This window comes from Cannabis sativa, chromosome 3 (assembly GCF_029168945.1).
Source record: "Cannabis sativa cultivar Pink pepper isolate KNU-18-1 chromosome 3, ASM2916894v1, whole genome shotgun sequence".
Classification (NCBI taxonomy): Eukaryota; Viridiplantae; Streptophyta; class Magnoliopsida; order Rosales; family Cannabaceae; genus Cannabis; species Cannabis sativa.
The window spans coordinates 6,311,000-6,599,357 of NC_083603.1; the positions used below are offsets into that span (position 1 = coordinate 6,311,000).

The 288,358-nt window shown below is 34.2% G+C and overlaps 18 protein-coding genes, 1 long non-coding RNA gene, 1 other non-coding gene and 1 pseudogene across 32 annotated transcripts; 13 read left to right on the top strand and 8 right to left on the bottom strand.

Moving 5' to 3' along the window:
• Nucleotides 1-46,024: 46,024 nt before the first annotated feature.
• Nucleotides 46,025-49,265, bottom strand: LOC115709899 (putative disease resistance protein RGA4). Its single transcript, XM_061111581.1, has 2 exons — nucleotides 46,591-49,265; nucleotides 46,025-46,446 (listed from the first exon to the last, which is right to left on the bottom strand). Exon 1 carries the CDS (start codon nucleotides 49,189-49,191, stop codon nucleotides 46,615-46,617), a length of 2,577 nt encoding a protein of 858 aa, XP_060967564.1. The 5' UTR covers nucleotides 49,192-49,265; the 3' UTR covers nucleotides 46,025-46,446; nucleotides 46,591-46,614.
• Nucleotides 49,266-63,311: 14,046 nt separating this feature from the next.
• On the top strand, nucleotides 63,312-69,109 carry LOC115709887 (uncharacterized). Of its 2 annotated transcripts, XM_061111585.1 has the most exons (10): nucleotides 63,312-63,429; nucleotides 63,615-63,720; nucleotides 64,505-64,678; nucleotides 65,607-66,000; nucleotides 66,102-66,382; nucleotides 66,475-66,543; nucleotides 66,623-66,679; nucleotides 67,347-67,399; nucleotides 67,616-67,691; nucleotides 67,796-69,109. In XM_061111585.1, the coding sequence occupies exons 2-10, from the start codon at nucleotides 63,677-63,679 to the stop codon at nucleotides 68,766-68,768; spliced, it is 2,121 nt and encodes a 706-aa protein (XP_060967568.1). In that variant the 5' UTR covers nucleotides 63,312-63,429; nucleotides 63,615-63,676; the 3' UTR covers nucleotides 68,769-69,109. The 2 variants fall into 2 exon arrangements, with proteins under 2 accessions (XP_060967568.1, XP_030493994.2); XM_030638134.2 differs by lacking the exon at nucleotides 63,312-63,429 and having other exon boundaries at nucleotides 63,457-63,720; nucleotides 64,500-64,678.
• Nucleotides 69,110-71,042: 1,933 nt separating this feature from the next.
• On the top strand, nucleotides 71,043-75,091 carry LOC115711076 (bystin-like; annotated as a pseudogene).
• LOC133029019 (bystin-like) lies at nucleotides 74,347-77,665 on the top strand. Its single transcript, XM_061112311.1, has 9 exons — nucleotides 74,347-74,366; nucleotides 74,466-74,796; nucleotides 74,888-74,967; nucleotides 75,526-75,573; nucleotides 75,767-75,913; nucleotides 76,004-76,076; nucleotides 76,178-76,262; nucleotides 76,550-76,580; nucleotides 77,425-77,665. Exons 1-9 carry the CDS (start codon nucleotides 74,347-74,349, stop codon nucleotides 77,663-77,665), a joined length of 1,056 nt encoding a protein of 351 aa, XP_060968294.1.
• A 2,704-nt stretch (nucleotides 77,666-80,369) lies between these two features.
• Nucleotides 80,370-83,610, top strand: LOC115710223 (putative disease resistance protein RGA4). Its single transcript, XM_030638570.2, has 2 exons — nucleotides 80,370-83,001; nucleotides 83,354-83,610. The coding sequence occupies exon 1, from the start codon at nucleotides 80,457-80,459 to the stop codon at nucleotides 82,989-82,991; it is 2,535 nt and encodes an 844-aa protein (XP_030494430.2). The 5' UTR covers nucleotides 80,370-80,456; the 3' UTR covers nucleotides 82,992-83,001; nucleotides 83,354-83,610.
• A 4,692-nt stretch (nucleotides 83,611-88,302) lies between these two features.
• Nucleotides 88,303-91,086, top strand: LOC115710222 (putative disease resistance protein RGA3). Its single transcript, XM_030638569.2, has one exon. It carries the CDS (start codon nucleotides 88,444-88,446, stop codon nucleotides 90,952-90,954), a length of 2,511 nt encoding a protein of 836 aa, XP_030494429.2. The 5' UTR covers nucleotides 88,303-88,443; the 3' UTR covers nucleotides 90,955-91,086.
• Nucleotides 91,087-98,346: 7,260 nt separating this feature from the next.
• Nucleotides 98,347-101,515, top strand: LOC133029005 (putative disease resistance protein RGA4). 2 transcript variants are annotated; one of them, XR_009686734.1, is made up of 2 exons: nucleotides 98,347-101,189; nucleotides 101,276-101,515. XR_009686734.1 is itself a non-coding variant. In XM_061111584.1 (2 exons), the coding sequence occupies exon 1, from the start codon at nucleotides 98,427-98,429 to the stop codon at nucleotides 101,106-101,108; it is 2,682 nt and encodes an 893-aa protein (XP_060967567.1). In that variant the 5' UTR covers nucleotides 98,348-98,426; the 3' UTR covers nucleotides 101,109-101,134; nucleotides 101,343-101,515. The 2 variants fall into 2 exon arrangements, 1 of the variants encoding a protein (XP_060967567.1); XM_061111584.1 differs by having other exon boundaries at nucleotides 98,348-101,134; nucleotides 101,343-101,515.
• Nucleotides 101,516-105,943: 4,428 nt separating this feature from the next.
• Nucleotides 105,944-116,328, top strand: LOC115709884 (putative disease resistance protein RGA4). The gene is made up of 3 exons (XM_061111586.1): nucleotides 105,944-106,013; nucleotides 113,847-116,092; nucleotides 116,137-116,328. Exon 2 carries the CDS (start codon nucleotides 113,949-113,951, stop codon nucleotides 116,064-116,066), a length of 2,118 nt encoding a protein of 705 aa, XP_060967569.1. The 5' UTR covers nucleotides 105,944-106,013; nucleotides 113,847-113,948; the 3' UTR covers nucleotides 116,067-116,092; nucleotides 116,137-116,328.
• An 8,621-nt stretch (nucleotides 116,329-124,949) lies between these two features.
• LOC115709882 (magnesium-chelatase subunit ChlH, chloroplastic) lies at nucleotides 124,950-130,379 on the top strand. The gene is made up of 5 exons (XM_030638126.2): nucleotides 124,950-126,731; nucleotides 126,914-126,996; nucleotides 127,305-129,107; nucleotides 129,193-129,669; nucleotides 129,773-130,379. Exons 1-5 carry the CDS (start codon nucleotides 125,327-125,329, stop codon nucleotides 130,148-130,150), a joined length of 4,146 nt encoding a protein of 1,381 aa, XP_030493986.2. The 5' UTR covers nucleotides 124,950-125,326; the 3' UTR covers nucleotides 130,151-130,379.
• A 138-nt stretch (nucleotides 130,380-130,517) lies between these two features.
• LOC115709889 (NAD-dependent malic enzyme 62 kDa isoform, mitochondrial) lies at nucleotides 130,518-132,992 on the bottom strand. The gene is made up of 2 exons (XM_030638135.2): nucleotides 132,193-132,992; nucleotides 130,518-131,888 (listed from the first exon to the last, which is right to left on the bottom strand). The coding sequence occupies exons 1-2, from the start codon at nucleotides 132,919-132,921 to the stop codon at nucleotides 130,701-130,703; spliced, it is 1,917 nt and encodes a 638-aa protein (XP_030493995.2). The 5' UTR covers nucleotides 132,922-132,992; the 3' UTR covers nucleotides 130,518-130,700.
• Nucleotides 132,993-137,763: 4,771 nt separating this feature from the next.
• On the bottom strand, nucleotides 137,764-140,604 carry LOC115709898 (uncharacterized). 10 transcript variants are annotated; one of them, XR_009686731.1, is made up of 5 exons: nucleotides 140,466-140,604; nucleotides 140,307-140,370; nucleotides 139,740-140,207; nucleotides 138,867-139,119; nucleotides 137,764-138,777 (listed from the first exon to the last, which is right to left on the bottom strand). XR_009686731.1 is itself a non-coding variant. In XM_061111582.1 (3 exons), the coding sequence occupies exons 1-3, from the start codon at nucleotides 140,561-140,563 to the stop codon at nucleotides 139,950-139,952; spliced, it is 420 nt and encodes a 139-aa protein (XP_060967565.1). In that variant the 5' UTR covers nucleotides 140,564-140,601; the 3' UTR covers nucleotides 137,764-139,949. The 10 variants fall into 10 exon arrangements, 1 of the variants encoding a protein (XP_060967565.1); XR_009686729.1 differs by having other exon boundaries at nucleotides 137,764-138,265; nucleotides 139,734-140,207; XR_009686728.1 differs by having other exon boundaries at nucleotides 139,734-140,207.
• LOC115711568 (NDR1/HIN1-like protein 6) lies at nucleotides 138,112-139,053 on the top strand. Its single transcript, XM_030639922.2, has one exon. The coding sequence runs from the start codon at nucleotides 138,112-138,114 to the stop codon at nucleotides 138,856-138,858; it is 747 nt and encodes a 248-aa protein (XP_030495782.2). The 3' UTR covers nucleotides 138,859-139,053.
• Nucleotides 140,605-142,637: 2,033 nt separating the features above from the next.
• Nucleotides 142,638-146,085, bottom strand: LOC115709886 (probable glycosyltransferase STELLO1). The gene is made up of 3 exons (XM_030638131.2): nucleotides 143,893-146,085; nucleotides 143,590-143,716; nucleotides 142,638-143,410 (listed from the first exon to the last, which is right to left on the bottom strand). The coding sequence occupies exons 1-3, from the start codon at nucleotides 145,590-145,592 to the stop codon at nucleotides 142,943-142,945; spliced, it is 2,295 nt and encodes a 764-aa protein (XP_030493991.2). The 5' UTR covers nucleotides 145,593-146,085; the 3' UTR covers nucleotides 142,638-142,942.
• Nucleotides 146,086-168,223: 22,138 nt separating this feature from the next.
• LOC115711427 (uncharacterized) lies at nucleotides 168,224-170,282 on the top strand. Of its 2 annotated transcripts, none has more exons than XR_004010479.2 (5): nucleotides 168,224-168,418; nucleotides 168,522-168,729; nucleotides 169,207-169,627; nucleotides 169,779-169,845; nucleotides 170,053-170,155. XR_004010479.2 is itself a non-coding variant. In XM_030639763.2 (5 exons), the coding sequence occupies exons 1-5, from the start codon at nucleotides 168,318-168,320 to the stop codon at nucleotides 170,074-170,076; spliced, it is 762 nt and encodes a 253-aa protein (XP_030495623.1). In that variant the 5' UTR covers nucleotides 168,224-168,317; the 3' UTR covers nucleotides 170,077-170,282. The 2 variants fall into 2 exon arrangements, 1 of the variants encoding a protein (XP_030495623.1); XM_030639763.2 differs by having other exon boundaries at nucleotides 169,207-169,568; nucleotides 170,053-170,282.
• A 1,353-nt stretch (nucleotides 170,283-171,635) lies between these two features.
• On the top strand, nucleotides 171,636-171,956 carry LOC115711080 (uncharacterized). The gene has a single exon (XM_030639417.2). The coding sequence runs from the start codon at nucleotides 171,636-171,638 to the stop codon at nucleotides 171,954-171,956; it is 321 nt and encodes a 106-aa protein (XP_030495277.2).
• A 9,466-nt stretch (nucleotides 171,957-181,422) lies between these two features.
• LOC115711742 (small nucleolar RNA R71) lies at nucleotides 181,423-181,529 on the bottom strand. The gene has a single exon (XR_004010620.2). It is a non-coding gene; the product is annotated as a small nucleolar RNA R71 (small nucleolar RNA).
• Nucleotides 181,530-206,335: 24,806 nt separating this feature from the next.
• On the top strand, nucleotides 206,336-213,743 carry LOC115709072 (DExH-box ATP-dependent RNA helicase DExH12). The gene is made up of 4 exons (XM_030637106.2): nucleotides 206,336-206,480; nucleotides 206,609-209,607; nucleotides 209,839-210,228; nucleotides 210,360-213,743. Exons 2-4 carry the CDS (start codon nucleotides 206,647-206,649, stop codon nucleotides 213,528-213,530), a joined length of 6,522 nt encoding a protein of 2,173 aa, XP_030492966.2. The 5' UTR covers nucleotides 206,336-206,480; nucleotides 206,609-206,646; the 3' UTR covers nucleotides 213,531-213,743.
• A 1,314-nt stretch (nucleotides 213,744-215,057) lies between these two features.
• On the bottom strand, nucleotides 215,058-225,366 carry LOC115709771 (insulin-degrading enzyme-like 1, peroxisomal). Its single transcript, XM_030637979.2, has 26 exons — nucleotides 224,929-225,366; nucleotides 224,763-224,838; nucleotides 224,471-224,538; nucleotides 223,327-223,418; nucleotides 223,159-223,232; nucleotides 223,023-223,066; nucleotides 222,061-222,112; nucleotides 220,848-220,970; nucleotides 220,631-220,743; nucleotides 220,271-220,433; nucleotides 219,448-219,540; nucleotides 219,242-219,327; nucleotides 218,999-219,085; nucleotides 218,548-218,651; nucleotides 218,168-218,270; nucleotides 217,905-218,000; nucleotides 217,639-217,828; nucleotides 217,436-217,497; nucleotides 217,240-217,344; nucleotides 216,834-217,035; nucleotides 216,530-216,738; nucleotides 216,233-216,357; nucleotides 216,079-216,130; nucleotides 215,913-215,999; nucleotides 215,678-215,800; nucleotides 215,058-215,586 (listed from the first exon to the last, which is right to left on the bottom strand). The coding sequence occupies exons 1-26, from the start codon at nucleotides 225,052-225,054 to the stop codon at nucleotides 215,335-215,337; spliced, it is 2,907 nt and encodes a 968-aa protein (XP_030493839.2). The 5' UTR covers nucleotides 225,055-225,366; the 3' UTR covers nucleotides 215,058-215,334.
• A 29,315-nt stretch (nucleotides 225,367-254,681) lies between these two features.
• Nucleotides 254,682-261,768, top strand: LOC133035509 (uncharacterized). The gene is made up of 3 exons (XM_061111341.1): nucleotides 254,682-254,771; nucleotides 255,225-256,392; nucleotides 261,669-261,768. The coding sequence occupies exons 1-3, from the start codon at nucleotides 254,682-254,684 to the stop codon at nucleotides 261,698-261,700; spliced, it is 1,290 nt and encodes a 429-aa protein (XP_060967324.1). The 3' UTR covers nucleotides 261,701-261,768.
• A 7,665-nt stretch (nucleotides 261,769-269,433) lies between these two features.
• LOC115708966 (protein DUF642 L-GALACTONO-1,4-LACTONE-RESPONSIVE GENE 2) lies at nucleotides 269,434-272,580 on the bottom strand. The gene is made up of 3 exons (XM_030636987.2): nucleotides 272,324-272,580; nucleotides 271,207-271,704; nucleotides 269,434-270,202 (listed from the first exon to the last, which is right to left on the bottom strand). The coding sequence occupies exons 1-3, from the start codon at nucleotides 272,421-272,423 to the stop codon at nucleotides 269,682-269,684; spliced, it is 1,119 nt and encodes a 372-aa protein (XP_030492847.2). The 5' UTR covers nucleotides 272,424-272,580; the 3' UTR covers nucleotides 269,434-269,681.
• A 3,676-nt stretch (nucleotides 272,581-276,256) lies between these two features.
• LOC115717408 (uncharacterized) lies at nucleotides 276,257-277,688 on the bottom strand. Its single transcript, XR_004011750.2, has 2 exons — nucleotides 277,494-277,688; nucleotides 276,257-276,545 (listed from the first exon to the last, which is right to left on the bottom strand). It is a non-coding gene; the product is annotated as an uncharacterized LOC115717408 (long non-coding RNA).
• Between the last annotated feature and the right edge of the window lie 10,670 nt (nucleotides 277,689-288,358).

Sequence of the window (288,358 nt, forward strand, 5' to 3'; positions counted from 1 at the left end):
CTATATTTTTTAAAATGGTAAAAATAGGACATTAATTTTTGACAATTTTTTTAATATAACTAACTTGAAGACAATTCTTAACACGAACAGATACAGAAAATATAAACAGTTTTGTCATAACACCTTTAAATCGGATTATTATTAAATTTTATTTTGACAAAAAAACAGTTCAGTGTCCTATTTGTACCATTTTAAAAAATACAGGATCCATTTTATCATTTAACAAAATAGAGAGTCCAATTTATAACTTTTGCAAAACACAGGATTCAAAATGATACTTACCCACTATTATATTAACTTTGAGTATTTTTTTCGCGAAAAAAATAATTGGATAGTTGTCGATCGGTTACAAACCTAAAATTTTCATGAATTTGTGCGGTAAATATCATTTATAGAATAAATATTTCTTTAAACAAAACAAGAAAGAATTATGGGATTATGTTCTTACATATGACTCCAATGCCACATTGAAGGGAAGCTTTGAGAAATGAATATGGGTTCATCTCTGCCATGTCAATGGAAGCCATTACTAATTTAAATTTACTCTTTTTCTCTTTAATCATGGAGAGAGCTTCAGAGACTTCTCCTGTACTTGTAACTGAAATAAATCACAATATAATGATGATTATACAAATGTCCTATATATATTGTTATGCTTTCTTAAGTAATGAAAATCAAATACAATCTTAACAAGAGTAATATTATGTAGAAATTTATGACAAAAATCTAAAGGTAATTGATGCTAGAATATTAAATAAAAAAGAAGTAATTTTTTTTTTGTTGTTGTAAACGGCTTGTTAAACTTTTTTTTTTTGTTGATTTTTCTTTTTAAGCTACAAATTTATGTAATAAATTTTGTCCACTTTACTTATTATAGAATATTTTCGTTCCAATAATAAAAAAAATAATAATTTAACCTAAAATTATATAGAAAACAAAATCAAAGGAAAAATGATAATGGACCTTGTCAGGGCAGTCGTGAGTTAAAATAGGTCATAGGTAAAAAAAAAAAAAAATTAGGCCCTTACTTTAAAGATAAATAGTATTTTTAAAAAATTATATATACTTTTTAAAATATTTTTTTTTTTTATTTAGGCTCCTAAAATGAGTAGGCTCTAAGCGCAGATTTAGCTTGCCTTTGCCTAGAAACAGAACCTTGTGTTGGATTTGGGGCAAATCCCTTTATTGTTAAAACATATGGGCCCAAAATTTAGTAAAATTGGATACCATTTGCACTTTTCAGCATTTTTTTTTAAAAAATTATTACAAAATTGTATTACTACTATACTACACAATAGAAAAATAATTAAATAATTAAATAATTAAAATCAGTGAATTTCATATATAATAATCAGATTAAGGAGAAAGAAATAATAATGTACTGGAAAATATAAAATCAATAATCATCAAAATAAAATAATTATCTTACCCTTATATGAACATAATTCTAACATTGCTGTGATAATGGAAAGAGTGTCTCTATCATCATCAACTACCAAAATTTGCAGTCCTTTGGCAAAGCTTGGAACATGTTTTGACACACTATGATTCATTTTTATGTTTTTATTAATATATTATATATAATAATTCACTCTAAATTAAACAATGTAATAACACAAAAACCCAAATAATATATATTGAAAAACCAAGAAGAAGAAGAAGAAGAAGAAGTATTGCTCCAATGAGTACTTGTAGAGTTCTTTAAATAGTGAAAAATATAAGTTTGAATAAAGTGAGAAAAAGAGGAAAAAATAACCATTGTAATTTAGAGCCCACTGTTTTGAGCATTAAAACCAGATTATAAGACTAGAAATATAACTCCTAATAATTCATTTTGAACCTATCTAAGTGGTCCTTAATAATTTAATAAAATTTAATGAATAATTAACAAAAAAAGGTAATTATTTATATACATACCATATATTTTAAACAAACATAATAATGATATAAATCTTTAATTAATATTTCTATTCATATATGGTAATTAATCTTTATAATTTAATTTTGCTGGATTTTTTTTCTTCTTTTCTTTATGGGTCAGTTATAACTTTAATTATTATAGTAACGTAACTATTAAGACATAAATAATAATAAAATGAAATCTTCGTTAAGAGATATTTGACACCAATAATTTGATGAGCTTATTTAATTATAATTAAAAGAGAAGATTTTATTAATCAAAACAGAGCAAATGCTACACAAACAAGTATCCACAAACTAGCAAGAGACTGACTCACCTACAAATTACAAACAAAATAAAAAATTTGTTGATCTCTTTTAGAGATTTTCCTCCTATCAATATGAGAAGTAATCTCGCTTTAAGCGTTACTTTAATAAAATTATTCACATAAGAAATCATAAACTTTTTTTTTGCTTAAAAATACAAGTATTCCAATTCCACCAAATAAAATAAACTGTTACCACACAATTAACCGTAACACTATGAGGCAGACTTTGATCTCGTTTAGTATTCAACCACACCAGCTATAATTCTGGCCAAATAGCATTACCAAGCTTAGGCTTAAAAAGGATAATACTATGAATTTTCTCGTGAATTATTTGTCAAATAGAAAATTTTGATTGACCAAGTGTATCATTTGTATAACTGACTAAATTTGTATATCTTCAATTGAATGCCTATAATTTATTTATTTTTTCAAAAAAATAAAAAAATAACAATATACAAGAGATAAGAGTGCACTTATAAGCAAACATACAAAGATCCATTCAAGTTCGTATGTGTTGAATTAACCAATCCTTAACTTAATTTTTTGAAATTGAAAGAGGGAGAATTCGAACTTAGGATGTTCTTTTTTGTGAGAAGGGGTGCAAAACTACTAGACTATGCTTAATTATGACCAATTATTAATTTATTAACTATGCAAAATAGAAAAATACATCAACAAACAATATTATTATAATAATTCATCAGAGATATAGACAATGAAAAAAAAATATTATAGGAATGGATTGAACTAAAGAATGAAAACAGATTGAAGACTAGATGTAAAATAAATAAAGAAAAGAAATTGATGAAAGATATGGAAAACAAACTTACTTAGGGTTGAGGATGAATATAATTGAAAAACAACAAGCCGAGAACAATAAAGAAGACTAAAGAGGTGGTATGAAATGTCGTGGAAAGATGACCTATTTATACTAACAACCTCATAAATAACGGATACAGAGAATTGAAACGTATTAAGGTGGTGGAAAGATTATATTGAAAGTGCAATTAGTACACTTATTAACGGAACATTACAAATATAATAGAGTAAAATAATGATAAAGCGAAGATAACAAATAACGCGTTGAAATTAAAGATTTGTGATAAGTAAAAAGGGATATAAAGCAGTAGGAAAGATATAACGGCTATATATGAACCCTTAAAGATGAAATAACAAAAAATGTCATAAAATTAATTAGAGATGTGTGACACGAAAATTAAAAAAAAAAAGTAGGATACGTCAATTAATTAGTAACATAATTTACTTGTGAGGGTGATTTGTTTGGACCTTAATTAAATAAATAGTAAGTTTTGGGCAAGGAAGATATGATTGGTTCTTTTGAAGTTGAACATGAAACTCACCATTTGGCAAATCTCTTGTGTTTCTTTTGCTTATTATGAACAAATAACAGTTTGTAGCATACAAAAGCTGTCAAGAAATAATAACAAAAAGCTCAAACTCTCTTCTTTTTAGAAAGATCTTTGATTATTACTTGTATTGTTGAAATTACCATTTGATCACTTTCTGCACTTTCAATAAGTGTACTCTTTATTTAATTACTCTTCAATTTTGCAGAATTTGTGAGGGTGCCATTAGCATTGCCTCTAAAAGAATAGTATGAAAATTGCCACATTTATTTGACATTTGAGTTCACAGTGAGAGCCACATTCTTACTATAATTCTAAATCTAGAATAAAGGCAAAATGCAATATGTGATACAACTAATTAGATGAATATGGTTAGTGTGATCAATGCTCCCACATAGATTACATACTAAAATAGTAGTTAATTAATGACTTATAAAACCCAAATCTTTTGAGTAAATAAATCATACTATTCTTGACCTTTTAACTAAACAGAACTACATAATAGTTTGATATTAAATTAGAAAAGTAATAATTAATAGCTGAGTGATAACTCTATGAAAATAGAGTTATTTATATCTTTTTGGGCATTAAATTTGTTTTGTTCTCAAGTATTTTTAGTTTATTTTAGTGACTTTTATTTGGTTTTATTTAGTTTTGCACAAATATTATTTTTAGTATTTTTAGATTAATTTTTAATTAATTTTGTAATATTTTATCAATTTTATTTAGTTTCCCATTTTTATAAATGTAAATCTCAATGTTGTGTATTTTTGTAAAATGTTTAAATGCATATCTTACATGTATCACATGGATCAAAGTTATGGAGCTAAAATTTCATCAAAGTGTCATTGAAATCACTAAAGCCTAAATTAACTGATAATTATTTATAGTAAGCTAATAATTAAAATATTGAGCTTTTAATTCATCAATTTATCCAAGTGTTACAAAAAAAAAAAAGAAAAGACAATTTTTTTTTTTTTTTTAAAAAAAAAGATGGGCTGATTATTTTGTTTCTTTTGTAGTTGGGCCTTAACAATCATCACTCAAGGAAGGAGAGAAGTGGGCCACGTGGATAAGGTGGTCTGAAAACCTATTTCTTAAATATATGCATATATGAGATTTTAAGGAGGTGAAAACATTTTTTGACAAGAAGCAGAGGGCGGCAGTGTGCTATTCCAGGGACGCCACTCAAAGCAAGAAAAAGAAAAGGAAAATGAAGAAAAAAAGAAAAAGAAAAAAAGAAAAAGAGAGAGAAAGAGTTTTATTTAGGGTTTTAATTTAGCATTTTTATTTTGAGATTGGCAAAAATCAAGAGGAAGAAGAAGAGGAAATAGGAGGAGAAACTTAGAGTCTTGTGGCAACTCCAAATGGGTTTTATTTCTATCTTTCTCTCTTTTTCAACTTTGTAATTTTTGCACAATTTAGTATGAACTAATTTTTCTTTTTACTAGAATTATTTTGTTGGCTGCAAATTGTGATTTAATATTTTGTTGCTATGTTTAGTGAATTGGTTTTGTTCATTCAAGTGTGTTTATTGTGCAATTGCTTACTTTTGCTTGATCACCATTAGTAAGTAGTAGCTAATCTTGATTTTAGAAAAAATAGGGTTAGTGGAATTGCTTGAATGATGCATGAATATCAACTTGGAAAAGTGTGATTTGTAAATAGCATAGGAATGTGTTATTTACCTTGTATGACTTGAAGGAATTGTGCTTAAATTGGTATTCTTAAAATTAATTGGGCATAGGAATATGTTAATTAATTAGAGAATCAAACCATAAACACTTTGGAAAAAGGATTATGACATTTTAAATTCCTAGTTGACATTATCAATTTACAACAATACTCATTAGCACCATTATATCAACTTTGCATTTTTAGGCCAATTTAATAATTCTAGCTTGTTTTTTTTTTTCATAGTTTGTGTTTGTTAATTTTTTACATATTCTCATCACTTTATTTTATTTTTGTTGAAACCAATTTGTGAGTAATTAGTTTTATAAATTAATTTCCAATTTTCAATCCCTGTGGAGACGATACTCGATTTATCACTTTATTACTTGTTACGATTGCGTATACTTGCGTACACAATTTTCACAACACTGAGAAATGTAAATATATGCACAATTATGTAATCGTTAAATTTCATATATACTTTAGGTGATGTTTAGTTAATAGTTCCATTACGGATATGTTTGGTTTATAAGAATGGGAATGATAATGATAATCAACATGTCAATTACTTTGTTTGCTTTCCTTTTTTTAAATTTTGTAATCCCATTACATTATTGTAATGGTTAATACATTGTATGAAGTAATCCACCATTGTAATAGCCATTACAATGACACTCCATTACAAAATTAATATAATATTATAATAAAAATATAATAAAAGAAATTCAAAAGTCTATTTTACCTTTTATTTAAATATTTTATAATTATGACAGGGTGTTGAGAGGGACGGTTGGATGGGGTGAAGTTGTTGTGTTTGGCAGCTGATTTGTTAATGTTTGTAAGGTGCAGCCTTTGGATCGTATTGAGAGGCTTGCTGTGCTTCTTTGGGGAGTTTGGAGAGCTCGTAATGACTTGGTTTGGAATAATAAGGCTTTGTCGGTAGAGAGGGTGGTGAATGCTGCAATTACTTACCTTGATTCTTGGAAGAATGCTTAGCTAGAAAGTAGAATTGTGTCGCCAATTTCTAGGCCGATTACTTCCGGGTGTGAGCAATGGGCTAAACCTTATTTTTGTGACGTTAAGGTTAATTGTGATGTTGCTGTCTTTGAGAATGACAATAGTCTCAGTTTGGGGTGGATTGCTCGGGATCATAATGGTTTATTCATTGATGCGCTGGCGGTTAAAACTTATGGTCAGCCCGACCTGTTTTTGGCTGAAGCTATGGCGTTGAAGGAGGCGCTTAGTTGGGTGAAGGGAAGGTGGGTTGAGGGGGATGTGCCTGCTGGTGTGGTTGTGGAGTCGGACTCGCTGCTGCTGGTGCAAGTCGTGCAACAGAAGAAGCGTTTGTTGTCTCCAGTGGGGCTTTTAATTTCAGATTGTGTTGCTCTTATGCAGTCCTCTCTTTTGTTTCCTATTTTAATTAATTTTGTTAAACGGTCCGGGAACCAGGCGGCTAACTTTTTGGCTCGTTCTTCTGGTTCTATTCCTGGCTGTGTTTCCCGCGGGGGTTTTGTCCCTGCTGGTTTGGAAGCTATCTTGGTAGCTGACATGATTTAATAAAATTTAATTTTTTTTGGCTCAAAAAAATATTTTATAATTATAAAAAATAAAAGTAATATGGATATTTTGGTCAATATACATTTTATTTCATTACATTCCCATACCAAACCAAACACAATAATTTTAATTACAATACTCATTAAAACAACAAACTAAACATTGTAATTAATTAACATTACGAAGGAATATATTGAAAGTGCAATTATAGTACACTTATTAACGGTACGTTACAAATATCAATATATATATATAAAGGAATGCACAAACTAGGATGATGTGGCATTCTAATACTCTTTTTTCTTATGTTATCTTTTTTGTTGTTTTTTTACATTTTCTAATCAATTTTGTTTATTTGATTCAATATTAGTGAGTTGTTTAAGAGAAGAAAAAATCCCACATGGTTTAAAAACCTTTGAAAATATGGTATTATAGGCTATATAAGGGTGTTTAGTAAGGATTGTAAATGTTGTATAATGGGTGATTAATCAAATCAATCTAGCCCATTTAGTCTTTTTTTCAATAAAATATATATCATTTTATTTTTTTTATCTTGGTTAAAATTTTAATATTTAAAAAAAAATAAAAAATTTAATAAATAAAAATATTTTATTAAATTTTTAATAAAATATATTTTTTTAATATTTTCAAATTAGTTAAAATATTAATATTTGTTTAAAAACCTTTGAAAATATGGTATTATAGGCTATATAAGGGTGTTTAGTAAGCATTGTAAATGCTATCATTAATCATCAATCAATATATATATGTATATATAAAGAAAAGCATTTAAGAGTTAAGGTGGCATCTTAGATGAGTTTTCTTAACTCTTTCCTATTTTTTCTAATTTTCATATTTATTTATTAGTTTTATTTATTTTTTATTCAATAATAATATAAATAATAATTATTATGTTAAATAAATATTATAGTTATAAAATTTATAACATCAATTATCATTCAATTGACATGTGAAACGTGTATGACATAATTCAAAAGGGGTTACAAATTTTTTATAAAAGACTTTTTCCTATGTCTATTATTATTATTATACCAAATAAATATGTAATTTATTAACAACTATATAAAAAAAAAAAAAAAAAGTGATACATATAAAAATAGGTTTCCACATCTCTTTTCAGTGGGGATAATGAGTGGATAGGCTATATAAGGGTGTTTAGTAAGGATTGTAAATGTTGTATAATGGGTGATTAATCAAATCAATCTAGCCCATTTAGTCTTTTTTTCAATAAAATATATATCATTTTATTTTTTTTATCTTGGTTAAAATTTTAATATTTAAAAAAAAAATAAAAAATTTAATAAATAAAAATATTTTATTAAATTTTTAATAAAATATATTTTTTTTAATATTTTCAAATTAGTTAAAATATTAATATTTGTTTAAAAACCTTTGAAAATATGGTATTATAGGCTATATAAGGGTGTTTAGTAAGCATTGTAAATGCTATCATTAATCATCAATCAATATATATGTATATATAAAGAAAAGCATTTAAGAGTTAAGGTGGCATCTTAGATGAGTTTTCTTAACTCTTTCCTATTTTTTCTAATTTTCATATTTATTTATTAGTTTTATTTATTTTTTATTCAATAATAATATAAATAATAATTATTATGTTAAATAAATATTATAGTTATAAAATTTATAACATCAATTATCATTCAATTGACATGTGAAACGTGTATGACATAATTCAAAAGGGGTTACAAATTTTTTATAAAAGACTTTTTCCTATGTCTATTATTATTATTATACCAAATAAATATGTAATTTATTAACAACTATATAAAAAAAAAAAAAGTGATACATATAAAAATAGGTTTCCACATCTCTTTTCAGTGGGGATAATGAGTGGATAGATATTTAATTCAAAGCTTCTCTCACACCAAAATCTTAATTCAATTTATTCTTTGATCATCATGTAAGTGTCTCTAAGGTATGTATAAGAATTATTATTTGTTTATTTATTTTCCTTCTAATTAATCTCATGAATATAAATATATGCATTATTCATTTTCTTTGTTCTTCTAACTAATTTTATTAGTATTGATATAAAATTTGCATTAGGATTAAACTTTTTAGAAAAAAATTTCATGAGATGTTCTTATTCTAAAAATTCAAGAAAGTATATATATCTAATTGTTTACCTTTTAATTCTTTTTATTTTTTTTATTTATTAATTTAGTTTAGTCATAGTTGTTGTCGTAATTATTTATATAATTTTTTAATATGTCAAACTCATTTAAAATAATTAATATAAAAACGTAGTGAAAAGAAGAGACCTTTAAATAAAAGTCCAAACATATAAATTTGATTATTTGATTCAAAATTAGTGAGTTTTTTAGGAGAAGAAAAAATCCCACATGGTTTAAAAACTTTTGAAAATATGCTATTATAGGCTATATAAGGGTGTTTAGTAAGCATTGTAAATGTTGTATAATGGGTGATTAACTAAATCAATCTAGCCCATTTAGTCTTTTTTTTTCAATAAAATATGTATTATTTTATTTTTTTTATATTGGTTAAAATTTTAATATTAAAAAAAAATAAAAAAATTTAATAAATAAAAAAAATTTATTAAATTTTTTAATAAAATACATATTTTTAATATTTTCAAATTAGTTAAAATATTAATATTTGAAAAATAAAATCCTTTTTGAGATTTTTAAAAATTTATTAAATAATGATATAACAGTTTTTTTCTTAACATAAAATTTGAAGTTCTCACAAAATAATAAAATTAAAAAATATATTGATAAAAAGTATAAGAAGTCAATTCATCACTTCAAAATTAGTATGAGAAGCGAATTTACAAATTTTGTAAGCATAAAAAATCATTCAACTACTATTTATCTATTTTTATAAATTGCTTTAAAATTATCTAACTAACTTTGCTAACATAACTCCAGAGTTTTTGCTTTTAAATAGTCTCACATGGTTTAAGAGTTATTTTTGTGATGCTTGTGAGATATAAATAAAATATTTTTTATTCACTTCTCTTTGATTTGTCGAAAAATGTATAAGTGATTAATAACTTGATTTTGTCCAATTAATTATATATTTTTTTTAATTATTATTTTGAGTTATCAAATAAAATCTATATATTTGTCTAATATATTTATATTGGAGGCAATATCCTATTATTATAGGATATCAATATCAATATTTACATATATTATAAAGGAAACCACAAAGTAAGTCTAGGTGGCATATTAGACTTTTTTCATTCTATTAGTGAAATTTTGTAATTTTTTTCTATTTTATTTGAAAAACAACTACTCAAATAAAACTATGTATAAAACTTCTTTTTCAAATATATTAGAACTAGATGTCTCACATTATTTATAAATTATATAGGTATTATTTATATAGGTTATAAATATTATTCTTATTATGCCATATTAAATTATCAATGAGTATTTTTTATGGGTGGTTGGTTAATCTCTTACCCTATAAATTTTTATTTATTTTTTTTACTTTTAATGTCTTACTTTGTTTGTTATTTTTCATCTAATATACAATTTATTATTTATATTTCTGAAGATAATTATTTATAATTTAATAATTATTTGTTTCATAATTTTTTATTTTTCATGTAATATATAATAATATTCAATTTTTTATGAAATAATTTTATTTTAAGAATTTTATATATACTATTCTATATTTTTTATTAGCTTAAAAAATTTTCAAAATAAATTATTTTAAGTGACCTAAACATATATGGAAAAATACAAATCAAATGAGATGTCATTTTATGATTATTTTTATTTTATAATATGTTTTCTAAATGATATATATTTTTATTTTTGTAAGAGTCCCATATTATTTACAAACTATATGAGTATATACTTATTAACTTTATAAGTATATCTAATCTAAATATATAATTATAAAATTAAGTTTGCTATAAATGAATAAATAAAAAAATAATATTTTTTTTAATTACTTAAAAATATATACCATTATAATATCTGATTCATTTAAAAAGAATATATACCATTATTTTTACTATATTATGATTAATATTTATTCTAATTATAAATAAATGAGAGAATTTACATAATATATTATATAATTTTATATTATTCATAAAAAAATAATTAAAAAAGTATTAGACTTAAAATTTCATTCGTAACTTAAAATTAATTTTTTTAATATAAGATTTTAAAAAATTATTAAAACCGCGCGAAGCGCGGATCTATTCCCTAGTAATAGAGTAAAATAATGATAAAGCGAAGATAACAAATAAAGCGTTGAAATTAAAGATTTGTGATAAGTAAAAAAGGATAAAAAGCAGTAGGAAAGATATGTTAAGGGCTATATATGAACCCTTAAAGTTGAAATAACAAAAAATGTCATAAAATTAGTTAGAGATGTGTGACACGAAATTTTTTTTAAAAAAAAGTAGGATACGTTAATTAATTAGTAACATAATTTACTTGTGAGGGTGATTTGTTTGGACCTTAATTAAATAAAGGGTAAATACTATTTTATACCCTGTGTTTTGCAAAAGTTACAGATTGGACCCTGTGTTTTGTTAAATTACAAAATGGACCCTGTATTTTCTAAAATAGTAAAAATAGGACCTTGAGCTTAATTTTTGACAACTTTTTTTTTAATACAACTAACTTGAAGACAATGCTTAATACGAACAGATACAAAAAATGTAAACAGTTTTGTCATAGCACTTTTAGATCGGATTATAATTAAACTTTATTTTGACAAAAAATCAATTCAGGGTCCTATTTGTACTATTTTAGAAAATACATGGTCCATTTTGTCATTTAACAAAACACAGGGTCCAATTGGTAACTTTTGTAAAACAGAGGGTCCAAAATGATATTTACTCTTAAATAAATAGTAAGTTTTGGGCAAGGAAGATATGATTGGTTCTTTTGAAGTTGAACATGAAACTCACCATTTGGCAAATCTCTTGTGTTTCTTTTGCTTATTATGAACAAATAACAGTTTGTAGCATACAAAAGCTGTCAAGAAATAATAAGAAAAAGCTCAAACTCTCTTCTTTTTAGAAAGATCTTTGATTATTACTTGTATTGTTGAAATTACCATTTGATCACTTTCTGCACTTTCAATAAGTGTACTCTTTATTTAATTACTCTTCAATTTTGCAGAATTTGTGAGGGTGCCATTAGCATTGCCTCTAAAAGAATAGTATGAAAATTGCCACATTTATTTGACATTTGAGTTCACAGTGAGAGCCACATTCTTACTATAATTCTAAATCTAGAATAAAGGCAAAATGTAATATGTGGTACAGCTAATTAGATGAATATGGTTAGTGTGACCAATGCTCCCACATAGATTACATACTAAAATAGTAGTTAATTAATGATTTATAAAACCAAAATCTTTTGAGTAAAGAAATCATACTATTCTTGACCTTTTAACTAAAAAGAACTACATAATAGTTTGATATTAAATTAGAAAAATAATAATTAATAGATAACACATGTAAATTTATTCACAATTATGTAATCATTAAATTTCATATATACTTTAGGTGATGTTTGGTTCATTTAATGGTAATCATAATGGTAATGAATAGATCCATTACATTGTTTACTTTTCCTTTTTAACTTTTGTAATCCATTATAATGTAATGCTTATTACATTAAGTATTGTAATGATGATTACATACTAAAACAAATGTAATCCCCATTACATTACACTCCCACTACAAATTTTTTTACTTTTAGTCACAATAAAACTTTTGACTAAAAGTGAAAAAATTGTGACTAATTATAAATTATTATTCATACGTTGTGACTAAAAGGTCTGTGGCTAAATGTATTAGTCACAAAAATTACAATTTGTTGTGATTAAATGTATTTTTAGTCACAATACTTGTTGTGACTAAAACTAATTTAGTGACAACTTGTAACTAAATACTATGTTTTAGTCACAAGTAACATTTTGTTGTGACTAAAAATCACATTTAGTCACAAAAAAATTATATTGTGACTAAAAACTTGTCACTAAAAATAACAGTTTTTTGTAGTGTCCATTACAAAGAAAAAAAAATATTTTAATAAAAATAGGGGACTTTTATTTGCACCCCATAAAATTATAAATACACCCCATAATTAAAAAAAAATATAAACTTAAATAATTTTTAAAAATTACTCTTGACATTTTTTTAAAAAAATTTTCCTCACATTATTTAATGTTAATTTCAATACTTATTTTGATTTCATTTTCATAATTTTTCCTAATTCATGTATATATATTTTTTATTTTTTTCTAAGAAAATTTCATAAAATTTTTTATTTTAATTTTTTTGTCATAATATTTAAAATATAATTTAATTTTGTTTGATAGGTATATTTTTTAAGAATATGAATTGAAAAAAAAAGGTTGAAAAAATTTAGTACAATTAAAGATATAAATTTTATATTAAATTAAAATTATTAAAATGGGGTGCCTTTAGAAATTTTTGGGGTGTAAATAAAATTTCTCTAAAAATATAGTAAAAAAAGTCAAAGTCTATATTACCCTTTTTTTTTTAATATTTTATAATTTTATAACAAAAGCAATAGGGTTATTTTAGTCAATACACATTTTATTCCATTACATTCTCATACCAAACCAAACACAATAATTCTGATTACAATGTTCATTCCAACTACAAACCAAACATTGTAATCAATTCCTATTACTATTCTTATTCCATTACATTACCATTACTATTACATTACATCAAACCAAACACCACCTTACTTTATCATTTTTAATTTTGTAAATTTTAATTTTAAAGTTTTTAGCGTGCTTGAACTTTTGTATCATTTGATTAATTATCACTATAGACTATTTATGTGTACATTCTTGTGCACGTGACATAGTTATATTGGTATATTTAATATTATTATTTTAAAATTATAAAAATAAAAAATAAAATATTTAAAAAATAAAAAATATTATAATTTTTTAAATAACGATTTTAAGTGTATCAATATAAATGTATCGCGTATATACGAATGTACACATAAACAACATAACTGTGAAAAATTGATGACACCTTAAATTTACTAATGTTTCTCTAATTTAGAGGATTTTACCATCAAAATTTAAAATTTAAAAGCTAAGTGCAAGTGAAATAATAGTTGAAAGAATTTAGGCGAAAAAAATGTAACGCCCGTACTTTTATAAAAATATTAATTTTATTTACAAGCGTTAAACGCAAAAAATCATGATGTCGCATTTTTATTTACTACTTGAAAATGTTCACAACTGGCAAGTTTTCGTACAAAAGACATAATAAATAATAACTAAAATAATTGCGACATAAATTTAATAACATAAATAAATAAATAGAGCGTCCTAGACCGCCCGCAGTTATATGGCCCTCAGCGAGTTCACACACACAAGCGTCCAAAGTTCCACTTGCCATCGGCCTTCTTTTAGTTACCTTTGGTCTGCACATGGTATTTTGATAAGGGTGAGCTACTAAACTCAGTAAGGAAATGTGTGTCAGGTAGTCACATAAATAAAAATAAAAACTTAACTAAAATGCACATGCACATATTTAGACAACTAGCAAAACATAAACTTAATCATATTACTAGTAACTAATAACTAGGTTCTAAGTTAAATCACATAATAATGATTATGCCCGAGTCCGACTTTGGCAAATAAACCCGAGCTATTGGACTAAATGGCGGAGGGCTGGGTTCAGTAAAATCGTACCCACTACTAAATGGCTCCCTATCTACCATATAGACCCAACAGTCAAGTATTTAACTATTATCTTCTCGGTCAAACCATGTCACATAAATTATAATCTACCTAATTTAAATAATGTTAAACTACTATACAATATTTAAATAACATAACAATCATAACTAAATAATGTGAATCTTATAAACACACTATTTACATACAAACTTAAATAACACGAATCTTATAAGCATATATTATTTAAATATATACCTTTAGCAATGGTCATGCTCTAATACTGTAAACATACATAAATAACATAAATCTTATAAACATATTATTTAAATATATATTATACAATACATTAAATAACAAACAATAAAGAGTTAGGCAGAAGATCTTAGTTAACTTCTCTTTTACTATTTGCACTCTTTCTATGAATGTTATTACATACAAAAAATTTATATTTTTCTACTTAATTTCCTTACCTCGAATGTGGAGATCCTAGATTGATTACAGAAGTGATCTTTGAGAACTAATAATTGGTTTATGAGAAACCTAGATTTCATACTCATTAATTAGAACATATTATAATAGTATATATATATATATATATAAACGAAACTTTAACCTTGAGTCTACAACCTAAATCATATAATGCTATACCTTAATTAGCTTCCAATGAAATTTAGTTGAGCACTAAAACTTAAATGTAAAAATAGTAGTGGTGACGCCAGTATATATATATATCTATATGTATATATATGTGTGAGAGAAAGATGATGATGTATAGTGATAGTTTGATCTAGAAAAAATATATACATGGGATTATATGATGGTGGTGGCTAATCTGTTTACATAGCTTTTGTGGAACAAGATATAGGATGTAGAGTAGCAAATTTTGGTCTAGATAGAATGTGAAGGATGAGAGACAAGAACATATAGACCCATTAGTGTGTGTGAGAGAGAGTAATCTTGAAAGTTCGGCTTTGAAGTGATAGATGAGGAACTAAGGTTCTATATATATATATATAAGACTTTAACTAACCATACTCACGCTCTCCACTAACTACATAACTAATTACAGTTAAATTTAAAATAAATAACAAATTTTCAAACTAAAAGTCACCTTCACCGTAGTGATCTCCCTATGATTCTTTTATCACTTGGTCAAAACTAATGTGCATGATATATGCTATCTACGTGTGCCGAAATAAGTTGGTACTTAGTCTTTATATGTTGAGAGGATAAATCTCTTAGGATCCCACGTGTAATACATTTTAGTTAAATGAGTCATTTCCATGCTATTCAAATTTTGAAATTTATCTAAATCTTATGTTCTCTTTAATTAAATCACACATGTTGAAACAACCTCCACACTAACACATAATGACTAGGACTAAGTCCACTAACAACCTCATCCATGGCCACTTCATAAGGAGCCCACGTGTATAACTCTCTTTAGGATAGGTCTTGATATTATTTAAAAATTTGAATTGCTTATTCTATACACACGTGAGGATCACTACTATCATTTTTACTTTTACAAATTAAATAAAATGACACAATGCTTCTTAATTACACACTACTATCACTTAATAATAATTCTAATAATTTTGTAAAACTTTTCATCAATGTCTTGGCCAAAAATATGGGTCATTATGATACACTTAACTGCTAAAAATACTCCAGGTGGCTTCTTCCACCTTACTGTTTCTCCAGAGAACCTTGACCAATGCTATGGTCTTATTTCGAAGGACTTTATCCTTTCTACCCAGGATCTGCACTGGCTGTTCCTCATAGGTCATGTCTGGCTGTAGCTGAAGACTCTCATAACTGAGTATATGAGAGGGGTCTGAAACGTATTTTCTCAACATTGAGACATGGAATACGTTGTGAACTGCTGATAAAGTTGGAGGCAATGCTAACCGATATGCCACTTGACCTATCTTTTCGAGAATCTCGAAAGGTCCTGTAAATCTAGGGCATAACTTGCCTCTTTTCCCGAAACGTTTAATCCCTTCATCGGAGATACCCGTAAAAACACATGGTCCCCTACTTGGAACTCAACATCTCAGCGTTTCGGATCTGCGTAACTCTTCTGTCTGCTCTGTGAGGCAAGCATTCTAGCTTTTATCTTCTCTATCGCCTCATTGGTCCGCTGAATTGACTCAGGACCTAGGTATTTCCTCTCCCCTGTCTCATCCCAGTGGATAGGGGATCTACCTTTCCTACCGTACAACAGTTCATAGGGAGCCATCCCTATCGTACTCTGATAACTGTTGTTGTACGCAAATTCTATCAACGGTAGATATTCCATGAGCCTTCAAAGTCCATAACACAGGCTCTCAACATGTCCTCCAATATCTGAATTGTCCTTTCGGACTGACCATCTGTCTGAGGATGGAATGCTGTACTGAATTTCAGCTTTGTACCCATTGCCCGTTGCAAACTTTGCCAAAATTTGGAGGTGAATTTCGGATCCCTGTCCGAAACTATAGACTTCGGTACCGCGTGAAGTCTCACTATCTCTCTGACATACAGTTCTGCCAACTGATCCACTGAAAACGTTGTTCTAACCGGCAGAAAGTGAGCAGATTTCGTAAATCGATCCACCACTACCCAGATGGAATCAAATAAACCCGTGGTCCTAGGTAACCCGACCACAAAATCCATCGTAATATCCTCCCATTTCCATTCTGGTAGGGTTAGAGGCTGCAACAACCTGTCGGGTCTGATGTTCAGCCTTAATCTGCTGACAAGTGAGGCATCTCGATACGAATTCTACCAAATTCTTCTTCATACCGCTCCACCAGAAGTACTGTTTCAAATCTTGGTACATCTTGGTGGTGCCGGGATGCAGAGAATACGGGGTAGAATGAGCCTCCTCAAAGATCTCATTCCTAAGTTCCACACTGTTCGGAACACAAACCCTGGCTTTATACAAAAGCATTCCATTATCTGATACTGAAAAGTCCTTGGCTTGACCAGCCAACACCTCATCTCGGATTTTCACTAACTCCGGATCTGTCATCTGAGCGACTTTTATTCTTTCTAACAGATCAGATTGCAGCGTTAAGTTGTGAAGCTGACCTACCACAAACTCAATGCTGGATCTAACCATATCCTCTGCTAGCTGAGGTGAGATCTGAACCATACTAGCTACTTGCCCGGGACCCTTTCTGTTCAGGGCATCGGCCACTACATTGGCTTTTCCGGGATGATAGAGGATCTCGCAATCGTAATCCTTCACTAATTCCAACCAACGCCTTTGTCTCATGTTCAAATCTTTCTGAGTAAATAAATACTTGAGACTTTTATGGTCGGTATAGATCTCACACTTCTCCCCATAAAGGTAATGCCACCAAATCTTCAGTGCAAAAACCACTGCGGCCAATTCTAGATCATGAGTCGGGTATCGCTGTTCATAATCCTTTAACTGACGGGAGGCATAAGCGATGACCCGATCGGCTTGCAATACACACCCTAAACCCTGTTTGGATGCGTCACAGTAGACTACGAACTTCTCCTTGTCCGAAGGCAAAGCTAGCACCGGAGCAGTAACCAACCTCTGCTTTAGCTCCTGGAAGCTAGCTTCGCACTTATCTGACCAAATAAATCTCTGATTTTTCTTTGTAAGCTCGGTTAGGGGCATTGAGATTTTGGAAAACCCCTCCACGAACCTACGGTAGTACCCAGCTAATCCCAAGAAGCTTCTGATCTCTGTCACTGTCTTCGGTCTCGGCCAATCCCTGACGAATTCAATCTTCCCGGGATCCACCTTGATCCCATCTTTACTCACAATGTGCCCTAGGAAGGATACCTGAGACAACCAGAACTCACATTTCTTGAACTTGGCGTAAAGCTTATGTTCTCGAAGTCGTTGCAGTACCATCTGAAGATGTAACTCATGCTCCTCTTCTGATTGAGAGTACACGAGGATGTCGTCGATAAACACAATTACACAGATATCGAGGAAATCCTTGAATACTCTATTCATCAGGTCCATGAATGCTGCAGGAGCATTGGTTAGTCCGAATGACATAACCAGAAACTCGTAATGTCCATACCTAGTGCGGAAAGCCGTCTTCGGAATGTCCTCCTCTCGGATTCTCAACTGATGATAACCCGAACGGAGATCAATCTTAGAAAAGACCGTCTTCCCCTGAAGTTGATCGAACAAGTCATCGATCCTAGGTAATGGATATTTATTCTTCACCGTCAACTTGTTCAACTCCCTGTAGTCGATGCACATCCTCATAGATCCATCCTTCTTCTTGACGAACAAAACCGGGGCTCACCAGGGTGACACACTGGGCCGAATGAACCCTATGTCAAGCAACCCTTGGAGCTGAATCTTTAATTCCTTAAGTTCAGCTGGAGCCATCCTATACGGGGCTTTGGAAACCGGATCCACCCCTGGTGCCAAGTCAATCACGAAATCAATCTCCCGCTGAGGTGGTAACCCTGGAAGTTCTTCGGGGAAAACGTCCAAAAATTCCCGAACCACTCTGATGTCCTCTGGCCGAATGGTATCTGGTCGAGTGGTGTCCACCACCACGGCCAGAAACCCTAAGCAACCGCCGTGCAACAATTCTCTCGCTGACATAGCCGAGATCACCGGGATCCGAGATCCCTGAACTGAACCCACAAATACAAACGGTTCTTCACTTTCCGGTTGGAAGACCACCATCTTCCTTTTACAATCAATGCTCGCCGAATATTTAGATAGGAAATCCATTCCTAAAATAATATCGAATTCGACTAAACTCATCTCTATCAGATCAGCGCTTAACTCTCTACCATCTATCCTGATCGGCATAGACCTAATCCACCTATTGGAGATAACCAATTCTCCGCCAGGTAACAGGGTTCCAAACCCTGATTCATATCTATCATAGGGTCTACCCAATTTACTAAAGACTCTGGCCGCCACATAAGAATGTGTAGCCCCAGAATCAAACAACACTGAATATAGCGAGTTGTTAATAAAAAGCTGACCTGTGACAACTGATGGGCTGGCATCTGCATCAGCCTGCGTGATAGCGAACACCCTGGCTGGAGTGGGTATCGCTGGAGCTCTCGGTGCCTCTGGTCGGAGCTGGGGACAGTCCCTCTTGAAGTGTCCGGGCATGCCACAATGGAAGCATCCCTGACCTTTGCACTCGCCCCGATGGTGCCTCTTGCAGCTAGGGCACTCGGGATAGGAGAATCGGGTCTCAGTACCACTAGGACGACTCCCTCTGTTCTGGTTCCCCCGGAACCTCTTGTTTTGACTCGAGCCACCGGAAGCAGTGGGTGCTCTCTTCCTCTGATCAATGGCCGAACCACTACTCCCCCTGCTAAAGCCTGATGCAGGAGGGGTAGGAGCTCCGCCACTCACCGGAGTATCTTGGGCGATTCTGACATACACCCCACTGCGCCCTCAGCTCGCAGTGCCTTCTCCACCATCTGAGCATAGGTGGTGCTGTCGTCAATGGTGATCATCAAGTCATGCCTGATCCTGGCATTCAACCCGTCTAGATACTTCTCCTTCTTGCTGAAGTCGGTCGGCACAATTCCCGAGGCTAACCTCGCCAACCGATCAAACTGAGTAGTATACTCAGTGACGCTCATGTTCTCACGCTGGGTCAGGTGAGCGAACTCTTTCCTCTTGGCGCTTCTGACCGCCTCGTTGTAGTACTTTGCGTTGAAGAGTTCCTGGAACCTTTCCCAGGTCATGGTGGTGACGTCATGGATTTGAGACACCATGTCCCACCAGACCAACGCGTCCTCCTGGAACTGAAACGTGGCGCACACCACTCTGTTGTTACCGGTGACACCCATGAAATTCAGTATCTTGGTGATCACCGTCAGCCATTGCTCGGCTTTCATTACATCCGGACCTCCCAGGAATACCGGAGGTGCTTGCTTCCGGAACCGCTCATACAATGGTTCCAATCTATGGGCCGCCACCACTATCTCGGCACAGGCGGCGAGGGCGAGTGCCACCGGAACTATGGGCACGGAACTGCGGGAGCACCCTGCCGTCTCAACCTACGAATCTCGAGGTCTTGTTCTTCGATCCGGCTTGCATTTTCGCAAACCGCAACTCCCGGATTCGGGGCTCCATGATCGGGCAGGGGAGCACAGGTAGCTGTGGCGGGTTCTCATCACCCGGCCACGAGCCCCGCCTCGGGGACCTCTACCTCGGCCCCTAGCAGGTGGGGGAAACTGAGCTCCCTGTCCTTGGTTCGACCCTACGGAGTTGCCCTGACTCCTGGTAGTCCGCCTGGCGTCCATCTAGTTAGAACCGCCTGCGAAACCAAGAGTTGGCATATCAGGTCGTATTCAAGGAGAGCTTACTAATGCCGCTTAATTTGGAAATTAAAAACGAAACATGCACCTATTCTACTATCAGGCTACTAACATGCTTCCTAACAGTCTTTTCTTTTTCATAACTGAATAAAATAAACTACTAAAGCAATAAAGGCTTACTGAACCGTGAAACGAGCTAACTGCTGATGATGATTGTACATGTCGTGACGATCTTCGGAAGACAACCTGGCGGCTCTGATACCAAATTGTAACACCCTAACTAACTTAGGCGCATTACGTGATTTTTAAACGTACTGTGCAGCTCGTTGCTAATCAACGAGGTTTATGGAAAAAATGTGATTAATTAAAGTTTTGCTTTTTAATTAAACTTATAAAACCATATTACAAAAGACTCGGGATCCCGATTATAAAATTATTTACAAAAAGTTTTAACTGTTTAACTGTTACATAAAATAAAGGTCGTCTAAGGACCAGTTACAAAAATTCAGCCTTGCTGTCCCGAGGATCGTACGCTCCAGGCCTAACCGCCCCGACATGTACAATCTCATAAGCTCGCTCACGGTCCATCAGCTATGGCCTTGCCTTTACCTACACAAGAACGTAAACTGTGAGTCGACAGACTCAGTAAGAAAAGCATAATAATACTCATATATAATTCTGCCGTGTCCAACACGATACTGAGTCCCGCTACTGCCATGTCCAACATGGTACTGAGCCACTACTGCCATGTCCAACATGGTACTGAGTTTTGAACGTTCACAGGGACGGTACTATTGACAAATATCCTCCTGATCGGTCGAACCGGTCATACTCCGGCTGCTGGTCATACTCCAGCCTGTACCGACGGGATAGGTCAATAGCACGGAACCACCAACCAAATGTCGACTGATCGGCCGAACCGGCCATACTCCGCCGCTGGTCATACTCCGGCACTCGTACCGACGTGACAGGGTTGGATGGTTCGAAGCCTATATACATAACTAATGTAATCTACCAGGCTTCCTACATGCACGCTAAACATGTAATCTACATATGCATACTGTTATACTAATCTTACCTGGATTCCGAATTCAGGTGTGCCGGTCAACCTGACTGGAACTGTAGCTGAGTGGCGGATTACTGGCTCCTAAACCATAAAAATCACAACGCTATAAGTGACACGCTAAATCACTTCCCGTGGACTTAAACTAGGAACTAAAAGTTTCCCTATCGATAAAAAGCATGACAATACCCCTTAAAACATAAAAACGAGGAAAAACACGGGTTCTGAAAATTCCCCAACCGACAGACCGGTTGCCCAACCGGAATTCCGGTTCTGGGAATTACTGAACCCTCATCCGGAATTCCGGTTGCACAACCGGAATTCCGGTTCCTTGCAGGAATTTTTCAAAAATTCCTAACTCAACCAAATCAAACCCAAATGGTTCCAAACCTTCCAGACCTGCTCTAAATACCCCAAAGAACAAATCTAAGGCAACAAAATCACCCAGAACACTCAGAAACAAAAATCACCATTGGAGCTCAAGCTTTGAGTTCTAAACTCAAACTTGAGCAAATCCACCTAAACATGCATTCCACTAGCTTAATTCTACTTAAACTAGCATAAAATCACCTCTGAAAACTAATAGAAACTACAACAACAACACAGAAACAGAATCTAACCAATTCTCTTTGAAAACCATATTTTTAGCTAAAAATTCCAAACTTGAGCAAAGCAATTAACATTCATTACTAACAACCTAAATAATCACAAATCAACATACTTAAATCTCAGAAACAACAACAATATTTCAGCAACAACAACATCAAAGATTCAAGCATGCAACAACCATTTTTATCATAAATTTCAAGAAAAACAAAGTAAGAAACTAAAACCAAGAAATACCTCAATGAAAATCACTTTGATCTTGCCAAACCACTAGAATTAACCAAGCAAAACCCAGCCCTTTGCACAGCCAAGCTTTGGCCGAAAAGAGAGAGAGAGAGAGCTTTGAGTGTTTTGAAAATTTCTTTTAATTTTGACTAAGTGTTGAATTTTTGTGAAAAAAGGAATATAAGCCACATATCACATTTTATTTCAGCCAACAAATAATCAAATAAACACTTATTTTCATTTCATAAAATCACAAAAGACAAAATACTAATGGGGCAAAAAGACCATTTTGCCCCTCCACCATAAAATCACATAAACCATACTAAAGGGGTATTTTTGGGAAATTCTAAATTCCCGGCCATTCCCGACATTCCCAATGTCTAAAACCCGTCCCCAAACTACTAATATACTAAGTTGTGATTTCTACTGAGCCAAACGCCGAGTTCCAAAATACCGGGCACCGGAATTACAAAATATGCAAGCTACTGAATAACATAAATAACAGTATAATAAATTATTTAAATAGCTATAAATAATTTCATAATTAATCATAAACAACTGCTAATTTCCAAATTAACTAAGCGGGCTTTACATTAACTATTATCTTCTCGGTCAAACCATGTCACATAAATTATAATCTACCTAATTTAAATAATGTTAAACTACTATACAATATTTAAATAACATAACAATCATAACTAAATAATGTGAATCTTATAAACACACTATTTACATACAAACTTAAATAACACGAATCTTACAAGCATATTATTTAAATATATACCTTTAGCAATGGTCATGCTCTAATACTGTAAACATACATAAATAACATGAATCTTATAAACATATTATTTAAATATATATTATACAATACATTAAATAACAAACAATAAAGAGTCAGACAGAAGATCTTAGTTAACTTTTCTTTTACTATTCCCACTCTTTCTATGAATGTTATTACATACAAAAAATTTATATTTTTCTATTTAATTTCCTTACATCGAATGTGGAGATCCTAGATTGATTACAGAAGTGATCTTTGAGAACCACTAATTGGTTTATGAGAAACCTAGATTTCATACTCATTAATTAGAACATATTATAATAGTATATATATATATAAACGAAACTTTAACCTTGAGTCTACAACCTAAATCATATAATGCTATACCTTAATTAGCTTCCAATGAGATTTAGTTGAGCACTAAAACTTAAATGTAAAAATAGTGATGGTGACGCCAGTATATATATATATATATCTATATGTATATATATGTGTGAGAGAAAGATGATGATGTATAGTGATAGTTTGATCTAGAAAAAATATATACATGGGATTATATGATGGTGGTGGCTAATCTGTTTACATAACTTTTGTGGAACAAGATATAGGATGTAGAGTAGCAAATTTTGGTCTAGATAGAATGTGAAGGATGAGAGACAAGAACATATAGACCCATTAGTGTGTGTGAGAGAGAGTAATCTTGAAAGTTTGGCTTTGAAGTAATAGATGAGGAACTAAGGTTCTATATATATATATATAAGACTTTAACTAACCATACTCACGCTCTCCACTAACTACATAACTAATTACAGTTAAATTTAAAATAAATAACAAATTTTCAAACTAAAAGTCACCTTCACCGTAGTGATCTCCCTATGATTCTTTTATCACTTGGTCAAAACTAATGTGCATGATATATGCTATCTACGTGTGCCGAAATAAGTTGGTACTTAGTCTTTATATGTTGAGAGGATAAAGCTCTTAGGATCCCGCGTGTAATACATTTTAGTTAAATGAGTCATTTCCATGCTATTCAAATTTTGAAATTTATCTAAATCCTATGTTCTCTTTAATTAAATCACACATGTTGAAACAACCTCCACACTAACACATAATGACTAGAACTAAGTCCACTAACAGCCTCATCCATGGCCACTTCATAAGGAGCCCACGTGTATAACTCTCTTTAGGATAGGTCTTGATATTATTTAAAAATTTAAATTGCTTATTCTATACACACGTGAGGATCACTACTATCATTTTTACTTTTACAAATTAAATAAAATGACACAATGCTTCTTAATTACACACTACTATCACTTAATAATAATTCTAATAATTTTGTAAAACTTTTCATCAATGTCTTGGCCAAAAATATGGGTCATTATGATACATTTAACTGCTAAAAATACTATAGTCTAATTCTCCAATATACAACTATATTTGACTTTAAAATGAGATAATAATACTCATATCCTTATCATTTTGGAGAGTTACACAAATATTGCATAATTCTTACAAAAATAATACTCTATTCACGAAGCTAAATTATTCTATGCAATCATTATATCCACATCGAGATTTCTAGACTAGCATAATAGAAAAATAATAACCGAATATTTTGGTTATTACAATCTACCCTCCTTAAAGGAATTTCGTCCTCAAAATTTACTTACTTGAAAATAACTCAGGGTATTGATTCTGTAGTTCTTTCTCGAACTCCCATGTCGCTTCTCTATCAGAACTATCACTCCACAGGATTTTGACTAAGGGTATAGTCTTATTTCGTAAGACCTTTGTTCCATTTTCTATCACCCGCACAGGGCGTACCATATAACTCATGTCCTGCTGCAAGTTTAAGTTCTCGTACTTAAGCACATGTGTTGGATCAGATACATACTTCCGTAACATGAAAATGTGGAAAACATTATACATTTCTGTTAATGTTGGCGGTAAGGCCAAACGGTAAGCTACCTGACCAACTCTGTCCAGTATCTTGTAAGGACCTATAAATCTTGGGCTGAAGTTTTCCCTTTTTCCGAAACGCATAATCCCCTTCATAGGTGATACCTTCAAGAACACTAAGTCCCCTATGGAAAACTCAACCTCCTGTCTTTTCAGATCTGCATAACTTTTCTGTCTACTTTGGGCAGTGAACATCCTTTGCCGTATCTTTTCAACTGCTTCTGAAGCTTCTCTTACTGCTTCTAGACCTAAATAGCGTCTTTCTCCAACTTTATCCCAATGAAGTGGTGATCTACATTTTCGTCCATACAACATCTCATATGGCGCCATTTTGATTGTGGCTTGATAGTTATTATTGTAGGAGAATTCCATTAGATTAGGTAAATACTTGCTCCACGAACCCGTGAAGTCTAGTGCACACGCTCGAAGCATATCCTCGAGTATTTGGATAGTGCGTTCAGATTGTCCATCTGTTTGGGGATGAAATGTTGTACTAAGTTTTAATTGCGTCCCCATTGCCTTATGTAGACTCTCCCAGAGGTGAATATTGAACCTCTATCAGAGACTATCGTCTTTGGAACTCCATGCAACCTTAATATCTCTTGTACGTACAAGTTAGTGTACTGCTCTGCGTTGTAAGTAGACTTTACTAGAATAAAGTGTGCTGACTTTGTGAGTCTGTCTATAATTACCCAAACTGAGTCGTGTTGCTTGGTTGTTCAGGGTAGTCCTTGTTGGAATTATTTTACCAGGATCTAGATTTACTAACAAGTATGTTTAATTAACACCCTAATATGAATTCTAAAACAATGAAAATAAACATATATAAAGTTTAGAAAGCCTTACAGTTTACCGTTTTCACCCCTCAATGTATTTGGCCCCTTAAAACACTTAGCTACCTGTAAATGATGGTTAAGTGATCTAAGAATTAGTCACTGAAACAAGAGCTCATCCATTTACTTCTATTTAACTAAGCTCGAAGGGAATCATCACTTGACTTCTATACACCAGTAGAAGCTATAGATTCCATATTTATGTTCAGCGCTCCCACTCAATCATACTATCATGTTCCTAAAATATACGTATCACCCTGACCCAAAAGTAGGCTTAACTAATAAATCAAAGAACATAAATAGCACTCCTGAGTTGAGCCTAAGCATATCAGGATTTAGATTCTTTTGATCTAAGATTAACTACTGATATTGACTTGGAAAGAGACAACGGTAAGTTTATAATATCTTAACTGAGTTCAATATCGGTCCAGTCCAATGTATACTCCATACATTCGAAACTAGTATACTTTACCAATGTCCTGGAAAGAACATAACACTTACTTCAAGTGTAAGTACACATCATCGCTGATTATCACATCAGTGTAAATCTAAAACACTGATGAAAGAGGGACTTAGACTTTTGAATCATATAATCACAATCACATTCCACTGTGTTGACAATACTGTAATTGTGAATAAATATATGTTCTAGACTTACAGATTTTGTGCATTTATTAAACATATTAAACCATAAGCATGAAAAATTCACGCAAACATAAATCACTTCAAATTTCTTACATGATAACTAATCAGATTGTAAAGGGTTTTATTTAGGGCACAAAACCCAACAAGTACTTAGTAAAAACTGGAAATATCAAGAAGACAAAGGAGTATAGTGGTTCAGTCAGATCACGATCTGCTTATTCCACTGTTGCAAGAGTTTCGTAGGTCTCATTTCATGGCGGATCACTCCTTTATATACAAAGCAAGTGTCTAGTTAATTACACAAGGATTGCATTCATTGTCAATCCGTTTGCACATTTATTCACAATAATTAAACTAAAACGTAAACATTAATAAATGAATAACAGTTTCTACTCACTAAATACAGCAACATATGCGACTTCTAATGTTTGAGTTGGCTGTTTATATTCCGGTGTAAGCTCGCGGGCTTAAGATATACCTAACATTTAGTTAAGTCTAAGATGTCGGCGTTCTTGGATAGTCGCATTTACGAACATCATATAACGAGCTGATAGAACCTAGACGCACAAGTCTATATTGGTTTATCGAGGCTGTTAGGTCATTGGGACCAGCTCATATTATAGAGAGTCGATCTCTATGTTCTCGCAGGAGTATGGAAAGGATACTCGCACATATCCTGGTACATGCGAGTTAAATCCGTTCTTTGGTCCTACATAATGCGAGTCATACGAATGCGATTAGACTTTGGTCATATTCGCATCATCTCACTGATTCTAACTCAGGCGAGGCTTAAACCCGAGGAGTCTCCCATGGACATCTCAGCTTTTCTTGGAAAACTGAATACATGTGTCCTTCAAACAGGAGTCTGGTCTTGAGTTTCTAGGTGAGAGAAATCTCACTATAACAAATGGTATCAGAGCCAAAGGTTTAAGAGAGCCAAAGGTTTAATAAGAGCACTGGGATAGTGGGCTGCATGTGCGATGTGTGGAAGAAACCCTCAATGTGATGGCCTCGCGATTGAAAATCTATATGGTGCCTTGGATCGAAAGTCTATCTGATATTGAGGTAGTCAAGTAGCGTGTCCCGTTGATGATTACGGCGGTACAAGATGGAGATCGGTGTTGGGACCTGTGTCGAAAGTCTTCCGGACAAAGGTGATGGTCAGGCGATGAGTTCCCTTGGTGATATCGGCAGCATAAGGTAGTTTCGGTGGAGGGGAGGCCACAAGTATGTTAACCTTGGTTTGAGGGGAGGATTGTTGGAGTATCAACCCAAGTCCCACATTGGAAGAATATACAAGAGTTGTCTTAGATATAAGTGTTCCACCTTGTCCATTAGTATGAGGCCTTGGGAAGGTGCCCAAAAACAAAATTGTGAGGGCTTAGGGACAAAGCGGACAATATCATACTAATGTGGGAGTCAAGGTGAGGTAGCGGCCCGATAAGGTGAAAGAACGAGACCCAACACTATAAACTAAACATTATAATCAATTCTTATTACTATTACCATTACCATTCCATTACACTAAACCAAACAGCACATAATATTTTAACCACGAGCAAAGCATCCCATATGATCCCAAACAACTCCACCATAACCATATCTTCCTTCTTCTTAAGAAATAGCAGCATGAATATTCACTTTAAAACTATTTAACTCTGGTTTTGTCTAAAGTTCAACCCCACCGACAGTTGCCAAGAATCTACAGATGGATAAGGACTCCTACCCTGAGCTTTACTCCAATGTTTAAACGTGATTCGAGCCATATTGACGACTTGCTCTACCATGCTCTTTCTCCCCTTTTCGAAAAAGTTGATTACGCATAAATCACAATGTCCAGCAAAGCATTACCGCTCGACCACAATCACTCACATTTTAGGCAAGCACAAATGTAACACCCTAACTAGCATAGGCGTATTACGTGATTTTTAAACATACTGTGCAGCTCGTTGCTAATCAACGAGGTTTATGGAAAACGTGATTAATTAAAATTTTTGCTTTTTAATTAAACTTGTAAAATATTTATACAAAAGACTCGGGATCCTGATTACAAAACCATTTACAAAAGTTTACTGATTATACAAAATACTTGTCGCCTAGCGACTAATTACAAAAATAGCCTCGCTGTCCCGATGATCGTACGCTCCAGGCCTAACCGCCCCGACATGTACAATCTTCATAGGCTCGTTCGCGGTCCATCAGCTCTAGCCTTGCCCTTACCTACACATAAACATAGCACTAAGAGTCAACAGACTCAGTAAGAAAAGCATAATAATATTCATACATAAATCCCGGTCATGATCAGACGCCCATACCCCTGACCATAACCCTAACTGCCGTGTCCAACACGATACTGAGTCCCCCTAACTGCCGTGTCCAACACGATACTGAGTCCCCCTAACTGCCGTGTCCAACACGGTACTGAGTTCTGAACGTTCATAGGGACGGTACTACTGACAAGTAACAGCCTAATCGGTCGAACCGGTCATACTCCGGCTGCTGGTCATACTCCAGCCTGTACCGACGTGTTACAGTATCAGCCTAATCGGTCGAACAGGTCATACTCCGGCTGCTGGTCATACTCCAGCCTGTACCGGCGTGATACGTCAAATAGTACAGAACCACCAACCTAAGTATCAGCCTAATCGGTCGAATCGGTCATACTCCGGCTGCTGGTCATACTCCAGCCTGTACCGACGTGATACAGTGTCAGCCTAATCGGTCGAACCGGTCATACTCCGGCTGCTGGTCATACTCCAGCCTGTACCGACGTGACACAGTTGGATGGTTCGAAGCCAACATACATATCTAATGTAATCTAACAGGCTTCCTACATGCACGCTAAACATGTAATCTACATATGCATACTGTTATACTAATCTTACCTGGATTCCGAATTCAGGTGTGCCACAACCCGACCGGAACTATACGCGGCGGATTACAGGCTCCTAAACCATAAAAATCACAACACTATAAGTGATACGCTAAATCACTTCTCGGGGACTTAAACTAGGAACTAAAAGTTTCCCTATCGATAAAAAGCATGGCAATACCCCAAATAACATAAAAACGAGGAAAACTAGGGTTTCTGAAATTTCCCCAACTGGTAGACCGGTTGCCCAACCGGAATTCCGGTTCTGGGAATTTTCGAAACCCATCCGGAATTCCGGATGCACAACCGGAATTTCGGTTCCTCGCAGGCAGATTTCAAAATTTCATAACTCATTCAAATCCAACCCAAATCACACAAGATCTTCCAGACCTGTTCTATATGACCCAAATAACCATTCTAAAGCAACAAACTCACCCAGATTGCACAGAAACAAAAAGTGCCATTAAAGCCCAAGCTTTGAGTTCCAAAACTCAAACTTGGTTAATATCAACTAACATGCATCCAAACCATGATTCAAACTCATATTCAAGCATACAAAAACTGCAGAAACTAAAACCTAACTCATGCAACAACTACAGCAACAATTCACACAAATTCACTTTGAAAACTCAAGCTTTTTAACAAGAAAATTAACTAACTAAAGCAAGAACAACTAGCATGCGTTTCAACCTAATTAAACATACTTAATTCAACATTTTAAATATAGAAACAACAGCAGCAACAAGCAGCAGCAACATCATCAAAATCATCCATGCATTTACTCATTTTTTTCATCATTTTTCAAGAAAATAAAGGAAGAGAAGCTTAGAAGCTAACCTTGCTTGAATTGAACACCAAAGAGAATTGAAATCACAAAGAAAAAATCCAAGGTTCCTTGCTCCACCAAGAGGCCGAAAAAGAGAGAGGAAAAAGAGAGAGTTTTCCAAATTTTTCTATTTTTTTTTCTAACTTTGAAATTTTAAAGCTTTGTAAAGTAAAATAAACTAAAAATAAGGGATTCCACTTATTCATTTCAGCCAACAAATAAAATCAAATAGCATTTAATTAATCAAATAAAACCCACTAAAGGACAAACTAATAATGGGGCAAAATGACCATTTTGCCCCCTTCACACTAAAATCATATTAATAACACAAAAGGGGTATTTTTGGGAAATTCTAAATTCCCGGCCATTCCCGACATTCCCAATGTCTAATAAACCGTCCCAAACTACTAACATACTAAGTTATGATTTTACTAAGCCAAACACCGAGTTCCATGTTACCGGGCACCGGAAATGCAAAATTATGAAAACTACTAAATGACATAAAATGCATTTCAGAATTCAATAATAACAGTATAATTAATTATTTAAATAGCTATAAATAATTTTCATAATTAAACATGATTAACTACTAATTTCCAAATTAAACTAAGCGGTCTTTACAACTATCCCCCCCTTAAAAGGATTTCGTCCCCGAAATCTAACCTGAATAACTCTGGATATTGAGCTCTCATATCTGACTCTAGCTCCCAGGTGGCTTCCTCCACCTTGCTGTTTCTCCAGAGAACTTTGACCAATGCTATGGTCTTATTCCGAAGGACTTTATCCTTTCTATCCAGGATCTGCACTAGCTGTTCTTCGTAAGTCATATCTGGTTGCAGTTCAAGGCTCTCATAACTGAGTATATGAGAGGGATCTGAAACGAATTTTCTCAACATCGAGACATGGAATACGTTGTGAACTGCTGATAAAGCTGGAGGCAACGCTAACCGGTATGCCACTTGACCTATCTTCTCGAGAATCTCGAAAGGTCCTGTAAATCTAGGGCATAACTTGCCTCTTTTTCCGAAACGTTTGATCCCCTTCATTGGAGATACCTGTAAAAACACATGGTCCCCTACTTGGAACTCAACATCTCTGCATTTCGGATCTGCATAACTTTTCTGTCTACTCTGTGAGGCAAGCATTCTAGCTTTTATCTTCTCTATTGCCTCATTGGTTCGCTGCACTGACTCTGGACCTAAGTACTTTCTCTCCCCTGTCTCATCCCAGTGGATGGGAGATCTACATTTTCTACCGTATAACAGTTCATAGGGAGCCATCCCTATCGTACTCTGATAACTGTTGTTGTAAGAAAATTCTATCAACGGTAGATATTTATTCCAAGAGCCTTCGAAATCCATAACACAGGCTCGTAACATGTCCTCCAATATCTGAATTGTCCTTTCGGACTGACCATTTGTCTGAGGATGGAATGCTGTACTGAATTGCAGCTTTGTACCCATTGCTCGCTGCAAACTCTGCCAAAATTTGGAGGTGAATTTCGGATCCCTATCCGAAACTATAGACTTCGGTACTCCGTGAAGTCTTACAATCTCTCTGACATACAATTCTGCCAACTGATCCACTGTAAATGATGTTCTAACAGGCAGAAAATGAGCAGATTTTGTGAATCGATCCACCACTACCCAGATGGAATCAAACAAGCCCGTGGTTCTAGGTAACCCGATCATGAAATCCATCGTGATATCTTCCCACTTCCATTGTGGTAGGGTTAGAGGCTCCAACAACCCTGCTGGTCTCTGATGTTCAGCCTTAATCTGTTGACAAGTGAGGCACCTCGATACGAATTCTACCAAATTCTTCTTCATACCGCTCCACCAGAAGTACGGTTTAAGATCTTGGTACATCTTAGTGGTGTCGGGATGCATAGAATAAGGGGTAGAATGAGCCTCCTCAAAGATCTCATTCCTGAGTTCCACACTATTCGGAACACAAACCCTAGCTTTATACAAAAGCATCCCGCTGTTTGACACTGAAAAATCCCTGGCTTGACCAGCCAAAACCTCCTCTCTGATTTTCACTAACTCTGGATCGGTCGTCTGAGTGGCTTTAATTCTTTCCAACAGATCAGATTGCAGCGTTAAGTTGTGAATCTGACCTACCACAAACTCAATGCCGGATCTAACCATATCCTCTGCTAGCTGAGGTGAAATCTGAACCATGCTAGTTACTTGCCCGGGACCCTTTCTGCTCAGGGCATCGGCCACTACATTGGCCTTCCCAGGGTGATAGAGAATCTCACAGTCGTAATCTTTCACTAATTCCAACCAACGTCTCTGTCTCATGTTCAAATCTTTTTGAGTAAAGAAATACTTGAGACTTTTATGGTCGGTATAGATTTCACACCTTTCTCCGTAAAGGTAGTGCCGCCAAATCTTCAATGCAAAAACCACCGCGGCCAACTCTAGATCATGAGTCGGGTATCGCTGTTCATAATCCTTCAACTGTCGGGAAGCATAAGCGATGACCCGATCGGCTTGCATCAACACACACCCCAGACCCTGTCTGGATGCATCACAATAAACTACAAACTTCTCATTGTCTGAAGGCAAAGCTAGCACTGGAGCGGTAATCGACCTTTGCTTCAGCTCTTGAAAACTAGCTTCGCACTTGTCTGACCAGACAAACCGCTGATTCTTCTTTGTAAGTTCGGTTAAGGGCATTGAAATTTTTGAAAACCCTTCCACGAACCTACGATAATACCCAGCTAAACCCAAGAAGCTTATGATCTCTGTCACTGTCTTCGGTCTCGGCCAATCCCTGACGGATTCGATCTTCTCGGGATCCACCTTGATCCCATCTTTGCTCACAATGTGCCCTAAGAAGGACACCTGAGATAGCCAAAATTCGCATTTCTTGAACTTGGCATAAAGCTTGTGTTCCCGAAGCCGTTGCAGTACCATCTGAAGATGTAACTCAGGCTCCTCTTCTGATTGAGAGTACACGAGGATGTCGTCGATAAACACAATCACACAGATATCGAGGAAATCCTTGAATACTCTATTCATCAAATCCATGAATGTTGCAGGAGCATTGGTTAGTCCGAACGACATAACCAGGAATTCATAATGTCCATACCTAGTGCGGAAAGCCGTCTTCGGAATGTCCTCCTCTCGAATTTTCAACTGATGATAACCCGAACGGAGATCAATCTTAGAAAAGACCGTCTTCCCCTAAAGCTGATCGAACAAATCATCGATCATAGGTAATGGATATTTATTCTTCACTGTCAGCTTGTTCAATTCTCTGTAATCGATGCACATCCTCATAGTTCCATCTTTCTTCTTGACGAATAAAACCGGGGCTCCCCAGGGTGACACACTAGGCCGGATAAACCCTATGTCAAGCAACCCTTGGAGCTGAATCTTTAACTCCTTAAGTTCAGCTGGAGCCAATCTATATGGGGCTTTGGAAACCGGTTCCACCCCTGGTGCCAAATCTATCACGAAGTCAATCTCCCACTGAGGTGGTAACCCTGGAAGTTCTTCGGGAAAAACGTCTAAAAATTCCCGAACTACCCTGATGTCCTCTGGCCGAATGGTATCTGGCCGAGTGGTGTCCACCACCACGGCCAGAAACCTTAAACAACCACCATGCAATAATTTTCTAGCTGACATGGCCGAAATCACCGGGATCCGAGATCCCCGAACTGAACCAACAAACACAAAAGGTTCTTCACTTTCCGGTTGGAAGATCACCATCTTCCTTTTGCAATCAATACTCGCCGAATATTTAGATAGGAAATCCATTCCTAAAATAATATCGAACTCTACTAGGCTCATCTCTATCAAGTCAGCACTTAACTCTCTACCATCTATTCTGATTGGCATAGACCTAATCCACCTTTTGGAGATAACTAACTCTCCGCCAGGTAATAGGGTTCCAAACCCTGATTCATATCTATCATACGGTCTATCCAATTTACTAAAGACTCTGGCTGCCACATAAGAATGTGTAGCCCCAGAATCAAACAGTACTGAGTAAAACGAGTTATTAACAGAAAGCTGACCTGTTACAACTGATGGGCTGGCATCTGCATCAGCCTGAGTGATGGAGAACACCCTAGCTAGAGTGGGTATTGCCGCAGCCCTCGGTGCCTCTGAGCGGAGCTGGGGACAATCCCTCTTGAAGTGTCCGGGCATGCCACAGTGAAAGCATCCCTGACCCTTGCATTCACCCCGATGGTGCCTTTTGCAGCTGGGGCACTCGGGATAGGAGAACCGGGTCTCTGCACCACTAGAACGACTACCTCTGTTCTGGTTCCCCCGGAACCTCTTGTTCTGACTCGAGCCTCTGGATGCAGTGGATGCTCTCCTCTTCTGGTCCATGGCTGAACCACTACTCCCCCTGCTAAAACCTGATGCAGGAGGGGTAGGAGCCCCGCCACTCGCCGGAGTACTAGCCGACTCCGACATACACCCAACTGCGCCCTCAGCTCGCAGTGCCTTCTCCACCATCTCAGCATAGGTGGTCTTGTCGTCAGTGGTGATCATCAAGTCATGTTTAATCTTCGCATTTAACCCGTCCAGGTACTTCTCTTTCTTGCTGAAGTCGGTTGGCACTATTCCCGAGGCTAACCTCGCCAACCGGTCAAACTGAGTAGTATACTCGGTCACGCTCATATTCTCCCGCTGGGTCAAGTGGGCGAACTCTTACCTCTTGGCGCTTCTGACCGCCTCGTTATAATACTTGGCGTTAAAGAGTTCCTGGAACCTTTCCCAGGTCATGGTGGTGACGTCATGGATCTGAGACACCATGTCCCACCAGACCAGAGCATCTTCTTGAAACTGGAAAGTGGCACACACCACTCTGTCGTTCCCGGTGACACCCATAAAGTTCAGGATTTTGGTGATCACCGTTAGCCACTGTTCGGCCTTCATCACATCTGGACCTCCCAGAAAGACCGGAGGTGCTTGCTTCCGGAACCGTTCATACAAAGGTTCCAATTTGTTGGCCGCCACTACTATTTCGGCCTGAGCAGCAGGGGCGGGTGCCATTGGAACTACTGGCACAGGCACTGCAGGAGCCCCCTGCTGCCTCAATCTCTGAATCTCGAGGTCTTGCTCTTCAATTCTGGCTTGCATTTCAGCAAACCTAACCTCCCAATTCTGGGTTCCCTGATCAGCTTGGGGAGCCTGGGCAGCCTGTGGCGGGTTCTCATCACCCCGACCACGAGCCCTGCCCCTGGGACCTCTACCTCGGCCCCTAGCTGGCGGGGAAACTGAGCTCCCTGACCTTGATTCGACCCCACTGAATTGCCCTGGCTCCTGGTAGTCCGCCTGGCGTCCATCTAGTCGGAACCGCCTGCGAAACCAAGAGTTGGCATATCAGGTCGTGTTCAAGGAGAGCTTACTAATGCTGCTTAATTTGGAAATTAAAAACGAAACATGCGCCTATTCTACTATCAGGCTACTAACATGCTTCCTATCAGGCTTTTCTTATTTCATAAAATAAATAAATAAACTACTAAAGCAATAAAAGCTTACTGAACCATGGAATGAGCTAACTGCTGATGATGATTGTACATGTCGTGACGATCTTCGGAAGACAACCTGGCGGCTCTGATACCAAATTGTAACACCCTAACTAGCATAGGCGTATTACGTGATTTTTAAACATACTGTGCAGCTCGTTGCTAATCAACGAGGTTTATGGAAAACATGATTAATTAAAATTTTTGCTTTTTAAATAAACTTGTAAAATATTTATACAAAAGACTCGGGATCCTGATTACAAAACCATTCACAAAAGTTTACTGATTATACAAAATACTTGTCGCCTAGCGACTAATTACAAAAATAGCCTCGCTGTCCCGATGATCGTACGCTCCAGGCCTAACCGCCCCGACATGTACAATCTTCATAGGCTCGTTCGCGGTCCATCAGCTCTAGCCTTGCCCTTACCTACACATAAACATAGCACTGTGAGTCAACAGACTCAGTAAGAAAAGCATAATAATATTCACACATAAATCCCAGTCATGATCAGACGCCCATACCCCTGACCATAACCCTAACTGCCGTGTCCAACACGATACTGAGTCCCCCTAACTGCCGTGTCCAACACGGTACTGAGTTCTGAACGTTCATAGGGACGGTACTACTGACAAGTAACAGCCTAATCGGTCGAACCGGTCATACTCATTGCGGTCATACTCCGGCTGTCTGCGGCGTGATACGTCAAATAGTACGGAACCACCAACCTAAGTATCAGCCTAATCGGTCGAACCGGTCATACTCCAGCCTGTACCGACGTGATACAGTGTCAGCCTAATCGGTCGAACCGGTCATACTCCGGCTGCTGGTCATACTCCAGCCTGTACCGACGTGACACAGTTGGATGGTTCGAAGCCAACATAGATATCTAATGTAATCTAACAGGCTTCCTACATGCACGCTAAACATGTAATCTACATATGCATACTGTTATACTAATCTTACCTGGATTCCGAATTCAGGTGTCTTGGCCAACCCGATTTGGAACTATCTGCATGACGGATTACGTGCTCCTAAACCATAAAAATCACAACACTATAAGTGATACGCTAAATCACTTCCCGGGGACTTAAACTAGGAACTAAAAGTTTCCCTATCGATAAAAAGCATGGCAATACCCCAAATAACATAAAAACGAGGAAAACTAGGGTTTCTGAAATTTCCCCAACAGGTAGACCAGTTGCCCAACCGAAATTCCGGTTCTGGGAATTTTCGAAACCCATCCGGAATTCCGGATGCACAACCGGAATTTCGGTTCCTCTCAGGCAGATTTCAAAATTTCATAACTCATTCAAATCCAACCCAAATCACACAAGATCTTCCAGACCTGTTCTATATGACCCAAATAACCATTCTAAAGCAACAAACTCACCCAGATTGCACAGAAACAAAAAGTGCCATTAAAGCCCAAGCTTTGAGTTCCAAAACTCAAACTTGGTTAATATCAACTAACATGCATCCAAACCATGATTCAAACTCATATTCAAGCATACAAAAACTGCAGAAACTAAAACCTAACTCATGCAACAACTACAGCAACAATTCACACAAATTCACTTTGAAAACTCAAGCTTTTTAACAAGAAAATTAACTAACTAAAGCAAGAACAACTAGCATGCGTTTCAACCTAATTAAACATACTTAATTCAACATTTTAAATATAGAAACAACAGCAGCAACAAGCAGCAGCAACATCATCAAAATCATCCATGCATTTACTCATTTTTTCATCATTTTTCAAGAAAATAAAGGAAGAGAAGCTTAGAAGCTAACCTTGCTTGAATTGAACACCAAAGAGAATTGAAATCACAAAGAAAAAATCCAAGGTTCCTTGCTGCACCAAGAGGCCAAAAAGAGAGAGGAAAAAGAGAGAGTTTTCCAAATTTTTCTATTTTTTTCTAACTTTGAAATTTTAAAGCTTTGTAAAGTAAAATAAACTAAAAATAAGGGATTCCACTTATTCATTTCAGCCAAAAAGTAAAATCAAATAGCATTTAATTAATCAAATAAAGTCCACTAAAGGACAAACTAATAATGGGGCAAAATGACCATTTTGCCCCCTTCACACTAAAATCATATTAATAACACAAAAAGGGTATTTTTGGGAAATTCTAAATTCCCGGCCATTCCCGACATTCCCAATGTCTAATAAACCGTCCCAAACTACTAACATACTAAGTTGTGATTTTACTGAGCCAAACACCGAGTTTCATGTTATTACCGGACACCGGAAATGTAAAATTATGAAAACTACTAAATGACATAAAATGCATTTCAGAATTCAATAATAACAGTATAATTAATTATTTAAATAGCTATAAATAATTTTCGTAATTAAACATGATTAACTGCTAATTTTCAAATTAAACTAAGCGGTCTTTACAACAAAGATGTATAAACCAGTCCCAAAACAACCTCTCATCCTGCGGAATATAGCCCAAACCAGCAACACGCCAACATTCTTGAGCAAAAGCACAAGTAAACAAGCAATGCATAACAGACTGGGCATCGAAATGACACACTAGACAGAGTAAAGAAAGATTTAGTTTTCAACTACACTCTAGTTGAAAGACATCCATTCGAACAAAATTTTAGGTAAATAGTGGCATAAGTACTAAAAATTATGAGTCTATAAACAACATAAACTCAATAATTTTTTTTTTTTTGTATAAATATCAATATTAGTAAAAGTGCAAGTTTCGTCCAATTTTGTCAGCCGTTAGTGTCTTTAAACAACACATATCATGCTTAAATTTTAAATCATTGGATTTGGACAAAAACATATATTGTGAGCTACTTGTAAATCCTATTTTAATAAATTCAAAATGAAGTATTCATAGATGAAATTTGATGAAAATTAATACAATTTATTAATATTGTATACTTATGTCGCTAAAAAAATTATTGAATTTATGTAAATCTCTTTGTAATTGATTCTTTCTTTTAAATGAACCTCTTAGCAATGAGTCTTGTTTTATATTTATATAACTCAATGTTGCCCAATAAATCTTTATTGGTGAAAAATCTATGATTAATGTCCTCTGTCCCATTAAGCAACTTACTAAAGATTAGGGCTCATTACATACGATATAATATAGAGGTAAAACTCAAAACTTGGAAACCCTAAATTGGTCGATCACTCTCTCTCTCTCTCTCTCTCTCTCTCTCTCTCTCTCTCTCTCTCTCTCTCTCTCTCTCTCTCTCTCTCTCTCTCTCTCTCTCTACCACACGACACTTTCTCTCTATAGAGAAAGGTGTCAAGACTACATTTCTACATGGTGATCTTGAAGAGTAGATACTCATGAGGCAATCGCCATGTTATGTAGAGAAAGGGAAAGAGGATCGTGTTTGTCTATTAAAGTGGTCACTCTATGGTTTATAACAGCCAACTAGGCAACGGTATAAAAGATTTGATGATTATGTAATCAAATATAGTTTCAAGAGGAGTGCCTTTGACAGTTTTCTGTATGTCAAAAATGAGACCCTATTTTTTATATACTTCTATATGTTGATGACATGCTCATTGCAAGCAAAAACATGAGTGAAATATACAAAGTAAAGAAGTTGTTGAACAAGGAGTTTGAGATGAAAGACCTTGGTTCAGTAAGATGAATTTTGGGAATTAAAATTGAGAGGCAAAAAGAAAAGAACCTTCAAACTGTCTCAAAGTGGATACACTACCAAAATTCTTGAGAAGTTTGGGTTTGCTGATTTGAAACCAGTCAGCACACCACTTTCACAAAAATTTAGACTGTCATGCTCACAGACACCAACTACAGATGTAGAATGCAGCTACATGGAGTCAATTCACTACACCAGTGGAGTTGGCAGTATCATGTACATCATGGTATGCACAAGACCAAACATTTGTCATGGGGTTAGTGTTGTGAACAGATTTATGAGCAAATCAAGGTAAGAACATTGGAATGTAGTTAAGTGAATTATGAGATATTTGAAAAAGACTATAAATACTAGACTGCTATATGGCCTGAACACAATGAATGAGGGTGTTGAAGGCTATGTAGAGCTCGACTATATTGGGGATGTAGACATCAAGAGATCACAGTCAGGTTATGTATTCATGCTTCATGAATGTACAATTAACTGGAAAGCTAACCTCCAACCAATGGTAGCTCTTTCCACTATTGAAGCTGAATACATAATTTGTGTAGAAGCTGTCAAAGAAGGAATTTGGTTGAAGGGAATCACAAGAGAACTAGGAATAAACCAAAGAACTGTTAACATTTTCCGTGATAGCCAGAGTGCTTTTCACCTAATCAGAAATCAAGTGTTTCATGAAAGGACCAAAAACATTGATGTTAGATTATATTTCATCTGAGATGTGATCAATGAAGGAATGTCAAAGGACCAAAAACATTGATGTTAGATTATACTTATTAAGGGCCCGTTTGGCATAGCTTTTGAAAAAGCTGTAATAAAAATGTGTTTGGTAAGCTGTTAAAAAACAGTTTTTTGAAAATTTTTTGGAGAAGTTACAGCTAAAAGCTAAAGCTGCTCCAACCCAACTTTTAAAAAAAGCTCTTTTGATTAAAAGACTATAATATTTTTTTTTACTAAAACTATATTTACTTATTTATTATATATTAAAAAATATTTAAAATAAACTAATTATAATAAAATAAATAATTATTAAATCTATTATTTTTTTTTAAAAAAATAATAATTTATATTTTATTTTAATATTAACAAACAACATCAATCTAGAATTTTTCTTACTATACTTTTTTCTAATTTTTTTTTATTTTTGATAAAATATAATATAAAAATACTATAAATTATTTTTATCATATGCATATAAATTTATATTTGCAAAAAAATTAAAAATATATAAAAATAAAATATTATATAAAATAAATTTTTACATATTTGTGATTATAATAAACTAGATTATAACATTATCATTATTATTATAAGGGCTATTTACAAAAATATGGGAAAATGAATATATGTTTTGATATATATATGGCATAAAAACTTAATTACCCTAAATATGGCATTTTTTTAAAAAACTTACAAATATGGAAAAAAGTAATGAGGAATGCCATAAAAAACTTTAAATTTGTGTTTCTTTTTATTTTCTTTTTCTTTTTTTAAAAAATAAAACACTAAAAATAAAGAAAAAATGATCTCAACTGTAAATGTTGTTTTTTTTTACAGAAATTAAAGTTGTTTTTTTTTTTTATTTAAACTACTGTTTTTTTTTTGTTAAAAACTAATTATTTCATTAAAAGCAGCAGAAAAAAAAAACCAGTTTCATCAACATCATCCTGAAAAAAAAAAAAAACCAGTTTCATCAACATTGAAAGAAACTAATAATTTCATTAAAAAAAAATAAAAAAAATAGTTTCATTATGTTATTACAAATTTTTTATTTTAAGTTACCTTTTTATTATTTTGTTTTTAGGTTGGAAACTTACACTTATATTTTGTTTTTAATATTTGTATGCATGGTGTGTTGTTTTGATTATATTTGTGATTAATATTTTTTTTTTGTATTTTTGTGTGTGTGTATTTTTTTTTTATTTGATTGTCTGATGAAACTAGTTTCAGTTAACTTTATAATTAATATTTATATTTTGTTATGATTTTTTATAGCGTCAAAACTGGTTTCATAGGTCGAAACTAGTTTCACATGTTTTAACTGTTCTGTAATGGGGTTGCTCCATTTTTATGATATTATTGTATTTTTTTTTAGTTTGTATAAAACCAGTTTTATTATTGTATAATATTTGAACAACAATTTTTATTTTATTTTAAATAATCAGTTTCTGACACACATATTATTTTATTATTTTCATAACTGGTTTTTTTTAAGAACTAGTTTTCATAACTGGTTTTTTTATTGTTGTTCATAATTGAGTTTTAAGTTTCAATTTTTTATTTGATTATTTCAAGAAACTGGTTTTTATTTGTTTATTTTTATTTTGGTTGTTTTACTAACTGGTTTCTCACATTCCATTGTTTTTTTTTTTTGTTATTCTTTTATGGTTTTTATTCGAGTTTTATGGTTTTTTTTTTTGTTTTTATGGTTGTTTTACACTTATATATAAATTTTTAATATTTGTATGCATGGTGTGTTGTTTTGATTATATTTGTGATTAGTATTTTTTTTTTTTTTGTATTTTTGTCTGTGTATTTTTTTTATTTGATTGTCTGATGCAACTAGTTTCAGTTAACTTTATAATTAATATTTATATTTTGTTATGATTTTTTATAGCGTCAAAACTGGTTTCATAGGTCGAAACTAGTTTCACATGTTTTAACTGTTCTGTAATGGGGTTGCTCCATTTTTATGATATTATTGTATTTTTTTTAGTTTGTATAAAACCAGTTTTATTATTGTATGATATTTGAACAACAATTTTTATTTTATTTTAAATAATCAGTTTTTGACAAACATATTATTTTATTATTTTCATAACTGGTTTTTTTTTAAGTAACTAGTTTTCATAACTGGTTTTTTTATTGTTGTTCATAATTGAGTTTTAAGATTCAATTTTTTATTTGATTATTTCAAGAAACTAGTTTTTATTTGTTTGTTTTTATTTTGGTTGTTTTACTAACTGGTTTCTTACATTCTACTGTTTTTTTTTTTTGTTATTCTTTTATGGTTTTTATTGCATTTTGTCTCTTTAATTTTCTTTGTTTCTTTTTTTCTCTTTGATTTTAATTTCTGTTTCTCTTTGCTACATTCGCTACATAACGTATGTTTAAATCAATTCTACTTTTTGAGCAAGCAAATAAAAATTAAATGCCAAAATAAAGAATAAAGTTAGAAGTTTGGTTATTAGGTATTGATATAAAATTTATATATTCAAAACTGGTTTTTAAATTTAGTATTGTTTGTAAAAGTTTAGTTATTAGGCATTGTGTATTTTTCAGTATGTTATTGATGAAACTATTTTTTTTTTTTTTTGCCTCTTTTAATGAAATAATTAGTTTTTTTTAATATTGATGAAACTGGTTTTTAAAGTTAGTATCGTTTTTAGATTGTAATTTTTTTTCATTATCTTGTTGATGAAACTATTTTTTTTAATCTTTTAATAAAATTATTAGTTATTTTCAATGTTGATAAAAGTAGTTTTTAAAGTTTGCATTCTTTTTAGATTATAATTTTTTATATTGTTTTTTTTTTCATGATGATGTTGATGAAACTGGTTTTTTTTTTTTTTGCTGTTTTTAATAAAATAATTAGTTGTTAACAAAAAAATAAATAAATAAATAAATAGTAGTTTAAATAGAGAAAAAAAAAACAAGTTTAATTGAGAAGAAAGGGAAAGAGGCAGCTAAGAATGTGGTGGACTTCGGTTTAAGTGAGCAGTAGAAGAGAGAGAGAGAGAGAGAGAGAGAGACTAACTCCTTTATCCTTAAATATGAGATTTTAAAGAATCATTTACCTAAATATGGCATTCTCAAACCCATATAAAAACCCAAAAAAGAAAAAATGCCATACAAATTGTCCAAACTTAAAACTGCCATATTTATCATAAAACATGTAAAAAAGCCATACTGCATGTAATTTTCACTTATTATAATAGATCTTAACAACTCACAGTACTTTGAAATTTATAATTTACCAAACACTCAGTTCGGCTTTTTTATACAGTTTTGCTGCAGCTGCTTTTTCTCATAGCACAGCGACAACTGTTTTTTCCCAAAGCATAGCTGTCCCAAACTGGCCCTAAAACACTTACTATAGCAAAGTTTCAACAGTGCATCACCGATATCTGATATCATTGACACCGTAAGTTTAAGTAATTTTTTCTACTTAGATTAGTAGTTGTGTATTAGCAGTTCAGGTGGAGAATTGTAAATGTAATGTCTGCTATTATAGTGTACACGTGTACTAAGCCACTTAATTGTTCTGTTAAGTGGTGTTATAGTTAGTTAGGGTTCGGTTCTCTTCCATCTTTAGCCTATGTCTACAAATAGGTTTTGTATCCCATTGTAACGATTGATTAATCATTGTACAAATTACACACAATTAATAACTTTATTAATTTTCTCCTCTGATTTTGTCCTAAGAGTTATTGAGCTCTTGGGAAGAAGGTTCAATCGAGTGAACATGTTCTGTTCAAGATTGTAGCAAAGTTGTTTCCTGCTAAGTGATCGAGATGTTTGGCTCAACCATACATAATTTATATATATATAATCGATCATTATGAAATTTAAATGTATTTTTCTTTCAACAAAATATGCAACCATAGGCTCAGAAGAATGCAAATATAAATCAAGACATATGTAACGAGGCTACTGATACCAAATATTAGAATAATATGAAACTAAAGCATATATGCAATCCTATGAATGTGGAATAAGGAATATAGATTAAACATATATGTAAAAAGGATCGAATATGTGTACTTTCAGCCATTGATAGATGTAAATCCCACTAATATATTAATCTGATTTTCATATCTGCAGAAATAAGAGAGAAAAGAAATTAGTGGGGTATATAGTTAATAGTTCTATTCCAAGCTCTCTTTAACTCTCTTTGATAATGATTTGATAGAAACTAACTTTGGAGACCAATATCCTATATTTATATAAGTGATGTATTTTTTAAAGTCTATGTCACATTTAATTATTAGAATATTTTAACAATTGATGAAAAAATTTAATTAGATAACAAAATTAATAATTATGATAATGCTAATCATAAATAGAATATTGTGGTGTTTTTAACATAAGTCTAATGAATGCCATGTGGCATTCTCGGGTTGGTCATTTTCAAATGACAGTTTTGTTAGTTGGTTTTTGGGGGAACTATTTTCTGTCCAAAAGCTATATAAACACCAACCCTTTTATAATTCAATGTAGCTGAATTTTTAAGAGACACCAGATTAGAGAGAAAAGTGAGACTTGAGTGTTTGGGAGGGTCAGGAGCTAGACTCCTTTTGTAATCGATCTTCCTGGTGTAGGATCAAACACTTTTGTACTCAAGATTGCTTCATCAATAAAGAATTACATGTTGATTGTTTCCCGGGGATGTAGGCATAGATTGCATTGATCTATGTTCGAACCTCGTTAAAGAAAAGGTGCCATTTTAGTTTCAGTTCTATTACTCTTGATTATTCCACTTATTGTTCATGCTTGATTGAATGTTCATTGTTGATTTCTTGGTTTGCATTTTCGGTTCTGGTTTATGTTAATTGTTCTTTGTTGTGTATGTTCTTAAATGAGGTGAATTGGGATTCACCACAAATATTGAGTCGACTAACTAAATATTCACAAAGAATAAAAATTAATTATAATTATAAATTATAATATTACAAGACATTCTTACAAGAACTACTTGTAAAAATGGGTGAGAACTCACTCTTGAGCATAATAACATCCTAAGTCATGGGGGGGCAAGCTCAAGCTCAGAGTGCTAGAATTGAACATTCCTCTATCCAACTACCCAATAGGAAAACACATATTGGAAAGGAGACAACAACTTGTCCATCACTTCCTTTAATCTATCAGTCCAAATGCAAGAAATGATCTTGTAACATAAATGGCATAAAAGTATTGGACTTAAATGATCGAATTTCGAAGCACTTTCATTTTTTGAGATTAAGCAAATAGAAGTATGATTCATCCTATTCACACACTTTCCCTGCTGAAAAAATTCATTAATAGTTCGGAAGTTAAATTTTGGTGAGAATAGAAAAAGTAAGAAAAATGTAAAAATAAATAAATAATTAAGAATTGTTAATAGGTACTATTGGTATCTAGCACTTTCATTAGTGTCATATCATTATTAGTGTAATTAAGTATCAAACTTCATATTACTTAAGACAATAGTTTATTGAGAATATCGTGGGACAGACACTATCTATAAAAAATGTTGAGCACCATTAATGCCGAATAGCAATATTCAAAAAAATTGTATAAAAAACACTCAATTCAACAAAATTTCAGTACCAAACTTGAAAAATTGATTTATATATATTTTTTTCTACATTTTCCTTCACTCACCAAAATCCAACTTCCATACAATTACATAGCCTAACTGTGCTAGTGACATGCAGCCCCACTATCCCCTTGTACTTACAATTAAAAAAATCCCTTAAAACCCAACTAGTTCGGGTGCTTTAAAGGGGTGCATATGCTAAAAAACAACTCATATTTACTCATCTATTTCGGGTGCTTCAACAACTCAGCAAAGCTCCTCATTTTCCTCAGTTGCAACGGTATCCATAAATAACTCATCAAAATTGTCACCAATATCTTCTCTTCCTCAATTGTTCCTCAATAGCCTAGATTTGATGTCTTCTTCTTCTAATCATTGTAGCCGCATGATAAGAAAAAAGAAAAGAGATGTGATCATGAGATGTTAAGAAAAGAGAGAAAAAAAGTAGAGACATCTAATGAAACAAAAAATTATGTATGCATATAATTTAAAAATTGTAAATGTAAGTGTACCATGTACTTCTCCTCTTGTCATTATCAATCATCTTCACCGATAGAAAGGTTGGGAACATGAGCGACCTTATGCCAATCCGGGCCTACTTCTCGTTCGCATCTTTCCTCTAATGCATCGCAATCTTCAATCTTCAAATGTGTAAGGGAGGTGAGGCCTTCCATCCCATCGGGAAGGGACAACAATTTTGGACAATCCTTAATCACAAGCTTCTCGAGTGACATGAGTTTTGGCAGCCACTCCGGCAGTCTCACTAGTTTGGAACAATCTTCAATCTGTATTCGTCGCAGGGTCTTGGCAGCATGTTGGAGCCATTGAGGCAGATCTGTTGTCATTGGTAGCTCATCAATCACAAATGTCTGAAGTCTCCATTGGACATCTTCTTTAATACTTTCACTTGCTAAGTTGAGTTGATCACAACCCAATATTATGAGAGTATGTAATGATGTGAGGCATTCCATCCCTTTTGGTAGAGACATTAATTCTTGACAACCAATTATTGCAAGAGTATTTAATGTAGTGCAGTATATCAAGTCATCTGGCAAGGCTTTCAAATTCTTACAATTCAAAATAATTAATATACGAATAGACTTTAATCGACCAATTCCACAATCTCCTAAAAGGGTCTGTTTTGTGGTTAATGAAAGAATTCTAAGGCTTACCAAGTTCCATATACCCTTAGGTAATTCCTCAAGCTCCACACATCCACCAAAAATCAAAGTTTGTAAACTTTGCAGCTTACAAATTGAATCAGGCAATCTCTTTATCTTTTCATTATTGTATAAATCAAGATATCTCAACTGCTTCATGCTCCCAATCGAACTTGGCAACACCTCAAAAGATAATTCTGATAAATCAAACACTCGTAAGTTCTTGAATGTTGAGATGCATGTAGAAAGGAATAACTGCACAACTTCATCCTTCTCTTCCCCGGTACACTTAACATGGATACACTTCAGTTTCTTTAGCTTACTCAGTTTTTTCAAGTTATTCTCATTGATAACAACTCTTAAATATCTTACCAGATCAGATATCTCTCTATTGTCGTCGGAATTTATAATTGAGCACTCATTTTGGGTTATTGAGCATGCAAAGTTGTGAATTAAATCATGCACTCTAAAGGCTAGGATGAGTCCAAAATAATCTTGATCATGGTCGGCTTGAAAGAAAGATCTGTTGCACAACTCTATAAAACATGACTCACCGATATCTTCGAGCTCCTCTTTGTTTTTAGGTGAGGGAAGCATTCCAAGTGCCATCCAAATCCTAATCAAACAAATGTGGGGCAATGTAGTATCCTCTTCAAATACTGAGCAATAAGCAAAACATTGTCTCAAATACGGAGACATTGCATTGTAACTTAATCGCAATATCGGCAAAATGTCACGTTGCACTTCTTTTAACTCCCAAATTTTACTGTCTCTTATGATTTCCCATTCACGAGCTTCACATTTCTTTAACCGAAGAAGACTACCCAATGTCTTCAATGCCAAGGGAACCCCACCACACTTTCTCACAATTTCCTCACCAATTTGTTTGAGCTGTGGATACTCAGCTGCTGTTGCTTCACTTCCAAACGCATACCTGAAAAATAAAGAGAAACAATCCTTCTCAAGGAGACCCTTCAATTCATACGTATTTGTTTCACCCATGATTGAAGCAACTTCACTGTTTCGTGTTGTCACTATAATTCTGCTTTCCTTAGAACCCACCGATAACAACTCTGCCAATGCCTGCCACTTTGAAAAATCCTCATTCCATACATCATCCAATACAAGTAGAAATTTTTTACCTTTCAAGGTGCTTATCAAGGATTTTTGCAACTGGTTTAAACTAGGCGAGTTACTTGTAACATTACTATTGCCAGTTGCATCTATAAGAATATCTTTTACTATTTTAGACACATTGAAATCCAAAGAGACACATACCCAAATTCTTAAATCAAACTTTTCTTTAATTTCATCATCATTGTATACTATTTTGATAAGTGTAGTCTTTCCTAAACCTCCAATCCCAATTACAGATATAACAGGAATTTGATTATCACTTTCTTGAGTTTTGTCCTTCAATACTATATCTACAAACTCCCTCTTTTCACGATCTCTACCAATAACGTCTGAAAGGTTAACAAAGGAGTGAGTTTCTCTGAAACTTTCTTCCACATTCAATGGGGTTTTGATCAATTGAAACTGTCTCATATTCTTATCAACCTCATCTAACTTCTTCCTTATCTCTTTAATTCGATGAGCTACACTAAAACGATAGGCAAGTGGGTTGGAATACGAAAAGAAACGACGTACCTTTCTATTGAAAGAGGCATATTGTTGGACAACGTTTCTCCTTTGTAGTTCGCACTCAAATTCATCCAATACATCCACTGCATCGTTGAATATATCTTTAAGCTGAGTGACCCAAGTTTTGAGTGATGGCCTCTGTTCCTGCTTAGTTTCTGCATCTGGGAGAACTTCTTGGAGGCTGAGTGTGATTAGCTTAAGCTTTTCGAGGTCATCTTTCATGCCATGTGCCAAGCTAATTTTGTTGTAAGCAATGGAGCCTAACCTGTCCAACACATTTCCAGCTAAAATGTAAGCTAGATCTGCCATTTTCTCAATCTTGTTGGGAATTGAATTTAGAAGACTAATGACTAACACGCAAAGGAGTTAAGACTTGAGAATTGAGACTTTGAGAGAGAGTGTATAAAGTATAAGAGCATTGCCATTTTCTTTTGTTGACTTGTTCTTATTATTGCATTGGAAATAAGTGGGTTACTGTGGCACCATGTACAATAATGTGCACTCGACTGTGGACAGCACTAATGTGTTGTGGTTGGTTTAGTGGCCATCTTTCTCTTATTTTCTTCTTAGTAACAAGAAAACTGTTATATAAAACTTACACTCTGTTACAGTTGTCACAGTCCGGTTTTATGGGATTGTATCCCTGATTTTATGGGATTTAGTTTTCCCTTTTTGGCAGCCTTTATAAGGCCTTTATTCATTGTATTTCATTCATTCATTCAATATCAATAAAATACTTTCCCTTTCAATCCGCAATATGGTATCAGAGCAAGGAAGATATGCTTCCTTTCCTCCATGATTTTTCCGATCTTCTCTCGCCGTGCTTCGGTTTTCTTCTCCGGCGACGTTTGATGTCCAGACTTGAAGAATTCATCTCTTCAATCAACAAGTCTATCCCTCCTCTATTTTCTTTCCTGCAAAGCTCCTTTAATTTCCTATTTTCCTATTTTCCATTTGAATCATGTCTAACAATCAAGAAACAGAGCATGAAGATGCACCAGCTCAATTCAACCATGGCGATAATCAAGTTCATGTTCCTGAAGTCAGAACAGATGGACAGATAATGAGATCAAGAAATCCCATAGAAGACCCATCCGATCCCTATTACTTACATCACGGAGACAACCCTGGGAATGTTCTTGTTTCCCAGTTGCTCACTGGACAAGAAAATTATATTGCCTGGAGTCGTGCAATGGAATTGGCAATCTCTGTCAAAAACAAATTAGGGTTCTTGAATGGCACCATACCCAAACCCCCTGTTTCTGATCACATTCTCTACAATGCTTGGGTTCGCAACAACAACATAGTTATTTCTTGGATCATCAATTCGGTTTCAAAAGAGATTTCCCCTAGCATCTTGTATGACGAGTCTGCAGCGGCGATTTGGAACGATCTTAGAGTTAGATTCCAGCAGAGAAATGGTGCTCATATTTACAACCTCAGAAAGATTTTGATGAATCTCAAGCAAGAAACTCAAACTGTAAGTATGTACTTCACCAAACTCAAAACTGTGTGGGAACAACTATCTAATTTCAGGCCAAGTTGCACATGTAATGGATGCACATGTGGGGGAGTAAAGAAATTGCAAGAACATCACAATATGGAATACATCATGTCTTTCCTCATGGGTTTATCCGATCTATATTCGCAAGTGAGAGGTAATATACTCGTTATGGATCCTTTGCCTGAGATTAATAGGGTATTTCATTTAGTTACACAGGAAGAAAATCAAAGAAGTGGACAAAGTGTCACCATGGATCCCAACTCGAACATGGCCTTTGCATTTCAAGGAGAAAGAAGCTCGGGAAAACCAGAACCTCCCAAGAATCAAGGACAAAAACGTGGCAGGCCATTTTGCACACATTGCAATATACATGGACACACTATTGAGAAGTGCTACAAGATACATGGGTATCCTCCTGGATACAACAAGAATGGAAAATCCAAAGAGGCGGCTGCAAACCAGTTTCAAACTTCAGATGAAACCAGTACCAACAATGACAACACCTTGCTGCCTCAGCTGACATCAAATCAGTACCAACAACTTCTCAATCTCCTTGCTGCCCAAACGACAAATCAGCCTACTGCCGATCCTGGAACCTCAAATAATTCAGGTATTATCTTGTCCAATAGTACCTTGTTACCTAAAAATAAATCTTGGATAGTGGATTCGGGTGCCACTAGACATATATGTTCGGATCTGAAATTATTTCAAAGCATTCATCCTATTAGTCCAACTAAATTGATTTTACCAAATAACAATCATGTTTTGGTTCACAAAGGAGGTAATGTTCACATTGGCCATAATCTTATTCTACAACAGGTTCTTTATGTCCCCTCTTTCCAATACAATATTTGTTCAGTTAGTTGTCTAACTCAAGACAATGATTTTGCTCTCAAGTTTTTTGCTAATGAATTTCTCATACAGGAAACGCACACAAAGAAGACGATTGGCAAAGGTGAATCGGCTAATGGTCTCTATTTTTTGGGCACCACAACCGGTTACATCAATGCAGTCGCCTCTGCTGAGATTTGGCATAAGAGATTAGGACATTTGTCCAATAAATGTTTAGACTTGCTTAGTGACTCTTTGCATTGTAAAACTAAAAATTTACATGATGTTGAACCTTGCTATATTTGTCCTTTAGCCAAGCAAAGAAAACTTCCTTTCCCCAATAATAAAAATTTTACTACTCATTGTTTTGATCTCATACATTGTGATATATGGGGACCTTATCATGTTACTTCACATTCTAATCATAGATATTTCCTTACTTTAGTTGATGATCATTCTAGATTCACTTGGATTTATCTACTTAGACAAAAGTCCGATGTTATTGCTATTATTCCTGAGTTTATTTCCTACATACAAACTCAATATAATTGTGTTTTCAAACGTTTCAGGTCCGATAATGCTCCTGAACTTACTTTCAAAGAATTATTCTCTAAACATGGCATTTTACATGATTTTTCTTGCATAGAGACACCTGAACAAAACGCCGTTGCTGAAAGAAAACATCAACATCTTTTAAATGTGGCTAGAGCTTTGCTTTTTCAATCAAAAATTCCCATTCAATATTGGACTGAATGCCTTCTTACTGCTGTCTTTTTAATCAATCGCACGCCTACACCAAATCTTGCAAACAAAACTCCTTATGAAATTCTTTTTGGCAAGCAACCCGAATATACTGATTTAAGATGTTTTGGATGCCTTGCTTTTGCCTCAACTCTTACTTCTCATAGAACTAAGTTTGAGCCTCGGGCAAGAACTTGTGTGTTCTTAGGATATCCTAGGGGAGTCAAAGGGTACAAGTTATATGATCTTAACACCAAACAGATTTTTATTTCACGAAATGTTGTCTTTCATGAACATGTTTTTCCCTTTCACAAACTTAATGCTGCTACTGAACATATTGATCCTTTCTTGCCTATTATTTTTCCAAATGACCATGTAACTAACACTCCTATTGCAGATTACCCTATACAAGACCATAGCCTTGTTTCTCCTCCTTTTAATTTGCAGAACAATCCACCAGCAGCAGAATTTGCTGAACAAAACGCACCAACAGCAGCTGAAATTGCTGCACAAACCGAACCAACAGCAGCAGATTTTGCTGAACAAAATGAACCTCCAGCAGCAGCTGTTAACGAGCAAAATGACACACAATCTGCCCCAGACAATCCCACTCCTGCTGCTGTACCTAGAAGAAGTTCAAGAATGTCTCGGCCGCCCAGCTATTTGCAAGACTTTGAGTGCTATAATTTATTGGAAGAGAAAACTTCCACTTCTTTTCCTATCTCTAAATATATGTCATATTCCAAACTTTCAAAGGCTTACAAAAATTTTATTCTTGCAGTAACAGCCGAGTTTGAACCCCAAAGCTACAAGCAAGCCATTCAATTCAAAAAATGGCTTCAAGCAATGGACAATGAACTTTTGGCACTCATCAACAACAAAACATGGACCGTCGTACCACTCCCACCGAACAAACGTGCCATAGGATGTCGATGGGTCTACAAGATAAAGTACAATAGCGATGGTAGCGTTGAACGGCTCAAGGCTCGCTTAGTTGCACAAGGGTATACCCAACAAGAAGGATTGGACTTCTTTGATACTTTCTCACCCGTGGCAAAGATGGTTACTTTCAAACTTCTATTGGCCATTGTCACCATAAAACAATGGCATACTTTACAACTAGATATCAATAATGCCTTCCTTAATGGAGATTTGGAAGAAGAGGTTTACATGCAAATTCCACAAGGTCTCACCCTTCCTCCTTCCATCACGGGCACCAACCTTGTATGTAAACTCCATAAATCTATCTATGGACTTCGTCAATCTTCAAGACAATGGTATAAGAAGCTCACCGATGCTCTTTTACAAGAAGGTTTCACCCAATCACAAGCTGATTACACTCTTTTTACTCGGGGAACACACAACACCTTTGTTGTGTTACTTGTATATGTCGACGATATTATTCTTGCTGGACCGAACTTGCCACTTCTACACCACTTACAAGATGCCTTACAAGCAAGGTTCAAGCTCAAAACTCTCGGCCCCCTCAAGTATTTCCTCGGTTTTGAGATTGCAAGAGCCAACTCAAATCTCTTTCTCTCTCAACGCAAGTATACACTTCAACTACTTCATGACACCGGTTATACCGACAGTAAACCAGCCAAGGCACCAATGGACCCTCGCCAACGCCTCAATGATCAAGATGGTGACATCCTTGACAACCCTTCACACTATAGACAAGTCATTGGACGCCTTCTATATTTGACATTATCTCGGCCCGACATCACATTCGCTGTCAACACTCTTAGCCAGTTCATGTCTTCACCACGCACACCTCATTTGACAGCTTTGCATCATCTTCTTCGCTACCTCAAAGGCTCACCGGGCCAAGGAATCCTTTACTCATCCACGTCCACTCTTCACCTACGCGGCTTCTCCGACTCTGATTGGGCTACTTGTCCAATGACACGTCGCTCCACTACGGGATTTTGCATCTTTATTGGTGACTGCCTTATCTCTTGGAAGACTAAGAAACAACCAACCATCTCCAAAAGCTCTGCTGAAGCAGAATATCGCGCCCTAGCTGCCACCACAAGCGAAATCACATGGATACAATATTTGCTCCAAGATCTCCACATTCATCAACCGGTTCCTGCATTCATTTACTGCGATAATCAATCAGCCATTCACATTGCTAATAACCCAACCTTCCACGAACGCACTAAGCATATTGAATTGGACTGTCACTTTGTTCGTGAAAAGATTGCAGCTTCAAACATTCGGCTTATACCCGTCAGCAGCAACCTTCAGCTTGCCGATGCCTTTACCAAACCACTCCCCTCCACTATCCTTACTTCCCACTTGTCCAAGATGGCCATTCATGATATCTATGGTCCATCTTGAGGAGGGGGTAACAAGAAAACTGTTATATAAAACTTACACTCTGTTACAGTTGTCACAGTCCGGTTTTATGGGATTGTATCCCTGATTTTATGGGATTTAGTTTTCCCTTTTTGGCAGCCTTTATAAGGCCTTTATTCATTGTATTTCATTCATTCATTCAATATCAATAAAATACTTTCCCTTTCAATCCGCAATACTTAGAAAACACTCATATCTTTCTTTCTTTTCACATCTTTATTCATTAAACTACGTGAAAAACTCATGCTAAGCACGAGCGGATCCTTATAAAAATTAAGGTAAGCATATATTAATTTTTCTCACATTTATTTTATATTTTGTTATGTAATTTTTTGGTTGTTATGTATTATTTTTTTTTTTGTTTTAGTTAAAGCATTTTGTCCTTTTGTGATTTTTTTATTGACTAATTAAGATTTTTTCTCCCCGAACTTTGACATGTACCAAATAATGCTACTTGAATTTTTTTGGCCGTTAAAAATTCTCCCTAAACTATTAAGATTGTTAGATTTAAGGATTTTTGTCCAAGTTCATTCAATTTTACTGTTTCAGTGATTATTTATGTACTAAACTATGCTCCCCAGACTTTCATATCTACCAAATTATGCTCCTCAAATTTTGATATGTACTAAATTATGCCCCTGAACATTAATTTATGTTAGAATTTTTTTTATTAAAATTAGACAAAAATCCTTAAATCTAACAATCTCAATAGTTCATGAAGAATTTTTAAGAGAAATTTTTTAAATATATACATAAAACTAATAATATTTATATGTATAGCGTCAGTTATTTTAATACATCATATACCGTCTTTATTTTACCCAAAGTACAAATTAATATATACTCATCCACACTTCCGTGCTTCCTCCTCGGTTTACTCAGCATCACTTTTTTTTTCTTTTTTTTCTCTTACTCTGTAGCCTAGCCAACCATTTTTTTTTAAATAAAACACAAAGACAAGATAATATATACCAATCAGTTGTTTTTGTTTAGGTGGCGTTTGGTAACACTTTTTTAATCAGTTTTCTGTTTTTAAAAGTGGAAAAGTAAAAATATTTTTCAAAAACATATTCTATAAAATTGTTTTTACTTTTCAATTTTATAATCAGAAATCAAAATTTTAAAAACAAAAAAAATCACTTTCAATATTTTTTTAAACAGTTTTTTTTTTCTTAATCAATCTTTTGATTACGACCAGGCCCGGACCCAAATTCCCTCCCCACGGCCTTGGCTCTGAACCCGGCTTCTGACTTGAACCCGAATCCGACCCTAGACCTAGACCCGACTTAAATAAAATCAAAAAATAAAAATGAAAACGAACTTTATAGAACACACTTTTATTTTCTATTTTTAAAATTGAAAATTAAAAGTGGTTAGAGAACGCATTTTTGTTTTTCAAAAATAAATTTTTTAAAAACAAAAATTTTACTTTCATTTTGTGATTAAAAAATTAAAAAACATAATTGTTGCCAAACGACACCTTAGTTTTTTATTATTTATTTATGTCTTTAAATTTCTCTCTTTTATAAATATGGATATCTCTATGTACTATTTCATTAAACTTTTTAATTTTTTTTTTATATACTATATGTTATTAAGAAAATAACTAAGATATACTATTTTTTTTTTTCAATAAGTGCTACTTTGCAATTATATTATTTCATATAATTTTTCATTATTTAAAGACACTAAATAATATCTTTTTTTTTAACAAACTAAATAATATCTTAAACATCACAAAATTAATTACATTACAAAAATTCTATTTTAAGTAAAAATATGCTATCTTATTGTTTCTTTTACATTATTTTTCCGGCGACTTTTTCGGCACTGACGACTTTTCCGGTGCCGGCAGCAAACTCCCGGTAACTTTTCTAGCTGGAATCAACTCCGGCGATCACTGTAGTTTCATTTGTTTATTTTTTTTCAAATAAATATGAAAGGAATTTTAATATTTTTTATGGTAATTCAATTAAGTTTTTATTTTTTATGAATCTTAAATTCAGATTCTCTTTTTAATGTTTTATATATTTTTTTTTAAAAAAAAAAATCATATTCTTAGTTTGATTGGTTAGATAATGTCATATTTAGTGGCATTTACATTTTATGTCATATTTATCATAACCTTAATAATTTTTCTCATATTTTTAAAAATAGTCCTTTTTGAATTGGAGTATGATTAAATTCACATTGAACTTAAGATCGAACCAATATAATTCTCGTATATTGTTATGTTTGGAAGCTATCTAGATTGGGTTTATCTTTCTAGTTTAATATGTGTTTGCTAATTTTAGTTCTTGATTTTATTTGCTTTGATTTAACTTTTGTTAAAGTGTGATTTCAAAGTTGGAATTACAAAAATTAATTCTTATGTATCAGAGCTAAATTTCTTATAGCGAGATTATTACTTATTTAAAAAATCATGAAGTTTTATTAGGAAAATAGTTTTTTTGTAATAACCAAAATATTCGGTTATTATTTTTCTATTATGCTAGTCTAAAAATCTCGATGTGGATATAATGATTGCATAGAATAATTTAGCTTCGTGAATAGAGTATTATTTTTGTAAGAATTATGCAATATTTGTGTAACTCTCCAAAATGATAAGGATATGAGTATTATTATCTCATTTTAAAGTCAAATATAGTTGTATATTGGAGAATTAGACTATAGTATTTTTAGCAGTTAAATATAGCATAATGACCCATATTTTTGGCCAAGACATTGATGAAAAGTTTTACAAAATTATTAGAATTATTATTAAGTGATAGTAGTGTGTAATTAAGAAGCATTGTGTCATTTTATTTAATTTGTAAAAGTAAAAATGATAGTAATTAATGATCCTCACGTGTGTATAGAATAAGCAATTCAAATTTTCAAATAATATCAAGACCTATCCTAAAGAGAGTTATACACGTGGGCTCCTTATGAAGTGGCCATGGATGAGGCTGTTAGTGGACTTAGTTCTAGTCATTATGTGTTAGTGTGGAGGTTGTTTCAACATGTGTGATTTAATTAAAGAGAACATAGGATTTAGATAAATTTCAAAATTTGAATAGCATGGAAATGACTCATTTAACTAAAATGTATTACACGCGGGATCCTAAGAGCTTTATCCTCTCAACATATAAAGACTAAGTACCAACTTATTTCGGCACACGTAGATAGCATATATCATGCACATTAGTTTTGACCAAGTGATAAAAGAATCATAGGGAGATCACTACGGTGAAGGTGACTTTTAGTTTGAAAATTTGTTATTTATTTTAAATTTAACTATAATTAGTTATGTAGTTAGTGGAGAGCGTGAGTATGGTTAGTTAAAGTCTTATATATATATATACTAGATGAGAGTTACGTGGCGAGCCACGTAAATATTAGTTTTATATAAGTTCTAGTAGTTTTTGTTTAAGAATTCAGTAACTAAGCAACGACAACAATAATGGTAGATAGATCTATTTAAGTTTATATATTTGTAAAGATTATAAATCTAAACTTTTAATTTTCTTGATTTGAGATTTTGAATTGTTCTGATTTATTTGTTTATGAATTTATTGAAATACTTGAATATTTATTTGTTCTGATTTTGCATTGTTCTGATTTATTCATACTTGAATATTTATATTGATGATTGTTAATGAAATTAGTCTGTAGCTTTATGTTTCTAAAAAAAAAGGTATTTTTTAATATAGAGTTTAAATTTTATATAGATAATCATTCTCAATACAAAAAGGACTAATAACAGCAATCACACACCTCTACGAAAGCAGAGCACTGCTAGTTTGCTATTATTGAATATACACTTCTCGCACCATTTCTAAATTTACGTAAGAAAGACTTTAACTATAGCATCATCAGTCCTAACTATAGCATACATTAAGCAATAACTTGTTTGTGAACAAAAAGAACTTACCAAAATTTCAAAAAAAAAAAATAATAATACAATATATACTTCTATGTAAGCTAACCTGGAGTCAATTGCAATCCACCTTGGGGTGGAAAAGGGGTAAGAAGCGGGGTTCTCTTCCATGTCAACACAAAAACAGTCATGCACATAAGTAAAATGGTAACCAGAGACAGCTCTTTAGCCCTTAGTCCATAAAAACCTCCTTTCATTCTACAAAATAAATAAACAAATAAAACAGATTGATGAAAATCCATGGTAAAACTACTTAAAGTAAATGAGTTATTGCATTCTTTTTCTCTCTTTTTTTTAAAAAAAATGATACAAAAAACATAAGATGCACATGAAACGAATGCACATAAAAGAACACTCAGTCCATTGTTTGACCTAACATGCCAAAAAAAACACAAACACAAACAGGGCACATGCACACTCACACACGAAGGAAGGCAAAGCAAGCCATTATCATAGATTATCAACTGCAATCGTGTCCCTAGGTCCGAAAAAATAAAACTTTACGAACCCCAATTCACAGAAAGTGAGTTTTTTCATCTTCCACTGAAAAACTAGAAAAAAAAAAAAAAATCACATGCCCATTTTACAAAACAGAGAGCTTATCATTAGCAATTGCAGAGCTAAGCCCAAAACCCATTTTACAGATCAAATGAGTCATCCCATATAAACTCCTCCCAAAATAAATAAACAAGAGCCAAAAACCTTCAATACATTGGTCAAAGAATTAAAATAAAGTTCAAAGTGGATCTATTCGTGTTATACACATCAAATAATTAAGCTTTTAAAACAGTCAAAATAGAAATACCTGAAACGCAGGCGTTTGTCTATCCGCTCTTTTGGCTTCTCAGATGGCTCCTTGTACACTGGCTCCCTTTGAAGGCTTGCGTTCTCTGGAATTAGTTTGTGTTCCCGCAGCTTTGAGGTCGTGCACAGTAGTCGCTAGTCATGATCTTGAACAGGGAGACTTCCAAGAACTTCAGCAGTTTCTCTGTGAGTCGTGTCTAGTGCAGGTCGACCCAGTCTATCTGCGATAATCAAAAAGAACGAGTTAGCTCAAAGTCACAAGGTAACTTGAAAATTAACTAAGTAAAGAAGTACGTGACGTACTAGGTCGACGATTAAAGTCAGTCCTAATCCATGGGACCTTAAACACATAAAACTATTTAGATTTCCAACCCCCCATATTGGAAACCATGCCTTCCACCCCGTTGATTTCAGGAGTGGCCCACTTGCTGAAATAGTAGAAGCTGTTGTGAAGACTACACTCTTTATGTCGTAGAAGTAACTAAACTCCTCCATTGAAGGCTCCCTATGCACATACTCCATATACATCGCATAAAAACCTAACGCTATGCGATAACTATTTAGGGTTAGCTGAAAAGGAGATACATCATACCGCTTAAGAATAGCGGAGATGAAAGGATGGAAAGGGATCGATACTCCACATCGAAGAATGGGTATTGAGACTACCACATCCTCTGTAGGTATGATCGCAGGGTTAGTAAAAGGGAGGTGCGCTCTCTCGGTAGGGCGAGGACACAAGGAGGCAAGCCGCAGTAGATTTAACCTCGTAAAAGTGGTAAGATCCGATTTGGTGACTCATGAGACCAAGTCCTCACACGAGAAAGGCTCATCCAATTGAATGTTATCCACTGAATCAGTCCCACTTCCCTCCGCATCCTCTTCCTCATCTAACTCGCGATCTGGGGCCATTCAGTCGTCGTCCATCTCCTCGACCTCGACGTCAGGAGCATGCCTGGAATGAACGAGATGGTCACGAGCTGACACCGTAGACTCGCTGTCTCAAATCTCAATAGTTCTTGGTTTAGCGAGCTCCTGTACCATTCTCTCGATGTTCGCAGAAGACAACAGACCCAGCTCTGTGTCTCCTGCAGTAGGTATCTCCTCTTCTGAGATCGAGGTCGAGATAAAGCTATCCTCCTGGTGGTCATAATCGCCATCGAATGCGTCGCCTCCTGAGCCAAGCATTTGGCTATCCGATAGATCGCTCATCTGAAAGATAGAAGATCTTTTCAGCGTGGTGAATGTGCAAAAAAAAGATAAGTGACCTCACCCGCATATAAAATGTAAAATCGTCTTAGAAGGCTGATTCGAATTCTTGCAAAAACCAATCAGCCCACCAAGACACGAAATCACAGGTGCGTGAATAGAAGGATATCTCAAAAAACGGCTGGGGGTTTCCCAGTGACCCAAGGGGGATGCGTTTTCGAGCATGACCCTGAAGTGACTGGGAGACACCCACCGTTTCGAGGAACCTAACCAATCACAACCTGCGAATTTGTCACGCATATCCAACTAGCGATGTACCTTAAAAAAATCACTGGGTGTATCACAGTGACCCAAGGGGCATACGTTCTCGAGTATGACCCTGAAGTTACTGGGAAACACCCACCGTTTTGAGCAAATCTACTAGTCGAAGAATACGCTTATATTGGAATAAGGGACACTGGCGTATGTCGCAAATGGCTGGGCGTATCGCAGTACCTCAAGGAACATACGATCGCATGTATGAGCATTAGAGTATTACGACACGCCCACCATTTGAAAGACTTAACCAATGTCCCCACGACAAAATATGTAGAGAATATAAAACTTTAGGTTCTAAACAGCGACTAGGAGTGACAAAGTCTCTATAAAACCTAAAGTAAGCAGATATGCGAATATTCGAGGTGTTCATCCGAATACCCGCGTGTATTCAAGAAATAAACAATTAGGAAAGGCGCGAATATTCAAACATTCTTCCTAAGGTTCACGGTTATGAAAAATTCAGGTCTATTTTCTTCTGGGATTACCTAGTTCTACACATAAAAATATAGCCCTATGTATATTCCCTACGAACATGTATTTTCAAACCCCTCAAAATATAAAAACCCAGAAAATGCAGCTTTCCTTTTTAGTCAGAAACCAAATATGCAAATAAATTCGAAACTAACCTTTAGTTTTGATGATTCTCCCTGCGATTGGTTTCGATCACTTCTGAAATTGAAAGGATCCAAGAGGAAAAGGCAGAAATCTGGATAGAGTATGGGGATTTCTTCAAATCTTAGTGAAAGAGGGAAAAGGAAGTTAAGAACGAGAGGGAAAATGAGGAAGTTATTTCGTATCAAGGAGTTTAAATACTCATATCCCTCATAAATTGGGATTATGACACGTGGCAGCAAGAATGCCTAAGGTCGCCCTATCCAACGGCCAGCCATGAGCACGCCTACACGAAAACCGAAGAGTTTCGTGACGTGGCACCATAAATAGGACAAAATGAAATAATTACAGCCGTCATTTTTCGGACCCTCGATGGGACAGCCGAAGGTCACCTCCTCGTGACAACCTTTCACCTGTCTCTCGCATATAGTTTCCCTCATGACCGCATCTGTCAAATCGCGAAACTAGGGGCATGTGTTATAGTGAGATTTCTCTCACCTAGAAACTCGAGACCAGACTCCTGTTTTAAGGACACGTGTATTCAGTTTTCCAAGAAAAGCTGAGATGTCCATGGGAGACTCCTCAGGTTTAAGCCTCGCCTGAGTTAGAATCAGCGAGATGATGCGAATATGACCAAAGTCTAATCGCATTCGTATGACTCGCATTATGTAGGACCAAAGAATGGATTTAACTCGCATGTACCAGGATATGTGCGAGTATCCTTTCCATACTCCTGCGAGAACATAGAGATCGACTCTCTATAATGCGAGCTGGTCCCAATGACCTAACAGCCTCGATAAACCAATATAGACTCGTGCGTCTAGGTTCTATCAGCTCGTTATACGATGTCCGTAAATGCGACTATCTAAGAACGCAGGCATCTTAGACTTAACTAAATGTTAGGTATATCTTAAGCCCGCGAGCTTACACCGGAATATGAACAGCCAACTCGAACATTAGAAGTCGCATACGTTGCTGTATTTAGTGAGTAGAAACTGTTATTCATTTATTAATGTTTACGTTTTAGTTTAATTATTGTGAATCAATGTACAAACGGATTGACAATGAATGCAATCCTTGTGTAATTAACTGGACACTTGCTTTGTATATAAAGGAGTGATCCACCATGAAATGAGACCTACAAAACTCTTGCAACAGTGGACTAAGCAGACCGTGATCTGACTGAACCACTATATTCCTTTGTCTTCTTGATATTTCCAGTTTTTACTAAGTACTTACGTTCCCAGTTCGAGTACTCGCCGTTTTAGGTTGAATACTCGCAATTGTTCTTCATATAATTTCTTCTTATTATTAGTATTATTATTCATTTTTGGTGTTGCGAATTTTGCTCGACAACACCACTTGTTGGGTCCCGTTCTTTCACCTTGTCGGGACGCTACCTCACCTTAACTCCCACATTAGTATGATATTGTCCACTTTGGGCCTAAGCTCGTTTTGTTTTTGGGCACCTTCCCAAAAGGCCTCATACTAATGGAGAAGGTGGAACACTTATATCTAAGACAACTCTTGTTTATTCTTCCAATGTGGGATTTGGGTTGATACCCCAACATATAGTTAGAATGAACATTATAATCAGAATTATTGTATTTAGTTTGATATTAGAATGTAATAGAATAAAATTTGTATAGATTAAAATAACCCTATTACTTTTATTTTATAATTACATAATATTTAAAAAAGAAGACTTTTGACTTTTTTTATTATATTTTTATTATTTTTTTTAATAAATTGTAATTATAATGGGAATTACATTAGATTTGGTAGGTAATTATCATTATAAAACAAAGAATGCAATAAACTTATTCATTACTATTACGATTACTAGACGGTAAACCAAACACCACCTAATTGTATATTTTTTTTTTTTTTTGGACCCTAATGTTTCTGCTAATGTCTTCCAAACAAAAAATGGGTATAATCATCCTTTTCCTTTTTACCAATGTCCTTTTCCTTTTTACCAATGTAGCTATTCAAGATGTTTGAAAAAAAAAAAAAGAAGAAAAGAAAACCATTCCAGATGCTTTAAAAAGGAACATAGCTAATGAAGGGGTATTATTGTAATTTCGAAGCAAATTTGCTTATTAAGTCCAGAAAATTGACACGCAATAATATCTAAATTGACACGCCATCCGAAATAATAAAAAACTAGGTTATACTAAACTTCTCCTTTCTTCTTCTTCCTCATTTTTGCCCCAAAAACCAATAAAAATTACGATTCAATTCAATTCAGGTTAATTTCTATTTCTTTCATGTTTGGATTGGATTAAATTTGATTTGGAATCTCGTATTTATCGCATTTCTTTTCTGGATTTTGTTGTTTTCTATATTTGTACCCGTTTAAATATCATCATAATCATACAAAATCTAGTTTTGGTCGGTTGATTTCATCCTCATATCTCGTTACTATATCTGCAGAATTTTGGTCTAAAAGATTCATCAGAAAATCAATCAAAATCTAACAAAACAGAGTACCTCAAATGATGCATCGTTTCGTTGACAATGTTCTTGCTGTCACCAAAGAGTGAGCCCTCTTCCTCCTCTTCTTTCTTTTTGATTTTGTTTTTTTATGTGTGGAAATGTCGGATTATGTTACAAGGTTGAGGAACGAGATATTAATGGAATTGTAAAGTGTTGGGTTTGAATTGTAAAGATGTTTATAAAGTTTTGATCTTGTATGTTTGTGTCTTTGGAGTTGATCATTTGCGTTTCATCTGATTACTTTGAAGTTCTTTGTTGAATTTTATTTGAAGGTGATTTTTTTTTTGTTTAATTGGGAGTTCAGTTTTGCTTATCAGGGATAGAGAGATAGAGAAGTTTGAGTGCTTAATCAATGTAAATTTCAATTTTATTGTCAGTTCAAACATGATCTCTAAGATTGTAGATTAAAGTTTATAATGGAATTTTTTGTGTCCTTAACTGGAAGAAGTGTCTGTTTAATTTAACTGCAACATGAAAAATGTTGCATTCTAAATCATTAATGTTTCCAGTTTAGGATCTACATACAAGCATTATCAAATGGGTTTCCTTCATCTAGTTGTTTTTTAATTTATATACTTTCTGTTATTAGGGTTTGAGTATTCATTTCATTTCCCTTGTATCTTCATACTAATGCTGACATTAGAAAGTTCTTGACTGGCAGCATTTGTTTATAATGAATCTCTTTTAGCTGCCAAAATTGATATGCATATTATCTTAGTTAGTAATCCGAATGATGGTATGGCTCTTTTCAGTTTTTAATATAGTATTGACATACATTGGCCAATTAATGACATTTTCTTCTTCCTTTGTTTTTGTCTTTAGTGCAGGTCAGCTAAGACAATCACTTATGAATCTTTGAATAACATTGCAAGGTTTATTAATGGAGTGTCAGCACTTCTGTTGGCATTTTTACCTGGCAATGGTACAATCCTTGAAGGCATTCACGGCTGGGAGCTTAGACCCACTTTTCGTGGACCCCGGCTTCCACGCTGGATGGAAAAGTAAGCCTCGGTCATTCCTGCCTTTGTTAAATTGATACTTCTTAAGCGTATCTATTGGGAATGCTGGTTATACTTAATGCATAAATGGAATATTGTTGGTTATAAAATGATCTTAAGGGCACTATTGATTGCTGAAACACATCCCATTCTTGTTCTATCAGTAAAAAGGATTGATTCATAACTGAAGGGCTTGTATTTGATTTTCTTGTTATGAGTAACTAGGATAAAGGAAATTTCCCGGCTAGCTACTTCTTCTACTCTTTTTTAGAGTGAGGATATTCATTCTCTTATTAGCGAAAACATTACGTATGTATAAGAGGATTATTATGGGATTTACTTGCTTTAGTTTGTATACAGACCTATTTTGAAGATTTTTTTTGGAGAGCTGGGAAACATTTTGATGTATTAGAAAGTGAACTAGTCATGTAAAATTCAGGGAATTGAGGATTGAAACTTCCACCTTACGAGTCCCTTGAGCCTCATTTGTGTGGAAGGGGTGATTATAATTTTCACTTTTCTTGGTCTTTGGAGACTTGAAGTACTGACCAATGTTTTCTGTTTCGATTAGTATATTATAGGTTCTTTGATGTGAACCTTTTCCTTTATTTACTAGTTAGCACTTGCTGGGTGAAAGCAGGGGACAATACTTGTATGCAAGTGAAGAATGGGCAGGACGAATTAAAGTCCACTATTGTAAAGGTGGAAATGAGTTTGGTTTCATAAGCAAGCTCCAGCTATGTCACTGTATTTGGATTAGCTGATTTAATAGTTTCACATAATATTTGCTTTTTCTATTCTGAAAGATATTTTGAATTAGCATACTGATAATACGTTCCTTAGAGTAGAATTTACAATTAATTTGGAAAATAGATGTTTATTCTGTACAGATTGTTATTGATTCCTTGTTTTTTTGTACTTGATGTTTTAGTGGGGTGTCTTCTTTCAATCATTTCATTCATGAGCTTTCAGTGGAATCCGATACTTCAAGCATAGATGCCTCATCAGGAGAAGAAGATTATGACGACATATGTCCCGCATCTCCATTATCTCAGAGTTCACGAGCCTCTAGATCTAGCTCATTTTCAAGGTATGATAGGCGTCGAACCGGATGGATCACATATATATTTATGTGGCTTTTGTTTCCCATTAAGTTCCTGCTTGGGATTCCATGCCTTTTCTATCGTCTGTCTTGTGGTGACTCAAAATCCTCCACTACTTCGGGAAGTGATCAAGTTCCTAGTCTACGTTCTCGCAAGAGTATACAAACCCTCAAGGATCATATGGTTCACCGAACAACTGACAAGAGACGTGGAGTTGTTGAGGTATCGTTTGAAGATTCTGTTCCATTTATATTTTTTGTGATAAAACATTGTTCATTGTGATCATTCTTTTTATTTGTTTGATTTAATGTGATGTTATACAGGATCTTCAACTAGCTATTGAGATTTTCATAGAAGCTATATTTGATATTGTTCACAAGGTAGCACATTTTCTTCTCTCACCATCTGAGGCATTCAGAGTAGTGTCTCGCTTTTGTTTCTCACACAACAGCCGGGATAAAGAAGCTCATGAAAGTGATGCAAGAGCTTCTGTTCAAACATCTACACTTGGAGAAAATGATCCAAGTACTACAGAAAGAACTGCCTCTTTCCAGGCACTGAACACAGATGCTAGGACATGTCAGGATGTAATAACCGAACTTGGGTAATGATTCTGTTGCTAATTTTTATTTCAAGCCATTGTCCTGGGTTTATGTAAAGAATATTCATCTTATTTTCTTCTCTTACCTTTTTCAGGTACCCATATGAAGCAATTCATGTCATCACAAATGATGGTTATGTCCTTCTCCTGGAAAGAATTCCTAGGTATAATTTCTGTCTCATTCTAGGTATCATTTGATATATAGAATTCTGTTTACAATGTTACTTGTGCAATGTCATGCAGACGTGATTCGAAGAAAGCTGTTTATCTACAACATGGAATCTTGGATTCTTCAATGGGGTAAGTCCATACTAGTTCCCACAGGTGCACATTATGTTCTAGTGTGAATTGGCCATGTGGTCCAGGTTTTTCATTTAAGTTGTTTTGGTTGAAGAGAAATCTTCTTGCACACTGGCACCTAATTTGCCATTCCACATATCTTGATTCTAATACTAAAACTCCTATTTATGCTGAGAAACTTATTAAACCCAGTACTGATGATGCCCTTAATTGCACGAGTTCACAGTGCTTCCCGTGTCTGTCTGTGAGTACTGATTCTTGTTTCTAATGTGCTTGATGCAAGAAGGGATTGAAATTCTACCCAACAATAATAAAAAAAAAGTGTCAAAATCCTATTTGGAGTACATATCAAAACTGTTAATTGAACATCACATGTACAGAAAATGTGTGGTTTGATCTTTCTCCCAATATAGTCCGGAAACCTCTATTCTTTTCTGCAGTTGGTTTATTCTCATGGACTATGATGTTGATAATAGTGGAATTTTCTTTCAAACAGTAACTATGAAGGGATTATTATGGTCATAGAGTTGATGAACTGTTTGTTTGCCAGCACCTTAATGAGTACTAAATTCTCCTAGAATAGTATGGAAGCCTGAGTCTTAAGAATAGTCTGATGAGTATCGCTTGTTATAGTTCCTTTCTAATGTGTTACATATGTTGATTTCAGCTGGGTGTCTAATGGGGTTGTTGGTTCACCAGCTTTCGCAGCCTTTGATCAAGGTCTGTTATCTTGTAAACTTCTTATTTTTATTTGTATTATTCAGCAGCTATAGTTAACCATGGTGTTCCTCCACCATAAGTGAGGTTTCCTAATAAATTTGGGAGGAAATCAGTCTAAGACAAGTGATCTCTCTTCTTCGATAAAAAAAAACAGTATTTGTCTTTTATGTAATAAAATACTTACTATAATTGTACTAAGTATTTACTTTTTTTCAGGATACGATGTATTCCTTGGGAACTTCCGTGGTTTGGTTTCTAGGGAGCACATTGACAAAAGTATTTCATTAAGACAGTAAGTACATAGGGTTATTTTCTTTCATGTGCAATTATGTTTTGCATAGATTTTTGCATCTTCAAAATGGTATTGTCGGAAATGACAAAATGATTTTTATGCAGATACTGGCGGTACTCCATTAATGAGCATGCCACTGAGGATATTCCTGCAATGATTGGGAAGATTCACGAAGTAAAAACGGCTGAATTAAACCTTAGTCAACCAGGTTCTGGGGAAGAAACAAGTGATGAACAGCCTTACAAGCTTTGTGCAGTTTCTCATAGTTTAGGAGGTGCAGCCATGCTAATGTATCTCATAACTCAGAGGATTCGAGAGAAGCCTCATAGACTCTCGAGACTCATTTTGCTGTCCCCTGCTGGTTTCCACAGCGATTCTACTCTAGTATTCACAGTAGTGGAGTATCTATTTCTTCTTCTGGCTCCTCTCCTGGAACCTTTTGTTCCTGGATTCTACATACCAACCAGGTTTTTCCGTATGCTTTTGAACAAATTGGCTCGTGACTTCCATAACTATCCAGCCGTTGGAGGACTGGTGCAAACATTGATGAGTTATGTTGTCGGCGGAGACAGCTCAAATTGGGTTGGAGTATTAGGATTACCACATTACAACATGAATGACATGCCAGGGGTATCATTTCATGTGGCGCTTCATCTTGCACAGATGAAGCGTTCAGGAAGATTCAGAATGTTCGACTATGGCAGTGTAGCTACCAACATGGATATATACGGATCTCCTGAGCCATTGGACATTGGCGAGTACTACAGTTTTATCGACATCCCGGTTGATTTAGTCGCAGGACGAAAAGATAAGGTGATTCGTCCATCAATGGTAAGAAAACATTACAAGTTGATGAAGGAATCAGGTGTAGATGTTTCGTACAACGAATTCGAGTACGCTCATTTGGACTTCACATTCTCTCATCGCGAAGAACTCTTGGCTTATGTCATGTCTCGCTTGCTTCTCGTGGAACCAACTACTCTTTCGCGACAATCTAGTCTTAAAGCTTTAAAGCTAAAGAAAAAAGAACTGGTTAAGAATGATTCCAAGGCTGAAGAAGAATCGACAAGCCAGTAATCATATATTGCAATCCCGGAAATGGCGATGCCCTTCCATTTTTTTTTGGTTTCAGGAATCGGCATTGGCATTGTACTGAAAAAGGTACGGATTGGTGTTATAGATTAATACGTATAGCTTTGTATAGCGGTTCGGTCATGTTCCCCACCAGTTTTTTGTGGGGTCATTGTGCTGAAGTTTAATTTGAGTGATGCTCTGATCAGCTCAGCTCAAATTGGTATATAAAAATATAGTATGGTTTGTAAGAGTAAGTAGTTTTATGAACTTAATACTGTAATTTGTAACAGATGTTGTAACTTTGTAGTTTTATGTATTTCAACGTGTTTTGGCTGCTATAGGAATTACTTGTGTTTTTTCTTGGTTGTTGTATCAATTTTCAAAAAAATAAAAATAAATAAAAAATCTCTGTAAATAATTGAGATTCTTTATGAAAACTTTTTAACATTTTGCAATACGTTTTAAATTCCAATCAATTTAAACCAAACTATTTGAGATTGGACTAAATGAATTTGGTGTGAATGATTTGATCAATTTAGACGGTTTTAAATTCTATGATTCAGTTATAGTTTTAGAAATTTCGGTAACGGTTCAAACTAAATCAATTTGTATAATTATTGTATTATACTTAATATATTTTTTTTTTGGACGAAATATTTATATTTGAGAACAATTTTAATTAGAATATTGATATTTATTTTATATTGTTACGATAATTTTTTTTTATTGTTATTTATGTATTATAAATTTATTAAAAGTAAAAAGATAATGAAATAATAAAAAATTATTGTAAAAAAAATTAAAACAACTACAAAATATAAATTATGGTTCGAATTAAACTAATCTGTTTTTGAGTGGTTTAGTTTGGTTTGATCATTTAATTGGTTTAGTTTAGTTTTGAATTTTTAAAAAATCGTAATACTGGTTTGGTTTGAAAAAATTAAAAATTCAGACCAAACTAATCTATGAACACCCCTAAGTTAAATAGCATTATAAGAGCATCTCCAATGAAGGTGTAAATAAGTGGGGAAAAGCTAAAATATAGGTTATTTAACAAAAAGTGTGCTCCAATGGGGTGCCAAAAAGTTATGTAAATTTGTCACATAGTAAATTTTGTACCAAATTTGGCACAACATTTGCTATGATGTAAAATTTACACCACAATAAATGCACTACTTTTTCATTTACATTTATGTCATTTTAATTATTTTATTAGTATATTTAACTATCACATTAAATTATGAAACATTTATATTATTTTTTTATTATCTTACATATTAAAATAATAATAAAATTAATTATAAAGTTATTAGATTTTATTTTTTAATAAAATATTAATTAGATATTAAATTTTACATCAAAATTTTGTAATTGTGCATTAGAGCACAAAGTTAAAATTTGGTATAAATTTACCACAAAACTACTTTTTAAATATTTACATCTCCCATTCCCATTGGAGATGGTCTAAGTGTACAAATTTTTGAGTTTGTAAGTGTTATAAATTCAATAAATTTTTTAGTGGTATAGTATCTAATATTTATAAAATTGTAATTTTTTTTTAGTTTTATCTATTATTGTCACTAAAATAAAATTATTGGTTATTCTCTTTTAAAAATAAAGAATCCAAATGGATAGTTTACAATAACAAATGGCTCCAATAATATATTTATTTATTTCAAATTAAAAGTTAAAAATATTATACTAATAATTTTTTTTATAAATATTCTGTGTGGTGTAATTTTAAATTTTCTTTTTCGTTATATTATATTTTATTTTTTAAAAGAAAAAGACTAAAGCTATGTGTTCCGTATTATATATAAAAGGCTAATTAGGATTTTTGCCCCTGAACTTTGACATGAACCAAATTATGTTCCCTGAACTTTTAAGGCCATTAAAAATGCCCCTGAACTATTGAGATTGTTAGATTTAAGGACTTTTGTCTAATTTTATTCAAATTTACTATTTCAATGATTGTTTATGTACAAAATCATGTTCCCCAGACTTTGATATCTACCAAATCATGTCCTTTGAACTTTGAGCACTAAATTATGCCCTTGAACTTTTATACATGTTAGACTTTTTTACTAAAATTGTAATTGTTTTTTTTTTTTACTTTTGTTACCGTATAAATAAAACTAAAAAAAATTATAATTTTATAAAAATATTAAGTATTTATAAAGCTAAAAAAAAATTTATTAAATTTATCATGTTTACAAATTCAAAACTTTAAATATTAATTTCACTATTTACCAATAGAAAAATAAACATAGTTTTATAAACCCAAAACCCTTTCTTTCTTCTCACGTCACCCTCGCCTCTAAGTCACCACTGTGTCTGTGTCTGAATTTTCTTTCAGTTACATCAATGGCGGGAAAGAAGAAACACAGGATCCAGAATCCACACCCCTTTCTCGCCCAAGACAAGTCACTGCCTCCGAAGAAGCGTTCCAAATCTAGTAATGGCAAGAAGCAGCAGTAGCATCAGATGGAAGAGAAGTTTATCTCTTCCGGTATGAGTTCCAACATACTCAAAGTGGCTCTGGCTCAGCAGAGAGAGGTTGAAGACGAAGAGGTCCTTGCCCAAAACCCTAACAATTCCCTACTCACTATCATCGAAGACCCGCCCAAGGATGATCATGAAGTGGACCACTACATTGATAAATTTGCTGTATTCGATGGAACTCGGAGTTGCTATGGCGATTACCAAGTGAGTTTTTTCTTTTTCCTTTTTCAGATCCATGAGTGTGAAATTTGCCAAACTAAATTGTGAAATACTAACATTTGCATAAAATAACATCACTTAATGCGACCATCCTAATTCATACTCGTTTCTACGATCATACAATATTATTTTGCTGATAAAATTTTACAACTTTTTTAAATTTAGAATAATTTACAATATAAAAATCAGTGTTCAGGGCTATAAAATAATATAATCACGGTTGCAATACACTATTGTATTAAATTTTTTAGAATTTCTAAATTTTTCTTCAGAATATTATTTTGGATATCAAAACAGGTGCATGGGAGTAGAATTTTTCTAAATTTTTTTGTTAATACAAAGTTTCAAAGGCTATTTTTGCAAAACAAGAATGGGGTCTTTTGTATTCAGTTTACAATTTAAGGACCCAGACCAATGGCTGTCTTATTGTTTCTATGTATTTTTTTCAAAATATATATATATATATATGGAACAGGTTTCAATGGTTACATTTTTATTGTAACCATCATGGTTACATTTTTCTAAGCCATTGGATTACTATTAAATGGTTGTGATTAATTTGGAAATTAAATAAAAATAAATAATAAATAACTTGTAACCTGAAAGTAACCTAATCATTTATTTCATTATAAAACTTTAATTAAGATTAATTATATTTTAAATTTAAATTAATTATAATTATTAATTAATTTTTTACAATTTATTACTATATAAGGATCTTTTAGCAATTTATTTTTTTATATCTAAAATTATTTAAAATTTTATAGCAAAACTTTTTATAATTTAAAATTATACACATATAGTTTCATAATTTAAATTTTATTATACTTGTAATCTTAATTTTAAATTATTACACTTAATTATTTAATTTTTTTATTTAAATATTTAAAAAGTAAAAAATACAATAAGTTGAAGGATTTTTTAGAGAAAAAAAAATGGTTGCACTTGTTCTTGATTGATTAGCTTGAGGCCTCATACTTAGTTCATATAATTGTAACAAAATAATTAAATATTATTTAAAAATAATTAATTATTTGAAAATTTATTATAAGAAGAGAATTTTAATTTGTGTCAAAAGAAGTTTAATTTTTGTAAAAAAAATAAATTTTATTGTAAATATTATAATTAAATGGCTTAATTATTAAAATAATTCAAGTAAGGATTTAAATATAAATATTAATTGCTAAAAGAGGTCTTGTTAAATATTTAATTAATTATTTTAAAAAAATAGTTAATTATAATTAAATAATTCTAAAAAAGGAATGTCTACTATTTAATTAATTATTTTAAGAAAATAGTTAATTATAATTAATTAAATCTAAAAAAAGAAAGTCTACCTATTAGTAACCTGCTATTACAGGTTAAAGAAAAATGTAACCATATGGTTACAATAAAAATGTAACCATTGAATAGTCACCCATATATATATATTTATATATATATGGGTATGCTCTTAATGGGTATTACCATGTATGGGTATTTTATTCTTGACCATTGGATCAAATATCTAATGGTTGATATTTATAATCATTAATTAAATATTAATTTTTTGTTATTCTCTATATTCCTAAAATAGATAAAACTATTAATAGAAATAAAAAATTTATAAATGGAATTGTTATTTAAAAAATAAAACACACTAAAAAACTAACAAATTATTTTTTTTAATAAAAATTATTTTAAAGATTAAAAAAAAAAAGTGTATATTTATCTTTTTATAAAATTTCTTCAAACTAGAATTCTAAATTGCATTAATGAAAACAAAAAAATAATAATAATTTTAAGCTTTAAACTGTAATACATATAAAATGTATAAGATTTTTTCTAAACCTAAAATCTTTAATTTTATTATAATTAACAATTATTTATATGTTTTTATTTTTTTTTTAAATATTTGAGCTTACCAAATCTATAAGAACAAAACCAATGAAGAAAATTTTAACAAAAAAAAAAAAAATAAATAAAGGAAGAAAAAAGTGTCATAAACATTATTGAATAATGACAATTGCCAACACAAGAATTTCATGCACAAAAAATTATATTTGACCCCTAGACAAGATTATCATCTTCCAATTCTAAAAATATAAATAATGAACAGCATCTCATTAGTTATTCTAGGAGAATGATGCATGGTAATATCAAAAAAAACATTGGATGATAATAATATTTCTCTAATAATGCTAGCCTAAGTAAGAACTAAGAAGTATTGTAGCGTTTTATTTTAAGAATATGAATAATATTAAGACAACTGGATTTCACAATCAAGCTCTTACTCTCCTAATAAAAAAATACATTAATATACATGCAAATGATTTTTAGTTTTACAATAATAAATTATTAATAAACTCACAATTTCATAAAATAATAAAGTAATAATTTTAATTAATTTTTAAAAATAATTTATAATTTTTTTCAAACTATTAGTTGTAATTATTATTTCTAATTTTATAAAAAATAAATATAATTTTTTTTTAAAAAAATAATTGTTAGAAACTTGCCATAAAAGGTTATTAGATTATTATCTTATTAATTTTTTTAGTTCCGGGTATTACCCATTAAGAAGTGTTCCATATATATATATATATAATTATTTGTGTTGTTGGAGGAAATTGATGAAAAGGATGAGAAACTACTCGACTTATTCATGTCAAAAGATACAATTACACAACCTAAATTTGCTGACATTATTATTGCAAAGATCAAAGAGAAAGCTGCTATTGTGTCTTCAGGTTTGACCATCACTACTCAACTTTGCACAAGAAACAAACTCATGGGATCTAATATGGTTTAAAGGGTGCATTTTCTATAATTCAAATTAACTCATTTGCATTTTTTTCCCCAAATTGCAGAAGTACAGCCTATGCCTCAGCTGGATACCCAGTATGCTTAGTAATTACTTTTTTTTTTCTCTTTAATATATGGTGCCACAACTGCAATTGATAGTGTTATTGAAGGTGGGTCTGAACTTGTTTTATGCAGACTTATTGGCAAGGTTCTTAGCAACTGTACAGATGGTAAGATACCTAAGCTGTTTAAACTCATCCCTTCAATGATAAACTGGGAAGATATTCTGTATTTGACTGAGCCCGAGAAGTGGTCTCCCAATGCAATGTATCAAGCTGTGAGAATTTTTGCATCCAATATGGGTGTGAAGAGGGCAGAGTGCTTTTACAAGCTTGTCTTGTTGCCACGGGTTAGAGAAGATATTAGAAAGAATAAGCGTTTGCATTTTGCTCTGTATCAGTCCTTGAAAAAGTGTGTTTACAAACCTGGTGCATTCTATAAAGGAATACTATTTCCTCTATGTGAGGTAAACTCTTCTTAACTTATCAAGTGGTTCCTTAAGCAATTATTTTCCTTGTTCATTTTTTGTTTCTGACAATTATTTTCTTCATTGACAGTCAAAAACATGCAATCTAAGGGAAGCTGTTATTATTGGGAGCATAATACAAAAAGTTTCTATTCCTCTTCTTCATTCAAGGTTTGTATATATTAAGCACATAATGCTTTTGAAGTAATTTTCTAACCACACTATTGATGTTCTAATATAATGGTAAGCTCTTAAGGTCCGTTTTAAACACTTTGGAGACCCTCTTCTAATTTTAAAAATTAGACCCCTACAAAAATAAAAATACAATTTATAAATAATATTTTTAAATATTATTATATACTGTATATATTTTACAAAACACTAAAAAATTTCAATTAATTTAAAAAAATTATTATTGATTGCAATACAACAAAAAAAATAATAAATAGCAGTAATAAATTTTTATTTTTATTGCTTAAAAGCAATATTAGAATTGAAAATAGATTTTGGGAATTGACATAGAAATGATCAATGATAAGTTGTTAGTCCTTTAAAAAATTGAAGGGCATTAAAAAATATATATTAGGCCCTTTGTTTTTTTGGGCCCTTTATTTTTTGGGCCCTGTGCAATAGCTCATCTTGCACCCCATAAGTGCCGCGTATCCTTACATTAGTGTTGTTTTGTGATATTATTCAATATTTTAAACAAGCTTTTATATGCTTTTGCAGTGTTGCATTGTTGAAACTTGTTGATATGGAATATTGTGGTACAACAAGGTACTCCAATACATTTTACATATTATATTTTAGAACAGAAGCATTGTATATTCTATAAGATGTTATCCATCAATGATTGTTAATCTGAAATGTGTTCTACACCCGTTCGCCAACTAATGATGAAACGTAACCTATTTGACGTTTCAAATTGCTAGAAAAATGTCTTGACATTGTTGAGTTAAAATACTTGCAGTTACTTTATAAAGATTATTTTGGAGAAAAAGTATGCTCTTACATATCGGGCACTTGATGCTCTTGTTGCACATTTTGTGAGATTTTTGGATGACACAAGAATTATGCCTGTAATATGGCATCAATCGCTGCTTGCCTTAGTGCAAAAGTATTCAAACATTCAATTGGGTGTTCCAAGTAAGAGTTTGAGACTGGCAAAGTTATTGATTCTTTTACAATTGGGTGTCATTGCTTACAGGTACAAGAATGAACTGCAGAAGGAAGATAAAGTTAAACTGAGAGCTTTTCTTGAAAAGCAAAATCATAAACTAGTGAGAACATTTATCTAAACTAGTTTCATTTATTCTATATTCAATTCTTTTCTTAACATAACTAAGATCGATATGTAATCATTTTCTCTGGTTGAATGTAGATTACTCCTGAGATTACCAGGGAGCTAAATAATAGCCGCAATCGGGTTGAGAAGGAGGATGATCTTATGCTAATTGATATCCTTTGTCTTACAACTGATGTTTTTTTTTTCTTCTTATTTTCATAGTTTCTTATGACTAAATAATTTAGTTGTCCCTATAGATTCAATGGTGATGTAATTTATTGTTTCCTTGACCTCAAATTACCTTCCCCTATTTATGTCATCAATAAGACTATTGAAGAAGATAGGTTTGATATTCCAGAGGTTCCTATGGAGGAAGATTGATCAATTACTTGCAAAGGTATTTTCTTATGATCCATTTTTGTGTTTTTGGCCTCAAATTATTTTTTTCTTTTGATGCCCTTTTCTCAGGTTTGCAAGGCTCATTGCGTTGTTGCAGCATGTAAGTTTTGTCAGAATTTAATCGTATATTTTACTTTGCATCGAATTAAACCACATACTCACTGCTTTTACTTGAGTTTCATTCTTGCGAACGTACTCACCGGTGACAGAGTGTGTTAAGGGAAGTATACCATTTTCGTTTTCCAGGGAGAAGATATAATTCTGGGATTTAATATGTGAAACATTTGTGAACCTGAGTGGATTTAGGGCTCGTTTGGAACGCCGTATTAGGTCGTATTGTATTGTAATGTATTATATTGAATTGTATTATATACAATATTTTTATGTAAAACTATATGTGGTCATGACTTTTATGGACACCTATATACATAATATTTTAGTATAAATTAAAGTTTAACATAGTATTATATAAAAATATGATATATAATCCAATTCAATATAATACAATACAATACGACCTAATACGGCGTTCCAAACGAGCCCTTAGTTTATAGTTTATAGTTTATTTATTATTTTTTCCCCATCAATTTCTAAGGTTTGTTTGGAGTGTGGATTGTTTTTTTAAGGAAAGAAAATGTAAAAAAAATAAAAATGCAACATTTTCTTCTGTTGGATTTTGCTTGGATACAGTAAAAAAATTCGTTTGGGTTTTTAAGTGATGTTTATTATTATTTTTTTTTTCAGTTGTTTCAATTTTTTAATATTAATTTACCAAAATTAAAAGGAAAAAGAGAATATTTGTAGCAAAACTACCTAAGCAACAATTTCTGCTATGCTTAAAATCACAATTTTTTGAGGCGAAATCTTTCAAACTATAGTTTCGTTTTGGTATTTACTATTCCGATGGTGACCAGTTAAAGTTTAAACTTGCTTGTGCATGATAGCCCATATCTGGCTGATGATTTACTTGGAAGAGTTTTTGATGAGTGCCCAGATATCAAAATACTCAAGAAACTCCATTCCAAGATCTTTTTTGACCAGCATCTTCATCAGAATCCATCACTAGCTATTAAGCTTATGAGGGGTTATGCAGCCAATGAGGAAACAAGGATTACCCACCACATATTTGATTTTGATGAAATGTCTGTGAAGAATGTTGTCTTCTTTAATGTCATGATGGTCTAGTTTGATGAGATGCCGAGTAGAGATGTTGTTTCTTGGTACTTGATGGTTGCAGGGTGTATGGATAAAATGGCATAATAGGAAGGGTTATTACTTTTAATAAAAACTCTTGGTAATTACGGATGAGATACTACACAAGTTGGTCGATAAGAGTTGATAAAAAGATAAGATTAGTGCAACTGGTTGGAGAGGTTGTATGTAGAGTAGGTTTTAAGAGAGGTAGGTTAATACTTAGCTCCTATAAAAGAAAGACTGATGAAATTCACAACACACAATTCAGAAGCACAGAAGAGTCTCTCTCGAAAACTAGCTCTCATTTCATCATTCTTCTCTCTTACACACAACCATCTCATCCCATCACTTCTCTTTTATATAGTCTTTTTAATTAACCACACCCTCACCATTCACCAAGCTGGCTATTTAACAAGCTTCTATAAAAGATTAGACTGCCTATTTTATAACCCTCTAAGAAAATCAGGCTGCTTATTTCATAACCTTCTATAAAAACCAAAGTGCTCACACCACCTTCAAACCCGTCCACAGTCTTTACAATTCACCAAGCTTGTTCATGAATTATAAGTTCCTCTATTCACAATCCTTTTTCTTTTTACAAACATAATTATACTGTCTAATGCATCCTATTTATCTACTAAATACTCACAAAAAAAAAAAAAGAAAAACTAACCTAATCTAAGTTACCGCAAATGCCCAAAATTGATCATCTTGCACAAAAATAGATATTGTTTGCTCTAGTAATCTTTCACATTAATAAAAATGCAGTACTGATTCCTTGATACCATAAACGTAGGCAAATAAAATTTACTGAACTACGTAAATTTGTATCTCATCTTTTTTTAAAGCAATATACATAAACTACAAATATGAAAGAAAAAAAAAAGATGAGAGGTTTGTTCATTTATATATTCCAAAGTATTTTTTTTCTTTCTATTTATACGGTAAAATTGGTATAAACTACAAATATACAGTGCTTTACAGTAAATGTCGTAATCGCAACCTACACAACAACCCGACTCAATTTGCAATCTACATCGCAACTCACGCAGCAACCCAACTCAATTCGCAATTTATGCAGCAATCCAAATTGCAACTAAAATTCAAACAAAAAAAATATGTAACTTACCGAGGTAATTCCCCAAAAAGAAATTAATGAAGATTGAATGAAAATTATCTCACTTAATAATTAAAATATCATATTTTATCTAACTTCCATACAACAATTAAAATTTTAATAATTTTCTCTCAAAAAAAAAATTAAATTGAAATAATTTAAATTTATTATGCAACATGATAATTATAGCATTACTTTATTTTATTTGTATATTGAGAAGTAATAATTACAACCTTTTGTTATAATTTCTTAGTCAATTTTTATGCCCGAAATCACATGTAGAAATATTTTATTTTCAATTTTTTTACAATGATATTCGTTATACTTACAACATCATTCTTGTAAATTTTTGAAAAATTCTAAATAGTTTTTAGTACCGAAAACAAAAAACCTGATATTTCAGTTTACCACGCGTGTTTAAAAAACTTCAAACTTAATTTCAGCACTGTAAACTATGAGTGAGCAACGGTCGGTTTGGTCGGTTTTTTACACACAAAAAAATCTGAGATTCAATTTTCAATTTTTATGGTTATAATCCAAAAACCGACCGACCATTATATAAATGTAAAAAAAACCGACCAAACTGATCTTCTTTTTTTTTTTTTTAAAAAAAAGAAGTTTTTAAATTTGCTATAATTATTTGGAAATTAAAAAAAATTAAAGTATTGTATCAAATATCATATAATTTAATAACAAAACTTTTTTAGTTAAATAAATAATGTATAATAAATTTTTTAAATTTGCTCAAATTATTTGTTCTACTAATTGGTAATGAGATATATTAAAAACTCGTATTATTTAATAAATGTGTATACAATACGTAAATACATCAAATTATAATAAAATAAAGTAATAAATAATTGAGATTTCAAATAAAAAAAATAAGAAGTAAAATTACTTTAATAGAATTGTATATTAAATATGTACAAAAATAATTATATTATATATGTATAGTGTATAGTATATATGTTCGGTCAGTTCTCGGTTTAATCGGTCAGTTTGCCATTAACATTAAAACTGACCGTGCAAAGGCAGTTTTAACCGAAGGCAGTTTTTTCGGTTTTCGATTTTTTTGGTGTTGGTTCTTTCGGTGTTCGGGCGATCGGTGTACTCGGTTTGGTCAGTTTCTTAAATTTTTTTGCTCACCTCTACTGTAAACTATTCAAAAATTTACAAAAATTATATTATTACTATAATGGATACTTTCACAAAAAAAAAAATTGAAAACAAATATTTCAGATCGTATTTTTAAACACAAAAATTAACTAAAATATTATAATAACAGTACCACTCTTTTTTTTTTTTTGACGTAACTCCTCTTTTTTGTTTTTTTATTTTTTTGATTTAAGCGTTTATATATTACATCATGTTTTACCTGGGACTCGAACCAGGACCTCCAACACTCACACACCCACATATGGCCACTTGAACTAGCCCCAGGACCTCCTTTATTTTTAATTCTTGGTTTTACTTTAGTTTGTCCAAATTAAAACACAAAAAAAAAAAAAAAAAAAAAAAAAAAAAAAAAATATGATTTTAAGGGAATATATTAGTTAGTGCGGTCCAGCTTAGCTTGTGAATGAGAAAGACTCAAGTCAACAAGTGAAAAGCATACAACTTTATTCTGCTCTCTCTGCTCTCCACTGCTTCAACTTCTCATCTCTCATGGCAGATCTAGCTTACACAATAGCTGGAAATGTCTTGGACAAACTGGGTTCTCTTGCTTATGAAGAGGTTAGCTTGGCATGGGGAATGAAAAAAGATCTTGACAAGCTTAAGCTAATCACATTAGCCCTCCAAGATGTGCTTTTGGATGCTGAAACTAAGCAAGAAAACAATCCCCAGCTCAAAAACTGGCTTTGTCACCTTAAAGACGTGTTCCATGATGCAGTGGATGTGCTCGATGAATTTGAGTGTGAGTTACTGAGGAGACAAGTTGTCAAACAATATGCCTCTTTTGGTAGAAAGGTATGCCGTTTCTTTTCGCGGTCCAATCCTCTTGTTTATCGTTTTAGTGTTGTTCATCGAGTTAAAGAGATAAGACAACAATTAGATGAGATTGCTAAGAATATGGAAACGTTTCATTTGATCAAAACTCAGCTGAATGTGCAACAAAACTCTCTCGTGTTGGAGAATAGAGTGATGACTCACTCCTTTATTAACCCTTCAGATTTTATTGGTAGAGATCGTGAAAAAGAAAAGATCCTAGATATGATATTGATGGATGATCACAAAATTGAGAATCAAATTCCTGTGGTATCTATAATGGGAATTGGGGGTTTAGGAAAGACTACACTTATCAAATCAGTTTTCAATGATGGGAAAATTGATGAAAAGTTTGATTTGAAGATTTGGGTTTGTGTATCTTTAGATTTCGATGTCAGTACACTAGTGAAAGATGTTATTATGAGTGCAACTAATAATGAAGCTGAGATTAGTAAGTTGACTAATTTAGAGCAGTTGCAAAGATCCTTGAGTGAGACTTTGAAGGATAAAAAGTTTCTACTTGTGTTGGATGATGTGTGGAATGAGGACCCTTTTAAGTGGCAGGAATTTGCAGAGTTGTTATCAGTGGATTCTAAGAAAAGCAAAATTATAGTGACAACACGAAGTAGTAAAGTTGCTTCAATCATGGGTGGAACAGAACCTTATGAATTAAAGGGCCTGCCTAAGAAGGATTCTTTGTCTTTGTTTTTCAAGTACGCATTTCGAGGTGAAGAAGACGCATCAAAATATCCTGAACTCAAAAGAATTGGTGAAGAAATTGTGGAAAAGTGTAGTGGGGTTCCTTTGGCATTGAAGACTTTGGGCAGTCTCCTTCAGTTGAAGACTGGAGCTCATGAGTGGAAAATTGTCAGAGACAGCAAAATTTGGGAGTTGGAACGTGAGCAAGGTCATATTTTGCCTGCATTGCGATTGAGTTACAATGCAATGTCTCCATCTTTGAAACAATGTTTTGCTTATTGCTCAACTTTCAAAGAGGACAGGTTGATGTCAAGCTTTGATTTGATTAGTATTTGGATGGCACTTGGAATCCTTCATTCACCTAACAACAAAGTTGAGTTGGAAGATATTGGTAGATCATACTTCCTAGAGTTGTGGGGCAGGTCTTTCTTTCAAGTAAATGATTTTAGTAATGATTATTTTGAAATCAACCAAAATTTTAGAGTGCATGATTTAATTCACAATCTTGCATGCTCAATCACCCAAAGAGAGTGCTCTATTGTAAGTTCTAACAGTGGAGAGATTTCTGATAGTATAAGATATTTAAGAATTGTTATCAATGAGAACAACTTAACAAAGTTGAGTAAGTTAAAGAAATTGAGGAGTATTCATGTTGAGTGTACCGGAGATGAGAATGATGAAGTTGTGCGGTTATTCCTTTCTACATGCATCTCAAGATTCAAGAACTTGCGGGTGTTTGATTTGGTTGGTTTATCTTTTAAGGTCCTGCCTAGTTCGATTGGAGCCATGAAGCAATTGAGATATCTTGACTTGACCAATAATGAAAAGCTGAAGAGACTCCCCGATTCAATTTGTAAGCTGCAAAGTTTGCAAAATCTGTGTCTTTTTGGTTGTGAGGAGCTTGAAGAATTACCAAGGGAAATAGGTAATTTAGAAAGCCTAAGGGTTCTTGGATTAACCACAAAGCAAAGCTTTTTGGCAGATGGTGGAATTGGACGCTTAAAGTCTCTTCGTTTCTTGGGTTTTAAGGGATGTGAAAATTTGAAAGCCTTGCCAAATGACTTGAGAAATTGTACTACATTACGTGTTCTATTAATACTTAATTGTAAAGAACTCGAGTTGGCAAGTGAATTTGTTAATGAAGATGTTCAGCTGAGCCTTCAGACATTTGCGATTGATGAGTTACCAAAGACAACGGATCTGCCCCAATGGCTGCAACAAGCTGCGAAGACCCTACAATATCTACATATTGAAGATTGTTCCGAATTAGCTACATTGCCGGAGTGGCTGCCAAAACTCATGTCACTTGAGAAGCTTGTGATTAGGGATTGCCCAAAATTATTGACTCTACCAGAGGGGATGGAAGGCCTCACCTCCCTCACACATTTGCTGATTGAAGATTGTGATGCACTACAGAAAAGATGCAAACAAGGACAAGGGAAGGACTGGCAAAAGATTGCTCATATTCCTAACCTTTCTATTGATGATTATGATGGTGATGATGATGAGAACTGAGAAGGAGAAGGTACTCTTCTAGTTTTAATTACTCATTAAATTTTTATATATGAATAGGAGACCAACAAAAGTAAATGAAATAATTAAGGCAAAATATGTCATTTCAATAAAAACATTTGGCTTAAAACTATCACCTGGATCATTTTGTCATGTATATATGATGTTGTATTCTAATAAAATTATGGTACTAATTTTTGTTGTAATCTTAATAGAGAGGAAATATTACTTTTGTTATATGTTTATAAATGTAGAATATGTACACATGTAGAATATATTTTACAATGAATATACAAAAACACATTTTATTTTTATTCATTTTTCTTGAGCTAATTAATAGGTATGTTTGTGTGTGCATTGTGCAGATTTTCCCTTTGCCCCAGGAGTAAATTTGTTTTGCTGAAGTCTACCATTAAGTGTAGGAAATTTGTTCAATAAAGACATTTTATGTGTATTATTTTATTTCCTTTGGGTTTTTAAGTGATGTTTATTTTTTTTCAGTTATTTCAATTTTTTTAATATTAATTTACCAAAATTAAAAAGAAAAAAGAGGATATTTGTAGCAAAACTACTTAAGCTACAATTTTTGCTATGCTTAAAATCACAATTTTTTGAGGCGAAATCTTTCAAACTATAGTTTCCTTTTGGTATTTACTATTCCGATGGTGACCAGTTAATGAAAGAGTTTTTGATGAGTGCCCATATATCAAAACACTCAAGAAACTCCATTCCAAGATCTTTTTTGACCAGCATCTTCATCAGAATTTTTCACTAGCTATTAAGCTTATGAGGGCGGCTTATGCAGCCAATGGGGAAACAAGGATTACCCACCACTTATTTGATGAAATGCCTATGAAGAATGTTGTCTTCTTTAATGTCATGATCAGAAGCATTGTAAACAATTACCAGTATGATGATGGTCTTCTTGTTTTCAAAAATTGGATAGTACATATACCCTTGTGTCCTAAAGGCATGTTCAGCATTCCATTATTTGTGGGTTGGGTTGCAAATTCATGCTGCTGTTGTGAAAATTGGACTTGATAGAAATTTGTTTGTTGGGAATGGTCTAGTTTTCATGTATGGGAAGTGTGATAATTTATAATTGGGAAAGGTTGTATGTAGAGTAGGTTTTATGAAAGGTAGGTTAATACTTAGCTCCTATAAAAGGAAGACTGATGGAATTCACAACACAATTCAGAAGTACAGAGTCTCTCTCGAAAACTAGCTCTCATTTCATCATTCTTCTCTCTTACACACAACCATCTCATCATCTCATTACATCTCTTTTATACACAACCATTTCATTTTTAATAGTCTTTTTGATTAACCACACCCTTACCATTCACCAAACTACCTATTTAACAAGCTTCTATAAAAACTAGGCTGCTTATTTAACAAGTTTTTATAAAAATCAAACTGCCTATTTTATAACTTTCTATGAAAATCAGACTGCCTATTTCATAACATTCTTTGAAAACTAGGCTGTCTATTTAATAACCTTCTATAAAAACTAAAGTGCTCACACCACCTTCAAACCCGTCGACAGTCTATATAGTTCACCAAGCTTGTTCATGAATTATAAGTTCCTCTATTTACAATCCTTTTTCTTTTTACAAACATAATTATAATGTCTAATGCATCCTATTTATCTACTAAATACTCACAAAAAAAAAAAAATTCTAAATTACCAAAAAAAAAATACTCACAAAAAAAACTAACCTAATCTAGGTTACCACACGTGCCCAACATTGATCATCTTGTACAAGAATAGATACTATTTGCTCTTCATCTTTGTATTCTTTCACATTAATAAAAATGTAGTACTGACTCCTTGCTACCGTAGACGTAGGGAAATAAAATTTGCTGAACTACGTAAATTTGTGTCTCATCTTTTTTTAAAGCAATGTATATAAACTACAAATATATATATATATATAAAAAGATGAGAGGTTCATTCATTTATACATTTCAAAGTATTTTTTTTTTCTATTTATACGGTAAAATTTGTATAAACTACAAATATACAATGCTTTACGGTAAATGTCCTAATCGCAACTTACGCAGCAACCTAATTCAATTTGCAATCTACATCGCAACTCACACAGTAACCCAACTCGATTCGCAATTTATACAGCAATCCAAAGCACAACTAAAGTTCAACCAAAAAAAATGTGTAACTTATCGAGGTAATTCCCCAAAAAGAAATTAATGAAAATTGTTTGTCACTCAATAATTAAAATATCACATTTTATCTAATTTCCATACAACAATTAAAATTTTAATAATTACCTCTCAAAAAAATTAAATTTAAATAATTTAAATTTACTATGGAAACCGACATTTATAGCAATACTTTATTTTATTTGTATATTAAGGAGTGTTAATTACAACTTCTTGTTACAATTTCTTAGTCAATTTTTATGCCCGATATCACATATCGAAATATTTTTTTTAAATTTTTTATAACGATATTCATTATAGTTATAATATCATCCTTGTAAATTTTAAAAAAATTCTAAATAGTTTCTAGTACCGAAAACAGAGAACCTGATATTTCAATCTACCACACATGTTTAAAAAACTTTAAACCTAATTTCAGCATTGTAAACTATTCGAAAATTTTAAAAAATGTATAGAAATGATATTATAACTATAACAGATACTACAAAAAAAAAAATTGAACACAAAAGTTAACTAAAAAACTATAATAAGAGGTTGACGGTAACACACATATGATCCAGGCCAACATGACATGCACAAAAACATATTTTTGAAAAGTACGGAAACATATGATCCAGGCCAACATGACATGCACGAATTTGAGGCATTGCACATCATCTTACAATGTCTCGTACATTAAGAAGATGTTTGATAATTAAGAAAAGTTTGGTTTCATGAAATGTGATGATAACAGTTTTTGTAAGTAACTCAATGCTAGGTGAAGCAGTTAATCTATTTCTACAGATGGAGAATTGTGAAAAAGAACCTGATGCAGTCCCAATTTCTCGATATGAAGAAATGCTTTATTAGAGATATGTATGGTAAGTGTGGTTGTTTAGAAGAAGCAAGTAAAGTATTTAACAGTACGAATTGTATCATGGATTTCAATGATTTCAGCATGCATCTGGAATGCAAAATTTGGGTTCTGTTGCTTTGGTATGAGTTCAATTGGGTTGCAGCCATGTTGGATTTTTAAGTTGATGATTTACAAGTATCAAATCGTTTCAGGGCTACAACACTATTCATGCATGCATGGTCGATTCGAAGAGATGCCAACAGAGCACAACGAAAGAGTTTGGGGGGCTTTGCTGAGAGGTGGCAAGAGGTGACCAGAGTTAGACTACTTATAAAAGCAGAGAATCATGAAAACTCTCAAGCTCAGTAATGTTGAGCTTAATTAGAAGATGGGAAATTTTATTTACACCCAAAAATTTATAAAGACACCTCATTTTAATAATTTTTATTTTATATAAAATTTATATCTTCAATTGTATTAATTTTTGTTTAACTTTTTTCTTCTAATTCATATTCTTAAAAAAAATATACCTATTAAATAAAAATAAATTATATTTTAAATATTATAACAAAAAAATTAAAATAAAAAATTATATGAAATTTTCTTAGAAAAAAAATAAAAATATATATACATGAGTTAAAAAAAATTATGAAAATGAAATCAAAATAAGTATTGAAATTAACATAAAATAATGTGAGGAAAAAAATTTTAAAAAATATTTAGAGCAAATTTTAAAAATTATTTAAGTTTATGTTTTTTAAAATAATGGAGTGTATTTATCATTTTATAGGGTGTAAATACAGCTTCCCTTAGAAGATTTGTACTTATGGCCCTGATAATATATGTACCATTTAAATTTGGGATAATTACATAAAGTATTATTTTTTGTAAAAAAATTACATTTTTACGTTTAAAAATTTTTTTGTACATTTTTACGATTTTTCATAGAAATTAACAACAAGAAAACTACATAAAAATAACATTAAAATAACATCTAAATAATATCAAAACAACAACAAAAAATAATATACATATAGCAAAAAATTAACAATAAATTAACAAGAATACAATATAAAAAGACTGTATTTTCTGTAAATAAAATTAAAAAAATCGTAAAAATATTTAAAATTCCGTGAGAAACCTTATTTTTGTAATTTTTTTTTTATTATTTTTGTGTATTTGTGAAATAATCCCATTATTTTTTTCTTATTTAAATCATGGGCATTTGAACACAATTATAAATAGTTGACTAAATATAACACAAATTTATTTTTTTTTTGTGCCAAATTTAGTACAAAATTTTAAATCTTCCATTGGAGATGATCTTAGTGTGTCTAGTGATTCGTGTAGCAGTAGTTATTTAAGCTTCACAAGCCTAAATATTTCTTTCTCTATTATCTATGATGTGATGTTTTATAAGTTTATTCTTCTATATATATATATATATATATATATATATATATATCTTTATATATTAAAAGTACTTATCTAACGGCAATTCTTGGTTTAACGATTCTTGGTTTAATGATTCTTTTAGCCTTACATGATTAACTTAACAGACTGTTAACGTTAAACGTTAACAAATAAATAAACCCAATAATTAAACCCAAAAAATTAAACAATTTTTTTTTAAATTGAAAAAAATATCTTACCCACATATCTCTCTAACAAATCCTACCATTTTTGAAATTTTTTTACACGGTTAAATTCAAATTTCAAAAAATAAATCCAATAATTAAACCAAAAAATTAAATAATATTTACGATTAACTTACATATTTTTTTACACTGCTTCATTCAAATTTCAAAAAATAAACCCAATAATTAAACCAAAAAAATTAAACAATCTTTTTTTAAATTAAAAAAAATATCTACACGGTTAAATTCAAATTTCAAAAAATAAATCCAATAATTAAACCTAAAAAATTAAATAAACATATATTATAACCTTATTATTATTGTTTCCAATATGTTTTTACTGGACATAAAAGTTTAATTTAAATTTATTATTCAAATCTCTCTAAATTAAATATTATTTATTTTTTATTCATTTATTTCATTCCGAACTCATAATATAATATTTAATATAAAACATAGCATACGTGCATCGTACGTAACAATATACTAGTGTGTATATATATATATATATATAAGGGAGACTCTCCTTTTCTTTCTTTTTGATTTTTTTATTCATGTATAGAATAAAATACGCTCAGAAAACAAAAATATGTTTTGTTCATGCATAATGCTTATAATATCGTACATGCCCCTAACACAGTGTGTTGCTCAATTAATGTTGGGTCCATTAATTATATTATAAGAGTTGTTGAATATATGAGAACGATCATAATGAGGCCAACTACTCTTATCTTAATTATTCACTCACTCTCTCTAAGTCTCAACAATCTTCACTACTTTTCTCAGTTCATCAAGATTGAAAATGGCAGATCTAGCTTACACCATAGCTGGAAATGTCTTGGACAAACTGGGTTCTCTTGCTTATCAAGAGGTTAGCTTGGCATGGGGCATGAAACAAGATCTTGACAAGCTTAAGCTAATCACATTAGCCCTCCAAGATGTGCTCCTGGATGCTGAAACTAAGCAAGAAAACAACCCCCAGCTCAAAAACTGGCTCAATCACCTTAAGGATGTGTTCCATGAGGCAGTGGATGTGCTCGATGAATTTGAGTGTGAGTTACTCAGGAGGCAAGTTGTCAAACAATATGCCTCTTTTGGTAGAAAGGTATGTCGTTTCTTTTCGTGGTCCAATCATCTTGTTTATCGTTTTAGTGTTGTTCATCGAGTTAAAGAGATACGACAACAATTAGATGAGATTGCTAAGAATATGGAAACGTTTCATTTGATCAAAACTCAGCTGAATGTGCAACAAAACTCTCTCGTGTTGGAGAATAGAGTGATGACTCACTCCTTTGTTAACCCTTCGGATGTTATTGGTAGAGATCGTGAAAAAGAAGAGATCCTAGATATGATATGGATGGATGATCACAAAATTGAGAATCAAATTCCTGTGGTATCTATAATGGGAATTGGGGGTTTAGGAAAGACTACACTTATCAAATCAGTTTTCAATGATGGGAAGGTTGATGAAAAGTTTGATTTGAAGATTTGGGTTAGTGTATCTCTAGATTTCAATATCATTACACTAATGAAAGATGCTATTATGAGTGCAACTAATAATGAAGCTGAGATTAGTAAGTTGACTAATTTAGAGCAGTTGCAAAGATCCTTGAGTGAGACTTTGAAGGATAAAAAGTTTCTACTTGTGTTGGATGATGTATGGAATGAGGATCCTTTTAAGTGGCAGGAATTTGCGGAGTTGTTATCAGTGGGTTCTAAGAAAAGCAAAATTATAGTGACAACACGAAGTAGTAAAGTTGCTTCAATCATGGGTGGAACAGAACCTTATGAATTGAAGGGCCTACCTAAGAAGGATTCTTTGTCTTTGTTTTTCAAGTACGCATTTCAAGGTGAAGAAGACGCATCAAAATATCCTGAACTCAAAAGAATTGGTGAAGAAATTGTGCAAAAGTGTAGTGGGGTTCCTTTGGCATTGAAGACTTTGGGCAGTCTCCTTCGGTTGAAGACTGGAGCTCATGAGTGGAAAAAGGTAAGAGATAGCAAAATTTGGGAGTTAGAACAAGAAGAAGGTCGCATTTTACCTGCATTACGATTAAGTTACAATGCAATGTCTCCATCTTTGAGACAGTGTTTTGCTTATTGCTCTACTTTCGAAGAGGATAATTTGATGTCGAGATTGGATTTCATTTGTATTTGGATGGCACTTGGAATCCTTCCTTCGCCTAAAAATAAAAAGGACCCCGAAGATATTGGGGACTCATGCTTTGTAGAGTTGTGCAACAGATCTTTATTTCAAGTTGATCCTGATGAAAATTATTTTGAAATTTTCTTTAGAGTGCATGATTTAATTCACAATCTTGCATGCTCAATAACCCAAAATGAGTGCTCAATTGTAAATTCCAACGACGATAGAAAGATTTCTGATGCGGTAAGATATTTAAGAGTTGTTATCAATGAGAATAACTTAAAAAAATTGAGTAAGCTAAAGAAACTAAAGAGTATTCATGTTAAGCGTACTGGAGATGAGAAGGATGAAGTTGTGCAGTTATTCCTTTCTACATGCATCTCAACATTCAAGCACTTACGAGTGTTTGATTTGTTAGATTTATCGTTCGAGGTGTTGCCTAATTCGATTGGGACCATGAAGCAGTTGAGATATCTTAACTTGACATGTAATGAAAAGATGAAGAGACTACCTGATTCAATTTGCAAGTTGCAAAGTTTGCAAACTTTGATTCTTGGTGGATGTGTGGAGCTTGAGGAAATACCCAAGGATATAGGGAATTTGGTAAGCCTAAGGACTCTTTGGTTAACCACAAAACAGAGCTTTTTGGCAGAGGGTGGAATTGGACGCTTGAAGTCTCTTCGTTTGTTGATTATCGGTGAATGTAAAAATTTGAGATCCTTGCCCCATGACTTGATAAATTGCACTACATTACGTTCTCTCTCTATAGTTGTTTGTGATCAACTCAACTTGGCAAGTGAATTTATTAATAAAGATGTTCAGTTGAGCCTCCACACATTTGTTATTTGTAGATTACCAGAGACAACAGATCTGCCCCAATGGCTCCAACAATCTGCTAAGACCCTACAAAAGTTACATATTGAAGGTTGTCCCAACTTATCAAAATTACCGGAGTGGCTGCCAAAACTCACGTCACTTGAGAAGATTGTGATTAAGCATTGTCCAGAACTGTTGTCTCTTCCTGATGGGATGGAAGACCTCACTTCCCTCACACATTTGGAGATTGAATATTGTAATGCATTACAGGAAGCATGCAAACAAGAAGTAGGCTCAGATTGGCATAAAATTGCTCATATTCCCAATCGTATTATTGGTGAAGCTGATTGATCATCACGAGGAGAAGGAAGGAAGAGGTATGCATCTACTTTTGTTGTTGATGTATACATACATACATACATTACATACATGGTATGGTATGGTATATACTCATGTTCCCTGTTCCATTCATGTTTGTTGATATTAATTAGTATTTTATAACAGAGAGGAATGATAAGTTGTCAGTCCTTTAAAAAATTGAGTTCATAAAAAAAAATTGAAGGGCATTAAAAAATATATATTAGACCCTTTATTTTTTTGGGCCCTTTATTTTTCGGGCCTTATGCAATAGCTCATCTTGCACCCCATAAGGGCCGCGTATCCTTACATTAGTGTTGTTTTGTGATATTATTCAATATTTTAAACAAGCTTTTATATGCTTTTGCAGTGTTGCATTGTTGAAACTTGCTGATATGGAATATTGTGGTACAACAAGGTACTCCAATACATTTTACACATTGTATGTTAGAATAGAAGCATTGTATATTCTATAAGATGTTATCCATCAATGATTATTGATCTGAAATGTATTCTACACCCGTTCGCCAACTAATGATGAAACATAACCTATTTGACGTTTCAAATTGTTAATGTCTTGACATTGTTGGGTTTAAATACTTGCAGTTACTTTATAAAGATCCTTTTGGGGAAAAAGTATGCTTTTCCATATCGGGCACTTGATGCTTTTGTTGCACAATTTGTGAGATTTTCGAATGACACAAGAATTTTGCCTGTAATATGGCATCAATCGCTGCTTGCATTCGTGCAAAGGTATTTAAACATTCAATTGGGTGTTCCAAGTAAGAGTTTGAGACTGGCAAAGTTATTGATTCTTTTACAATTAGGTGTCTTTTGTTAACATAACTAAGATCGATATGTAATCATTTTCTCTGGTTAAATGTAGATTACTCGGGGTGAGAAGGAGGATGATCTTATGCTAATTGATATTCTTTGTCTTACAATTGCTGTTTTTTTTTTCTTTATTTGTTTTTATTTTCATAGTTTCTTATGACTAAATAATTTAGCTGTCCCTATAGATTCAATGGTGATGTAATTTATTGTTTCCTTGACCTTAAATTACCTTCCTCTATTTCTGTGATCAATAAGACTATTGAAGAAGATAGGTTTGATATTCCAGAGGTTCCTATGGAGGAAGATTGATCAATTACTTGCAAAGGTATTTTCTTATAATCCATTCTTGTGTTTTTGGCCTCAAATCATATTTTTATTTTAATGCCCTTTTCTCGGGTTTGCAAGGCTCGTTGTGTTGTTGCAGCATGTAAGTTTGTCGGAATTTAATCGTATATTTTGCTTTGCATCGAATTAAACCACATACTCGACTGCTTTTACGTGAGTTTCATTTTTGCGAACGTACTCACCGGTGACAGAGGGTGTCAAGGGAAGTATACCATTTTCTTTTTCCAGGGAGAAGATATAATTCTGGGATTTTATATGTGAAACATTTGTGCAGCTGAGTGGATTTAGTTTATAGTTTATTTATTATTATTTTTCCCCATCAATTTCTAAGGTTTGTTTGGAGTGTGGATTTTTTTTTTGTAGGTAAGAAAATGTAGAGAAATAAAAATGCAACATTTTCTTCTGTTGGATTTTGCTTGGATACAGTATGTGCAATTTTGTTTGGTGTTTGAAGTAATTTCAATTATATAATATTAATTTACCAAAAATGAAAAAGAAAAACGAGAAAATTGTAGTAAAACTATCCGAGTTACAATTTCTGCTATGCTTAATTTTACAGTTTTTTTTGGAGCGAAATCAAACTTTAATTTTGTTTTGGTATTTACTATAGTGAGTAGTTAAATGCCAACTTGTATTGTTTATGTATATACAAGTGTACATGTGATATAATTTTATTGGTCAGTACCATTTTAATTTTTTAAATATTATGAGTAAACAATTTCAAGAGAATCATGGAATATACACTATAATTAATGTTTAAACTTGCTTGTGCATGATAGCCCATTTCTGGCTAATGACTTGCTTGAAAGACTTTTTGATGAGTGCCCAAATATCAAAACACTCTAGAAACTCCATTCCAAGATCTTTTCGACCAACATCTTCATTAGAATCCAACACTAGGTATTAAGGTTATGAGGGCTTATGCAGCCAATGGGGAAACAAGGATTACCCACCACATATTTGGTAAAATGCATGTGAAGTATTGTGGACAATGTCCCACATGGAATAAATGGTAGAGAATTGAGCCATATATAAGAACATGGGCTACTCCACTCATAGCCAATTGGTTTTGAGATGGATCCCCATGATTCTCAACATGAAGAATGTTGTCTTCTTTAATGTCATGATCAGAAAGCATTGTAACAATTACCTGTATGATGATGGTCTTCTTGTTTTTAAAAGCTGGATAATTACACATACCCTCGTGTCTTAAAGGCATGTTCAGCATCCCATTATTTGTGGGTTGGGTTGCAAATTCATGCTGCTGTTGTGAAAATTGGACTTGATATAAACTTGTTGTTGGGAATGGTCTAGTTTCCATATTATTGGAGGCACGATAAGTTCTTGATGAGATGCCGACTATAGATGTTGTTTCTTGGAACTTGATGGTTGCAGGGTGTTGATAGATAAAAGGGCATAATAGTAAGAGTTATTACCTTTAATAAGAACCTTTGGTGAAACACTTTAATGATGAGATACTACACAAGTTGGTCGATACAAATTGATAATAAGATAAGATTAGTGCAACTCGTTTGGGAGGTGGTATGTAGGGTAGATTTTATGGAAGGTAGGTTAATACTTAGCTCCTATAAAAGGAAGATTGATGGAACTCACAACACACAACTCAGAAGCGCAGAAGAGTCTCTCTGTAAAACTAACTCTTATTTCATCATTATATTGTCTAATACATTCTATTTTTCTCTCTTACACACAACCATCCCATCTCATCACTTCTCTTTTGTACACAACCATCCCATTCCTAATAGTCTTTTTAATTAATCACATTTATCATTCACCAGGCTGCCTGTTTAACAAGCTTCGATAAAAGACTAGGAACTTGTTTGGTTGTGTTTTCAGTTGTCAGTTTTTAAAATTGAGTTTTTAAAAGTGAGAATAAAAAATAGTTTTTTGTTATTTTAAAAATTTAATAGTGTTTGGCACAAATTTTTAAAAACTATTTTTAGATTTTTTCTTACGAAAAAAAATTCAATATTTTAGCACCATACCATGACATTAACCCATCCGGGTTTAGGTTCGGGTATGGTTTCAGGTCTAGGATCTAAGTATGTGAGCAGAATATAAAATATAATATGTTAGATAAAAAAAATTGTTTTTGAAAATTAAAAACAACATTTTGATGTTTTCTGTTTTCTAGTTTTTTAAAATTCAATTTTTTAAAAAACAGTTTTTAATTTTTTTTGCCAAACGACTCCTAATAGTTTTTAAAAACTGATTTCAGTTCTAAAAACAGAAAACAACTTTTAAACTGTAAAGCCAAACAACCTCTAGGCTTCTTATTTAACAAGCTTCTATAAAAATCATACTGCCTATTTTATAACCCTCTATGAAAGTCAGGCTGCCAATTTCACAACCTTCTATGAAAATTAGGTTGCTTATTTCATAACCTTCTATAAAAAAAACTAAACTGTTCACACCACCTTCAAACACGTCGACAATCCTTACAGTTTCTTTTTCTTCTTACAAACATAATTATATTGTCTAATACATCCTATTTATCTCACACAAAAAAGTAACCTAATCTAGGTTACCACACGTGCCCAAAAATAGACAGTATTTTCTCTTAATCTTTATAATCTTTTACATAAAGATGCAATACTGACTCCTTGCTACTGTAGATGTAGGGGAATAAAGTTTACTGAACTACGTAATTTGTGCCTAATTTTATTTAAAGCAATGTATATGATATATGTGTGTATTTAAATTCATATATATATTTATATAATATGTGTATATTTAAAGCAATATATATTTATATTATTAAATGTTTAGCTAGAATCCCTGAACACTCATAATGCAAGGTTTGATGATGCATTGGAAGTTTGTCAAGAAATGGAGTCTATGAGGCAAAGACCTAATGTTGGAACAATGGCTAACTTAGGGGTGTTCATAAAATAGTCGATCTAACCCAATTCAATCTGCAAAATGCGGATATTTGCACTTGTGCAGGTTGGATGTTGATTGACATGTAAAAGTAACCGATCCAATCTAATCCATACACATTTATAAAAAAAAAAATAAAAAATTATACATACAAATAATATTTTAAAGTAAAAAAATAGTAATTTAAAAATCTAATACATATAACACAATTATATTTTAAATTAATAGATTAAATATATATTCCATTCTTAAATATAATTTTTTTTCTACATACAATTTAAAAATAAATTAACAAGTTCTTTGTACATACAATTTTTTTTTTCTTCCTTTGAATTTGTTATTTGTTATTTTCTTTATTTTAATTTATTGTTAGAGACATGAAACAATAATGTGTTTTATTTTTTTGCTAGTTATGTGGATTTTTTTTTTCATAAATATTAAATAATTTAATATAAAAAAGTAACCAATCCAAAATAACCGATCTAATCCGCACTTTTGCGAATTGGATTGGATTTGAGCTATTGTGTGGATTGGATTGGATCCAAAAATACAAAATCCACACTTAGTGCGGATAAGATACACTATGAGCAAAATAGTGCATATTCGATTTGATGAACACCTCTAGGCTAACTAACACATCTAGTGTTTTAAATATGAGACGAGCTTTTTGACATAACACGAAATTGGCATGAGCTTGGAAGATACGAGCACGACTAGATATGAAAAAAAATGGGTTTGGGCACGATACGACACGTGCTATAAATTGGCACGAGACGACATAGCAAATATGTGATTAAGCACGACATGACACGAGAAGCACAACAGACTCAACACATAAGCACGAATAGACTAGTCCAAAAGGCACGACACGCGACAAGCCCGAAAAGCGCGACACGAAACATTAAAAAATCCTATATTTTAATAATAATAATAATATATGTATTTGTCAATGATAAAATAATTATAAAATTTAAATAACACTAAATATTATAATTCTATAAATTTAAAATTATTAAATCTAAAAAAAAATAAAATTATTAAAAAATATAAAACTAAAACTATATATTAATTTATTTATAGAGTGTGATATAAAAATTTAAGATTTTATAGGTAAATATTTAAATTCTAATAATTTTAATTTTTTTTTATATGACTGCTTAAAATATTATTGAAGGATTACATAAATATAATTGAAACTATAAAATATACATATAATTTAGTAATTAACTCATTAATTGTAAAAAAAAAATGCAAAAAAGTAAAATGCAAACTTGAGCCCGGATATGAAAACGATCTAATCTTTTTAAGAAAAGTGGACTGATACGAACAAAGCACGGTACGAATCCGAGCAAAGCACGACATGAAAATACCGAGCCTACCCTTTGAAAATGGTGGCGCAGTACAGTAAGACCCATATAGGGCATAACACATCACAACCCATATTTTGAAAAGCACAGAAAATATGGGCCGAGCCAGTACGACGCGCACGAATTTACAACATTGCACATCATCTTACAATGTCTCATACATGAAGAAGATGTTAGATAATTAACTTGGTTAAATATTTGGTGTCATGGAATGTGATGATAACTAACTCAATGCCGGTTGAAGCAGTTGATCTATTTCTACAGATGGAGAGTTGTGAAAAAGAGCCTGATGCAGTCACAATTGCCCTGTTACTTGGTATAGCTATCTTCATCGATATGTTGATATGAAGAAATTTCGGCCAATACTATTGGAAAATGCTTTATTAGATATGTATGTATGCTATGTGTGGTTGTTTAGAAGAAGCAAGTGAAGTATTTAATTAACAGTATGAAGTTTTAGGATGATTTCAGCGTCTTGAATGCAAGATTTGGGTATGAGTCCGGATTCTGTTGCTTTTGTATCAGTTCTATGGGCTTGCAGCCATGTTGGATTGCTCGAGGAGGGGAAGTACTACTTTAAGTTGATGATTTACAAGTATCAAATAGTTCCAGGGCTGAAACTATTCGTGCATGGTTGATTCGAAGAGATGCCAACAGAGCACAACAAAAGAGTTTGGGGGCTTTGTTGAGTGCTTGCAGTGTTTGCAACCAACATTTATGCGAAACCTGAGAGGTGGCAAGAGGTGACCAGAGTTAGATCAATTATGAATTGAACTCACACCATTGCGTAATGAGTCATACACTCCAACCAACTAAGTTATAAATATTTGTTTTCAATATACTTAATTTTACTTAAAATAAAACTGAAGTTCGAGGAGTTGATGAAGAGTTGGATGTATTGGTAAGAAAAATGAAAGAGATTGATTCTGCTCTCCATGATGTAGAGGAGGAAGACAAGGAGTGTCAACTAGCAATCCATGGTGAAAAGCTTGCAATTGTTTGTGAAATTGTGAATTCAGAACTCAGAATTACGAAGAATCTTCGCGTTTGTGGGGACTGTCATACTGCAGCGAAACTGATAACCGAAATGAAATTGTTGTAAGAGACACTCATTCTTTCCACCATTTCACAAATGGGTATTTGCTCTTTTGGAGATTACTGGTAAACTTCATCATCATATAGAGTAGTATTTTCAATTGGATTACATTAGTTGATTGGAAACTTGAACATGTTTTACTCACACTAATTTGTTGATGTGGAAATTATTTATTTATTTTGTAAAAATTTAGATCTTTTCATCTGTTAAATTGAGGAACATTGATCATTGAACACCTGCGATTGGTTATTTTTTTCTCTCACCAATTTATTATTTGCTTAATAACAATTTGAGATATTCAAACTACAAGGAGTTGAAAAAAAAAGTATGAATCCAGAGGCACATAGTTAATGAGTGAGAAGACTAGCATCTTATATTTTGAGCCACTTGCCTTGATGAAAAGAGAAGTTCAATTATGTTTCAGTTTTAACATTTTTCTGCTTTATTATTTATTAATTTGAATTGAAATAAATTGCAGGTAAAAGGCATATCTAATCCAGACTTCTTATGGGACTTTTATGTGTAGTAGTAATTCTCTTCATTTTAGATAAGGATGTCTTGTTCACCACAGTCAATGGTAAAAAATAGCCTGATAATTTATAATGGTTAGATCAAGCTGAAACAATTAGAATAGGCCCTAGCACGAAGTGTGCAGATGGAGTAGGGCTTTCATTCTTCCTATAGAAGAAGGAAGAAGAAGTACTCTGAAAGATACTGAATAAAGTTTTTCAATTTTTTCATAGAGAAATATTAAAACATAAATATTAAATATCAATAAGAAAGGCATAGGAGAGGCTAATAATTTTTTCAATTTTGGTATGCTTACCTTCCGTATAGATGATTAATTTGATGTTTGTTTTTTATGTAATTATTTTCATATTTAGGTATAGATTTGAAAATTCTCCTGATAACAATACTAGTGGATGAGAAAGATCCAGCTTGTGGATGAGAATTATAGCAAAGGGAATATAGTTATAGTGCGGTTGGATGAGAAAGATGATCGAGTCAACAAAGTTGAAAAACACAAGTGCTCTCCTCTCTCTCTAATCTCTATTGCTTCAACGTCTCAACACTCTACTGCTTTGATAATGGCAGATCTAGCTTACATCATAGCTGGAAATGTCTTGGACAAACTGGGTTCTCTTGCTTATGAAGAGGTTAGCTTGGCATGGGGAATGAAACAAGATCTTGACAAGCTTAAGCTAATCACATTAGCCCTCCAAGATGTGCTCCTGGATGCTGAAACTAAGCAAGAAAAGAATCCACAGCTCAAAAACTGGCTCAATCACCTTAAGGATGTGTTCCATGATGCGGTGGATGTGCTCGATGAATTCGAGTGTGAGTTACTGAGGAGACAAGTTGTCAAACAACATGCCTCTTTTGGTAGAAAGGTATGCCGTTTCTTTTCGCGGTCCAATCCTCTTGTTTATCGTTTTAGTGTTGTTCATCGAGTTAAAGAGATAAGACAACAATTAGATGAGATTGTTAAGAATATGGAAACATTTCATTTGATCAAAACTCAGCTGCATATGGAACAAAACTCTCTTGTGTTGGAGAATAGAGTGATGACTCACTCTTTTGTTAACCCTTCGGATGTTATTGGTAGAGATCGTGAAAAAGAAGAGATCCTAGATATGATATTGATGGATGATCACAAAATTGAGAATCAAATTCCTGTGGTATCTATAATGGGAATTGGGGGTTTAGGAAAGACTACACTTATCAAATCAGTTTTCAATGATGGGAAAATTGATGAAAAGTTTGATTTGAAGATTTGGGTTTGTGTATCTTTAGATTTCAATGTCAATACACTAGTGAAAGATGTTATTATGAGTGCAACTAATAATAGAGCTGAGATTAGTAAGTTGACTAATTTAGAGCAGTTGCAAAGACCCTTGAGTGAGACTTTGAAGGATGAAAAGTTTCTACTTGTGTTGGATGATGTATGGAATGAGGACCCTTTTAAGTGGCAGGAATTTGCGGAGTTGTTATCTGTGGGATCTAAAGATAGCAAAATTATAGTGACAACACGAAGTAGTAAAGTGGCTTTAATCATGGGTGGAACAGAAGCTTATGAATTGAAGGGCCTACCTAAGAAGGATTCTTTGTCTCTGTTTTTCAAGTATGCATTTCGAGGTGAAGAAGACGCATCAAAATATCATGAACTCAAAAGAATTGGTGAAGAAATTGTGGAAAAGTGTAGCGGGGTTCCTTTGGCGTTGAAGACTTTGGGCAGTCTCCTTCAGTTGAAGACTGAAGCTCATGAGTGGAAAACTGTAAGAGATAGTAAAATTTGGGAGTTAGAACGAGAAAAAGGTCGCATTTTACCTGCATTACGGTTAAGTTACAATGCAATGTCTCCATCTTTGAGACAGTGTTTTGCTTATTGCTCAACTTTCGAAGAGGATAGTTTGATGGAAAGCATTTATTTGATTAGTATTTGGATGGCACTTGGAATCCTTCCTTCACCTGAAAACAAAGAGGACCTCGAAGATATCGGTTACTCATGCTTTGTAGAGTTGTGCGACAGATCTTTATTTCAAGTTGATCCTGATGAAGATTATTTTGAAATCTCCCAAGAGTTCAGAGTGCATGATTTAATTCACAACCTTGCATGCTCAATAACCCAAAATGAGTGCTCAATTGTAAATTCCAATGACGATAGAGAGATTTCTGATACGGTAAGATATTTAAGAGTTGTTATCAATGAGAATAACTTAAAAAAGTTGAGTAAGCTAAAGAAACTAAAGAGTATTCATGTTAAGCTTACCGGAGATGAGAAGGATGAAGTTGTGCAGTTATTCCTTTCTACATGCATCTCAACATTCAAGCACTTACGAGTGTTTGATTTGTCAGATTTATCTTTTGAGGTGTTGCCTAATTCTATTGGGACCATGAAGCAGTTGAGATATCTTAACTTGAACAATAATGAAATTATGAAGAGACTACCTGATTCAATTTGCAAGTTGCAAAGTTTGCAAACTTTGATTCTTGCTGGATGTGTGGAGCTTGAGGAAATACCCAAGGATATAGGGAATTTGGTAAGCCTAAGGACTCTTATGTTAACCACAAAGCAGAGCTTTTTGGCAGAGGGTGGAATTGGACGCTTGAAGTCTCTTCGTTTATTGGGTATTTGTGGGTGTGAAAATTTGAAAGCCTTGCCGAATGACTTGATAAATTGCACTGCATTACGTTCTCTCATAATAGATCGTTGTGATCAACTCAACTTGGCAAGTGAATTTATTGATAAAGATGTTAAGTTGAGGCTTGACAGATTTCTTATTTTTGAATTACCACAGACAACTGATCTGCCCCAATGGCTCCAACAAGCTGCTAACACCCTACAAAAGTTATATATTATAGATTGTCCCAAATTATCGAGATTGCCGGAGTGGCTGCCAAAACTTACGTCACTTGAGAAGCTTGTGATTAAGGAGTGTCCAGAATTGTTGTCTCTTCCTGATGGGATGGAAGGCCTCACTTCCCTCACACATTTGAAGATTGAAGATTGTGATGCATTACAGGAAGCATGCAAAGAAGAAGTAGGCTCAGATTGGCATAAAATTGCTCATGTTCCCAATCGTATTATTGGTGAAGCTGATTGATCATCACGAGGAGAAGGAAGAAAGAGGTATGCATCTACTTTTGTTGTTGATGTATACATACATACATACATTACATACATGGTATGGTATGGTATGTACTCATGTTCCCTGTTCCATTCATGTTTGTTGATATTAATTAGTATTTTATAACAGAGAGGAATGTATAGTTATCATGATTAATTTTTTTTTTTTTGTTATGCTAATATATGTATGTTTGTGTTTGTGTGTGTACAGGTCCTCTGTTCTTTTCCCTAAAGTGATTAAGTTCATGAAGTTGGTATCTCTTTTGTCAACATGTTCAACTAAGATTTAAGTATTGTGATTACTTTTGGCATTATCTTAGTGCATGAATAATTGTTGCTACTATATTTTTCTATTTGATGTTGAATAATGTAATTATTGCTATATACAAACCTCATGTGTTAAGATGAAACAAATCATAGGCAAAATAAAATAATGTATGCAATTTAATAACCAATATATTCTCCTCCAACCTAAAATTTGACAGACTTTCAGCTAAAATCTTAACACTGTGCTTTATTTTTATTTTTTTGAGAACAATAGTATTGCAACTGAATTCTAAATTATGTAATTTTTTGATATTATTTTAAATTAAGTGTTCATTGGATCACATCCAATGGATTTGGACCCATCCGATCCAATCCAATTATTTATTGGATATTGGATTTTGCCATCCAATCTAATCCAATTGAATTGAGTCATCCGATCCGATCCGATCCAATAGATGTATTGGATTGGATCGGTTCCATCCATTGGATGCTTTGACTGGTTTTTTTATTGAAATGGATTGGATCCAATGGATGAATCCAATCCATTTTAGCTGATTTCATTAAAAATAAAAAATATATGAAAAAATATAAGTTAGAACCTAATAATTCAATAATAAACAATAGTTTAATCCAAATCCAACCTAATTTTCATGATCTCATAATAAAAATATAACACAAATCTAACTTAATAAGCAAAAGTCTTAATAAACAAGTCCAATACATCAAATGCGAATATTATATAAAATATTAAATCAATGTGTGTAGGTGCAGTAAAATCTAGTAATAATTAATATATTTTTTTAAAACAAAATAATTAAATGTATAAAATTATAAATATTAAATATGATTGGATGGACATTGGATGATATTAGATTGGATGGGTTCGGTTATCCATTGGATCGGATGTCTCAACCAACATCTGATCCGATCAAATTGAATTTTTAAAATTTGCATCCGATCCGATCCAATTATGATTGGATATCCGATTTTATTGGATCGGTTGGGATTTGATCGGTCAGTTGGGATTAGATCGGATGACTTTCTGCACACCTCTAAATTATTCTTTTATCTATATAGTGTTTTATTATTTTAAATTACATTACATTGCAACTAGTCTTAGTTTTAGTGTTCTTCATAGTTTTATTAGGTAGTTAGGTACTAATAGTTATAATTCTTAAATTACTTGTATATCAATACTCCTTTGTCTATATAGATTTGTTGATGGTAAGGGATCATCTATTGCTAACAATCAAATGCAACTGTGACAAGACCAGGGCTTGGCTTTGGGCTTTGGATTAATTTTACATAAATAAAAAAAATGAAATGGGCTGAATATTAAAAGGAAAAAAAAATTAAAGGACTGAATATAGATCAAAACCCTCCAATGCATGGCAATAGGGAGATGATGACTCTGTAATTGGGAAGGGAGGTTTAGGGAAGACCACACTTATCAAATCAGTATACAATGATGATGCAATTAAAGAAAAGTTTGATTTCGATGGCTTAGGATGGTGGTGGGTGAGACTGGTGTGGTTGGAGGAAGAAGACTAGGGGGGTCGGGTGTGGCTGGAGGAAGAAGGCAAGGAGAAAAAATTAAAAAAAATATATTTTACAATCACAGAAACTGAATGAAATTAGACAAAAGTCTTTAAATCCAACAATCTCAATAGTTCATGGTGCATTTTTAACGACCTTAAAAGTTCAAGGGGCATGATTTCGTACATATAGGAACCAAAAATCCTAATTAAACCAAATATCATAATAATATTTTCATTACAATTTTTATTCCATTATATTACTATTCATATTACTATATATTCCTGATAAAGGCTCAAATTGATACATTCTAAGCCTTTATTTGTGCACATATAATTAATATAAATTAAATATTCTTTATTTTTAATGATAAATTTATTTCAATTAGAAATGTTTAATTTATTTTAAGTTTTGTGTCAAATTTCAGATTTGGAGTAGCCTTGATAAACTTAAAAATTTAGATGAAAATGATTGGATATCATAAGTGCTAAGTCAACACTTTCATGGATATAATATTCACACTAACTAGAGGAAATAAGTCCAAACGTTATTATTTTCAATCAAGACAATCATGGACTTCTCCACAAAGTATCCAAGACCATAATATCATTTCATCAAGTGATTGGGCTATGCGCTCCAACAATTAATTGGTCTCTATCATGGGCTTCCTTTCTAGCCCAATAACTTAGGTACTGGCTCAAGACCACGTCCCTTCAGGTAGCACCAAGATCCCTTCACTTCGCCAAGTTTCCAAGTCGTGGTCCACTCCAGCACTTGCCATGATTGTGACATCTCATTAATATCAATTGCACTAGCCATTTCTACACCTTGCCGAGTTCGTAGAAGCATTTCCCCACTATTCATACACGTTCATTATTACGTTGGGATCAATTGTCTCTATAAATAAGAGCCAAATCCAATGTAAAAGGCATCAGATTTTTAGAGTGAAAAATACAATTTGTCATTTTTTTATTTTTCTTTTATTATTTTAGTTTACTTATTTTATGTGACAAAAAATGAGTGAACTAGAGTAGTAATATTGGTGAGGTTAGAGTGTAGCTATTGTACCTTTTATTCTTAATATTGATATTGATTCTTTTGTGCTTCATCTCCATATCTCATTTATTTAATTGTTCTTCATCTTCTAATTTTTCTTCCAAATTTAATAGTATCTTTTATATAAGTTCAGTCATACTTTTCTTATGTAAGTTAGGCTATTAATATTTTGGTATATTTATTATATTTTATGTCGTTTACTGCATTCTGCCAATAGTGGTATTTTGTCGATTTATGATATATAATATGATATGTTGTTAAGTTAGAGGTGAGATTCAATTTATTCAAGATTATTAAATTTGTGTTCATAATATATATATATATCTTCCAGTTGTAATTAATGGTGTAGAATTACAACTGTGTTTTGAATTAATATCGGTATTAGAATAAGATTTGCATAACTACATTTCTACCTTACCAAACTCTTTATTTGATCAACTTTTTCACCTCATCATTTCATTATTTTTAATTCATTCCAATTTCTATCTTTTTCTATTTATACTAATTTTTAGTAGTAATTTGCCTCCCTGTGGATACGACATAGCCCGTTTACTACCGCGACCGCAATGTAACTAATTGGGCGATATCAATTCCCATTACATTATATTACATTACTTCAAAGCAAACAAAACAAAACTTGAGAAGAATTAAGAATAGTATCACTTATATTTCTTCAACTATATATAACTTCATTGTAGAAGATTTTGCTATGAAGCCAATTAACATTTTAGAATAAGGAATGGTTTTTAACGTTGCATACACTCCAAAAAAAAAGTCATTCTTTACTTGTGTACAAAATATTATAAAATTGTCACATAAGGAATAATAATTTGTATATATATACATATAGACAAATAATTGCACTAGAACATTTCTTTCTCACCACTACCCACAAATATTGTTGTGAAGAAAGAAAATTAAATCACTTGTTCTTTCAATATGGCTGAGCTAGTTTCAAGTATAGCTTTAAATGTGTTGAATAAGCTAGCTTCCCTTTCTTATGAGGAGCTTAACATGGCATGGGGCATGAAAGATGACCTCAAAAAGCTTCAACAAATCATGTCTAACCTCGGAGATGTGCTCGTTGATGCGGAAAGTAAGCAAGGAAAAAGTAGAGAGCTTAAAAACTGGCTCGCTCAACTTAAACATGTTTTTGATGACGCTAGGGGTGTTCATCCGATCCGATCCGCACTTTTTTGGTCAAACAATATCCAATCCGCACTAAGTGCGGATTTCATATTTTGGATCCAATCCGATCCGCATAATAGTTTAAATCCGATCCAATCCAATCCGCAATAGTGCGGATTGGATCGGTTATTTTGGATCGGTTATTTTGGATCGGTTATTTTGGATCGGTTATTTTTTTAATAATAAATTATTTAATATTTCATAGAAAAAAAATTAAAATAAGACTATTGTTTCTTAATCTCCAATAATAATCTATTTCCATCTCCATTTATATATAAATCAAACCCATATACATATATGTCAATATATAATTTACACTAAAATATATATGTATTTATTACTAAAATAAATAAGTTAGTATATATATATATATTTAAATTTGTGTGTATGTGTCTATGTGAATAGAATAATTTTTCTAGTGTTTTTAATTATAAAACAAATATAATACACTAACTCAATATATTACTAAAAAAGATTAATAAATTAGAAGTATGTGTTTTTTTTTAATATTACTAGAAAATTAATATATATTATATATTATAATTTTTTAAAAATATATATAATTAAGTGCGGATTGGATTGGATCGGTTACTTTTTGAGGTCAAACAACATCCAATCCGCACAAGTGCGGATTTTAGATTTTTCAATCCAATCCAATCCGCGCAAGTGCGGATATCCGCATTTTGCGGATTGGATTGGATTGGATCGTGCGGATTGGATTGGATCGGATACTTAGTGAACACTCCTAGATGACGCAATCGATGTGCTCGATGAATTTGAGTGCAAAATACTGAGGAGACAAGTTGTAAAAGAACATGGCTCTTTTTGTAGAAAGGTACGTACCTTAATTATTAGCATAGCTCAATTTTTTCCTCAATTCAAATTTCTTAACAATTGGTATTTTACAAATATTAATAATTAATGTGTACTTAGTCCATATGATAATTAACTCAAAAATACTTCAACCTTTTATTTTTTAAAATGGAATATTATAATATTCTAAATTCAAAATATCAAATTCCTTTTACATTGTCATTATTAAATACATAAATCAAAAATAATTTTGACTTTTTTTCTCTCCAACTCAAATAAAATAATTAATTCCAAAATTAATCCTTTTTATTTTTCACCTCATAAATTTAGAAATAATATATTTATTCAAATCAAAATTAATAATTAATAGTTAATTCCATAATTAATCATTGAACCTCATTTATCGTAAAAATATGTTTGACCCGACGAAAAAAATTCTCCTATAATTGTCAAATTACCATGTATCAACTCTTACCTTAATATGATGTTGATAGAGCCACCTTGAGAACTTCTGAACCTATAATTTCAAACTCTAATAAATATTGTATTATTACTAATTAAAACTTTTTGATTAAATAATTATATATGTATAAATTAATCTCATAATTACTCCATTATAAATATGATATTGTACTCTTGATAATTATAGATGTATATATATTTACATAGAACTTTATTAAAGAATAAAGTGTCCTATGATCATTACATTCATTCTAATCCCATATTAATGGTTCATAATTAAAGGAAATAAAATTACTATTTTACCATTTTAATTATATATATTTTGTTCCTGATTGAGATTTTTGGTAACTTAACTAATAATTATAAAATAAAGAAAAATAGAGCTTAAAATGAAATGAGATGAAAATTTTTACGTGATTCAGGCGTTAATGAATCTTAATACATGAATCAATTGTTGCCTCGTCTTGGCTTAAGAACAAAATTAGGAATCCTTTTACAAGGTGTTGCTTTATTCATAAGAAAAGGCACCCTTGGGCCTTGATTAGCAAGGGGCCACTTAATTAAAAAGTTTAGTGAAACAATATTTTTCCTTGTAATGAGACTATTATAATAATAAACAAAGTATTTCCATTGGGCCCAATTGGAGAGGACCAACTAGGGTGGTAAGTAAGGATGGATGCGACTTGTCTTTCGATTTCTGTTTTCTCAAGAACACACACCCAGTTCTTAAACTGTAGCACATCATTATCTGAGATAGTGAAGTCTTTAGCCTTGCCTGGTAAGGCCTCTTTCCAATGTAGATTGGAGTGTTATATTGGAAAGTCTTCTTACCACAAACTTAATACCAGCCTCGGTCATGTCTAAAGCCAACTGTGGAGAAATCTGCATCAAACTGTATACTTGTCCTTGACCTTTCTAACTAAGGGCATCATCTACAACGTTGACCTTTCTAAAGTGATAAGTAAATTCCCAATCATAATATTTTACCAACTCTATCCAGCGTCTTTGCTCATAAATCTTTACGAGTGAAGAAATACTTGAGACTCTTATGATCAGTGTATATCTCACACTTTTTACTGTATAAATAGTGTCTTAACTCCTTGAGTGCAAACACGGCTGCTGCCAAGTTATGAGTTGGGTATCGTTTTTCATACTCCTTTAACTGTCAAGAGGCACAGGCAAGTATTTTCCCAACTTGTATTTAAAACACAACCTAGGCCCTACCTTGAAGCATCACAAATATACAACAAATGTTTTTCTTATCTAAGGAAGAGTACACAACTACAGTGATCAATTTCTCCTGAAATGTTTTCTCGCAACTGTCACTCAAAACAAACTTTAGATTCTTCTTGGTTAGTTTTTTATAAGGGCAGTGTTGTAAGTTCAGAATGACAAAAGTAATTATTTTTGTAGTTAATTTTGCTTGTAGTTACCTTTTCCTTGTGAATAAGTAGAGGAGGTGGTAAATGATTCAAAAAGATTTTATTAATACTTTATTCATTTTTCTTTCTCTCTCTTGTTTATGCTTTATAAATTTTATATTTAAAAATGATACTTTCATAAATACTTAAAAATGACAAAAAATAATTAAAAATACAGAACTATAATTTCTTTCAATATTTTTACTAATTTGACTTTGTTGTTTTACAAAAAACACTAATTGTTTATTTTTACGTTGTTTTCACAATAACATTATATTATGTAGTTTGTATGTTATTTTTACATTGCTTTTATATTTATACTATTTTATTAACATATTGTTTTCATGAGGTTTGTAAAAAAATATAATGAAAATATATGTAAGAAAAGTAAAACATAGTCCCTAAAAATGTAAAAGAGAAAAAAATTGTCATTTTAGGAACTTTTTTTACGAAAATCCCATAAAAAATATGAGAGAAACCGAGAGAGAAAAAGAAAAATTGCTTTATTTCTCAAAAAGTTAAAAATTGAAAATGGTACAGAGTTAAGTGCTTTTTATAGCACTGATATTCAAGAATCAAGTTGGTTAAATATAACTAACCAATCAGTTAGTTAATAACTAAAATACCAACTTGTTAACAGAATTGTCAGACTAACACAAAGCTTATAACTAACCTAACTAATTACATTTTAATAGCCCCCCTCAAGTTAGAGTGTAAATATTGATGACACCCAACTTGGAGACAATATTAGAAAAGATGAAGGTAGCAAAGCTTTGGTGAATATGTCTGCGAGGTTTTGTTGAGAAGAGACATGAAGAAGCTTAAGGGATCCTTGCTGAACTTTTTCTCGAAGGAAGTGGCAGTCGATCTCCATATGTTTTGTGCGTTCATGGTAGACGGGATTCTCACTGATGTGCATTGCAACAGTGTTGTCACAGTATAATGTTGCTGGAACTTTAGGAGAGATGCCAATGTCTTTGAGGAGGGCAAGGATCCATGTTACTTCGGAAGTGGCATTTGCCATTGCACGGTACTCGACTTCAGCAGATGACCGAGATACAACTTGCTATTTTTCTATTTCCACGAGACAATGGATTGGCCAAGGAACACACAATACCCTAAAATGTAGCGCCTAGTGCCTTGACAGCTGCCCTAATCGGCATCAGCAAAGAATGAAATTTGAACATTGGATGCTGATAAACTTGTTTCAGCGTATGCTGAGATGGTTGGGGAGGTGTTGGCAGGGAAGAAGAGTCCTTGACCAAGGGTACTCTTGAGGTATTGTAAGATCTTGTTAGTGGCATGAAGATGGGGTACTCGTGGTTGTTGAAGGAATTGGCTAAGGTGGTTTACTGCATAGGTAAAATCCGACCTAATGATGGTAAGGTCAATTAATTTACCAATGAGGCTACGGTATGTAGTGGGGTCAGGTAGGGGCCCCTTTATCTTTGTTGAGTTTGAGATTATACTCCATTGGGGAGGAAGCAAGTTTAGCTCCTAAGTACCTTGTATCCTTCAAAAGCTGAAGTGTGAAAGGGCGTTGAGAAACTGATATTCCTTGTTTTGTTCGAGCAACTTCGAGTCTAAGGAAGAATCGAAGGGAGCCTATGTCTTTAAGTTGAAATTTATTGTCCAAAAAAACTTTGAAGTGTGCTATAGCATTGTCATTGTTGCTTGCCACAATAATGTCATCAACGTAGATGAGGACAACAAGAAGCATAGTGCTAGTTCTCTTAATGAAGAGGGAATTATCAGATGAGGATTGGTGAAAGCCATCTTCAAGAAGTGTGGTACTAAGCTTAGAGTGCCAATGTCGAGAGGCTTGTTTCAAACCGTAAATGCTCTTTTTTAAGAGGCAAACAGAGTTTGGGGGAGCTTTGTAGCCTGGTGGGAGTTTCATGTAAAATTCTTCATGGAGATCACCATGAAGAAAAGCGTTGTTGATGTCTAATTGGTGGATGTTCCAATTATTCATGGCAGCAAGAGCTAATAAGATTTTTAAAGTGTTGAACTTTGCTACGGGTGCAAATGTTTGGGAATAATCAATACCTTGTCTTTGGTTGTAGCCTTTGGCTACTAACCTCACTTTGAATCTATCAACAGCTCCTTCTTTGGTATATTTAACTTTGTATACCATTTGCATCCGATAGCTTTTTGTCCTGGTGGTAACTTGGTTATTATCCAAGTTTTATTTTTTTCCAAGGCTTCAGTCTCAGTGTCCATAGCCTTGAGCCAATGAATGAATTGGGATGCCTCAGCATAGCTTTAAGGCTCAATTTCAGAATAGGCTGCTAATATAGCAGCTTGAAATTCAGGATGAAGCTTAATATAAGAAAGAAAAGGTTCAATGGGATGTGCAGTGGAGGCTGTGTGACAAACATAAGCATCCAAGTGAGATGGTTTCTTGATGAGTCGACCATGTTTGGTCTGTTGTATAGGCGCAATAGGAGCAGGTGATATGGTCATAGTAGCCTTTGTATTTTGTAAAGACTCTGTTGTAGGGGGTGTTGTATTGAGAGTGGAGTCTATTTGTTGAATGTGCTCTGTAGGAGCAGGTGGTTTATTGACAGGGGGAACTGTCTTTTGTATGTACTCTGTAGGAGCAGTAGGTTGTATGTTGTGATGTGAGGGAATCTTAGTTTGAGGGAAACAAAGTTCAACATCAGTGTTGGGTTTGTGAGAAAAAAAAAAGGAAATATATTTTCATGGAAAATAACATCCTTATAATGGTAAATAATATTGGTTTCTATGTCTAATAAGGTATAGGCTTTCATACCATATGGATAGCCAATGAAAATGGAGGCACGGGTGCGAGGGGTGAATTTGTGTCTCTTTGAGACTAGTGTGGATCCATAAGCCAAGCAGCCAAATGTCCTCAAATGATCATATTTGGGGGGTTTATTGTGTAGAATTTCATAGGATGTAAGCCCTTTGAATAAGGCAGATGGTGTCCTATTGAGTAAATGGGTTGCAGTTTGGATGATATAGGACCAATAGCCTAGGGGTAGATTAGATTGAAAACATAGAGCTCGAGCTATGTTTAATATATGTTGGTGTTTCCTCTCCACCGCTGAGTTTTGTTGCGGTCTTTCCACGCAAGAGTGATAGTGAATGATGCCTTTAGAGGCAAAAAAAGAAGCCAAGTTTAATTCTTTGGCATTGTCCGATCGAATTGCTTTGATTGGAGTGGAAAATTGAGTGCAAACCAGATTGTAAAAGTTCATGAGAACTGTAGGAGCATCAGCTTTACTTTTTAGCATGTATGTCCGTGTAAATCTTGATTTGTCATCTACAATGGTAAGAAAATACCTATAGCCTTCAACACTAATGATGTGAAAAGGACCCCATATATCCGTGTGGATTAAATCAAAGATATTAGTGGAAAAATTATTATTAGATATGAAGGGAAGTCGTTTTTGTTTAGCTAAATGGAAAATTGAGCAATGCTGATTAGAACTGGTAGAAAAAGAAGAGTCAATCTTTTTATTAAAAACATTGGAAATGTGCATTGAAGGGTGACCAAGGCGATTATGCCATTGGTCTACATTATTTTGTAAAGAAAAAACAGAAGATTGACTTGTGTTGGCCATGACAGCATCCTCATGTTGCAACAAGTAAAGCTTACCATGCCTTTTAGCTGTCCCAATCACCCGATTCTAAAAATGCAGATGAATAACACAAATTTCAGGTTGAAAAAGAACTGAATTAGTAGTGTTATCAATGTATGCAATGACAGAAAAGATGTTGATATTGAATTGTGGGACATAAAGAACATTATGCAAAGTTATTGCAGAATTGATTTTAATATTCCCAATACCATGGACTGGTGTATGATGGTTATTAGGCAAAGTAACCTGTTTAGTAAACTGATGATGAGAAAAAGAGTGAAACAGATTTTTGTTGAAACACATGTGGTGAGTGGCACCACTATCTATTATCCAAGAATTAAACAAGTTAAAAGAATGGTTACCAGCTATGTTTGAAGCTGCTGTAGGAACAGTAGGGTCTGTTCGAGGAGCATGCTGATGGAGTTGTTGACTGAGTAGTGAAATTAGTTGCTGACACTGAGTGGACAGATCAACTGAAACCGATGTGTTGGTTGTATCATCCGAGTTGAAATTAGCAGTAGCTCGGTTAGCAGCTGCCTTCCCTTTTTCTTGTTTCTTTTTGTCTCCATAGCCAGGAGGAAAATCATGCAAAAAGTAACATTTTTCGACCAGATGGTCTGGTTTTCCACAGTTCGAACACGAGGGTCTCGGTTTCTTGTTTCTTGGGGGATTGGTGGGGTTTGATGGCTTAACCGATGATGCAAAGGAGGGTACATCAGAGTTGCCTAAGGTTCTTTGACGTTCTTCTTGAACAATCATGGAGAAAACACGTGAGAGGTTGGCAATAGGCTTATTAAGAAGAATCTGAGCATGAACCGAGGCAAATGACTGGTTTAAACTAGTTAAAAATTGGAGAACCTGGTTTTGGTTATAGTAGTCAAGAAATTCCTTCATAGCTCCACAAGTACAGGTTGTGTTGGGTTGAAATTCCTTCAATTCATCCCATAGGGATTTCAGTTTAGTAAAATAAGAGGTGACAGACTGATCATCTTGATGCAAACAAGTTAATTGTATTTGTAATTGAAAGATGCGAGGGCCATTTGCCTCATTGAATCTTTCAGCAAGATCTTGCCACATATCAGTAGCAAGATCAAAGTACGTTATGCTTTGAGCGATTTCAGCAGAGACAGAATTAACAAGCTAAGACATAACCATGTTATTGCAACGAGTCCAAGAGTTAAGAAGATTACCAGCAGCTGGCTGAGGCAGTGATCCATCAATGAAGGCAGTCTTGTTTTTAGCAGCAAGTGCCATTGTTATGCCTCATTTCCAGGATTGGTTATTGGTACCATTTAGGATGGAGGACACCAAGACAAGGCCAGGATGGTCGCCGGAGCTGAGGAAGAAGGGACTTGAAACATCATTGACAGTGCCACGATCTTGAGTTGATCGAGGAAAAGAATCGGTCGCAGCAGGGGAAGGAACAAAGGAATATGGACCTAGCTGCGATTGAGGTCTGGATGATCGACGAGGGGCAGCGGAAGGAGGAGGAATCGGAGCAGAGATGTCTTCAGGCAAGGTCTCTGACTGGTGATGCTCAAAATTTGATAGAAGAATGCCATCTTGTGATCTGGTTGATGGTCTGGCCATGGAAGAAGTATGAGATGTGTCTTCTGATACCATGAGAGAAACCGAGAGAGAAAGAGAAAAATTGCTTTATTTCTCAGAAAGTTAAAAAATGAAAATGCTACAGAGTTAAGTGCTTTTATAGCACTGATAATCAAGAATCAAGTTGGTCAAATATAACTAACCAATCAGTTAGTTAATAACTAAAATACCAACTTGTTAACAGAACTGTCAGACTAATACAAAGCTTATAACTAACCTAACTAATTACATTTTAATAAAATATTATATTTAAATAAGGTAAATAAAATATAGAGAAATTGATGTCGTATGATAACTTAAAAGAGCAATTTGCAGCATAAATATTTGAGTTTAATTTTCGGTTATAAATAAATACTTAAGTTTAAATTTTTGACGGTAATAATGTCTAAGTTATAATTTTGAAAGTTCTATAGGTACTAACTGATAAGTGTAAAGTAAATTGTCACGTGACAATTCCTGATTGGTCCAAAAATTTTATTTTTTTAAAAAAAATAATTTCAATATACTAATAACAAAATGACACGTGGATAATGACTTGACATTTAATGTTCAGGTACCTACAGAATTCTAAAAATATAAAAAGACTTAAGTATTTATTTACAATTGATAGTTAAACTTAAGTATTTATACCGCAAATTATTCTAACTTAAATTTTGAATAAAAAAAAATGTGATTCTCTATGTATATGTCTTATTGGTATAGCCTTTTATTTATTTTATTTATGTTAAATAATATTTATTTCAAATACTCATAAAGGTACATCGTTTCTTTTCGAGCTCCAATCCTCTTGTGTACCGTTTTAGCATTGCTCATCGAATTAAGGAGATAAGACAACAGTTAGATGAGATTGCTAAGAATATGGAAAAGTTTGATTTGATCAAAACTCAGCTGAAAATGGGTCAAAGCCTTCCAATGAATGGCAATAGGGAGATGAATACTCACTCCTTTGTTAACCCTGCAGATGTTATTGGTAGAGATCGTGAAGAAGAGGATATCCTAAATATGGTACTAAAGGACCAAGCTCAAGATCATGAGAATCAAATCCATGTTATAGCTGTAATTGGGATTGGAGGTTTAGGGAAGACCACACTCATCAAATCAATATACAATAAAGATGCAATTAAAGAAATGTTTGATTTGAGGATTTGGGTTTGTGTGTCTTTGGATTTCAATGTGTCTAAAATAGTAAAAGATATTCTTACAGATGCAACTGGTAATAGCAATGTCACAAGCAACTTGTCCAATTTAAACCAGTTGCAAAAAAATTTGACAGACACCTTGAAAGATAAGAAGTTTCTACTTGTATTGGATGATGTATGGAATGAGGATTTTTTCAAGTGGCAGGATTTAGCAGAATTGTTATCAGTGGGTTCGAAAAAGAGTAAAATTATAGTGACAACACGAAGTAGTAAAGTTGCTTCAATCATGGGTGGAAAAAGGCCTTATGAATTGAAGGGTCTTCCTCAAAAAGATTCTTTATCTCTTTTTTTCAAGTATGCACTTGGAGGTGAAGAAGAAGCATCAAAATATTCGGAACTCAAAAGAATTGGTGAAGAAATTGTGGAAAAGTGTAGCGGGGTTCCTTTGGCATTGAAGACTTTGGGCAGTCTCCTTCGGTTGAAGACTGAAGCTCATGAGTGGAAAACAGTAAGAGATAGCAAAATTTGGGAGTTAGAACGAGAAGAAGGTCACATTTTACCTGCATTACGGTTAAGTTACAATGCAATGTCTCCATCTTTGAGACAGTGTTTTGCTTATTGCTCAACTTTTGAAGAGGATAGTTTGATGGAAAGCATTGTTTTGATTAGTATTTGGATGGCACTTGGAATCCTTCCTTCACCTAAAAACAAAGAGGACGTCGAAGTTATTGGTGACTCATGCTATGTAGAGTTGTGCAACAGATCTTTATTTCAAGTTGATCCTCGTCAAGATTCTTTTGAAATCTTCCAAGTAATCAGAGTGCATGATTTAATTCACAACCTTGCATGCTCAATAACCCAAAATGAGTGCTCAATTGTAAATTCCAACGACGATAGAGAGATTTCTGATACGGTAAGATATTTAAGAGTTGTTATCAATGAGAATAACTTAAAAAAGTTGAGTAAGCTAAAGAAACTAAAGAGTATTCATGTTAAGTGTACCGGAGATGAGAAAGATGAAGTTGTGCAGTTATTCCTTTCTACATGCATCTCAACATTCAAGCACTTACGAGTGTTTGATTTGTCAGAATTATCTTTTGAGGTGTTGCCTAATTCTATTGGGACCATGAAGCAGTTGAGATATCTTAACTTGAATGGTAATAGAAATATGAAGAGACTGCCTGATTCAGTTTGTAAGCTGCAAAGTTTGCAAACTTTGATTCTTGATGGATGTGTGAAGCTTGAGGAAATACCCAAGGATATAGGGAATTTGGTAAGCCTAAGGACTCTTATGTTAACCACAAAACAGAGCTTTTTGGCAAACGGTGGAATTGGACGCTTGGAGTCTCTTCGTTTCTTGACTATTTATGAGTGTGAAAATTTGAAAGCCTTGCCTAATGACTTGATAAATTGCACTGCATTACGTTCTCTCGTAATAGGGGATTGTGATCAACTCAACTTGGCAAGTGAATTTATTGATAAAGATGTTCAGTTGACCCTCCGCACATTTGCTATTTTTGGATTATCAGAGACAACAGAATTGCCCCAATGGCTCCAACAAGCTGCTAAGACCCTACAAAAATTACATATTGAAGAGTGTCTTAACTTATCAAGATTGCCGGAGTGGCTGCCAAAACTCACCTCACTTGAGAAGCTTGTGATTAAGGATTGTCAAGAATTGTTGTCCCTTCCTGATGGGATGGAAGGCCTCACTTCCCTTGCACATTTGGAGATTGAAGATTGTGATGCATTACAGGAAGCATGCAAACCAGAAGTAGGCTCAGATTGGCATAAGATTGCTCATGTTCCCAATCGTATTATTGGTGAAGCTGATTGATCATCATGAGGAGAAGGAAAGAACAGGTATGCTAATATATGTATGTATGTTTGTGTTTGTGTGAGTACAGGTTCTCTGTTCCTTTAGCTAAAGTGATTAAGTTCATGAAGTTGGTGTCTCTTCTGTCAACATGTTCAACTAAGATTTATGTATTGTGATTACTTTTGGTATTATTTTAGTGCATGAATAATTGTTGTTAATATATTTTTCTATATGATGTTGAATAATGTAATTTTAGTTATAGTATAGGAGACCTTGTACAAAATGCTTTCTTGTTTCAACCTTGTGTATTAAGATGAAACAAATCATAGGCAATTGAATAACTAATATATTATTATTCTCCTCCAACCATTCATAAAAATAAATAATAATAATCTCCTTCAACCCGAAATTTGATTTTGAATCAGCTATGTACATAATTAAATTTTAACATATTTGGTGTAAAAATTTAATAAAAATAATTTTATGATGAAAATTAAAAGTGTTATAGAGACAAAGTGATATATTTCAAAATCAAAATATATTATCTTGATAATGAAATGTAAAAGTGTGAGGGTGATACTCTAATGTGAGTAGTACTTTTAGGTATGTTTGGTGTTTATAACTAAAAATGTGTATATTTGATACATGTTTGGTGTCTAAATTAGTGTTTAATTTTGATATGCTTGATATCAAAATTAGTAAAATTTGAGTTGTGTGAAAATTAATCTTTAATGATTTAAGTTTCAAAGTTTAAGATTTTAAGGAGAAAAGTGATACTTAAAAGTGGGCACTATATTTTGCTAGCATGATTCGCTTGGAATCAAAAGTGTGTAGTTAACAAATCGCTTAATCTTCATACAAGATTAAAGCATGAATTTTTGGGATGGGACCTAAACTCTCTTAGTGTTTTTCTCATTGATGGTAACCTATCTTAACACTAGTAAAAATATAATTTTAAGTTCAATAAGTAATAACAAGTCAATAGAGTGAATTTAGGACTTAAATTGTTGGGTCCGCCCCTTTTGTTGAGCTTGGACCAATTAGGGCTTAAGGCCCATTTGTTTGTTCAATTAAAAGAAAAAAAAAAAGAGACAGCAAGTACGATAGTGCTTCGTGAGCATTAAGGCAGAAAAAGAGAAAAGAATTAAAAAGAGAGGGAAAGGAGAGAAAGAAAGCTAGAGAGAGAGAAATGGGTTTTGCCATTTTACTTTGAAGATCAAGTGGTTGATTCTCATCTATTTTTGCTCAAATTTTGAGTGGTGAATCCTTGCAAGGTGCTCTTCAAATCTACCAGTTCTGATTTGGCGATTGTCCTCTCTAAGATGCTCTTCTATAATACCCACTTGGTGAGACCCAAACTTTTTCTTTTGTGTATCCATCTTTTGAGATTATGATGATGATTGTATTGGTGATCCAAGATTGTTTAATCTTGATGTTGTTGTGAGCCTCTAGTTTTACTAGAGAAGAACTTTGTAATTCCATTATTGAACCTAGGTGATAGTGGATGATTTGAGCGGACTACAGTCCCGTGGTTTTTCCCGCATTGGGTTTCCACGTAAAAATCTTGGTGTCTCACTTTTATGATTGATTTGTGTATTTAATATTGTTTGTGGTGCTTTGGTTGATCTTTAATATTGCATATTGTGGTGTTTGATAAGTATCCCATTTTTGACATACAAAAAGGAAAAATATTGTGGTTAATTACAATAGGTTTTCCCAACACAAATTGTCCCATCCATAGATGAGTGCATATGGTAAAAATTGAAAGTTAAAATTGAAAGATTTTTTAATGGAGTTTCAGCTTAAGAAGTGTATAAAGAATAGTGAGATACTAAAAATCTACATATATAGACTAGAGGCGGTGCCTCCTCTTTTAAGAATTGGAAGTATTCTCTACAGAGTTCATGAATTAGAATTTTGCACATGGACATTAACAGTGCAAGAGCGATACATGCTGTCTCAGGTGAGCATTAGCAAGGGTGTGGGTTATCACCAATTTGTACTAAAAGAATAGTGATTCAATGCTACGACAACTAAAAATTTATTAATTTTTGTGGTAACTACACTAAAATAAAATTAAAGTCAAAAAATATTTTAGTTAATGCACTTAAGCAAGACTTCTATAATAGTGTATATTTAGTCAATCAAAGTAGAAAAATATTATATTTTAATGTAATATTTTTGATTGATTAAATTTATGTTACAAAAGTTACAAATTTGTTGTTAAAGAGATAATATTTAATTTAGTGGGGATTGTTATATTATTTATGAATAATATAATATATAAATTAAATATATGTAATAAATAAATTATATGTAACATATGATAATATATATTAGTTGTCATTATTTTGTAGCATGTGGGGAGTTACTTGTTGCTATTAGTAACCTCCACATAGGACCAACCTTGAAATATAGTGAGTCATAGAAAAAAAAAAATTGAGACCTTATTTAGAAATGAAATGTGGTATTTTTCAAAATTAGTAAAATATATGTATAATTTTAAAAGAGGAAAAAAAAATTAGGCATATGGACTAGGTGGGCCCTACGCACAGGTTTAGCCCACCTATGCCCAAGATCGGACCTCCCTCCATAATTATCACTAATATTAAGAGTGTAAAATTAGGTGTTACAAATCATAGTTTAAAATTCTTAAAAATTATGGGAGTTACAGTTGTTGGAGAATAAATTTTATACTTATTTATTGAGTCTATAACCTCCATGGGAGGTTATGAGTTAGTATTTCAAATGGTGTTATCATAAATACTATATAAAAAGGTCTAAGATACTTATATTGAGAAGATTAAGTTTTCTATAAATAAAAAAAAAAAAAAAAAAAAAAAAACAATTTGCTATATGGTTAGTTTTTAGTTTTTGTAAAGTTATTATATGGTTAGTTTTAATTTTGTAAGGTCAGTTTGGTCTAATAATAACACATTAGATGTAGTGTAGTCACCGTCAACAATGGAGATGAGAATAGATAAGTTCTAGTATTTACATTAGAAAAGTCTGTGACTATTTATATAAACTTTCATACTTTATTTTATTTTATTTTATTTTTTGTAAGGGAAATTTTAATTTTTATTAAATATTTATTATGTATTAATTTTTTTTTCCTCTTTATTTTGTAGGTGTTCTATTAGTGGATCGGAAGTGACAACTCTCAGTTTTGAGGTTTTCTTTTTTGATATTATAGTTTTATTGTCTAGTTCTCCTGGGGTATCTCTGCATGCCCTTAGGATAGACAATGAACTGTTATAGATGGAAGGAAATTCTCCTCTGCTTGCGTAACTTTGTTACCTTTGTTATTTTAACATGTATCGGTTTCCCTTCAAAAAAAAAACAATTTGCTAGAAAATTCTAAGGCTTGATAATTCTCAAAGTTGTTTCCTAGAGAGTTCCCTTAGTGCTTAGAGATAGAAAAAATAAGATTTTGGACAAAGGTGATAATATATTATTCAAGTCATGGTCATCCTTCCTAATCTACACTCAAGATTGTGAGTGAATGTATATATATATATTCTTCTCTTGTGATATACATATTAATTATATAATATATTTTGTTCATATTCTTTTTCTATCTTCCTTATATATTGTTGTTGTAACATTTTTTTAATCAATCTTTTAGTCCTTGTCTTATATTGCAATAGTGTTGTAATATTTTGATTTTCTTCCATTATAATAAAATCTCTAACATCTTCATCAAAGATCCACCGTTGTCCCCGATCAAAGATCCTCTTCCAATCTTTCAGCGGCATGTGAATCGATTCCCATGGTGAGCCACCATAAACACCAAAAATAGCCTCTCGAACACGCTCATAACCTTGTACGCCAAGATCCAATGACATCTATATCTTCTCTGGTATTGGAGTTCTTCGAGCTCCATTCATTGTCGCAAATCTAGGATCCACAACGTTCGATGAAGTCAAGGGTGCCTTCTTCGACTTCGATGGTCCTACCATCATCGCCATACATCGAGCAGGCATCAATCTACTTCGATCAGATTTAATAGAAACATCACTGCCGGCGAGATTGACAAAAGGCTTTTCCATTGGCTTCATGATTCTCACTTGTTCCTCAAAACTACCAATGAGATTTTCCACCTCCGGCGATATAGGCAGGGCCTAAGCTAAGGGAACCAGAGTTTTCTCAATTGATGAGCAATATAGCTCAACTCTAACATCTAATTTATCTTTGAGATGCACTTTTATTGCATTCAGATGAGCATTGAAGAATTGATCTATACGCAACTTCATAGACTTCAATGTGGATCTCACGAATTCATGAAAATCTCTTCATCAGCCATTTTGCCGAGCTCTCAATGAAAGCATCAATGATAGATTTAGTTTCTTTGATATAGAAAAAATCCTCAAATTTATTTTTCGAGACAGTGTCAATCTCCTTATTGAACCAATATTCTATTTTCTCATTTCATATCCATTGACTTATTTATAAGCTTTACACACCAATTACAAATTATTAATAAGCCCCTACACTATTTCATAGTGTAACACAATAATAGTAAAATGACATTTTTCTAGACTTAATGTTGGACTAGGATACTTGCCACTTGATCCCATATGAGTCCACACAAACTCTTTTACACTAATTTACTCTGGGGATAATTACACAAGGCACTATTTTTTGTAAAAAAAATTACAATTTTACGTTCAAAGAATTTTTTTTTTACATTTTTACGGTTTTCCATATAAACAACAAGAAAATTACATAAAAGTAACATGAAAATAACATCTAAATAACAACAAAAAATAACATATAGATAACAAAAAATCAACAATAAATTAATAAGAGTACAACATAAAAAGACCGTATTTTATGTAAATAAAATTAAAAAAATCGTAAAAATATTTAAAATTCTGTAAAACCGTATTTTTGTAATTTTTTTTGTGTATTTGCAAAATAATCTCTTTACTCTGAAATCACCTACCATTTACAATTTACCAAATTAGTATAAAGTGTTGTTTTTCCTTAAAAAGTTACAACGAAAGTATAAGGAGAGCCTCGAGATAGCTTGCTGTTTAGAATAGAATAAAGTGATATTTTAATCCAATACGGACAAACAATGTATGGTTCAATACTTTTTCTTAACCTTAAAAAGTTATTTAATTACAAAAATACTTTGCATCCTAGCCACATGACAAGATGTGATTAGTCGCTAAATTTTGCAGTGTAGTTCGGTCGGGATGTAAATTTTGGTCGAAATATCAGCATTTTTTTTCTTCTTTTTAATCTTTGTTCGATGTTATACAATGTTTTTTATCTTTTTGTTCTTTGAATTCGTTAAATGTCATGGGTAGGTTGAGATATGAATTGTTGATTATTTGAAGAGAATAATCAACAAAACATTGACACTTTTATAACTTTCTTTTATTGGTCTTTTAAGTCACTTATGTGAATAGAAGAAGCCAATGATTGAATCCTAATTCTGTAGTTTACAGTTTTTTCAACCAAGGTGAACCAATTGAACAATAAATTAGGGTGAATATCAATACATCACATCTAACCGAGTATTGATTTAATACACCAATATTCATAGTAGACTTATTTTCATTCCATACGTGCACCAATTAAATTGCTTTATAATAAAGGTATTGATATATTTATTTTGAGCATTGTTATTAGGCACCAGTGGTACCTACCACTTTCTCGACATGTCACGTTGCGATTGGCTAGCGATACTCCTTAAAAGCTATTATATTAATTATATGGAACTCGATACTTAGTTGGACAGATAGCGATATTGACACATAGGAGGATGATAGGCACCACTGGTGCCATTTTAAGAGTGTCTATTCAAAAAATTTCCTGCTATAGTTTGTATTCATTATAACACGAACCAGATCTATTTTAACTATAATTGGTTTAAGTTATTTTATGTTATTTATTTTTATTTATTATGTTACAAAACTGATTATATTTCAATTATAACTGGTTTGAGTTATTAGTTTTTATTCATAGAACCCGGTTATATTTTTAGTTATTTTTGAGACATTTACTTCTAGTGACTTTTTCAATGACTGTGATTTTTCTAGCGACCTTTCTGGCAACGGTGACTTTTCCGCTGCCGATGACTTTTCTAGTAAAACTTATTATTGTTTTACAAATATGAGATTTCTATTTTTTTATATAAAAATATGGCATAAAAAAACTCATATAAATGTAAAAAAAAAAATATATATTACTCTATAGTGTTATTTATTTATGCCATAAAAAAAATAAAGGGGAATTACCCCATATACTTTTTTTTAACTTTTTTTTTTTCAAATTTACGGTTTGGGTTGGTTGCAGCACTAGTTGCAATAAGGGTTTCTATACGATTTTTTGTTTCAATTTAGGTTGCAGCGCTAGTTGCAATAGGAATTTCTATGTAAAATTCCATAAAAATACAAAAAAAAAAAAAAAAAATTGTTTGGAAGTATAAAAATGAAAAAGGCCCAAAAATAAATTATAGGGCATTTTACAAAAATACTGGATTTGGGGTAATTGTTTTCAATTTTACTGCCACACGGCAGAATTAACATTTATACTGTCCTCCCTTTTTTTTTTTCTTTTATACTGTCAACAACAAAACAAAAGTATGAGGCCTCCATCTTTGACAATCACAGACATAACCACCACAACAACACCAGGACACCGGAAAATAACCATTAATTCCGACAAGAATAAACAAAAGCAGTAAAATCGACGTCAATAAATAATCATGGCAAAACAACGGTAAAACAACACTAAAACAATCAAACAAAACAAAAGAAAAAAATGATTAAAAAAAACAAACAATCTGCTGCACAACCTCAACACCAGATGCAAAATCAACTATATTTGCAAGTCTATTCCTAGAAAATTATAAAAAAAAAAACTACTGAAACAACACTGAAACAACACAAAAACAAATGAAGCAAATATAAATACTTAGAAAAATATAAAAGAAACACACACCTCAAAACTCTCTTGTGAGTGAGCTCGTCAAATATATTTATAGGACAACCAAAAGAAAAAAACCACAAAAATAGCCAAAGAGAACGAAGAATAAATGTATTTATAGCCTCCATCTTCCACACTCACAGACATAACCATCACAACAACACGAGAACACCCAGAAAATACCTATTAATTCCAGCGAGATGGAGCAAGGGCAGTGAAATCGGCATCAAATAAACAAATCATGAAAAACAACAGTAAAACAATACTAAAACAATACTAAAACAAAAAAAAAACAATAAAAGAAAAAAATGATCAAAAATTAACTATGTTGTGCATATCCTCAATACTAAATGCACTATATTTGCTAGAAAAGTTCTAGAAAATTAGAACAAAAAAAAACCACACTAACTCTTATATTTTCAAAAAAAAACATAACTAAGAACTTCAAAAAATTTAAAAAAAAAAAAAAAAAAAAAAAAAAAAAAAAAGAAGAAAAGAAAAGAAGATGAAGAAGAAGAACTGAACATGAAAAAAAAATAAAAATCATGAAAAACAACAGTAGAACAATACTAAAACAACGGTAAAGATGAAAAAAAAAACTTGAAGAAGAAGATGAATATTAGAACATGGGGGTGAGATTTATTTGAAAAGCTAGAAGATAAAGATGATGAAGAAGATGAATAGTGAGAAATGGGAGTGGGATTTTTAAATCTATTTAAATAAAAAAAAAAGAGTGAGACATGGGGTGTGATTTTTAAATTTATTTAAATAATAGAAAAAGTAAAACATGTCACTTTTATGACACATCCCATCAACCTTTTCAACAAAATAATAATTATTAAATTATCTCAAAAAATAATAATTATTAAATATTAAAAATAATAAATAATAACTTTTATATCCATTAAAATAAAAAATTAAATAAATAATTGAGCCCATGTCCCAATCAATCTAAAAAAAAAACAAAACAATAACATAAAATTGTTGGCAGCCGAAAAAAAAAACAGTACAAAAGTTAGTTTGGGAGTGTAACAGTATAAAAGAAAGAAAATGGGAAAACACAGTAAACTGTGTAAATTTCCCTAAATTATACCCTCAATTCTCATGAAAATTCCCTATTATTTGGGTGGGCATTGATATCTCTTATTTTGGGATGTAAGCACCCTATATCGCATTTGCTCATTTAGGGCTCGTTTGGAACGTCGTATTAGGTCGTATTGTATTGTATTGTATTATATTGAATTGGATTATATATCATATTTTTATATAATACTATGTTAAACTTTAATTTATACTAAAATATTATATGTTTAGGTGTTCATAAAAGTTAATACCACATATAGTTTTACATAAAAATATTGCATAAAATACAATTCAATATAATACAATACAATACAATACGACCTAATACGGCGTTCCAAACGAGCCCTTAATAACATAAAATTCATGCTAATACAGCAAAAATTATTCACAAAATTTTTTATATTATATTTTTAACCGCAATTATCTGTCTATTCAGTTTACCCACAACATTTTTTTTCTCTTTTGGAATTTCACCTTGGATTTACCTCAAGTAAGAAACCAAGAACATAAATAATAAAAAGGGTAGTTTTCAAAAACTTGGTGTTGGACTAGGATACCTGGTCCCATATGAATCCACAGAAAAAATATCACTTCCTTTTCATTCTGGGACACAAACTCAATGAACCAAATGACTTAAATTCACAAAAATCTTCTCTTTTGATTTCTTTCTTTCTTTCTTTTTTTTTTTTCAATTTTTCTCTTTCATCATCAGCAATCCACACTCCACCTCACCACCCCTAATGACACTTTTGTGAAATCCAACTCAACCAATCAGAACTCAGCAAACTCCATCACAATGACCCAAGAAGATAGATAAGTCCCCTACACACACTCTCTCAAACCTCAATCCCAAAACAACAAAATAATTATTATTATTTATAATTTTTTTTGTTTTTTTGGGTACAACATGAAAACTCAACCTCAAAATTAACTCCATTCATACCCTTTTCGCCACGTGTCCATAGTTCCCACCATGGAAACCATATTATGAATCAACCGTTGCCTCTTACCAAGTGGCCTTCCTTCTTCACTCCACACAAAATATAAAACTATAAACCTGAAAAAGAAAATAGAAGAAGAAGAAGAAAACTCAAAGCTTAAATTTAAGCTTTAGTTACAGAGAAAAATCATAATTGGGAGAGAACCCATTTCTTCTTTCGTACCATCTTTATCAAAGTTTTCATCTTTTTCTATCTTTATCTATCTCCATAATCATAATCCTCAATTTTGTTAAACAGAGGAGTTAGCCATTAATGGCTTCTTTACTATCTTCATCATTCACCTTGACAAGTTCTAAAGTTGATCACCTTTCTTCACTTTCTAAAAAACAATACTTTCTTCACTCTTTTCTTCCCAAGAAAGCAAACCAACCCAACTCAAAATCTTTCCTTAAAGTGAAGTGTGCAGCAGTTGGGAATGGTTTGTTTACTCAGACCACACAAGAAGTTCGTCGAATTGTCCCAGAGAACAAAAATGGACTTCCCACTGTGAAAATTGTTTATGTTGTTTTGGAAGCTCAGTACCAGTCTTCACTCACTGCTGCAGTTCAGTCATTGAATGAATCAAAAAGGTATGCTTCTTATGAACTAGTTGGTTACTTGGTTGAAGAGCTTAGAGATGAGTCAAATTACAAATCTTTCTGTAAAGATCTTGAGGATGCCAATATCTTCATTGGGTCTTTGATTTTCGTTGAGGAACTTGCTTTGAAAGTCAAAGCTGCTGTTGAGAAAGAAAGGGATAGACTTGATGCAGTCCTTGTGTTCCCTTCAATGCCTGAGGTGATGAGACTCAACAAGTTGGGTTCTTTCAGTATGTCTCAATTGGGTCAATCAAAGAGTCCATTTTTTCAACTCTTTAAGAAGAAGAAGCAGTCTGCTGGCTTTGCTGATAGCATGTTGAAACTTGTGAGGACTCTTCCTAAGGTTTTGAAGTACTTGCCTAGTGATAAAGCTCAGGATGCTAGGCTTTACATACTCAGTCTTCAGTTTTGGCTTGGTGGTTCCCCTGATAACTTGGGGAATTTCTTGAAGATGATTTCTGGGTCTTATATTCCAGCTCTCAAGGGGCTTAAGATTGAGTACAAAGACCCAGTTTTGTATTTGGATACTGGAGTTTGGCACCCTTTGGCTCCTTGTATGTATGATGATGTGAAGGAGTATTTGAACTGGTATGGAACTAGAAAGGATGTTAGTGAGAAGGTTAAGGGCCCGAATGCGCCTATAATTGGGTTGGTTTTGCAGAGAAGTCATATAGTTACTGGTGATGACAGTCACTATGCTGCTGTGATCATGGAATTGGAGGCGAAAGGCGCTAAGGTGATACCGATTTTTGCTGGTGGACTTGACTTTTCAGGTCCAGTGGAGAAGTATTTTGTTGATCCTGTTACCAAGAAAACATTTGTGAATTCAGTGATATCACTCACTGGTTTTGCACTTGTTGGAGGGCCAGCAAGGCAGGATCATCCTAAAGCTATTGAGGCTTTGATGAAGCTTGATGTTCCTTACATTGTGGCAGTGCCTTTGGTGTTTCAGACAACTGAAGAGTGGCTTAACAGTACTTTGGGTCTTCACCCAATTCAGGTTGCATTGCAGGTGGCTCTTCCTGAGCTTGATGGAGGCATGGAGCCTATTGTTTTCGCCGGAAGGGATCCTAGAACAGGCAAGTGATTTCCTTTCTTTTTTTCTGTACATGTATAGTTTGTTTTTTGATTAAATGTCTTTACCAAGTAGTTTATCATGAGCTGAAACTTTGGGGTTTCTTTATTGCTATACAATTATGGTTCTATTAGTTCTCACACTCAAAATTCTTAGTATTAACAAATAATGTTATAATGGTTTCAGGGAAGGCACATGCCCTTCACAAGAGGGTTGAACAACTGTGCACCAGGGCAATCAAATGGGCTGAACTGACAAAGAAGACAAAGGTATTTGTTTTCTTTAATCTGCAAAAGTTCTAGATTCATAGAGCTTAGATTGCTAATGATGAATAGTGAGCTCATACTGTGCAATATGTGAAAACCTTGCTGCTTTATTTAGATATTATTTACAAAGAAAAGAGACTCTATAGATATTATTTATTATTACTATTTACAATTGTATGTTGCTGAGAAGACATTATAGATGTTGCTTGAAACAAATTCTAGTTGTGGAGTTATTTTTATTCCACTGTCTCAATCAATTTCCTTAACATTTGGTTATTTGCTGAGTATTGTTATTCACTGTACTTATGCAGGAAGAGAAGAGAATAGCAATCACTGTCTTCAGTTTCCCTCCCGACAAAGGAAATGTTGGAACTGCGGCTTACCTGAATGTCTTTGCCTCCATCTTCTCAGTTCTCAAAGACCTTAAAGAAGATGGTTACAATGTTGAGGGCCTACCAGAGAGTTCAGAGGCTTTAATTGAAGAAGTTATTCATGACAAAGAGGCTCAATTCAGCAGTCCAAACCTGAACGTTGCCTACAAAATGGGGGTCCGGGAATATCATAAATTAACTCCATATGCCACTATGTTGGAAGAAAACTGGGGCAAGGCTCCTGGAAATTTGAACTCAGATGGAGAGAATCTCTTGGTATATGGAAAACAGTATGGTAATGTCTTCATTGGAGTTCAACCAACTTTTGGCTATGAGGGTGATCCTATGAGATTACTGTTCTCTAAGTCTGCTAGTCCTCACCATGGCTTTGCAGCTTACTACTCGTTTGTTGAAAAGATCTTTAAAGCTGATGCTGTTCTTCACTTCGGTACTCATGGCTCGCTTGAATTCATGCCTGGAAAACAAGTGGGGATGAGTGATGCCTGTTATCCTGACAGTTTGATTGGGAACATTCCCAATGTTTATTATTATGCTGCTAACAACCCATCTGAAGCTACCATAGCCAAACGTCGTAGCTATGCAAATACCATCAGCTACCTTACTCCACCAGCCGAAAATGCAGGGCTCTACAAGGGTCTTAAGCAGTTAAGTGAACTCATCTCCTCGTACCAATCGCTGAAAGACTCTGGTCGTGGCCCACAGATTGTCAGCTCAATCATCAGCACAGCCAAACAATGTAATCTTGACAAGGATGTAGACCTGCCTGATGAAGGCACTGAACTCTCAGTTAAAGACCGAGATAGTGTGGTTGGAAAAGTGTACTCCAAAATCATGGAGATCGAATCCCGTCTTCTCCCTTGTGGCCTTCATATCATTGGTGAGCCTCCAACAGCCATGGAAGCAGTAGCAACCCTGGTCAACATTGCAGCGCTGGATCGTCCTGAAGATGAAATTACATCGTTCCCATCCATATTAGCTCAGACAGTGGGGAGAGAAATAGAGGATATCTACAGAGGAAGTGACAAAGGAGTTCTCAAGGATGTTGAGCTTCTTAAGCAAATAACTGAAGCAACACGAGGAGCGATTTCCAAATTCGTGGAGCGTACAACAAATAACAAAGGCCAAGTTGTTGATGTAGCTGATAAACTCAGCTCAATTCTTGGTTTTGGCATCAATGAACCTTGGATTGACTACTTATCTAGCACCAAATTTTACCGCGCAGACAGGGAGAAACTGAGAAAACTATTTGAGTTCTTGGGAGAGTGCTTGAAGCTAATTGTGGCTGACAATGAGTTGGGAAGTCTAAAGCAAGCATTGGAGGGAAAGTTTGTCGAACCAGGGCCAGGCGGAGACCCAATTAGAAACCCGAAAGTTTTGCCAACGGGGAAGAATATTCATGCTCTTGATCCACAAGCCATTCCTACCACAGCTGCTATGCAGAGTGCAAGGATTGTTGTGGAGAGGCTAGTTGAGAGGCAAAAGATTGACAATGGTGGAAAGTACCCCGAAACAGTTGCACTGGTATTGTGGGGCACTGACAATATAAAAACTTATGGTGAGTCCTTGGGTCAAGTTTTGTGGATGATTGGTGTTAGACCAATTGCTGATACTTTAGGCCGAGTCAACCGAGTTGAACCAGTCAGTCTTGAAGAGCTTGGAAGGCCTAGGATTGATGTTGTTGTTAACTGTTCAGGAGTGTTCAGGGATCTCTTTATCAATCAGGTACCATTCTTTAATCTGTCCACCTATATATCTCAGATTCTGTTATACAATCAGGCATTTCAATCCAAAATAAATTGTTTTGCAGATGAATCTCCTTGATCGGGCGGTAAAGATGGTTGCTGAACTAGATGAGCCTGTAGAAATGAACTTTGTTCGAAAACACGCATTAGAACAGGCAGAATCCCTTGGAGTTGGAGTAAGAGAAGCCGCAACTCGAATCTTCTCGAATGCCTCAGGATCCTACTCTTCTAACATTAACCTTGCTGTGGAGAACTCTACATGGAATGATGAGAAACAACTGCAGGACATGTATTTGAGCAGGAAATCTTTCGCTTTTGATTGTGATGCCCCTGGTGCTGGCATGACTGAGAAAAGACAAGTTTTCGAGATGGCTTTGAGTACAGCTGAAGCAACCTTCCAAAACCTTGACTCTTCAGAAATCTCACTCACTGATGTGAGTCACTACTTTGACTCAGACCCCACCAATCTGGTTCAGAACTTGAGAAAGGATGGGAAGAAACCGAGTGCTTACATAGCTGATACCACAACAGCCAATGCTCAGGTGAATTTCTATACCAATATTGCTAAATACTAAGTATTTGGATTGCGAAGCAAAGATCTCTAGACCCTTTTCGCCAAAATCTGATTATCTTCTTACAATGCAGGTTCGTACACTTTCTGAGACCGTGAGGCTTGATGCTCGCACTAAGCTGCTGAACCCCAAGTGGTATGAAGGAATGATGTCAACTGGTTATGAAGGTGTTCGTGAAATCGAGAAGAGACTTACCAACACTGTTGGATGGAGTGCCACTTCTGGTCAAGTTGACAACTGGGTTTATGAAGAGGCCAATACCACCTTCATCCAAGATGAGGAGATGATGAACAGGCTCATGAACAAGAACCCAAACTCATTCCGAAAGATGGTGCAGACATTCTTGGAGGCTAATGGACGTGGCTACTGGGAGACATCAGCTGACAACATTGAGAAGTTGAGGCAGTTGTACTCAGAAGTTGAGGACAAAATTGAGGGAATCGATCGGTAGAGACAATTCTTGAAACCGAAATTGCTGTGAAAATTTGTAAAGTGAGATTAAAGAAAAGTTTTCAGTACATTGATGAAGTTTAGTTTTTTGTGCTTTGAAATGTCTACTTAATGTGAATTTGCTTACAAGTTTTTATGATGTAACTTGAGACATTTTCAGGCACTAGAGTAGTGACTGTTGCTTTGATTATCATGTTCATTAAAATAAAATATATAAATATATTTCTCTATCATTGTTTTACAATACATATAGAGATAGCTTTCATTTATTAAATAGCAGAAGATTTTTGAAGCTGAGGCTGAAAAGATTATGGTTAGTAACTTAGTGAGCTTGGAGTTTTGAACAGAGTGACCAAAAGCACCAAGAGTAGCTGAAATTTTCACTTTCTTTTCTTTTGAAGTGTTTATATTGTTATCAAAGAGAGGAAAATCTGGTAGATATTTCAAGACCTACCTAAAACAATCACCCTTTATTTAAAGAATTGAAACTAATGCATGGAGATTTTGACATGTAACACTATGCTCTTATTACTTCTCTTCTTTTGGGAAGATCAATCTTGCTTATAAACCAGTGTTGGGTATTCTGGAGACCACATACTGTTCTTCACATACTCTACAATTTCGTCCTGACTAAGTTTTCTAAGTTGGCGCGCATCCATTTCGCGGTAACCTTCAGCTAGATCCTCTTCTATAGCTTCCTTTATAACAGCTGCAGCTACTTGTTTTGTTATATCTCGAATGCTTGATATAGATGGGTAAATAACCCCATTTAGAACATCCTCTTCTGACATATATGCAGCTAGGCATTCAGCCGCTGCTTGCAGCATGCCATCAGAGATGATCCTTGATCCAGATAGAAGAGTACCAAGCCCAATTCCCGGGAAAAGGTACATGTTGTTTCCCTGGTTGCAGTGACCAATACGACCATTTCCAAGATGGACATCCTTGAATGGACTTCCACTTGCAAATACAACATTGTCTCCCACAATGGAGAATGCCTCATGAGGAGTACATTCTGCGTTTTTGGTAGGATTTGACATGGCGAAGATTGCAGGCCTTGTTGAAGTTGAACCTTTAAGTGCCTCTAGTACTTCTTTTGAGAACAAGCCCCCAACTGCTGACAATCCAAGAAGCACATCAGGCTTAATTTGTTTCACCACTTGTACAAGACTTGCACCTTCCTTTAACCCCTGTCGATGAATTTCTTCGATTTTTCTTGCAAAAGGAAGTGCATCAGGATCAACATTTTCGCGCTCATCTGTGATAAGACCATTGGCATCAACCACCCAAAACTGTCTCAAAGCACTCTCTAAAGCAGATTCATTGTTTCCCAACATCCTTGCCATTGTTTTTCTTGCAGCATTTAGAACACCTATTCCTGCACTCCCAGCACCAGCAACAACAATCTTCTGTTTCGGGAAATCAATCATTGCTCTTCCTTGTGCTCTTACAGCTCCCAAAAGTCCAGCAATGGCAACTCCTGCTGTTCCCTGAACATCATCATTAAACATTCTGTATCTAGCTCTATAACGCTGCAACAACTTAAATGCCCATTTGCTTTGAAAATCTTCAAACTGGACAATAACATGGGGCCATCTAGTAAAAACTGCCTCCATAAATTCATCAATAACACCAAGATACTCTTCACCATCTAAACGATGTCTCTGTAATCCCAGATACAAAGGGTCTTTGAGCAATTTCTCATTGTTGGTTCCAACATCAATCATCACAGGAAGTACCTGAAATTCCATATTCTATGATTACCAACTTTTATTTAAATCCCAAAATAAATCATATAATACACTTCAAAAAAGGGTATATTGATGCATTTTTACTTTTATCATGTATGTTGTAGTTATTTAAGACATTCAAGGCGTGCAACAAGCTATATAAACGTTGTTTTCAGCATGTTAAATGTTCTCTAATTTCTCTTACAAATATGTCTTAAATAACTCCAACGTAGACGAACATAATGTCAAAATAATCATAGAATTTTCTCATATTTATGAAATAAAACTTGTAAAATAAGGATTTGAACAATACCCTTTGAGGATTAATCCCAGCAGCAGCTACATACAAGTCAAGTTTCCCAATAGCAATACCAATCCCCTGAACACCAAGATCACCAAGCCCCAATATTCTACTTCCATCTGTAACAACAATCATATCAACCTCATCAGCTGGCCAATTATAAACCATAGACATCATTTCACCACGATCTTCACCACTGAAATACATTCCCCTTGGTCTTCTAAACAAACCACCATAGTTTTGACAAACAAGACCAACAGTAGGAGTATAAATCACAGGAGCATATTCTTCAATATTAGCAATCAAAACCTTATAATACATTGTCTCATTTCTATCATGTAATCGATTAAGTATCCTCCATTTCGCCACTGCGTACGGATCAGAAGGTCCATCTCTCGCTTCCACTTCGTACCTCTTCAAATCAGCCATAAATCGTTCGATTTGCTGCTCTGTTGACATAACATTTGGTGGAAGAAGCCCTCTCAGATCCAAACGGTCTCGTTCTGTCATTGTGAAAGCTGTTCCTTTGTTGAACCATGGATCGTGGAGAATGTCGAGACTGCGCTTGTGGATCATCGTGGGACGGTGACCTTCGGTGGTGGTAAATGATCTGGATTGAGACAGCCATGGAGATGGATTCACGACAGCTCTCAGTTTCTGATTAAGGCGATTCACCAGAGATGATGAAGCTCTCATCTGGCCGTACAAGTTCCCCATTGTTAAGCTAAGACCACCATGCATTGGTATTGTGTTAAATTTGGGTGAGTATGAAAGAGTATCTCATCTCCATGCAAATAGGTGATCTGTAATATAGCTGTAAAAAAGTTTGGTGTGTCATATTATGATATAATTTTTAATATTTTATTATTAAAATTATTTATTTCATTAAATTATAAACATTTTACATTTACTTCAACCAATTGGTTTTATTAAAAAGAATTTTTGCCCCTGAACTTTGACATGTACCAAATCATGCTCCCTGAATTTTTAAAATCATTAAAAATGCCCCCTGAACTATTGAAATTGTTGGATTTAATGACTTTGATCAAATTTCATTCAATTTTACTATTTCAAAGATTGTTTATGTATTAAATCATACTCCCGAACTTTGATATCTACCAAATTATACCCCTCGAACTTTGACATGTATTAAATTATGCCTTCTGAACTTTTATCTATGTTCGGCTTTTTTACTAAAATTGGAAAAAAAAAATTCTTAAATCCAACAATCTCAATAATTCAGAGGGCATTTTTAACGACCTTAAAAGTTCAAAAAGTATAATTTTGTATATGTCAAAGTTCAGGGGACAAAAATCCTAATTAGTCTATTTAAAATAGATCCTCCTTATTAAATATCATATTTGTGTGCGATTTAGGCTAATTGGTCCCAAAACTTTGTATTTTAATTGGAAAATTTAATTTTTCATGCATATATTAGAGAAAAATTATTCTCCTAAATTCATATTATGCAATATTAAGAGACTAAGCCAACTTTAATAATAATCCCCTACCCACCCAAAAAAACAACATTTTCCTCTTCCTCTTCTCATCTCCGGCTCTTCTCTCATCTTGCAATCTTACTCACTCACAAATCTCATTCTCTTCATTCATTTCATTATCAAATAACACAAAATTTTGATACAAAATGCGTGCTTTGGTGGTGGTTATTTTTTTTTTGGACGAAACATTATACATGAACTCAATCAGTAATGATTTTTCTTTGTTTAATCTTGTTGTTGGTTGTTATATTTAGTTTATAATGTTATTTTGATGGTCGATCTGTTAGTTGTTGTTGTTTTATGATGTTTTTTGTGTGGAAACTAGGACTGAACATCAGGCGGGTTCATCGGGTTTTGAATTTGCAAGTTCACAAGTTTCGGGTCTAAAAAAATGAACCCAAGCCGGACCCGAATAAGGGTCGGGTTGACGGGTTGGCAGATCATGGGTTGGCAGGTTTCGATTGGTCGGGTTAACCCGGTCAACTCGATCAACTCTTTCAGGATATAAAAATATATTATATATACTATATAAATTTTTAATAAAAAAGTATATATACAAAAGATATATTAATTTTTATTATTTAACAGAAAATTAAATTATATAAAAAAAAAACTAAGTCGTGCGAGTGCGACTTTGTGTCCGTGACTTGAGTGAGAGTCGGTCGATCACTTGAGCTTAGCCATGGTGACTGCATGACTGGTGAGTCGTGGTCGACGTCGTGGATATGGAGTGGAGGTCCTGGAGGAGCTGAGCGGACCGAGCCTGGAGTCGTGGGGTGTGGAGGTCCGAGCGAACCGAGGTTGGTCGTCATCAATCCCTGGGTCGTCGTCGGCCGTGGGTGAGGTCTGGTGAGGTCGGTCGTGGGTGGGGGTGGGGGTTGGTTCTATGTCGTGTGTGTGTGTGACTAGTGGTTGGTGGCCGCTGAAATGTAAAAGGTGAAAAGTTTTAAGGTTTTTTAAATTTTACTTTTTATTTTTAATTCTTTTTATTTTTTAATTAAAATATAATATGTAATAAAAAAAAATATGTATAATATATTAAATATTCGGGTTGGCGGGCGGGTTCGGGTTCAACCCGAAACTCGGTGGTCCTAAAAACCTAACCCGCGAACCCACCCGATGGGGTACCGGATTGAACCCGACCTGCCCGATTTTTTTTTTTTTTTTTGAAATTTGTGGGTTGACCTAGTCAGTTCCAGGTCAAACCCGCTCAAAATGTTCAGTCCTAGTGGAAACGGTTGTTGGTTAAGTTTTTTGCATTTTTTTGGTTTCTAATTTTTTTTCGTCTGGCCCAATGGTGTCTGATAGAGGTCTGATGGTGGTCCGATTATTAGATCAGTCCCAAGGTTAGGGATGATGTCTAAATAGGCCTGATGTGAATCCGATATAGGTTCGATGCCTTTTAATGTCCTGATGGTTAGTCTGATATTAAGTCTGATGCCACTTAGAATTTTATTTTATATCCCATGTCCAATGGGTCTGATGGTTGTGTCCGATAGGTTTTTGTTGAAATTTCTTATACGGGATCTGATATTGGTTTGATATGGGTCTGATGGTTGTGTCCGGGAGTTTTTTGTTGGAATTTATTATATGGGGTCCGATATAAGTTCAATTGTGTCTAATGCTTGATAGATTTATGGTTTTTTTAAAAAAAAAATTATAAACGTCAACCACAAGTTCAAGAATGACGTCTTCAAGAATGACATTTACACATGTGCCTACATGTATTCAAAAATAAAGTTTCACAGAGAATTTGAGAAGATTTTGGCAATAAATGTTGCGGTTACATTATATCTTGAGGAAATTGGATTTGATAAATGGGCTCGGTCGTACTTTCCAGGGGTACGGTACAATAAAATGACGAGTAACTGGGCTGAGAGCTTCAACAACACAACTAAGGACGCAAGAGGCTTTCTGGTCACTATTTTGTAGAATTCCTAAGGTTCAAAGTCCAGTAGTGGTTTGCTAGCACCAGAAATGGAGGAGGACTTGGCATTGCAGTTTGAAAAATCTCGGTATTTGAACATTGACACATGTGGACCTTACACATTGAATGTCCACCCTGGAGGGTCAGTGGAGACTGGTGCCGTAGTGGACTTGCAGGAACAAACTTGCACTTGTGGCTTGTTCCAAATCATGAAGTTTTCTTGTCTTCATGCATGTGTTATAGTTCAGTGACGAAGTATTAGCATGTGTGCACTATGCTCTCCATATTACACAACAGAATATTGGAAGAGCACATATGAAGGCACAATTATGTCAATTTGTGACGATGATGATTGGAAATCACCTGATGACATAAAGAACATGACAGTTAGGGTGCATGTTGAGAAGCAACCAATAGGGCGACCCAAGAAGCAAAAAGTTAGAAGAATTAAGGCAAATTTAAATGCTTGTAATGGTTAAAGGATTGTGATAAAATGAACCTATAGCAAGTGTGGTGACAAGGGGCACAACAAAAATTCTTGCACCTATAGAGATTAAAAATGACTGTTGAATTTTAGTAATTGTATTGTTATGTATTGTAGTGTTACGTATTCTTGTTGAACTCTTGTTGGACTTTGTTAAATATTATTATTTGTGGCATGAGCATATTTTTATCAAAAAAACTACATTTTCAACATTTTTTTCTTGTAAAAAAATGACTGGCCCGATGCTAGTCGGATGTGAGCCCAATGATTTCTTGGGTTATGATGGAACTCAATAAAAGCATCGGGCATGCATGAGACTAGCATCTTCCCCCGGGCCAGTCAATAAGTTTTTAAAAAAGCAAAATGTAACTTTACTGTCATCATCGGATGACATATCGGACCATATATCGAACCCACTAAAAACCTTTGAATTATGTATTTGCAATCTAGCAAAAATAGTTCTGGTTCGACGTATGGACCGATAGGTTTTGATGTATATGACAATCAGACCCTATTAGTCCATACATCTAGCTAGATCGACCCTTTTGGAAAAAATTATAAAGCAAGGATCTATAAATTAGCATCGGACTCTATCAGTCCATGCATCAGTAGTATCAGGCTAAAGAAAACTTTTTAATGATTTATTCTTTTGGTTGTGTTTTTTATCCGATACTTCATAAAAAAATAATTAAGATAAATTGCTAAGAACATAATCAAACCAACAAAAAAAACCAAGTTACATTGCCATACCAATAAAAAAAACTAAGTTACATTGCCATTCCAATAAAAACGTATATATATAAATATATATTAAAAAAAATTCATGTTAAGTTTTGGTAGAATAAATGTACACATCACTGCTCTTTAAGTTGCTTCATATTGTCATCGTGTACATTATCAAACAGAAATTGTAGCATGCTATGCTCGATGTGCTCTATTGTATACATCCTGCAATCACTACAGTATGAGACTAAAAAACAATTAAGTAAAATATTGAAAATTAAATCAAGTTACTTAATAAAAATTCACTTGTAATGAAATTACCTTAATTTCATCTGTCATACAATGTTGCGGTCGATGACGGTTGAGGCGAAATGTCTAATCTTACTCTCTAATGCTGTCAACTGAGGCATGAAGATCATTTCATGATTCTCAAATCAATGAGTGGATCAACAACGTTGGGAACAACTTTTCTCACGCTTCCATGTATATCTTCAATTCAACATGGAGAATCGATCCAAGACTCAAGTCAAATACGCGCTCAACAGCCAACAATCCAAGTCTACCTTTGAAATCACCCAATACTTTTGGCGGTCAAATATCTAACTCTTCAAGTATTGGACATCATCCCCTCAAATCAAATTTAATATACCATCACCCCACTCAATATACTCTATAATAATGGTGTCTTGCAAATTTTTTTTGGTTCTTTGTGACATTTGAGCTTTTTTACTCTCCTTGATGTCAATGTTGTTTACGCCTGACCTGTAGAGCTTTTGTCCCAGTTAATTTTGAATGAAATTTCCCCATTCAAAACAAATAAGAAAAGCATTTAGTAACTTGTATATATTTTCTGATGCCAATTTATTTTAACAAGTTTGCCCAAATGTTATATTTTAGTGTCATTTTCAACGAATGACCTTATTTAATATTCTACTTTTGCTAGAAACATATTTAATATTCACAAATACTTAAATGTAAACACTTAACATAGCATATAAATTATCATGATATGCCAAATGTAGATACAGAAAATGTTGAAAAATCACTTGCTACCCAGAAAATAATGAATAGCACTTGTTACTTAGCTGAACTACCCACACATTGTTGACCAATATTTTATCATTAGGTAAGGAAGGTAAGGACTTTAAATCCCAGAAACAATCTTATATACAGGACAGCTCAGCATATTCCACTAAATCCATTTTATGAGAAACTCAGCAAGGAAATCCAGGTTCCACCTATATAAGATTATTTCAAATGAAACTTGAACAAAGGCAAACCATAATCAGAACCTAGTGATGGCAGAAAATCAGAGAGTTCATCCAGCAATAGATATTGAAGCACCCCCAACAGCACCTTTGGTCCCCAATGGTACTTCGGCCTCGAAAAAAGGGAGTCCAGTTCGGAACCACCCTCCATTACCGCAGACCATTCCTACCATCCAAGCAATACCTGCGAAAAAGAGAAATTGTTGTTGCAAGTGTGTGTGTTGGACAATAGGCCTCCTAGTACTCTTGTTGATAATCATTGCAGCCACTGCAGGCATTCTTTACAAGGTTTTCCAGCCAAAACTCCCCAATTATTCAGTCAACAGTTTAAAGATAAGTGATCTAAGACTCAATTTCGACATGACACTCTACGCCAAATTCGATGTGAAGATTACAGCCAACAATCCAAACAAGAAAATTGGAATTTACTACAAGAAAGGAGGTAAGCTGAGTGTTTGGTCAACAAAAACTAAGCTTTGTGAAGGGTCACTACCAAATTTCTACCAAGGTCACCAGAACAAAACAGTGCTCAATATAGCCTTGACAGGCCAAACCCAGTATGGGAATACTTTAATGACTGCATTGCAAGAGCAACAGAGAACCGGACGAATTCCATTGGATCTTAAGGTTCATGCACCAGTAGCAATTAAACTTGGGAAGCTGAAGCTGAGGAAGGTGAAAGTCACAGGGGGATGCCTATTGGTGGTGGACAGTTTAACCACAAATAATTTAATCAGCATTAAAGCTAGTAATTGCAAGTTTAGATTAAAGCTTTGAGTTCTTACCTTCCAAAAGTAGGATTATTTTTTTCATGTGATATACAATAAGTTGCAGAAATGGTCCATTTCTCCACTCTCTATTAGTGTCTCTATTCTCTATATACATATATATTGTCTTGCTGGTATCTTCCTGTTTTCATTTGGGTATAATAAGCTTTAAAATAGAATGCAACACCAAGGAACATGTTACTCTCAAGTTCACCTGAGCACCAAAAGAATCGCTTCCTTGCTCGAGTTACTACAGTAAAAAGATTGGTACCTGTATCATTTATGTAATTTCAGAGTAGATGGATCAAACATCATGACACAATATTGCATATAATTTAGAATTTTATAAGTAATTGAATAATATAGTAAACATATCTAATCGTTACATAGAAATAATTGAAAAATAATAAAGATTAGTAGTGCAATACTACCCTACTAAATCTTCTTCTTCCTTAGATTTCTAAAACCAAACCCGATCAAACAAAGATTGTTCTTATTTATTTTAAAACAAATACAAACACATATTTAAATTAAATTGTTGTGGTGTTTTATTTTGGGGTTACACAAACTTAATAACAAACAAATACTCACAAAAATAATGATTTTCAGACTCTTTCTCCAAACTTAATAACTGAGTAATATAGTGAACATATAATGATTACACAGAAATAACAAAAAAAAATAATAAGTCTTCCTCCCTAAATCTCTAAAACAGAAGCCTACCAAACAAAGAGATTGATCTAATTTATTTTAAAACAAATACTCACAAAAACAATTATTCAAAAGTCATGATTATTCAAAAAACAAATACTCAAGACTATTTCTTCAAACTCTGGTTGGCATGATTATTCAAAACTCAAAATTTAAAACAAATAAATATGCTACCTTTACCCCATTTTTGTAAATAAGTTGCTCTCTGTATGTAAGGAAGGTTTTAGCAGAAACAAGCTATAATTCCTAGTTAGTCTCATCTTCCCTTCTCCTTCTCCAAAAACAATTATCAATTTTCCTCTGAGAAAATTGGTCTCCACCAATACCACGAAACTCACCATTATTAGATTCATACATCTCCAAAGCTCTTTCCAATTCACCCTCACAATTCTATTCCTCACTAACCATGGATTTCAGCTTACAAAGACGCTCCGCCATCAATCTATCTTCCATTGATATTAACCCTGGATTATTTTCTCCGATCATCTTCGCCGCTGCTTTCTCCGATTCCTTCTTTGAACTTTCAGAAGTAGAAGAAGAAGAAGAAAACTCCATTTTCTTCACTTCAGTTTCCTTATTATTCTTTACACTTTGTTCAATTTCCACTATCTGTTTCTCGTTCCTTTCGCGAATCCGATTTCTCCATTTCTTCATAATCATAGCCAAACAAAGAATTTCTTAATCAGCAATTTACCGTTCATTCAGAATTCAAGAAACAAAAACATTAAGAGAAAGAGGCCGGATTACCTTGAGCTTGGGTGAATTCTTGTTCTGGTTTGTCGCTTGGTTCCTTTTTTCGAAAGTGAAGGTACTGTCGAACAAGGAGATTATCAGTTTTCTCCGTTCGAAATATGGAAAACAATTTGGGGAAAAATGAAAAATAAAAGAGAGAGACGCGAGATTGACCTTGGAGAAGAGGTTGACGATGATGATGGTGAATGGGAGGAAAGACCGAGTAGAGCCATTGATGCAGTGATTTCATCAGGGGTTGAAGATAAAGCCATTGCCTTTTTCACAAAAGCTCTTTCTTTCTCTTATATAGGGTCTACAGTGAAATTAAATTTTGGTATTACTGTAGTTTAACTATTATAAAAATTATAATTCTAGTGTTTAATTTAAAAAAATTCTACAATGCACACTCATAAAATGGATATATTAATGAACCCTTATCTGTTTTAGCATCCAAAATAATTTTTTAGTCAAATTTTTCTCATGGTCATAGTTATTTAAGACATCCTGCAAAATTTTAAGAAATTTGAAAAAATTTAACACACTGAAAATTATGTTCAAACAGTGTGTTGCACGCGTGACTATTTTATTTTATACGCGTGTAAAATAGACTGTTTGAACATTATTTTCTATATTGTAAATTATTCCGAATTTTTCAAAATTTTGTAGGATATCTTAAATAACTATAACGTGCATGAATATGAAAAAAAAATTACACTAAAATTTTTTTCTGGATGCCGAAACAAGTTAAGAGTGATCAGTACATCCCTTTTAAGGGGTGCATTATAGAATCACCCCTTAATTTAAATGGTAAAACTTTTAAAAACTCTTAAGAGCTTCGAGGTTCAATCCCTCATAACTACACATTAAATATTTTAAAAAAAAACTAAAATGTAGAGGTTGGGAATTGATCCGTGACCTCTTTTTAGATTGAAGTTAAACTTTTTACCACTACACTAAATAATTTTTATTATATTTTCTTCTAATTTAATATTTTATCTATATATTAATATTTTTTTTTCACAATTTTGAGACATTGAGCGTTCAGGAGCCCGAGGCACACGCCTAGCCTGCCTACCCTCAGGGCCGGCCCTGAGTGTATGTTACAAATATCTACGGGTATATACATTATAAATAGTACAGTAATTTTCGGCATAAATACCTAACCAATATGTAATAATACTTAAATTATAATTTTAGAACTCCTGTAGTAAATTATTGACAATTTCTGATTAGTCAAAGTTATTAAATTTTTATTATTTAAAAAAAAAATAGTTTAAATATACTAATAAGAAAATCACACGTGAATTTAATGGCTTAATATTTAATGTTAGGTACCTACAGAGTTACATAAATATAACTTAGGTATTATTACTGTTAAAAATTAAACTTAGGTATTTATTTGCAACTGGAAGTGAAACTTAAATATTTATGCCGCAAATTACTATAACATCTTAAATCAAACTTAGACTAATTTGCCTTTTTGCAAATAAATACTAAGTTTAAATTTTAGTAGTAAATAAAAATTTAATGACTTAAACTAATTTGTGACTGTCACATGTCAATTTACTTAACACTTAAGAGCTAGTTACCTACATAAGTTTTAGAATTATATTACCGTCAAAAATTAAATTTAAGTATTTATTTAGAATTAGAAATTAACTTAGGTATTTATGCTATAAATTACTCTAAAACTTAATAATAACTCAATAAAAAGATACTATGACAAAACTAGTTATGTTTTTTTACATCTGTTTGTGTTAGAAATTATTTTTAAATTAGTTATTGAAAAAAAATAAAAAATTTAACTTAAAGTCTTATTTTGTATTTTGTATACTATTTCTAAAAATATAGAATTATTTTTATCATTAAACAAAACAGAAAATTTAGTCAATATAATTTGTAAAATACCAACTAAAATAACATTAACCCAAAAATTAATGATTAAACATTGTTTTTGTAACAAAAAAATTAATAATTAAACATTGATTGTTATTAACTTATTATGTGTAAAATATATTTAAGAAGAAGTTAGTTTGTAAAACACTCCGTGATCAATTCTTTTTTTTTTTAGAGTACATCTCCATGATTGATTCAATGTACTATATTTTTCTTTTCTATATCTTTTAGGGAGAGATATTGATAGCAACAACACATGTCCAATAAAAAAAATGTATTTTCAATGTCAACAAAAGTAGTATTTTAAAGTTCGTGCATTCAGGATGGATGATAAACTAGTTTGGATAGATAATTTTTCATCTTTTCTCCATATATAAACTTCTCTATATATAAACTTTTCATTGTCAAAAAAAAAAAAAAGTAATATTTCAAAGTTAAAAATGTACAAAGTTGAATTGAACCAATACACAATATAAAGATCAAGAATGTTTGATTACAATTTCTCATTTCATACAAAGGCAAAAAATGAAATAGATGTATAGATTTCTTTAGAGAATATCTTCCATCAGTAACAAATAATACAAAATAAATCTACAGATTAAAAAAATTAAAAATAAAAATGATATACCCCTCCCCTAAAACCCAAAAAAAATAAAAATAAAAATAAAAATAAGAGTACAAGGGTTTGGTAAAACATTAACAAAGTGGTACAAGTATTTTTTTTCCTATCTATCAAAAGATGGTTTATTTTACCTTCATACTAACTCCATTAGAAAAGGGTCTCCTTCTGCCATTATTCTTATGAGTTTGATAAAATCTGGTTCACTTGATATATTCCATGGATGAACAGCAGAAACTTTAGCTGAATACAATGTTGAAGAGTTTACACCAGATACTTCTTTTTTATAATTCATGTTGTTAAGCACCGAGTCGAAATTCTGTGGCAAATCCATCGAGATAAAGAACATGGGTATCGCGATTTTGTGATGGATATCTAAATCACCAACAAGATTCACAAGATCAACAAAGTCAGCTACGAAATTTCGAGGGATGTAGAACACTTCGGAACTGCATACTGTAAGGCTTTGATCACTCGATACGGTTTCTTTGTAATTGACTTGGAAATGAGCAGGCATTGAGTCAACAACTTTCTTTACCATGGTTCCTTGTTTCGAAAACCAATCACTGTCTTTAGTTGAAACAGTAACCCAAGAATCCGATACCTAAATCGAATCGAAATGGTTAGTGAAAGAGACAAGTTAACAATTGCAAAGTTTATCAGATAAAGAATCAATTTCATATCATTTTTCCTTTCAAATGAAGCCAACAAAAGAAGAGGAAATGTTAACATCAATAATTATTTGTGGGGACACATTGAATACTATAACTAACTACATATTACCTTGTTTGGAATCCATAGTTTAGTCCTGTCTGATTCTAGGAGATTCCAATAATTAAGAATAGTATTGTCCTGAAGGAATAGAAATCCCTCTGCACTGCTATATAAATCAAATATCTTGGGCAGGTGTCTGCATAAATCCATTAAAGATAAACAGCTTTAAAGTTTTGTCAAATTTTGGTACCTACCTAAACTTCATTTTAGAGATAGTATTCAACAAGTTTAAGTAAATATGAAGCTAAATCCCCTAAATTAAAGTCAGCACATAGTTAGGTACAAAGTCAAATGATGGATATGACATGTTACCTGTAAATTTGCTCTAATTGTCCTTGCTCTACTGCAAGATCTTGGTTCTTCTGCCCGGCCAATATGACCACGGTTTTAAATATCCGCCCGTAAAGTAATCTCCATTCGAGAGCTGTACGCTCTACGGGGCTGTTGCAGAACATGATTAGTACAACATTGCCGAAATTCTTTCTCCATCGAATCAGATTCCCGATCTCAGTTGTCACTGTCCCTGTTTCCTCAACCCCGAGATGAACAGAGGGTAACTTTTGTGGGACAAACTCCTTTCGATCCCCATGACCAATGGTGGCACGAGGGCGATCCAATTCTAATGACATTAGTCTTGGTTGCTGGTATCCAACAGCAAGCAAATCTTGAAGCCAAGCAGCAGTGAACTTTAAATCCTTCTCGGTCCAGAACCCTTCCTCTGCCATTGCGAAACTTAACTCGAGAATCTTCTCGAACAATCTGTGCTTTCCTGATCTCCAAGACACCAAAAATTTCGTCAAACGACCTACATTAATGTGGAGATCTTTCTCTTCCGAAAAAGGGTATGCTTCGATTCTATCGAATCGATGAACAGTTGGGGGATAAACCACAACATATCCACCTATTTCCCACAACATCCTCTGACTCCAGTAACCCCTCAACACATCCGAAGCCATCGAGCTAATCGACACAGGAAGCATCAAAGCCCAAAATGCTGAAGAATGGTAAAGGGTATTGAAAGAATTCACAGGCACCATCATACCCTGTGGCAATGCCACCTTTGGGGCATGCTCATCAAACCTAATGTCAAAGGCTTCCAAGCCCGATTTTCGGGTAAAATAAAACACAGAATCAACATCAGGCAATCCATTTGAGATACCCTGTTGAATAAACTGTTTCCCACCAAAAATTTCAGTGTAAAACTCTTCATGTTCAATCTCACCTACATTCTCTAATGGCAAACCCCTAGGCCAAACTGATCTTTGCCCAAAATGAATATAAGGGTTCACAACAGTCCTATTAGGATTTTCATGACTATACTGCATAATAGTCTCTTGTCTAGCATTTTCTCCTACCAATTCAACATCAAAATGCTTACCCAAATCACCATCGATCACCTCACCACGATCATCAGCATCAAAGATTTTCTTCGCACCATGCTGAATTGCAAACAAATAACCCACAGTTTTCCTAACATACGAATCATAAGGAAGGAAATCCACAACCCTAAACCCCAATTTAGCTTGCTCCTCTAAAGACAAAAAGATCGCACCTTTAAGGCTCCAATCCGACGGCGTTTTGGAGTTCCCAATCGCCAAGACCTGCCATCCCTTGATCTTCACGAGCTTTCTAAGCGAATCAGAGGCATAATCAGAGACGGAGACGATGATCCACCTCTCCGTCCGAAAATTCGCATAAGGTGAACCCTTATCAGTGATTGGAGTAATCGAATTCCAATTCACTTTGGGGAATTCGATCTTCTCCAAAGCTTCAACCTGATTCTCGAAGCAGAGAAGCGCCGCGGTATCACCGACATTCCGGAGAAAGAAGAGAGCGGCAACAGTACCGATCAGAACCAAAACAGTAACGACTTTATAGAGATTCTCAGATACCCATGTTGAGAAATCTAGGTTTTTGGGTTCGGTTAATCTACCGGGATGGTGATGAGTGGGCAAACTCCTGATCTGGGTCTGTTTGGGAGACTTAGGCCCTACTCTATCTTGAACCAACATTGAAATCAAACCCTTCAAATCTCTGACCCCAGCACACAAATCTCTCAATAACCCAGGAACGATTTTCCCCAATTGGACCTCTGATCAAGCTCTCACCATGAAAAGACTTAAGAAAGCTTAAGTCTTTATCTTCTTCTTCTTGTTCTAGTAGAACTAGTAGTACTACTACTACTTGGGTTTTTGGGAAAAGACAGAGGGAGAAGAGAGAGAGGTATAAGTGTTGGTTTGTCCAGTAATAATATTCTTGTGGTTGGGTTTCTCTCAGCTGCGGTTGAGTTGCCGACAAGTTCTGGTTGGAGTGATGAAGAGTCGGTTGGTTTAGCTTTGCTTGGGCTTGAATATAACTGCTCACTTTCTCTTTCTATAGTCTGTATGTAGTGCTTGAAGAAGGAGTAAGAGTAGTTGTTTAGTTTAGTTTAGTTGGGGAAAGGTCACTGTCTTCTTCTCTGTATTGGTCTATAATTTATCACCTTCGGCTGCTAAATCTAATCTATACTAAATATATTATTGTTGTTATTATTTGATATTCATTTTGCTTAATTGGCTTGCCTCATTTCATTTTTGTATATAATTTGTTGTTTGTTTAGGAAAAAATAACATATTATTAATTAAGTAATATAAAGTTAAAATATACATTTATTAAAATTGTATTTAAATGGTGTACTAAATTAACACCATCATAAATACGTCATTTTTTTAATTTATTTTAGGTGCGTTTGTTAATATTTTTTTAATTTAAAAATATTTTTCAAAATATATTTTATAAAACTGTTTTCATTTTTTTCAATTTTTTAATTGAGAATTGAAATTTTAAAAATTTTGAAAACAAAAAAATTACTTTCAAAAAAATTTAAATAATTTTTTTTCTTAATTAATATTTTGAACTCTACCCCAACTTGGACCTTAGGACTCGCTTGTAGAACTATGGCTTCTTCACAACAATCCAGTTTCTATTCTTCCTAAGAGACTGCATTTCTTCTTGGATGGCCTGCAGCCATGCTTCAGCATCTTTACTTCTCATAGCTTCTTGAAAGATAGTGGGTTTTGAAGTGCCAACCTTTTCTGCAATCATAAGTGCATATGCAATGAATTCAGCATAACCAAAATAATCAGGTTCATTTCTCTGTCTTCTCTCTCTATCTCTAGTTAACTGATAGTTGTTGAGTTCTTGCTAATCTTCATTGTCTTCTCCTTCTGTTACCTCAGTTCTATTTTGAACAACATTAGTTGGTGCTGTAGGAGCAACCTGCTCCACCTCAATCTGGATATTCTCATTTGATACAGCTTCACTGTCTTTGGAAGTGCTCTTGGTTTTCATGGTCATTTCATCTTCCTTGAAAACAACATCTCTACTAATCAAGCACTTCTTGAATTCAGGTTCTAAACACCACACTCTATATCTCTTAACCCCTTCAGGGTAGCCAAGAAACATGCATCTCAAAGCTTTAGGCTGCAACTTATCTGGTCTAACATGCACAAATGTAGTACATCCCTTAACCCCTTCAGGTAGGGGTGTTCACGGATTGGTTTGGTTCGGATTTTCATAAGTTTTGAACCAAACCAGTATAACGGTTTTTTCAATATTAGAAACCAAACCAGACCAAAAAATTTCTCAAACCAAACCAAACCAAACCATTAAGAACGGTTTGGTTTGGTTCGAAACCACAGTTTATGTGTAATTAATAATTATTCATATTTTTTTAGTAATTATACTATTTTTACTAAGTTTTTAATTTTATTTTTCAAAATATATATTTAACATGATAAGTAATAGATCTATAAGATATAAATAATGATATAAAAACATTCTCAAAAGTCAAACATAACATAAAAATCTAAAATTTATGCAATAAAATACTTGACACACAAAAAAGTTCTAAATTATACATATAGTCATATATAAAAAATATATATAAATTAATTATTTATTATAAACGGTCCGGTCCGGTTTAACCGTTAATTATATATTACGAACCGCAACCGAACCATTACGACGTAAACGGTCCGGATTGACCAAACCACCAAAAACAGTTTCCCCAGTTACAGTTTACAATGGTTCAAATTGTAGTGGTCCGGATTTAAACTGCGATTTCCCGGTTTATATGAACAGCCCTACCTTCAGGGTAGCCAAGAAACATGCATCTCAAAGCTTTAGGTTGCAACATATCTGGTCTAACATGCACAAATGTAGTACATCCAAACACTTTCAAGTGATCTAAGTATAGGGGTTTACCTGTCCATAACTCTTGTGGGGTCTTGAAGTTGTTTGACACAGATGGTGATCTATTTATTACGTTATGTCTAAACCAACTCCTAGTAACATGCACCTAACCCTCTCAATCAGTGTTATATTCATCATTTTAGCAACACCATTTTGCTTAGGGGTTTTAATCACAGTTCTATGTCTCTAGATTTCCATTTTGGCACACAGCCCCTTGAACTCATTTGAGCAGTACTCAAGGCCATTGTCAATTCTTAGGACCTTGAGTTTGTTTCCAGACTAGTTTTCTAGCAGCCTCTTCCATTTATCAAAGATTTCTAAAGCCTCATTTTGGTTTTCAACAAATAAACCTAGACTTTCCTGCTGTAATCATCAATTATACTCATAAAATAATGTGCTCCACCTTTGGTTGAAATCCTAGATGGCCCCCAAAGGTCAAAATAGACATAAGCTAATATTTCTGTGGTGGTGTGTTCTGCCTTGTTGAACTTCAATCTACAAGCCTTCCCCAAAACACATTCATCACATAATTCAAGTCATTTTGTTAGCTTCTCTTTGAATAATCTTTGACTATTCATTTCCTCAAGTCCCCTCTGACTTACATGCCCTAATCTGAGGTGTCATAGCCTTGCTTGACTGTGTTTAGTTGAGTTAATAATAGGTGTTGCACTACCTGTTATTGTCTTTCCATCGAGGAAATACAATCCATTACTCAACCTTACTCTCATCACAGTTTCATTGCCTTGTGCAATTTTCATCACACCTTCCTTAACTTTGACAACATACCCTAGTTTATCAAACATACGAATAGAGAGAAGATTTTTTTTGAGATCCGGAACATACTTGACCTACTGCAAGGTCTTCATGACTTCATCATGATTCTTTAACAAGATTGTTCTCACACCTTCAATCTCACACGCTTTGTTGTTCCCAAGAAGAACTTGTTAGAAGTTATTTTACCAGGAACTTAGATCTACTCACAAGTATGTTGATTTAACAACCTAAATATGAACTTCTAAAACGATATGAAATTAAACACATAAGAGTATCAGAAATCTTACAGTGATTGCAGCGGAATATATGTCTCCTCCCACTCAGATCTCTAACCCTTGATTCCTTTCTGTAGCAGAGTATAATCAAGATCTGAGCCCGATAGTCCTTCTTTGTTGTTTCTGAATTCTACACAGCCTTCCTCACTATGATTGAGGTATTACTTGATGTGTGTGGGCACTACTCTAGCACTTATACATTTCGAAACAGTGAAGGAAGAGAGAGAGAGAGGGTGGCGGCTCAGAGAGAATTTTCTGAGAGAAAATTCTTTCAAAATAATGCTGTGAAAAGGTTGTACAGTTGTATGCAACTCTGAAGCCTTTGCCTTCTATTTATAGAAGACCACCAAGGGCTATGATTGACATTTGGAATTGAAAAAATCAAAGAGAAAAGGAAGCTAAGTGGCCGGCCTAGGCATTGTGGAAACAAGGCTTGCCACTTTTCCAACTTTCCTTTTCCTACACTGATAGTTTCCTGTTTTGTGAAAAACTGCCAATTCCATTGTTCAACCACATTAATGACAAATCTAATTATTTAATAATTAAAATTAATTATCAAATAATATATTATCATTTATTTTATTAATAATGAAACTAATTAAAGTTTCCTAATTAATAAATATGCCCTTCAAAATCTCTATTTACTGTTTTGCCCTTAATAAGTGATAAATTCTCAAATAGACAAGTCCATCTTGAGAATTTTTAATTGATTAATTAAAATCAATTAAATGAGTCTTACAAGTAATATCATCTCAACTAGTGAGGGGACCATGGGTCTATATATCCGAGCTTCCAATAAGCAGATCTAGAATTTACCACTTAAATTCACTGACTTATTAATTCTTCGTTGAATCCACACATAGAACTCAAAATTGCACTCTCGGCATATAGAATGCTCTATATGTTCCACCATATAGACACATTATTAGTTATCCATTGTTATAATCCTAATGTGATCAATGATCCTCTATATGGATGATTTACACTGTAAAGGGACTTAAATTACCGTAACACCCTACAATGTATTTTATCCTTAAAACACTTAACCCTGTATAAATGATATTTCAACTAAGTGAAATGAGTACTCAATCATTTATCTCGTTTGGTTAAGCTCGAAGGAAATCACCCTATGCTTACTATTCGCCAGATAGAAGCTATAGATTCCATATTTATGTTAGCGCTCCCACTCAATCGCACTACCGTGTTCCCAAAATGTATGTATTGCCCAGACTAAAGATTAGGCTTAACTAACAAATCAAAGAACACGAATAATACTCTTGAAATTAAGCCTAACCATATCAGGATTTCGATCATGTGATCTAGGATCAACTTATGATATTGAATTGAATAGATGTTTACAGTAAGTTTCAAAATCTAATTCAAAGTTCAATATCGGTCCATTCCAATGCATACTCCATGCATCCAACCTGAGCTTTACTTTAACCTATGTTCTAGAAAGAACATAACATTTCTCCAAATGTAAGTAAACTCTGTTGTAGATTGTCATATCAGTGAAACCCAGTGTTCTGATAAATCTAGGAATACTTTATTCACATAGTCATGTTTATTTTCCACTGTGTTGACAACACAATAAACATGTTCAAGTATGTGAAAGGGGTTTGGATGAATTTATAAATCAAATAGACAAGCAATTGATTAAGTGAACCAAAACATACACAAGTGAATGAAAGATTACTTCTGTTACTTTATTGATATTGAATAATCTGGATTACATTGAAACAGAGTTTTATTTAGGGCATAAAACCCAACAGAACTGTGCCCCCATGACTCTCTGAAAGAGTCCCAAACAGTCCTTTATTTGGTGTCATATAAAATGAACACCCTGAATCTAGAATCCAATCTACACTTGAATCTGATATAGACATCCCAAGTGCATTATATGACACTACAAGTGCATCAAATGACTCATAGCCATCAGCAATATCAACAACTCCATGCCTTTTGGACTTGTGATGATTTTCTCTCTTCAGTTTAGCCGTCAAAGCCAAACAATCATCTCTAAAGTGGCCCTCCTTCTTACAGTAATAACATTACTTACCTGCAGCTCCATTAGAGCTTGGCCCTCTTGTGGAGTTTCTAGAATTGGATCTTGAATTTTTACCTTTGTAGCCATTTGAGTTCTGATTTTCCTTGTATTCCCTATTGAGAAATTTTCCCTTAACAATGATTAATCCTTCCCCATTGGTAGGGGTGAAAATCGGTCGGTTATGGTCGGTTTTTACAATTTTATAGCCGACCGGTCGGTTACGGTTTTTATTTTACGAAAACCGTAACCGACCGTTTAGAAATTATAACCGTATAAAACCGACCGTACGATTTTTGGCAGTTTTTCAGTTTGGCAGTTTTGGACAGTTTTTGGCGGTTTATTGCGGTTTTTCGGTTTAACCATTTTTTTATTTCAAAAACTGAAACCGACCGCCATGTCAAAAAAACTAAAACCAAAACCGACCGCCAAATTCAGTGATGACGTGGAACCAAAAATTCGGTTACCGTCTGGTCGGTTTCGGTTTATCAGTTGTTATGAACACCCCTACCCATTGGTCTCTTCTTTTTCATCTTCCTTCTTCTCAATTTCTCTTTAGAATTCAATGCAACCTTAACCTCTATCATGGTTAGAGTTTCTTTGCCATACAAGATTGTATCAACACAGTGCTCATACATCTTGGGAAGTGAACTCAACATGATTATAGCCTGGTCTTCATCATCGATTTTCACCCCAAGATTATTTAGATCAAGATTGATTCTGTTATAATCATCTAGATACTTTCTCAATTCCTTTGACTCACCCATTCGAAGTGTGCACAACTTATTTTTGAGATACAAGTTGTTTGCAATATATTTCTTAATGTAGATTGAAGCCAACTTGTTCCAGAGACCAAAGGGCTTGTCTTCATCTAAAACTTCCCTCAAAACCTCATCACTAAGACTGAGGAGGATGACACTATGTGCCTTGGCTTCAATTTCAAGTTTCCTCTTCCTGTCTTCAATCAATTCCATGGCTTCATCATCAAGTACTTCATAGATCCCTTGGTGAACTATAAAAGCCTTCATTTTGATTCTCCATGGGCTGAAATCATTTGAACCAGTAAACTTGTCCACCTTAAACCTTGTTGTAGCCATTCAAACTAGGTTCTTGATTGCTTGAATCTGATTCTTGAAAGTTCGAGTTTGATTCTTGAAATGTTCAAGATGAATCTTGATTGGTTGAATGTAATTCTTGAACTTCAAACCCTCAGCTCTGATACCATTTGTGGTGAATGCTCACCCTCAAAACAGGTTGTTGCAGTAGTAACAATATTCAAGAATACACAAACAAAATTAAACCAATCACAAAATGAAAACTATAACTTAAATGAAATTAGACAAGAAAACTTAGCTTGAGAATGAATGAATCATGGATCTTTATTGCTTGAATAGTCAGTAGTACACAACTGAATATGTCCAAGAATAAAACTCAACACAGTGAATAATTACAAAGAAATGTCTCACATTAAGGAAAATTACTTCAAGAGTGATACTCCCATTACATCCCTGTACACATACTCACTATGATCTTGGGCACTCTCTCTAGACTTTACTTAGAATTTGAAGTATGAACTTGGAGATTAGAGATAAAAGAGTAAAGACACTTGTATTTATAGTTGTTGGTGGGGTCTCCTTTTAAGTTAGTATTAAAATCAACTATTACAACTAACAACAACTTTTTTCGAATTCATCTCATCAATAAATAGATGGACCTATTGACTTTGACAGATTAAGTGAGTTTAATCCCAACAGTAAACTATAAGGAATTTTTAAAAAATTTACTTAGATGATATTGTAACTATAAAAAATAACAATATGAAAGAAATTAAAAAAGCAAATATTCGGTGATTTTAAACGCAGAGGTTAAATAAGAGGTTGTAATTAACACTTTTTTAATAATTATGATGGATAATGATCTGGCTTTGGTGACGACGCTTCTTATGGTTTTTTTCTTTTTTTATTTTTGGATGAAAATAATATTAAAAAATGGGACTTAATGTCATTCTTTTATATACACAATTGTACAACATAGTGCGATATTGCATATTAATTTTTTTTTTTTTTGGGTGAGTAACAAACTTTATTAAACACAACAAAACACAGCTATAACAAAGTAGTGGCCACAAAGGGTGACACTTCTATTAAAAAACCATGGGACACAACTTTTTAAACCTAACCCAACGAGCAAGGAAATCAACCACACGATTGGAAGAGTGAGGATTGAACATAACCTTAAACACCTTAAAAAACTTACTAAGACTAAGGCAATCCATAAAAGTAGGATAAGAGCCCTACTCCAAGGGCAAAGTTCCAACCATGAAACCTTTAACTGCCAAAGTAGAATCCATAAAACTGAGTATTTTTCATAGCTAGACCAATGGTCTCTAATTCCCCTTCAAGCACATTATCAACAGTATCGAAATCCACAGCCATAATTGCATCTTCCATAGCATTGCACCCTTTTTGTACTGTTGCAAAACCAGCCGAAGACCCATCCACAATTAACTTGGAAGTACCACACGTCATCGCCACTAACATCAATGGAGAGATCCTCAACAACCTCAGTCATATGATCTATACCAGTAGACAACGCCTTAGACCAGTCACTTACGTGCAGCAGATCACGCAAACTAGACAATTCTGAGAATCGTCTACTGCAATCTTCAAAAATACCCATAAAATCACACACTTTACGATCATAAATAATGTCATTTCTCTATTTCCATACAACCTCATAAACACATGCTGCAAAAATCTTAAGTTCCTCATCTTTGACATTGATCCACCGTCTTCCAAAATTAAAAGGGCATTCCTAATTAAGCTCGTCAATCCTCACACCCCATCTGCTCTTAAACTAGATACTGATGGGTTTTGTGCCCTAAATAAAACTCATTTCAATATAATCAGATTTACTAGTTAATAAAGATCAGAAATAATATTTTATGTTGCATGGTTCACATGATTTATTTCATGACTGTTTAATGTATAAATTCTATTAAGTCCATAACATATGTACTTGTTAATGATTATAGTGTTGTCAGCACAATGGAATATAATCTTGATTATATGTTCGAAAATTTAATTCCCTGATTTGTCAGTTCACTGGATTTAGACTGGCATGATAATCAACGATAGGTATTCTTACACCTTGGATAAGTGTTATGTCCTTTCCAGGGCATTGGAAAAGTTTACCAGTATCGGATGTATGGAGTATACATCGGAAGGGACTGATATTGAACTTTGATTAGATATGTTAAAATTTACTATAATATCTATTCAACTCAATATCACCTAGTTGATCCTAGATCGAATGATCTTAATCCTGATATGATTAGGTTCGATCTCAAGAGTATTATTCATGTTCTTTGATTTGTTAGTTGTAACGCCCTGTCCAACAGGGACGCCACGTGTGTGCACTTTATTTAAAATACCAATAATTATATAAGATGTAATTATACTAAAAGTGTGGGTAATTAAAATTTTGATAGTTAAAAAAAACTCATCCTTTAAACTATTTAACAAAAGATAAGTAACACGATTTATGGGGTCCCCCTGTTTCCAAAATATTTACAAACTGGTTTCAAAGTATTTTACAACATAAACTTTATATTTTCCAAAATACAATCAAAATAGAGCATCCTGTAAACTGGCCGCTCGCGCCGGTATGTACATTGCTGCTGTGACCATAACTCATGGTTGTTCGACTTTAGCTTTTCCTTTACCTGCACCATAACGCACCAGTGAGTCACAGAGACTCAGCAAGAAAGTGATCAAAACAGTAATCGAAAGAAAATAATTATCCACTTATTCTCATGCCATTATGTTTACTCACTATTCAATAATAATAAGCATTCCCTTAAACATCATACATTTCTGGTACTTAATAAAGTACCACTTTTACCACTCGTTACATACGAGCTGAATATGTCACTATCGTTGCCCAATAACGCAAACGATAAGTAAGAAACCTAACCGCGGTTTCAAGAGTAATTACTCATAACGGTAATAACCGTTTCCAACCCTAGGTAATAACCTAGGCTTAATAAGCTTTAATCAACATCATGATAATAATCAAGGTCACCTCCATTCATTCATTGATTTTTAACCACATATGGTGCTTACCACTTTTCTTACCTTAATTCAGAAGTCAAGAATATGGCCGACCTGGGTGGAAAAACAAGCTAGGCAATCCCGGTCCTATGTCACGACAATTGAGAAACACAAATAAATACCTTAACATAATATTCCGGATTAAAACCCTAATTTAGAAATCAAACGCAACCTAACTCCCAACAACCCCAATTTAGGTCAAGCATCCCATATTTAATTTAAAACAGATAGCACACAACTCCCCGGTCAAAACCGAACATAAAACAAACCCGAAGAAATTCTCCCCGCAGTAACCGGCCGACCGGCTTCCGGTATACGAACCCATCCAGGCCGACCTGCTTCGTGCACTGTGAACATTAGTTCCTTTTCACCAAAAATCGATCCAAAACCCTTCCAAACCTATCCAAACTTTCCGTACGAGTTTATTAACATACATATGACATAACCTAAGCTGCAAAACACAATGGTTCAATCTCTAGCTTGAAATCACATACTCAAGTGAAGAAATCAAGTTTCTTTTAGCTTCCTCACTCTCCAATCAATCCCAACAGCCATGAATTCAATCCAAACATGCATTAACAAACCATATTTAACTTGGATAACAAACCTACACCCTCACTAAACCTACAGCTTTGAAAATTTTCAAGAAAGTAACAAAACCTAGCTTGAAAACCTAAGAAAACACCAAAACTAAATGGATGAACTTACCTAGGTGCAAGGTTAACTTGGAGATGGAGTTTAGCTCAAGAATTTGAAGAAAAAGAAGTGAGTTCTTCCCTGGTTCCAGCTGCTACAGAAATCGGCAGAAGGAGAAGAAGAGGAAAAGCTTGGAGATGTGTTTTTTTTTGAAAAAAAATGGTTTCTTGCCTTGGAAGGCAACTCCCTTAAATAAGGGTTTTGTTTTTTTTTTTTCCTTTGCAGCCACAAAATAAATAAGTAAAGAAAAGGGATTGCCAAAAATAAAATGACTAAACTATCCCTCAAAATAACCTAAACTTAAATTATAACCTAGGGGCATTTTGGTAATTTTTCTAATTTCCCCCAATCCGACATTCTAATAAAATTCTAACTTAATCCGGGATATTCTCAAAATAATCCTTTCATTTAATGTCGTGACATTGCTAACCACAAAGCTAAATTTCCACAATTACCGGGCCCAAAATAACGTATTTCGATAAATAATTTCTCAAAAATTCACCTAAGTAAGATCATAATCCTACTTCATTTTCCAAGTAATTACATATTTAATAAAATATGTCCATTTAAATATTATTTATTTTCTGGGATATTACAACTATCCCCCACTTATAGGAATTTCGTCCTCGAAATTTACCTGAAAAGCTCGGGATACAACTCCCGCATCTGCGACTCTAACTCCCAAGTCGCTTCTTCAACTTTGCTATTCCGCCACAACACTTTGACTAATGGAATAGTCTTGTTTCGCAACACCTTTTCTTTCCTGTCTAAGATCTGTACTGGTTGTTCTTCATACGACAGGTCGGTTTGAAGCTCAATGTCTTCATAACTTAAAATATGAGTTGTATCAGATACATATTTCCGAAGCATCGAGACATGAAACACATTATGAACCCCAGATAAGGCAGGAGGTAGAGCCAACCAATAAGCTACCTGACCTACTTTCTCAAGAATCTCAAATGGACCAATAAATCTGGGACTCAACTTTCCTTTCTTCCCGAACCTTCGAATTCCCTTCATTGGGGATACCCGAAGAAAAACAAAATCCCCAACTTGGAACTCAACATCTCTACGCTTTGGATCCGCGTAGCTTTTCTGTCTACTTTGGGAAGCAAGCATACGAGCTCGAATCTTCTCAATAGCCTCGCTCGTTCTTTGGACAGCTTCAGGTCCAAGATACCTACGTTCACCAGCCTCATCCCGTTGAATAGGTGATCGACATTTCCTTCCATAAAGCATCTCATACGGAGCCATGCCAATGGTACTCTGATAACTATTGTTATAAGAAAATTCAATCAGAGGTAGGTACTTGTTCCAAGAACCTTCAAAGTCCATTATACATGCCCTCAACATATCCTCAAGTATCTGAATAGTTCTTTCAGATTGACCATCAGTTTGAGGATGAAAAGCTGTACTGAATCTTAACTTAGTACCCATTGCTTCGCCGTAAGCTTCCCGTAACTTGGATGTAAATTTTGGATCTCGATCTGAAACTATCGACTTTGGGGCACCATGAAGTCGAACTATCTCCTTAATATACAAATCAGCATATTGATCCACTGTATACGTTGTCCTCACCGGGAGAAAGTGAGCAGACTTCGTATATCGATCCACTATCACCCAAATAGAATCATAATACCCTACTGTTCTGGGTAATCCCACCACAAAATCCATGGTGATGTCTTCCCATTTCCATTCAGGAATCTTTAGAGGTCAAGCAAACCCGCCGCCTTTGGTGTTCCGCTTTAATTTGTTGACAAAGTTAAACATTTTGACACATATTCAACAATATCCCTCTTCATACCCGCCACCGCATAAAGCTTTCACGTCATGATACATCTTGGTTGTTCCCGGTGTAAGGAGTACGGTGTAGTATGTGATTCATCAAGAATCTCTTGTCGATTTCTTTGTCAACCTAAGCATACGTATTCTCGTTTTTGTATCGCAACAACCCATCGATAAGCATGAAAAGTCTCTTGCCAATCCAGCCTCTAACTTCTCCTTATGTCCCCGTAGCTCAAGGTCACCTTGTTGGGCTACTCTAATTCTTTCCAACGATTAGATTGTATGGTGATATTAGCAAGTTTTCCAATTACAAATTCAATTCCCGCTCTCGTCATATCCTCAGCCAACTTGGCTGAGATTTCCTTTAGTTCACAAACTTGCCCTGGTCCTTTCCGACTTAGAGCATCCGCTACCACATTTGCTTTACCAGGGTGGTAGAGAATCTCGCAGTCATAATCTTTGACTAGTTCTAACCATCGTCGTTGCCTCATATTTAAATCCTTCTGAGTGAAAAAGTACTTGAGGCTTTTGTGATCTGTATAAATTTCACACTTCTCACCGTACAGATAGTGACGCCAAACTTTTAGTGCAAAGACAACCGCTGCTAATTCAATATCATGGGTAGGATATCGTTGCTCATACTCCTTCAATTGCCTGGATGCATAAGCAATCACTTTCCCTGATTGCATAAGAACACAACCTAACCCTTGTTTGGACGCATCACAATAAATCACAAACTTTTCGTCACCTTTTGGTAAGGTTAGCACAGGAGCGGTAATCAACCTTTGCTTCAATTCTTGGAAACTACCTTCACACTTGTCACTCCAAACAAACTTACAATTCTTTCGGGTCAACTCGCTAAAGGCGTAGAAATCTTTGCAAAGCCCTCAACAAATCTTCGGTAATACCCTGCTAACCCCAGAAACTTCTAACCTCGATTCCGACTTAGGTCGAGGCCGATCACGCATCGCTTCAATCTTTACTGGATCCACTAAAATACCATCTTTACTCACCACATGCCCCAAGAAACTCACCTGAGGTAACCAAAATTCACATTTCTTAAATTTGGCATACAACTTATGCTCCCTGAGACGTTGTAATACCATTCGAAGATGTCTTTCGTGAGTCTCTTCCGAGTCTGAATAAATTAGAATATCATCGATAAAGACAATAACAAAATCATCCGGTAAAATCTCCGAACACTCGGTTCATCAAGTCCATAAATGTCGCCGGGCATTTGTCAATCCGAAGTGGCATTACCAAGAATTCATAATGACCATACCGGTCCGAAAAGCCGTCTTGGGAATATCCTCCTCTCGAATCCTCGCTGGTGATAACCGGATCGAAGATCAATTTTAGAAAAGACAGCTTTACCCCCGCAACCGATCAAACAAATCATCTATCCTTGGCGAGAGGGTACTTGTTCTTCACTGTCAATTTGTTTAACTCCCGATAATCTATACACATTCGTAATGTTCCATCTTTCTTTTTCACAAACAAAACTGGTGCACCCCACGGTGAAGTACTAGGTCTAGCAAATTTCAAATCCATCATCCCCCGTAATTGAACTTTTAACTCTTTCAAATTTCCGCAGTGCCATCCCGTAGGGAGCTTTCGATACGAGCTCGGCTCCCGGTATTAAATCAATCTCAAAATCAATTTCACGTTTTGGTGGCAACCCCGGCAACTCTTCTCGGGAACACATCCGAAATTCTCGAACCACCGGGACATGCTCCGTCCCGCTAGTGGTTCCCCGGAAATATCCACAACACTTGCTAAGAAACCAATGCACCCTTCACACAACAAATCCCTTGCCTTAAGGGCTGAAATTAAGGGAATCCGAGATCCTTGCATCTTACCCACAAATACAAAAGGGTCCTCGCCCTCAGCCGAAAAGTTACCATCTTTCTTTTACAATCAATGGTAGCGTTGTATTTAGCAAGCCAATCCATTCCCAAAATAACATCAAAATCCTCCGCATTTAATTCTATCGGATCAATCGATAACTCTCTTCCTTCCACAAACACCGGAAGGGATCGAACCCACTCCGCCGGAGATAACCAACTCCCCAGAGGGCAACAAGGTTCCAAAACCTCTAGAAAGCACATCACTAGGTTTATTCGACCGCTCAATTATTCTACTTGAAATATAAGAATGCGTCGCACCGTAATCAATTAATACAAATAATAAAGTACCAAAGAATGTAAAGCCGACTGTCACAAGAGAAGGACCAAAGATCGCCCTCGCCTTGAGTCATGGCAAACACTCGAGCAGAGCAGTGTGTATCATCCTTCTTTTGCTCTAACCGTAGCAATTGTGGACAATTTCTCTTCATATGACCCACCATTCCACGGGAAACAGCCCTAGCTCGACACTCGCCTGTGTGATGCCTTTTACACCTTGGACATTCAGAAAAGTTCGCCGGTTTTCATTCCCACTACGACGGAAACCTTGGTTACCCCGGAATCTTTTGTTTGGGCCCGGTGCCGATGTTTCACTAGGTCTTTTCCCCGGTCACCAAGATCGCACTTCTACCCGAACCAAGACTCGCCGATTGTTTCCATGAATCTCTTCGGCAATATTTTTCTTTCGTATCCGAGCCTCTCGCACCCTCGTAAACTAAAGCCAACTCAACTATCCGAGCATAAGTTCGGGCAACCCCCGGTTGTTTAGAAGCAACAATCACATCCCGGCGATGTGTTCATCCACCCCCGAATAAACTTGGCTTTTCTAGCGGCTTCGGTAGCCACCTCATCCGAGGCAAACTTTGCCGCCGATCGAACTTAGTAGCATACTCTGTCACAGTCATACTACCCTGAGTTAACCGTATAAACTCTTCTGCCTTTGCTGCCTTAATAGACTCATTATAATACTTTTCAAAAAACAAGGCCCGAAAAGTTTCCCAGGTCATATTATTCAGATCATGGCCCTGTGATACAATCTCCCACCAAATACGGGCATCATCTCGTAACATATAGGTAGCACACCTGACCCGGTCATTATCTTCAACTCGCATAAAATCAAAAATGGATGTTATCATACTCATCCATTGCTCGCTTTGAGTGGATCGGCACCACCCTCAAACACTTGGCGGTTCTCGCTTCCCGAACCGTTCATATAATGGTTCCAAACGATTTCCTCGCATCCGTGGCACTACTAGAGGTGCCGAGGATCGGGATTCGCATTTAGAGCGAGCCGTGCTCGCCGCTCTCTTAATTCTCCGATTTGTTCACCCCGCCGCCGAATAGTTTCTTGCATAGCGGCATATAACCGTTCCCAATTAGGTGGTGGTAAAGGGTTCTCACCTTCACCAGCGCCCGAGCCCAAGCCTAGCTCGCGGGCACCCCTACTACCCGCCTAGGGTGCATAACTATACACCTGCGATCACATTCCAAGTAATAAAAATACTGATAAGTATTTCCATATATTATAATCCTTCCCACCACAACATTCTGATATCGACATAATTCAAATAACAAGATAATCAGAAAATTAACAAGCTATCTTTTAACTTAAAACTTACTAAACCATGAGTCGATCAGGTCCTTGCAGCCAATGTACATATCAAACCGCCTTCGTGATCTAAAAACCTTGGCGCTACGATACCATGTTGTAACGCCCTGTCCAACAGGGACGCCACGTGTGTGCACTTTATTTAAAATACCAATAATTATATAAGATGTAATTATACTAAAAGTGTGGGTAATTAAAATTTTGATAGTTAAAAAAAACTCATCCTTTAAACTATTTAACAAAAGATAAGTAACACGATTTATGGGGTCCCCCTGTTTCCAAAATATTTACAACCGGTTTCAAAGTATTTTACAACATAAACTTTATATTTTCCAAAATACAATCAAAATAGAGCATCCCGTAAACCTGGCCGCCCGCGGCCGGTATGTACATTCTTCTTGTGACCATAACTCATGGTTGTTCGACTTTAGCTTTTCCTTTACCCGCACCATAACGCACCAAATGAGTCACAGACTCAAAGAAGAAAGTGATCAAAACAAGAATCGAAAGAAAATAATTATCCACTTATTCTCATGCCATTATGTTTACTCACTATTCAATAATAATAAGCATTCCCTTAAACATCATACATTTCTGGTACTTAATAAAGTACCACTTTTACCACTCGTTACATACGAGCTGAATATGTCACTATCGTTGCCCAATAACGCAAACGATAAGTAAGAAACCTAACCGCGGTTTCAAGAGTAATTACTCATAACGGTAATAACCGTTTCCAACCCTAGGTAATAACCTAGGCTTAATAAGCTTTAATCAACATCATGATAATAATCAAGGTCACCTCCATTCATTCATTGATTTTTAACCACATATGGTGCTTACCACTTTTCTTACCTTAATTCAGAAGTCAAGAATATGGCCGACCCGGGTGGAAAAACAAGCTAGGCAATCCGGTCCTATGTCACGACAATTGAGAAACACAAATAAATACCTTAACATAATATTCGGATTAAAACCCTAATTTAGAAATCAAACGCAACCTAACTCCCAACAACCCCAATTTAGGTCAAGCATCCCATATTTAATTTAAAACAGATATAGCACACAACTCCCTGGTCAAAACCGAACATAAAACAAACCCGAAGAAATTCTCCCCTGAACCGGCCGACGGTCGGCCAGGTTCTGGTATACCGTAACCCATCCGTCGACCGGTTTCAGCACTGTGAACATTAGTTCCTTTTCACCAAAAATCGATCCAAAACCCTTCCAAACCTATCCAAACTTTCCAGAACAGTTTATTAACATACATATGACATAACCTAAGCTGCAAAACACAATGGTTCAATCTCTAGCTTGAAATCACATACTCAAGTGAAGAAATCAAGTTTCTTTTAGCTTCCTCACTCTCCAATCAATCCCAACAGCCATGAATTCAATCCAAACATGCATTAACAAACCATATTTAACTTGGATAACAAACCTACACCCTCACTAAACCTACAGCTTTGAAAATTTTCAAGAAAGTAACAAAACCTAGCTTGAAAACCTAAGAAAACACCAAAACTAAATGGATGAACTTACCTAGGTGCAAGGTTAACTTGGAGATGGAGTTTAGCTCAAGAATTTGAAGAAAAAGAAGTGAGTTCTTCCCTGGTTCCAGCTGCTACAGAAATCGGCAGAAGGAGAAGAAGAGGAAAAGCTTGGAGATGTGTTTTTTTTTGAAAAAAAATGGTTTCTTGCCTTGGAAGGCAACTCCCTTAAATAAGGGTTTTGTTTTTTTTTTTTTCCTTTGCAGCCACAAAATAAATAAGTAAAGAAAAGGGATTGCCAAAAATAAAATGACTAAACTATCCCTCAAAATAACCTAAACTTAAATTATAACCTAGGGGCATTTTGGTAATTTTTCTAATTTCCCCCAATCCGACATTCTAATAAAATTCTAACTTAATCCGGGATATTCTCAAAATAATCCTTTCATTTAATGTCGTGACATTGCTAACCACAAAGCTAAATTTCCACAATTACCGGGCCCAAAATAACGTATTTCGATAAATAATTTCTCAAAAATTCACCTAAGTAAGATCATAATCCTACTTCATTTTCCAAGTAATTACATATTTAATAAAATATGTCCATTTAAATATTATTTATTTTCTGGGATATTACATTAGTGAAGCCTACTTTTGAGTCAGGGTGATACGTACATTTTGGGAACATGATAGTATAATTGAGTGAGAGCGCTAAACATAGATATGGAATCTATAACTTCTATAGGTATTTCGAAGTGAAACGATGATTTCCTTTGAGCTTGGCTAAACAGAGATAAATGGTTGAGTACTCATTTCACTTCGCTGAAATATCATTTATACGGAGCTAAGTGTTTTAATGATAAAATACATTGAAGGGTGTAACAGTAATTTAGTCCCTATACAATGTAGATCATCTATTAGAGGATCATTGATCAAATTAGGATTATAACAATGGATAATTAATAGCGTATCTATATCGTGGAACATATAGAGCGTTCTATATAACTGAGAGTGCAATTTCAAGTTCTATGCGTGGATTCAACAAGGAATTAATAAGTTAGTGGATTTACTTGGTAAATTCTTGATCTGCTTATTGGAAGCTCGGTTATATAGGCCCATGGTCCCCATACTAGTTGAGACCATACTGTATGTAAGACTCAGTTAATTAATTTTAATTAATCAATTATAATTCTAAAGTTAGACTATGTCTAGTTTATGAATTTTCACTGAGCAAGGGCAAAATTGTGAAGAAAAGAGATTCTAGGTTTTATTTATTAATTAAGAGACTTTATATGTCTAATTAATAAATATATTAAATGACAATATTATTTAATTATTAATTTTTAGTTATTAAATAATTGGAATTGACATTTAAGTGGTTAAATTAGAAAATTGGCGTTTTTGAGAAAATGGGATGGAAAAATGACAAAATGGCAAAATTGCAAAGTGGGCACAATCCACAATCCATGGCCGGGCACACTTAGTGTATTTTACCAATTACTTTTCTATTATTTTAATGCTAAATAATTCTAACCTAAACCTAGGTGGTTACCTATAAATAGGTAGTGATGGCTTCAGGAAAAAGATGATGCATCTCATTCCTTCAGAGAAAATTCTAAGCTTTCTTTCCTATACCCTAGCCGCCACTTTCCCTCTTCTTTTCTTCTTCAATTTTCGAACCTTGAGTGAATGAGTGAGTGCCCACACACATCAAGTGGTATCTCAATCATAGTGTGGAAGATTGTGAAGAATCCAATCAACAAGAAGGAGAATCAACAACAAGGAAGGAGAGAAAGGGATCCAGGTTCAGATCTTGATAATGCTCTGCTACAGAAAGGAATCAAGGGCTAGAGATCTGAACGGAAGGAGTCATTATATTCCGCTGCACCCAATGTAAGGTTTCCTAAACTTTATATGTATTTATTTCATTGTTTTAGAATTCATATTAGGATGTTAATGAAACATACTTGTTAGTAAATCTAGATCCTGGTAAAATATTTCCAACAGATACCTCATACAATGTCACACTTACCAAAAAGATGCAGTACTATTTCAACTTTAGCATTACAAAACACACCAAAAAGCTCACATGGAGTGATGAAACACAATCTATTTTGAGTAGGGAGAGACTTCGAAAGGATTTTCAACATATGACAAACTTATCTCTAATGCAGTTGTTGCTTCCACAAACCTTTCCAAACTAGATTAGGCACACAATTCCTGACTCATCTAATATGCACTTTTGAATGAGAATCCCCTAGATCTAGTAGCTTTCCATAATAATATATCATCTCCAGTAGACAATGGTTTGATTTAAAGAATATCCTCTGCGATATCCTCATCAAAATAACTCTGGATAACATCCTTATTCCATTCCCTAGTACCATCCACAAAGAGGTCTGCCACCTTTCTAAAAGCGCAAATCTGATTATAGTGAAAATTGACTTTAATATCTTCACAAGTTTTCCAAACAATCCAAGGTCTCGTCCATAAATTAATATCACCCCTGAACACGAATCTCCCAAACATCTAAGAGACTTTTCCACACCAACAAATCTAAACCCTATTTTTCCACTCGCCAAGCATCCACCCTTGAACAATATTTTTTCTACAAGAGTTTTAATCCACAACTTATCCTCCTAATTTAAAACCATCCAGAACAACTTTGAAAATAGAGCATTATTAATATCTTTGAATCGTCTCATGCCTAAACCCCCACAAATTTTAGGTTGACATATCTCACCCCAACTCTTAATAGCACAATACTTCATCTTCTTCGCATTTCCCACCCACCAAAATCTCGCAACAATACGATTAAGCTCATCATAGAGGGTAGTAGGGACCTTCGAAGTTTACATAAAAAAAAATTAGAATATTTTGTAAAACTGACCTCACAAGGGTAGTACGACCCGAATATGAAAGACACTTTTCTTTCCAACCTTCAAGTCTATTCAAAATTTTCTATTTTAAGAAATGAAAATCATCCTTTCTTTTTTACGGTAAAAAAGAACAAATTTCCTAGGTATTTCTCCTTAGCTTTGATTTGCCCCATACCAAGAACATTTTTACTATGATCTTTGTCTACTTTGGAAGTGTTCGGTGAAAAAACCACCCCGCTCTTTGTGTAGCTAACCTTTTAGCCAAACTAGTTGTCATACTTTTGCAAACACTGTAAGAGCTCAGTAGCCTCACTAAAAGAAGCTTGATAGAAGAAAATTGTGTCATCTGCATAAAAAAGATGAGATAAAGGCGAAGCTCCATGGAAAATGCTAATCACAGATATACCTCTAGACTGCTCTGCTCTCAACATCAGTTTGGAGAGGACTTCACTACATAGTATAAATAGAAAAGGAAACAGTGGGTCCCCCTGTCTGAGCCCACAATTAGGATTGAAGGGAGTCATTAGAGTGCCATTAAGTAGGACCGAGAAAATAACTGGTGTCACACATGCCATAATGAGAGAAGAAGCCTTTTCACTAAAACCATTAGCCTTGAGCAGACGATGGAGGAAGTCCCATTCGATGTAATCATAGGCCTTATTCATATCAGTTTTAGCTGCCATAAGACCCTTTTTTCCCTTTTTGTCTTTTAAGGAATGAAGGACCTCCTGCGCCATAAGAGAACATTCAACAATCCATCTCCCCGAAATAAAGGTTGATTGGTTGGGAGAGACAAGTCTATCAATGATATCTTTGAGTTGATTTATCAAAATGTGAGAAATGATATTGTATCCAAAATTACATAAGCTTATAGGTCGAAACTGTTCAAACACAACAACATTTTCCACCTTCAGACTGAAACATAAGAAAGTATATGATGCAACTATTAATGAAGAATACACATACGAAAGAACTCCTTAACCATACAACACACATGTTCTCCCACAATGTGCCAATATTTTATGAAAGAAAATACTAGGGAACCCAATCGAACCTGAGGCCTTCAAAGGATGCATCATGAACACTATTTCACGAATTTCCCCATCACTCAAAATACTACTAAGAACTTTATTTTCCTCCTCAGAAATTGTATTAAGATCTCGAAATAAACTTTCAAAATCATCATCAATAATAGGCTCTGTAGATTGATAGATTTCTGCAAAAATTCTCTAAAAATACTCACCAATCATACCTTAATCTCGAATCTAAATCCCAGACAGGGATTCAATACATCCAATACGGTTACATCTTTAATAGATCATAGTAGAAGCATGGAATAACTTCATATCTCCATCTTTAAATTTCAGCCGACATTCACGGGATTTTCGCTTCCACACAGGCTCCATTCTACCTTCCAACTCCATAATCTCTAGTTGAATAGTCGCTTCCTCCTCCAATAAAGATTGAGAGATAGGCTCATTCTAAAATAGCGAGAGTTTCTGCTTCATCTCCTGCAGCTTCCTATCACAAAATTCAAAACTTTGTTGGTTCCAAGTCTTGAGAGCCTTATTCGTATTCCTGAGCTTTCAAGTCAGGATAATACTCTGGTTTCCATGCACCGAAATCCTTCAAGCTTATAACTTTGTGCTGTTACAAGTTATAATTTTGGTATCGTTTGGTAACATATTTGTTTTGTAATTTTTAATTACAAAAATGAAAGTAAAATTTTTGTCTTTAAAAAGTTTGTTTTTAAAAAACAAAAATGCGTTCTATAACCACTTTTATTTTCTATTTTTAACCCACTTTTATTTTATAATTTTAAAAATAGAAAATAAAAGTGTATTTTGTAAAGTTCATTTTTATTTTTTATTTTTTGATTTTATTTAAGTCAGATCTAGGTCCGGGGTCTGGTTCGGGTCAAGAGGTCGGAGCCGGGTTTGAGTTCGAGTTTGTTCGGAATCTAAAATATTGATTAAAAAAAAATTATTTTAAAAAAATATTGAAAGTGACTTGTTTTTTTAAAATTGAAAATTTTGATTCTCAATTATAAAATTGAAAATTTAGATTCTCAATTATAAAATTAAAAAGTGAAAATAGTTTTACAGAACAAGTTTTTGAAAAATATTTTTACTTTTTCAATTTACAAAACAGAAAACTGATTAAAAAAGTGTTATCAAACGCTACCCTAATCTTAAGAATACAAAATTGATTAAAAAAGTATTACTAAAGCTACCAAAATTATAAATTATGGTGCCGTTTGGTAATACTTTTATTTTTAAATTTGTTAATCACAAAGATAAAAGTAAAATTTTTGTTTTTAAAATCTTATTTGAAAAAAAGACAAATGTATTCTATAACCACTTTTGTTTTTTAATTTTAAAAACAAAAACAAAAGTGTGTTTTGTAAATTTTATTTTCATTTTATTTTTGTTGATTTTATTTAAGTCGGGTCCAAGATCGGGTCTAAGGTTGGGACCGGGGGCGGGTCTAAGTTTGGGACCGAGTTGGAGTTTGATTTTCACAGTCTAAGTTGGAGTCGGAATCCAAAATATTAATTAAAAATAAACTATTAAAAAAAATTAAAAGTAATTTTTTTTGTTTTTAAAATTTAGATTTTTTATTAAAAAAATAAAAAAGTAAAAACAGTTTTATAAAACATAATTTTAAAAAATATTTTCACTAATCTAATTTTAAAAATTAAAAAAACTCATTAAAAAAGTCTTATAAAAAACACCCTTATTTTCAGTTTTCCAATTTATATATTTTCTAAATGAGAAAAAAAAAAAAAATATTTGTACATTGTTGTGTTTGTGAGACAAGTCACGCTAAACTCAGCCAAATTTTATTTATTTATTTTATTTTTTTTAAAAAAAATAAAATTAAAAGTGAACCCGCCATTTTTTTGAAAAGAGAATTTGGTTTCTTGGGAAACAAAAATGGCTGAATTTCCATCTCCTCGTGAACGAGTTGTAGCTTCAGCTCTCCTCCTCCTCTCTACTATGCCTCCCCAACCTTCTTCCTCTTCAAATTCTTCAATGTCAACCACCGTCATCTTCACATTTTCATTTCATTTACATTTCCATTTACGATGTTGTTATTCGCATCGTCACGCTCTGTTTTTGTTCAATTTGATTGTGCAGGTACGTATTCGAGTTCAACGATGAAGAATCGAATCAATCGAGCGATGTGCGTAATAGCAAGATCAAGAACTGGCGCGGGAGCTTATTTTCGAGTGATTCTAAATCCTGTGATTCCTCTATCTCTACTGATCGGTCGACTGAGGAGATTTCAACACGTTCGGCGATGATCGTTCCTGTTGCATCTGGTCGGAATGAGTTGAGGTTTACGGTAATATAATCTTTCTCTCTGTTTTTTTTTTTTTTGAATTACTGTTCGATCGAATATTGACGCAAGAACTTGAATCTGGTTTTGAACTCTGGATTTTAGTGAATCTTCGGACGATCATTGTTGTTGTTGTTAGAATTTCTTGAATTGTGTTTTTCTATCTGAGTTCTCATTCTTGTTCTGCTTTCTGATCAATTTTCTGTTTCTAGTTCGTATATTACTCGAAATTCAAACTCTGCAATTGACTTTGTAGAAATCGAATTCTCCGTTTCAAATTAATTTTCTAGTTCATTTTTTTTAGCTCTGTAGTTCGTTCCAGATTATCTTCGATTTCTCAACAGATTCTTTTCTTTTCTTTTTATATTAAATTGATGTTCGGATATTTTTTCTCCTTGATCTGATTCGAAATCAAACGAGTTTCGATTATATCTCATTTGAATTGGAGCTCTGTAGAAAATTTGATTCCAAGATTTCTCGTAGGCCTTACGCAAGAATCGATCGAAAATCCACAAGAGCTCAAATAGATGGAAATTCAGCTCAGGCGAGAGCTCGAAGATGACTACGTCATTTGGATCTGGATCCAGAGATGTTTCCTGCCAGTCCAGTAGCACAATTTCTATTTGTAGCGCCGATTCGAGCACGAACAGCCGCTACACGACCGTCGGCAAGGGAAGGCTATCATCTATGGTTCGTGCGGAGCCGAGAAGATTGCATCTCGGCTCGGCTCACATTCGTCGTCGAGCCGAAGGAATTCTGAATTTGCTTTCCTATGGTTCTTACTCCGAAGTAAGCATACGCCAAGTTCTCGGCGACAGTCCAGACACCAGCAAAGCCCTTCGAATGTGAGAAATCTGCCTTACACGTTTCTGATTAAATTATCTCAACTGTTTGATCAAACTAGGTACGGACCACTATGACAATTGGGTCTATATTTTGTGGGTCTGAATACCCACTTGAGTAAATTATATAGAAATATATCAATTATAAATGATTATATTACTGTATATATGGTTCAAAATCAATAACTATTTTGCTTGTACTCAACTCAACAGGCTGTTAAAGCTTGAGGAGGTTAAAAGATCAGGCATAGGAGGGCGTCAGGACCCTTACATTTACAAGGTATATATATATATATATATATATATATATATTCTCTTTTCATCCTCATTTGCTTAGGCCTTTTACAGAAGTATACCACTTGAATAATATATGCTTGCTTACTATTGAAGTCTAGAAAATTATTGATTTTTTAGCAGAAGAAGTTGTGGTGAGTGAGAAGAGAATATATGTTTCCAATATGTGTTGTTTATTCATTTTATTTTGCAGATTGCATCACATTGTAGGAAATAGTGATGATCTGATCATTTACGTACAGCTGAGGTTTTAATTCTTCATTACCCATTAATTGGGGAAATTTTGTTCCTACGGATTGCTATATGTGGAAAAAATATATATATAGCTGAATATGCCAAATAAGATTAATTTCTGTAAGACTATAGTCTATAGTGATGATTAGAGTTAAGCTTGTATAGTAAGGCCCTATTTTTCTTTTAAAATACATATGTCCCAGATGTGAAGAATAGACCCTGATATTGAAAATTAACAAATATAGCATGCATATTGGGAATTGTCAGTCTATATATATATATCATTCTATGTAAGGATTTCAATCTCAAACATACTACTGCATATACACATAGAGTGCTTAGATGGTAAATATTTATTAATTTAGATCAACTTGACTAACTTATTTTGAAAGAATTAGTTAGCATGGAATTATTTTACCTACGGTGCTATATATCTCACGTGATTCATTGACAATACTTATTTAATTATTGGTGAATTCATCTTGTTAAATGCCCATTTGGTATTTGAATAGCCAAAAATTCCAAGAAAAATCCTAGGCCATGACCATATGGCAATCGACCTTTGGACCAAACCTTACCTTTTGTCATTCTTAAGTGAAAGCGACGATATATGTCTGAATAATTTGTGTTTATTTTTATTGTTTTCTCTTTTTCAATAAACTTTGCTTGCACCCAATCAAGTATTTTTGGTTAAACATTGAGACATATTGTCACTGACAGCTACTAAAACAATAATACATAAGATTATTATTGAGTATTAGTTGTCCTTAATACTATATGAAATTTAATATTTAGTTTAACTAATAATAAATAATATTAACGTCTAACTGGTGTCTTTTAGTATTTTTCAAAAAAAGAAATCTAATTTGACTCGTGAATGTTTCGAAGATTATAAAGTATCTCATACGTTTGTCAACTCAACTTGGCCGTTTTAAGCTTTCAACTTGTTATTTGTAATTGAGAATTAAAAACAATATATTAATGAAATATTTTTAAAAATTGGAAGCTTTATATGGACGCAATAAAATCATACATCTTCATTACTCAGTCATTTTTTATATATAAAGAAAACAATAGATATAACAAGTTACCAAATATTTGAGTACCATATCTCTACTTGTTAAAACAATTGTTATATATTAGAACTGAGAAAAATAATTTAAAAACGATTTGGTTACAAGTTACAACTGGCCGCCCTTTTCCGTACCAAACATTTTTTTTAATAAACTATTTTTATATCATAAATTCGTATATATAAACAAATTAAAAGTATTAAATACATTAACGGATAAAATGAAAACGGCCTATTAAATTAAGTGTAATAACAAAGTCAACTAAAATAACAAGAAATTGGGGAGACTATAAAAAGTTGTTCAACCCAATTGCATTTCTCAACTTCAATTTTATTTTAGTTTGTTTGCATACTTCTTATCTGTTTCGATTTCTTCCTATTGCAGAAATTCATTATATTTTATTTATATAGACAGAGATTATAAAGATCAAATATAGCTGAGCAGAAATTATATATACAACTAGTCATATATGGGAAAGTTTGTAGAATTATTAGATGTGGGGGTAAGAATAGCTGCAAGATTTCACTCCCGTTGTCCTCAAACTGGACGCATCTACTATCATCCTCCTTCAGGTACACCTGATCATATTAATGCTCAAGACGATCATGAGTACTACCACCACCCCTACTACTACAAGGCTCCGAAAAAGGCCGGCGACAAGAGCAGCGCCGCCACTCATGTTAGCATTGTTTCGGATGCAAATTTGAAAACTGACACCACTATTTGTGGTGCCAGGAATGACTCTGGTGGTTACGAAACCACCGAGTTCATTATTTTTTCTGTTTCATGAAAAGAAAAATATATTAATGTTAGACACATGTAACAATAAATAATACGTGCCCTTAAATATATAGATGTTAATTATTGTATTATTTTGTTTTTGTATTGGTTCTTATTTGTTTGTATATAGACTGTCGCTGATCATTCAAGAACTTCTCTACTTTATATAATATGCTTTATTTGATTTGTTTTTGTGTTTTTCATTTTAAGAACATTTTTAGAAGAGTGGGTCCTTGTCACAATTTCATTTTAAAAACTTCTTATTTGTGTTTGAATAATAAATAATTTAGAAATTATAAAATTAAGGAAATTAGTGAAAAGAGAGCAAATAAAACACTTATTAGTATTGCCATAACAAAAAAAATACTTAGAATGTGAAAGAAACTGTGTAATTAGTAAGGTGGTAATTGCACAATCTAGTAATTATACTATATTTTAAATATAATGTAGATTTGAATATGGGTGATAATTACATATGGAATTTTAATATTTTATTTGGCAAAAAAGTTAATAATTACATAGAAAAATAATATTTTTTAGTACTTAATATTTATAGTAGAAATTTTTTTAGTAATTACACAGTGTAATTACACTCAATTCTCATGAGGGGTCATAAGAGTTCGAGAGTGTAATTGGAACCCCTCAATTACATTCAATTATACAATTCCAGTGAAATTATATGGTCTAGCAAACATGTCAAATCGTATAATTATTTCAAGTTACACACAAATCCAATTACACAGTGACTTTCCAAACATGCCATTTTTAGTGTTAGGAAACATGCATGTCGAATGGACTCCTTGCCCGACTTTTTGAGTGATTTTGAAACATTTTTTGCTCGATTTTCCATAGATTATGTAGCCTTTAATCTTCAATTTAAGTTTATATGACTGCTTAATTAATAATTTATAAACAGTTATAGTTAACAACTACGACACTATATCTAAAGCTTAAATCCCAAGGGTCTCTCTCTCTCTCTCTCTCTCTCTCTCTCTCTCTCTCTCTCTCTCTCTCTCTCTCTCAATAGGGTTCTTTCTCATATTTCTCTCTTAATCTCGTCTAGGGTTTAAGATGCTTCCATGGGTGTCGCCGACTGGATCTGTGCTGGTGGCGCCCGAGAGCCTTGCTTTTGGCTATCTTCGAGCTAAGGTGGAGGTCCCCTCTAGTGGGTTTCGACGATGGTCGGTTTTATTAGGTGTCGAATCCTTGGGGCTGGTTCCGTGGTGCCTGAGTTTTCAAGCGAGTAGTTGCTGATCATGGTGGTTGGGTATCTTTGTTGAACTTTAGTTGGGGGTCAGGGATGACTCTTCCTCCTGGGTCGCAAGGTGGCAATGGTGGTAGGCAGGGCCGACCTTGAAATTTTGTGGGCCATAGGGAAAAAAATATTTTTTGGCCCATTTAGAAAAAAATATGGTATTTTTCAAAATTGATAAAAAAATGTGTAATTTTAAAAGGGGACAAATTTTTTTTTGGCCACCAAGCTAGGTGGGCCCTAGGCACAGGCCTAGCCCGCCTATGCTCAGGGCCGGCCCTGGTGGTAGGCTTCTTATGGCTCTCTCTCTCTCTCTCTCTCTCTCTCTCTCTCTCTCTCTCTCTCTCTCTCTCTCTCTCTCTCTCTCTCTCTCTCTCTCTCTCTCTCTCTCTCTCTCTCTCTTTTTTGATTTTGGGGATAGAGTTTTGCAATGTCCCTTTTTAAGCATGAGCTTGGGCTTTAGAGTTGTATTTTCTTCCAATTTTTTTAAATCTCGGTGGGTTCCCTTGGATTGCTATTTGGGTGTTCTGGCTCTAATACACAATTGCTCGTGTTGAGCTCTCGGGGTTTTATGGATGTAGAGGGAGGGGGACTCGAGTTCTACCCAAACAGATGCTTCCCTTGTTCCGTCTTCTTCACCATTGGAGGCTGAGTTTGGACTTTTCTCGTAGGAAGATGCACTTCTTTACTTTTGGTCTGCTTGTTTGGGGCTTTTGTGTGGCCTTTTGTGCATTTGGGGAAGGTCTTTGAAGTCGTTCTATTTCTTTTATTTGTTTGACTTATATTTTTGAGTTTTTTCAGTGTTGTGCACCCTATGTCCTTAGTGTTGTTAGCGTTAGGCCTTTTTTTGAAGGGTTTTGTACCTTTAAATGCTCTTGCGTAAGCCTTGAGCTCTTTGCTCCTTTTATTATCGGCGTGGTTGGCCAACAGTTGATCATCTCCTAGTGAAATTTGTGCGGTTCTTTTTCCGCATGACTTGAGCTTTATCCCTTTGAAGTTCACCATTCAAAAATCCTTAAAATATAAGTTAATATATTACGAGACTACTTACTTTACATCATTATTCTAACGTTTATTAATATCATATGTTTGATAAATCTAGATTTTTTTTAACTAATCAAAAGTTTTATTAAATAAAAAATAAAATTTTGGTGATCACATAAAAATACTTTTTTATAAACTTAAAAATCCAAAACATTGCAAGTTCATGATACCCCACAACTTTGCTCTTTCTTTTTTCCATTAGCGCACACATATACTTTTGAGAGAAAGGAAATAAAGTTTTTAGACAAAATATTTTGAGACTTGTTCAAGTCTTTGCTTTTTCTTTCTTCCATTAGTGTACACACATATGTATATATATTCGATGGAATATTGTCTTTGAAAATTACATACAAATAAACAATACAATTTACGTAGTTCAATAATTGAATTTATCTAGTTCACAAATCAATATTATTTATGAAAATTCTTCATACAATTTTGGCAAAAATTTAGTACAAGCAGTGAACTTGATACCCCTTCTTTCTTGTTCCTATTTATAAACCTTAGAAATGGTTACTAATCTTTAAGTGAGATTGCGGGTTCATGTGTTCTAATGCCCACATTTTACATTCTTAAGGTAATACAAATATTGCGGAAAATAAAACTTTGAGAGAAAATATAAAAAAAAATATAGAATTGAAAATTACCCAATGAATACAAGTAGTGTACAAAGCACTAATTTATACAGAAGGGGAGAAGAGAAGAGGCTAACAAACTAAGGGTAAGAAAGGGAAATAAAGAACCAACTAACCTACCTACCTTAACTATCTAACTAGTTGTCACTTAACAAATATAACAACCATGAATACAAGATACAAAATTCTATTATAATTTTGTTACCCCCTCTCCCCTCAAGGTGGACTATATATCATATATAGACATCTTGGTAGTATGGGATGAAAGAGTGGAGGAAGGCAAAGGTTTGGTGAAAGCATCAACAATCTAGAGAGAACTAGCTACCAGAATGAGGCGTATGGTGGATTTTTTACTTTTGTCTCAGATGAAGTGAAAGTCTAGTTCAATGTGTTTGGTGCGTTCATGGAAGGTGGGGTTGTTGGCAATGTGAATGTCGGAGAGATTGTCATAGTAGATGAATGATGAGGTGTCTGTGATCTCCCTACTAGTTGCAGCCTAGACATGGTACTCTGCTTCAGTGGAGCTTTTGGAGATGGTAGGTTGTTTCTTGCTGTTTTAGGAGATGATATAGTCACCTACAAATATGCAAGAGCCTATGGTCGAAGGCCTAGTGACAGGGCAGGAGGCCCAATCTGAACCTGAGAAGCCATGAATATGCCATGCAAGGATAATTTTGTTGAGTAGAGGAGTCCCTCTCCTAGATTGCCTTTCAAATAATGAAGTAGGTGATGTAGTGCTTGCATATGTGGTGTCCAAAAACTGGCTAAGAGTGTTGAAAACATAGGTGATGTCTAGTCTTGATAGGGTGAGATACAGTAATCGTCCTATGAGTTGACGATATGAGGAAGGCTCTTCAAGAGGAGCGCCTTGTTGGTCATCTAGCTTGATACGAGGGTCCATTGGAATTTTTGCTGGTTTCTTCTCGCATAGCATGTGCCTTCTAGGAGCTAAGTAGTGTATTTGTGTTGTGAGCGACAGAGACCCTCTAGTGCATGAGCAATTTCAAAATCCAAAAAGTACTTCAGTGGCCCAATAGTCATGAATTTGAGATGTTTTTGTAAGGAACTTTACCAGTTCTTTGACAGCGATCACATGCCTTGAAATGTTACTCATGTCTAGAGGTGTAATATTGGCAGCCAAGAAATTCACATAGTCTGCAAATCATGGCACTAATAAGCTTTCCCTTAAACGAAAAAGTTGTTCATCAAGAAACTCTTCATTTATTTGCACCTCTTTCGTGTTCTGGCTCTCCTCTATTTCCAATCTTGACAAATGATGATCAACCACTAAATTCTTTGTGCCCTTCTTATCTTTTATTTCCATATCAAATTCTTAAAAAAGAAGAACCCATCGACTTAACCTCGGCTTTGCATCTTTCTTAGTCATCATGTACTTGATTGCCGAATGGTTTGTATAAACAATCACCTTGTTCTCGATCAAGAAGGGTTGAAACCAACATCTTCTTTTCAGTAGTGGCATAATTCAAATGATCATTATTCAAGGTTCTACTAGCATAGTAGATGGTACGAAAAATCTTGTCAATTTGTTAATCCAACACAACTCCAATGACATAATCACTTGCATCACACATAATCTCGAATGGCAACTCCCAGTTCCGTGTAGTGACATTTGGTGCTGAAATCAATTTCTCCTTTAGAGTTTGAAAAGCTTTCAAACACTCATTCCCAAACTCAAAAGGAACTCCATTCACAAGTATATTAGATAGGGGCTTAGAGATCTTTGAAAAATCTTTAATGAATCTCTGGTAAAACCCAGCATGTCCCAAGAAACTACAAACTCCCTTGACTGATACTGAAGGGGTACGTTCTCAATTATCGACACCTTGTCAACCTCAATGCCTTCTTTTGAGATCTTATGACCCAACACAATCCCCTCCTTCACCATAAAATGACACTGCTCCCAACTCAGCACTAAGTTAGACTTTTCACATCTAATCAATTTTCCAAGTTACTCAAACAGTGATCAAAAAACGAACCAAACACAGAGAAATAATCCATGAACACCACGATGCAATTCTCAATTAAATCAGAGAAAATAGCCATCATACACCGCTGAGATGTTACTAGAGCATTACATAACCCAAATGACATTCTTCAGAAAGCAAAAGTGCCATATGGACATGTAAATGTCGTCTTCTCTTAGTCTTCTGGTGCAATAGCTATTTAATGATACCCTGAATAGCCATCTAAGAAACAGTAGTACTCTTGGCCCGCCAATCTATCCAAAATCTGATCAATAAAGGGGGAGATGAAAGTGCTTTTTCCTTGTGGCTTTGTTGAGCTTCTGATAGTCCATACAAATTCTCCACCCAATTACAGTTCTGGTTGGAATCAACTCATTCTTTTCATTCTTCACCACCGTCATCCCTCATTTCTTAGGCACAACTTCGACTGGACTTACCCACTTACTATCTCAAATTGGATAAGCCACCCCAGCATTCAACCACTTCAACACTTCCTTTCTCACTACTTCCTTCATGGGCAGATTTAGTCTTCTTTGTGCATTAATGGTCGATTTGACTCCTTCTTCTAGTAAAATTCTATGCATTACAGTTGAGATGTTGATCCCCTTGATGTCGGCCAATGTCCATCCAATGGCTCTCATATGCTTCCTCAATACCCTCAACAACTTTTTTGTTTCCACCATAAATAGAGAAACTCGCACAATAACAAGAAGTGTCTTATTCTCACCCAAAAACTCATACCTCTAGTTGTCAGGAATTGCATTTTTAAATGTTCTGAACTTAATTATGTATTTCGTAATATTATTTTAATGGCATTTCTTGTAATATTTAAAAAAAAAATCCCCAATTGTATAAGTGATTATGCCATAATTTTATAATTCATATTAGCTAGCAAAAAGTTTATTAACTCATATTTTTGTTTAAACTGCTGGTTTATTATCATAAACTAGTTTATAAAAATACACACATGACGTCCCTAAGGGTTAGGGCGTTACACAACCTCACCTCAATCACAATATGAATATGTATTTTTTATTACAAGAAAACTCACTCTAGAAATGTGATAATACAATAAAAAAACCTAGAGTGATTTGCAAGCACACTTAGAAAAAATAAATATAAATTTTGGCTCATAGTGTGTGAAATGTGTTTGGATGAATTAAAACTTTAGGAGCTCCTTAATTCACTTGAAAATGTTTGGCATAGGTAATAAATGCTTAACCAACATCTTATTTTGAGTGAAAAATAAGTTTATATAGTGTAGGAACAAAAATTAACCGTTTATAGCTATTAACACGTTTTTCAAAACGAAATACTGAGAAAAACGACTTGCAGTTTTTAAACTCTCTACCATTTCTATGAAAAATGGTAGGTCGAAAGTAGGGTATGGACAAAAATTTAATTTTTCAACATAAAACACTTATAACTTTTTACTCGCTTATCCGATTTCAAAAATTTCAATTGCATTTTTTTAGTTAAATGATACGTGATCTTAAAGATGATTTTAAAAGAATTTAGTCATCCTTTTTATGAAATAATTTATTGCACAAATTAGTGAGTCAAACTTTGAACTTATAAAATTTTAAGTATAAACTTGTAAATCACTGTATAAGACTAGAAAATGTGAATAAACATAGAATCTTATCTTGAGTTTATTGAGTCTTGAGGTTCACTTAGGGTGACTTTCAAGAATTTTGGTAAAATTACAATTTTTCTATCAGAGTCATTTTGCCTCAAAAGCTTAATTTTTTTTAGTTCTTGCTACAAAATTAAAAAATCATTAGTAACAAATAATAATTAAATATTAACAATCATCAAAACAATGAGATATACGAATTTGGGTTAATAATATTGTGGTTGGCTTTATCTCTTCCTCTAGCGGGTGTTGCCATTCCACTTTAGCTGAGGCTGTAGCTCTTAATTTTGCACTCTAATAGTGTGTTAACATCAGGATGCTGATTGCTATTATAGAAACTAACTCGAAGATGGTAGTGGATAAAATTAAAAGTGCCAAAAAGAATCTTTCTGTATTGTTAGACATTGTAGTTGATGTTTGTAACTCTTTATTTGAATTCTCTAAGATCACTATTAGGCATGTACCTAAACAATGTAATGTTAGTTTTCATACTTGAGCTAAAAAAGCTTTAGAGCTTGATTAGGAGTTAGTGTAGAATGATAATTATCTTATTCAATGAAGGTACCTTCTAGTCAAAAAAAAAAATATATGTAAACAAATAAGTTTAATTAGGATTTTTATTCTCTAAATTTTCATATATATATCAAATCATGTTTTTTTGAACTTTTCTGGCTGTTAAAAATTCTTCTGGAACCATCGAGATTGTTAGATTTAAAGATTTTTGATAACTCTAAGATTTAGAGTTATTTTCATATCTTTAAGCTTGAATTTAATGTGAATTGTGGAGCAATTAGTGTCTAACCTATGTAATTGTGTTTAGTTTGTTGTGTCTTTGTAATAAATAGAAGTGTGTGTGTTAGTAAGTGTTAGATGGACTTATGTTGTTGTTTTTATGTGTTTTAAGCAGAAAAAAAATACAAGAATAGGTATTTGGAAATGTTTGGGACAAGGAGAAAAAGGAGCAGAAAAATGATTATTGCTGACTGGCATTGCTATAGCAATCATCGCGTAGCAATTTGTCAGCCCAGTAAGTTTATTTTGGCAGATAGTCCAGCTGGCTTTAATGAAAAGAAAAACGAGCTGAGGTGGCGGAATTTGGCTATTGACTCAACAAACATGTGGAAAATGAAGGACAAGTGGGTGATGATTGGGATTTCCAATTAGGGTAAGCTTTGGTACCCTAATTGGGGGGCAAAAAGAAAAAGAGGAAGGACATAGAATATGATGGTGGCTGCACTTTGAATGGAGGGTACGAAAATTACAGCAGAAAATATCTAAGTACAGAGAAAAAAAGAGTACAAAGAAAGAAGAAGAAGATTGAGAAGAAGGAGAAGAAGGCAACCTACAAAGAGAGGACTTGAGCTTCAAACTCATTTCCCTTGCTCTCCTCTTCATTTTGTATCATTTCCTTCTCTCTAGTTTTCTTTTTAACTCCATGAACAATTTATTTTCTGGTTTGTTGTTTTTAATTTCAGCTATGAACTAAACTCTTTGAGATTTGGGTGGTTATGAACCCTTGTATGGACTAGTGTTTTGATTTTGCAATGATGAAGTAATCTTGTCTTAGTTCAATTAGTTGTGATGAAATGTTGATTGAATGTTAATTTTTGGCCATTTTTAACATTTACCAAGCTAGATCTTACTTGGAAAAGCAAGACCTAGTTGAACCCCTCTAATTGATGCATGATTTTTACCTTTTCTTTTAGGTATTAATTAGTAGTGAAATAGGAATATTTTGCTACCATGCATAACTAAAGATTTGATGCTTTATTAGGCTATTTGTGATCTAAACTGATGTAGGAATGCATTGTGAGATTGTGAATGGTTTATTGCAAGTTTTGGAAAAAGCTTGCTGTTTTTTTTTTTTTAAATCTGCTAACTCTGCTAGGATTGCTGAGTCATTGCTGGGTCATTGCTGTATCAACTGGGACATACAAGTGGAAATTAATCACCCAAGTCTATTTTCCAAATCTGAAATTACCACCACTTTAATCACTTTTAGTTTCTTATTTTTAGATTATTTAGTTTAAAAAGTTATTTCTCAAGTTTAGAATCAAGGCTACAAATTTTTCTCATGAATTAATGTGTGACTTTATTTTATTTTTATTTGAAATTCTTGGAATTACTTTTAGTTGATTTAACATTATTTAGTAAAAAGTCCATGTGGAGATGAACTTTGATTACTTATCATTGTATTACTTGTTTGTGATTGTGTACACTTGCGCAATTATAAAGCAATAAAATTTTCACAACAAGTTTTTGGCGCCGTTGCCGGGGACTTTAAGTTCTAAATTTTGTTTTATCAACTAATTGACATTCTAAGAATTTTTGTGCTTTTAATCTTGTTGGTTTGTCTTTGAAATCTCAGGTATCTATAGTGTATGAACCAACAAGAGGACTTTGAACTTGCTCCTATTGATCCCGAGATTGAACGCACATTCCGAAGAAGGAGAAGGGTTCAAAAGGCTAAGGGCCGAGACATCATGGCTGAGAATTTTGATGATGAGGGGATTGCTCAACAAATTGTTAATCCCATCATATTGGCAGATGATCGAGCAAGGGCTATAAGGGAGTATGCAGCCCCCATGTTTAATGAGCTCAATCCAGGCATTGTGAGGCCTGAAATACAAGCACCGCAGTTTGAGCTCAAGCCAGTGATGTTTCAAATGCTCCAAACTGTGGGGCAATTCAGCGGGATGCCAACTGAAGATCCTCACCTCCATCTCCGTTCATTCTTGGAGGTGAGTGATTCTTTCAAGATCCAAGGAGTAAGTGAAGAGGTGTTAAGGTTGAAGCTATTCCCATTCTCACTACGGGACCGAGCTAGATCATGGCTCAACACTTTGCCGCCTGATTCTGTGACCAATTAGAATGACCTTGCTGAGAAGTTTTTGAGGAAATACTTTCCTCCTACTAGAAATACAAAATTCAGAAGTGAGATCATGTCTTTTCAGCAACTTGAAGATGAGTCTACAAGTGATGCATGGGAGAGGTTTAAGGAACTTTTGCGAAAGTTTCCACATCATGGCATTCCACATTGCATTCAGATGGAGACTTTTTATAATGGCTTGAATGCAGCTTCTCGAATGGTGTTAGATGCTGTTGACCGAGGTTTTCGGCAACTAATAAAATATGAATATAATAATGAGCTGTAAGAAAGCGAGATGAAGACTTTTTACGTGGTTGGGGCGTTAATGAGCCTTAGTCCACGAGCCACTGCTATTAATGGATATCTTTAATACAGATTTTACACTTGGGAGAATGTTTCTCTCTTTAATACAAAGAATGTTCTTGGTGAGTTTTTTCTCTCTTTGCTCTTTTGCAACCAAGATTCTTCGACCCCATTAAATGAGCTTTGAGGGGGTATTTATAGTGTTTTGGTGGGGTAATCCCTAGAATTGTTCTTACATATGTGTCTGTAAGTATCCATAAAGTTGGGCATTTCCGATGAATATACCATGGGTGATGCATGGTCAAATCCCTAGGTGCTGTAGGGTTTTTATGGAGAATGTCCTTTTTGTCTTATGATTGACGTGACTCTTCGCAGAGTAGCCGTCGCTAGACTTAAATGATCATTACTGTAGCGCTGCTGTTTGGGGGTTGTGCCGTCAGACTTTATTGCGTGTTACAGTCCCAACACGCTTCCTCCCATGCAGCATTAAATGCGACTTGATTTCTCGGGAGAGACCTGACACATCCCGGAGTGCCTTTAAGCTATGCTCGCTTCCGGGAGTACCTTGTACTCCGGGTACATCTTCCGGGACCCATGCGAATAATGCTTCCTGGTGTCATACAAGGACTTAGCAGTTTCTTCTCAAATAATTTGATCCACGTGTCCCCTCTTGACTGGTCCACGTATATTGGGCGAATTACGGAGCAACATTTACCCCCCAAGCCTTGTTTACTTAGTAAAAATAAACCAAGGCTTGTTCAAGTGTTTCCAGTTGACTCCTCATTTCCCCAGCTCGAGCCTCGAGCGCGTGGGGGCACATTAAATGATGTTATTTAGTGCGACAATACGTTTGTTCGCAGGAATGTTTCCAGCCGCCCCCTCGGTCTTATGATACGACTTGGGGCGCGTGAAGGTGTGTCTAATAATGGCATTAAATGCAGTGATTCACTTTTGCAGAGGTCGATTCGTTTCACGCCCTATGATTGATGCGGCGCATTGATGGTGTCAGGCGGATACTCAAACGTTTGCATCGCCTTAATGGTAAATTGATCTAGCCCGTTGATCTTTTGGGAATTCGAATCGTGCGTTTCTCCTGCCGTACGATTGGTAGGTGAAGACGCTTGTTCCTCATGCATTTTTGCCTATAAAAGCCACCACCTTTCCTTCATTTCGGTTACTTTCCATTCCTTACCATTTTTGCTCGAATTTCTCAGAGAGAAAAATTCTTCAAAGTAGCACAAACCGTCTTAACACTTAAACACTTCCTGTAATTTTCCAGTGTTTGGTTTTGCCAGTGCTTCTCAACTCTCGCTCAATCATACCCAGTACCCCCAGTTCAACAATCAACTGTAAGTTTTTTGCATCTTTAGATAATAACATGCTTACATTTATTTTGTTTGTTTTCTGGGTCCGTACTTAGAGATTTCTGGAGTGCGAGGGTTTGAGTTCTTCGAGTCCTGCTTTACGTTTTACTGTATTAGCTGTAGAGTCGCCATTGTCATGCCTCTGTCGTAGGCGTACAGTTTTGTTTGAAGAAGGCCATGTATCCTTCGTTTAGCCATCGCTTAGGGCATAAGAAAACTTTTCCCTTTTCTTCCCCTTTTTGCAAAATCACTTTTACTGTGATTTTACCGCACTCGACGCTTGTTCAGGGATTCTCTTTTGAGTTTCCCAGGTGACACGTGTCCGGAGGGGGCCTCTTTCCAGCGGTTAGGGGACCCCCACTCCCTTTTTTCTCTGATTTAGGGTTTGATATGGGGCCTAACTGCTGGGTTTTTTCTTTTTTCAGAGCATAACATGTCTGCTTCTGGCTCGAAGTCTTCAAAGAAGAAAGGGAAGAATATTGCCACCCTGGAGGAGGTTTCTCTGGGACCTGTTGCCCAGGAAGGGTACAAGTCCCGCGCTACTGGTTGGGAAGCGGCCGAGCTTCGATCGACCCTGGCCTGCCCTCACCAGCTGGAGAACATCATCAATGTAGCTGGAATCAAACCCTCTACCTCAGGGACCTTCCACCGGCCTCCCCGTGACTCGGAGACGCCCAACCTTAATTATGATGGCTTCGGGGCTTGGAGTCAGACCCATCTGATGGCCGGTGCTATGCTCCCGCTCCAGGATTATTTTGTTAATTTTCTTGTATTTGTCGGCCTTGCGCCATACCAACTTATTCCTCAAGCTTACCGCCTGCTCTCAGGCTTATTTATTTTTTACTCCGCGCGCGGCTGGGGGTCTCCCAGCCCGGCGGAGATTTTGTATTTTTATGAACTCGTATCCGTCCCCAAGAAAGGGGACAAACTTAAGGACGGTTTTTATGGGTTCCGGATCCACCCTGCTAACGAAGGGAAGGTTCCGTATAATAGGCAGACTCATGTTAAGGAGTACCGCCACCGATTTTTCTTCTCCTCCGGTTTTAGGGCCGTGGACCATCCGGAGCTTCTCACGGAGTGGGTGCGAATCCCACCTTACCAGCGGACGCTCACCACTCAGGCTTTCCTTCGAAGGGCCCAAGCCTTCGCCTCCTACGACCAGGCCGATCTTGACGTCGGGGGCCTGGTCACCACGGAGAATTGCAGAAAGGCTAAACTTATCCTTTCTCACCAATCCGTGGATGACTCCAACCTTTCCAAGGTTATTTGCCCTAACGTGAGGGCGCCGGTTGCGGAGAAGGCCTTCCGGGATGAGCTTATTGCTACGGCAGGGAAGAAGTACCAAGATTATCTCTACCGGAAGGCCCAGGAGAAGGCGTATTCTAGTGCCCCGCCGCCTGCGGGAGAGGGCTTCGCGTGGGGAGCCCGGTGGTGCGGAGGAGCCAAGCCATCGGCGGGAAGTCCGAGGCAAAATTTTTTGACAAGATTCTTCAAGAAGAGATTGGAGGTCCTTCCGCCGGGGGACCCCTTCGTCTTGAAGGTTCTTCTGAGAACCGTACTTCCCGCCTCGGCCTTCGGTCCGAACCAAATTCGGGCGCTCCCGGTGCTAGCACTTCTGGAGCTGGTGGTAAGTCTCCTTTGGTAATTCAGTATGTCCCTTCCGTTGATGAATATACCAGTCGTAGGCCCATAGGGTTCGACGAGCGTCTCCGTAGGTTTAAGATGCCGTCGACCCGGTGGGGGGATCATTTGAAGGAATTTTATTTTACAAACTTAGGAGATTACCTAGGTCGGTCCCGGATGGGTCCCGGCCCTCCGGAACCTATTCCCTTAGGTCCGTCGGCTTACATAGCGTCCAGCTGGTTTCGGCCCTCGGACAGTTATCTTGGAGATGATGCTGCCAGCATTAAAGTTCGGGACTTTGCTAGGGCCGAATTAGGGAGTCCGGGTAGGAGTAGTTTATTTGCTGCACCTTTTTGTAAGCGGTTTCTCACGGACTTCTAACACTTGCTTATTTTATTGGAACAGGTACCTCCATGGATGCCATCCTGGAACAGCTTGCCGGGGTCCATACTCCGGTGGCTCCTCCGGCTTTCATTCCCTCTCCCCCGGCCCCTTCCTTGAAGGTTTCTTCCGGCGCCCCTCCCGAAACCATTGACTTAGTGGATGACGAGGAGGTGCTTCCGGGAGAAGGCCAGGGGAAAGGGTGGGACTTCTCGGAGGAAGCCGCCGAGGGTGCTGGAGAGCCTCAAGCCCTTCCAGTGGTAGCAGAGGAGGACGAGGAGGAGCCTGAAGTGGCTCTGATTCGCAAGCGCAAGGGCAAGATGGTTGCCCGGGATGAGCCGAAGAGGCCTCGGAGGGCCGACACTCCCGCTCATGGCCTAGACGGCGGGGTTTCTCCGATGGAGGAAAATCCTGCTCCTCCTCACATTGAGCTTACCCCGATTCCGGGGGATGTGGCAAGGCAGGAGCTTCGCATAGCCAAACACAACTACGCTATGGACGAGTACTCCCGGGGATATGCCGATGTGGAGGCCCTTAGGAGGATTCTGCGAGCGGAGGTTGAGGAGAGCATTAGCCATCCGGACTATCATGATCCGTGGAACCTCAACCTGGATCCTTTGGCGGACTGGTTCCGTCCCCTCCTAGGGCCCACTTTGGCTCCCTTTGCCGCGGAAATGACCGGTGAGTTCGCTTCCCAGCTTACACGCTGTGCGCCCAAGCGGTTTGCCACTTGCGCTTCCCTGAACTCCATCTTCCAGGTCCAGGACCTCAGCCATTCCCTCACAGTGGTAAGTACTTTGCAATTTCTTGCGTTTCCTTTTTTGGTGTTTGTATTTTGTTTTCTCCCTTTGAGGAATTTTTCCTTACACTCCGTCATGGTTCAGCTTGCAGCTGAGGCTGGTCGCCTCTCCAAGAACATCATAAGCCATGGCTTCGCTCTGTCCGATTTTGGGGACATGAACGACGTCAAGAAGGTCCTCCAAGACCTTACAGCGGAGAGGCAGATCTACCAGGAGGCTGCCGAGCGCCAGGAAGCAGCGGCCAAGGCCAAGGAAGAGGAGGCCAAGGCCAGGGAAGAGGAGGCCATCCGGAGGGAGGCTCAGGCGGAGGACATGATCCAGGCCGAGGCCCAGCGGAGAGGCAGGATGGAGGCCCACCATCAGGAGGAGCTAAGGGCTCAAACCGAGGCTGCCGAGAAGGCCAGGCGAGACCTTCGGGGGGCCAGGGAGGCTTTGGATGAAATGGCCGCCAAGGTGAGGTCTCTAGAGGAGACTCACCAGTTGGATATCGAATCCAAGGCCGCTCTAGCTGCGGAGTTGAAGGAGCTCCGGGACTTCAAAGATCAGTCTATCAGGAAGGCCAAGAGGGCCGAGCTCCTTTCTCCCGTCTCCTGCGCCCGGTGTCCGAAGCGCTTTGATGATGGTGTCTACATGGCTTGGGCCACCAATGATCAGAGTATCAAGCTTTCTTTTTATCCCAAACCCGAGGACATGATTGCCAAATTTCGGGAAAAGAAGAAGAGACTCGATGCTGAGCTTGAGGCACGAATCGGACCTCGTCTTCCGCCGCGGGCTGACTGAGCTGCCATATTATTGACCCAGATTATACCCGCTCTCTTTATAACTCTTTTTTTTTTGTACATACTTGCTGCTGCCTCAGAACAATTTACATATAGGCGGCAGCTTTAATTTGAAGGGGAGACAATTTAAGGCCTGTCCCCGGGCCATTTATATGTGTATGACCTACCCTTCGGGCTAGGATATTTTATTCTTTTTTTTTTTTATTATTTATATATATGTGCGATCTTTCTTCACACTTTATATATTTCAACCTGTCCTTTGGCTCAGGGTTTCATGCTTACGCTCTTTATTTTTGCGCATGTTTTTGACCTGCCCTTTGGGTCAGGATATTTTACTTAGCTTGACCTGCCCTTTGGGTCAGGATATTTTACTTAGCTTGACCTGCCCTTTGGGTCAGGATATTTTACTTAGCTTGACCTGCCCTTTGGGTCAGGATATTTTACTTAGCTTGTTTTTGTTTGTCCGTGCGGTATACCCTAGTACCCCCCTGAGTGGCATAGAAACTTTGTTTTTAAGGCACTCAGTTTTATTTAATATAGAGGAGGCATACATTTGGACGGTACAAACCCTTTGAACAAAAGCTAAGTTTTTAATTCGCTACTGGTAGTATTTTCTGAGGTGATCGGCATTCCAGGCTCTTGGGACAGTAGTTCCGTCCATTCTTTTCAGTTTGTAAGTGCCAGAACCGATTTCGTCCTCGATTTCATATGGTCCTTCCCAATTTGGTCCAAGTACCCCCACTCCGGGTTCTTGGGTGGCTGGGAAGACCCTTCTTAGGACCATGTCACCAATAGCGAATTTTCTGTTTTTAACCTTGGAGTTAAAATACTTGGTCACCTTCTTTTGATAAGCGGCCATCCGTATTTGGGACTCATCCCGGAGTTCTTCGACTTGATCCAGAGCTTCTTGGAGCAGGGCCTGATTAGTGGCCGGATCGTAGGTCGTTCTCCTGTGGGATGGGAATAATGTTTCCACCGGGACCATTGCTTCACAACCGTATGCCATTGAGAACGGCGAGTGACCGGTTGTGGTTCTGGGGGTCGTCCGGTAGGCCCACAATACCCTTGGCAATTCTTCGGGCCAGTTATTTTTACAAGCCAGCAACTTCTTTTTCAGGGTGACCTTTAGGATTTTATTGACTGCCTCCGCCTGGCCGTTTGTTTGAGGCCGGGCTACCGCGGAGAAGCTTTTCACTACTCCGTGTTGGTTGCAGAAGTCAGTAAATTCCTCGCAATCAAATTGCTTTCCATTGTCCGAGACTATTTTGTGAGGTAAGCCGTATCGACACACTATGTTTTTGATAACAAAGTCCAACGCCTTCTTAGCGGTTATTGTCTTCATAGGCTCAGCCTCTGTCCACTTGGTGAAGTAGTCTACTGCTACTATTGCATACTTTACTCCTCCTTTTCCCGTAGGTAGAGACCCGATGAGATCTATGCCCCAGACCGCGAAGGGCCAGGGGCTTGTCATCAACGTGATCTCATTTGGAGGAGCTCTCGGTATGTTCGCGTACCTTTGGCACGAGTCACACTTTTGGACATAGTCTATACAATCTTTTTTCATTGTTGGCCAGAAGTATCCCTGCCTCAATATTTTCTTTGAGAGGCTGGGTCCTCCCCGTATGATCTCCACAACCCTTCATGGACCTCCAGCATGATTTGTCTAGCTTCAGGGTCCGATACACACCTTAAATAAGGCATGCTGAGTCCTCTTCGGTAGAGAATTTGGTCCATCATTACATAACGATGAGCCTGATACTGAATCTTTCGAGACAGTGCCCTCTCTTGGGGCAACTCACCTGTGGTTATGTATTTTATGATGGGGACCATCCAGCTGGGTTCTTGCCCAACCGTTTGTGTGGTCTCTTTTATTTTGATGCTTGGCTCTGCCAAACGTTCCACTGGTACTACCCCCAGCTCTTCGATCTCACTGTCCGAGGCTAACTTAGCCAGACAGTCCGCGTGAGCATTCTTTTCTCGGGGGATTCTTTCTATTTTATAGTCTGTGAACTCGTGGAGCAGTTCTCGGACTATTGTTACGTACGCGGCCATCCTTTCACCGCGGGTTTGGTATTCTCCGGATACTTGGTTTACGACTAGCTGAGAATCACTGTAGACTTCCACCCTCTTGGCTCCTACAGCTTTAGCCAACTTTAGCCCTGCTATCAGGGCCTCATATTCGGCTTCATTATTCGAAGCTGTGAAGTTGAATCGGAGTGCTGCCTAGAGCCGCAACCCAGTAGGTGATATCATAGCCACTCCGGCTCCTGAACCGTTTTCATTAGAAGCCCCATCCACAAATACCCTCCAAGTGGGGATGGATGGCTCCGGTGTATTGGCTGTTGCCTCGGCTTCATTACATTCGGTGATGAAGTCCGCCAAGGCTTGGCCTTTTACGGAAATCCGGGGCACGTAATGCAAGTCGAACTGACTTAATTCCATTGCCCATTTGAGGAGTCTTCCGGAGGCTTCAGGTTTCTGGAGAACTTGCCGGAGTGGATGATTGGTCAAAATTCTGATCGGATGGGCTTGGAAGTATGGTCTCAACTTCTGCGATGCCATCAGGAGGCAGAATACCAGCTTTTCAATGACCGGATACCTTGTCTCGGCCCCTATCATGCGTTTACTAACATAGTACACGGGGTGCTGAATCTTTTCTTCCTCCCGGACCAATGCAGCACTGACCGCATGCTCGGAGACGGCCAAGTAAAGGAACAAGTCTTCTCCCAGGACGGGCTTTGATAGGATAGGAGGTTTGGCCATATGGTCCTTTAACCTTTTGAATGCCTCTTCGCATTCGTCCGTCCATTCGAACTTTTGGCATTTCTCCAGTATGTTGAAGAAGGGTATGCACTTGTCCGTGGATCGCGAGATAAAGCGGTATAATGCGGCCACCTTTCCGGTCAAACTTTGCACGTCCTTGTGTTTCTTGGGGGATGGCATGTCCAAGAGAGCTTGGATTTTCTCCGGGTTTGCCTCGATCCCCCTTTGGCTGACTATGAAGCCCAGGAATTTTCCCGACTTGACCCCGAAGGTACACTTTTTCGGATTAAGCTTCATGCCGTACCTCCGGACGACTTCGAAACATTCTTCTAAGTCGTTTGCATGGCTATTGCATGCTTTGGATTTGACGAGCATGTCGTCTACATATACTTCCATATTTCGTCCCAGGAGGCTTTTAAACATCCGGTTAACCATTCTTTGGTAGGTTGCTCCGGCGTTTTTCAGTCCGAAGGGCATGACTAGGTAACAGTATACCCCCTTATCGGTCCTGAAGCTAGTGCACTCCTGGTCTGCCGTATGCATTTTTATTTGATTGTACCCAGCATAGGCATCCATGAAAGATAGTAGTTTAAATCCGGAGGTGGCGTCCACCATCTGGTCGATCCTGGGCAGCGGAAAGCAGTCCTTTGGGCAGGCCTTGTTTAGGTCTGTGAAATCTATGCAAACCCGCCAAGTCCCGTTTGGCTTGGGTACCAGGACCGGATTGGCCAGCCATTCCGGATAGTATACGTCGCGGATCATGCAATTGGACAAAAGTTTATCCACCTCTTCCTCTAAGGCCTCGGCTTTCGCCGAGTCGAGTGGGCGTCTCTTTTGCTGTATAGGAGGCATGTCCGGGTTGACGTTGAGGACATGGGTGATGACATGAGGGCTGATGCCGGTCATGTCCTCTTGGCGCCATGCAAAAATGTCAATGGCGCCCTTCAGTGTTTTTATTATTTTATCCTTTTCCTCCGGATCTAGGCCTCTCCCTATCCGGAGTACTTTGGTGGAGTCGTCGTCGCACACTGGTATCTCTTCGACGTCCTCCATTGGTTCTACGACCCTTTCGGATCCTATACGAGGATCCAACTCGTCTTCTTCAGCCTTTTCTACTTCAGGAGGCCCTCGGACCATGAGCACCGGCAAGTGGGTGGCAACGTTGTAACATTGCCTGGCCTCTCCTTGATTTCCCCTCACCGTTCCGACTCCGGCTTCCTGGGTAGGAAATTTTAGGCATAGGTGTCGGATAGAAGTTATTGCACCAAAGTCGACGAGGGCCGGTCGGCCCAAGATTGCGTTGTAGGCTGTTGGACAGTCTACTACCACGAAGGTGCAATACTTGAACGTGCTCTGGGGAGTATCCGGGCACAGGGTAACTGGGAGCCTGACTTTCCCCATCGGGATTAGAGTTGTCCCGTTAAACCCTGTGAGCTGCGATCCGCTAGGAGAGAGATCCCGGTCGGTCAACCCTATCGCAGTGAAGGCCTCTCTGAAGAGCAAGTTCACGGAACTTCCATTATCAATCAAGACCCTGGCCACTACTTTATTTGCAATGGGGGTCTCTATGACCAGTGGGTCGTGATGAGGAAAACGCACCGTCTTGGCGTCTTCTTCCGTGAACGTTATGGGCTGGTCCATTAGCCGAGGCCTTTGAGCTGGGAGTTGAGTGACCTCCCACACCTCACTGTGCCTTGCGGCCTCGGCATATCTCTTCCGCTCCTTTCGAGTGTTTCCTCTGATATGGGGACCTCCGGAGATCATGGCTACCCGTCCATTAGGCCGGGGCGGTAGTCCGGGTATATGCTGGGCGTCACTGCGGAGCAGCTGGAGGCAATGCTCCTGCTGTACCCCCTGGTGTTCCCGAAGGCATGCCCCCTGCCACCTGCCCCGGGTTAAGGTGGGGCAACCTATTTTTGATCCACTCATAGAGGTGGCCCAACCGGATCAGATTCTCAATCTCATCTTTGAGATTTTTACACTCGTTGGTGCTGTGGCCAATATCGTTGTGATATTCACACCTTTTACTCGGATCTCTCCGGGAGCTGTCCCTGTACAATGGCTGGGGCCTCCGGTAATGCGTATTCTGCCTTGTGGCAAAATAGACACGTTCCTGAGAGTCCGTGAGCTCTGTGTACTGGGTGTATTGGGGTGCGTACCCCTTCTTTTGGCGCTTTTCTCCCGTTCGGGTGCTGCCCTTGGAAGATCTCTTGCTTCTAGACCCTTGGGTAGGGCCTGTTAAGCTAGCGGTTGGGGCAGCCTGTGAAGGAACCCGTCCATTCACCCCGGACGGATTGCCGTAATGGGAAGATGCCGGGGGCAGAGCTTGGCCCTGGCTGTATCCGGGAGTAACAGAAAACTGTATGCCACTAACCGGAGGGGTCGCGGTCGGGACAGTACCCGAGGGCGATACTCCTGGCATGTATCCTGCTATCCCGGTGGGATAATAGCCTCCGTAAGCCACGATTTGGGCTTCCTCGAGGTTAATATATTTTTGGACTCGCTTCTGGAAGTCCTGAAGGCTAGCAGCGCCTTCTTGCTGTAATTCGTTCCAGAAGGGAGTCCCAGTGCGGATTCCTGCTTGGAGAAGCGCAAGCTGTTGTCCGTCGTCGACCTTCTTGGTCTTCGAGGCTTCCTCTCGGAACCTCTTGATGTAATTCTTCAAGGTCTCGGTGGGTAGTTGCTTGATGTTAGTCAAGGCACTCACCTCCAAATTGACCTTCCTGGCGGCGACAAATTGTCTCCGGAAGTTGGTTTGGAGTTTGTTCCAACATCCCACCGATCCTGGTTCTAGTTTCTTGAACCATTCCTCCGCCGAGCCGCTCAGAGTGAGGGGGAAGCATAGGCATTTGGCGTCATTGCTGACCCGCATGACTGTCATGACTCGGTTGAATCGTGACAAGTGATCACTGGGGTCGGAGTTCCCAGTATATGCTGCCATTTCGGGCATTTTGAAGTTTTTAGGGAGCTCCGCCTCCAGGATATGCTTGGCACAGGGCTCCCGGTCCTCACTGTCCGAGTCGGAGTCATCTCCTTTCTGCCTCCGGGAGACTCGGGCAATATCTTTTCGAAGGATGGCAAGCTCTGCCATAATCCCTTCGTTTACAGTACCCGAGGAGACTTCGGGTCTGTATCTTTTTTGATCAAGGTGATCCCGGAGGTCACCTTGATTCCCATTGATTTGATTTCTCAGATCAATGGGTGGACATCTCTGTCCTCCTCTTCCTCTACCCCCCGGTCCCTGGTGCACGGAAACGCTTTTCCGGTCCCCTCGATCCTGAGGGCCAAGACTCCCTCTTTGGGGCTTGCCCCTCTGCGGACCTTTCCCTTTAGGGAAATCTGAGCGGACCTTTCGCGGATCCTGCGCCTTTTTCTTTCGACCAGGGGCAGAAGTAGGGTTCTTTGCTTGGTTTTCCTCAGCAGGGTGCCTTACAGGGCTAGGTTCCCTAGGCCTTTGCTGCTGGGAATTAGGCGAAGACGTAGCTGGCTCTCCGTCGAGTCCAGCGGCCATTGCCTTGGGGTGCACGTGAATGCCAGCTGCCTCCATAGCTTTCTGCATGGCTAGCATCACCTCATGCATCTTTTGATTTTGCACTTTCTGAGCTTCGATCTCAGCTTCGTGATCGATAGCTTTTTGTCTGAGGAGCACCAGCTCTTGGTAGCTTCCATCATCGTAAGCGTACTCGTCGAGGTGTTCCTCGTGGTTTTCATCTGGAACTTCCTCGGATTCCTCTGCTGCCCTTGAGGCTACATCCTCTTCATTGGGATCTTGAGCGTCTTCTAGAGGGCGAGGGTGACGTGTAGCTCTCGTCTCCACCATTGTCGTGAAGTTAAATGCTTGTTGTGAAGCAGCTTTCCTCAGCTCTCAATGAAAGCACCAAAATGTTGACCGAGGTTTTCGGCAACTAATAAAATATGAATATAATAATGAGCTGTAAGAAAGCGAGATGAAGACTTTTTACGTGGTTGGGGCGTTAATGAGCCTTAGTCCACGAGCCACTGCTATTAATGGATATCTTTAATACAGATTTTACACTTGGGAGAATGTTTCTCTCTTTAATACAAAGAATGTTCTTGGTGAGTTTTTTCTCTCTTTGCTCTTTTGCAACCAAGATTCTTCGACCCCATTAAATGAGCTTTGAGGGGGTATTTATAGTGTTTTGGTGGGGTAATCCCTAGAATTGTTCTTACATATGTGTCTGTAAGTATCCATAAAGTTGGGCATTTCCGATGAATATACCATGGGTGATGCATGGTCAAATCCCTAGGTGCTGTAGGGTTTTTATGGAGAATGTCCTTTTTGTCTTATGATTGACGTGACTCTTCGCAGAGTAGCCGTCGCTAGACTTAAATGATCATTACTGTAGCGCTGTTGTTTGGGGGTTGTGCCGTCAGACTTTATTGCGTGTTACAGTCCCAACACGCTTCCTCCCATGCAGCATTAAATGCGACTTGATTTCTCGGGAGAGACCTGACACATCCCGGAGTGCCTTTAAGCTATGCTCGCTTCCGGGAGTACCTTGTACTCCGGGTACATCTTCCGGGACCCATGCGAATAATGCTTCCTGGTGTCATACAAGGACTTAGCAGTTTCTTCTCAAATAATTTGATCCACGTGTCCCCTCTTGACTGGTCCACGTATATTGGGCGAATTACGGAGCAACAGATGCATCGGCCAATGGTGCTATTTTGTCGAAGTCTTACAATGAAGCATTTGAGATTTTGGAGACCATTGCAAGTAACAACTACCAATGGTCCAACACAAGAGCTCCAACAAGTAGAAAAGTGGCGGGAGTCCTTGAGGTAGATGCAATAATGGCTTTGACAGCTCAAATGGCTTCCATGACGAATGTTTTGAAGAATTTGAGTATTGGGGACGCTAAAAATATTCAACCAGCTGATGCCATTCAAAGTGATGATGTCTCATGTGTGTTTTGTGGAGAAGGGCATGCGTTTGAGAAGTGTCCATCTAATCCGGAGTCCGTTTGTTACATGGGAAATCAGAATTTTAACAGAAACAACGGGGCATTCTCAAACTCTTACAATCAAGCCTGGAAGAATCATCCTAATTTATCTTGGGGGGGTCAAGGAGCAAGCTCAAGCACCGCACCAGCCCAAGGAAGACAAGCATATCCACCGGGTTTTTCACAACAACCCCGACATTCACAACATGCTCAAAATTCCCAACCAAGCTCTTTGGAGAGTCTAATGCGGGATTATATGGCCAAAAATGATGCGGTGATACAAAGTCAAGCTGCCTCTCTTCGAAACTTAGAGTTGCAACTTGGACATTTGGCCAATGAATTAAAAGCTAGGCCGCAAGGTTCTTTGCCTAGTGACACGGAAAATCCAAGGAGGGATGGGAAGGAGCGATGCAATGCCACTCAGCTAAGGAGTGGCAAGAATTTGAAAAATTCTGAGGAGGAAATAAAGGGTAGTGGGGAGCCCACTTCAATCCAAATCGACGAAAAATTGAGTAACAAAAGCGCCAGAGTTTGCGATACCATCAGCTTGATACAAAGAAAGGGTCGGCAACCCGATACCAAGAATCCGCACCAGTATGTTCTAGTCCTAAACCACCCCTTCCATTTCCTCAAAGATTTCGGAAACAGCAGCAAGATGGACAATTTAGGAAGTTTTTGGATGTGTTGAAACAGCTCCATATCAATATTCCCTTGGTAGAAGCGCTAGAGCAAATGCCAAATTATGTCAAGTTCTTAAAAGATATTTTGACAAAGAAAAGGAGGCTTGGCGAGTTTGAAACGGTCGCTTTGACCGAGGGCTATAGCGCTATGTTGAAGAATAAAATTCCACCTAAATTGAAAGATCCGGGCAGCTTTACAATTTCAATTTCTATTGGGGGACGGGATGTTGTAAGAGCTCTTTGTGATTTGGGAGCTAGTATTAATCTCATGCCCATGTCTATTTTCAAGAAGTTGGGAATTGGAGAAGCAAGGCCAACCACCGTCACTTTGCAACTAGCGGATCGTTCCATGGCTCATCCGGATGGAAAAATTGAAGATGTTTTGGTACAAGTAGATAAGTTCATCTTTCCGGCGGTCTTCATTATTCTTGACTATGAGGAAGATAGGGAAGTTCCAATCATTTTAGGGAGGCCATTTCTTGCCACGGGAAGGACTTTGATAGATGTTGAAAAAGGAGAGCTCACCATGAGAGCTCAAGATGAGCAAGCCACATTCAAGGTTTTCCATCCCATACGTGGCCCGGATGCAATAGGAGAATGCTTAGCAATTGAAGATATGGATCCTAACATGGTTGAGGAGTCTAAATTCAAAGTTAGTAAGAAGGTGAGAAAGAAGATTCTCCTTAAAGAAATTGCTAAGGATCACGAGGCACAAGAAAACAAAGACAAAGCATCAATTGACTCTAAAAAACCACCCAAAAAGAAGAGAAAGAAAAAGAAGCTTAGTAGAAAATTTCGGTCTCAAATGTTTGAAGTTGGGCAACAAGTGATTTTTTCCAACTCTTTAACGAATGCTACTCATGGACGACTAGATTCAAGGTGTGATGGATCTTTCTTGGTGGTGAGAGTATACCCCGATGGGGTGGTGGAACTTCGTGATGCACTTTCAAGAAGAAAATTCTTAGTGAAAGGCCAAGGAGTGAAGTTTGGGGGTGGAGAGGTCAACCGAGAAAAGACCTCTATCTCTTTGAAGGATGTTTGAGACTTGTAATTTGGGGGTGCCAAAAGAAAAAGAAAAAAAAAGATTGAATTGAAAAAAAAAATGAAAAATTTGGAAAAAAGAATGAAAAGAAAAAAAAAATCAATGAAGGCACCCCTTGAAAAAAAAAAAAAAAGCAAGAAGAAAAGTTAAAAATATATATATATATATATATTATAATTAGTAAATAATTGTCATGGTGAAATTGAGAAATTATTTTCTTTCAATGTGCAGGAAATCAAGTGAAGAAGGTTGTGGAAGTGAAGAAATTTCAATTTGGGCAAAGAAATTAAGTTTGGGGTAGAAAAGTTGTGCCCAGTTGCTATAGCAATGGTTCAGCAATTTTATTTGGCAGCAAGAGTGTTCTTATATCAGGGTTTAAATGACTGTTGGTCTGATAAAAAGGAACACGTGAGAAATGTTAAGGAGGCAATCATTTGGTATGATTTTCTGTTCAGACAAATCATTGGGCTTGTACTTAGTTTTGCCTCTTGTGGATCAAGGACAGATGAGTGAATAAACAAAGTTTTCAATCTCAGTCATTTAATCAATTAGTTATGGGACTTATTTTTCTTTTTTTTAGTACACTGGGCCCCTCTTGGATTAGTTAGCAGAAGCCCAATACTCAATCCTTTGACTCAATAATCAAACCCTATCCAACTCATTCATCATCATCCTCACTCACGACCTAAGCAGCCACCTTCATCTTCCAACAGTCAACAACCTTCGAACCACCCAGGAACTCATACCAGAACCCACTTCGACCACCTCCAAATCGAGCCCCGTAGCCATCACGCAAGTCACTCACCGCCAGCGACCCTATTACCTCCAGTCGACCCACCTCCGAAGCACCTCAGTCGAACCTCCGCCTGACTCCGACACAACCCAACAGTGACCCAGCTCCGCCTCTGTTCACATACGCCAGCAAATCCACTCCGAAGCCACCATCAATCACTTGCTGAAGCCCCACTACTGTCCATTTTTGCTAGAAACTGAGGAAGCCAGCAAGAATCTCCATTTCACCATTCCATCCACCAACACAAATTCAAGGAGCAAGGTTAGTCCTTGAAACTGCAGTGAATCGTACTTAGGAATTGAACATGGTGAATTTGTGAACTTACACATTGGGTTTAAAGAAACATAGAGATATTTAGTTTGAGTTGATTGTGGAATTGTCAGTGTATGGAATTGGGTGATTTGAGAAGAATAGTAGTGGAAATGTGCAATAGATGCCGAGTAGTGTGTGGCGTTGAACTGTGTGGGTGATGTAATCTGAATTTCAATGATATTTGAGAACAGTTGGGTGGCTGTAAATTTGTTTTTCTGGTGTAAATTTAGAAGCACTGTTGTTGTTGCTTGAGTAGTTTCAAACTGAAAAAAAAAGAGTAAAAGAGGGGAACAATTGTTGTGGCTGCCGAGGGTGAAAGAATTTTAATGTAAATGCTTTGAATTTGAGTCGGTGTGGTTTGGAAAGAGTGGTGATTTTTGAGCAAGATTGGAGTAAGAATATAGTAGTGTATTGTTGGAATTAGGGGGTGTTGTGGGGAAACGTTTAAAAAGAAAGAAGAGGGGGAATCTGTTGTGGTTGTTTAGTGTGCAATTGGAAAAGAAGCAAAATGTCGACAGTCAAGAAGGTCACGCCACGATTTGAGCCAAAGTTTCCGCCGTTCCCTCAGCAAGTTCTCGACCTGTGGGCTAGGCCATCAGCTTCAAATCCGGAGGAGCCCCACGAGGACTCCGAGTAGAGGGAGTTTTCTAATACCTAAGCTATTTTATATTTTTCTGTTATGTGTTATTTTTTTTATTTCTTTTTAGTTTGTATTGTGCTCATTGTGTGTTGTCTTTTGTGTTTGAAACTTTTATTTTATGTTGTTTATGTGATTGTTAGTTTGACATTGAGAGATTTATGAGTTTTTCAGTGGCCTATTGTTCTGCTCGATGATGATATTTTCCCCTCATTCCATTATTGTTGCGGCCTAATTTTACTTGTTGCCTTTGCATGCTGAATTGTTGGATATTATGGATGTTTCTCTTTAGTCTCTCCTCCCTAGTTTATACTTGTATTTTTCCACCATGCTTTGCATTTCTCATACGATTATTTCACATGTAATTTTAGCATCTAGAATTGGTTACTGCATCTCCTTGAAGCGAAATCCTAGTTAGACTTGTTCCTTAGAAATGATTTAGGCCTTCCTTGAACGTTTGAGCCTTTCTAACCCTCCCTATCAATCAATTTTTCCCTAGTCACCCAAGTTTGAGCCGTTAGCCTCGTTTTGTTGTGCAACCCAATCACACATATCACATCCATCCTAAATTGCATTTCCACATATGTCCTAACTTAATTGCTCACTTGTCAAGAGCCAAGTGTCACATTAAGTTTGGGGTGAGTGCGGTGAGTGTAATTTGTGGCGAGCTAATTCAAAATTATACTTTTAGCCACATTGGGGACAATGTTGGGTTGCAAGTTTGGGGTGGGGGAATTAGCTCACAAGGTATATTAGTATGCATTTTTAATAACTTTCTCTTGCTATATATAAGTATAATATAGTACTAAATTCCTTTCCAGTTCAAAAAAAAAAATCAGCAAAGAAAAAAAAAATAATAAGTATATATATATTTGCAACTAAGTTTGGGGTGTTTCACCCATTTGAATTAAATAATAAAAAAAAAGAGAATAAACATAGCAAGATAAGTTAATTTTAATATCAAGTACTTGTGAGTATTGAATTAGGGAAGTGAGTCAAGAAAAAAAAAATCATTAGGAAGAGGCTCGGTTTTTGACAAGTGAAGTGGTTAGGTGTTGAGCTAGCTAAAATACATCCTTTACCATACCCTAACCCTAAGCCTTACATTACAAGCCTAATAAAGTCCTATTGATCAAGGGGATAAGTTTAGACTACATTAGTAGAGAGGAGTGCACTAATCCAACTTATGGAGCTTAAATGAATGAAAAAGAAGAAAAAAGTTTAAGGTAGTTGTAGAAAGTTCAAAGTTTAGGGGGGATATACGTGTATAAATTATTGATTAGGTGACTTTTGGGAAATATCAATGTTATCCAATGACAAAAACTTTAAAGGGGCAGCATATAAAGTTATGGCAAGCAATTTCCTATTCCATTTAATTCTATTTTTTTTTTCTGAGAGCATCAATATTCGCTAGGCCATCTTGAATTTCTATAGAATCTCTCATGTGTCTTGTGTGTGAGTCTTTGTGTAAAATTTGTTGTTGTGTTTTACTTTGTTTATTTTGTGTTGTCATTGCTCGAGGACGAGCAAGATTCTAAGTTTGGGGTGTTGATAACTCTAAGATTTAGAGTTATTTTCATATCTTTAAGCTTGAATTTAATGTGAATTGTGGAGCAATTAGTGTCTAACCTATGTAATTGTGTTTAGTTTGTTGTGTCTTTGTAATAAATGGAAGTGTGTGTGTTAGTAAGTGTTAGATGGACTTATGTTGTTGTTTTTATGTGTTTTAAGTAGAAAAAAAATACAAGAATAGGTATTTGGAAATGTTTAGTTTCTTATTTTTAGATTATTTAGTTTAAAAAGTTATTTCTCAAGTTTAGAATCAAGGCTACAAATTTTTCTCATGAATTAATGTGTGACTTTATTTTATTTTTATTTGAAATTCTTGGAATTACTTTTAGTTGATTTAACATTATTTAGTAAAAAGTCCCTGTGGAGACGAACTTTGATTACTTATCATTGTATTACTTGTTTGTGATTGTGTACACTTGCGCAATTATAAAGCAATAAAATTTTCACAACAATTTTTATCTAATTTTATTTAATATACTAATTCAGTAATTATTTGTATACTAAATTATGCTCTCAGACTTTGATATTTATCAAATCACGTCCCTCGAACTTGTACATGTACTAAATTATGTCCTTAAATTTTGATATGTAACAAATCATTATTAAAATTAGAAAAAATCATTAAATTTAACTATCTCAATAATTTTGAGAGATTTTTAACGACATTAAAAATTTAGAAACATACATGTTAAAATTTGAGAGAAAAAAATTCTAATTAGTCATTAAATAAATGAAGGTTAAAAAAATGAAATTAACCCATATACTATTTTTTTTAACTTTTTTTCAAATTTACAAGTTTGTATTTCTAAAGTGGTTGGCAATAAGAGTTTATGTACGTTTTTTGTAATAAGGATTTCTACGTAGAATTCCGTAAAAATGAAAAAATCCCTAAAGAAAATAGTTTATAAAAAAACATAAATAAATAAATTAGGAACAAAGAACTTAGGTGGCGTTTGGTTACTAAGTGAAAATGGAATGAGAATAGGAATAAGAATGGAAAGGAATGGAATTTTTATTCTTTTGTTTGGTAAAGCCTATGGAATCAACAACGGAATAAGAATTATCATGTTTGGTATTGTATGGAATGGAATAGAACTTTTATTATTTTGACTAAATTACCCTTTACTCTTCAAAAATTATATTTATTTTATTAAATTACTATTATTTTATGAATTGAACAAATAAATAATATTCTTAGCAAAAAAATATATTTATCATGTGAGGGAAATGTGCACATTCTCAAACTTAATTATTAAAAAATAAAATAATAAAATTGCATTTAAATATTAAATACAAATACAAGAGTGAAATGTGAGGGAAATGTGCACATTCTCAAACTTAATTATTTATCATGTGAGGGAAATGTGCACATTCTCAAACTTAATTATTCCAATGGGGTGAACCCCTATTTATACAAATACAAGAGTGAGATATTAAGAAACTAAGAAAAAGGGAAACTAAGGAAAAGAGGAATGTTGATTACAATTAATGACAATAAATAAAAGATTTGGACATCCACATAATTAATAATATTTATAACACTCCCCCTTGGATGTCCATAATAGCTGCCTTATTAAAAATCTTGCTGAAAACTTGGTCAAAGGAAAAAGAGTATAGTGTAAACTAACTCCCTCCCCCTCATTTAGGCATTTGTGGAGATCTTCTAATCGACGAATTTCGATCTTGTCTGCCGTCTTCTCAAATGTTGATGTTGGTAATAACTTTGTGAATAAGTTTGTAAGATTGACACTTGATTGAATATGTTGAACACCAATATGCATTTTCTTGAAGCGTATAAAGAAGAATTTCGTGAAATGTGTTCTAACTCTATCTCCTTCAATGTACCTCCTTTTAGTTGAACGATGCAAGCAGTATTATCCATAGAGAATTGCTTGGGTTGATACTTCTTTATTGAGTGCAATCCATATGTTTCCCGAATATGCTATGTCAATGATCTCACTCACACACATTCTCTACTTGCTTCATAAAATGCAAGTATGTTAACATGATTTATAGTTGCCTCGTTAAAAACCTTGCCAGAAAAACCCAGTGGGACAAAATTTGAGCTAAGGAAAAAAGAGTACAATATATATTTCATATTCATAACTATTTGCAAGTTGCCTCGTTAAAAACCTTGCCAGGAAAACCCATTGGGACAAAACCTGAACTAAGGGAAAAAGAGTGCAACATGAATATGTCTCCCCCTCATGCACATATGATCCATAATTCTTTTGGTGATAATATATCTCATAAGATTATTGTTATCACTTTTAAAATATCACCATATATAATCTTTGATCATATATTTTCTATAACTCTTCCAGAGTATGTATGGACTTCTAAATTATAGATGAGGGGTTCGTGGAACATTAGTCTTTATCCAACTAATTGTATCATTCATGTGTGTACACAACTTTGTTCATACGAAAATTTAAAATTTCAAGTAGATATGAACATAACACATTAATGGTACTATAAATTTTCATTTGTGACAATGATGGTACCCCAAGACCATATATTTATTCCATCTTGTTTTATGATCTTAATTTCCATATCAAATGATCATATATCTATAATTCTTGATACATTGAAGTACTTCAGGACTTCAATACTAATGAACAAACTTTATACATTAATATTTCTCGAAATACAAAAGAAATAAAAGTTTGTTCTTCAATTAATCAAAAACTCTTAAAGAGTCTATCACAACGTATAATTTACGTATTTATATTGCATAGACAACCATAGGTATTTTTCAAATAATAATTTACTTACATGTCTTTATTTCATACAAAAATCTTTGTCATATAGTGCGCGCGACTTTGAATTTATATCACTTAAGACATGTATTAAATTCTTCTAGAATTTTTAGATAAGGCTTATTTCAAATTCTAACTATATTAGGAGCTCCAAATAAATAACCTTTTGTTGCAACATTTATGTGACGCTTATAAATCCTCATAAAATATATTCCAGGCTATAATCAAATCATGATTATATTTTCTCAATATTTAAGCCTTACTTCAATCAATCTCATGTCTATGCAAACTTTGTACAACAATTCATTATGTACAAATACATATATGCAAATTTCTCATTAGAAATATTTATTTGCACACCCTACAGGTCTTACTTCACTTTATGTGAGTAAATTTGCCTGGATTGCGTCATAATATTTTGGCCAAAAATCAAAATGTATGTCGATAATTCTCGACAAATCTAATACAATGATCCTTGCTATCTCATGTTAGTTTATTGCATATGCAAACATTCAATATTTATTGTCGACAAAAATTTCAATAAATGATAATTTCCTCCCATATTGACATAACTTATAGAGATCTCTTTAAATTACATATTTTTCAAATATGTTTATCATTTATAGGTACCTATATAGAATCAACGGGGATTCAATTATGATCAAATGTGTTATGTCTAACTTCTCTTGGGAGTCTTTTCGAGTACCGTTTTCATCACGGTTATCATTTTAATACTTTATAACATTAAGGTATCTCCATGAGTACCTCTAGATTTAACAACTTCAGGGCAAATCAAATGAACATTTACTAACAATTTCTATATTGTTCATTTACGCTTCAGGCGTTTTCAACTCATTCTAACTCAACTTTGAATAATATTGATTTGCAGTTGGTATATATCATTTTGAACTATATTGCTCTTATATACTTTGTGCAAGGATCATTTTTCAAAAATTATCATCGATCCCAACTGCTTCTCTCCCCCTGATCGAGAGAATTTTTAAAAATTGTGATATCTAATAATATTAATATACCTGTAGGGATTTCAGTATATCACAATGAATCAATATTTGTTTAAACTCATATATACTATATGACATTGAACTTCGGAGTTCAATAACTTCGATTTCAAGTTCAATACTTATGAACTTAATTCATTTCTAAGAATGAGTCATACGTGTATAATTAGAAATACATAAATTTACACATTTTGTAAATGCATGATCATATAATCTTATCACATCGATAAGAAACTATGCAATAAAAATCTAACAATGGCTCAAGATTGTTAAAAAAAATATAATTTAAATATTTTCTATGTACAAATATATGCACATTCTTCTTTTGAGCCTTATAAATTAACAATGAGAAGAATATTCTGGTTCTTCAATAAAATTTAGTCAAATCCTTTGACAATTTATTGCATATGATTTATCATGTCAAAATAATTCAATTAATGAACTTCAGGTTCACTATAATTTGTATTTCAATGAAACTTTCAAAAGTAATGTAAATTCATTACAACATAATCATTATAAGTTTCATTTTTATATACACGAATAATATAATTATATTATTCTCCAAAACATATACACTCTTCAGGAGTCACTATTATGTTTATCAAACTTTATATTTCTTCAGGAATCACTATCATCAATTCAATGATGTGTATAATATAAAATGTACATGACAACTTCATCATGTTGTTATAATGGTCAAATAGATATAACCATAATATATCATTCATGTTTCCTGGTATCTTTTTAACAAGTCGTCTAATTTATTAATAGACTATTCATCAGTCTAATTATCATGACTTGATATATTATATATTTAAATGTACAACCAGTACATATAATAAGTTATTTCTTATTATACTTTCATAACTAGATAAAAATTATACATCTAGGTACATACAAATATATTTTACTACTCTAAGTAGCAATTGTATGTAAGACTTCTTTAGGAAGCTTTTCAAATAATTATTTTGTGATTCTTTATCACTTTGATTATATTAGATCACTAACAAATATTAATAAATTATATATTCACTTTTGGGAATATGCAAACTAAATTATATAGTAACTATATATATACACATATTCTGCACCAACAATAGTTTGAAACTATTGATTTCAAGAAATAATAAAATATGTATAAATTAATTTACTTCTGGCATTGCCAATATATGTGAAATCTATATTCTTTGAAATAGAATTTCATGTCTATTCATTCTCTTTAGGTAATGATATTTAAATATTCTAAATGTACAATAAGTTTGTACAATTCACATTCTATTAAATAATCAAGTATACTTTTATCTTGATTATAAGTATGTCCGTACTACAGGTACGCGACCACTATTATTAAATTCCACACATGATATATAAATTTCATGCACTTTGATTATGTGTGGTATCTCATCTTTTAGTTGTTTCCACTTTTTCTGGAAATATTTGAGTAGTAAATAATGTCATTGATTATTTAAAATCATTACATTCACTTCGGGGAATGACGTTGAACAAGTAGAACATTATTATAAATTTCTTAAAAATTTATTACTTGTTCATCCATAAAAAATATCAGAAATTATTCAACAATTTCTTTTACGATATTTCAAAGAATATATGAATGCAATTTTTGCATAGTCTCCAAGATGTATGCAAAATTTAATCTCTAACATATGTCAGATTCAATAATTTCGAACATTGCAAGTAATAACAATGTATAATAACATGACTAATACGAGGAATCTTTAAAAGTGATTGACTTCAATTCGTATCATTCTCTGCAGGGAATGATGAACAATAAATACTGCCTCATGTATTAAAATAACATTAGTCATGCTCATTGTTATTCTTATACTTTAATGTTTCAATGCAATTTTCTTAACATTCTTTTTGGGTATTCAAAACCCACTATAAAATTGCATCAATAATAATCATTTTTAATGATTCTTTAGTTGTATTCACATAAATACAATCATTTTTTTTCTTCGATAAATATAAAACATTTACTTCAGAAAATGTTTGTCAAAATCTATATCGATATTAGATTATTTTTCATTGTCCTCAAAGAATACAAGAACATATATATAAATATGTATTCATCTCTTTCATTATATATTCATCAACTATATAATGAATATTACGTTTGCATAATCTTCTAGATATATGCAAGATTTTATTGAGGACGCATAATCATCAGGATATATGAAATATTTTATCGAGGATGCATAATCTTCAGGATATATACAATTTTTTTTTATCGATGATGCATAATCTTCAGGATATATGCAATATTTTATCGATGATGCATAATCTTCAGGATATATGCAATATTTTATCGATGATGCATAATCTTTAGGATATATGCAATATTTTATCGATAATACATAATCTTTTAGATATATGTATAATTTATATAGATTTTCTCTATCATATCATAGGCACACATACATTGTAAATATTATGAATGATAAGAACATAATATATATATATGAAATTAATAATAAATATATAAAAACATATACATACATATATAATATATAGATATATAGATAAAAAGAAAAAAGAAACCAAATGATTCTTGAAATTGTTTCAGTCAGATGAGTATATATATAAATATATATTTAGTGTATCGTGACTTTGAAACAATTCAAGAATTTTAACAAAATACTTACATTGGGTCTTAGACAGAGATTCATGCTTGAAGCTTGGGCAGAGACTCGTGCTGATAACGTGTTATAAAATAATATAATATAATATAAAGTAGATGAGAAGAAAGAAGAAGAAGATGTAGAGAGAAAGAGAAAGTGAAGGAGAATTTCTGAGTTGTTTATTCCAATGGGGTGAACCCCTATTTATACAAATACAAGAGTGAGATATTAAGAAACTAAGAAAAAGGGAAACTAAGGAAAAGAGGAATGTTGATTACAATTAATGACAATAAATAAAAGATTTGGACATCCACATAATTAATAATATTTATAACAGCATTTAAATATTAAATAATTAGTAATATGATGGTAACATCTAAAAAAAAGTGAGAAGTGGAGGAGGATTGATAGGGTAAAATAGACTTTTGTAAGTATGGAATTAGCTTTCAAGTGATTTTATAGTGGAAAAGTAAATCCTTAATTTAGGTGAATTGTAATTCCTTTGGAATCAAGTTCTAATAAAGAAACTAAACACTTGATTGAGCTTTCTTAAGGAATAGCAAGTCCATTCCAATGCTCTTCATGTGAACCAAACACCACCTTAGAGCAAAAGGATCTCTCATCTCAGCTCAAAGTTTCATTCATATTTCTTCTTCACTCCTTATCGTCTTCGTCTTCCTCAAGTAAGTTTTTCACTGTAACTCTTCTTTTTATTCTATTTAGGGTTTTCAAGGTTTATCATTTTCTGATTATTACTTCCCCAAAACTCAAAAACCCTAAAAACCCTCTCTTTTCTCCCCTCTCATTTTAGGGTTTCTGGGATCTTCGAATCGGTAGCGCGTTTCTATAATGGCCCACCTCGGCGGTGGTGCGGAGGCTCACGCCCGATTCAAGCAGTATGAGTATCGGGCCAACTCTAGTCTGGTGCTCACCACAGACTCCCGGCCTCGCGATACTCACGAGCCCACTGGAGAGCCTGAAACTCTTTGGGGGAAAATCGATCCTAAAAGCTTCGGTGATAGGGCTTACAGAGGGAGGCCACCGGAGTTGGATGAGAAATTGAAGAAATCTAAGGAGAAGAAAAAGAAAGAGCGTGACCCTCTTGCTGAACCTGGTCTGGTTCGTCAGGCTAAGAGACGCCGGCTTCAGGAGGAGAGTGTTCTTACTACTACGGAAGAAGGGGTTTATCAGCCTAGGACGAAGGAGACTCGTGCTGCTTACGAGGCTATGCTTAGTGTGATTCAGCAACAGTTGGGTGGGCAGCCGTTGAGTATTGTTAGTGGTGCAGCGGATGAGATTTTGGCTCTTCTTAAGAATGATGTTTTGAAAAACCCTGAAAAGAAGAAAGAGATTGAGAAGTTATTGAATCCTATTCCTAATCAGGTGTTTGATCAGTTGGTTTCTATTGGTAGACTTATTACTGATTTTCAAGATGGGAGTGATGCTGCAGATTCGACTGTGACTAATGGTGTTGATGATGCTCTTGATAAAGATATCGGTGTTGCTGTTGAGATTGAGGGTAATGAGGATGATGATGAAGAGAGTGATCTTGATATGGTCCAAGAGGAAGATGATGAGGATGATGATGATGTGGCAGAGCCTAATGAATCTGGGGGTATGCAAATGGGGGCTGGGGTTGATGATGATGATATGCGGGAAGCGAATGAGGGTATGACTCTTAATGTCCAGGATATTGATGCTTATTGGCTGCAGAGGAAAATTTCTCAAGCTTTTGAGCAACAGATTGATCCACAACAGTGCCAGAACGTTGCTGAAGTGGTGCTTGGGATTCTAGCTGAGAAAGATGATATGGAGGTTGAAAACAAACTGGTGCTGGAACTTGAGTATCAGAAGTTTGATCTCATTAAATTTCTGCTGCGAAATCGGCTGAAGATTGTGTGGTGTACACGTTTGGCTAGGGCTGAGGACCAAGAGGAGAGGAAGAAAATTGAGGAGGAAATGGTTCAGTTGGGTCCTAATTTGGCTGCAATTCTTGAACAGTTGTATGCCACCAGGGCCACTGCTAAAGAGAGGCAAAAGAACTTGGAGAAGAGTATTAGAGAGGAAGCTCGAAGATTGAAGGATGAGAGTGGTGGAGATCCTGAAAGGAGTAGGAGAGTTGACAGAGATTCAGATAGTGGTTGGTTGAAGGGTCAATTGCAGCTCCTTGATCTTGATAGCCTTGCTCTTCAACATGGTAGACTTTCTTCAAATCATAAATGTATCCTTCCTGATAAATCATTCAGACAAGCAGGTAAAGGGTATGAAGAAATTCATGTTCCAGCATTGAAGCCAAAACCTTTTGATCCTGAGGAGAAGCTTATAAAGATATCTTCCATGCCCGAGTGGGCACAACCGGCTTTCACAGGGATGACCCAGTTGAACAGGGTGCAGAGCAAGGTGTATGAGACTGCTCTTTTCAAGCCAGACAACCTTCTTCTTTGTGCTCCCACTGGGGCAGGAAAAACTAATGTTGCAGTGCTCACCATTCTTCAACAGCTCGGGTTGCACATGAATAAGGAAGATGGCACAATAAACCACAACGATTACAAGATTGTATACGTTGCGCCTATGAAAGCTCTTGTTGCTGAAGTTGTTGGCAATCTGTCTAATCGTTTGCAGCATTATGGTGTGACCGTGAGGGAGCTTAGTGGCGACCAGACTTTAACTCGCCAGCAGATTGAAGAAACTCAGATCATTGTCACAACTCCTGAGAAGTGGGACATCATTACAAGGAAGTCAGGTGATCGTACTTATACACAGCTTGTGAAACTTCTGATTATTGATGAAATTCATCTTCTTCATGATAATAGAGGTCCTGTGCTTGAAAGTATTGTAGCTAGAACTGTTAGGCAGATTGAAACTACAAAAGAACACATCCGGTTGGTTGGTTTATCGGCTACACTGCCAAATTATTTAGATGTTGCATTGTTCTTAAGGGTTGATCACAATAAAGGACTGTTCCATTTTGACAATAGCTATAGGCCTGTCCCTCTTTCGCAACAGTATATCGGAATCATGGTAAGGAAGCCACTGCAGAGGTTTCAATTGATGAATGATCTCTGTTATGAGAAGGTGTTGGCCGTAGCAGGCAAGCATCAAGTTCTTATATTTGTCCACTCAAGGAAGGAGACAGCTAAGACGGCTCGGGCAATACGTGATACTGCACTTGCTAATGATACAATTGGTAGATTTTTGAAAGAAGACAGTGCCAGCCGTGAAATTCTCCACACACATACAGATCTTGTAAAAAGCAATGATCTTAAAGATCTTGTGCCTTATGGTTTTGCAATTCATCATGCTGGTTTGAACAGAGCTGACAGACAGCTTGTGGAGGATCTCTTTGCTGATGGGCACATACAAGTTTTGGTCTCCACTGCTACTCTTGCTTGGGGTGTGAATCTTCCTGCCCATACAGTGATCATTAAAGGTACCCAAATCTATAATCCAGAAAAAGGAGCCTGGACAGAACTAAGTCCTCTGGATGTTATGCAGATGCTTGGTCGTGCCGGTAGGCCTCAATACGATTCATATGGTGAGGGAATAATTATTACTGGACACAGTGAGCTTCAATACTATCTTTCTTTGATGAATCAACAACTTCCTATTGAAAGTCAGTTTGTTTCCAAACTGGCTGATCAGTTGAATGCTGAAATTGTACTTGGTACTGTTCAGAATGCCAAAGAGGCTTGTAGTTGGCTTGGGTACACTTACTTATACGTTCGCATGATTCGAAATCCCACTCTCTATGGTTTGGAAGCTGACGTTCTCAAGAGGGATGTAACTCTGGAAGAACGACGAGCTGATCTGGTAAGTTCCTATCTTTTCTACATAAGCTTGCTTAGTGTTATTCAGGAGTAGGTGTCTTATCTTGCAGCAGGAATTAAAAAGGTGGCCAGGGAATTATCTTTGTTCATAGTGTTGTTTATTTGTCTATTTCTCTGTTGTTTTTCTTGAAAATTACCTAATTCTTCTTTCAGCTTAATATCATAGGTTTTATTTTAATATCCTCACTTCTTTTCTTTTTGTGATTCTTTGCAGATTCATTCTGCTGCTACCATCTTGGATAAGAACAACTTGATCAAGTATGATAGGAAAAGTGGATATTTCCAGGTTACAGATTTGGGTCGTATTGCTAGTTACTACTATATAACACATGGAACAATAGCTGCATATAATGAGCATTTGAAGCCTACAATGGGAGATACTGAGCTTTGTCGTCTGTTCTCACTCAGCGAGGAGTTCAAGTACGTGTCTGTTAGGCAGGATGAAAAAATGGAACTAGCAAAGCTTCTTGATCGAGTTCCAATTCCCGTCAAAGAAAGTCTGGAAGAGCCTAGCGCCAAGATTAATGTTTTGCTGCAAGCCTACATCTCTCAACTGAAGCTTGAAGGGCTTTCATTGACATCCGATATGGTGTATATAACTCAGGTTTTTATCTTAGCCTTTGTAATAATTTATTTCTCTTTTCTCATCAGTAATAACTGCCTGCAGTTTGTTGTTTTGTTATATCTGTTTATTATTATTATTTATATGTGTATGTTTTTTCTTTTTCTTTTTAGAGTGCTGGACGGCTTCTTCGAGCTCTTTTTGAAATAGTTTTGAAACGAGGATGGGCGCAAGTAGCAGAGAAGGCTTTGAACTTGTGCAGGATGGTAACCAGGAGAATGTGGAGTGTACAAACACCCCTCCGCCAATTCCATGGAATATCTAATGATATTCTAATGAAGTTGGAAAAGAAGGACTTGGCTTGGGAAAGGTACTATGATCTCTCATCTCAAGAGCTTGGGGAGCTAATTCGTGCCCCAAAGATGGGAAAAACACTACACAGGTACATTCACCAGTTTCCAAAATTAAACCTTACAGCCCATGTTCAGCCAATTACTCGCACTGTCTTGAGGGTTGAGCTCACTATTACACCTGATTTCCAATGGGAGGACAAAGTTCATGGATATGTGGAGCCATTTTGGGTAATTGTGGAGGATAATGATGGTGAATTTATTCTTCATCATGAGTATTTTCTGCTGAAAAAGCAGTATATTGATGAGGACCACACTTTGCATTTTACTGTTCCAATTTACGAACCTCTGCCACCCCAGTACTTCATCCGTGTTGTGTCAGATAAGTGGCTTGGAGCACAAACTGTTTTACCTGTTTCCTTCAGACACCTCATCCTACCTGAAAAGTATCCTCCTCCAACAGAGTTGCTGGATTTGCAACCATTGCCTGTCACTGCTTTGAGAAATTCATTATATGAAGGTCTTTACGTGGATTTTAAGCATTTCAATCCTGTTCAGACTCAGGTTTTCACCGTTCTTTATAATTCAGATGACAATGTATTAGTAGCTGCACCAACTGGGAGTGGTAAGACCATATGTGCAGAGTTTGCCATATTGAGGAATCATCAAAAGGGGCATATGAGAGCAGTGTATATTGCACCCATTGAAGCTCTTGCTAAGGAGAGGTACCGGGACTGGAAAAACAAGTTTGAGGAGCGTCTGGAGCTGTCTGTTGTTCAATTAACTGGGGAAACAGCTACAGACTTGAAATTGATTGAGAAAGGAAATATTATAATTAGTACTCCAGAGAAATGGGATGCTTTATCACGCCGCTGGAAACAAAGGAAGTATGTTCAGCAAGTTAGTCTGTTTATTATAGATGAACTTCACTTGATTGGAGGTCAAGGTGGTCCTGTCCTAGAGGTTATAGTTTCTAGGATGAGATACATAGCTAGTCAGGTTGAGAATCAGATTCGCATTGTTGCATTATCAACCTCTCTTGCAAATGCAAAGGATCTCGGGGAATGGATAGGAGCTAGCTCTCATGGCCTTTTTAATTTCCCTCCTGGTGTGCGGCCTGTGCCATTGGAAATCCACATTCAAGGAGTGGATATTACAAATTTTGAAGCAAGGATGCAAGCTATGACGAAACCAACATACACTGCTATCGTCCAGCATGCCAAGAATGAAAAACCAGCAATAGTGTATGTTCCTACTAGAAAGCATGTCCGTCTCACAGCTATGGATCTGATGACTTACTCAAATGCAGATGGTGGAGGAAAGCCACCATTTTTGTTGGGTTCACTGGATGATCTTCAGCCCCTTATTGATGGACTCCAGGATGAAATGTTGAAAGTGACTGTGAGTCAGGGGGTCGGTTACTTGCATGAGGGCTTGTCTAATTTGGACCAAGAGGTTGTTTCTCAGCTTTTCCAAGCTGGACGGATTCAAGTGTGTGTCATGAGTAGTTCAATGTGTTGGGGAATGCCATTGTCGGCTCATTTGGTGGTTGTGATGGGAACCCAATACTACGATGGTCGTGAAAATGTCCACACAGATTATCCCGTCACGGATTTGTTGCAGATGATGGGTCATGCTAGTCGGCCGTTGCTAGATAATTCCGGGAAATGTGTGATCCTCTGCCATGCACCTCGTAAAGAATATTACAAGAAGTTTTTGTACGAATCATTCCCAGTTGAAAGCCATTTACACCACTACTTGCATGATAATCTAAATGCTGAAGTCGTTGCTGGAATTATTGAGAACAAGCAAGATGCTGTGGATTACCTTACATGGACCTTCATGTACAGAAGGCTTGCACAGAATCCCAACTATTACAATCTTCAGGGAGTTAGCCACAGGCATCTTTCTGACCACCTGTCTGAGCTTGTAGAGAATACTCTGAATGATTTGGAGGCAAGTAAGTGTGTGGTTATTGAGGATGACATGGATCTTTCTCCGTCAAATCTTGGTTTAATTGCCTCGTACTACTATGTCAGCTATGCTACTATTGAGAGATTTAGCTCCTCATTAACCGCCAAGACAAAGATGAAGGGTCTTCTAGAAATCCTGTCTTCTGCTTCAGAGTATGCACAACTCCCTATACGACCTGGTGAAGATAATCACGTTCGGAGGCTAATCAATCACCAGAGATTTTCTTTTGAAAATCCCAAATGTGCAGATCCTCATGTGAAAGCAAATGCTCTACTTCAGGCCCATTTCTCAAGGCAACCTTTGGGTGGAAATTTGGCTCTTGACCAACGAGAGGTGCTCCTTTCTTCGAGCAGGTTGCTACAAGCAATGGTTGATGTGATTTCAAGCAACGGATGGCTGAGCTTAGCTCTTCTCGCAATGGAGGTGAGCCAGATGGTTACACAAGGCATGTGGGAACGTGATTCCATGCTTTTACAACTTCCTCATTTCACAAAGGAGCTGGCAAAAAGATGCCAGGAAAACCAAGGCAAAAGTGTAGAGACAGTGTTCGATTTGGTGGAGCTGGAGGATGATGAGAGGCGTGACTTACTCCAGATGACAGATTCACAGTTGCTGGATATTGCCAAGTTTTGTAATCGCTTCCCCAATATTGATATGAGTTATGAAGTATTGGAGGGTGATAATGTGACTGCCGGGGATGTTGTTACGTTGCAAGTTACTCTTGAGCGGGATCTTGAAGGAAGGACAGAGGTGGGGCCGGTAGATGCTCCACGGTATCCAAAGGCGAAAGAAGAAGGGTGGTGGCTTGTAGTCGGTGATACGAAGAGTAACTCATTGATCGTCATTAAAAGGGTTTCCCTCCAAAGAAAGCTAAAGGTGAAGCTTGATTTTACAGCTCCTACAGAAGTGGGAAAGAAGAATTACACACTCTATTTCATGTGTGATTCCTACTTGGGTTGTGATCAGGAATATAATTTCAGTGTTGATGTGAAGGAAGGAGGGCCTGAGGAAGAAGAATAGAACTGACAATTCTGATTTTTGTTTCTGTTAAACTCCCATATAGTAGTCTTTTTGCAGTTAAGACAGCAAAACTTTTGACACTAATGTTTTCTTCTATTTAAATTTGTAATGTTTTACTAGAACAAGTGATGCAACTTTTCAATGAATGAATTTTCTTCTACTTTAGCAATATGTTTCTTGCTCAAGTAGAAAGAATGGAAATCCCATTTTCAACTAGCTGACTGAAATTAATTTTATTCATTTGCTCCTCCACCATTTTCATAATTTGGAGGGAATAACAAACTAATAAATCTATCTCATTGGATGCACCTCTTTTTAACCACTTTTTTACTCATTATGAGATTAATATGGAAGATTAATTTTTGTTATTGGTAAGAATTTTAACATATCACTAATATTCACTAATCTTTTCTTGTGTTAGATTGGACAACATTCTTATTAATTGAACTTGATAAATCAGACAAGAATAAGGATAGAGTACCATTCTACAACAATGGAATTTACAGTGGAAAATCTGTCGATTTAATATATAATTAAAACAAGTAATTCTCTCAGTCTAGAATCAACAAATAAGAATTGTGAACATGAAGAAATACCACATTTTCTGCCATCTTTTACCATCAAAATTTAATTGTGATTAATACTCATTGTATAAAGGGGGATGATCGTGTTTATGCCTGAATTTATTTTTGGGGCCCTGTCATGTACATTTTATTTTCTTTCCAAAATGTGATAATATATATGTAAAGATTATATTCGGAACGAGTGCTGATGAAAATTATTTGTACATACAATAATGTGTTACTATTATTGAACATGAACACCCATGATAAATTGCATATTTTATTTTGTAATTAATTGTGTGATTTGAAAAATTATCATGCATCACTCAATTTCGATCAGAAAAGTAATACTGTCAAACAGACAAACACTGGGTTTACAATCCCTTCATCAACTACAAACACGTTACTTTAAACTATGTACACAATATGTAAGAAAAAGCAAAGTTGATAATGTGAAATTTTTGATCACGGACCCTTATAATTGCATGCTTTTTGTTTTAAGTATAATATTGCTCACATTTTCTATCCAAAAATCATCTACCAATTTCTGTTAATAAGTACTACTAATACTGGGAAATAATTTAGATTTTTATATTTTTTTTTTAGGGTAATTACCATTTTGAACTATGTGTTTTGTAAAAGTTAACAATTAGACTCTCTATTTTGTTAAATAACAAAATAGACTCTATATTTTTCAAAATTGTACAAATAAGATCCTAAATTGATTTTTTGTCAAAATAAAATTTAATAATAATCCAATCTAAAAGTATTATGACATAAATGTTATATCTGTTCGTATTAAGAACTGTCTTCAAATTAGTTATATTAAAAAAAAATTATAAAAAATTAAGCTCAAAATTCTATTTTAGCCATTTTAGAAAATACAAGGTGTATTTTGTCATTTAACAGAGAGTCTAAACCCTTTAATATATAATATTTTCGAGTGAAACATATGACACAATGATTCCAAAAAAATGAGGTTTAAGAAACAAAATTCAAGTGTTACATTTTGCGGTAAGAATTCCATCCCAAGTTCTATAATAGTTCTATTTGTAGCAAGGGTGATGTTCATGTAGATGTGTTGACATTTTAAAAGTAGCAATCGATATTAATGATTCCAACACTTAAAAAAGAAAAAATGTCACTCTGGCCAAGTAAAATATCTGAATAACATGTACTTTAAAAAATGATTAAGAAAGGACACGAGCTTTCAGATGGGTATTCAAATGCTCTTAATCTCTTTACAACTTCACATGAGCAAAGCTTCCCCTGAATGAACCGTAAAGCGGCCGAGACCTTCTGAAACTGAAGATATCATCGATTCTGACTGAGCCGGGTTCTGCAGGTTCAGTTTTATCTTTTTTGTAGTCGGAAGAATGGAGGTTCCCAGACACTCGCACACTCAGTTCCTTCTTCTGAGGTGCCCCGACTTTTATATTTTCATCGAAAAAATCTATTAGTTCTTGTTTTGTGAGCTGCTTTAGTGCTGCAACCTGTTTCAGAACCATTGAAAAGAATTATAATTACATACTTTGTGGCAATGTTATTAAACAAAATCTTTCTGTTCTACAACATAAATTCTACCTCTGTTTCTCTTCGATCGAACTTGAGGGTCCCATCTGAAATCTCTCGCCAGTAAACTCCAGATTCTTCCCTTAAGTTTTTGTGTTTCTCAAGCTTCATGTCGATTAAAGCATTTACATTGCTCTGTAACAATCAAACCAGCAATTATTTTACGCTAAATTACTCAAGCACCGTGCTGACCGGCAAAAAGATGATAGCACCCTATATGGAATACCACATCGAATTATAATCTCACCTTAAATTCATCGTCAGTCATTTCATACAGTTTAGTCTCAAACATCTTGAGGAAAGCTTCTACTCTTAAATCTATTTGTGCTGGACCCTGTCGAAACAAACACATATGGTTTACAAGATATTGCAATAGCGAAACCAATCATAGAAGTTTGAGTATGTGACAGTACCTTTGCTGTAGATTGTATAATGAACTGTAATCCACGGACACCACTATCATTCCTGCATAAAATTGTAAAAATTAATTTTATATATTAGTTTTATATATTAATTAATTTTAAAAAAGAGAAAATGTTCTGATGAGAAAAAATAACTATTACAAACCTTGAAAGCAAGAAAGTGATGTAACCAAGTTGCTCAACTGATCTAAGCTGATGGAAAGCTGGTTGCTTTGCAACTAGAGCAAAGAGCTGAAGTTTCGCATTCATTCTAAAATCATCTTGATGTACCTATATTTCAAAAGGATTAAATTAGAAAGGAAGCAAAAAAAATATGAAACTCAGTAACATTGTGCCTTTTAAAAAAAGTTAAGTTCATCACTTATTTATTTTAGTTTTAGAATTTGTTTGGCTATGGAAACAAGATAATTGGCTTCTTATATTACGTAGACAGAAAAAAAACCTGAATATAATGGACAAGGGATGAATTATCATCACTTGGATTGAGGCCTTCCACAGGGTAGAAGTAACTTATGCCGTTTTCAAGCTTCACAATTCTACTTGTCAAATGTTGGGATGGGAATAACGGTCGGCATATAGGATTTGACTCCTTGAACAAAACATCTTCTATGTACAGGACCATTGACTCAGCTTCACTGCGCTCAATATTTCCTGAAAAAGGGAGGGAGGTTAGGAAGTGTAATTTAAATCGAAATAATAATGTGTTTGATGATAAAATATTTCTGTTCAAAAGTGAAGGTATGCACCTGCAATGTAGCACTCAAAGAAAGCTCTCGAAAGCATCAAAGGAGCAAACTTAGCAAGATCATCAGCTTGCAGATGAGGAAGAATTTCAAGTTCTTCCATCCACGGCCATGTACGATCTTGTAGAATTAATGAGCAATAGTACATAGCCTGCTGATATGGCTGTTGAAACTTCAAATTTTGGTACTCTTTTGTTACCATTTCCTGATAAGGAAGAAATTTAATTATTGTTACAACATTCTAAAATGATTCAGCATTTCTGTTGTTTCATTTATATTATGATCATAATGTCGAATTTGACTATCACCATAACACAAATTCATCCTGATGCTCAAAAGTTAGAATGTAGCAACATAATATAAGTAGCATTCAAAATAAAAGCTTTTAACCAAAAAAAAGAGGCTGTACCTTAATCACAGAGAACCTGTCGGGTTTCACTTTGAAGCTTGCAATTTTCCCAATCACAGTTTCCAGTAAGATTCGCAATTTGTGATTATAACCAACTAGAGTTACCTATACATGTGATACACATTTACAAGAAAATAAATGCACAGATCATTTAACTATGCATTTATAGCTTTAGAAGACATAAACAAGAAGATACCTGGAATCCACTATCTGTGTGGCTTATTCCATAATAAAGACCAGCAACGCGGGCATAATAAGCTGAAATAGAAGTGTGTGCTCAAATAAGACTTTTTTTTTTAAAGAGATTAATGAATGCGAACAAAAGATGTGGTCAGTTGAGGCCATGGAAATACTTCTTTTAAAGATAAGTTCAAACCAAAAAAACTTCCTCATCTTTACCAAATTCATTCAAGTAGTCCATCAACAACTCTGTAAAAATATTGCTTAGAACTTCCGCTTCTGGGGAGTCATTAGCATGGGGACAGCTAAAGTCTATTTTAACAAAAGCTTTAGGAGTAAGGAACACCGTATCAGGTTTGTGCCATAATGTGGAATATGGTGACTTTCTTAAGAGAACTGGATATTTGACCTGTTCAAAAGGCCACTTCATGAGATTATAATCACATTGTGGTCAATTTTAATATATATTCTCATATGTTAATTACCTCTTCATGCACATTTTTAATTGACAAATCAGTTGGGATGAAGACATTAGGGGCTGGTAGATGCAGTTCTCCATTAGGAGCAGAAAGCATCCATTCCTGCAACAGGATTTTGAAGATTTTTAAGAAATTAAAAGCCTGAATTACCTATTTAAGTTAGAAGAGGAAGCATCAAAACAAAATTTATTTTTCTATGAATATGCAGATCTCTACAGTGACATGTCAACTTAACCAATACTAAATTGCATTAAGATCCAAAAACAAACCTGAATCATGGAGCTAGTGATTTTCTCAATGGAATAGGCAGTTGAATACCATGGCTCAACCAAATCAGTATGGTTTTCAAAGTTATTTGATTCCCAGAAAATTCTGTAGAATGGATCCCATGTTACAACATCAGCCAGAGTTTTAGTTACCAGAAAAAATACTATACTCGCATTACAAGTCCAGAAAAAAATCATCATCTCAAGTTTCCAAACTAATTCTAACTATGTAACTAATTCCCTAATAAGCTAAGCCAAGCATATCATTCTTAAGCTTGCAATAAAATAAAAGGCAAGTAAATAAAGGCATAATCAATCTGGTATAATGACTGGTATAAGATTCATAATGATCAATTTAAAGCTACAAACAGTGATAATCTTACCGCACATTGTTTGGAGAAAGATCATCCAGCACTTTTTGAATAATGCTTGGACTGAATATAGATGGCAATGATGAACCCACAAGCCAATCTTTGGGGGGATATAACTGTAAATCATGTAAAACCATCATATAAGAAAGCAGCAAGCAAGCAATATGTTTTATCTAGAATAAAGATACTAGTATTCCTACCCTTCGAAGTTATTCTTTCGAATGACCTTCTAATTTTAACAAAACTACAATACAGTTACAAACTGAAAACCACCAAGGAGTTCATAGTGTTAAACAATTTGATAAAAATATGAGTTTGGAGCTCTAATAATGCACATTTTCAAATTGATACCTTGGAGTTAGGATTTTCAAGCATTACCATCTCTCCCATTCCCCTCCCCCCACACATTTTTTTTTTGGACAGAACTAGAAATAGATTAAAGTATGCCTGATAACAGTAATACCTCCATATTGGTTGAAATATTGACGACATAATCAATAGGAGGAGTCTTATCCTGATAATGGAACTTTGTCTCAGAAACAGCTGCAAGCTGCATTATATAACAAAAAACTCAGAATCTTTCAATAACAAGAGCAACTTTGAATGTGAATTTAAAAACAGAAAGCAACCACAATTTATACCAGCTCTATACAAAAGAAAATGGATAAAAAAATTCAAATTATACTGTAGAACTGCAAATGCATACCTCATCAAATACCCAACTGCAAACACCAGACTGCTGCACTAGAGCAATATATTTGAAAAGCAAACCTATTATATCTTGAGTGTGCTCTGCAATTCAGTCAAGAAGGTCCAGAATACAAAAATGTACAAAGTCAACCACTGTAAAATGAAAAGGATGGATCTTTCACAGCCACAAAAAAGAAAAAAAATACTAGAAAGAGAACGAACCTTGACCAGCATCAGTAAGTTCAATCCCTACTTTAAAGAAAGCAAACTCAAATGACCCATCCCCTTCACCTGCAGACAAACTAGTTGCCCATCCTGCAGCATTCTCAAGAGCAAGGGAATCAGGTTGATGTAGAATTATTATGTATGCATGAACATTATTCCGACCCTCCTATAAACAATATTAAAAACTAAACAATAAAATATGCGTTTCAATTGTCACTGAACATTTCAGTTATAGACTTCCATCAACTTTCAGCAATTCAGTTATAAAATTTGCACTAGCTTCCTTGAAGTGTTTGATTAGTGCATTTCCACCCCTAACTAATCCACATTTTCGGATAGTACGGGGAACTTTCAGGTTCACCAAAAAATTCTGAAATGCAGATTCATCTTGGTTATCATATCGACCTCAATTACCACTACATCTTTCCAGTCTAAATTAATTGCTAAAAAAGCTTCATCCATTCATGTACTATTAAAATAATTAAGCTGAGAGTCAAAGAAAATGAGCAAAGCATACACATCACATTGATATGTACCACCGACAGGTTGAAAAAACAACAAATAGAAAAAGGAGCCAGTATTTAGGTTGAGCAAGAACACAGTTAAGAAAAAGAAAAAAAAAAAACTGACAGAATGTGACAGAGAGAGAGGCGGAGAAGAAGGGGAAAGCAGACAAGCTACCCAAATGGTAACCACTACAAATAAGGAAAATTATAAAGAGCTTATAAGATACAATCTAGCATGAGGAAAAAACTATGTAGCAAATGAAGTTAAAGCGCTACTTAGAAGCCGGACAACAATCTTTAAACACAAAACGCACCCAATGTTTTTAAGATGTAAAACAAAGATCCTTCTCCTTCATGGCCAATAAGATGACCAAGATACCTGCAAGGTCCTTCCTTGTAGTGGTGAATTTCTGGAGTAATGGGCCATACAATTCTCAACTTATGACCTTGCTTGATTGGGACAACCTTCACAAGAATCTGAAAGCAAATAATACATGCACAGAAAAATTGATCATTCAATATTTATACAGCATAAGGGTTTGTTTATCTACGGAGACCAAACTTTAATCAAAAAAAAAAATATTTATACAGCATAAAGCATAATTTTGTGATCAAAGCTAGTAAAAATGTGACCTTGCAATCATTTGACTAAAAAATCAGCGCACGAGTCATACCTGTAGGTGTTCTGATGAGCAAGGTTGACCAGGATAGCGAGGGCTGCTGCGGTCTTTGTTTTTAATATCTAGAAACTTTTCCTCCACAAGGGCTTGGATTTTGTCCAGGTTATCTGACAGTATATGTGATCCATTTATATTAGTACCATAATTATCATAAATTCCACAATATTACCCAAGCTTAAAAGGCCTTGCTTATTTAAATTTGGCTACGAACCTTTTCCATATACAACCAGATGCATGAGGTTCGCTGAATAATTTTCTTCATAAAGTTTAATCAGCTCCTGTCTAGTATCCAACCCTTTTGCTTTTGGACGGACCTCCAAAGTGTCCCAGTTTCCTATATAGGTGAGAAAATGTAGGAATAGTAGACATTTTAAACCAGATTCAGTAATGTTGCCTCATAAGACAAGTATTACAGGATTTAAATATTTTATCTTAAAAAAAAACAATCAAACACAAATAGTAACAAAGAGAAACTAAAGGAAAGAAAATAGAATGACAAAACAAGATCAAGCAAGCTTCAGAAGCAGGTCAGATTGACATAGCAAGAAATTACAAGTAAGCTGGGCATGGTTGACAACTTCGACAAACAAGCAACGTGCATCTTAACCAAAAGTTAACTAAATTACCTTTGAAGATTTAACAAGAAAGTGAGCAGCTTGAGGATGGGCGTAGAAAATAAAAAATCAAGTATTAGACTAATCTTTCTTGAATATATTTTTACATGAAGATTAGATCAAGAGCTGTTTATCCTATATGGTATCTTTGCTAAGTAAGCTTTCAAAATCATGAAACAGCTTCAAACAGAAAATGTGCTCCACAGAAATTGAATCCAGATAAAAATCACAAGACAACTTCAAATGTCAAGTGTGTATCACCAAAAATGTCTGATTAAATAACATGACTCTTTCACCAATTGTCCCAAACCAAATATACTAAATGTGTTCAACAAAGCCCTTCAGAAATAGAACCATCAAAGAATACACAACAGAATATCAGCACCCTCTCGAAATAGAGTTTGACCAAAGAGAACGTCACCACCAAACAAATGTCAATTCACCAGTTTTTCAATAAATATACAACTCCCTGAGCATTTGAAATATCAGAGAGAAATGCAGCTTGAAGACTATCAACACTCTAATATTGAATTTGAATATATAACAAGTGCCTTAGATGAATTATGCCATTATTTATCTTCAGCAAAATCCAGTTAGTAAGTACAATAGATATTTTGCTTATATAGTTAAAATTGAAGAAATTATGCAAATATAAGAAGATAAAAAGGCAGGGAAAAAATTAAGAGGGGAATAGGAGTGAAGAACATAGTAGTGTCTTAGCAGTTCACCCATTCAAATTAATTTCTGGCACCTAGATTGCTTTCAACTTTATATTAATATACAACATAAGCAAACAGCCAACATATGTACCTGTACTGAATTTGTGGAATGGATGACTCTCTGAACTCAAATGTTTCTGGAGCTGCACCCAATCAAGTTAAGTCATCAGTAAATTTTGATAATATCACTAAAACAAGGCATCACCAGCCTCTAACATTCAATAGAGATAATGTAATAGCCCTAACGGTTTTATAATATTTTATAGTCATAAGTTTTAGCTAAATACTACTTGCAATTTTTAAAAATTCCACAATAGACCCTACATTTGTCAAAATGAATCAGAGATAACCTTTAACATTATTCTAGTCAGCCTTTAATTAAAGGTTTTAATAAAAATCTCAAAATAGCATTATTCAAATTATATAAACTAATTAAAATTAAACTAAAAAAAAATCAAAAAATCAAAACTAAATTCAAACACTTGGGTTTTCATTAAAATCTTGTCAAAAAGTTTGACTAGAATTAAGTCAAAAGTTATCTTTAGTTTAGTTTGGTAATTACAAGGTTATGAAATTTTTGAAAAATAAGGTTATGCCTGCCTGGTATGTAGTTAATATGCAGGGATATAAATTCGTGCAAACCTTCTACAAAACGATATAATTGGTTCAACAATTCATTAAAAGCAAGATAAACACCAAAAAATCTTGAGGAGTTCAGAGCATGAGACACAATAATTTAGAAAAGGACATCCATTTCTCATACTACAGAAATAAATCCATGAATAAACATTTCTATAGAATACCAGGAAAAAAAACATGCATTTTATAAGCAGCCAAAACATAAATATTGAAAGAAAAAAAAACTGGCAGACTATTTTAAACATTTACCAAACATAAGCTCATTTTAAGAAACATATAAGCAAAGAGAAAAGTAAATAACTAAAATATATATAAAAATGAAAATACATGCCATGACATTAAAATAGTATATTTGGCATCATATAATGTCATAGAAAGACTTCATAAAGAATCACAGCCAAGTAAAAAGGGTACCTGGTAGATTCTCCAAGTATCAGACAGTAAGTTTTTCTGATTTTCTGGAACATACAAAACATAAAATATTTAATGAAGATCATTAATCAACAGAAGGAATTAAAAGGTTGAGCATGATCAGAGCATAAATGCTAACCCGAATCAACAGCTTTGATTTCCCTCGTAGTAGCATCAGCAGACATCAAAGGTTTGATAAAAAACTGAGCAAATCTGAACATAAAAATAGAGATACTTTTAGATCACTATTATCATGGTTACACTGACAATATTATAAATAAAAAATGAAAATGATTGAATCGTCAACCTGTCCACAGCCTCTTCAAAACAATCAGCGTTCACATCAAAATAATAGTTGGTGTGCTCACTAGCTGTGAAGGCATTTGTGCTGCCCCCATGCTTTATTTTTCAAACAAGATAATGCAGAACAATAAGATGAGTTGCCAATATACAAGTAGATGAGCACATATGCACTAAGATCAGACAGAGATTTTCCTTATATGAGTTTATGTGTATACATACATTTTAAGAGTTCAAGTATATGACATAAGTCAAAATCTAACTACTTAACTAACAACCATAATCGTAAAAATTTGAACCCATGGCAACATAAATTTGAAATCAAAATAAGAAAAAGAAAAGAGACTTTTCGAGTCAATATGCTTAAGCGCATCTCCAAGGTAGCTCTCTATATTTTATAAATAAAATAGTTAGTGACTTTTGTATGACCCACTGCAATCACACCTCTATTTTCGTAAAATGTAGATTGTTTTAATATTACTGTAGACTTTTAAGTAATGTAATTATCCAATAAAATTTACTTTTTATTTTATGTCCCATTGTTAATAAAATAAGACTCAGGTAGTCGCAAAATCTCTCTACATTTTAACTAAAAAAGAATGTATGAGCAAGTCCAATTAGAATAAGCTACATTCTATGTGGAGTGTGATTTGAGTGGTTCACACAAAAATTACTAAATATTTTAGCTTTCTAGCTAAAAAATAGAGTACCTTTGGAGACGTTCTAACTAGTCCCCTTAATTTGCTCTAACATACTCAGATTTTTGTAAAGTCCCCCTTCATACTACAGCAATTCCTTCCAAGAAATAATATCCATTAGATTTTCGATAATACACCTAAATTTTAACTACCTCATAACTAGCACACTGTTTAAAAGGATAACTTAGTGACGCCTAGAATTTCATGTTCTAAAAAGAGTAAGCATATATGACCCTACATTAGCAATGAAACCTCGTTCTGGATGCCTATTCTCTGATGAATCTCATTTCAAATCTCTAAAATCACAACGTTTTAGTCTTCACAAGTCAAACTGCCTATCATTTTAAATAAAATACAGACATAACAATTTATTGCCTTCCGGATACACCTAGTGAAAAAGTAGATAAAATTATATAAGAACAAAAAGATTCTGTGAATTTTGAGAGTGAGCACCTCAGTAATGTACTTTGAGTAACTGTCCTCCAAAGGATACTTTTCACTAGCATAAAACAGCATATGTTCTGCCACACAAAAACCAATATCAATATCAATATCAATCAATAAACTCGTAAACATTGTGGTACAGATAATACACTAAGAAATAATGGTGTGTTTACATATTACCATACATTTGTAATTAATCCAAATTTCATGTATTTCAACATAAAATGTTTCATCATTGACCAAGAATACTTCAAGAAAACTACCAATAACAATTCATTCTCATCAAGAAAAACTAAATTACCAAGAAAATGAGCGAGGCCTTCGAGGCCATCGGGGTCGCAGAAAGATCCAATACGAACATCCATGGAAGCAGCACACTACAACACAAACAAACAAACAAACAAACAAACAAAATTAAGCAAAATAATTCTCATGAAAATTCAAGAACAATGAAGTTGAAATTATGCCTTATCAGTATCCGGATCGCTGATTAAAAGAGCCTGGAGAGAATTAGGGAGGACGATCCTCCTATACTCTCGCTTGTCCGTACGAGCTTTCACAATCTCGCCCATTTCTCCTTTCCCAACCGCCATTTCTGTGAGTTGTTCTTGTTCTGTAAACTCAGAAGAAGAATGAGTTTGGTTTAATACGCCGCCTTGTTGACCAGAACAGAAGACTCTGCCTTGCCTTCTAACGATTCTTTACTCTATAGGCGCGGCAATCTAATCTAAGCTCAGCTAACCTTGCACCATTTTTTTCTTTATTCTAATTATGATTTTTACTTTGAAATTTTAATCTAGATAAAAAAAAAAAATTCGGAACAATTGAGCTTGTTTAATTTAAGAATTTTTATTAAGAAAATTAGACAGAAGTCTTTGAGTTGAACAAATTTAATAGTTCGGTTCTGGTGATTTTTAAAGGCTTGAAAATTTTGAAAAATACAATTTAGCACGTGTCAAAATTTAAAAAGCGAAAATTATAAGTAGAGTTTTTAAAGAAAAATATTTTATTTAGTTTTTAAGTAAAAAATTATGTAACATTTTAAAAAAAATCATTAAAAGGTAAAATATATAAAATTAAATATTGTACATTATTTAGTATTTAAATACTAGTTGTTATTTGAAGGTATAATTTCGCAATTGTAAGATTAACTCACGAAACCACGTGTGGTGTAGAAGTAGGAAAGTCTATTGGTTTCCTTAGTTGGGTTAATGGTTCAACTCTCACTCCGCCCCTCATTCTGAGGGGATTATGCTTAGCCCTTGAAGGTTGGCTTGTTGTGGTGTGCTATCTTTGGGATGAGAACTTCATGAGGTGTAATATCTGAGTTAAGGCAAGAAGAGGTATAAGACCTTTATAGCTAGCACTAGGTCTCAAGGTAATCCATTTTTTTCAACAAAATTAAAAAAAAAAAAAAAAAAAAAAAAAAAAACAATTAACTCATGAAGAAAATTAGCTACTGGTGTTAGACTAGCTCACTTGGAGTAGCTAGCTAATGTTTAGCTACATGTGTTAGACTTTATTTGATTGAGCTTCCGTTTTCTCTTTTAAGCTTCTTAGAAAGCTCTTGTTGAGATAGCTAGTAAAATTTACTTATGTTAAAAGAGTTTTTTTAGTACCATAAAATCAACACTATTTTGGTTAGTACAATGATAATTTCATAATACGAAACTCTTTTGCTGCGTACTTGATTTAGTACCATAAAACCAACACTATTTTGGCTGGTAACATCCATGGGGATGTGTGATATCAAATGTGAATCCTACACACTATATAAGGAGGTCTAAAGTTCTCATTTCTGTAACTTAGTTTTCTATCAACAAGCACTTATCAAAAAACACAAGGCTTGATAATTCTCAAAACTATTTCTTATAGAATTCCCTCAGTGATTGGAGATAAGGAAAATAAGCTTTTGGATAAAGTTGTAATACTTTGTTCAAGTCATGGTGATTCCCACTAATCTATACTCAAGGTTGTGAGTCAGTAATTCTTCTTCTTCATATTATATATATGTGTTATATTACATGCGATGTAATATTCATGTTCTTCTATCTTTTTTATATAAAGATATTGTTGGGAATTATTTTACCAGGATCTTAGATCTACTCACAAGTATGTTTATTAACATCCTAAATATGAACTTTCTAAAACGATAAATTAAACACATATAAAGTTAAGAAAACCTTACATTGATGCAGCGGAATAAATGTCTCCTTCCACTCAGATCTCTAACCCTTGATTCCTTTACGTAGCGAGTATAATCAAGATCCGAGCCGAATGTCCTCCTTTGAAGTTTTGATCCTTCACGGTCTTCCAATCTATGATTGAGTTGCGCTTCTTGTGTGTGGGCACTTACTCTTTCACTAGGGTCACGAAAAAGATGAAGGGAAAAGAGAGAGAGGTATTTCGGCCAAGGATAGAAAGTGGGAAGGCTCAGTTTTCTGAAGAGAGAAATTTCTGTCAGAAAGATGATCTGAAAACTTGTTATTTGACTGAGCCATCACTTTCTATTTATAGGCAACTACTAGGTCTAGGTTTAGAATTATTTGGCATTAAAATAATGAAAATATTAATTTGAAAAAGCTAATTAAGTGGCCGGCCTAGGTGTTGTAATGGGCCTCACTTAATTTTGCAATTTTATCAAATTTTATCTCTATTTTCTCAAAAACGCCAATTTTCCAATTCTAACCTTTTAAATGCCAAAACTAATTATTTAATAACTAAAATAGATTATTAAATAATATTGTCATTTAATTTAATCATTAATTAGACATATAAAGTCCATTAATAAATAAATAAACCTAGAAAACTATTTTCCTTACAATTTCACCCCTGCTTAGTGAAAATTTATAAAATTAGACATAGTCTAACTTTAGAATTATAATTGACCAATCACGAATCAATTAATGAGTCTTACAAGCAGAATGTTCTCAACTAGAATGGGGACCATGGATCTATATGCTGAGCTTCCAATAAGTGAACCAAATTTACCAAGTAAATTCCTATTTATTAATTCTTCGTTGAATCCACTCTTAGAACTTAGAATTGCACTCTCAGACTTATATAGAGCATATTGTATGTTTCACGATACCAATATACTATCTCATTTAACCATTGTTATAATCTTATTGTGATTTAAAGATCCTCTATATAGATGGTTTACATCGAGATGGGATTTCTTTACCGTTCTCACCCCTCAATGTATTTTGCCCCTTAAAACACTTAGCTACCTGTAAATGGTGTTTAGTGATCTAATGATTAGTCAGTTAAACAAGAGCTCATCCATTTACTTCTATTTGCTAAGCTCGAAGGGAATCATCACTTGACTTCTATACACCAGTAGAAGCTATAGATACCATATTTATGTTCAGCACTCCCACTCAATCATACTATCATGTTCTCGAAATATACGTATCACCCTGACCCGAAAGTAGGCTTAACTAATAAGTCTAAGAACATGAATAGCACTCCTGAGTTGAGCCCAAGCATATCAGGATTTAGATTCTTTTAATCTTAAGATCAACTACTGATATTGACTTGGAAAGATATGTATAACGGTAAGTTTGTAATATCTTAACTTAGTTGCAATATCGGTCCAGTCCAATGTATACTCCATACATTCGAAACTAGTATACTTTACTAATGTCTGGAAAGAACATAACACTTACTCCAAGTGTAAGTACACATCATCGGCGATTATCACATTAGTGTAAATCCAATAACAACGATGAAACGGGGACCAAAACTTTTGATTCATATGATCACAATCACATTCCATTGTGTTGACGATACTTGTAATTGTGAATAAACATATGATCTGGATTTAACTGATTTTGTGTGTATGAATGTAATAAACATATTAAACATATTAAACCATTAGCATGTAAAATTCATGCAAACATCAATCACTTCAAATTTCTTATATTGATAACTAATCAGATTGTAAAGAATTTTATTTAGGGCATAAAACCCAACAAACTCCCACTTGCACTAATATAAAACAAACTGTGCAAATAGGTCAATCTGATGTCTTGATCTTCAGATCAAGTGTAGTATATTTGAATCCACCCAAACTTCGGGAAACTAGTTCATAAATACACTTATGAAACATCCTTTACTATATGCTTTACTCATCAAGGGATACTGAAATCTTTCTTGTTTTAAAAGTACATACGAATTAACGGTAAGACATATCTCTCATATTTTAAAATATGTAATTGAGATAATACAGTGTAGACTTTTCTTCAGTGATATAACTTTCTGGTATTTTCGAATAGACCAAGTTATAGTTCTTCTCTGGTAGAGCTTGAATTATTATACAATAATTCCTCCACCCCCAAAGTAAGCACCATCTCATATAAATCGAAATTAGATGGTGAGATACAAAGACAACTGATACACAGTTCCTTAATATCTGACATATAGATCACTTTCATAAATCCTTCTTGAATATCTTCTAATGTTCCCTATTTGATTACATCTCAGATAGCTCCCACTCAATAGCAGATGTCTGGTTAAATAATACTTTTAACCTCTGATTGTTTAGAGAGTTACCTAGTTGTGACTTTTGTGTTAGTCTGAAACTTTAAGTTTAGACTAAGTCATCAACATAGCAGACTAGTATTTGAAGTGAAAAATACATGCCAGAGATAAAGTAATCAAAATTAAGATACCATAAAATTTTATGAGGATTAAGAATTCTTGGTTCAAGTCATTCGAATGGACTGAACTAGAGTTCTTTATCTTATTCTCATAATTCTGATAAGCTATACCTATCCATGTGAATGGTTAGATTTGCTTTTCAGTAGTGTTCTTAAGTACCTATCACAATTATCAACCTAATGAAGATGGGTATAGAACTTTAAAATTCTCCCACTCAATTAAGGTAGTGTGAAACTTTAACAAAGAACTTTCAAAGGTATCATATTTTTACTTACAACAGTAAAATCGAAATAGAACATACAATCAAGATCAAGAATTTATATTGACAATAGCTGACTCATTATATTACTTCCATGTTTAAACAAGATATGTGTTTCATAGGGAATTGTGGAATAGACTCCACCCCTAAGAATATACATATAGGGTACTATGGATAACCTCCACCCCTAAGTATATAGAGATTATGATCCACCCCTAAAGGTTGTAAAGATCATGATTCTCTTAGTGTGATAGAGTTTATGTGGAGTTGAATACTATCCAGAGTTCATTAGATATAAAAGATCGCTGAACTGCATAGTTTTCTTAACTTTTCTCCACCCCTATCAGATCATAAGATCCTTTTATTAAACAAATTCTTAATAATTGTATGAGAATGAACAATTATTGATAAACATAGAAATAATTTCTAGTGTTTATATAATATAACTCTATGAAGAGTTGTAAATATTATAGAATTTGCATCAATAATAAAAACACTTACACATACAAACATACAAATATAATGTCGTAATAATTGATGAAGATAAAATAAATGAAGCTCAATCTCATAATTTGCAATAGTGAATTTCGAAAATAAAACTTTATTAATAATAAAAAATGTATTGCAACAATATGAGAGAAACAGGGATAAATATCCCTAACTAAAATTTGAAATCTAAATTGTCTTTAAACTAAAACAATTAATTCAAAAATTGAAGAGCTTCATCTTCATCTGGACGATTTCACCCTTGGTCCAGCTTTCTGATTCAACTCAATTGAGTTCAAGTAGCTTGGCCTATAAGAAGAAGAAAACAAATAAACAAAGTTTAGTCCAGAATCATAAATCCAATTGGATAATAATTCACTAAAACTCTTAAAGTGTATAAATGGAAATACCTTGTTTCTTTGCAAGAAGTTTAGGACACTGGGATTTCCAATGACCTTTCTCATTGCAGTAGAAACACATTCCTTTAAGTGTAGCATCACCAGAAGGAACAGCCTTTTTATTCTTCATGGCTTTTGTTCGCTTCTTGGTGTTGTTCCACTTCTTCTTCGATTTGGGCTTTGAAGCAGAGGCAACATTTGCTTCAGGTTTCATCGTCCCATTACCATTCCCAGGATTGTGAGGTTTGCTCCCTTTCTTCTTGGGTCCTCCAATCAAATTTTCATAAGTTTGAAGGTCATTGACTAATTCATGAAAGTCAATTTCCTTCTTATTCATGACATAATTTGATGTGTATGGTAGAAATGCTGGAGTCAGGCTATTCAAGATAAGACTAACTTGAGTAGCACTGTCCATTTCAGCACCATGATCCTGGGCTTCTTGGAAAAAACTGGACATGAGGAGAACATGATCACACACGTTTTGATGAGGTTCCATCCGTGCATTGATGTACTTCTTAGTCGCGTCAAAGCGTGACTGAAGTGATGCCTTACCGAATAGCTCATTTAACTTCGTCATAACTTCAACAACCTTCTCAGTTTTAGAAAATCGAGTTTTGAGGGTGTCAACCATGCTAGAAAGCATAAAGTATAGAGCTTTGTCATTTGCTTTCTGCCATCACTCATACTTTTCTTTCACAGCTTTGGATGCATTATCCCCAGGCACTTCAGGTGACGGCTCAGTTAAAACAAACAAGGCACTTTCTCCTATGAGAGCAATATTAATGTTCTCATTCCATTTATTAAAGTTAGATCCATTCAGCTTATTTTCAGTCAACAGTGATAACATGGGATTCATTTTGACAAAACAGGATACTACAAAATAATAGAAATCAACAAATAGAAATTAAATAATGGTTTAACACACAAAAACAATTCAGAAATTATAAGCACATAGCAAGTAGGAATGATATGAGAAAATACTTAAAAAATTCAATCCTAAATAATTTCCAAGGTTTTCAACAAACTGATATCAGTGTCCCGTTTAGGCGAGAGTCAAAGCTACCATCCATTGAATAGAGTTGTCAGCTCATCTAAAATGTTAAGCATTCTAGCAACCTTTTATTTGATCAAGATCAGAATCCAGCGTTGTCCCGTTTAGGCGAGAGTCAAGGCTATTCTATCTCATGAGCTTCTACCATTGTTTCGCAATTTGCAAGTCAAATATGGTCGCCACCATTAGGGTGATCTATACCATATAAAACACTTACAAACCACTTATCATGCGAGATTAAACGGTGCGAAATTGCTAATGAACGTTCCTCCATTAGGGAGGATTACTCACTAAAACAAACGCGGTGTAAAACCCACAATGGAGATCGAATATCTTTAATAATAATAAAGCTCATTATTTAAAATGTATTTTCTTTATTATTCTAATAAATAAATCTCATTAAATTCTAAATTAAGAATTAAAATTCAAAAATAAGAATTTAATATAATATTTATAAAATTATACTTAGATGGTGATTGAAATAAAATTAATTATTTCCATCTTAGTAGTAATCTAAATATAAATATTAAGGAAATTAATTTAAGTTGAATTAAATAAATAATTAGCAACTTAAAAATTTCCTTTGAGAATATATTTATTGGGTTTGAAAATTTAAAGTATATAAAAATACAATTTTCGAAAATAATAAAAATAGAAAAGAAATACTTCAAGCAAAAATATCACCTATCTAGATATTCTTTGACTAGTTAATTCAATTTCTAATAATATATATATATTTTAAATTCATTTATTTTAAATTAATCAATTAAATGAAAAAATCATTGACTTGAGTTGGTCCAAGAATTAATTAAAATAAATAATTAATTTACAACTCAATCTATTTTTCAAAAAAATTCGAAAATATTGCATAATTAAAATGCAAATTTCGAAATTGATTTATAAAATAAAGAAAAATATATATTTTGAAAATTATTTAAATTTAAGTTGAAAAATTAAATTTCAACCTAAAAATAATTTTCTATTTAATTAAGTGTCATGAAAAATCAATAAATATTTAAGTATCATGATGAAAATCAACTTAGATATTTAGATTTTTCAACTTAATTAAATGTATTAAATTCAAGAAATAATAATTAAGTGTAGAGAAAGCTTAATTATTAATTTCTATTTAATACTAGGAAAAATATACTTAATAAAATTGTACCAAAATTAATTATTTAAATAATTAATTTCACAAAGTATAATTTTCCTATTTAAATATTAGAAATAATAAGTAGTCTAGAAATTACTATCGAGAAAATATCTTATTTGACTAAGTATCTTTTCAAAATTTGAAAAATATCTAATTTAAGTTATATAGAAAAAATCTAAAACTTAAATAATTTCAAATCTAGATTTAATTAAATATCACAAATTAAGTTGTAACCACTTAATTTGAAGATATCTTTTTAAAGTTAATATTTGAAAAGATATTAACCAAAAAATATCTAAAATATTCCATTTTAAGTTAATATTTGAAAAGATATTAACTTAAAAAAATATCTTAAGAATCTTTAATAACTAATGCCTAGGATTCCTCAACTTGATTTAAAATTTAAATCAAATATTCAAATTTAAGTTAGTTAAGAAAAATCAGTTGATACAACTAATTTATAACTTAAATATGAATATTTAATTAAATAAGCTCCAGAAAGAATCTTAGTTAGTTAAAATTCTATATTTAATTAAATACAAGAAAAATACAAATAGTTTGTCTAGAAATAATATCTAAACTAAAAGTGTTTTTCTTAAAATTAACTTTAAAATATTAAAATGAAAAATAAATTTTCATATATTTTAAAAGTTAATTATGTTGCTAATTCAATTTTATTAGGTCAAACTAATATAATTAACCTAGTACAGTTATTCAAATCAGGCAAATGGGCCTTCACAATTTGGGTAGTTCATGTGAGGGGGTGCTGGGTTCAGTATGTCGTACCCACTTATATGGCTCCCAACTCTCACACAAGGCCCAAAAGAGAGGAATTTAACCTTAAAATGAATAACTGTTATTAATTGAATAGGTCCAATAACAAAATGGACCTAAATAAAATCTATCAAGGTGTGACATTTTATTTAGCAACAACCTATATGTATCTATATTAAAACAAAATAAATATATAGGCTCACACAGGCACACTTTGGATGGATCCTATCATGTTGCTAGGTCATACACAGATGAAAGAAGATTGTAAAATTTACCTGTTACAAATTATTAACTTGACCAAGGGAGCCATCAGATCATTAGATCTGGCAAAAAGTAACCATGGCTATTTGCAATCAAGTAATAATAGGTTTTGAAAAACTTACACACAAGTTTAAACCATATACTCCTGCAACAAGGTTAGCTGGATAGTTGGAAGTAGGATTTATTTAATTTTAAATAAATAATTTCGAAAAATAAATAATTAAAAAAAATATTTAATTAATTTCGAAAATAAAGTTTTTTTTTTAAAAAAAAATATTTAATTTCGGAAATAAAAAAAAAAAAAATTTCGAAATTTTAAAAAAATATATTTAAAATTAAACCTACTATTTTGAAAAATTAGGTTTCAACCAACCTAAATATCATTTCAAAATTTGCTAACTACTTTTAAAAATTAAATATTATTTTAAAAATAAAAATTTAATAAAAATTAGAAAAGATAAATGAAATATCTTTTCAGATTTTTAAATTTAATTCAAATAAATAAAATAACAAAATTTAAAAGTTAGCAAAATATCTTATATCTATTTAAAATTACATGATTATAAATATCTTATTTTAAATTTAAATAAGGTCAAAATATCCAAAAAGATTTAATTAAAAAAATCTTAAAAGATAAGATATAATAAAAAAAATATCTTAAAAGATAAGATATTTTTAAAATATCTTAAAAGATATTATAAATATCTTATAAAATCTGACCTTAAATTTTAAAAAAATATAATCAAATTTAAAAATAAGATAGATATTTTAAGCAAGAAGATAGATACTAATTCTATTAAAATTCAAATTACACTAATATCTTGAATTAAATTAAAAAAATATTAAATTAATTCAAAATGATAATTAGAATTGAATTAGGAATAGTAATAGTATATATACAAAATCATACAAAAAATTGGAAGTTAATTACATGAAAAAGCATGAAAAATCGAAGAAAAACGAAAAAATTCGAAACTGTACGACAGATTTGCGATTGCAGGAAAATATCAGCACAGCCCCGATTTTTTCAAATCTTCAAAAAATCATAACTAATTCAAATAAAATTCAAATTGAGTTCTATAAAAGGCTAACTTGCTTAATTTTTTCCATACTATCCAATAAAAATAATTCCAGAGATAAAATCGCAACTATTTTTCACGAAAATTTAACAAACATCAATCAATCATCAAATAACACTCAATACAACATGATACCATCCAAAGAACATACAAACAATCGTTTTAAAGTCCAAATTTCATGTAAGTAAATCAATTACCATGGCTCTGAGGCCAGTTGTTGGGAATTATTTTACCAGGATCTTAGATCTACTCACAAGTATGTTTATTAACATCCTAAATATGAACTTTCTAAAACGATAAATTAAACACATATAAAGTTAAGAAAACCTTACATTGATGCAGCGAAATAAATGTCTCCTTCCACTCAGATCTCTAACCCTCGATTCCTTTCTGTAGCAGAGTATAATCAAGATCTGAGCCCGAATGTCCTCCTTCTTGAAGTTTTGATCCTTCACAGTCTTCCAATCTATGATTGAGTTACTGCTTGCTGTGTGTGGGCACTTACTCTTTCACTAGGGTCACGAAAAAGATGAAGGGAAAAGAGAGAGAGGTATTTCGGCCAAGGATAGAAAGTGGAAAGGCTCAGTTTTCTGAAGAGAGAAATTTCTGTCAGAAAGATGATCTGAAAACTTGTTATTTGACTGAGCCATCACTTTCTATTTATAGGCAACTACTAGGTCTAGGTTTAGAATTATTTGGCATTAAAATAATGAAAATATTAATTTGAAAAAGCTAATTAAGTGGCCGGCCTAGGTGTTGTAATGGGCCTCACTTAATTTTGCAATTTTATCAAATTTTATCTCTATTTTCTCAAAAACGCCAATTTTCCAATTCTAACCTTTTAAATGCCAAAACTAATTATTTAATAACTAAAATAGATTATTAAATAATATTGTCATTTAATTTAATCATTAATTAGACATATAAAGTCCATTAATAAATAAATAAACCTAGAAAACTCTTTTCTTTACAATTTCACCCCTGCTTAGTGAAAATTCATAAAATTAGACATAGTCTAACTTTAGAATTATAATTGACCAATCACGAATCAATTAATGAGTCTTACAAGCAGAATGTTCTCAACTAGAATGGGGACCATGGATCTATATGCTGAGCTTCCAATAAGTGAACCAAATTTACCAAGTAAATTCCTACTTATTAATTCTTCGTTGAATCCACTCTTAGAACTTAGAATTGCACTCTCAGACTTATATAGAGCATATTGTATGTTTCACGATACCAATATACTATCTCATTTAACCATTCTTATAATCTTATTGTGATTTAAAGATCCTCTATATAGATGGTTTACATCGAGATGGGATTTCTTTACCGTTCTCACCCCTCAATGTATTTTTCCCCTTAAAACACTTAGCTACCTGTAAATGGTGTTTAGTGATCTAATGATTAGTCAGTTAAACAAGAGCTCATCCATTTACTTCTATTTGCTAAGCTCGAAGGGAATCATCACTTGACTTCTATACACCAGTAGAAGCTATAGATTCCATATTTATGTTCAGCACTCCCACTCAAGCATACTATCATGTTCTCGAAATATACGTATCACCCTGACCCGAAAGTAGGCTTAACTAATAAGTCTAAGAACATGAATAGCACTCCTGAGTTGAGCCCAAGCATATCAGGATTTAGATTCTTTTAATCTTAAGATCAACTACTGATATTGACTTGGAAAGATATGTATAACGGTAAGTTTGTAATATCTTAACTTAGTTGCAATATCGGTCCAGTCCAATGTATACTCCATACATTCGAAACTAGTATACTTTACTAATGTCCTGGAAAGAACATAACACTTACTCCAAGTGTAAGTACACATCATCGCTGATTATCACATTAGTGTAAATCCAATAACACTGATGAAACAGGGACCAAAACTTTTGATTCATATGATCACAATCACATTCCACTGTGTTGACGATACTGTAATTGTGAATAAACATATGATCTGGATTTAACTGATTTTGTGTGTATGAATGTAATAAACATATTAAACATATTAAGCCATTAGCATGTAAAATTCATGCAAATATCAATCACTTCAAATTTCTTATATTGATAACTAATCAGATTGTAAAGAGTTTTATTTAAGGCATAAAACCCAACAGATATATAGTGTATTTGGCGTTGTAACATTTATATAATTAATCTTTTAATTTTTATATTTTATTATAATAGAATTATAATTCTTAATTTATCTTACATTGTAATAAAATCTCTAACATCAAATTATAGAGATGAACCAAGTTTAAATTCTATCAACCATCACATGTCTCATTCGACTAGCTCGGTAGCATTAGTTCAAATATCCATATAATTTCATCGCATAGTTATTAGATATTTATAATCTAAATTTAAACTTGTAATTTAGATATTTAACTTTTAATTATGGCTAAAATGTGTTAACTATGTAGTCAAAGATTTTAGTAGGTTGTAGAAAAAAAAAATTGGCTCTTAAAAAGAAAAATAAGTTAAGAAAAAAATGTGTAATTTAAAATGATCAATTTTTTTGAGGCTTTGGGCTAGGTGGGCCTTAAGCGTGGGTTAGGTCGGGCTTGTAGCCTATGAGCTTATAAATAAGAGGTATGTGGGTTTATTATTTTATAACTCGCAACTTTGCATACAAATGCTCTACCAAATTGTTATGACTTGTGCTTGAAAGACTCAGATCTCGCTCATTTGATCCCAAATATTGGTTGCTACTCATATTAAAATACAAGTGGAATAGACCAAAACAATATTTGGAGCTGAACTACTACAAAATATGTGTGATATTTATTTCATTGCTCTTAACCCATTTATCACGTTTACTCATTGTTGGCTAAATTATGGTCAACTAATAAGAATTTTCCTTCTTGGCTACGATCAAATATGTGTGTAGTGTGTTAGAGTGATTAGTTTGTTAAGTTATTTTTAGTTGAGTTATTTTCTTACTATGGTCAGAGTTGTTTGGGAAGTTAGTTAAGTTAGTTAACCTTACTTCTCCTCTTTAAATAGATGAACTATCTCTTGTAATTAGTTCATCTAATAATTTTTCATTCAACAAAGATTTTCGTTCTGTTTTCTATTCTACAATATGGTATTAGAGCGGGAAAGAAAGGCTTTCCCTTGATCTTGATCCCTCCGCCGTGTTTCCTTCTTCTCCAGCGACTCTCTCACCAGAGTTGGTGTGTTTTCCCTCTGCGTTTCTTGCACTCTATTTCTATTCAAAGTGTTCTTTATTTGGTCTTTCCTTTTTTTCGAAGTTGTCTAATGATAATCATACAACTCCTATTGCAATTGGTGATAATTCTGCACAAGCTACGACCAAAGAACAAGAAAATTCGATTGTACAGAGCAATCAGACTCATCAGTTGATTCAGCAAAGAAATCCTCTTGAAGATCCAACCGATCCTAACTATCTCCACCATGTTGATAATCCAAGCAATGTTTTGGTGTTTCAACTTCTCACAGGGCAATACAATTGCATGTCATGTCATGGAGTAAGCAATGCAATTAACCATTTTTGTCAAGAAGAAACTCGGGTTCTTGGATGGTTCGATTCCTAAACCTTTATTTACTGAACTTATTTTGTATGATGCCTGGACTAGAAATAACAACATTGTCATATCATGAATCTTGAATTCTGTTTCTAAGGAAATTTTCTCTAGCATTTTATATGATGAGTCTGTTGCAGCTATATGGAACGATCTAAAGGTTTGTTTCCATCAATATAATGGACCGCGTATATACAATTTGAGGAAGGGTTTGATGAACCTAAAGTAAGATGATCAAGGAGTCAACATATATTTCACTAAGCTAAAAACGATTTGGAAAAAATATCCTATTACCGTCCTACTTGCATTTGCAATGGATGCACTTGTGGTGGTGTCAAAAAGCTCCAAGAACACCACCACATGGAGTATATAATGTCATTACTAATGGGTCTTTCAGATTCCTTTTTCACATGTCAAAAGTAACATCATAGATCCTCTGCCTGAGGTTAATCGAATTTTCCATCTGGTTACACAGGAAGAAAATCAAAGAGAACACTCTTCTACTGTGGTTAATCGAAACCCAGTCATGGTTACTTCCTTTTAAGGAGATAAAGGCAACTCTAACAAATTAGATTCAAATGGAAACAAGTCATATCCCATTAAGAGGAACATGTCATTCTCCACTCATTGCAAAATTCTTGGTCACATCATAGAGAAATGTTACAAAGAAGATGTCAGAACAAAATCAAACACCACATGCTATGAAAATCCAAACCTGAAAGTCCTAATTACTACTGATTTAGTTCGAATTACCTAAATTGATTATTTCTGTGAATTAAACAAAGAGTAAATCAAAGAACACAGAATTTACAAGCTTCCTCTGCGTTGGAAACGCATTCCAACCGAGTAGTGCTTGGGTTCCCTTGAACCGGGTAAAGTAACATCCACTATAAAATCAATTCAATTACAATTACCAGTTCTGATTCTACAAATCAAACAATGTAATCTAAATTGACTTTTATACAATGTTACCTAATACTTGAACATACTCAAGTATTAAGATCTAATCACCAAAAGATCTCTGTAAACACAAACTCTGACCATTCAGACAGTTGAATCACTTTCAGTAGATTGATCTGAACTCTCTTCAGATCAGGCAGATTCTATCTCCATCTTCGACCTCAAGAAGATCTTCAAAATAACAATCTGCACATTCAAGAAACAAACACAGAAAAATGTTGCCCTAGCAGAGCAAGAATCCAGAAGAAGATTCTAACAGAAGAGAGTTAGTTAGTACAACGGTTCTGACAGTATTTATATGCTGAAGATAATAAACATGACTAACTAACCAACCAGCAAGGTACAGCTGGCACAAACTAACAAACTTGCATAAAGCTGACATGGCACTAAAATAAAATTAGTGAAAACAGATGCAACTAACTACAGAAAAGATGTTAGAAAAACAAATGCAGTTTCAGAATTACCAAACAAAAGTAATATCTAATTTGCCACACAAAACACGACACTTACAATCTCCCCCTTGACAAATTATGATCAACGACAACCCAAATTGAAATCACCAAAAGTTTAGACAAACCGCAAAAAAAAAATACACAGGCAGTATTCAAAATATTAACACAATCCCAAAAAAAAATTGTGTACAAAGTTTATCAAAAGGTAAAATAACTCCCCCTCGATGATCATAATCAATCACTGCTAGAATACGAGACCAAAGGAGCACAGGAACCAATAACCCTTGAGTCACCACCATCAGGAGCAGATGACGGAGCTACAGTGGAAATCTCCCCCTGAACAACTGCCACATGTGAAGGCTCCCCACGGGCTGCGAGCGGTTGTGAAGTCTCCCCCTGAATAGCAGCCCCAATAACCTCTCCTTGCTAAAACCAAGAATCAATCTCCTTGTCAATACCAGCAGATGGAGAAGGGACTTGAGCACTGTGACCATCAGTAGGTAAAGGTACTGGAAGAGCTGCAGACATCTGTGGCTGACTTTGTTTGGCAGATGGATCTACTGCTGCATGAGATGGAGAGAAATCAGGAGAGGCCTTATGCTGGTCAGAGCCATATGCAGAAGAGCTAGACACAATCCCCTGTGAATGAACAGCTGGAGAAGCTTCAGATTCCTTGAGGACATTGGCCATAGCAGTGAGAACATCAATGACTGATTTTTCAAAGCGACGTTGCCTGAGTTGATCACGAGCATAGGAAGTGGCCAGATCAGTTGCTGTGGTGATCAATTGAGATTGCCAAGTAGTTGAAGCAGCCCCATCTCGAGAGGATGAAGGACCAGTTGATGCAGATGGTAAATCTTCCATAAGTGATGCCCCAACAACAGAGACATCCATTACTGACAAGGGAAGTGGTTTGCTATGCACTGGATTGAAAGATTTGCCAATGGATGGGACAGGCAGGATTTTGTCTTGTTCATAAACAACTGGAGAACCTCGTTTAACCACTCTGTTGATCAAGCTGGGATAAGGGAGAGTATGCTTGATACTCTTGGCAGAGGCAGAACTCATAATCCGATCATACATAAGAGTTGGGAGATCAATACTCACACCAGTTCCTAAGGCATACAGAAATCGAGCTGTGTTGTAGTTGATCGTGGAGATATGTGAATTAGCCCACCAGTTGGACATAGCTATTTTATGGAGGACTCTGTAGAATTCTGATAGTACTGTGACAGGTAACTCCTTCCCATTCCACACAAAGTTGGGATTGCCAGTAATCTCAACACCAACTTCCTTAAACTCAGGCTTATACTCATCATTAAATGTAGGGTGGGAGATGGTTTTGATTTTTAGGACACAGCTAATGGTGGAGGGAGCAAACCGAAACCTGTTACCTCTAATATATGCAAGATAAAGAAACTGACTTTTCTTGTTCAGAATGCTTTCATCTAGGTTGGCATAAAACTCCCTAACCATGTTCTCATTTGGGGTTTGGAGGTGAGTAACAGATAGTGACCACCCACAACGTTCAATCAACTCTTGTATCCTAGGAAAATACTTGAGTTTAACCCGATATTCAGGCCACAAGGGACGACGACACACATTTTCCTGAAACCTAAGGAGCTTATCGTTTGAGTAAAAGGGTGCATTAGATGTGGTTGACTCAGACACACAAGGTGGAGGGATTTTAATTTTCTTAGACCCAGACAAAGGAGTAGCATCAGAGGAACCCCTTTTTCTTTTAGGTGAATGCGTAGACACTGGGTGTTGAGACGAGTCAGACACAGTGGGAGTAGAGACCTTAGGCGAGGCAAATGGGATTGACATAGACCTAGTAAACCGCCTAGGTACGTTAGAGGGTGAAGAAGGTGTACCTGATTGTGGTGGACATAGAGGAGTGACAATCCTGGTTGGAGACCCACTTGGTTCCTCCGACTGCATGCGAGACGGAGAATCATCTCCAATCAAGGGCGAGGTTTTAACACGACGATTCGCCCATTTGCCCATATTGTCACGGCCTAGCACAACCAGACGAGGCTGAAGAAGGCTCAAAGTGATGAACAGTCACTCAAACGAAAACAAAGCTGGGAGAAGATGAATAGTTCCACTGACAGGGTAGGTGAATTTCAAATGATGGTAAAGAAAAGATTTTTATTACCGATGAATGGAAAAGACAAAAATACCCTTTGGGTCCAACATAAAAAGCCCAAGCCCATTAGCAGATTTAAAAACCCAGTAGCTCAAACTTAACACAGACAATACGAGAACAAATATGGTAATTATAAAAATGTGAATATACTACATGGACTACACGAGCTCAACAGTGAAAGAAAAAAAATTATGCTCAATGGACACAAACACCAGTGCAAAAAAAAATCTGAGAAAGGCACTACACAAGCCAACAATACACTTGGCACAGATAAGATAGTCAATTAAAATGTGAGAAAATCAAGGAGCAATGTCATATGCAAGAAGGGACTATAATTGACACATGATCAAGGATGAATCAACAAGCTACCATTTGTGTGTGATGTGTCCTCATGTGAAGCACCAAGAGATTAATCAAGGCACTTCACTCATCTCAAAAAGAGGCAACACGAATTGAAGAGGATAATTGACTTCCCCCCCCCCCCCCTTTTTTTTTATTCAAATATTGAAAGACTTCCCTTTTTCTGATAATTCAACACTCTTTGGGTTTTGCCAACCAGTTAAAGCTTTCACTCTTTCAGGGAGATGTAGCCGTCATCCTTTGGATTTTTCTCTGAGAGTGGCTCGAAAAGGAGCAAACTTTTCTAGACACTCAAAGGTACAAGGATAGCTCTTCCCATTGCATCCAAGAAAGGTAGCTTTTTCAACTGGGGTAACTGAGGATTCATCCCTAATCACAGACAACAATGATCCAAACTACATATGAACTCCTTAGACATATAATATTGACTAACTTACCACAGCCAAAGGCAGTTGACCCTTGTAAGATGCAACTTTCATAGGATCAGATAGTGCACACTCCAATGGAGTTGCGAAGATGAGCAAAGGTGTGAGCATTTAGAGCCTTAGTGAACAAATCAACTAGTTGAGCTCCTGTAGACACATGAGTAATAGTCAGCAGTTTAGATTCAACCATATGTCTAATAAAATGATACCGTATGTCGATATGTTTGGTACGTGAGTGCTGAACTGGGTTTTTGGAAATGTTAATGGCACTTGTGCTATCACAGTAAAGGACCAATGAGTTTTGTGGGAATCCATAATCAGTAACCATCTTATTAAGCCAGATCAGTTGAGTACAACGGTACAGTGCTATATACTCAGCTTCTGCAGTAGAAAGGGAAATTGAATTTTGTTTTTTGCTTAGCCATGACACAAGATTATTTCCCAAGTAAAAACACCCTCCCGAGGTACTTTTCCTATCATCAAGACTCCCAGCCCAATCGGAGTCACTGTATCCAACAATGGACATGTTGGTATCTCTGGAATACCGCAAACCAAATTCTGAAGTGCCAGAGAGGTATTTAAAAATACGCTTAACAGCAGACAGATGAGACTGTTTGGGATTAGCTTGATATCGAGCACACAACCCTACACTAAAGCAAATATCAGGTATACTGGCTGTTAAGTAAAGAAGACTACCTATCATTCCTCTATATAGGGTGGGGTCAACTGACTCACCAGACTCGTCTTTGCTAAGTTTGGTAGTAGTACTTAACGGGGTAGGTGCATGTTTAGTATGATCTAAGCCAAACTTCTCAAGCATTTTTCTAACATATTTGGATTGAGAGATAAAAATACCTTGATCAGTTTGCTTAATCTGTAAGCCTAGAAAAAAACTCAGATCTCCTATAAGACTCATTTCAAATTCACTAGTCATGAGTGTTGGGTTTTATGCCCTAAATAAAACTCATTTCAATATAATCAGATTTACTTATTAATATAGATCAGAAATAACATTTAATGTTGCATGGTTCACATGATTTATTTCATGATTATATGTACATAATGTATAAATTCATCTGAAACCCTTTTCACATACTTGATCCTGTTTATTGTGCCGTCAACACATTGGAAAGTAAACATGACTATGTGAATAAAGTTTCCTAGATTTATCAGACATAGGGTTTTACTGATATGATAATCTACAACAGAGTTTACTTGCATTTGGAGAAGTGCTATGTTCTTTCCAGAGCATTGGTTAAAGTAAAGCTCAGGTTGGATGCATGGAGTATGCATCGGAAGGGACCGATATTGAACTTTGACTTAGATTTATTAAACTTACCGTAATATCTATTCAAGTCAATATCGCCTAGTTGATCCTAGATCAAATGTTCTTAATCCTGTTATGATTAGGCTCAATCTTGAAAGGCTATTCGTGTTCTTTGATTTGTTAGCTAAGCCTACTTTTAGGTCAGGGTGATACGTACATTTTGGGAACACGGTAGTGCAATTGAGTGGGAGCACTAGCATAAACATGGAATCTATAGCTTCTATCTGGCGAATAGTAAGCAAAGGATGATCTCCTTCGAGCTTGACCAAACGAACATAATGTTGGGTTTTATGCCCTAAATAAAACTCATTTCAATATAATCAGATTTACTTATTAATATAGATCAGAAATAACATTTAATGTTGCATGGTTCACATGATTTATTTCATGATTATATGTACATAATGTATAAATTCATCTGAAACCCTTTTCACATACTTGATCCTATTTATTGTGCCGTCAACACATTGGAAAGTAAACATGACTATGTGAATAAAGTTTCCTAGATTTATCAGACATAGGGTTTTACTGATATGATAATCTACAACAGAGTTTACTAGCATTTGGAGAAGTGCTATGTTCTTTCCAGAGCATTGGTTAAAGTAAAGCTCAGGTTGGATGCATGGAGTATGCATCAGAAGGGACCGATATTGAACTTTGACTTAGATTTATTAAACTTACCGTAATATCTATTCAAGTCTATATCGCCTAGTTGATCCTAGATCAAATGTTCTTAATCCTGTTATGATTAGGCTCAATCTTGAAAGGCTATTCGTGTTCTTTGATTTGTTAGTTAAGCCTACTTTTAGGTCAGGGTGATACGTACATTTTGGGAACACGGTAGTGCAATTGAGTGGGAGCGCTAGCATAAACATGGAATCTATAGCTTCTATCTGGCGAATAGTAAGCAAAGGATGATCTCCTTCGAGCTTGACCAAACGAACATAAATGGTGGAGTACTCATTTCACATAAGCTGAAATATCATTTATACGGGGTCAAGTGTTTTAAGGAATAAATACATTGTAGGATGTAACGGTAATTTAATCCCTTTACAGTGTAGATCATTCATATAGAGGATCATTGATCACATTAGGATTATAACAATGGATAACTAATGATGTGTCTATATGGTGGAACATATAGAGCATTCTATATACTGAGAGTGCAATTCTAAGTTCTATGCGTGGATTCAACGAAGAATTAATAAGTTGTGAATTTTAGTGCTAAATTCTTGATCTACTTATTGGAAGCTCGGTTATATAGACCCATGGTCCCCCCACTAGTTGAGATAATATTGCTTGTAAGACTCATATAATTGGTTTTGATTAATCAATTATAATTCTCAAATTAGACTATGTCTATTTGTGAATTTTCACTAAGTAAGGGCGAAATTGTAAAGAAAGAGTTTATAGGGGCATATTTGTTAATTATGATACTTTGTATGGTTCAATTAATAAATATGATAAATGACAATATTATTTAATAATTATTTATAGTTATTAAATAGTAAGAATTGGCATTTAAATGGTTGAATTAGAAAATTGGCATTTTTGAGAAAATCAGATGCAGAAAAGGTAAAACTGCAAAATTGCAAAAAGTGAGGCCCAAATCCACTAGTATAGGGCCAGCCACTTTTATAGGAATTTACCTCTGATATTTTCATTATTTTAATGCCAAATAATTCAAACCTAACCCTAGTGGAATGCTATAAATAGATAGTGAAGGCTTCAGGAAAATTACACTTAAATTTTATATTTTTCCTTCAGAGAAAAACTTGAGCCTTCTCTCTCCCTATATTTGGCTGAACCCACTCTCTCTCCCTTCCTCATTGAGATTTCGAAATTCTTAGTGTAAGAGTAGTGCCCACACACAGCAAGTGATACCTCAATCATAGTGAGGAAGATCGTGAAGAAAGATCATCAGCAAAGGAGTTTCAGCATCAAGGATTCAGAGAAAGAGATCCAGGTTCAGATATTGATAATGCTCTGCTACAGAAAGGAATCAAGGTCTAGATATCTGAACGGAAAGAGTCATTATATTCCGCTGCACCCAATGTAAGGTTTCTTTAACTTTATATGTGTTTATTTCATCGTTTTAGAAAGTTCATATTTAGGGTGTTAATAAACATACTTGTGAGTAGATCTAAGATCCTGGTAAAATAATTTCCAACAACTGGCCTCAGAGCCATGGTAATTGATTTACTTGCAAGAAATTTGGACTTTAAAACGATTGTTTGTTTATTTTTGGATGATATCATGTTGTATTGAGTGTTATTTGATAATTGATTGATGTTTGTAAATTTTCGTGAAAAATAATTGCAATTTTGTTTCTGGAATTATTTTTATTGGATAGTATGGAAAAAATTAAGCAAGTTAGCCTTTTACATAACTCAATTTCGATTTTATTTGAATTAGTTATGAATTTTTGAAGATTTGAAAAAATCGGGGCTGTGCTGAAATTTTCCTGCGATCGCGAAACTGTCCGTACAGTTCACAATTTTTTTTTGTTTTTCTTCGATTTTTCATGCTTTTTCATGGAATTAACTTCCAATTTTTTGTGTAGTTTGTATTTATAGATTTACTATTCCTAATTCAATTCTAATTATCATTATGAATTAATTTAATTCAAGATATTAGTGTAATTTGAATTTTAAAATAGTAAATATCTATCTTATTGCTTAATTATCTATCTTATTTTAAAATTTGATTATATCTTATCTTATTTTTAAATTTAAGGTCAGATTTTAAATTTTTAAATTAAATCTTTTTTTTAAGTAATTTGACCTTATTTAAATTTAAAATAAGATAACTATAATCATGTAATTTTAAATAGATATAAAATATTTTGCTAACTTTTAAATTTTGTTATTTTATTTATTTAAATTACATTTAAAATCTGAAAAAGATATTCATTTATCTTTTTTAATTTTTTATTTAATTTTTATTTATAAAATAACATTTAAATTTTAAAAGTAGTTAACAAATTTTGAAATGATATTTAGGTTGGTTGAAACCTAATTTTTCAAAATTGTAGGTTTAATTTTAAATTTAAATTATTTTTAAATTTTTCGAATTTTTCAATTTTTTTTTAAATTTTCGAAAATTATTTGTTTATTTAATTAATTATTTTCGAAATTAATTATTTAATTTAAAATTAAATAAATCCTACATCCAACTATCCAACTAACCTTATTGCAGGAGTATGTGTTTTAGCTTGTGTGTAAGTTTTCAAAACCTATTATTACTTGATTGCAAATAGCCATGGTTACCTTTTGCCAGATCTAATGATCTGATGGCTCCCTTGGTCAAGTTAATAATTTGTAACAGGTATATTTACAATCTTCTTTCATCTGTGTATGACCTAGCAACATGATAGGACCCATCCAAAGTGTGCCTGTGTGAGCCTATGTGTTTAATTTCATTATAGATGCATATAGGTTGTTGTTGCTAAATAAAATATCATAGTTATTGATAGATTTTATTTAGGCCCATTTAGTTTTTTGGGCCTATTCAATTAATAACAGTTGTTCTTATTAAGGTTAAATTCCTCTCTTTTGGGCCTTATGTGAGAGTTGGGAGCCATAGAAGTGGGTACGACATACTGAACCCAGCACCCCCTCACATGAACCACCCCAATTGTGAAGGCCCATTTGCCTGATTTGAATAACTGTACTAGGTTAATTAAACTAGTTTAACCTAATAAAATTGATTAGCAACATAATTAATTTCATTTATTTTGAAATTAATTTAAGAAAATTATAGTTTAAAGAATTTTTATTCTAAGCTAAACTATATGTATTTTCTTGTATTTAATTAAATATAGAATTATAACCATCTAGATTCTTTCTGAAGCTTAATTTAAATTTTTCATTAAATATTCCTATTTAAGTTGATATTTAGTTATCTATAACTAATCAACTTAAATCTGAATATCTTTTGAATTTCAAATTTCAAAATTAAGTTGAGGAATTTTAGGCATTGGTTATTAAGATTCTTTAGATATTTTTTAAGTTAATATCTTTTTGAATATTAACTTAAAATGGAATATTTTAGATATTTTTTAAGTTAATATCTTTTCGAATATTAACTTAAAATGGAATATTTTCAAATTAAGTGGTTACAACTTAATTTTTGATATTTAATTAAATTTAAATTTGAAAAATATTTAAGTTCTAGATTTTTTCTAATACAACTTAAATTAGATATTTTTTCAAATTTTTTGGAAAAGATACTTAGTCAAATAAGATATTTTCTAGATAGTTATTTCTAGACTACTTATTATTTCTAATATTAAATAGGAAAATATTATACATTGTGAAATTAATAATTTATATAATTAATTTTGGTACAATTTATTTTAAGTATATTTTTCCTAGTATTAAACTAGAGATTAATAATTAAGCCTTCTCTACACTTAATTATTTATTTCTTGAATTTAATACATTTAATTAATTTAAAAATTAAATATCTAAGTTGATTTTTATCATCATACTTAAATATTTCTTTTTCATGACATTTAATTAAATAGAAAATTATTTTTAGTTGAAATTTATTTTTTCAACTAAATTTAAATAATTTTCAAAATATATTTTTTCTTTATTTTATTAATCAAATTTCGAAATTGCATTTCTTAAATGCTGGAATTTCAAATTTTATTTGAAAAATAGATTAAGTTGTAAATTAATTATTTATTTTAATTAATTCTTGGATCAACTTAAATCAATGATTTTTTCATTTATTGGTTAATTTAAAATAAATTGAATTAAAGTATATTATTAGAAATTGAATTAATTAGTCAAAGGAAAATCTAGATAGATGATATATTTGCTTGAAGTATTTTTCTAGTGTATTTAATTAAATAGAAAATTAATATTTAAGTTGATTTTCATCATCATACTTAAATATTTGAAATTTTTCTTATATATTTAATTAAATAGGAAAATTATATTTTTTGTTGTAAATTAATTTTATTAATTAATTTTGGGCCAACATTAAATTAGAATAATTTTTCCAGGATTTATTTTTTATTTTAACATGCATTTTTCGAAAAATTGTATTCTTAAATACTTTAATTTTTCGAAATGCAATATATATTTATAGAAAATAAAATTTGAGTTGTAAATTAATTTAAATTAATTTTGTAACAACTTAAATTGAACATTTTTCTAAATATTTATTGGAAATTATGACTAAGATGGAAATAATTCATGTTATTTTCATATCCATCTAAGTAAAATTTATAAATATTAAATTAAAATTTATATTTAGAATTTTTCATTCTAAATTGGAAATTTTAATTAAATAAATATATATTTAAAATAAATAGAATAAATAAAGAGAATCAAAGAAAATAGAACTCTCTTTAAATAATGAGCTTGATTATTATTAAGATATTCGATCTCCATTGTTGGTTTTACACCGCGTTTGTTTTAGTGAGTAATCCTCCCTAATGGAGGAACGTTCATTAGCAATTTCGCATCGTTTAACCTCGCATGATAAGTAGTTTGTAAGTGTTTTGTATGGTATGGATCACCCTAATGGTGGCGACCATACTTGACTTGCAAATTGCGAAACAATGGTGGAAGCTCATAAGATAGAATTGCCTTGACTCTCGCCTAAACGGGACAACGCTGAATTTCAATCTTGATCGAATAAAAGGTTGCTAGAATGTTTAACATTTTAGACGAGCTGACAACTCTATTCAATGAATGGTAGCTTTGACTCTCGCCTAAACGGGACACTGATATCAGTTTGTTGAAAACCTTGGAAATTATTTAGGATTGTATGTTTAAGTATTTTCACTTGTCATTCCTACTTGCTATATGCTTATAATTTCTGAATTGTGTATGAATTTATATTGAACCATGTTATTTTCTGTTATTAAGTTGTAGTTTAATTTCGAATCTTCATTGTTGGTCTAACTTGGCTTGTTTATCTAATGAGATAAATCCCTAGTGGATTTTCACCATTAGACATACATAATAGTGTTAGATCTCGAAAGATAAATATTGTTTATGCGACATCTAGCTGTTCATCAATTGATGACACCTTAGACTAGTATTTTTACGATATGAAACAAGAAGATTGTATAAATAAGATTACTTTGACTTTCGCTAATCGAAGCATCGTTGGATTCTTATTTTAAACGAAATTATCCTAATTCCTCTTAGCTTATTCATTTCGAATTAGCTTTAAAAACATATCATTGGATGAATGGTCTATAAATCATTTCATGTCATTTTATATGACGCATATGATTATAATCCCAAAATTCTATTCCCAATTGATATAAATCCTCAATCTTAGAAATCTCCTACTTGTATGGGCAAATCTGACTTAGAGTTTGTATTAGTAGTGGTGGTCCAAGAAAGAATTACTCATTATATTTGGTTGAATTTAAGTCTTTGACTTTAATTTTAGAATCCAAACAGAAATTTTCTTATATTTCTAATTCCAGATACAATACAGTTACACTTTCTCAAGTGTTTAATATCCATCTTCTATTAATGGATTCAAACTGTATGGAATATGAGTTAGGTATTCTGTGACCAGGATCCACTTGCACTATTCTAAGAATTCTTTTATAAACCTAAGTCATCAAAAGACACTACCACATTTTTTTTAATCTATGGCATTTGTATCTTGTTCATAGTGGATTTGACAAGATCAATCTCTGCAAAGAGTTAATATGCCTATATCCACTGAAAGTAGTTCATCTCATTCGCAGATGGATGTACATTCAGGGGTGGATATGAGTTTTTTGTTTTATTCTTAAAACAATCACTCTAGATTATACCTTTTAGCAAGAAATTTGAAATGTTTAAAAATTTCATTAATTTCTAGCAATGGTTAAAACCATTAAGGTAAGTGGTTAAAGATCTTGCGAACTGATAGGGGTGGAGAAATAGTTAGTAGATATGCAGTTCAAAGATCATTAAATTGATTTTTGAATTATATCCAAACTTACCTCCCCATAAATTTCGAGTTGCATGTTGATGATTAGTTACTAGTCGTTGCCTAATTCCTTCTATGGTAATACAATTTCAGAATGATGTAATGGTTGTATACTTAATGTAAATCATTACTAGATTCATGGATGACCTAATCAAAATCTTAAGAAAAACTAGAACTGTTAACCATGGTTTGTTAGCTATTCTAAGTGATTAGGGGTGGACCATCCCATAGTCAATAGATAAGAAAGTGTTTGTTCAAACAAATACTACTTTTCTAAGAAAATGACTAAGTCTGAAAACAAGTAGCAAATAAAGGAGATATTTTTCTTGATTCCAAAAGTGTTCTATCATCTTAACATATGATGATCCCACTGCCTCGGTTGTCTTGTCACAACCGAAGAGATCAATACCATTTAGTTTTCTTCGACATAATTCACGGTACCTTGTCGTAGTGGGAGAGTTTCTAGGAACTCACCTTCTTATGACTTGGGAGACACTAGTGATTAAAATCCATTGTGAGTTTAAACAAGTAATGGATTGTCAAGATAAGAAACTAAGAAGAAAAGCCAATAGAACTATGGTTTAATCCATTCACATGGAATAACCTAAAGTTTTCTATTACAAGGACATAAAAGGAAATTTTCGTTTATAAGTCCATTCAATGGACTTAACAAAACTTCATGTTCCTAGTATTATAGGTTTGAGTTTATCTAAACCTATGGCTTGTGGTATACCTGGTAATTACTTACTCTAATGTAAGCAACTTATTTTAGTAAGATGCTGAAGCATTTTCTTTCTAATGGCAATCTATAGAAGCTTCACAACTTCTTAGGTATAGATTTTATTTATCTAAGGAAAAGTCTCAACTATTCCAGAAAAGATAAAGCCATGAAAGAATTTCTTAAATCAATAGTGAGAGGTCTTAGATATGCTTTTGTATGCCTTAGACCAGACACCTGCTGTTGAGTGGGAGTAATGAGTAGGTATCAGATTAATCCAGGAGTAGAACATTGGAATACAATCAAGTAAATCTTAAGATAAAGAAGAGGAACTATATGTTAGTCTATAAGGGTGTGTTTAAAACTCTTAGACTACACCATATCAGATTTCAAAATTTACCTTTGTGCTAGTAAATCTTTCTGATAAGATGGTGGTTACTCTGGGGGTGGAATAGTGATTTTGGAGAAGTGTAAAAACTTATCTGAAGTTTCTAGGTCTACCAGAGAGAGACTGAATGTTAAAGTTGCAGAAAAGGTACTTATTCAGTCTAAGGAAAGTTCTATACATCTTTGGCACCATTCCAAATTGCCTTAAACTACTAGTGTTAATTTCCTGATTAACCAAAAGTAGTTGCCAAAGGTATGTATAGAATCAGTATCCCAAGAGAGTAGACATATAGAGAGGAATTTTACATTATCAATGATTTTGTGATTAAGGAAGAGTAATGGTGGAGAAAAGATTGTGGTTAATTCAACCTTTCAGATCCTATTACGAGGAGTTTACTACTACTACACTTGATTTGTATATCGAGGTGTTGAGATTATTTGAAACACACTTTTTTGTTTTATATTAGTGCAAGTGGGAGTTTGTTGGGTTTTATGCCCTAAATAAAACTCATTTCAATATAATCAGATTTACTTATTAATATAGATCAGAAATAACATTTAATGTTGCATGGTTCACATGATTTATTTCATGATTATATGTACATAATGTATAAATTCATCTGAAACCCTTTTCACATACTTGATCCTGTTTATTGTGCCGTCAACACATTGGAAAGTAAACATGACTATGTGAATAAAGTTTCCTAGATTTATCAGACATAGGGTTTTACTGATATGATAATCTACAACAGAGTTTACTTGCATTTGGAGAAGTGCTATGTTCTTTCCAGAGCATTGGTTAAAGTAAAGCTCAGGTTGGATGCATGGAGTATGCATCGGAAGGGACCGATATTGAACTTTGACTTAGATTTATTAAACTTACCGTGTAATATCCCAATAAGCTTAATAATTAATAATTAGGGTTTATATTTATATTATGAGTTAACCAGGTAATGAGTGGGATGATAATCCAACTAATTTAGTTCAACATAAAATTTTAAATTTGCTATAAGTGGATAAATAAGCGTGATTTTTAAATTACGGAGATTTATATAGTATGTGTGAATGTAATATGAACTATATGTGGAATAAAAATATTTTCAGGTTTGACAACCTTGGAGACTCGATCGGGGGCTAGAAATGTCATAACAGGCTTAATTGATAGAATTAATGAGAATATTTTGATAAGTTGATAATATAGGTATTGGGATAATTAGGAGTATGTAGAATTTAATGTAGCGCTCTAGAAGTAAAAGTTTCTTAGTAACTAAGAAATAATAAAATAATTATTAATAATAAAATTTTTATTAATATTATATTATTATATATTATTATTATTATTATTATTATTATTATTATTATTATTATTATTATTATTATTATTAACGTTAAAGTTAAAAAGAAAATTTGAATACGTATATATATATATATATTATTAAGTTATATATATAACTTATCAGAGAACGAGAGACGAACCCTCGTTTCTCCCCTTCAACCAAATTTTCTCCTTTTATATCCATTTTCTTTGATTTTCAATCCAAAACATAGCGATCTAAGCTCCGGTAGTAGCAGGATAGCGAATTCTCAGAGCGGAGAAGCTTAAGGTAAGGTTTAATTTCGTTTTAAGTTTAATAACAATTGGTTTCGTATAGGGGTTTTGTGAATTAGAATAGTTATGAAGGTTCTGACCTTATAGGATTGTTCTCGGGTAGTCATGGGACTAGTTCCGATGTTTTCTTGTTGAAATTGAAGTAGTTTTGGGTTAGAAATCGAGTTTGGAACTTTTTAAAGCTTAGTCCGAGCGTTAATGGCGTTTTCCATTTAAGGGCTCGATTTTAACTTCTGTTACATAAGAATGATAGTATTCATGGTATATATGTGCCCTGTGAAGTTTGGAGTGATTTGGATAAGTTTTGGTAGTGTTTCGGTGAGTGCGAAAATTGAGATTTTCGTGTTTCATAGTTTTTAGAAATGCATAAGAGATCAGAAATCGTATTTTTATCATAACTTTTCACTCGGGTGTCTATTTTGGACGTTCTATATACCGTTTCGAAGCTTGCGACGAGCTCTACAATATGGTGTATATTTTAGAGCCAAAATATAAGTTTTATTTTAGTGTATTATACCACAGAGTTTGGTAGAAAATCCTAGATTGTCTTACGCGAGTGTTAAGTGGTGTTTTGGGATAAACACTTATTGATTTACTATTGTTATGACATAGGGCCCGAGATTATCGATCATTCTCCAAGCAGGTCGGCCAACATACCTGATCCGAAACTTGAGGTAAGAAAAGTATAATGTACCACATGGCATGACATGTTCTGAAATTACCGATTGTCTGATTAGGCAATGATAATGTAATGATACTATGGACACGATATATATGGCTCACCTGATTAGGTGATGCAATACATTTGGCGACGTACCAGGCAAAGGTACGGGCGTCAGTGGCATATGATGAGTACCGAGCGTAGGTACGAGATCGTCTGATTAGGCGATGCGATATATTAGCGTCAAGTTGTGGCACGGGCTCACCTGATTAGGTGATGCAATGATATTATATATGATATTGCATTATGACACGGGCTTGCTTGATTAGGCAATACAAATATATGAGCATATCTGTTTCTATGCATGTGATTGATTATATTACCTACTGTTGAATGTTATAGTTTAATCATTTTGTGATAATGAAATGTATAATTAGCTATTTAATGTATCCTTCTTTATTACTTTTCTTGCTGAGTCTATGTGACTCACGGGTGCTTTGTGGCGCAGGTAAGGGCAAGGCAAAGTTAGAACAACCATGAGATGGCGATCTTCTCCAGCAATGTACATATTGACCCCACCGGCTTGCGTGTTGAGTTGACGGGGAGTTGTTTTAGGCCATTTGTGTCTTGTGTCTGCCGTATTTTGAATTGTATTTTGAATTGTTGTTGTATATCATCTTTTGGATAAATCTTTTATAACAGGGATTTCCGGAACTCCTTTTTCTTAGTTATAATGTCCGTTTTTAGTATTTTATTTTAGTCAAGTTTTTATTATCCTCACAGTTTTTAATAATTAATTACTATATTAGTATTAAACTAGTTTTATAAATTCACACGTGGCGTTCCTATAGATTAGGGCGTTACAACTTGGTATCAGAGCAGCCATGGTTTTAAAGGTCCTGAAGACTGGTCGAATATGTACATTTGCTGCGAGGACGGAGTCGACTCATGGTATAGTAAGTGTTTATGTTATTTGCTATTGCCTTACCTGTTTAGACAAGTATAGTGTATGATGAGAAGAAGTAGTGTGTGAATAGCATATGCATATTGATGTTGATATTGTTTGAATTCTAAATCGTTGAAGGTTTTGGGTTGCAGGATATTGGATCATGCAACGGCGATCTGGCCGTTTAAACCGCGAGCTGGAGCTCGGGTTAGGTGGTGGGGAAGAGCATCCTCCACCCCCTCAAAAGCGGGAACAACTATTTCTTTGCCATGCAAGAGACGATTAGGCGGCGGGGAGCGGATTCGAGACACGAGAGAGCAACAGGCTCGTCCTGCACCTATACTGGCACCTCAGGTAGTGCCACCGAATGTGGGGGATCGTATGGAACCAATTTATGAGCGGTTCAGGAAACAAAACCCACCTGTGTTTGAGGGTGGCCCAGACCCACTGAAAGCAGAACAGTGGATGACTATGATTGCTTCTATCTTTGATTTCATGCGGGTAGAAAATAATGATCGGGTACGATGTGCTATTTATATGTTACGAGATGATGCCCGGATATGGTGGGAGATTGTTTCCCAAGGTCATAATCTGAATACTATGACTTGGGATGCATTCAGGGCACTGTTTTATGAGAAATATTATAATGAATCCATTCGTGCCGCTCAAGCTGAAGAGTTCGCACGATTAGTTCAAGGTAGCATGACTGTGACTGAATATGCTACCAAGTTTGACAGGCTAGCCAAGTTTGCTTCTGATGAAGTGGCCAGTGATGCTGCAAGAAAAGCTAAGTTTATCAGAGGTCTTGAAGAGTATATTGCTAGAGATGTGATTATGGCAGCCAAACAATCAGGGATCGTGAAGACTTATCCTCAGATTGTGGACTTAGCTCTCACTGCTGAGGGGGCTGAAAGCATGATTCGTAAAAAGAGTACTCAGAGGAAGGACGTGTGGAAAACCTCATCTAGTACTGGAGTGAGTAAACGCTTTAGCCCCAATGACCGAAAAAGGAAACCAGATGGACCACTGGTTGTTGGTTCAAACAGAAAGTTTCAAGGTAACCAGGGCTTTCGTCGAGGCAGAAATGAGGTTTGGCAGCCTTACCCTGAATGCCCAAAATGCAAGAGACATCACTTGGGTGAATGCCGGTCTAGAGTTTGCTACCAATGTGGAGTAGCAGGTCATTTCAAGAACAACTGTCCACAGCTACAAAAGCCCGAGGCTAAGAAAGAAAGTCCTGTGGTTCCTGCTAGGGTGTTTGCTTTGACCCAAGCAGATGCTGAAGCTGGCCCTTCGACTGTTACAGGTGAGATATCTATTGGTGGTATTATGTTTACTATTTTGATTGATTCTGGTGCCACACATTCATATATTTCTAGTAGAATCATTGAGAAATTGAGTAGGCCATGTGATATCATGTCTAGTGGATTTGGTACCTTGTTACCTACTGGAGAAGTGGTAATCTCCAGGAGGTGGGTAAGGTCTCTCCCAGTGTTAGTAGAAGGGAGAGAATTGTCAGTGGATCTGATTGAATTAGACTTAGAAGATTTTGATGCAATCCTGGGAATGGATTGGTTGACTAAGTACAATGCTACTATAGATTGTAAGAGAAAAATGGTGACTTTTGAACCAGAGGGTGAGATTCCATTTGTTTTTATGGGAAAGGTGCAGGGATCTCGGATTCCTTTGATATCGGCACTTAGGACCAAGGAATTATTACGAGAAGGATGTATGGGATACCTGGCTAGTGTGTTGGATACCACAAAAGATACACCTGAGGGGTCGGAAAAGGTTCGAGTAGTATGTGAATTTCCAGATGTATTCCCGGAAGAGTTACCGGGATTACCACCAAAAAGAGAGATTGACTTCGAAATTGAATTAGTACCTGGGGCTGAGCCAGTTTCTAAGGCTCCATATAGAATGGCACCGGTAGAATTGAAAGAATTGAAAGTCCAATTACGTAACCTACTTGATCTACGATTCACGAGGCCGAGTACCTCTCCTTGGGGTGCACCAGTTTTGTTTGTCAAGAAGAAGGATGGATCGTTACGTATGTGCAATGATTATCGTGAATTGAACAAGTTGACAATAAAGAACAAATATCCTTTGCCAAGGATAGATGATTTGTTTGATCAGTTACAGGGAAAGACCATCTTCTCCAAAATTGACCTTCGATCTGGTTATCACCAGTTGAGGATTCGGGAAGAGGATATTCCCAAAACTGCTTTTCGTACTCGATATGGGCACTATGAGTTTTTAGTGATGTCCTTCGGCTTGACTAATGCACCAGCAGCATTTATGGACTTAATGAATCGGGTATTTAAGGACTTTCTAGATAACTTTGTGATTGTGTTTATTGATGACATTCTAGTCTATTCTGAATCGGAAGAAGCTCATGAACAACACCTCCGTATGGTATTGCAGCGTCTTCGAGAACACAAGCTTTATGCAAAGTTCAAGAAGTGTGAATTTCAGTTGTCCCAAGTGAGTTTCTTAGGACACGTGGTAAGTAAGGATGGGATTCTGGTAGATCCAGTGAAGATTGAAGCTGTTCGAGATTGGCCACGACCTAAGACAGCAACTGAAGTTAGAAGTTTCTTAGGATTGGCAGGGTACTATAGAAGATTTGTAGAAGGTTTTGCCAAAATTGCTACTCCTTTGACCGAGCTGACCCGAAAGAGTTATAAGTTTATGTGGACTGATAAATGCGAGAATAGCTTTCAAGAATTAAAGAAGAGATTGATTACCGCACCGGTTCTAAGCACTGCCCGGTCGGTGACGAAAAGTTTGTGATATACTGTGATGCCTCAAGACAAGGTTTGGGTTGTGTGTTAATGCAATCAGGGAAGGTTATTGCTTATGCCTCTAGGCAATTGAAGGATTTTGAACAGCGTTACCCCACTCATGATCTAGAACTGGCAGCCGTGGTTTTTGCCCTGAAGGTTTGGCGTCACTATTTATATGGTGAGAAGTGTGAGATTTACACCGACCACAAAAGTTTAAAATACTTTTTCACTCAAAAAGATTTGAATATGAGACAACGACGATGGCTAGAGTTAGTCAAGGATTATGACTGTGAAATCCTCTACCATCCCGGCAAAGCAAACGTAGTGGCAGATGCACTTAGCCGGAAAGGCCCAGGGCAGGTTTATGAGTTGAAGGAAATCTCTCCAAGATTGGTGAGGATATGGCCAAGGCCGAGATTGAGTTTGTAGTCGGGAAGTTGGCAAATATTACATTGCAGTCTGATTTACTGGAAAGAATAAAGATTGGCCAACAAAATGATCCTGAATTTATTGAACTCAGAAAAAAAGTTGAGATTGGTGCTACAAAAGATTTCATTGTGACTCCAAGTGGACTACTAAGATATAAGGGTAGAATTTGTGTTCCGACAGATGATCAGATCAGAAGAGAAATTCTTGATGAGTTCCATACTACTCCGTATTCCCTACACCCGGGGACAACAAAGATGTATCATGACATCAAGGCAATATATTGGTGGCCGGGAATGAAGAGTGATATTGTTGAATACGTTTCAAAGTGTTTAACTGTCGGCGGAGTTAATTTGAACATCAAAGGCCGACGGAGTTTACTTCAGCCCTTGAGAATACCTGAATGGAAATGGGAAGATATAACTATGGACTTCGTAGTGGGGTTGCCTAGGACTACTGGGTTATATGATTCCATATGGGTGATAGTGGATAGATTCACCAAGTCAGCGCACTTTTACCCGTGCGAGTGACTTATACCGTGGAGCAAAAGATGCCGAATTGTACATTAAGGAAATAGTGAGACTCCATGGAACCCCAAAGTCAATTGTTTCAGATCGTGATCCCAAATTTACTTCCAAGTTCTGGGAGAGTTTACAGAAAGCTATGGGAACCAAGTTGAGATTCAGTACAGCTTTTCACCCTCAAACAGATGGTCAGTCTGAGAGAACCATTCAGATATTGGAAGACATGTTGCGAGCATGTGTAATAGATTTTGAAGGATCTTGGAGCAAGTTCCTACCCTTGATTGAGTTTTCATATAATAATAGTTATCAGAGTACCATTGGTATGGCACCTTACGAGATGTTGTATGGTAGGAAATGTCGATCGCCTATCCACTGGGATGAGGCTGGAGAGAGACGTTATCTTGGACCTGAATTGGTCCAAAGGACCAATGAAGCCATTGAAAAGATTCGATCTCGTATGCTTGCTTCGCAAAGTAGACAAAAAAGCTACGCTGATCCAAAGCGTAGGGATATCGAATTTCAAGTGGGAGACTCTGTATTTCTTCGAATATCACCTATAAAAGGGGTGCGTAGATTTGGAAAGAAAGGAAAGTTGAGCCCTAGATACATTGGTCCTTTTGAGATACTGGAGCGGATAGGACAGGTGGCCTATCGATTAGCTTTACCACCCGCGTTATCCGGGGTGCATAATGTCTTCCATATCTCTATGTTGAGAAAGTACGTGTCAGATCCGACACATGTTTTGAGTTACGATGATATTGAGCTCCAGACAGACTTATCTTATAATGAACAACCTATCCAGATTTTAGACAGAAAGGAGAAAGTACTTCGAAATAAAACGATCCCTCTGGTTAAAGTCCTATGGAGGAATAGTAAAGTTGAGGAAGCGACTTGGGAATTAGAGTCACAGATAAGGGAGTTGTATCCCGAGTTATTCAGGTAAATTTCGAGGACGAAATTCTTATAAGGAGGGGATGGTTGTAATATCCCAATAAGCTTAATAATTAATAATTAGGGTTTATATTTATATTATGAGTTAACCAGGTAATGAGTGGGATGATAATCCAACTAATTTAGTTCAACATAAAATTTTAAATTTGCTATAAGTGGATAAATAAGCGTGATTTTTAAATTACGGAGATTTATATAGTATGTGTGAATGTAATATGAACTATATGTGGAATAAAAATATTTTCAGGTTTGACAACCTTGGAGACTCGATCGGGGGCTAGAAATGTCATAACAGGCTTAATTGATAGAATTAATGAGAATATTTTGATAAGTTGATAATATAGGTATTGGGATAATTAGGAGTATGTAGAATTTAATGTAGCGCTCTAGAAGTAAAAGTTTCTTAGTAACTAAGAAATAATAAAATAATTATTAATAATAAAATTTTTATTAATATTATATTATTATATATTATTATTATTATTATTATTATTATTATTATTAACGTTAAAGTTAAAAAGAAAATTTGAATACGTATATATATATATATTATTAAGTTATATATATAACTTATCAGAGAACGAGAGACGAACCCTCGTTTCTCCCCTTCAACCAAATTTTCTCCTTTTATATCCATTTTCTTTGATTTTCAATCCAAAACATAGCGATCTAAGCTCCGGTAGTAGCAGGATAGCGAATTCTCAGAGCGGAGAAGCTTAAGGTAAGGTTTAATTTCGTTTTAAGTTTAATAACAATTGGTTTCGTATAGGGGTTTTGTGAATTAGAATAGTTATGAAGGTTCTGACCTTATAGGATTGTTCTCGGGTAGTCATGGGACTAGTTCCGATGTTTTCTTGTTGAAATTGAAGTAGTTTTGGGTTAGAAATCGAGTTTGGAACTTTTTAAAGCTTAGTCCGAGCGTTAATGGCGTTTTCCATTTAAGGGCTCGATTTTAACTTCTGTTACATAAGAATGATAGTATTCATGGTATATATGTGCCCTGTGAAGTTTGGAGTGATTTGGATAAGTTTTGGTAGTGTTTCGGTGAGTGCGAAAATTGAGATTTTCGTGTTTCATAGTTTTTAGAAATGCATAAGAGATCAGAAATCGTATTTTTATCATAACTTTTCACTCGGGTGTCTATTTTGGACGTTCTATATACCGTTTCGAAGCTTGCGACGAGCTCTACAATATGGTGTATATTTTAGAGCCAAAATATAAGTTTTATTTTAGTGTATTATACCACAGAGTTTGGTAGAAAATCCTAGATTGTCTTACGCGAGTGTTAAGTGGTGTTTTGGGATAAACACTTATTGATTTACTATTGTTATGACATAGGGCCCGAGATTATCGATCATTCTCCAAGCAGGTCGGCCAACATACCTGATCCGAAACTTGAGGTAAGAAAAGTATAATGTACCACATGGCATGACATGTTCTGAAATTACCGATTGTCTGATTAGGCAATGATAATGTAATGATACTATGGACACGATATATATGGCTCACCTGATTAGGTGATGCAATACATTTGGCGACGTACCAGGCAAAGGTACGGGCGTCAGTGGCATATGATGAGTACCGAGCGTAGGTACGAGATCGTCTGATTAGGCGATGCGATATATTAGCGTCAAGTTGTGGCACGGGCTCACCTGATTAGGTGATGCAATGATATTATATATGATATTGCATTATGACACGGGCTTGCTTGATTAGGCAATACAAATATATGAGCATATCTGTTTCTATGCATGTGATTGATTATATTACCTACTGTTGAATGTTATAGTTTAATCATTTTGTGATAATGAAATGTATAATTAGCTATTTAATGTATCCTTCTTTATTACTTTTCTTGCTGAGTCTATGTGACTCACGGGTGCTTTGTGGCGCAGGTAAGGGCAAGGCAAAGTTAGAACAACCATGAGATGGCGATCTTCTCCAGCAATGTACATATTGACCCCACCAGCTTGCGTGTTGAGTTGACAGGAGTTGTTTTAGGCTTTGTGTCTTGTGTCTGCTGTATTTTGAATTGTATTTTGAACTGTTGTTGTATATCATCTTTTGGATAAATCTTTTATAACAGGGATTTCCGGAACTCCTTTTTACTGCCGTTATAATGTCCGTTTTTAGTATTTTATTTTAGTCAAGTTTTTATTATCCTCACAGTTTTTAATAATTAATTACTATATTAGTATTAAACTAGTTTTATAAATTCACACGTGGCGTTCCTATAGATTAGGGCGTTACATACCGTAATATCTATTCAAGTCAATATCGCCTAGTTGATCCTAGATCAAATGTTCTTAATCCTGTTATGATTAGGCTCAATCTTGAAAGGCTATTCGTGTTCTTTGATTTGTTAGTTAAGCCTACTTTTAGGTCAGGGTGATACGTACATTTTGGGAACACGGTAGTGCAATTGAGTGGGAGCGCTAGCATAAACATGGAATCTATAGCTTCTATCTGGCGAATAGTAAGCAAAGGATGATCTCCTTCGAGCTTGACCAAACGAACATAAATGGTGGAGTACTCATTTCACATAAGCTGAAATATCATTTATACGGGGTCAAGTGTTTTAAGGAATAAATACATTGTAGGGTGTAACGGTAATTTAATCCCTTTACAGTGTAGATCATTCATATAGAGGATCATTGATCACATTAGGATTATAACAATGGATAACTAATGATGTGTCTATATGGTGGAACATATAGAGCATTCTATATACTGAGAGTGCAATTCTAAGTTCTATGCGTGGATTCAACGAAGAATTAATAAGTTAGTGAATTTTAGTGCTAAATTCTTGATCTACTTATTGGAAGCTCGGTTATATAGACCCATGGTCCCCCCACTAGTTGAGATAATATTGCTTGTAAGATTCATGTAATTGGTTTTGATTAATCAATTATAATTCTCAAATTAGACTATGTCTATTTGTGAATTTTTCACTAAGTAAGGGCGAATTTGTAAAGAAAGAGTTATAGGGGCATATTTGTTAATTATGATACTTTGTATGGTTCAATTAATAAATATAATAAATGACAATATTATTTAATAATTATTTATAGTTATTAAATAGTTAGAATTGGCATTTAAATGGTTGAATTAGAAAATTGGCGTTTTTGAGAAAATCAGATGCAGAAAAGATAAAACTGCAAAATTGCAAAAAGTGAGGCCCAATTCCACCTTGCATGGCCGACCACTTTTGTAGGGTTTTCCCTCTGATATTTTCATTATTTTAATTCCAAATAATTCAAACCTAACCCTAGTGGAATGCTATAAATAGATAGTGAAGGCTTCAGGAAAATTACACTTAAATTTTATATTTTTCCTTCAGAGAAAAACCTGAGCCTTCTCTCTCTCTATATTTGGCTGAACCCACTCTCTCTCCCTTCCTCATTGAGATTTCGAAATTCTTAGTGTAAGAGTAATAGTGAGGAAGATCGTGAAGAAAGACTTTCAGCAAGAAGGAGGTTTCAGCATCAAAGATTCAGAGAAAGAAATCCAGGTTCAGATATTGATAATGCTCTGCTACAGAAAAGAATCAAGGGCTAGATATCTGAACGGAAGGAGTCATTATATTCCGCTGCACCCAATGTAAGGTTTCTTAAACTTTATATGTGTTTAATTTATCGTTTTAGAAAGTTCTTATTTAGGATGTTAATAAACATACTTGTGAGTAGATCTAAGATCCTGGTAAAATAATTTCCAACAATGAGGTCAACAAACTTGACAACTTCCTTTTCACAAGTTGACCCAAAAATGATGTCATCAACATAAATTTGAGCTACAAAGATACCTGGTTGCAGGAGTTTAATAAAGAGAGTGTTGTCAGCAGTACCTCTGGCAAAGCCATTGTCTAGAAGGAATGAAGCTAACCTGTCATACCAAGCTCTCAGAGCTTGCTTAAGCCCATATAAGGCTTTCTTGAGTTTATAGACATGATCAGGAAACTTTGGGTCCTCAAATCCTTTTGGCTGTTTCACATATACCTCCTCTTGCAGTAGACCATTGAGAAATGCACTTTTGACATCCATTTGGTGAAGCTTGAACTTCAGAAAACAAGCCACGGCCAACGACGTGAATCGATTCAAGTCTGGCCACGGGGGCAAAAGTTTCTTCAAAGTCAACTCCTTCGACTTGATTATAGCCTTGGGCCACTAGTCTGGCTTTATTTCGAACCACTGTCCCAAACTCATCTGATTTATTCTTGAAGAGCCATTTAGTTCCAATGATATTTACTCCATCAGGTTTAGGAACTAAGATCCACACCTTGTTCCTTTTGAACTGTCCCATTTCATCCTGCATAGCATTATTCCAGAACTCATCCAGAAGAGCTTCTGTTACATTTTGAGGTTCTACCAGAGACACATAACAGGCAAAAGCAATTACATTTAACACTTTGCGACGAGTGACCATAGTAGCATTTGGATCTCCAATGACAATGGTAGGAGGATGAGCTTTTTGAATCCAAGATGGTGGACCTTTCTTGTATAACCGAGAGTGAGGTGAGGACACTGTGTCTTTGCTATTAGACTGAGGGGCGGAGATGACCTCATCTTCAATTAATTCTGCAGGGGGTGAAGTTCCATTCTCAGATGAGTCTGGTTGATCTTCAGATGAAGTCATCTCAGGATTATGTTGATTCAATGGAACCGAGGGGATTGACATACTACATGGGTCCTGAGATTCTTCCTCTCCAGAACCAGATCCATTGTCTGACACTTCCAAGTCATCAAACTTAACGTTCATTGATTCCATGACTGTGAAAGTTCGTTTGTTGTACACCCGATATGCTCGACTGTTAGTTGAATATCCAAGAAAGACACCTTCATCACTCCGAGCATCAAATTTCCCAAGATGATCACGATCATTTAGTATATAGCAGGTACACCCAAAGATATGTGCATGACTCAGATTAGGAGTCTTGCCTTTCCACAGATCATATGGAGTTTGAGTAGCACCAGTTCTCAAATGAACCCGATTGCAAATATAGCATGCAGTATTCACAGCTTCTGCCCAAAAACGAATTGCAACTCCCTTTGCACACAGCATAACTCTAGCCATCTCCTGAAGGGTTCTATTTTTTCGTTCCACTATCCCATTTTGCTGAGGAGTCTTTGGTGCAGAGAACTCATGACTAATACCCATTTTATCACAAAATTGAGCAAAAATCTCATTTTTGAATTCCTTCCCATGGTCACTTCTGACTCGATAAACCTTACCTATGGTGGCATCCTTTTCGGTCTGAAACTTTAGACAGAGTGAGGAGAAAGCCCCAAAGGTGTCAGATTTTTCTTTAAGGAAATTTACCCAGGTAAATCTAGAGAAATCATCTACACATACCATGACATATCTTTTTCCAGCAATGCTTGCAGTTTGCATAGGACCCATCAAATCAACATGCAATAGCTCAAGCACCTTGGATGTAAGTAGGGCATTAATAGGAGGATGAGAAGCCTTAATTTGTTTACCTCGTTGACATGGACCACACACCCGATCTTTTCCCAGTCTGAACTCTGGTATCCCTCGAACAGCTTTGATGGAGACAATTTTCTTCAAATCTCTGTAGTTAAGATGCCCAAGTCTGTAGTGCCATAGGTCTGGTTTATCCAAGAATACTCTGTGACATTTCACCTGGTTGGTTAGGACATAGCAATGGTCAGCAGTTCTATTTCCTGTGAGAACTGATTTTCCTTCAGATGAGACTAAGCATTGAGTCTTGGTGAAGCTCACATCCTAATTGGCATCACATAGTTGGCTGATGCTGATTAAGTTAGCTTTTAGACCTTTTACAAATAGAACTCCAGTTAAGGGAAAACACTCAGAGAGATCCAGGTCACCTTGTCCCATTATTTCCCCTTTATTACCATCACCAAACGTGACAAAACCTTCTTTGGAGGAATGGAAGTTACGTAGACCATTGCAGGAACCTGTCATGTGACGAGAGCATCCACTATCAAAATACCAGCAATTATCTTTCATGGCAGACAAGGAGGTGTGAGCAACAAGAGCAAGATTTTCACGTTTGGTTTTTTTCTTCTTCGTAGGTCCATGTTGAGGGATAAAGGGGAATTTATTCTGGCCAGATTTCTTGTTGATGATGTTGGTCAAGTAAGTTCGAAGCTTGTAGCATCTTGGCCTGATATGACCCTTTTTATTACAGAAGTGACATATTGGGACAAATCGATCAGCCTGCTTGACACCTAACTTTTCACCGACTGGACCTCTTTCAATGAGATGAGTCTTAGGTTCATCTGATTCTTTCTCAGGTTGATCATCCTTGGGAGTTGATGATGCAGATACAAACTTTATTTTGTCACTAGAGGACGGGGCAGAGTTATCATCAATAGACAGGTCATGGCCTTGATTGTATAGCAGTTTGTATCCTATAGAGGTTCTGTCTCCATAAGGTTTCTGATTTTGAAGAGCTTGATTCAAGGCAGCAGTACCCGAGGGCACATGGGAAAGGGATTGCTTAGCTCTCACAAGTTCTGCAGTTAACTTGTATATCTCACTATCTTTGGAACACAACTCCAAAATGAGTTTCTTCAGTTTATCTTCAAGTTCACATTTGTTGTCATCAAGAGCTTTGTTCAAATCCTGTAATTCCTTCACTCTCCTAGCCATATAGGTCCATTGTGCAAACATCTCCTCATAGGCCTTATTCTTTTCATCAATAGTGGATTCAGTATCAGAATTAAGCTCCTCACCCTCAGATTCTTCAGGGACAGACTCCCTAGCCATAAAAGCCATCACTGACTTATCCTCCTTGGATTCATCACTAGTCTCTTCTTCTTCACTGTCACTCCAGGTAACAGCCAAGGCCTTCTTTTTCTTGAGAGTATTAGCACATTCTGCCTGAATGTGGCCAAAACCCGAACATTCGTGACATTGTATTCCCTTCCCTTTCTTTTAATTTTGTTGAGACTGCCTGTTAAGACCAGTGGAATTCCTCCCCGAAGAGTTCTCTTTATTGCCTGGATTAGATTTGTTGAAGTTCTTCTTTAGGAAACGAGCATAATTCTTTGCAAGAAGGGCCAGATTAGAGTCTGAAAAGGACTCGGACAGATCAATATCTTTAGAGTTCTCTTCCTTATGAATGAAAGCAACACCCATCTCGGTTTTCTCTTTCTCAGAGCTCTTGAGTTTCTTCCCTTTTTCCCATCTTTCAAGAGTTAACTCATAATTTTGGAGAGACCCAATCAATTCATCTAGATCAAGAGCTTCAATATCTCTACTTTCTTCGATCGAAGTCACTTTGGACATGAATCTCTTTGGAAGAACACCAAGAAGCTTCCTCACAAGTTTCTTGTTAGAGTAAGTCTTACCAAGAGCATAAGATTCATTCGAGATGTCGCACAGCTTAGCATGAAATTCTGAGACGGATTCATCTTCCTCCATTGACAGATTCTCAAAGGATTTAGCTAACCACCGAAGACGAGCCTTTTTAACAGCATCAGTTCCCTCATTCTGGATTTTCAACTTTTCCCAAGCATCTTTAGCAACTTCACAATTCGAGATCACTTTTAATTGATTAGTGGAGACAGCATTGAATAGAGCATGCAGAGCTTTGGAGTTGAAATTTGCTCGTTCCATCTCATCAGTTGTCCATTCACTGGATTTCTTGACCTTATCTCCTTCCTCGTCAACAACAGTAGGGGGTGACCAACCTTCGGCAACAGCCATCCAGACCCTTTCATCCACTGCTTTCAAGAAAGCCCTCATCTTTGTCTTCCAGTAGGGATAGTTAGACCCCTCTAGCATGGGAGGTCTGGAAGTTGATCCTCCTTCTCTGAACATTTCCATACCCTGTTGATCTGCACACACTTAACAAGAAACTATGAAGCACAACGATATGAGACTCGCAGTGGGTCAGTTTTCCAAAAAATCACAGAAGATACTGATTGACAGAAGGAGGTAAATGATGATTAAAAATTAGGACAAAACCAAGATCACAATTTCTTTACACGAAAAGTTAGCTCTGATACCAAATGAAAGTCCTAATTACTATTGATTTAGTTCGAAATACCTAAATTGATTATTTCTGTGAATTAAACAAAGAGTAAATCAAAGAACACAGAATTTACAAGCTTCCTCTGCATTGGAAACGCATTCCAACCGAGTAGTGCTTGGGTTCCCTTGAACCGGGTAAAGTAACATCCACTATAAAATCAATTCAATTACAATTACCAGTTCTGATTCTACAAATCAAACAATGTAATCTAAATTGACTTTTATACAATGTTACCTAATACTTGAACATACTCAAGTATCAAGATCTAATCACCAAAAGATCTCTGTAAACACAAACTTTGACCATTCAGACAGTTGAATCACTTTCAGTAGATTGATCTGAACTCTCTTCAGATCAGGCAGATTCTATCTCCATCTTCGACCTCAAGAAGATCTTCAAAATAACAATCTGCACATTCAAGAAACAAACACAGAAAAATGTTGCCCTAGCAGAGCAAGAATCCAGAAGAAGATTCTAACAGAAGAGAGTTAGTTAGTACAACGGTTACGACGATATTTATATCTTGAAGATAATAAACCCGACTAACTAACCAACCAAAGAAGGTACAAAATGGGTACAAACTAACAAACTTGCAGAAAGCTGACATGGCACTAAAATGAAATTAGTGAAAACAGATGCAACTAACTACAGAAAAGATGTTAGAAAAACAAATGCAGTTTCAGAATTACCAAACAAAAGTAATATATAATCCACACAAAACACGACACTTACAAAACCCAAAATCAAATACCGAACCAAAAGATCGTCGTCGGTGACCTAATCGAACCGTCTGATGACGAATCCAATGACCCAGATCCTCTAAAATTATTGTTCCTTCGATTCATGACCAACCAAAGCATAAAAGAATTGGGGTTTTTAGTTTTGGCACCTAAGGAAAATGATCCCGTGGTCTTGTTGGACCACCCACGGCGGTGGACAGTTGTCTGGCCTAGTTGTCATTGTACCGGGAAAATGGAAGAGAGGGAGCCAGGAGGAGAGATGGGGTTGGGTTCTTGGGTTTTCAGAATCAGAGAACTGGGTTTTAGGGTCCTTGAGACCATCGACGTCACGCCATTGAGCAAGAGAGTAGAAAGAGGAAGGGAGTGATAAGAGAGAGAGAGAGAGAGAGAGAGAGAGAGAGAGAGAGAGGATTGGTTCACAATTAAAGAGAGAAAGAGAGACGAAGAACAAGAAATGAAAAAAAATATTTTTATTATTGTTTTATTTTTTATAATTTTTAAATTATTTTTTATAATATTTAAATAATTAATATTATATGAACTACCAAAAATGTGCCTCGTGTACACGTGGGTAATCCACCATGACACTTAATTGAAATTTTTGAACGAAAATATAAAAAGCAAAACAGAATGTGAGTTTGGTAAGTTTTACCGTCAAAAAATTAATTTATGTAATTAATTAGTGTTAAAAAAATAATGTTAAAATAATTTTACCGTTAATATCCTATTCTAAAATAATAACACCATTTGGCATCGATAAGTCGTAACACAAAAGTATATTCCATTACAATTTTATCAAGATCCATTGATCAGTTAAAGATAAAAAAAAAAAAAAGTAACAAAACTCTAAAATGTGAATATAAATTTATAAGATTATCTAAAATTGTAGTCCACAAAAGATTCATAAATGTGACTTACACCACCTTTCTTCTTTTTTTTTTTTAAAAAAAAAAGGTGTTTACAAAGCTAGATCCAATTCAACTTTAAATAAAGAGAAATACTAACAATATTCTCATTGTCTCTCTCTCTTTTATCTACACTGTTCATACTATTACAATTTGATAGAAAAGTGTTAAAAAGGTAAAAAGAAGAATATTGTTAAGAACCTCTTTTAAACAAAAATAGCACAATTAAAATCAAAAACAAATTTAGTAAACTGGGGTGACCACAACATTGTCCAAGACAGGACCACACATGTGTCCATAATCATGAAGCTTGGTATGATAGTAAGCACTATAAAATGTTATTCTTGTTCTATTAGAAATTGCTTTGAACTTAATGCTTGCAGTTTTAAATTGACCTTTTCCTTGTGACACAAAAGGGACCTTAAGTGTCTCATGAGCTGCAAAAGCCTCAACCATCATAGATCCATGACAACCATTCTTTGCATCTCCAATTGTGAAGCTAAGTTTGTACATCTTGTTGGTGACGGTTCGGATGATTTGGGCAATGGCACTTTCTCTCCCCGCGACCAACTCAATCGCGGCGAGCCCTGAGGGGACAGAGAAGTGTTTTGCGTCGATGAATTTGACTGGCTTGAGTGACTCGATGATCCATCCGGGAAGGGGTGAAATTAGGTCTTGGATTTTGGGTGAGAGTAAGATTCCTGTTGAGAAGTTCTTGAATACATGTGGTCCATTTTCAAAGCCTCCATTTTTCACCAAGTTACCTATACCAATACATTAATATCATCACGTGAGCACATAACATGGCCTATGGTAATAAATTTTGGATCCAAATCTAACTTAAGTACATCAATTTCAAAATTTAAATCCAAAATTTTCTCACAAATAAATCAACACAGTAAATCCTTATTTAAATTGTAAGTTAATAATAATAAAAATCAGAATATTTATAAGATATTAATGGTGTTTAACATTACCTAAATATATTGCATTGTGAATAATTAACAATATTCCATAATAGTTATTAAATAAAATAGAAAAGTTTTTTTATTTTTACACTTTAAGTAATTTTTTTTATATTTTTACGAAAATTCACATAGTAATCAACGGAGCAACCTAAATTATAATTAAAATTTATATAACAATTCACATAAAAATCACTAGAGCAATCTGGAGCAATTCAAATTATAAATTAAAAATATATATATGAAGTAATTCACCTAAAATCCACTAATGTTCTTTTTTAGCATTTCACTAAAAACTATTTGAAATAAGTTTGAGTCCCTTGCTCCAATATAAATAAATAAAACCTATAGAAAACAAAACACAATAAAGCAAGAAGAAGTCAACCATCCAAAGTAGTAGCATTACATCTCATACTCCCACAATCTAAAGAAAAACAACAATAAAGCCTAAAACACCGGCATACAAACTAGTAAATAATCCTCTTTCAAAAAAATAAACATTAGTAATAATAGTTAGGACTCAAACTAGGAATGCCAAACGGGGCGGGTCTGCCCTGACCCGACAAGTAATTGCCCCACCCTGCCCCAATTAACTCAGAAATTTAATTGGGTCTGACCCGACTTTGGAAAACACGAAAACTAATTAATCAAAATAGAGAGCATTAATTGAAAATTTGGTCACTAAATCTTATGTTGTCTTCTTCTATGCAAAATCCCAAAACATTGAAAATTAACCTTAACCATTTTTCAATTTTGTATGTTTATCATTATCATATTGGATCAAACTAAAATAAATTACTTACCTCTAGCATAAGTGGGAGGTTTCATTTCCTTAATAGCAATATGATCCAACAATGGACCACAAGTGGGGTCCTCTTGAATACCAGGATTATGAAATGTGACCTTAACAACCTTATTATCAGCTTTGAAAGCCCAAGCATAAGAGTCTCCACCATCACTGCTGTACAGTGTTTGAATGGGCAGCTCAGCTGACTGACCAGCCACTGTGATCCTCAACGCCTCGTCTTGTGCACAAGTCCTTGTGGTCCCAAAAGTGAGTGAGTATATCACACCTGCTTTAACGGCGACGTTTTGAGAAACCGATGCCTCGTTACCTAACCTCACTGCGTGTTCGCCACGTGGCACCGCAAAGTAGAAGCCACCTGGCTGGGGTCCACCAGAGATGTACTCTACCAAACCCTTGATTTCCCACTTGGGTAGTGAGTATTTGCCTATTATAACTGTTTTCTTCATGTTTGAGGCCTTGGGTGCTTCTTCAAAGTCCCCATTTGGTAAAAGAGCTATAAAACAAATTAACAAATCATGTTAGTTAGTTTAAGAGTGTTGTTATGGGATAATACTTTTTTGATTCGTCGCCTTATAATTGGTTAACAATACTCCTTAAAAGTTTTTACATTAAACTATATGAAATCCGATACTTAGTTAGATCAAGAGCGATATTAACACATAAAGAAATGTTAACTACTAGTGCTTTTTATCCTTAAGTAAGGCAACCTGTAGCTGTTGCCCAAGGTTCTTTAGCCAAGGAAAATCTCCAAATTTTTATTTTTTTTTTACATAAATTCATAAACAGGCCGACGAGACAAAAAAGACTACTGTCTTAGTCCCCCCACCACTCAAGTTCCCATAGAGTTAGTTACAAACTAAAAAATAATACTCATAATATCATATATATGTTGCAGTGGTAATTTATTAGAGTAATAACTAAAAGGTTCAGAAATAGCTAAACTTTTTCACCCATAAACTCTCTAAAAAATAAATAGAAAAACTACTTAAAAATTTATTTTGAAGGCGCATCTTTTAAATTTTACCCCAAATCCTATAAAAGCTTGAGACAACCTTGATTTCAAGTGATAAATAAATAGTAATTATGTATATATATATATATAAAGAGCTCACCATCGAGATAGGGTGCTTTATTACTAGCTGAAGAAGCAAAGCCAACATTATTGTATAGGGAAGAAATGGAGAGAAAGCAAAGAAAGAGGAGGGAAGCCATGTTTAGGGGAGAAAAACAAAGTAGAGATACTTGACTACTATAAGTGATATATAGACAAATGAAAGTTGAGTATATTATTATTTTATTTTGAATTAATTAAAGGTGTAGTGGGAGTTTTTATTTTTATTTTTAGTAAAGAAAAGATGGCCAATCCATAGGTATAGTTTAGTGTGTCGTGATTATTATTATTATTATTATAGGTTTAGAAAGCCAAGGAGATAACAATTAAAGAAGAAGCATTACTATTAGACAACAGTGGGGCCTAGTACTTTCTTAACATGTCGCATTGCGATTGGCTAGCGATACTCCCTAAAAGCTATTATATTAAATTATATGAGACCCGATACTTAGTTAGGCCAATAGCGATATTGACACGTAGGAAGATACTAAACACCACTAGTGTAGGAAGAAGGGTCATGCATGCATGTTTAAGTAGCACTAAATTAGGCGTGAGATGTGTCGGTGGGTCTCTAATTTTCAATGTTTTTGTCTCTTTTTTCCATAGAGAAGTTAATGTGTATGTTGGAGAGCCCACATGCCACTTCCATTCTCATGCCGTGATTTGCTCTTTAAACTCCTCTCTACAAGTTACTCAATATGTACGTATGAACATAGAAATGTATTCAATTAATGATATGTTCTCACATAAATTTTATATACACAGTTACATATGTGGTTAGTCTCTTTAATGAGTAGGACACATCTAAAATAAAAATATGTTGTTGCATTTACTTGTTATATAAGTATGTGTCTAATTTATATGTGCACATATCATTACTATATCATTACTTTATTGCATAATGTTAAACAAGGTAAAAGTAATGTTAAATACTCATTTGAATTGCATACTTATTACAACGAGTAAGGTTAAAATACGTTAATATAATTCGTGTTGATTTAAAAAGTCAGTTATTATTATTTCAGAAAGTAACCAAAGTGACATACCAAATATATACTAAGTAGATACAAATAAAGAAGGGGCATTATATATAGTATTATGCATGTTGATTAAAGTTTCATGTAATATAAACTCAATTTGGTGAATTTGTACCCTTAATTATTAATAATCTATCAATTCAACTATAAATTAAGAAAAAAAATAAATAGCAATATAAATATTTAATTTTAAATTTATAAGCCGTATAAATTTTATAATTTCTTAGTAGCATAAGTATTTAATGTTAGTAATAGTAAAATTTTCATTTAATTTTATCAATACTAAATAGACTATGTTAGCATCTTGAACAAGATACGTGTAATTGTAAAATTCAAATTCAATTGGGTCTGAACAAAAAACGTAGTATAATTTACTTCTAAATCTTTTTTTAATAAATTTAAAACGGAGTATATATTAATAAAATTGGACAAAAATTATAACATCGCATATTTATACTACTAAAAAAATCATTAAATTATATGCATACTATAAATACAAAACTTTGAGTAAACCGTATGTACCTTTTAACCAAACAAAACTCGTTCTCCTTTACATATTTACTTGTAATATATATAAGTGTGTTCTCTCTTCCCATTACATGTTCTTAAAATATTTTTCCAAATATGTTTATACTTTATACTATTTCAAAACCTTTTTTTCCCATTTTCTTTTATTGACTACATTTTTTTTAGGGTTTTTTTCTATTATAACTTTATTACATCTAAACTTTACTTTTTTATCTCCAGGTACAAAAATAAACAAAAATAGAAAAGTAAACTTTCTTTTTTCAAAAATACGGTCTCTACATGAGACTTTCCCAAAATAGTTTCTCCCAAAAGTTTTAGATCTGAAATCAACATGAACATGAATCACCTCCAAAAAAATCTTAGATCTCCTCCATAATCGACATATTATCCAAACAACACCACTAAAGATGTAGAAATTTTTGTCGAACACCATGAACGCCGGCGGAAAGCTTTTTGTCGATCACCATTAACGCCGGTAAGAAATTTTGATTCGATATTCAGTTATGGCAGCGCGACCAACGATCAGAGATCTCTATGAGAAGCCAACGAAATAAGATCAACAACTGAGAGGAGATGCCCATGAACATTTACCCAAAAAGATTGGGTTTTTCTTTACTTTCTTTTTTCTATTTTTTCTTTTTAGAAAAATAATAAATCTGATATTATTAATTGTGTTTACTTTAATTGTTTTCTAATCTATTATTATTAACGTTATTGAGTTGATTCACATATATTAGTTGTTTTTGTTAATATATTGTTATTGTTTTTCGGTGTTTTTTAAAAATCTAGAATGAAAACCATGTAAATTGATTTTTTTAGGTAGTATAATGAGAATATTGAGTTTGTGTTAAAATTTCAAAATAAAATTATGTTGTTTTAGCGTTGTTTTTATGTTTTCTTTTTGTTGTTGTCCATGATTGTGAAATAACAAATGTATAAATAACACAATAACAATAATAAAATAATGACGAATATAACTTTATTATTTAGAACAATAAATAATGAAATAAAGAAATAATTAATTTTAATAGTATGATCAACTTTTCTTAAATTTTCAACGAAAAATTAAAAATAACTCGGAAGAATTTGACAAATAAACATACAAGGTACCAATATTTTAAATATTTTTTTCGTAATCAGCTTGTAATTTAGTATTTCTGAACTATTTCAAAGCAAATTCATACTGAAAATTAGTTTATCTGAATAAATTGGTGCAAATCATTTAAATTTGAAAAAAAAAATAGTGATTCATTTAAGGTCATTTACTGATTACTGTCATATAATAGTTATTTATAAGTTGTTCTCATGTATTAAACTGGTTGCTTAACAATATAGAAAAATTAATACACTAGTTTTAGGCATGAAACCTTTGTAAATTTTAGTACAGAGCAATGATCATTGGGATGACAACAACCACTATGTTGATTACGAATTAAGTGGAGAATTAATATCAAGAGATTGTACTTTTGCTAAACTAGTGCATATAATGATGGAGAAACTAAAATGAAACCATAAAACAACTCAAATACAACTGAAATACCAACTGAAGGAAGGCTGCCAACCACTCCAAATCAAGGATGACAAAAGTCTGTTGTTTTACATAAAGTTATTAACCAATGAAACTAATTTCACACAGTATTCGTTGTGTGTGAACACATTCAACAACACAGAAACACAATCCTTTTTGGCAACTACCCAAACAATGGTGTGCAACAATGTGATAATGACAAAAAGTGACAATCACTCAGTACACTCAGATGTGCAACAGCCCGACAACAACACAACAACAACAACTAAATAACTTTTATCTGCTCCAAGGAGGGAATCAGTTTCAAAAAAAATTATTTTAACATGAACATATTTTATTTACCATACTTCAAAATCTTAGTTGCTTCTTAGGCAACCACTCTAAATTAAAGATGACAAAAGTCTGTTGTTTTATGCAATCTTTTTGGAAGCTACCCAAACAATGGAGTGCAACAATGTGATAATGACAAAAAGTGACAATCACCAGTATACTCACAGTGCAGCAACCTGACAACAACACAACAACAACAATTAAAAAACTTTTATATGGTTTAAGGGGGGGATTTGTTTTAAAAGATGTTATTTTGGTTGATACTATGACTTTGACAGCGGAAACAACCGTAAAGCAACAAGAAAATAACCAAAAGCAAATTCCCGAAGATGTTGAATATTGAAAAATCTATAATTATTTGTTCATCAATTGATATTGTAACTAAATATTGTTAATAGCTTAAAAAAACTACTAACAATTATTATCTTTTTTCTCTAAAAAATAAGACAAACATAATTATATAAATACTTAATGTATAAATTAAAAATACAATAATAATTGTTTTTCACGGTACTAAAATATATAAACAACTTAAATAAAATTATAATGTTCAATATCACGTGCAAGATATATGTAAAATTAACAACAAAGCAATGTTTCTTAAAAAATATTACTCTTCAATGCATAACAAAATCCATGCACAATAACTTGAACCTTCTTGGAAGATTGAAACATTTTCGTGTACACTTTCAATGTATGTAACTCACTTCATTCTATCAAAGGAATAGAAATAGATGACAAGCCTATTCTGATCAACATTTAAGTACATCATCACTGGAAGTCAAGTTTCTTGCATTCAACTGCAGTAGCAAAAACAACAAGATAAAAAATGAATGTATTTACAAAATAACATATAAACATCTTATAAACAACGCTAAAACAACGCTATATCAACATAATCATTGAACGCATTTACAAAATAACATATAAACAACTTATAAACAACGTGAACACAACACTATATCAAAAAAAACATTAAAAATCTATAAATAAAAATTGACTAATTCATAAAACTAAAATGAACAAAAAGACAAAAGAATAGCAATATGAAAAGTTCAGCTTAGAGAAGAAGAAAAAATATAATTGAATATGTTCTCTTTCTTTATGTTAGTGAAAACTTAGTTCTTTTGGACATTTCACCAAACACATGGCATGGGTGTTTTTACACACGCACACACACAACTATAGAGCATTTTCTTGAACACTCTCAATGTGTTCAACTTACACACGAAAGGAATAGAGATTGTCACAAAGCCTATTCTAATCAATTTGGAAGTACTTCAACACTAGGAACTAAGGTTTTTCCTTTCTACTGCAGTAGCAAAACAATACGTATAAACAACGCATAAACAACTCTGTATCAAATTTATTGATAAATTGACTAATTCATAAAATTAGAAAGAACATAAATAACATCAGAATAACAATATAAAAATCCCAGTTTGAAGAAAAATAAAAATTACAATAGCACAATTAAAGATACCCTCTTTTTTTAGGCTAGTGATTAAGAATAACTATGTTAGGCATTTCATCAAACACATGGAAGGTATGCTCTTATATACACATTAACAAAATATTCAGCTTAAAGAAGAAGAAGAAATTTACAAAATTTGAGGGCAAATGAGTAGAATCAATAATAAACAATCACACTACAACAATATTTTTATTAAACTTTCAAATCTAAACTTTTATTAATGTAATTTGAAAAGGAAAAAAAAAAGAAGAAGAATAAGAAAAGAACAACTTACAAATCGAAGCTTCAAAAAATATTAATAGCACTAAAAATAAGTTTGAAAAAGAGGGAGATGGCTTGATCAAGAGGGAAATAAATCTGAAAAAAGTCTCTCTTTCTCCCTAGACCACAACATAGAAGGTTGAGTAGATGTTTTGCTTGACATCGAGGGCTGGGACAAGAGAGCTTGAGACGATCGAGAAAGGTTGGATGTGAGATGGAAATGGTGGAGATGGTTGCCTTTTGAAGTAGATCTGTGTGGATAGGAGGAAGAAGGAAAAATAGTATAATGTATAATTGTAAATATCAAACTTTGTAAATAGTATTAAAGAAAAAACCCCAAAGTAAAAAAGTAAAAAAAAAATAAGGCAAGCATAAATGTTTAATATTGAAAAAAAAAAACCACTTAATGTAAATTTCTCTTTTTTTTAAACTAACATATCTGAGAATTTCACGGTAATGCCTGACAATCATATATATATGTAAACATATGTTAGAATCAAATAATAAATATACAGTACTTTATTAATACAGTAAATTATTAAAGAAAAAAACAAATTAATCAATGTTTATGAGTAAGTTCTCTCATATGTTATAAAAAAAAAAAAAAAAAAAAAAAAAAAGACATACTATTTTAAATTATATGTTTTCATCAATTACTATTTTGGACTTTTATGTTTTAAAAAATTTATTTTGTACTTAGTATTTTACAAAATATTACAATTAAGAGCATAAAGTTAAAGTATTTTTTAAATATAACTTAAATGTTTCATATTTATAATAAAAGTTACACCATTTTGGAATTTGGACCCTATATATTCTACATTCCTATATTTTTAAAAATTTAATTTAGATCTCACTTTTTTGTAAAAATAATAATAATAATAATAATAAAATAACAAATAAGTAATGGACTAATATATTTGGATCTCACCAAATTTTTTTTAGTTTAAATAGGCAGGTAGGTAATGGATTGAAAAAAATAGGATAAGTCTTGTTATAAATAGTGGTATTTTGATCCTATTTAAAAAATTAAAAAAAAAATTGAACTTTAGAATTTTAATTCTAATATTTGGTAAAACATAGTTCAAAATAATTTTTTGTAAAAAAAATAAAATTTAAATTTGTTATTATTTAGAACAAATAGTAAAAATAATATAAAACCATACTAACATCCTAAACAAAATATCAAATACAACTTCAAGTGAGTGTAAAATATTAAAATAAAATAGTGAGTGTAATTAATTAGTGATTTTAACACAATTAATTTTAACCCAAAGTACAACTAAACACAAGGGCGTAAACATATTATAATTTGAATTAATAAAGAGCATCTTCTAAAAGCTTTGGAATCCATGTAACAATTTTTTTTTTCCTTTTTGAAATGAAGGAAAATGTAACAATTTTGATTTAGGTCAAATTTCATCTTTTTTTCTAATTAATAATTTTTTTTTGATCAAGTCTAATTAATAATTTTGAAAGGGAAATTTAATTTTTTATACTTATATATACTTAATATTTTATTTCTAAACTAATACATATCACCATTGAAAATATATGACCACTTTATAGAAAACCCAAAAATACCCCTCTAAAATTTTCTATACTTTTTTTTAGTGCAAAAACATAAAAAAAAAAAAAAAATTTGGTAGTCCGATGGGGTCCGATGGTAGTGTGATGGTCACTTGATGCTACTTTTGTATGTACATAAACATAAAAAAAATTGGTAGCAGATTTGGTCCGATGGTAGTCCGATGGGTGGTCCGATGGGTGGTCCGATGGTGGTCTGATGGGGTGGCCCGATGGTGTAAATGGGGTGATGTAAATGGGGGTATTTTAGGGATATCATAAAAATTATCATATCTTACAAATATTAGTTATTATTTGTTTAGAAAAAAAAAAAATTTAACCAAATGTAAGCATAAAAAATTAAATTTCCCTTTTGAAATTGTTAATTTTGTAATTATGAGTTGAAATTAAAGATGAGGTGGGACCACGTGAATGCAACGTGGTACGGTGGTACGACCTCCGAGTACATTTAATTTAACCGACCAATTATATTTAAAAAGGATTGGCTTATAATTCAATCCAATGCATTTAGTATCACTTCATAAATGCTTTGCCCCATTCATATAACACCACGTGTCCATCATTATATGATGCCTCTGTTGACTTTTTAATATATTATTACATCCAAATTTTAAATCAAATATCTAAAATTTAATAATTAATTGTATAAATAATCATAGCACCACGGTCTATTATTTTAAGGTTAGTTTTTCATTAGATAAACAAATAAATACAAACCAAACAAGGATTAAAAAGAAAGTAAAGAACTATTTTATACTAACTCATCATCTAATCTTAGACTTAGAGCAATCTTATTAAGTTTCCTAAGAACATAAGAAACACAAAGCCCAAGATTCAAGAACAATGAGTTTTTAATACATCTCAAAATAGCAACCTCTATCATTTGATGCATACAAACCTATTAAGCATTCATATAACTATGCAAAAAAAGTAGCAGTCCAATCATATAGACTATAAGGTGAGAAAGCATTCTTTTTACAAAATATTATTCCTTTGATTTCATGGTGACCAAAGAAAACATAAAAATAAAATTATAGTTTCCTTAGCCAAAAAAAAAAAAAAAAATCAAAAGCATTAAAAAGAAAATTCATGATATCATAATACTTGTGCATACAATAGTAATCATAGAATCCTGAATGTTTTCAAGCCTTCTTAGCCCGATAGCATTCTAAAAGAGTGTGCTTCACAGTTTCAAAAGAGAGATGGCACAATGGGCACAAAGGTAAAGCAATGATATATTGGGTTTTGTGCCCTAAGTAAAACTCATTTCAATATAATCATATTTACTGATTAATAAAGATCAGAAACTGCATTTTATGTTGCATAATGCATGGTTCACGTGATTTATTTCATGATTATATTTAATGTATAAATTCTATTAAGTCCATAACATATATATTTGTTCATGATTATAGTGTCGTCAACATAGTGGAATATAATCATGATTATATATTCAAAAGTTTAATTCTCCTGATTTGTTAGTTTACTGGATTTATACTAGCATGATCATCAGCGATAAGGTATACTTACACCTTGGATAAGTGTTATGTCCTTTCAGAGCATTGACAAAGCTTACCAGTATCGGATGTATGGAGTATACATTGGAAGGGACTGATATTAATCTTGAATAAGATATCATAAACTTATTGTTATATCTTTTTAAGTCAATATCAATGGTTGATCTTAGGTCTATGAATCTTAATCCTGATATGGTTAGGCTCAACTTAGTTGTATTATTAATGTTCTAAGACTTATTTGTGGAAGCTAACTTTTGGTTTTAATGGATAATTACATCTTCGGAACATGGTCGTTCGATTGAGTGGGAGCGCTGATCATAGATATAGAATTTATAGCTTCTATAGGTATTTAGAAGAGAAACGATGATTTCCTTCGAGCTTGGCTGAATAGAAATAAATGATTGAGACCTCATTTCAGTAATTATATTAGTTTACTGAAGTATCATTTATAGGTTGCTAAGTGTTTTAAGAATAAAATACATTGAAGGGTAGAACGGTAAATTTGTCCTTATTCAGTGTAGATCATCTATAGAGGATCCTAGACTATTAGAATTGTAACAATGGATAATCATAACGTATCTATATCGTGGTACATATAGAGCGTTCTATATAACTGAGAGTGTATTCAATTCCAAATCTATAGTGGAGCAAAGCGGAATTAATAAGTTGAAAATTTACTTGGTGAATTCTAGATCTACTTATTGAAAGCTCGGTTAAATAGGCTCATGGTCCCCTCGCTAGTTGAGATAATACTGCTTGTAGACTCAGTTAATTGATTTTAATTAATCAATTATAATTCTAAAATTAGACTTTATTTTATTTATGAATTTTCACTAAGCAATGGCTTAATTGTGAAGAAACAGGTTTTGGGGTCAATTTGTTAATTAAGAGACTTTGTATGGTCTAATTAATAAATTACATAAATGACAATTTTATTTAGTAATTAATTATAATTATTAAATAAATAGTTTTGACATTTATAAGGTTGAATTAGAAAATATGGTATTATTGAAAAGAAGAATAAGTAGTTGGAAAAAGTGGTAAAATTATAACTAGAAATTGGTCCTCTTCATGTACAGCCATTAAGTTATTTTTTGCCCAATATTTTATTTTTTTTAATCCTTATAATTCAATCATAAGCCCTAGTTGAAACACTATAAAATGAACATGATACTCTCACTCATCCACTTGATGTCTTCAACCAAATCAAAACTAGTTTTCTATGTGAGACAACTAGTTAACGAGAGAGTTCCTTCCTTAATGATTTCAGTCTTATTCATTGTTCTTCACCATATTCGAACCCAGAGTGAATGAGTGACGTGCCCACACATAGCAAGTCAAGTACTCAATCATAGTGAGTAAGACGGTAACAACCAAACCCGAAAGAGAGAAAGAGATTCAGGTTCAGATCTTGATAATTTTCCACTTTAGTTTAATTTTCCCAAAAAAACCAACCTTAAAAATCAAACATAAAAACGTTGAAGAATAAGCTTCAAAGTAAAAAAAAAATCATAGCCTAAAAACAATATATGAGTTTTGATTAAAAAACTAAGATCCCATTTAAAATAAAAATAAAAAATCTAAATCCTAATAAATCAAATTTTAGTTGAAAACTCGTCATAAATTCCCGAATGAGTTTTCCAATCAAGCCCTATAGAAAAGGGCCACTATGATATGTAAGGCCCAAAATACTCTTTCCGTTTTTAGGTCCATTACCATCTTTCAAATCATGGTCCAGCCCAAGCCTTTCAAGAGCTCTCCAGCCCAAACATTTCAAGCTACAATATTTTGTGTAGATTTTTGTATTTTGCAACTATGTATGTCATGATTTACAAAAAAAACTGCAAGTAATACATACATGTATGTATACACATTTTAAAGGGGGATGTGACAAATGACAATGTTTTGGATTGTTTTTACATGTCATTGAAAAATAACAAAACACAAAGTTCTTTGCTCCAAAATTACAATTCCCAAACTTTGGATTAGTAAAAATAATAAAAAATCTATGGTGAGTGAGTCTAATCAAATCAATGTTTAGTGTAAAAAAAACTATAATTGGACAAAATTCCCTAAGAAAGAGAGATAGATAGGACCCTTGATGCTCCCAATAGGTGAGACAAACCATGATACAAAGGTCATGATGCATGTCTACTAAAGAGAGAGCCCAATCTCTATCAATTGAGATTCCATTGTCAAATTCACACTCTCTCTCATAGGGATGACAATTACAACCTAAAGTAGCTTTCTTATACCATCAACCATTCACATGCCATTGGTAGAAGGTGGTGGAGTGGAGTCATGTCTTTTGAAAGGAAGAAAAATAAAAGTGGTGAAAAAAAATAAATAAAAAAATTGAGAGGAAATTTGAGAAGGAAAGGAAGGTGGGTTTTGGATCTTTTTTTCTTTCTTTTAGTTGTTCCATAGTACTACAAAATGAAAAGTGGATTTTTTTGTTGATGCATTAACCAATTCTTAGTTTGGGTTTGCTTGTCTATTTGTGAAATGAAAGCTCCAAGAAGGTCCCATTGATTCAACATATATATTGTGTGTGTATATATATATTTATATATTTACACTAGAATAATTCTAGGGCTCATTCATATATAATTATTGATTAATATTAGTTTCAATTGGAGTATTGTTTATTATATTCACTTATGTAGTATTTATTTTTTAGTTGTAATTTTTTCTTTATTTTTAAATTTTATAACTTTACTTTACAGCCCATAATATGGTTAAGTAAATTACGCCAATAATATAATTAGCAAGGTTGACCCGTCAATCATCCCGACGAATATATAATTTATAATGACAGTAAAATCTAATTTCTATAAACAGTTTTTATTAAAAGAAAAAATATATTAGCTTATTAATACTCGCATACAAGTACATGACTTATTTATTTTATTTTTATTCTCTTGACATTGATTCATTATCTTAATTGATTTTTCAAATTTTGCCAAGATAGATGTCTGAATTTTTTATTTATTTTTTAAAATGTTTACTTCATCTCCAACACCCATATTTAATTTTACATTACATAATGCTCTATCCTTAAATACTACAATTAATGTATAATATATGATATTTTATTTATCTTATTAAAAAAATTATTTAGAGTCATGAATAATACACTCCAAACTAAGAAATGCATTGTAGATAACTCTATTAGTTATAAAGTCTCCTTTATTTTTATCTTTATAAATAGCCTTTTTAGACTTTAGTATTTGTATCTCTCATTGGATATGACCTTAAATCTCAATTAGAGACATTTACCTAAAATGATCATTTTCACTAAGATGTTTACTTAAAATGATACACATGGATTATTAAATTCCCAATATACTATTTTGCCTCTAATGAATCTATTTTATATCTTAAGTTATTACCTATTATTAGGCTAACCTAACCTAAAATCTAAATTTTATATTCCTAGTTTAACTGAACACAGATGATGTTTTTAAGGATTTTTATTCTTAGTAATGTAAGTTAAGTAGAATAGCCTATAAAAAATAATGACTACTACTCTCCTAAATAATAATATAATTAAATTGTAATAATAATGATAATTTTTTTGTTAATATTTTATTGCCCTATTATGAGCAATGTTTCTTTCCCTTGGAAATTATGAGCAAGGTTAGTGACTTTTAGTATTTAAAAATTATAGTAATACACAAACAAACAAAGAAGTGTGGAGTAAAGTAAACTACATGTTATAAGACACTAGAGATAATATACTTTGAAGCATACACACTTAATTTTTAGAAAATAATAATAAAGGAAATAAACTATCATTTAATAGCTAAACAACTACAAACAAAAGACCATTGTTATGGAGTACCAAAGTGTCTAGCACTAATATGAGGTGTCACTTTATAATTGGTTAACGGTTTTCTATAATCGCTAATAAAGTAAAATGACTGAGACCCAATATTAAATTATACCAATAATAATATTACACATCACAAAAGTACTAAGTGTCATAAGTATCTTTTATGTTTATACCCGATATTATTTCTTTTTCCTAGAAATTAATTATTTGTTTGTAAGATTTTTCCTTTGGAAATTATAGATATAATTTAGTAGTGTTAACTCAGAATTTCGTTAACATGAATGAGGCTCTTGGCAATTAATGAATCTAAAATCAATAATGTAAGGAAATTAATTGTATAGCTATAAAGATAATAAATTTTTACGTGGTTTTGTTGTTAAAATCTACATACTATATGAGTTACTCGTATTTTTGAGTTTTCTATTTACGGGATACAACTTAGCGTATATTCTTTTAGCAAGGAAAGAATAGGTCGTCCCCATTTATAATGATTTCTGCCACTATTTATAAGGAACATTCATGACATTCTTTCTAATCTTATCTTAGTGACGGTTTATGAAATATGAACATTCCCCACATTTTATGTTATTTTAACACATGGGAATAACAATGGGTAACTATTTAAAACTGAATAATACACTTATTAACTGCTACTTTTGATCTTATCTTTGAACGGTTATTGACCGAGCCGTATTTCTATTTAATACTTGTGCTTCTCGCGTATAACATGGATGAATTGGTCCTTCTTGCTGGTCACTAAAAAAGTGAGGTTCAACCGATAGAATCCTTTCCTTGTAAGCAAACTTTTTCAAATTGTATCTCTTGTGCTTCTTGAGATGAAATCATTCCATCTCGCAATCAGCTTGGTCTTCCTCTTCTCATTGATTTCATGAGTCTTCGTGTTGAGAATCATGGGGTTCCATCTCAAAACCAATTGGCAATGAGTGGAGTAGCCCATGTTCTTATATATGGCTCAATTCTCTACCATTTATTCTATGTGGGACAATGTCCACAACATTCCCCCTCAAGATGATGGCTATTTTTTGCTCATCAATCTTGAACCGTATCAGAGTGGACATGGTCACTATCTGTATAGGTGCGGATCGGATAGGATCACTTGCCCGCAAGGGATATGGCTCTGATACCATGTTGAGAATCATGGGGTTCCATCTCAAAACCAATTGGCAATGAGTGGAGTAGCCCATGTTCTTATATATGGCTCAATTCTCTACCATTTATTCTATGTGGGACAATGTCCACAACACTTCGAAACTCATATCTCACGTTCAGTGTTTCTCGAGCAGGTGATTGTGTAAGTCTTAGGTCTCGCTCACCTACCATTTTTATAATCAATATTTTTGACTTACTCTTATGGCTTAAGGCAAGACTTAAATTCTAAATTGTATGGGTATTTTTCAAAACGCATTAAATATCACAGTATTTCTTTTAACATGCGAGCTTACTTATTTTTGAATTTTTGTACACATGTCGCGATCATTTACTGCTTGAAAATATGACAAGTAGAGTAATAAAAATAGAAGTATAAAATTAATTAATGGAATAAAATTTATCATGGAATTGATAATTTTTTATAGCTTACATTAGAATGATTTTTCTTCGTGTTTCTTTTTTAATATTTTAAAAACAACCATGCAAAGTAATGAAATAAAAATTAATTTTATTATTTTCATTTCATTACCCCAATAGAGTTTTTTCTTCTTCAAATATCATTACATGTTACAAGATGTGTACATATATTGCTTAGAGCATGTTAGAAATTCCCAAATCTACATATTTTTATCAAAAAAAAAAATTCCAAATCTATATATACAATTTCCCAATCCGACACAACCCATAGAGAAAAATTGTTGAAATTCGGCATAATAAAAAAGGGATAGTCACAACAACACCACTATTGGGAGACCGATACCACCACAGAAATAGAAGAACGAAAATGACTTATATATAACTTATAAGTATATACAATTATACACTTCTTTTGTACTAGCGTCTCTACTCGAACATCCGTTATAAAGTAGAGATGCCACCACCACCTACGCCAGTTAGGTGGTGGATGGAATAGAGTTATTTCTAGTTGAGTTTGTTATATTGCATTAGGGTTTATCTATGTTGTTTTAAGGCATAAACTTGTCCTAACTATTTTTCACTTTCTACCCTACACTAATAAATGTTGTGAAACTATAAAATGTATGTGCTATAATATAATGCTTTTAGAATCTAAGCTATATTGGTACTACTAATAAATATTATTTTGACTGTGGTTGCATAAAGTGAGCAAGGTTTTGAGTCATCTAATAATGACTTCATTCCACCGATCCATGCATCCCCAACTTTAATTTATTTTAGTATTATTATATTTTGGTACAATGATACTTATAAATTAATAAAGCAACCACAAACAAAAAAAAAAAAAAACAGTACATAATAAGAAAAAAAAAAGGTTATAACTCTATAATTAGATCAGTAGGTCAATTATGCTGCTTTTGATTTAATAATGTTATTTTTATCATACTCTCTCAATTAATTTCTTATTTTAAATGAATGTATATATATATTTATATATTTGTGATTCTTCCTACCAAAATATATATTTATATATATTTGTAATTATAGTTTGATGAATTCCGACACTAATTTCATAATTGGCATTTTATTAAAAATAATATGTGGCTGTACATGGATAGTATAAAGAGCTAGAGTAGAGATTAAGATATGATGTTTTATTCTTCATAATGAAAATAAAAAAAATAATGATTTATATTATATATATATATTATATGTAATAAATATAGCACAATTAGATTTTTTAAAAAAAACTATATCTTTTAAGTTTTTTAGGCTGTTAAAATTTTTTTTGAACTATTAATCAGAATGTTAGATTTAAGAATTATCCAACCCCATGCAATTTTACTAACTGATGCTTGATGCAGACAGAAGTTCATGGAGTACAATTTAATACATATTAAAATTTGAAGAACACAATTTAGTACATAGAGTAAAATTTATACAATAACAATCTGGGTTAGTATAATTAAATAAAAGTCTTTGAACCTCAATATATTCTTAATAAGTCTAGTGAAATACATATGCACCACTCTTAAAAATACATATGTATATAATTTTATTTTTCTTCATTAACAAATATATAGCTCAAGAGAGAAATAATAATTACGTGATATGTTGTTATTCACTAACAATATATTAATTGCTATTATGTGATATGTTGTCAAATCTAGAATTAAATATTTAGTGGTGTCTAGTTCTACACAAAGTTTAAAATTATTATTGCTATAATTAAAAATCAAGTCTCTCATAATTAAATTTAATACTATCATATTTTAAAGTTTTCAAAAATATTTACTATAAGTACATCATATAAAAAATTATATTAGAATTTTCTATCTACCGAAAAATACACTTCTACTAAAAAAAACAGCACCCACTATAGAATTTCCTAAAGATTTAAAAACCTTAAATGTATTTTATTAATATTTGAGTATTTCTAATTGAGTGCCAAAAATATGACATATTGTTATATTTCAACATACTTAAAAAAAAATTATTCCAATAGCGTTTTAAAACGTGTGCTAATTTTTTTTTTTTTTTAATATAGCGTAATGATATTTTACAATCAATTAATAACTTGTAGCTTAAAGGTCTTAGATTCGAACCTATGACTTCTTATTTTTCCCATCTCTCCCTCACCACTAAGCTAGCCTTAGTAGCTTATGTGCTAAATTTAACACATACTAAAAATTATGTTAAATTTGGCACAATATATAACATTGTATCAAATTTAGCTCACAACAAATGCTATTTTAATATAATGACACTAATTATTATAATTTATTGACTTTTACTAAAGTTTATTATTTACCATATTGCCATTATTTAAATAAAAAAGAATATTTATTTATA

Bases quoted from the DNA above. Each gene is read 5' to 3' on its own strand.
- LOC115711568 (XM_030639922.2), top strand. From the start codon at position 138,112: ATGGCAGAAAATCAGAGAGTTCATCCAGCAATAGATATTGAAGCACCC.
- LOC115709882 (XM_030638126.2), top strand. From the start codon at position 125,327: ATGGCTTCTTTACTATCTTCATCATTCACCTTGACAAGTTCTAAAGTT. The intron at 126,997-127,304 runs GTATTTGTTTTC...GTACTTATGCAG, and splicing joins AACTGACAAAGAAGACAAAG to GAAGAGAAGAGAATAGCAAT. The intron at 129,108-129,192 runs GTACCATTCTTT...ATTGTTTTGCAG, and splicing joins GGGATCTCTTTATCAATCAG to ATGAATCTCCTTGATCGGGC.
- LOC115709899 (XM_061111581.1), bottom strand. From the start codon at position 49,191: ATGGCAGATCTAGCTTACATTTTAGCTGGAAATGTGTTGGACAGGTTA.
- LOC133035509 (XM_061111341.1), top strand. From the start codon at position 254,682: ATGGCGATCTTCTCCAGCAATGTACATATTGACCCCACCGGCTTGCGT. The intron at 254,772-255,224 runs GTCTGCCGTATT...AAATCGTTGAAG, and splicing joins TTAGGCCATTTGTGTCTTGT to GTTTTGGGTTGCAGGATATT. The intron at 256,393-261,668 runs GTGAGATATCTA...TTTGTGGCGCAG, and splicing joins TGGCCCTTCGACTGTTACAG to GTAAGGGCAAGGCAAAGTTA.
- LOC115709886 (XM_030638131.2), bottom strand. From the start codon at position 145,592: ATGTTGGTTCAAGATAGAGTAGGGCCTAAGTCTCCCAAACAGACCCAG. The intron at 143,717-143,892 runs GTAACATGTCAT...GGATTTATGCAG, and splicing joins CAATTAGAGCAAATTTACAG to ACACCTGCCCAAGATATTTG. The intron at 143,411-143,589 runs GTAATATGTAGT...GATTCGATTTAG, and splicing joins AACTATGGATTCCAAACAAG to GTATCGGATTCTTGGGTTAC.
- LOC115710222 (XM_030638569.2), top strand. From the start codon at position 88,444: ATGGCAGATCTAGCTTACACCATAGCTGGAAATGTCTTGGACAAACTG.
- LOC115709771 (XM_030637979.2), bottom strand. From the start codon at position 225,054: ATGGCGGTTGGGAAAGGAGAAATGGGCGAGATTGTGAAAGCTCGTACG. The intron at 218,271-218,547 runs GTAAGATTATCA...TCCATTCTACAG, and splicing joins CTTTCTCCAAACAATGTGCG to AATTTTCTGGGAATCAAATA. The intron at 217,829-217,904 runs GTAATTAACATA...CCTTTTGAACAG, and splicing joins TTAAAAATGTGCATGAAGAG to GTCAAATATCCAGTTCTCTT.
- LOC115709889 (XM_030638135.2), bottom strand. From the start codon at position 132,921: ATGCATGGTGGTCTTAGCTTAACAATGGGGAACTTGTACGGCCAGATG. The intron at 131,889-132,192 runs GTATTGTTCAAA...ATGGAATTTCAG, and splicing joins CTGGGATTAATCCTCAAAGG to GTACTTCCTGTGATGATTGA.
- LOC115709887 (XM_061111585.1), top strand. From the start codon at position 63,677: ATGATGCATCGTTTCGTTGACAATGTTCTTGCTGTCACCAAAGA. The intron at 64,679-65,606 runs GTAAGCCTCGGT...TTGATGTTTTAG, and splicing joins CTTCCACGCTGGATGGAAAA to TGGGGTGTCTTCTTTCAATC. The intron at 67,692-67,795 runs GTAAGTACATAG...ATTTTTATGCAG, and splicing joins AAAAGTATTTCATTAAGACA to ATACTGGCGGTACTCCATTA.
- LOC133029019 (XM_061112311.1), top strand. From the start codon at position 74,347: ATGCCTCAGCTGGATACCCA. The intron at 74,797-74,887 runs GTAAACTCTTCT...CTTCATTGACAG, and splicing joins TACTATTTCCTCTATGTGAG to TCAAAAACATGCAATCTAAG. The intron at 76,077-76,177 runs GTGAGAACATTT...GGTTGAATGTAG, and splicing joins AAAAGCAAAATCATAAACTA to ATTACTCCTGAGATTACCAG.
- LOC115709884 (XM_061111586.1), top strand. From the start codon at position 113,949: ATGGAAAAGTTTGATTTGATCAAAACTCAGCTGAAAATGGGTCAAAGC.
- LOC115711080 (XM_030639417.2), top strand. From the start codon at position 171,636: ATGGGAAAGTTTGTAGAATTATTAGATGTGGGGGTAAGAATAGCTGCA.
- LOC115710223 (XM_030638570.2), top strand. From the start codon at position 80,457: ATGGCAGATCTAGCTTACACAATAGCTGGAAATGTCTTGGACAAACTG.
- LOC115709072 (XM_030637106.2), top strand. From the start codon at position 206,647: ATGGCCCACCTCGGCGGTGGTGCGGAGGCTCACGCCCGATTCAAGCAG. The intron at 209,608-209,838 runs GTAAGTTCCTAT...GATTCTTTGCAG, and splicing joins AAGAACGACGAGCTGATCTG to ATTCATTCTGCTGCTACCAT. The intron at 210,229-210,359 runs GTTTTTATCTTA...TTTTCTTTTTAG, and splicing joins ATATGGTGTATATAACTCAG to AGTGCTGGACGGCTTCTTCG.
- LOC115709898 (XM_061111582.1), bottom strand. From the start codon at position 140,563: ATGGCTTTATCTTCAACCCCTGATGAAATCACTGCATCAATGGCTCTA. The intron at 140,371-140,465 runs GTCAATCTCGCG...CTTGTTCGACAG, and splicing joins TCGTCAACCTCTTCTCCAAG to TACCTTCACTTTCGAAAAAA. The intron at 140,208-140,306 runs GTAATCCGGCCT...ATGATTATGAAG, and splicing joins AGAATTCACCCAAGCTCAAG to AAATGGAGAAATCGGATTCG.
- LOC133029005 (XM_061111584.1), top strand. From the start codon at position 98,427: ATGAGAAAGATCCAGCTTGTGGATGAGAATTATAGCAAAGGGAATATA.
- LOC115711427 (XM_030639763.2), top strand. From the start codon at position 168,318: ATGGCTGAATTTCCATCTCCTCGTGAACGAGTTGTAGCTTCAGCTCTC. The intron at 169,569-169,778 runs GTGAGAAATCTG...TCAACTCAACAG, and splicing joins ACCAGCAAAGCCCTTCGAAT to GCTGTTAAAGCTTGAGGAGG. The intron at 169,846-170,052 runs GTATATATATAT...TTTATTTTGCAG, and splicing joins AGGACCCTTACATTTACAAG to ATTGCATCACATTGTAGGAA.
- LOC115708966 (XM_030636987.2), bottom strand. From the start codon at position 272,423: ATGGCTTCCCTCCTCTTTCTTTGCTTTCTCTCCATTTCTTCCCTATAC. The intron at 271,705-272,323 runs GTGAGCTCTTTA...TTTGTTTTATAG, and splicing joins TAAAGCACCCTATCTCGATG to CTCTTTTACCAAATGGGGAC. The intron at 270,203-271,206 runs GTAAGTAATTTA...GTATTGGTATAG, and splicing joins ACCTCCCACTTATGCTAGAG to GTAACTTGGTGAAAAATGGA.